This window comes from Dipodomys spectabilis, unplaced genomic scaffold (assembly GCF_019054845.1).
Source record: "Dipodomys spectabilis isolate Male_0828 unplaced genomic scaffold, ASM1905484v1 ptg000017l, whole genome shotgun sequence".
NCBI classification, from domain to species: Eukaryota; Metazoa; Chordata; class Mammalia; order Rodentia; family Heteromyidae; genus Dipodomys; species Dipodomys spectabilis.
Genome location: NW_024870694.1, coordinates 19079818 through 19324786, shown reverse-complemented (window position 1 = coordinate 19324786; position 244969 = coordinate 19079818). Strand labels below are relative to the sequence as shown.

At 43.1% G+C, this 244969-nt stretch overlaps 1 protein-coding gene and 1 pseudogene across 1 annotated transcript; both read right to left on the bottom strand.

Annotated features, from left to right (window-relative positions):
• Nucleotides 1-36373: 36373 nt before the first annotated feature.
• Dgkg (diacylglycerol kinase gamma) lies at nucleotides 36374-242566 on the bottom strand. The gene is made up of 26 exons (XM_042667936.1): nucleotides 242451-242566; nucleotides 203130-203443; nucleotides 182190-182266; nucleotides 172058-172223; nucleotides 171137-171199; nucleotides 167463-167633; nucleotides 162249-162298; nucleotides 159125-159199; nucleotides 158299-158421; nucleotides 154624-154741; nucleotides 152330-152418; nucleotides 149144-149260; nucleotides 147968-148060; nucleotides 145154-145213; nucleotides 142187-142266; nucleotides 140970-141044; nucleotides 138542-138627; nucleotides 133221-133310; nucleotides 131735-131895; nucleotides 122265-122329; nucleotides 93482-93572; nucleotides 69163-69340; nucleotides 48557-48677; nucleotides 45465-45525; nucleotides 36797-36892; nucleotides 36374-36480 (listed from the first exon to the last, which is right to left on the bottom strand). Exons 2-26 carry the CDS (start codon nucleotides 203194-203196, stop codon nucleotides 36451-36453), a joined length of 2403 nt encoding a protein of 800 aa, XP_042523870.1. The 5' UTR covers nucleotides 203197-203443; nucleotides 242451-242566; the 3' UTR covers nucleotides 36374-36450.
• Nucleotides 88270-88831, bottom strand: LOC122097428 (annotated as a pseudogene).
• Nucleotides 242567-244969: the final 2403 nt, after the last annotated feature.

Here is a 244969-nt window from a genome sequence, read left to right as displayed (position 1 = left end):
AAAAAGTGTCCTGCCCCAAGTACAGGAGCTTGTTGTCCTTTAAGGGACTGCTCTTACAGTGTCCCCTAAAATGCTTTCAAAGCAAGCAAAGGTTTATCGCAGACAGCATGCCTGGAGCCCAGCTTTAGCCAAGTGGTAGTAAATGGGGCTGGGTCCTGATCTTGGCCTCTTGTATTGGACTCACCCTTCTTAGAAATGCTAAGGTGTGTTTAGCCTCGTCTAGAGACTAGAGTTTGGGTACATAGCCCTCGTTTCTTTTCCATTTTTTTTTTTGGAGGGTGGGGATTGAACCCAGCTTGGAGCACAGTAAGCATAGCTCTACTAGAACCATGCCCCAGCCATTAAAAAAAGAATCAGTGAACTTTGTCCAAGTCCAGCTTCCAACTCAAGATCCCCTTTCCTCTGTCTCCCACATAGCTGGGATTACAGGTATGAGTTGTGGAGCCTGGCTCTTATTCTAATATAATGTGGAAGAAGGGACTTAGGACATGATCACAAAGGTACAGGTGTTTTTCGTATCTTCAGAGGAGAAAGAATTCAACTTTCATACTAGAACTCAGAAATAAATGCCCTAAAAAAACAGAGGAGTGAAGAAAAGTCTTACACAAAACTTACACCAATTAATGTTTCTTTAAACAAATAGGGGCCATGTTGCCTCTTGGGAATAGCCATAGCTGACAGTTCCAGGGAACTTAATAGGAGCTAGACTGGGCCAAATGTTTCATGTGTATTAACACACTGAATCCCAGCAACAGCTCTCTGAGGTCTGGGTGGGGTGAGAGGGTGGGGGCCGCTATTATGATCACCTCCCTTTTGCCCAGATGAAGCTGTATAGACTAGAAAGGGCCACTAAATTGCTTCAGGTCACAGAGCTAACACAAAGAAAAGAGAAAGGTACAGACCAGGCTACTCCCCAAGCCTGCAGTCTCAGGCTGTGCTGTCTTCTCTTTTCTTCTGGAAGCTGTGTGTGCTTCAGGACACAGCAACACTCAAGGAGCCAGGCTTTTGCTGTCTTAGCTCATTTAACTCTCCTAACACCCTGGAGGTGTCGGACCAGGAGACAAAGGGAGACACAGAGGTTTAGAAATTTGCTGCAGGTGATACAGCTAGAAAGAACTGGAGCCAGATCTGAATGCAGATCCTAAAACAGAGCCCTTGCTCTGCAGCACTGTGACATTTCCTGTTGTGGCAATCTCTCACTCCATCATCTTATCTTGTCTCATCTTGCCTTTGGGGCTCACTCTGGTTGTTTACCTGCTACTCCCAACACCAGTGTTTCCTGGGAACTTGCTCTACCAACTCCAGGCAGACTTCTGAATTTCTTCATTGTTGTTGTTTCTTATTTGTTTTATACCTGTACTCTGGACCTGGCACTGTCCTTTAGCTTTTTTGCTCAAGGTTGGTGTTCTACCACTTGAGTTACATCTCCACTTCATACTTTTTGTAGTTAATTGGAAATATGGGACTCTTGGGATTTTTCTGCCCCAGCTGGCTTTGAACCTTGATTCTCACATCTTCCTGAGTAAGCAGGTTTGGCAGCAGGATCTTTACTGTATCTCAGTGATCCTGAAGTCTCTCTCAAGCCCCCTGGATCCCAGTCTGGTCACAGATACAACTGTTTGCTCCTGGAGCCAGTCATATCCCAGCATCCTCTGAGGCCCACTGAGAACTGTCTGCCCCAAATGAGGGACCCTCGGGTACTGGGTGGAGTGGGGGGTTTGGAGGAGATATCTGACCTTTAGAGTTTCCTTATTTCCCAATCTTAGACTGTCAAGCAGAACTTCTCAGTGCTCGATGAGCTCAACTTCTTCAGCCCCTCTTATCTACCTTCAGTTTTGGCATTGATAGACTTGTATGCCAAATAAGCATGAATAAGCTTAGAGAAGGCCTTGGGTGGGACTGAGAGCTGAAGGGCCCTCACCAATAAGGAAGTAGAGGAATTGGAATATGTAGACTTGGCAAAATCTATTTTGACCCATCAGAGTCCCCTTTTTTGTTTTGCTTCCTTTTTATGCTGTTGATGGTGAGTTTCATATGACCTAGCAAGGGTTAACCCGTACTGCAACCTCTTCTGACTTTACTCTAGAACCAGAAGTATGCTAACTCACCACTTCTATGCCTAAAGCTATGAAAGGCCTTGTTTTGGGTGTCTCCCCACTACCCCACTAGAAGCCCAGCTAAGTGGGTTGGTGGAGCTGGGATGTGGCTTTTCTCCTGGGCCTGCTTCAGGATGGCAGCTGGGAAGAGGGTGGAAAGGAAGGCGGTTCTTTCAGCTCTTGGCTTGGTCTATAAGTGCCCACCTCCACTGAGGTTCTACTGGGCCTGCCTATGGAGGGGCTGAATTTATTTTGAATTGGTCAAAGGAAAGATCAACCATAGTCTACTGGTTCTTGAGCCCCTAGATAAAATGGCTCATGAATGGATTTGATCACTTTGCTTCAAATGAGACATTCAGCCTGCCTAGTTCTGTCTAAGGCTGCTTGGAATTGAGCCACCAGTTCCTATTTAAAGACAAGTAGACATGCCTTCCCTCCCTCCATTCTCATTGTTGTTTTTGCTAATACTCTGCCTGCCTTTTTCCCCTTCTCAATATTTGCATGGGCAGTGCATGCTTGTGATATGAACACTTGGGTGACTGTGGAAAGAGCTAAATGCAGGACCAGCCTTGACTACCTAGTCTATGACCCTATCTCAAAAAAAAAAAAAAAAAAGGCAAAAGAAGAAGGAGGAAAAGATGCAAAAAATGAAAGAGGAAATGGAAGAAAAGAGGAAGAAGCAATTGCCAGATGATGCCTAAAAATGCAAACAGGAAGTTAGACACTGGTAGCTCATGTCTACAGTCCTAGCTATTCAGGAGGCTGAGATCTGAGGATCACAGTTCGAAGCCAGCCAGGGTGGAAAGACCTTGAGAGTTTTATCTCCAATTAACTAGCATAAAAGCCGTAAGTGGAGATGTGGCACAAGTGGTAGAACACCAGACTTGACCAAGTAAGTCAAGCATAGTGCAAGGCAGTTTAAGACCCAGAACTGGCATGCACACACACATACATGCAGGCATGTGCACATGTGCACGTATACACACACACACACACACACACACACACACACACAGAGCAAACAAGATCCAAGGCTGGGATAGACCCAACCTCTTGATACATGGAGGTGTTCAGATCTCCTTCCTGTTTCTTCTTCTTGCTGCAAGGCATGGTACAGGTACTCACAAAACCATTAGGATCCAAAGTTTAGCTCTATCTCTACACTCAGCCATTGCTGGATCAAGGAGGCTAAAAGGTTAGTATTCCACTCTGAGGAGGGATTTCAGCCCCATGTAAGGGAATGCTCAGGCATTTCAATGTTGGCTTGTGTTGTGTGTTTGCTTTTTATTGTTGTCTAGCACAGAGGAAAGTACACAACAGGGAAGTGTAGACCTTAATGAGTTTTCACAGAATAAGCACATCTGGGTATTCAGTACAAGATTAAGAAACAGAATTGGAGCCAGGTACTTGGTGGCTCATGCCTGTAACCCTAGCCACTCAGAGCTCTGAGGATCTAGTTGGAATTGGAAGTCAGCCCAGGCAGGAAAGTACATGAGATACTTATCTCCAAAAACTACGGAAAGACTGGAAGTAGATCTGTGGCTCAAGTGGTAAAAATCCTAACCTTGAATAAAACAAAGCACTAGGACATGCTCAGGCCCTCCCTGACTCTAAGCCTCAGGACTGGCACAAAAAATAAAATAAAATAAATAAAAGAAACACAACCAGGTCCTGGTAGTGGCTCATGTCTGTAATCCTTACAAGTCAGTAGGCTGAGATCTGAATATAGAGATTCAAAGACAGGCTGGGCAGTCAAAAACATAAGACTCTTAACTCCAAGTGACCAGCAAAAAATTAGAAGTGAGCCAGGCATCAGGGGCTCGTGCCTGTAATCCTATTTACTCAGGAGGCTGAGATCTGAGGATCACGGTTCAAATCCAGCCCAGGAAGGAAAGACCATGAGATTTTATTTTATTTTATTTTTTTGTCAGTCATGGGGCTTAAACTCTGGGCCTGGGCGCTGTCCCTGCGCTCTTCAGCTCAAGGCTAGCGCTCTACCACTTGAGCCACAGCACCACTTCCAGTTTTCCAATGGTTTGGAGATTAGCGTCCCATGGACTTTCCTGCCTGGGCTGGGTTTGAACTTCGATCCTCAGATCTCAGCCTTCTGAGTAGCTAGGATTACAGGCGTGAGCCACTGGCCCTAGGCCAACGGTGAGACTAATCTCCAATAAACCACCAAGAAACCGGAAGTGGCGCTGTGGCTCAAGTAGTAGAGTGGTAGCCTTGAGCTGGAGAGCACTGGGACAGTGCCCAGGCCAGTAGCTCAAGCTACTGTGGCCACATCAAATTCAGATGTGACCTCAGCAGATGCAGATGTGACCTCTTCCAGTTGTGCCAGTTGCCTAGGCAATGCAGGTAACTGGGCGGAGACTTTGCTGCGAGGAGAGTGGAGTCTGCTCACCATCCAGGACCGGACCTTACAGTGCCTAGCAACATAAATTGGATTTTATTTATGCTGTCTTTCTGTCCCCTGGTCCTGTCTAATCCCACCATAACACTATACCATAAACACTATAGAATCTTGGAATCTAAGCCTCTGCTAAGAGCCTTGGTAAGAGCCTCTGGCCATGGCAGGTGAATGACCCTTTCCTTCCTCCATCAGAGGAGCCTGGGCCATCTCTTTCATAGGCCCTTCTTTTTTCTTTTGTGTGTTACGGGGCTTGAACTCTGGGCCTGCGTGCTGTCCCTCAGGTCTTTTGCTCAAGGTGAGCACTCTTACCTACCACAGCTCCACTTCCTCATAGGCCCTTCTTAAGGTAAGATGCATGGGAGTTTATAGAGCAGTAAACTTGATTTCCACTCTCGTAAACATTTGTTGAGCTGCTGGTGTCCTCAGTTTGGGGCTTGTCCCAGAAGAAATCTTTCTCATGGGAGGCAGGAAAAGGGCACAGGAACAAGTAGTTATTGTTCAGTGTCTACAGGTGTTGTAATAGACATAAGCAAATAGGTTCTGGGAGTACAAATGAAGGAGCAGTAAGTACTTCTTGTGACAGTCAAGGAATGTTCCAGAGAGAATTGACATTTAGGCCAGCCCTTGAGTGATTTATTACTGGAGTTTTCTGAGCAAAGTGGGAAGAGTTTTCCTGGAAAAGATAACAGTGGGCACATGCATGTGCACATGCATGTGCGCGCGCGCGCGCACACACACACACACACACACACAGGTTTGATAATAGACATCTGGTCCAGGGCCCATACATTGCTCATGTGTGAATCCAGTAGGATCTCAAGCTAGGAGAAGTGACAGAGAGAGGACTAGAATGGGAATTTTGAGGACCAGATATCAGGGACCTAATTACAGTCATTAGAGAGATGACCATGTTTTGAAGTCATGGGATACATGTCATATGTGCTTCAAAACTATCAACCAAAACACACAGAGGCTGAGTTACACGTCATCTCTGATGCTCCTCATGAAAGTATATTTTAATTGGACTCCCATGGCTCACACCCATAATCCTAGCTACTTAGAAGGCTGAGATCTGAGGAGCATTCAAAGTTAGCCCCAGCAGAAAAGTCTGAGACTCTTTTTTTTTTGGTCAGTCATGGGGCCTGAACTCTGGGCCTGGACACTCTTCAGCTCAGGGCTGGCAGACTACGACTTGAGCTGCAGCACCACTTCTGGCTTTATATGCTTATATGGTGCTGAGGAATCAAACTCAGGGCCTCATGCATGCAAGGCAAGCACTCTACCACTGAGCCACCTTTCCAGCTCTAATCTATGGGACTCTTATCTCCAATTAACCACCAATTAACTCCAGAAGTGGAGTTGTGGCTCAAGGGGTAGAGTACCAGATGTGAGCAAAAAAAAAAAAAAAAAAAAAAAGCTAAGTCAGAGTATAAGGCCCTGAATTCAAGCCCTGATACTGGCACATGTGCACACTTATACATGCATGCATGTTCACGCACATACACAGAGTTATGTTATTACCGAATCTGTGTGACCCATGGCACACATTCCTACAACAGGAAGATTCTCAGATGATCATCTGAATTATCTAGCCCCAGACATATTACTTGGTACTTTGCAAGTGGTCACCAAAAAGTTGATTTCTACTGGGTCTGATAAAGGAAGCAGTGAGTAGCCCTTTGCAGGTTTAGTTTCACATACCTTGCCCACAGAATGGGACAGGAAGGAGGCTGGAAACCTGGCATCTTAAGAGAAAGCCAGGCACAAGTGGCTCACTCCTATAATCCTAGCTACTCAGGAGGCTGAGATCTGAGGATCAAGGTTCAAAGCCAGCCTGGGTAGGAAAGTCTGTGAGACTCTTATCTTCAATAAACCACTCAGAAAACCAGAAGTGGCACTGTGGCTCAAGTGGTAGAGGGCTAACCTTGAGCTGAAGAGCTGAAGGACAGCGCCCAGGCCCAAAGTTCAAGCCCCATGACCGGCAAAAAAAAAAAAAGTAGCAAGACACTGGCCCTGAGACTGAATTCCATTTGGGGCTACATTTGTGATGGCACAAAGGTTGGTGGGACCCCACCTCAGCCCTTGGTGATATGGAGGAATTTGTACTGTACCAAAATGTTCACCTGGAAGCCCAGCCTTATTTGGGAAGAGAAGATCTGCTCCCCACTGACTCATTCAACCTAAATCTACTGTCCCCATAGCTGGGGCTCACACACTGAGGCTGGGCCCACTTGAAAACTTGAAAAAACACTTTCCATTTCTTCCCTTGCTTGGAGTGATTGTGTGTGTGTGTGTGTGTGTGTGTGTGTGTGTGTGTGTGTGTGTGTTTCCAGAGTCCAAAAGGAGAGTGTCTTCCTTTCTGCACCCTGGCTTCTTCCTCTGGGACGTCCCCTGGGATAAAATCCAGCACCTAGATAGCTCCTTCAGGTAGCCAGGACAGAGATCAACATTCTGCTTATCCATCGAGGTTATCCATCGAGGAATTTCCTTCAAGTAGCATCCGGGCTGGGAAAATTTCATATCCCCTCTGCCTTAAGCCACCTTTGACATTTTTCTACACTCCTGTTGTTTCTTGTTTCTTCATCTAATTGCTTGGTCTATTTATCTAGGTTTCATGTGAACCTTCTCACTTAGGAATGTTGGTCTGGAACCTGGAGGAGGCTGACCTCCCTCCAGGCCTGCTCTAACAGGGTCTGTCTGTATCCCAACAGACTATAAATGCTAAATATGGTCTTCCTCTTCCTCCCCCATATGTTAAACCACCTCCAATGACAAGGTGTGATTTTTTTTTTTAATGATAGAATCCATGTTTTAGTCATTCCAGCCCCTCCCCCACATTCCAACTAGAATGTGAGTAGCACTCATTTACATCTCTATGTATACCCTGTAAATGGTAATCAGGTCAGGTGATCTATATGGTAATGTGGTAATAGCTCCACAGAGTCACATCTGGTTGTAGCTCTTTCTGTGTTCAAAGACCTCCAGTAGGCTGAACTACTTCCATGTTTCCCAGATTGATTGACCTCCCTCTCTCCAAGCTACTAAATTTGCAATTGGGGTGTGGTGAAAACAGGATAAACTTGAAGCTAGAGCCCCACTTCAGGTCTCGATTCTATCACTGACTTTTTCAAGGACAACACTCCATGTGAGCCACAGCTGTACTTCTTCTATCATTAACTTAGTAGGGGAGTAGTGGTATAGGACATTTTCATTTCTCCACATATCAATTGCCTATCTAAAAACAACAACAACAACAAATAAATGGGGTGCTAGTGGCTCATGCCTATAATCCTAGCTACTTAGGAGCCTGAGATCTGAGGATTGCAGTTTGAAGCCAGTCCCCTTAACCAGCTAAAAACTGGAAGTAGAGATGTGGCTCAAGTAGTTGAGTGCCAGCTTTGAGCAAAAAAAGCTTAAGGGAGTTGGGCATTGGTGCCTGTAATCCTAGCTCCTCAGGAGGCTAAGATTTGAGGATTGTGATTCAAAGCTAGCCCAGGCGGAAAAGTCCATAAGACTCTTATTTCCAATTAACCACTTAAAAACTGGAAGTGGAGCTATGGCTCAAAGTGGTAGAGGGCTAGCCTTGAGCAAAAAAAGCTTAGGGACAGTGCCTAGGCTCTGAGTTCAAGCCCCATAATTGACAAAAACAAAAACTTCAAGGGACAGTGCTCAGGTCCTTAATTGAAGCCCCAATACTGGCACAAGAATTAATAAAGAAAGGTATAAATAAAGTCATAAGTATGCACAAGTGTTTGACATGTTGGGGGAGGAGGGGATTTTAGGTATTTGATGCAAATATTGCTAAATTTCCTAAGAAAATTTCATTTTCTTAGTAAAAGCCGATAATTAAAAAAAAAAAAAGATTATCACAAAGACGTGTATTTAGGTTACATGAACCTAAGACAACTGAATTAACACAACACAGCACTGACACAGGGATGGGCTGTCCCTGACGCTTTCCAAGAATATCCCCCAGGGATTTGTTCATTCCCTTTACCATCTGTGGGTTCCCATGGGAGATAGGAAGGGGAAAAAAACAACAACAAAACATTGAGAAAATTGTATCTTTGAGCATAGTTGGACAAGGTTCCATTATTTTAGGTCAGTGAAGGAACAGTTCTTTCCAACTGGAGGAATTTGTGAGAGCTGCTTCTCATAAATGTATGGGGGGGGGGGGGCGGAGTGGGGGAGGAGCTTGGGAAAGAGCAAAGGGAGGAGCCTGGGCAGGACCCGGCTAGATGTTGGGGGTGGGGGAAGATAGATGGGCTGGAGAGGGTCTAGTGGTGGTTAGGCAGGGAAAGGCTAGTCTGGAGGGAGTTGGGTAGGTTGGTGATCTGAAGAATATGGATCGAATTCTGCCAGCAAGTGGATGCTTTGCTAAGTTCTAGGTTAGGTGAGTGACAAGAGCCAAGGGGAAATCTGGGAAAGACAAACTTGATGAGTGCGAAGAGTGGATTGGTGTACAATAAAGCGCAGCACAGCGTACTGGGCACCAGTAACTCACCTCTGTAATGCTAGCTACTCAGGAGGCTGAGATCTGAGGATCACAACTTGAAGGCAGCCTGGGCAAAGAAGACTTTTATGTCCAGCTAACCAGAAAAAAAACTGAAAGTAGAGCTGTGGCTCAACTGGTAGAGCAACAGCTTTGAGTGAAAGAGCTGAGGTTGACAGCACTGTACTCAGGCCTCAAATTCAAGTCCCAGTACTGGTGAGCACACACACACACACACACACACACACACACACACACACACACACAGAGCAGAGCAGAGCATAGAGTGAGAGACAGAGAGGCCAGAAAAAGTGTTCTCCTATGTCTCCTTTGACCTGGCCCCAAAACACCCAAAGGGAACAGGACAGAGTGCCCAAGATGGGAAAGGCCATCTGCAGGCTCCCAGCACTGGTGAATGAACAGGCCAGCATATCCTCTTGCTGAGACTTTCTGCCCCAACTAGCTGGCTCCGATTGAGGAAGAGAACAGAATTGAAGATTCCTTGAATAAAAGATTCCTTCTATGAGTAATTCACCTAGCTCCACACAAGAGGTGGGAGGGGGTGGGAGGCTCCTCTTTTCTTTCTCTACCTCTGACTCCTGGCCCCACCCCCAACCAGGGACTTCTCCCAACAATCCCTCATCTGGACAGATCAGAGTGGTAAGGATTTATTCAAGCCATTTTGAGCCAGAGCCCAAGTCCAAGTCTAATCCCAGACGAGTAGCAGAATCCTGCAGAATGTTACATTTGTTATTTTAAAATACTTTTGGTACAGTACTTGTAAGGGAGTGGGATCGGAAGTAAAAATTGTTCTTTCAACTGGCAGGCATGCCTAGTTATGATACTTGAAAAAATTGCCAGTTTATGGCCTCATCCCAGGCAGAGGCATCAGACATTTAATAATCTCACTTTTTAACCATTTCTCCAATATTACTTAGATCACTGAAAAAGCACCCCCAAAACAAACAAAAACAGGTCTTCTTAATTTCTCTATACAGGGAATTTGGGCTTTGAAAAGTAAAAAACAAAACATCAACAAAAAACAAAACACCAACAAAAAACAAAACAACAGCAAAAAAAACAAAAAATCCACACACATTTCAAACTACAAAATCATTCTATACCTACTGTGTGCAAATAGAAAAATAAACAAAAAGAAAAGATTAAAAACAAACCAGCAAGCATCTATCATCCTCAGAATGAATGCCGTTAACATTTAAACATATTTCCTCCCTGTTTTTTTTCTGTGCTGTTTTACATAATGGAGATTAAAAAAAAACATATAACTTTGCATTTTGCCTTACATTATATCACAGGCAGGCCTCCAAGGATTTAAACATTCTTTATAAGCTCCATTTTTCCGATTTGCCTAATATGCCTTCTCTTGACTGTAGTATATTTTCTTAATTGTTTGTCTAGTGTTGAGTATCAGGCTGTTACCAGTGGACTATGGTGGTGCACATCTTCCTCTGCAAGTCTGTGCACGCATGGGTTGATATAGTCCTGATTGCAGAAGGTCAGGCCAGACCCCAGTTACCTATTTAAGATGAGGGTAAATTTGTCCTGCTTTTGTGACTGGCTAGTCAGGGCTGCTTCAGAGACTGTCACTCTGGCTAGAAAAGGGATAGCACTTGACTAAGAATGTTGTAAACTCATTAGAGAGGTATTGTAATTCTACTTTGTGATAGAGGAACTTAAGAGACAATCTACTTTTAAAGGAAACAGTACCTTTCAAAAAACCTTTTGAATTGAGGAGGCTAGGGCAGTGTGGTTTACAAGTTAAATTACAGGAGATTAAAAAAAAAAAAAACTCGTGATGCCAAGAGGTGGAGGACAAGCAGTTACTTTGAATAACAAAACTAGTGGGAATGTTATTCTAAAGTTCTATACGGGCAGGCTTCCTTAGGTGGAGCAGTTCCCAGAATAACAGAAGGAACTCGGAACTCAACAAAATAGAATTCTGAACCTAGCTGAGCCATCTTGAGCAAGTTGCTTGGCCTCTCTGAGCCTCAGATGCCCTACTTACAAAATAAGGCAAGTGGGAGCTGGCTTTGAGGCCGTACACCAGTAATCCCAGACTGAGACAAAAGCCAGCTGGGATTTTTCATCTCTACACAAAAACCTAAAACAAAAACTTAAAGTAAGATCCTCATCCCAACAAACATTTGAGGCATGGTGGTTCACATCTATGAACCCTCGTTACGAGTAAGGCATAATTAGGTAGATCCTGATCTGAGAGTGGCTTCAGGCAAAAAGATGAGACTGTATCTCAAAAATAACTCAAGCAAAAAGAAAAGGTGGAGGGCTGGAAATATGGCTTAGTGGAAGTGCTTGCCTCGCATGCATGAAGCCCTTGGTTCAATTCCTCAGTACCACATACACAGAAAAAGCCAGAAGTGGCGCTGTGGCTCAAGTGGTAGAGTGCTAGCCTTGAGCAAAAGAAGCTCAGGGACAGTGCCCAGGTCCTGAGTTCAAGCCCCAGAATTAGCAAAAGAAAAGAAAAGCTGGAATGTGGGGTCAGTGGTTGAAAGGATCCACGAAAGGATCTATCACATCCATGCCAGGGGACCATGCGGAGGCAGGCAGGCATAGGAGAAAGATTATTACAAGGTTTATTAGAGGAGCCATATCTCCCCCAGAGAGAGAGCAAATGGTGGCCTCCACTCTCTAGGTAGCAGCAGGGTCTGGGGTTAGGAAGTGAGGTAGATGAGAGTTCAGGTGGGTCTGGGTGCAGAAAGGGAGGGGCCAGCATGAGGGGTGGAGCTGAGGACCAAAGGTGGGCATAATGCTTACAGTGGTAAAATATCTGACAGGCAAGGTAAGGACCCAAGTTCAAACTCCAGTAGATCCCAAACCCAAATACAATTAAAAAAGAAAAAAAGGCAGACAATACCACTAACATTTCTCATCCCAATTGCACCTATGGCTGTGCCAAGAGGGATCATCGAGTCTGGTTCTTAACCCAGAATTAGAGAGAGGTGCCCTCACCTCCCAACCTAGAGGCTCAGGTCTGTAAAATCCACAGCCTGGATCTCACCCTATCTCTGCAGACATTTAAGCCAAACTAGTTTATACCCACTGGCTTTCCAGGATGAGTTGATCAACACTATGAATCCCTCCCCCTCCCCCTCCCCCAGCCTGTAAGAAGTGCCTGGCCTGGGTAGAGGAACCCAGAGACAATGTTTCCTCCTTCACAAGCCGAAAAACCTGCAATCAACCCCAGGCTGCATTCCAAAACAAGTGTATCCAATGACAGCTTATTATGGAAGGTTCTGAACTTCGAAGAATTCCTTAGTAGGAAACAAACAAAGCAAAAAAAAAAAATCTCTTCCTAATTTTCTGAGACAAGGAGTGATTTTTTTTTTCCTTTCTTCCTTACTGGTGCAACCATGGTGAAGGTTAAGATGCAGACACCTGGTGTGTGGTAAGGATGGACAAAAGGGGAGCCTGGCTCCATCCACAGCTCCTCCCTCATTAGTTAAACATAGACACGAAGACCCCACCTCTGGTGTGAGGGTGGTGTGAGGGTGTATCTGTGTGTTCTCAAATTGCAGCTTTGCTACTTCTCAGCCCCCATAGCCTAAGAGGAAAGAGAAGCAGGTGATGTGTAGAGTTCGGACTTGAATCATTTACAAAGGTTCAAGGGAAAACTTGTCATCTAGCCTTCTCTTTGGACAAAAAAAAAAAAGCTCTATTCGTCTGGCCCCCACTGCAGACATTGTATTTTTGAAGTTCTTTGAAGTGCCTTAGAGATTTAAGCCTCAGGCTGAAGGCAATATTTCCCTTGGAGCGAGACTAAGGTGATAGAGCAGGACCAGGCCGGACCTGCCCCTGAATAGAGAGCCCCCGGTCCCCCAAGACCACAAAGGATGGTTCTCTCCAGTCCCTTCATTTGGTCCCCTGTAGACACATGGATTAATGAATTGAGTGATTGCTTCATTTGGTATATTTATTGGAAGCTGGGCAGCAGTGGCTCATGGCTATCATCTTAGCTACCTAGGAAAGCTGAGTTAGGATCTCACTTTGAAGCCAGCCTAGGCAAAAAAAAGAAAATGAGAATCTTAACTGCAATTAACCAGCCAAAAGCTGGAAGTGGTATAGTTGCTCAAGTGGTGTAGTGATAGCTTCGAGCAGAAAAGGCCACAGGAGAACCCAGTCCTGCACTATGCAGGACCAAAATGAAAAGACAAAGTTTTGCGCGGAGGGGCAGGTTCACAAATGAAATAAGAGATGTTTGGTATTACTGAGTCTAACCAAAGGGACAGAGATGAGTCTCCAGAACTCAAGAAAAAAAGTGTTCTGTATGGGTAATTATTGTTTTTGTTGGCTGGGAGTATGCACAGAGGGAGCAAGTGTAGGGTGTGTGGTGTGAGAATGGGGTGTGCATTTCTCTGTGTGTGAAATGGGGGGGGGGGGACTATGTGTGGTATAGTGTTGTGTGTTGTGTGGTAGTTGTATGTTGTGTGGCAGTCTTGTGTGTGTGTGTGTGTGTGTGTGTGTGTGTGTGTGTGTGAATGCATCCATGTGTCCACATATATGTATGTTGGTTGTGGTAGAAATAAGGTAGAGAGAGATTATTCTGTGTGTGTGTATATGCCAATACTGGGACTTGAACTCAGGTCCTAGGCGCTGTCCTTTACCTTTTTTTTTTTTTTTTCTTTGCTTAAGGCTGGTACTCTACCTCTTGAGTCACACCTCCATTTCTGGCTTTTTAGTGGAGATAGAATCTCACAGATTTTCCTGCCCAGACTGGCTTTGTTTGTTTGTTTTTGTCAGTTGTGGGGCTTGAACTCTGGGCTGTCCCTGCGCTGTTCAGCTCAAACCGAGAGCTCTGCCATGTGAGCCACAGCACCACTTCCAGTTTTCTAGTGGTTTATTGGAGATAAGAGTCTCACAGCCGGGTTGGGAAGGTGGCTCAGTGGCAGAGTGCTTGCCTTGCATGCCTGAGGCCCTGGGTTCGATTCCTCAGCACCACATAAGCAAAAAGAAAAAAGCCGGAAGTGGTGCTGTGGCTCAAGTGGTAGAGCACTAGCCTTGAGTTGAAGAGCTGAGGGACAGCGCCCAGGCCCAGAGTTCAGGCCCCATAACCGGACCCCCCAAAAAACAACAACAACAACAAAAAGAGTCTCATAGCCTTTCCTGCCCGGGCTGGCTTTGAACTGTGATCCTCAGATCTCAGCCTCCTGAGTAGATAGGATTACAGGCATGAGCCACCAGTGCCTAGCCTTAGTAAAGCTTTTTAAAAGAAGGAACAAGGAAGGCTGAAGGTGTAATTCCAGTGGTAGAAGGCCTGTCTAGCAAGGACAAAGCCCTGAGTTCAAACCTTAGTACTGGCAACAAAAGAAAAATACAAAACAAACAATAAATAAAACAATGTATATGGTGGGAAGAAGCTTCCTTCCTCAAGCTCCAGTTTGTTTTGTATTACTTTTCCCTTTCTAGAGAAAGCCAAAGCTACTTCATGATTTAATGTTGGCCAGATAGGTATTATGTATTTCCATTTTATTAAGCAGGAGAAGGAAAGCAATTTTTCTAGAAAGTTTTACAGGATTCTGTACTTAGTCATATTGGCCCCTGTCATCTTTCATAGCTTCTGGGAAGGAAAACATTATCATCTGCATTTTACAAATGCAGAAATGAAGGCTCAGGGAGGGGAAGTTAGCAAACCACTGGAATAACCTTGGCAGTGAGTTCCCCATTATTGGTCATTCATTGAAATTCGAATTGAGCCTGTTTTCACGACGCTGCCTCAAGTTTAGGGAGCACAGAGCATCTAACTTCCTTGTCAACTTTTCTTCCAAGACCTGTGTCTGTGTTGGGGCTTGAGAACGCATGAGACAGTTCCATAGCTGCTGCTCTTCCAGGACTTCCAGTCGCAAATGTAATGCGAAGCAAGGCAGTTACAGAGCAGCTTTACAAGTATTGTGATCACTTTTAGGTGATGGCTGCTGTCCTGTGCTGTACCCAGTAAGAATGGCCTTGGGCTGCAAGTGGGGAAGGCCTTAGGTGACAGGACAGCAGAGCCCCTATCTAGCTGCCTCAAAGACAGCTTACTCTCTGGGTCCAATATCTTCAAAGGTTGCTGTGATTCCTCCCCTTTCCCCTCATCTGCCCCCCCCCCCCCAAAAAAGAAAAAACAAGGGCTGACAATTGAATACAATAAATATTGCTTATTGCCATGACCCCAAGGCACCTTGGCTTTTCCTTGTTTTAGAAGAAAAGAAGATTATATATTCATATACCTATATGTGAAGTTTAACTTTCAATGTTTTCATTAGGTGTGAAGAGTCAAGAGATCATTAGATTAAGGGCAAGGCCATTTGAGTCCTGGACCTGGGGAATGACTTGGGAATAGTCAGGATCCACTCAGATGCCTCTCTCCTTAGAAAAGGAGGTTCAGAGAGGCCAAAGGCCCTGCCTAGGGTAGCAATCCTGCCAAAGTGTACAAACCCAGAACCCCATCCTCAGATTCCCCGCCCCCTTCCACATGCATTTCTCCATTACACCCCAAACAGACCATTGCCAACTCTTTTCTGAGCAGCTCCCCTCCCTGTTCCTCCTTCTCAACTGCTCTTCCTGATGGGTTTTTCATGTTCTTCTGTTGCCAGCTCTCTCTGATGAGAGTGTTTTCTTTAAGACAGTAGTTAAGGAATCAAAGATATTGACAGGTTAAAGCATGGGCAGGAATGTACAAGGTAAAATGGAGCAGAAAGAAAAATTTGGACAGATACTAATAAAGCCAGGGAGATCTTTCTTAGGTGGAGAGGAGTTCCACTGAAAAAGCCACATGATGTTTGGAGGAATATTTGGAATTGCAGACTCATCTTTAGTCAACTCCACTAGGTTGTTGTGAGGAGCAAAAGAGAATATGGTCCTGAAAACAAAAACAACAACAACAACAAAAAGCCCAAACCTTTGTCATTGGAGTATAGTTTGTTTCCAGAGTTTCAGGGGGTGGAGGCTTGCTTCTCAGTCTGGTGATGTATTGTGGTTGTACAACTTTAAGAGGTGGAGTATAGAGGGAGGTGGACAGGTCATTGGGGTGCTGACCTTGGAAGAGATTAAGGTGGTCCTCCTAGGACCCTAGTTAGTTTCCACAAGAATGTGTTGTTATAAAAGCAAATCTGGTGCCCAGGCCTGTAATCCTAGCTACTCAGGTGGCTGAAATCTGAGGATCACATTTCAAAGCCAGCCAGTGAGACTCTTATCTCCAATAAACCACCCAAAACCCAGAAGTGGCACTGTGGCTCAAGCAGTAGAGTGCTCGCCTTGAACTGAAGAGCGCAATGACAGCGCCCAAGCCCAGAGTTCAAGCCCCATGACCGACCAAAAAAAAAAAAAGGCAAATCTGACCTTTGAATCTCTCTGACATGTTGTCTTACCCCATGATCTCTTCATATATGCTCCCACTAGTGTAATGCTGTCTGTCATGAAACTCTGAGTCTACCAGGAGCAATACTATTCCTCTTGATCTTCCAAAACTGTGAGATAAATAAAAGTACCCAGCCTCAGGAATTTTTTTGGTCAGTCGTGGGACTTGAACTCTGGACTTGGGCGCTGTCCCTGTGCCCTTCAGCTTAAGGCGAGCACTCTACAGCTTGAGCCACCACACCACTTCCAGTTTTCTAGTGGTTTATTGGAGATAAGAGTCTCACAGCCTTTCCTGCCAGGGCTGGCTTTGAACTGTGACCCTCAGATCTCAGTCTCCTGAGTAGCTAGGATTACAGGCGTGATCCACTGGTGCTTGGATGTTATTAACATTTAAAAGATGCTAAGGGATTTTTGTTAACTGTTGAGAGTAAGATGAACTAGCAGAGTATGATGGTTGCCTCCCCCCCCCCCAAAAAAAAAGTCAAAAAAAAGCTAGAGCAAGGGACACAGCTCTGTACTTGTCCATTATTTCTGAGGCACTGCCCATGCTGTGTTCAGTTCTAGAAATCTCATTTTAAGAAGGACTACCGCAAACTCTTGCTGTTTCAGAACAGGTTGCAAGAATAGCTTAGGGTTTGAGAGTCAAGAAGGGATTATTTAAGGATCTGGAGGATGTTTAGTCTGGAGGAAAAAAAAAAAGATTTAGCTAGAATGAGGTCTGAAAGCTGTCCTGCCAAAGAGGAAGATAATTGCTTTTGTGCTGCCAGTGACTAAGCCAGGGCCCAACGTTGGGAAGTACTGGGAGGGAGGTTTGGGTGCTGTCTTAGGCTCTCCAGTGGACTTCCTGGGTAGGTGGTGAGCTGCCCATCAGAGGCAGTCTTCAGGTGGAGGTGACCACCTATAGAACAAGGAGTTTTTTAGGGATTCCTGCTGTCTGTGAGAGGTTGGATCAAGTTTTCTCTGCACTCCACTCCCTATGATTCAGAGACCACTATAATCTCTTCTGATCTCTCTGATCTTTCTGATTTGTTTCCCTCATGATTACTGGTCCCTTTGTTGAGTTTTCCTGCTTCCTCTATGAATGGCTTTAGGGTTTTAGATGCAGGAATATTTCCGTAATAATTGATAGTCTGCTTTAATGGAAAGTAGGAGGGAGGAACATTTAAAAACAAAGGCAGTTTTGTTATTTGGAAGGGCACACAGTAACCTGTTAAGTGGGGGTGGGGGAGGGGCAGGACCATGGCCATAAGTGTGAGAGAATCTTGTAAACACTACAGCAAATGAACAAGCATCATTTGTTCTTATAGTTTAAAATGCAAACATAACTGCTAAAGGTCTTTTGTTCTTCAATGAATCAACATTTTCCTTGTTTGTACAATTCTTTCGTTAGCTATTGATATTCAAGAAAATTCTTGATATAAGAATTCTCTATCATGGGACTGGGAAGGTGGCTCAGTGGTAGAGCACTTGCCTTGCATGCCTGAGGCCCTGGGTTTGATTCCTCAGCACCACATAAGCAAAAAGAAAAAAGCCGGAAGTGGCGCTGTGGCTCAAGTGGTAGAGCACTAGCCTTGAACTGAAGAGCTGAGGGACAGTGCCCAGGCCCAGAGTTCAGGCCCCACGACCGGACCAAGAAAAAAAAAAAAAAAGAATTCTCTATCATGAACTACTTTCTAGCATCTAATTTAAGTCCTTTACTGATTTGGTTATATCACATTCTGTATAGGAGGTATTGCCTTAATTTCTTGTCTCCAAAAAAAACATTTTTTCTCCCTTCTTTCCTTTTCTTCTTTCTTCCTTACTTCTTTTTTTCCCTCTGTCCCTCCTTCCCTCCCTCCCTTCTCTCTCCCTCCCTTTCTCCCTCCCTTCCTTCCTTCCTTCCTTATTCTGCTTGAGTCACAGCCCCACTTCTGGCATTTTGCTGGTTAATAGGAGATAAGAATTTCATGGACTTTCCTGCCCATGCCCAGTCCAAATTGAAACTTCTGATCCTCAGGTCTCAGCCATCTGAGAATGAAGGATTACCAGTGAGCCACTTATGCCCTGCTTCAGAACAACTACTTTCTGGAGACTTGTTTGTCAGAGTTGTCAGTGTTGCAGCTGGTAGGGTGAGGCTGGCTGAATCTCTGAAGCTAGAGTGGGAAGCTGAACTATTTCTACTTTTCTTTTCTGTCCCGGAGTAGCAATTATGTATCTGGCTCAAGTGCCACACCTCAATCATCCCAACCATCATTTCAGAAACCTCCACCTAGGCTCTGGAGCACAAAATAGAACTGGCCAAATCCAGGTGGGAGGAGGAAGGAATGGGTAGGTTTCCTGGAAGTCAGTTTCCTTGAGGTCAGAGTTTTTTGCCCAGTCTAGGAATGACAGCAGGGATATGGAGACAACTAAGGAGGATTCAAGACGTGAGATCCCAGCTTTGGGGGCCTGGTTGGTCAATTGTAGCAGTAAGAACCTGAATGACTGAATGGCTTTGTAAAAGACTGGCCAATCAGGCCAAGGGGGTAGGAGGAAGGAGGAGGGGAATGAAGGTGAAGTCAAAGGTAGCAGAAGCCTCCCAGGCAGCTTACAGAGCATCCTTAGCCATTCTTGGGGGCTATAGGCTAGTCCCCCAAGGCTGGTGGGTTGAGCCCATATCTACTTGTCTAGTTCTACCCAAGTATGACCTTGAACCCTTGGCTCAGGACAGACAGCCTGGTCCTCAAGACTAGTGGGTGGATTTGTTCCTGGGTCTAAATTGTGGGCCCAGACAATTCAGAAAGAACTCCACAGCCTTGCTTTTTTTTTTTTCTTTCCGTTTTGTTCTGTATCTGCCTCTTACCAGGTCTCTTCTGCCTCAGGGTGCTCATCTGCAGGTTCTGGGTTCTGAGTCGTAAAGCCTTGTGGTCTTCCCTCTAAGTAGAGGATGATGCTGACTCTCCAACTTCCTGGGTACAGGGCTCATCTGTAGCTCCAGTTTACAAAGTATCAGATTTTAGAGCCCCACTCTCAAGGACCATGATCCAGGAATCTGGAGCCTAGATATTTCTTCCTTTTTTTTTTTTTTTTTTGGTCGGTCACAGGGCCTGAACTCTGGACCTGGGCGCTGTCCCTCAGCTCTTCACCTCAAGACTTGCACTCTACCACTTGAGCCCGAGTGCCACTTGGGTTTTCTGAGTGGTTTATTGGAGATAAGAGTCTCACACACTTTCCTGCTCAGGTTGGATTTGAACCGTGATCCTTAGATCTCAGCCTCCTGAGTAGCTAGGGTTACAGGTGGGAGCCACCAGCATCTGGCTAGGTTCATTCTTGTGTGACTTGTTAAATAAATGAGTCACCATATTTGAGCCTTTTTCTGTTTTATCATCTATCAAATACTCATACCTGCACAGAGGAATTTTCAGATGTGAAGGTAAGGATATAAACATAGTGTTTAGTTTGGGCTTATTTACTAGGGATTTAAGCTTCCTCCTCTCCCTTTCCTCCAATACCAGGCAAGTGGCAACAGAGAATTTCAGTTCCTCTTTCTGGCAGTGCAAGTGTGAAGAGGTTACAGAAGAATATGGAGATGCAAGCATATCCCTGGTGCTCTGTGGATGATAAGACATCTCAAATTCTTAAGCAATGACCTGTAAAGAAACCTCCAGGGCCAGGCTCATGCCTGTAATCCTAGCTACTCAGGAGGCTGAGATCTGAGGATCACAGTTGAAAGCCAGACGAGCAGGAAAGTCCCTGAGACTCTTATCTCCAATTAATCACCAGAAAACCGGAAGTGGCGCTGTGGCTCAAGTGTAGAACATTTGCCTTGAGCTGAAGAGCTGAGGGAAAGTGCCAGGCCCAGAGTTCAAGCCCTATGACCAAAAAAAAAAAAAAGAAAGAAAGAAAGAAACCACCAGGACATCAGGGGTTAGCTACCTAGTGTCACTTTTATCTGTAGTTAACCACAGAGTCCACACACACACACACACACACACACACACACACACAGAGTGTGTTACAGAATAAATCCACAGCCCTCTATGCAGCAGCAGACCGGCAGGCTGGAGCAGGCAGCCACCCTTACAGAACAGCATCACTGCAGGAAGGAGAGGGAGGGAGGCAGGAGAGCAGAGAGAAAGAAAGAAGGATCTGGACATTGGCATTGAGCTAATTAGTGATCCACATAGTCTTGGTTGGTAGTGTGCCTTTCTGAGACCCAGTGGAAGTGTGTGAAGATTGTTAACCTGAATCTGTGCCCTGGTTTACTCTCAACCATGGAGATTTAGCCAAGTTTCCTAAATGGAGTTTTTCCATTGTGTGGTGGGCTTCTCTCCCATCTCAACTGGAAAGGGTAAGAGAGCTTTGCTATCCAGAGAGGAAATGTTTACCCTTCAAGATGTGTGTGTGTGTGTGTGTGTGTGTGTGTGTGTGTGTGTGTGTGTGAGAGAGAGAGAGAGAGAGAGAGAGAGAGAGAGAGAGAGAGAGAGATGTGCTCACAATGAGTATGTACAGAGGTTGAGGTTGAGAACTTACTAAAGAGTCTGATCACCCTCAGGGAAAGAAACTAGATTATTCTTGGTTGAGAGGCTACAAGGTTCCCCCTCTGGGTCAGCAGGGCTGGAGAAGCTTTTGGCTTGGTGGAAGAACCTTGAGGAACAAGGACCCTGAAGGCAAGTTTGCTGAGACAGGTTAGTCCCTTGTTTGACAGGTGATAAAAAGAGTGGTTCCAAGAGATCAAAGCACGGGGTTTTGTACTACTGGGTGGGCTAGGCCTGTAACTGACACCCTGTGCCTCCTTTGCTTTTCAAGGCAGAGTGGATTAGCTTCTTTCCCCAGCAGCCTCTATGGCATTTGCCAGACTTCTCAAGACAAAAGGATCTTGCTTGTTTCCTCCAGGGAGAGAAAAGCATCCATCAGAACCCTCTTAGCAGGCTGAGAAGGTTACTTACTAACAAAACGCTTCCTCTGAGATACCCACTGAGCACTAAGGTCAATAGCACAGAGAAGCATGAAACTGACTCCTTCCTATTCTGTGGGAGAAGACAGCTGTGCTGTAGGCCGGGTCAGCAGCTTGCTGTGAAGCCTCTTCTCTTCAGCTGAGTCACCTGCTTCTTGCCATCTGGAGAAGAAAGCAAAATGCTACAAGTTTTCCAATCTGCCTTCTTAGGGGATGATCTACACCAGCAGACCACACAGATTCTGTCAACACTGTACATTACCTTGGTAGGCTGTAATAAATCAGAAAGGGCAACATCTGGAGCATCAGGTGGGTGCACATCTGGCTTGTGCCTGATCCAGGGGTCTCAGCTTTTAAGAATTCTATATATACCAATGGGAGAGCAGGTCTGGTTACCATTTGTTATCCAACGACATCAAAGACATCACATTATGCTGGCTACAAACTTGGTATGAAATGTTGGGCTGATGACATTTAAAGAGGGTCTTTTTGACCGGAGTTATACAGATCCTTCTCAGTTGGGCTTTTCATTTTGAGTTACTCTGTTAGAAGCTGTGACTGTAGTAGGGCTCTACTTGTGGGGTTTTTGTTTTATTACTGATTTTATGGAAGTTCCCCTCACCCCCCCCCCCCCCCCACACACACACATAGGGCTTGAACTCTGGGCCTGGGCGCTTGTCCCTCAGTTCGTCAGCTCAAGGCAAGTGTTCTACCATTTGAGCCACAACACCACCTCTGGCTTTCTGGTGGTTAATTGGAGATAAGAGTCTCACGGACTTTCCTACTGGGCTGGCTTTGAACTATGATCCTCAGATCTCAGCCTCCTTGGTAGCTAGGATTACAGGTATGAGCCACCAGCGCTGGCCTGATCTCTGTTTTATTCTTTCTTTTTCTTTTTTTAATTTATTTTTCGGTAATGGGGCCTGAACTCTGGGTCTGGGTGCTGTCCCTCAGCTCTTCAGCTCAAGGCTAGCGCTCTACCACTTGAGCCACAGCGCCACTTCTGGCTTTTTTCTTATGTGCTGCTGAGGAATTGAACCCAGGGGCCCATGCATGCAAGGCAAGCATTCTACCATTGAGCCACCTTCCCAGCCCTGATCTCCGTTTTTTTGTGTGAATACTAAACATGGACTGGGAGAATAGTGAATAGAAATCTCTTTACAAGAAATGAAAGAAGAAAAAGAGGGGAAAAAATAGTCATTTGGGATACCTAGAGGCTGAGAAAAACAGAATAAGATGATGGGAAAAGATGGAGAGAAGGTAAGGGAACCATGTGGATGCATGTTAAGAGATTAAAGTGCCTGGAAAAGAAATGCTGGTTAAAAATAATGTATTTATTGAGTAATCAATCAGTAAATGAATGATGATCCTATCTACCCCATCCTAGCTGTGGGAAAAGTGAGTTATAATGCAACCTGCCTAAATCCCTACTGCTGATGGGTAAGAGCTGGAGTGGGCCCCACCAGAGAAAACGTCTAATGAAGAGTAAGAGAAGCTACCAGTTGTCCAGCTGCACAGGGTTTCAGTCTTCTAACCTCTTTTTCTTTGCCCAGTGGCAGAAGAACCAAATCTTAACATAAAACTAGCCTTCTATCTTGGGAGTCATGTGAAATAGCCACTGAATTGGGAGGTTGGCTTAGGGATTTCCTTGCTTTCTCGTTCTTCTCACTTTTTCTGGGTTTCCTGAATATAATTTCCAGAATTATTTTTCCATCAAGAAAATAGAGGCTGGAAATAGAACATGTATGTGTGTGTGTGTGTGTGTGTGTGTGTGTGTGTGTGTGTGTGTGTGCCAGTCCTGGCACTTGAACTCAGGACCTGCCTGGGGCCTTGTCCCTGAGAGGTTTTGCTCAAGACTAGCTCTCTACCACATGAGCTAGCCTGGGCAAACTAGTCTGTAAGATTCTTATCTTTAATTAATCACCAAAAAGCTGAAATAGAGCTATGACTTAAGTGGTAGAATACTAGCTTTGAGAGAGAGAGAAAAAAAAGAGACACAGCCCAGATCCTGAGTTCAAGCCCTAATATTAAATAATAATAAATAAATTTATTATTTTTGAGACAGAGTCTTGCAAACCATGTATCCCACAATGCCTTTGAACTCTTATTTGTCTATCTTCAAGTAGTTGTACAAAGAAGTTTCAGTTGGCCTTGAACTTGTGATATCTCTGCCTCAGTCTCCTAAGTGTTGGGATTACAAGCATGTATCACCATGCCTGGCTTAAACTTTGTATTTTGAATTTTCACTCCTCCCCCCCCCCCCCCCCAGGAAATTGTGGCTATTTAAATCACTAGGAAATCCAAGGAAACATTGTATTTCCTTCTCCTTGCTACTAAAAGAAGACTGTCCAGTAGTACAAATAAGATCCTTTGTTCTGATGAGGTATAGAAAAGAAAAATCACACTACCTAGTCAGAGACCAGGCTGCCATCCATCTCTGGGAAGAACTGCCAAGAGCTCTTATATAAGCTCCAGTGAGCTCATGTGTTTTCACACTCATCAGCAGATCCTGGGCTTCAGGGCCAGGGGTTAGGCGGAGGAGGGAAGAGGTTAGAAGGGTTGTGTTGTTCCAAAGAGAGGGTGCTCAGGGAAGAAAGTATGTTCCTGCACTCAGGATGCTGACAGTAACTTTCATCTGTGTGCCAGTCAGCCTTGACCTAACATTCCCCATGGTGTCAATGTCAGAAAAGACAAACTCCTTGATGGAGGGGAGGGGGGATGGAGGTAGGTATGTTTAATGAGTCAAAGGTATGTAGATGTGCACTTGGAGCTTGGATGAGAACCATCCCCTTTTGACATGTGGGAAAGTCAGATGGGTAGGTGCCCAGTTAGGACCACTGTGCACAGGCTGGGAATATCAGGCCATGGTTATTAGTTGTTGGAATTTTCTGGAACTTTCTGTCACTCACTTTAACTTTTTTTCTTTTCTTTTCTTCCTTTTTGTGTGTGTGCATGTTTTCGTTTTGGTCAGTTGTGGAGCTTGAACTCTGGGCTTGGGTGCTTTTCCTGCCCTCTTTAGCTCAAACCAAGAGCTGTACCACGTGAGCCACAGCACCACTTCCAGTTTCCTGGTGGTTAATTGGAGATAAGAGTCTCATGGACTTTGCTGCCTAGGCTGGTTTTGAAGTGGGATTTCAAATCTCAGCTTCCTGCTTAGGTGTAATTACAGATGTGAGCTAGCAGCACCTGGCCTTTCTTTTCTTTTTTCCCTTTGCCAGTACTGAGTTTTGAACTCAAGGTTTGCTGGACTTATTTATTTGACTGGCTTTACTACTTTGGGCCATACCTTCTGCTCTGTTTTCTGCTGGCAATTTTGAAGATCAAATCTAGTGAACTGTGCTGTCCTGGTTGATCTTGATCTTCCACCCGCCAGATCTCTGAACCCTAGCTAGCTAGAATTATAAGCATGAGCCAATTGGAGTCAGATGGCAGACTGGGTCTTTGCCTATTTGTATTTGCCTTAACTGGTCCTTGATTGGTCTCAAACTGCAACCCTCCAGATCTTAGCCAACCTAATTGCTGGGATTATAGGTGTGAGCCACCAAATGTCCAGCCACCTGTTTTCCTTTCAGGTCACAGAATCACTGAGCCAACAGACCTCTGTAAACAAACTAACCAAACCACCTTGCCAACCATCCTGTCTAGCATATCTGTAGTGGGTCCTTCTGGATCCCAGTGGGGGCAGGAGCAAGTCAGATGATGTCTGCTTTCCTTTCACTTTTGCTATTAAGGATTTTCTCTCCTGCTGTGTAAATGAGCCAGTGCTTTTCAACTAGGCTCCCCAGATGATCTCTCAGGGGTTGACACAGTTCCAGTTCAGTTTTGTGCCCCAATGGGGGGAGGGGCTGTCTGCACTTCGCACAGCCCATCCCCTCCCTCCCCCAGGCTAGCTTCATTACTTTACATGTTGAGGAAGTAACTGTTACTGTTTTCTTGTGTGTGAATAAATGAATCTGCAGATATGATGTTCTGTTGTTTGACCTGTGATATTGTATCTATTCTCTCTGTAACGAATGCTGTAAACAATTTTTTCTTTCAGAAATAAGAACATTTTCCTTTCTTTTTTCTTTTTCTTTTTGTCGGTCGTGGAGCTTGAACTCTGGGCCTGGGCGCTGTCCCTCAGCTCTTCAGCTCAAGGCTAGTACTCTACCACCTGCGCCACAGTGCCACTTCCAGTTTTCTGAGTGGTTTATTGGAGATAAGAGTCTCATGGACTTTCCTGCCTGGGCTGGCTTTGAACCACAATCCTCAGATCTCAGCCTCCTGAGTAGCTAGGATTACAGGTATGAGCCACTGGAGCCTGGCAAGAACATTTTCTTGTTCAGGTAAATTTCTAATTCCTTCAAGTGTTTTGCATTTTCCACTTGGTATTAATATTTATAACATCTTTAATGTCTTTTTGTGTATGTGTGTTGGTACCAGGGTTTGAGTTCAGGGCCTGGGCACTGTCCCTTAGCTTTTCCATTCATGGCGGTCACTCTACCACTTGAACTCCACTTCCAGCTTTTTGCTGATTAATTGGAAATAAGAGTGTCATGGACTTTCCTGTCCAGGCTGACTTTGAACTTTGGTCCTTAGATCTCAGCCTCCTGAATAGCTAGGATTACAGGCATGAGAATGGTGTGTGGCTTAATTTAATGTATTTTGAGAATGTAGTTAATATGCCATTTGTGTTTCCTTTTTCTAGATCAACCAAGAATGTTTTGAATATAGCTAAGACCTTATTAATTCTACTTAAACCTTTCCTTAGGGCTGGGAATGTGGCTTAGTCGTAGAGTGTTTGCTTAGCATGCATGAAGCCCTGGGTTCGGTTCCTTGGTACCACATAAAAAGACAAAGCCAGAAGTGGTGTTGTGGCTCAAGTGGTAGTGTGCTAGCCTTCAGAAAAAGAATCTCAAGGACAGAGCCCAGGCCCTAAGTTCAGGCCTTAGGACTAGCAAAACAAAACAAAACAAAAAACAAAAAAACTTTCCTTAGCAAGGCACTTGTGGTTCACAACTGTAATCCTAGTTACACAGGTAGCTGAGACATGGAAGACTGAGATTCAAGTCAGCCAGAGCAGAAAAGTCCTGGCCACTTCATCTGTAAATAATCAGCAAAAAGCCTGGCTGGAGGCATGGTTCAAGGGCTAAAGCACCAGCCACAAGCAAGCAAGCTGAATGAGGCCCCTGAGTTCAAATCTCCATACTTAGACAAACAAACAGCCCCCCCTTTACCTAAACACACAGCCTCCCCCCAGTAAACCCAACAACCTTTCTACTCATGAATGATACAGAGATGTCCTGATTGATTTCCATCTGAGTAGTTCCTGATTGATTTCCATCTGAGTAGTAACTGGATTCTGTCAGTTGAGAAAAAAAAAAATTAAGCTTATGTGTACCATATCTTGAATCTTCCTCTGAAATGCACATGATCCATGCAGCTGGTAATGCTTAAGAAAGTATCCCCTCCTAGTGCTGTATATTAAGTATTTTGGTGTTAGATGTGGTGGTAATACATAGAACTTACTTTAAAACATTTCAGTCTCCTCTCAAAAGATGGACAATGTTGACAATGGAAATCTAAATGATGGGTACATGGTTGCTTATTATACTCATGACTCTTCTCCAGTAATTTTTAACATTCTCATAGAAAATGAAGTTATTCCCAGAGGTTTTAGTTCCAGGAAGTATGGTTAAGTATGGGTCCTGTAGGAGGCAAACAGGGAGCTGGAGGAGGTGAACATTACTGAATCCTCTTGGGTTTATTATCATTACCTTGATGCCGGCCAGCAGCAGAGGATAGCAATAATAAACCCAGACAGCAGGTCAGTGATATCTTCTATTATCAACACCTCCATGTATCCTGGGATCTCTGAGTTAAAAAAAAAAATTGAATGCTCAAGCCAAGTGTGGTGCCTCAAGTTTATAATCCTAGCTACTTAGGGTAGAGATCGGGGACCAGAGCTGGAGGCCAGCCAGGGGTTTATATGTTCAGGGCTTGATACACTTACTTGACTTTTTTGAACTTACATTGAATTGAGATCCTTAGATCTCGGCCTCCTGAGTTACTAGGGTCAGAAAGGTGAGCTACTAGCACTTGGCAGCATAAAAGTTGTTGAGGCTCCATCTCACTCAGTTGTTGGGCCCAGTGGCACACGCCTGTTAGCAATGGGGAAGCACTAGGGAAATACTCACCAGGCAGATATTCTTTCTTTATTTTCTTTATTATTATTTTTTGTCAGTCATGGGGCTTGAACTCTGGGCCTGGGCGCTGTCCGTCAGTTCTTCAGCTCAAGGCAAGCGCTCTACCATTTGAGCCACAGCGCCACTTCTGGTTTTCTGGTGGTTGATTGGAGATGAGTTTCACAGCTTTTCCTGCCTGGGCTGGCTTTGAACCACGATCCTCAGATCTCAGTCTCCTGAGTAGCTAAGATTACAGGCGTGAGCCACCAGTGCCTGGCTTCAAATATTCTTTCCTGAGAATAATTCCATTTCTGATTACCTATTGTTATTAGTTTTCTTTAATATATATGATCAGGTTTATTAATTATTCTGAAATGCCTGTGGTGTGTCTCCTTATCAGGAAATGAAGACTTTTCAGAATCTGGTGTACTAATACATAATACTTAATAATTTTAAAATTATTTTTCCTTTCTATTGTCAAAGGTAAAAAGAAATGAACAGTTTATTCTTCCTAATATTCCACTTTAAAAAGAATTTCTTTTTTTATTTGGAAAGCAAAAAAAAGTTTTTTTGCATAATTTTACAGCCAATCTTTATCCTAAATTATGATTCACCTAACACATTTTTCAAAGGACACTTTGATCTCCATTCTTCCTTTTAGATACCAGTTACTAAATTCTGATCTTTGACAGCATGGCCTCATTTCTCCTGCCCTTGATCTTTACTATACTCTCTGTGTGTCATATTTAATGATCTTTAATACTGTCTGAGTACGCTGATTGGCTGCCTTCTTCCCCATGTGTTCATTTTTGGCCTTCTTTTTTTTTTTTTAATTTTTTTTGGGTCCGGTCATGGGGCCTGAACTCTGGGCCTGAGCACTGTCTCTCAGCTCTTCAGCTCAAGGCTAGCACTCTACCACTTGAGCTACAGCGCCACTTCCAGCTTTTTTCTTTTTGCTTATGTGGTGCTGAGGAATTGAACCTAGGGCCTCATGCATGCAAGGCAAGCCCTTTACCACTGAGCCACATTCCCAGCCCATGGCCTTCTCTTCTTCAAGTGGAATCTTAGGATACAGGTCAACTTGTGCCTGGGCTTGAGGACCTATGAGATGCAAGAGGAGAAGGTACACGTGGACCTTCTGCTCCTGGATTTGTTCCTCTTCTCAGAGTGTCCTGCACTAAGACATGTGATTGTCCCTTTCTTTTTCTTCAGATCTATGAAAGGGAGGAAAAAAGTGTTCACTTTGAAAAGGAAGTAAGTCATACACAAAGATTGGACTAGAGGTAGTAAATCCTTGTCTTTATGATTGGTTCAAGGGCATCATTAGTGGTCCTGTAGGCAGGGACAAGGCTTTGATAGGAGATAGTAACCGATTGCAATCTTGGATCTATCACTATGATATCTGCTGTTTCTCAGTTTCCTCACCTGTCAAGTGGGGAAGCAAGGTTCTTCATAAGATTCTTGCAAAGTTGAAAAGTAGTAATACTGGCTCATATCTGTAATCCTAGCTACTCTGGAGGCTAAAGTTGGAGGATCATAGTTCGAAGCCAGACTGAGCAGGCAAATCTGTGATACCCTTATCCCTAGTTAACCATCAAAAAGCAGGAAGTGGAGATGTGGTTCAAATGATAGAGTGCTAGCCTCAAGTGAAAAAGCTGAGGAAGAGAGCAAGGTACTGAGTTCAAGGCCAGTACTGTCACACACACAAAAAGTTGACTAGATACTTAATTGTAATTGGTATTTAGTAACAAGTCCATTAATACCTGGATATTTCTGTTTTACTACTAATTGGACAGTAAGCTTTCTTTTTTTCTTTTCTTTTGTCCTGTTTTCTTTCCTTTTGAGTTTCTCAATTTTCTATTCTAATTCTGGATTATATTGTTCATTTTCACCTTCCTGGACCAAATGAATCTTCTAAAAAGTCTAGTTTTTTTTTTTCTCTTTCTTTTTATCTCATGAATCTGTATCTTATTATGCTGACCCCTTGCTGTGTTATAGCTCTACTTCTAGGCTGCCTTTTCCCCCCCTCTTTGTCAATTCTAGTCTGATCTTTAAGAAGTAGATTGCAAATATTTCTGCCCTTCAGTACAAGTTGAATTTCATACTTTCTGAATCATGAAGCTGCCCTCCCTGTGACCTAGAAAGCCCTTTGATGATCCATATTTAGCTCTATCCATCACTCAACAGATGTCTGGGTAAAGGCCCCCATGAGCTCCCTGAACATCCTGTGGTTTCAAGTTCCTGAGCTGTTAGTTGATAAGCTTTTATTCCTCTGCCCCCTTACCCATTCCAGAGTAGAAGGACAGACACTTGCTTTATTCATTCATTTGTTCTTTTAACAAATATTTACACATTGCCTACTATATGCTTCATATTGAGGTTGGATGTTATAAACTTTGCTTGAAAAATTGCATTTCCTAACCTGACTCCCCATTATTTTTTGATTCATGCTCTGGAATTACAATTCACAATTAAATGATCTTTTCTAGCTGCAGTATCTCCTGACCGCTGGGAGACCTGAATGGCAAACCAGTGCTTTGTTATAATGCACCTGCTGTTGCATATGCAATTTTCTAGGTTCATCATGGACCTAAAGTAGTTTAGTTAGCAGGACTATGCACCATCTTGCATCACAGATATGATGTGATAGCAAGGGTAGACTGCCCATCAAGTTAAGTACGTGATTTCCCAAACCACTTGGTTTGCTGTATCTCTGGTTTCATTCAGAGATATCCAAAAGGAAAGATGATTCTCTGCTTTTTGGGCATTCTGGATCTTCCCATTAGAGAGCATATCTTGGCATCTGAGAGGCAGTCTGCCATTCTGTTCTCCTGTGGAACACAGATGGCCCAACCCACGCCTATCACTAATGAGGATCACATGCAGAGTCTCCTTGCTGGAGGCTCTCATCCACACCAACAGTACTTTTTCCCCATGCCTAGCTGGTCAGTGTCGGTCATGGCATGTAAGCCTGAGAAGACTGGTTGCTGTCCTTCCACTCACAGAGCTGGACAAAAAAAAGTATTAGGTAGGCTCTAGGAAATGGGTCTCACTCTGGTGAAACTCAAAGGCACTGAGGATTAAGGATGGCTGCCAACTGCATAGCAGGGGGAAGATTTGGGGATCCAAATGTCCATGGGCTTAAATGAGTACAAGCACTAGATGTTCTTAGTATGACATGATTAAATGGCCAGACAGAGGTTTAACAAATAAGACATTGATTTGTCCATACCCTGAAAATTTACCTAGGATGCTAGCAGGGTTGGAGACAATTAGGTGAGAATGTTAAAGGCACTAAAATCTAGAAAACAATAATAGGTTTGGATATGTGTCCAGTCCTGGTTTTCCCACTTGCTATCCACTAGGCAAGGTACTTCATCTTGCTATGCACTAATTCCTTCATCTGTGAACTAAGTACAATGCTCATATCATGGGCTGTAATGAGGATTGAAATGGACAGCACACAAAAACACTTAGTAGTAGCTAGTATCCAGTAAACAATGAGTGAGAATTTCCTTTCTTATCTCCTTCTGTCCACCCCCTGCCTCCCATCACAGCACATTGAAACACACACTCAAATATGGTAGAACGTCAAATTGAGCTAAAAGCAATGACTCACAATGTAATTCTATCTTCTCAGGAGGCTGAGATCTGAGGATAGCAGTTTGAAGCCAGCTTGGGCAGGAAAGTCTGTGAGACTCTTACTTCCAATCAATTAATCATAAAAATGAAAAGAAATTAAAACATAAAAAACAACAAAAAAACCAGAAGTGGAGCTGTGACTTAATCAGTAGAGGGCGAGCCTTGAGAAAAAAAACTCAAGGACAGCACCTAGACCCTGATTTCAAGACCCGGTACTGGCATCTCCCTCCTCAATAAATAAATAAATATCAATCAGTTCTTCTCTCCTGCTTTGTTTAAAACCTGACTGATATTTAAGGTGTAGAATAGTTTAGTTTTCCTTGCTATTGCAAGCCTGATGCATGTAGTGCTTGGTGAAAACTCTACCACTTAGAGCCACAGAGCCACTTCCAGTTTTCTGGTGGTTAATTGGAGATAAGAGTCTCATAGACTTTCCTGCCTAGGATGGTTTTGAACCTGATCCTCAAGATCTCACTCAGCCACCTGAATAGCTAGGATTCCAGGTATGAGCCACCAGCGCCTGGCATGGTAAAACTTTTGTGACAGGAGAAAACTTTTAAATCACTGATATGGACATGAATAGAAATGCAACATCTCTTTTGGTCTTCACATATGTTTCTTAACCCTCAGAGATGCCAAAAAGAGATCACAGTCACCAGCAGCTTCCCTTGAGGGGTCAGTAAGCCAGGTGGGTCCTGGTGTGTACTCATCTACTGTCAGCACCCATTGCTCTAGAAACTTCTATTTCTTTCAGAAAATAGGGGATCCTAAAAAATACTGTTGCAAAGGAACTACTACATCTGTTGATTTAACACTGATGTCTACAAAAAGAGTTTCAATGGCCTTTTAGACAAGGCAGATCAATCCCTTCTCAACCAGATCCAGGCTTTTCCTATAAAAGAGGGAGGACATTCATCCCTCCACAAGTTAGCCCTTTCCATATTATGCCAGTTCTAAAAGCAAGCATTAAGTTGAACAAAGTTTTACCTCTTTACAACTAAAATCTTTAGATGTGGTTCTGTTCTCTGGAGCTATATAGATGAAGTCTTTACCCTAACAGCAGTCTTGTTTCTTCTTTAATAAATTATTCATTCTCTTTATGTCGATTCCCATTCTTTGCAAGGAACAAAAAGTCTAGATTTTTCAATTTATGCTTGAAGATGTATAGCAAGGAAGAATAAAAATAGTCAGAAAGCCGGGTGCCAGTGGTTGACGCCTGTAATCCTAGCTATTCAGGAGGCTGAGAGCTGAGGATCACGGTTCAAAGCCAGCTGGGGCAGGAAAGTCCTTGAGACTCACTCTTATCTCCAATAAACCACTAGAAAACCAGAAGTGGCGCTGTGGCTCAAGCTGTAGAGTGTTAGCCTTGAGCTGAAGAGCGCAGGGATAGTGCCCAGGCCCAGAGTTCAAGCCCCACGACCGACAAAGACAAAAAGAAAAAAAAATGTAGAGCATCATTACTTATGTGTCCTCATCTCTAATGAGAACCGTAACCAAAAATGGTGGCCTTAGAGTAGTGTGGTTTGTTTCCCCTTTTCATGTGAATATCTGTGTGTGTGTGTGTGTGTGTGTGTGTGTGCGCGTGCGCTTGCGTGCATGCATGCACGCACATGTGCACACATATGCTGGTATTGGGGCTTGAATTCAGGGCCTCATATTGTTGCTTATCTTTTCTGTTCAAGGCTGGCACTTTACCACTTGAGTCACACCTCTACTTCTGACATTTTTGTGGTTTATTGGATATGAGTTCCTAAGAGTTGTCTGCCTGAGCTGGCTTTCAACCTTGATCCTCAGATTTCAGCCTCCTCAGTAGCTAGGATTACAGGCATGATCTGCTGGCATCTGGCTCAAGGATAGTGTAGTCTATAGATGTTCATAAAGGATTCTGTGGTCCTTTCTATGAGTTCTCCAAACATCTCTATATATTTCCTACATGGGATCTAGCACAATTCTTTTCCTAGCAGAATTCTTAATCACGAAGCATTTTCTGGATTCTAGTGTTTTGTGACATGTTCTGGGAAATTATGGTTTCATACTGTGAGGACAAAACTTGAATTAATTTTGAAAGAATTTCTTGATTATTATTGGATCCTGGAACTGGTGGCTGAGCAGGCCCACCCTATTTCCTTCCCCCCTTCCCTATCTGCTCCCTTTTATGTTAGCAGAAAACCAACTCCCACCTCTCTGGAAGTATTGAGTTATAGGCCTGCGATTTAGGGAACCTGGGAGTCTAGATCCTTCCCCTTCCCAGGAGTCTATTTTTATGGATCCTGATTGTGGCACTGTTGCATGGAGGGGACAGCCTAGCTGGGACAGGAGGTAACTGAGAGCAAGAGCCAAGAAGAGAGGGGGTTAGTTGATGCAATTATTTTTGGCAGGAGTTGGAACCAAAGCAGCAGGAGAGAGTAAGTTTTAATTCTCTCTGGCAAAGTAACTTCCTAATTTGTTACTGAGGATGTGTAAAAAAGTGATTAGTGGGTCTCTATATTTATCGTGATTACTCACAAATATGTAATTTACATAATATATACAGCACATTAAGTACTATGTCACCTTATATAATGTGCATATGTATAATGTATATGTATGTTATGTAATGTTAGTCTGGAGGCTCTTCCAGGATCTGCCAAGTATTTCCTAATTTATTTGGCGATTTTAGCATATCTTTTTTTTTTTTTCTGTCTGTGGGAAGAACTCTCTTGAGAAGAGTTGATCTCTAACCTGAGCATAATTCTCCTCCAAAGCCTATTTCCACTGTCAACCTGCTGGGGAAACCTCCCAACGATTAAGCCACAATGAGACACAACTCCTGGCCCATCACTCCAGGGAGAACACAGTGCACTGAAGATCTCCTGTTTTACTGTTTTTATTGCAGGGGGTGGGGACAAGGGTTGGAAGCATGGAGGCAGGTGCCAACATGTCTGTAGCATGGTAAGAATCAGAATAAGACAGGAAATAAGGGGCTGGGCCCTCCCAGGACTACCTAACTGTGAGGCTTCAAAAAGTCACCAAAACCTCATGAAGCCTCATTCTCTTTGTTACAATGCAGATAATAGTATCTTCCCTGCTAACCTCAAAGTTTGCTTTGTGTGTGGCGGAGGGAATGGGAAGAGGGGAATCACTATGATGAGGTACTCCACAATAAGAAACCACAGTCACGGTGTTTAAAAGATGATTTGCACGGTAAAATTCAACACAAGACTTACTAAAGTTACCAAATGAGGAATGCAAGTCCACTGAAGTGTGTTGCACACTCGGTGCCTCTAAGGAGGAATGGCAAATGTCTCTCAAGTGACATTCATTTCTTGTTCATTAGGAGAGAACAGAGAAGAGCCAATCTCTGCACAGCCTCTCCCTCGGTGAGACTTTCGAGTTTCTGATAATCAGTTTCACTTGTTGATTGTGTTGTGTCCCAAAAAAGCTTCATCTTGAGGGATCAGAACTGAAAAACACTCAAAAGTGTCTGGAAATGTCTTAGACTCAGTGAGCCAAACCCAAACTTGCCTTAGTTTCACAATCAAGTGGCTTCTAAGATGGTACCTGCCTTCATTCTGAAGCTTGTGTCCCCAGCACCAAGCTTATAACCTGGAAAGATGCTCTTCAGATGGCCTGGGTTTCTCCTTGCTCAGCATTTTACGTTAGATTGAGGCAAGATGGTCCCAAAACTCAATGCTAGACATGAGTAGATGATTGCTTTCTTCAGAGGTTGGTTCAATTTGTATACACATCCTCACTCCTGTCCAAATCTTCTGGTCCAATGCAAGGAGCTTAAAAGCAGCTCAGTGGTGCAATGTCAAGTGAACCTGGGTTTCCCTTTGAGGAATCTGAGAGGATGGAGGCCCAAGTGAAGCAAAGGGCAAAGCTAAGTGTTACTCTCTGCAATGAAACTCCACAGAGTTGCCCTTGGGAAGAAGGGCAATGCTGGCACCAACTAAATGAAGCCACCTGAGCACTGCTGAGGCTCCCTGTTCTTGCTGGCAGCACTCTGCAGAAGGTACCTCAGTCCTTGGAGCTCTCCACTGAGGTCACCCCTGTTTCCAAACTAAGAAACTCTGGTGACTATAATAAGGTGATGTAATGCAGTTCAATCTGATGTTCTGTCTAGTTCCTTCAACCTCACATCAACTCCTCTCCAGTTCAGGCCTGACAGAACTTCTGGAAGCATCCTAAGGTCCTTATTTTCTCATTTGGGCTCATCTTTTTTGTGTGCATACTGAATGTTCATTCTTTCCTGACCATCTGGATCCAAGTGGAATCACTACTCAGCAACCAGAAGTGACTCTATTCCCAGATGTGTGGCTTCTTTTGTCTATGGAATATCTTGTTGGAAAGTCAAGGTATTATGGAGAAGTTGCTTAGCTTTTCTGACACTCCTTTTCCTTATCTGGCAAATGGAAGAGCGAATCCTATTCAGCACATCGTTGTCATTCTGAGGATCCAGAATATTTCTCTTCATGATTCAGAATGACTTTCAGTTCCCTTCAACCTTATGATAGGCTCAGGGAACTATGTCTTGATGATGAAATGATGGAATGGGGGAATAAGAACTGTTTTTTTTTTCTTTTCTACTTTCTGTTCCCATATTATACATGTTTACTTCCAATCAGGAAAAATCCAGCAGTAAATAAATACTTATATATTATATATAAATATATATGCTTACATATATACATACACATGACCAAAAAGGTCCTTTAGGACCTACTCTGAGCATGGGAGGTGCCAAGAATCAGAAGGAGCCACCCCATATTACTGTCTTCCCATTTCCCCAGGGACTTGGCTGACTTCTAGAATAGTCTGCCACCAGGGCTTGGAGCTCATATAGGAAACACGTTTTGGCTCAGGAAAAAAAAAAAAAAAAAGATGTGTGTGTGAGTGTGTGTGTATTTTTAAATAGTTTCTTTCCTTTTTACACAATATTATAACATCAATTTGAAAAATATATCTCAAGTTTCTTCACTTTCCCTCCCAGGTGTTCACAGAACTAAGAAAATAAATACCACACCTAAGTCATGCTGCCCAGGCAGCTCTGGGGGCTCTTGGAGCCAGCTCTAAACAAATAATACAGTTACCAGGAGAAGCTTCTGGAAATGAACAAGTACCCACTGACAGCACAGAGAACCAACAAATGAAACACAGCTTTCCACAGTCTCTCTGCCTTGTCAGCAAGTTTGGGGAGAAGTTGTCACTTGAAGGACAACGAAGAAACCATCCTGTGCTTCCTGAGTCCTGCCAGGACTCCAAAGGCTATTTTGTCTCTCTGTACAGAAGGCCTTTTGTGAAAGCTTTCTAGAATGGATTTCTGCCCCTTGACCACATCCGATTTCACTGTAGGTAGAAAACTTGCAGCCTGCTTCTCACAAGTGTTCACGAGCAACTTTGCAGGACTGGTAAAGAGAAAGGGAGATTTCTCCTTTCATCTGAGAGTCCTTCGAAAAACCTGTGGGAATGTGAAGGTTGCAACATGGGCCGACCACCCTGGTAGACCTTACTTTCATTCAAAATGTTCCATGGGCACTGGCTCTTTAGGGGTGGACACATTTTTGAAATAGGTAGACTGTATGGCATGGTGTACTTTTCTTTCAGAAGAGTGGCTTTGCTTCCACTGGTTAGAGAAGTAAGTGTGTGTGTGTGTGTGTGTGTGTGTGTGTGTAATTAGAGTTTCTTTTTTTTCTCTCTTGGTTAAGCTGGCATTTGACACACCTCTTTTGAACGGCTTTTCCTTCTCAGTGAAAAGAAGCTGCTTTTCTGGGGAGGCCCCATCATCATAGGTGCTTGGTTCTTGTGAGTAATTTTAATCTGAAAGCAAAGAAGCCAAAATGAGTTAGTGGTAATGCAAATTCCAATAGCAGAATGGAGAGTGAGTCCCAGACAAAAAAAAGAAAGCCAGCTTGGGGTTGGAAGGAGCCCCATGCAGAAAGCCAACTGTCCTTGAATGGCTTTGAAATTGGCAATTTGACCCTGACTGGGCCTAGAGTTTGGCACTGCTGGAAGCAAGGGGCGGAAACACTAGAGAGAGACAGGTGTGAGCTTCCCACGTGGTGATCACCTCGCACCTGTCTTATGTCCTTGCTATTCATAGACTATCAGAATGTCACAGCCAGAGGAGACCTGGGAACCTTCAAGTTCTGCCCCTCTGTTGGAAAGATACGAAATAGGAGCCCCAGGCTGTATAGGACTTAGATCAACCTAAATTCATACAGGGAGGGGACAAACAGCTGGAGCCAGCCTTCAGGTTCCCAGCCTCAAATCCTGCCCAGGCACGGAACAGATGTCAACCAGCTGACTTGGAGGGTTCAGTCTGACCTCCACCCAAGCAACATCCAGTGGACAGTCCCCAAGTGAGTCCTTTAGGTGTTTCCTCTTTTCTTAACCTCCCGGAAGACCCTACTGTCTTTGAAAAGCATTTAAAAAAAAAAAAAAAAAGGCTTTGCCAGGCAACTATAGCTCATGCCTATAATCCTAGCTACTCAAGAAGCTGAGATCTGTGGATCACAGTTCAAAGCCAGCCCAGGTAGTGTTTGAGATTTTTACCTCTAATTACACACACACACACACACACACACACACATACACACACACACACACACACACACACACACAGCTGGAAGTAGAGCTGGAAGTGGAGCTGTGGCTGTAGTAAACTGTTAGCCTTCTGTGAAAAAGCTGAGGGACAGTTCTCAGGCCCTGAGTTCGAGCCCTAGGACTTGAACAAAGAATAAGAAATTTTTTAAAAAGTATTTTCTTCTGTAAACTTTCAGTCAATTGTAAGTGAAAGACACCGATTCTCATTTTTGCCTTTCTTTCCAACCTTAGCCTTATGACATGGCTTCAAAATGCTTAATCCCTATTTAAATGTGCCCTGGTGACACTGCCACCTCTGTCATCTGTCATCTCCTGTAAGAGTCCATCAACAACATTTACCAAGCATAATACATGGTCAGAGTGGGCAGATGGTGTAGAAATAGGATGTACTTAGGATACAAAGACCTGGTGTGGTCTCCAAAGATTTGAATGTGGGGCCAAGCATTTCCACTCTTTTTTTTTTTTTTTGGTGCTAGTACTAGGGCTTGAACTCAGGGCCTCCAATTCTACTTGGCTTTCTCACTCAAGGGTGATGCTCTGCTACTGAGCCACAATCCAACTTTTTGATGGTTAATTAGAGATAAGATTCTCATGGATTTTTTTCTGGTTTAGAGCCAAGATCGTCAGATCTCAGATAAGCTGGGATTACAGGTACAAGCCTCCCATATACCCAGTAGGACTTCTGATCTTTTGCTGTGAAACTTTACCAAATCATTTAACCTTCAGAAGCAGTGCTTGGTGAATGGTAAAAGGAGAATATTAATGTTTGTCCTGTTTTTTTTTTTTCCCCACAAAAAATTCATATGATGGGCTATCAGTGAAAGCCCATCTTCTCTATTTGAGAAGAAAGAGGAAAATGGATGTCAAATGAAACAGAATCTCGAAACTCATAGATCTATGAGCCCGGTCTTACAGTTGTTACCATATTATTGGAAATCACAGGATGAATACAGAAAGACAGAGAATACTTGAGAGAGACAACCCATCAACAAGTTGCAGTTAGTGTGGGATAAATCACGTGGCGTTGTAAAGAAGCTGGGTAAAGGAATGAGGAGAGGCTAATGGGAGAAACTGGGAGATTTTACGATTTGAAGGAATGGAAGGAGAGTATAGACAGAGAGGAGAGGGGCACTGGCAAGAGGACCCCATATGATCAGGTTGAGTAGGGGCTAAAGGATGAGAAAGACAGGTACTGCGGGGCAGTTTGCTGGTGCAGGGCTTTAAAGGGGGGAAATGCAAGACTGGGTTCATTTGAGGTAATGAGGAACCATGAAAGGTAGCTGGAGAAGGGCGCTGGTGGCTCACGCCTGGAATCCTAGCTACTTAGCAAGCTGAGATCTGAGGATCGCAGCCCAAAGCCAAACTGAGCAGTACAGTCCATGAGAGGCTTTTTTTTTTTTTTTTCTGTTGGTTGTGGGGCTTGAACTCTGGGCGTGGGCTCTGTCCCTGAGCTCTTCAGCTCAAGGCTAGCGTTCTACCACTTGAGCCACAGAGCCACTTTGGACTTTTTCTACTTATGTGGTGCTGAAGAATCGAACCCAGGGCCTCAGGCATGCAAGGCAAGCACTCTACCACTGAGCCACCTTCTCAATCCTCCATGAGACTCTTATCCTTAATAAGTCACCAAAAAGCCAGAAGTGGAGCTATGGCTTAAGTTGTAAAGCACTAATTGAGTGAAAAAGCTAAGAGAGAACACAAAGCATTGAGTTCAAAGCTCAGTACCAGCAAACATAGACAAAAAAGATGAAGAATAACAATGAAAAAGGGAAAGGGGGCTGTGATTACCCTTCATCAAACTGGGAATTGATCCCAAATGAATCTGTACCAACAAAATGATTAAAGTCATCTTTATCTTCCACTGGTTTCCATGAATCTACCATCATTTACTGTCTCTAGTAGGAGTCTTTTAGTCTTGTCATTTCTTCCCAAAGTTCTCATTTCTCTGTCTCAAAGGTATCAAAACTGCCTGTTCTACTTCTTGTTTTCATTTTCTTATCAGGAGACATCTCTATAAAATTTTCATTAAATGTTTATGTTTTTCTTTTATTAATATGACTTGTGTCAGCTTAATTCTTGGGCCCATTCAAAAATCCTAAGAAAATAGAGGGAAAAATTTCCTCCTTTATAGGTTGATATAGAAACTAAATATATTACATGAAGAAAATGGGTTTGGAAGAAATTATTCTACAGCTGTTGTCAAGAATGAGCTGGTTTGGGGCTGGGAAGGTGGCTCAGTGGTAGGGCGCTTGCCTTGCATGCCTGAGGCCCTGGGTTCGATTCCTCAGCACCACATAAGCAAAAAGAAAAAAGCCGGAAGTGGCGCTGTGGCTCAAGTGGTAGAGCTCTAGCCTTGAGTTGAAGAGCTGAGGGACAGTGCCCAGGCCCAGAGTTCAGGCCCCACGACCGGACCCAAAAAAAAAGAAAAGAATGAGCTGGTTTGGGAATATCTGGCTAAGAGGATGAAAGTATAAGGCAGGTTCACAATTATAAGACTTTAGGAAATAGAAAGAAAATAATGGGGGCTGGGAAGGTGGCTCAGTGGTAGAGTGCTTGCCTTGCATGTATGAGGTCCTGGGCTCAATTCCTCAGCACCACATAAACAGAAAAGGCTGGAAGTGGCTCTGTAGCTCAAATGGTAGAGCACTAGCCTTGAGCTGAAGAGCTGAGGGGCAGCACCCAGGCCCAGAGTTCGGGCCCCACAACCAACAACAACAAAAAGAAAAAGAAAAAAGAAAATAATGGAACTAGAAGACATTGTGCACAACACGTATAGTCTGGTGATGGATGCTGAATATGATCCTCATATTCAGCCTGGAGATTTTGAAGGTGAGTCTGTCTTTCTGTTTTATGGTAGTAGCCAGAGGAACAAACCAAGAATTCATCAAGTAACGTTTTGTGTTGTCTTACTATAGGTATTATGTTTGCTCCACAAGTCATGGATGTGTGGCATAGCCTGGTTACTCCAACCACGCTTATTTGGGGCATGTCATTTAGTATTCACAGAAGGTAATGTAACCAATAGCAGGAGCTTAAGCCTGTAATCCTAGCTACTCAGGAGTCTGAGATTGTCCATGAGGCTCTTTTCTCCAATTAGTAAGCAAAGAGCTCAAGTGGTATAGTACTAGCTTTGAACAGAAAAAGCCAAATGAGAATGTGAGTCCCTGAGTTCAAATCCAGTACTCATACACACAGACACACGCAAAGATGATAGTGATGTGTGGCTCATTCTTTTGGTATCAGTCTTCACTGAGACCTGAGCATTCCCTGAGCCAGTACAGTGTCTGCTGGCAGAATGTGCTGGAAAGAATTTATGAACATAGCTAAGAGGAAAGAGTGTGTGCTGGCACTGGAGAGGGCTCTGTTGGGAGGCCTGCATTTCCTGTGCGTAGAGCTCCATTACTTTTGGATGACGGAGGACCCTTGTTTCTCCTTTCTCTGTCTCTAGATGAGCTAGATACTTTGTGGTTAGCGCCTCCAAGGCAAAGAAGAGATGAAACTCAAATTCCTCTGAATTTGGTTTCTCAGCAGTTTTGCTAAAAGTCTTTGATAGGGTGGGAATTTGGAACTCCTAGGCAATATGGTATTTTGGGTCATGTTTGTGGACTCTGAATACAAATAACTGAGAGAGGTATGATATCATATCCTCATTTTAAGACAAAGAAGTTTTGGTCTCTTACTCTCAAATTAGGAAAAATTTGGTCTCTTACTCTCAAACTAGTGGATGAATTAGTTAAGATTCTATTTGAGGCTGAGCTCCAGAGGCTTATGCCTGTAATCCTAGCTACTCGGGAGGCTGAGGATCAAGGTTCATCCAGCCTAGACAGATACATCTGAAAGAGTTATTTATTTATTTGTTTTTTTGGGTCCGTTCATGGGGCCTGAACTCAGGGCCTGGGCGCTGTCCCTCAGCTCTTCAGCTCAAGGCTAGCACTCTACAACTTGAGCCACAGCGCCACTTCTGGCTTTTTTCTTTTTGCTTATGTGGTGCTGAGGAATTGAACCCAGGGCCTCAGGCATGCAAGGCAATCACTCTACCACTGAGCCACCTTCCCAACCCCTGAAAGAGTTATCTTAACTAGCAAGAAGCTAGAAGTTAAACTCTAGTACAAACTCTCTCTCTCTCTCTCTCTCTCTCTCACACATACACATATACACATACACAAAGAATTGTTAGGATAAAACACAATGAAATTGTTAGGCTGTGGTATCTCTTTCTATTTTTTAAAATGGTAGCTTTTTGACTTTGTCTCTTCTATGGGATAGTTTACCTAAACATTTATTTCCTGATAATATGCAATAATCCAGCAGTTAAGATCATCTGTTTTGAGCTCATTTTGTATGTCATTTCTTTGAAAGCATTTTCCATCTCATTAATGGTAATCAAGATTTTCCTTCATTTTCTTAAGATGTTCAAGCTTATTAAAGATGATTATACATGTTATCTTATAATTAAATAAAGACATTGTCACATCTATATTTAGATTTTATGTTACGTTTATTGTGTTTTTCCATTTTAATACCCTTGATATCTGTTTTTCTCTTCTAAGAATTAGATTTTCAGTAACTCAAGCCTATAATCCTAGCTACCAGGAATGTGGAGATTGAGAATCATGGTTTGAGGTCAGCCAGGTCATAAAAGTTCATGACTCTTCATCTTAATCAATGGCTAGATGCAGTGATATATGTCTGTCTTCCCAAACTTGGGGGAAGTATGATGTCTGAGAATGGAAGTGCGTACCTGACATCCCAGTGACAAAGGGAGGCACTCATAGGAAGATTCCAGTCCAGGCTAGTTCTATCTTGAAAATAACCAACACCAAAAGAGACTGGTAGAAGGATAAAGAGCCTGTTTACCAAGTCCTGAGTTCACACTCTAGTTTGAACTAAAAGTTCCCCCTCAACATTAGATTTTCCAACAAAATTACATTTCATTTGCTTATTTATTTAATCTTTGTCTAATAATTTCTGGTTTTATTGCTTTTGGACAAAGAGTATGACCTTTATGATTTCTGCTTCTGGATTTCACAAGGAGCTTCTTTATTTTAAACTAGTTGATGACCTATTTTAATCAATCCTCAATGAATTCTTGAAAAAATTATGATACAGCAGATTGTCAGACAGGAAGGGAGGTTTCACCAGAAAACAACACCTGTCAGGACCTTGATCTTGGGTTCTAGCTTCCACAAAAATGAGAAAATACATTTCTATTGTTTAAAGCACCTGTTTGTGGTATTCTGTTATGGTAGTCCAAGCAGACGAATCTACCTCTACACATGGATTTGTGTACTTCACACCATAAAACCCTTGGATCACATTTTAACAAATATATTGCAAGAGAGTAGAGTGAGGATGAAGGAAGTGTTTGACTATTTTGAAAACCAGTACTTGGAATTAAGTAAATAAGTATTTAAAAACCTTGTCTTTGGATATTGCTGAACTAGGTGGGAAAGAGTTGAATTTCTCCCTGCTCCAAATCTTTTGAATACAGGAGGAGAAACTCAGAGTTTTCAACTCAACTCCATCAATGATAAGTACTAGGAATTCTCTCTATCTTCCTATATTCTAGCAAAGTGGAATTCTATTGCCAGGTTTTGGTGTTGGTACCAGGATTTAAACTCAGGACCTCAAATTTCAGCTTGGCTTTTCCCCTCAATGCTGGCACTCTACTACTAGAGCCACACCTCTAGTTCTGTCTTTATGATAGTTAATTGGAGATAAGAGTCTCTCAGATTTGTCTGCCTGAGCTAACTTCCAATTATGACCTCAGCCTCCCGAGCAACTATTATTATAACAGTGAGCCACCAGAGCCCATCTCTATTACTAGTTTTTGTTTTCTTCTTTCTTCTTCTTCTTCTTCTTCTTCTTCTTCTTCTTCTTCTTCTTCTTCTTCTTCTTCTTCTTCTTCTTCTTCTTCTTCTTCTTCTTCTTCTTCTTCTTCTTCTTCTTCTTCTTCTTCTTCTTCTTCTTCTTCTTCTTCTTCTTCTTCTTCTTCTTCTTCTTCTTCTTCTTCCTTCTTCTTCTTCTTTCTTCTTCTTCCTCTTCCTCCTCCTCCTCCTTCTTCCTCTCTTTTGTGTGTGCCAGTACTGAGGTTTAAACTCAGGACCTGGGTACTGTCTCTTAGCTTTTTCACTCAAGGCTGGCACTCTACCACTTGAGCCACAGCTCTACTTCAGGCTTTTAAAGAGTCTCACAGACTTTTCCTGTCTGGACTGGTTTCAAACTGAAATCCTCAGATCTTAGCAGCTAGGATTACAGGTATGAGTCACCAGGGTCCAGCATACCTTTTTCTTTTCTTTCTTTTTTTTTTTTTTTTTGGTCAGTTGTGGGACTTGAACCTGGGCTTGGGCGCTGTCCCTGCACTCTTCAGCTCAAGGTGAGAGTTCTACCACTTAAGCCACAGAGACACTTCTGGTTTTCTAGTGGCTTTTATTGGAGATAAGAGTCTCACAGACTTTCCTGCCTGGGCTAGCTTTGAACTACAATCCTCAGATCTCAGCCTCCTGAGTAGCTAGGATTACAGGCGTGAGCACCAGCGCCCGGCTAGCATACCTTTTTCTTAAAGTTCATAAAACAGATCAGAATTTGAAAAGAAATTTCCATTTTGACCATTAGAGCAGATGCTATTTCTCCTCAGTAGGCTCATTTGAAGCAAGCTTCTCTCTATTGAAAGACAACTTGATGTGTTCTGAAAGGCTTCCAAGAACAGATTATCAAGATGTCTAAACAGGAAGGAAGCTCTGAAACACAACTTTTGACTCTCATGAACTTTGCATATTTTTGATAACATGAAAGTAATGTTATATATATATATATATATATATATATATATATATATATATATGTATAAAATATCCTAATAGAGGCCCTGAACCAGGCAGTGTCTGTCTTCTCTTTGTCAAAGGGTCCTAGTTAGGTTTCTTTTCTTTTTTCTTTTTCTTTCTTTCCTTCCCTTCTCTCCTCTTCTTCTTCCCTGCTTCCCTTCCTCTTTCTTTCCTTCTTTTCTTTCTTTCCTTCTTTCTTTCTTCCTTTGCTTTCCTTTCCTTTTCTCCTTTCTTTTTTTCTTTCCAGGTTTCACTAGCGAGCTTGGGCTACCTTCAAACTTACCCTGTAATCCATGCTAGTCTTAAACTTATGATTCTCCTGTGTTAGCTTCCCAATCATTGGGACTGCAGGAATAGCCACCAATATTTAGCTGTTCCTGGCTGTTTTTCTAATTAAGAAAGAAGGAGGCCTGTCTCCTTCATTAGTCCTAAGTGGAACTAACGTGGGTTTGGCAAGTCAGGGAAGGGAAAAGTTCCCTTTTTTTAAATTTATTTTCAGCCCCTTATGTTTTAGTCCATGAATTATTCTGCAACAATTACACCATGGGCACCGTGCTGGGTGCTGGGTGATAATGCTGTAGACAACACTGTGGTGATCCTTTCAGTATTTTCAGGTAGGTCCTCATATCTGTTAGTGCCCCCCATGGGGATGCTTGTCAGTACACTCTGGGTGGAAGTTCTAGGGGGAGAGTGAAGATTTAGCTTCCATATTAGAAGCATTTGCTAATCAGTGGACTTGCTCACCAACAGAACAGTCTTCTTTTGGATGGAGTATGGTCCCTGCCTGCTGGAATAGTTCAAGCTGAGGCTGTCAAGGAACCATGGATGAAGTTTCTGAATGAAGTGGAAGAGGAGGCTGTGCTAGATGATCTTCTAAGGTACCTGCAATTCTAATCAAGCTAGTGCCTGGAAAGGGTAAAAAAATTAAGCTTCCCATCCCCAAACCCAAACTTGGTGTAACTCACCATGCAACGTGGCTGCATCCAAGGTTCCCCATCCACTTGCATCGGCAGCAGCTTGTTCGTCCTGGAACCATCCCAAAGCGAGAGGACACAGTAAGCTTTGATTGTCCTTTTTACCAAAGATACGAAAGTCGGGGAGTCCTTGCCTGCTCACCTAGGAGGGGTTCCCTAGGACTCTCCTGAGGAATTTGCTAAGAATTGAACACTGAACCCACCTCAGGGACTGGATTTGGCATATCTGAAGCCAGGCCCCGTACTTTAATAAACACGACAAGGTGATTCTGTGGCCTTGGGTCCTCAGCCCTCACTCAGAAACACTGCTGGGGGTAGAGCTTTTGTGGGCAAAAGCCACCCAGTCTGGGAAACAGTGGCCAGCAAGCATGGCAACATGGGAACTGAGCAGACCCTCCTCAGTCCAGTGGGCAGCAGTCTGTGCCCAAAGCTCTTCTCTGGAGTACGAAAGGCCTACTCTTTCTGTTGAGTGAGCCATTGCATCATACCAATGAAGTCATGTCTCCAAGCTGTCCAGATTTTACAGCTCAGGTCTGAGTGAAGCGTACCTTGCACTCAGTCCTGAGCAACAGAACACTCAGAAGCACCCATGATATACACCTGGTTTTGCCGGGAAAGGGGACATCTGGGAGTAGTGTCCCCCAAAGTAGGAGAGGGAGAAGAAAGTGTTACTCTTGCTTGAGACAAAGCTTCTCTGGTATATGGATTCTTGGAAGGAGAGCGACAAGGACTCCCTTCGGTAGACATCTTTGCCTTGAGAGAAAAGGCAGCCCTTTGGGGCTGAGGTGGACGGAATGGGGAGAAGTCACTGCCCACTGGCCAGGAAGCTCTCCCCTGAGTTTGGCATCTGCCTTGTTTTTGATATTACAAAATGAGAGGGGAAAGTTGTGTTTTGATGTGATGATTCTTTGACATAGCCTGAGGATAGTTAATAACAAAAACAATAAATCTAATAATAAAAAAAATGAAGAATCAGAGGAAAGAGAGGCATTTTAGTGTCAAGGGAAATGCCTGGGAGGATGAGACATCTGGCTCACCCCTCTGTTTCTGTCCGGAAGTAGAGCTACCAAATAGAAGAAAAGGTATTTTCCTTTATGCGTAGCCTTTTCAGAGTCCTTAGGGATCAGGACACCATGTCTTCTATGGCCCCACATAAGTATGGCCTCCATGTGCTCACACTCAGGCCCCACTCAGTATGGAGGCCTGGAGAGTGGGGAGAGTAATCCTGGAGAGATTCATCAGGAAAGCAGGTACCTCATTGGAACAACAGTTCAGAGAGGAAGGAGAGCTCAGTTTTGGGGAATAGAAAAGACAAAGAAGACAATCAGGGACCAAAGACAGAGCATAATGGAACAGACACTCAGTCCTAAGAGACCTGGGTGGGGTGGGGTGGGGAATCATCTCTGCGGGCTTTTCTGAGGGAAGAAAGTTGGATCAGCAAAGTTTCCTCAAATGTGTTCTTTTTCTTCTTGTCAGTCCTGTGGCTTGAACTCAGAACCTAGACACTGCTCCTAAGGTTCTGTGCTCAAGGTTAGCACTCTACCACTTTTTTGTTGTTGTTGGTTATGAAGCTTGAACTCCAGGCCTGGGTGTTACTCCTGAGCTCTTTTTTGCTCAAGGCTAGTGCTCTACCACTTTGAGCCACAGCACCCACTTCTGGTTTTCTGGTGGTTATTGGAGATAAGAATCTCATGGACATTTCTTCCTGGGTTGGATTTGAACTGGGATCTTCAGATCTCAGTCTCCTGAGTTGGTAGGATTACAGGCATGAGCCACCAGAGCCTGGCTCAAATATGCTTTTTTTTTTTTATCAGTCCTGGGGCTTGAACTCTGGGCTTGGGCACTGTCTCTCAGCTCTTCAGCCCAAGGCAAGTGCTCTACCACTTGAGCCACAGCACCACTTCCGGTTTTCTAGTTGTTTATTGGAGATAAAAATCTCACGGACTTTGCTGCCCAGATTGGCTTTGAACCATGATCCTCAGATCTCAGCCTCCTGAGTAGCTAGGATTACAAGCGAGAGCCACCTGTGCCAACATTCAAATGTGCTCTTGATGACACTTGCTTAGGGGTTCTGGGAGAATAGGACTCTGTGGATAATGCCTTTGGAAAACCTATACACTGAGACCCAGAGCCCCAAGTCATATGAATAGATCTTATCTATACTAAGTGAACTGAAAAAGTAAAAAACAAAGACTTCTGAATTAAGTTAATCAATGGGAATCCAAATAAAAAAAACAGAAGCAACTGAAATGAGAGGCACCTTTCTACTAGAGCCTGTATTTTCTAGACTTTCAGTTGCTGGCTGGGTGGTTTATATCCTGAAATGTTGTCATCTTCTTGGTCCATGGCAATAGCTTTGCTAATGTTGATGGTTTAAAATATTATAGAATATAGGCAATAGTATTTCCAAGGCTATTATATAAGACAGCAGAGCAGAGAACCTATTTTTTTAAATTTTTATTTATTTATTTATTTTGCCAGAGTGTACCTCTTGGCATACATATAACATTTGTGAAGATAAAAAGGCGAGGTACTGGACCTCTTGTTCTCTGGACGTCATAATCTTGTTTAGAGAATTTCACCAGATTATTATTATTATTATTATCATTATTATTTATGTATTGATTGTGGGGCTCGAACTCTGGGCCTGGGTGCTTTCCCTCAGCTCTTAAGCTCAAGGCTAGCACTCTACCACTTGAGCCCTTGAGCTACAGCGCCACTTCCGGTTTTTTGGTAGTTTATTGGAGATAAGAGTCTCATGGATTTTCCTGCCCCGGCTGGCTTTGAACCATGATCATCAGATCTCAGCCTCCTGAGTAGCTAGGATTACAAGTGGGAGCCACCCGCACTGGGCTTCACCAGGTTATTTTAAGAACACAATGAACTGGCAGTCTGCACCTTGTACTTGGTTCCTTGAGTGATTATATCATAGTCTGTCTGGAAGAGCGTCTACAAGGATGTTCTTTATGAACATTATCTAACTTCTGTCCCCTACTTTCCCTACGCTGAACTCCCAAGATGGCTTCCTAGTTGATTCACCGGGTGGGGAAACTCAGCGGCTGCTGGGTGATGTGTAGGCATACCTGATGGTGACAGAAGAACACTGGGCCAACCTCCTTCCCGCACTCTTCAGGCCTGTGTAGATCTGCCCCATCTCCATTGCCCCCTCGAGTCCCACCACTTCAAGGAGCTGATCACTGAGATCTGCAGAGGAAGACAGTGTAAGAAGCAGATGTTACTCAGGCTGCTTCTCGCCAAAAGGTCTGGCCCCTACATGGCCAACCAGGTCTGTCAGCATCTCTGCATTCCCCACCAGACAGACATTTTTTTTTTCTTTCGGTCCTGCGGCTTGAACTCTGGGCCTGGGCGCTGTCCCTCAGCTCTTCACTTCAAGGCTAGCGCTCTACCACTTGAGCCACAGTGCCACTTCCGGTTTTCTGGTGGTTTATTGGAGATAAGAATCTTATGGTCTTTCCTGCCCGGGCTGTCTTTGAACCATAATCCTCAGATCTCAGCCTCTGGAGTAGCTGGGATTACAAGCATGAGCTATCACACCTAGCTTCCAAATGGCCTTTTCAAACTCACTCTGAGTAGAGAATTCCCCCAAATGTCAGTAAATGTACCTTTTAATGAATAGCAGCTTAATTGTAGTGAAAAATCCAGTAGAATCAGATCATTAATATACATCCAATGAATAGGTTGACCTATCAAGAAACCTCATAATAGACAATGGCATTAATCCAAACCATTGGGACTAGAATAGAAATGTTAAGGAAGGCCATGATGTATACTTCTCTCAATGTCTGAACAATATGTTGTTTCCACTGATGCTTAATTAACCTCGAGTTTGGCCTGTGGTAAGCCACTGCTGAGCCATCCTCCTTGGACATCCTTGGAAAGTCAGTGACCTCTGCCAGGGAAAAGACTATTTCATCTACACCAGAATATTATGGGCTCACATGAGAAAAGGAGGGAAAGAAAGTATGAATCCTGGCCTCACAGCTACTCAGGATCAACAGCCACCCATGGTGGCTGTTGCTTCTGATTCAGAACCTGGAAGAGGTCCATTTTGCCCATTGCTGATGCTTTGATTTTTGCCTCCCAATTTCCCTTGTGAAAGCAAAGGCAGGATTAATGTTTGATGTTGAGCCTGAGACTTACTTTACAATGAAACTTTTATGTATTTCAAACAGAAGCAAAATAAAAAGGCAGGGTTTTAAAAAGCTTCAATTCCTTGGCCTTACCAGGACAAGAGTACCTTTCTTCACAGGTTACGACTAGTCACTAGTATCCTATTAATAGCTACCAACTAGAAAACTGTGTCCATGTTAATGCTTGTCTAGTTAGCAGATGGCTTGTATACTCTAAAAAGCCTCCCAAGTACAGTGTAACAGTGTTTGTTAAGATTGATGAGGAAGTATTTAGATTTTTCTTTTTCTTTTTTTTTTGGTTAGTTGCAGGGCTTGAACTCTGGGCTTGGGCACTGTCCCTGAGCTCTTCAGCTCAAGGCAAGTGCTCTACTGCTTGAGCCACAGCGCCACTTCCAGTTTTCAAGTAGTTTATTGGAGATAAGAGTCTCACGGACTTTCCTGCTCAGGCTGTCTTTGAACTACAAATCTCAGATCTCAGCCTCCTGAGTAGGTAGGATTACAGGCGTGAGCCACCAGCACTTGGGTAGATTTTTCTTACTCTTTTGTTTAGAAGACCCCATATTGCTTAAAAACTTGTTACTCGATGGATGTTATTTATTTCTCTTTTCTTTTTGCCAGTCCTGGGGCTTGAACTCAGGACCTGGCCACTGTCCCTGAGCTCCTTTTGGGGGGTCCGGTCGTGGGGCCTGAACTCTGGGCCTGGGTGCTGTCCCTCAGCTCTTCAGCTCAAGGCTAGCGCTCTACCACTTGAGCCACAACACCACTTCCGGCCTTTTTTTTTTTTTTTTGCTTATGTGGTGCTGAGGAATCGAACCCAGGGCTTCATGCATGCAAGACAAGCACTCTACCACTGAGCCACTTTCCCAGCCCCCCTGAGCTTCTTTTGTTCAAGACTAGCACTTTACCACTTGAGCCACAGCACCACTTCTGGCTTATTCTGTTTATGTGGTACTGAGGAATCCAACCCAGGGCTTCATGCATGCTAGCAAACACTCTACCACTAAGCCACATTCCCAGCCCTTGAGGGATGTTATTTCTAATAAATAGTTAAAGCATTGGACTGGTCATAAGTATCAACATCATACAGTCTAAACTCTTGGTAATCACTGATGGACATTTACCTCCAACAGACAATGGTAGTCTTCCTGGGACAGGGTTGAGTTTCTCCCCTCTACATCCACTCTTCTCTGTCTCAAGTATTGTTTTCTGCACATCTGCGAAAAGGTACTGTCTCCTTAAACTCTACATCTTATTTGGACTCTGGACAAGAAGCCATAAAAGGGTAATGTTTGTTTAGTAGAATGCTCCAGGCTCTCTGAAGGGAGTTTGGAGCTAATAAACAAGGAATGTTTAAACCTCTAGTCACTTAATTAGTTCCTTTCTTACCAAAGGGGCTAAATAACCAGTCTTAGCTTATTGTGCTACGCTAATGGTGTCTATGAAAACAACAAGGAGTATAGATATAGGTGGGGGTGAAAAGAGAAAAGAAAGGAGGAGGAGGAAGAGGTGCAGTGTGGGGGGAGAAGGAGGAGGAGGAGAAGGAAGAGGAAGGAGGAGGGAAAGAAAGGAGGAAGGGGGAGAGAGAGGAGAGGAGAGAAAGGAGTGACTCTAAGCGGTGTGGAGGGGGGAGTTTATTTGGGGCAGGAGAGAGGAAGAGAGAAGAAAGGCAGAACTTTTTAGAAGTTTCTCTGCAAACATTTTATAAGACAGATGCCTCATAAAATGTTGCTCTTTGTACCAACCTTTGCTATCTGACTGTGCTGCACTATTTCAATGTTTTCCCTCCTTGAAACATTCCCTGGTAACAAAATGTTCTAAGAAGCAGAGAACTTAATAGACTCAAGTGTTTCAGCTTTACAATGTATTGGTCTCTTAACAAATTTTCTCGTTGAATGGCTTTAAAGTTGTTATCACTTCCCACACATTACCTTGCTTCCTGGCTCCAGAAGAGAAATAATGAAGGCTGATCTCATCAGCACAAGTGGGTGGGTGGGGGCAGGGGCTTACATTGTGGGACTGAGAAGATATAAGTAGGGGAAGGGGCAAGGATCCTGTTAGCCTTTTACCATTCTGCCTTTGAATTTGTTCTTTCTATCTTCCCTGGCCTAGAGAGGCAAGACCAGTGGAAGCTCTCGCTGCTCCTTTTACCATAACCTAGCCAATCTTCCTTTTAACTACCAACAATACCTACTGAGAAATTGGTAAAGAAACCCATTTAATGCTGGTTAGTTTACATCAAGTATGAATGATACTTAAAAACAGTGTGTGTGTGTGTGTGTGTGTGTGTGTGTGTGTGTGTGCCAGTACTGGCATTTGAACGCATTTGAACTCAGGGCCTAAGCCCTTAGCTTTTGCTCAAGGTTGTCATCACTCCACCACTTGAGTCACAGCTCCACTTGCAGATTTTTGCTAGTTAATTAAGAGTCTCAGAGACCCTCCTGCCTGGGTTGGATTTAAACCTTCATCCTCAAATCTCAGCCTCCTGAGTAGCTAAGATTACAGGCGTGAACCATGATTGCCTGGCTAAAATGATCTATTCTTATGGGACTTGTAGCAGAAAGAGAAACAGAATTAGGTATAGAAAATGCTAAATCGAGCCATGGGATCAAGGAAGCTTGAGTTATGACTCTGATTGGGCAAGGTAGAGAAATAGGCACCACAGATACTCAAGCAAGGGAGTTAAGGATGAATGTCATGGCAGTTTTCTGGGTTAAAAAGAGGAAAGGAAGGAGGAGAGGACCCAGGCATAGGGATGGTCTTGTATGGGGTGCTCAGGCACAGGATGGAAAAACAAAACAAACAACCAGGTGCACATGTCTATAATCTTAGACATTCAGGAGGCTAAAATCTAAGCATTGTAGTTCAAAGCCAGCACAGGCAGGAAGGTCCGTGAGACTTCATCTCTAATTAACCAGCAAAAAGCCAGAGTGGAGCTGAAGCTCAGTGGTAGAATGTTGGCCTTGAGCAAAAAAAAGCTCAGGGACAGAGCCCAGGCCCTCAGGACTTGCCCTAGGACAGCACACACACACACACACACACACACACACACACACACACACACACACACACACACACACACACACACACACACACACACCATCATCATCATCACCACCACCACCACCAAAATAATAAGCTTACCTGGCAATTTCATTGGGAAATAACAAAAATATTTTCCCCTAAGGAGAATTACTGTTCAGAGACTCCTTTTGGCTAGAGCTAAAGAAAGAGAGCAGTCAGGCATAAGATTGTGTGTCCAGAGGAAGGCCATTGAACACTTCTCCTGTTATTCCATGGTGACAAGGCTTTGTGTAGTCTTTGTAGTTAGCAAACTTAATAGATGCTCTCCAGGAAAGAACAGATAAAGCATGAGGAATTAGAAAAAGGAGAACATGGAAGGAAAGGTGGAATGGTTAGGCCAATGTTATCCATTCCCTTTGGTTCAGCCTCCAGGATTCAACTTTATCAATGTAAATATGATCATATCACCCCATTCTCCAAATCCTAAGTGATACCAAGTGACACCAAATGCTGGCCAAGAAAAGCTGCATGCATGTTCTTTACACTGACGATGTAAAGCAGGAGATAAGTTTCTTTTTCTGGAAAGAATCTGGTCAACAGTAATGAATCTGAAATATTCCTACAATTTTTTTTTTTTTGGTTGTAGGGCTTGAACTCTGGGCCTGGATGCTGTCTCTCAGCTGTCCAGCTCAAGGCTAGTGCTCTACCACTTGAGCCACAGCGCCATTTCCAGTTTTCTGGTGGTTTATTGGAGATAAGAGTCTCACAAACTTTCGTGCCTGGGCTGGCTTTGAACTGTGATCCTCTCAGATCTCAGCCCCCTGAGTAGCTAGGATTACAGGTGTAAGCCACCAGCTTCCGGCAATATTTTTACTATTTGACCCATCATTTTTTTGTGTGTGTGCCAGTCCTGGGGTTTAAACTAAAGGCCCATGCACTGTCCCTTACCTATTTTTCCCCCCCTCAAAGCTGGTACTTTACTACTTGAACCACACCTCTACTTCTGTTTTTTTTTTTTTGTTGGATAGTCATGGATTTTCCTGCCCAGAATCGCTTTGAACTGGAGATTCTCTATCTCTGCCTCCTGGGTGGCTAGGATTAGAGGTGTGAGCCACCTGCATCTGGATGAGTCATTACTTGCTTTCTTAGGATTACTATGAGAAATAATTGTTCAGAGCCATACAAATATATGCATTATGACATTATGTCTAATAATGAACCTCTCACTTCCATTTGTATGGGGAAGTTCAAATAAATGGTATTGTATACATATGATGGAGTATTATTTTTTTGCTATCATTATGTTTACAGAGCTTCACTAACACTAAATATATTCATGTCATAATGTTAAGTGCGAATGCTTACTTATATAGTATGCTTTCATCTAGCTAAGAATATGCCTGGAGGAAAAGAACAAATCTCAGCCAAATCCTAATAGCAGTGAGTTCTGGGTAATTAAGTTAAAGGTAATTGTTATTTTCTTCATTATGCTTTTCTAGGTGGTCCAGCTTTCTTTAAATATGCATTAATGTTATAACTTGATCATTTACAAAAACACCCAATTGCTCTTCATAGCAATAAAGGTCAAGAGTCATCAACTTTAAGAAGCTTCTGTGCCTCTAGTTTGATTTAGCTACATGGATTCCTCTCAGTAGGTTTCTCAAAGAGAGAGCAAGGAGATTGAAACTATTGGTTGTGGGTGGGAGATGGTTGCAAGGATTGGATCTCAGGGGCTGGGATACAAAGGGGAAAGAGGTGAAAGTCTGGATGATCAAAATGCAAGTAAGAGACTTGAGGAATTCTAGAATGGAAGTTCTGAGAGAAGTAAGGATGAGGTGCCAGGAGCAGGGCTCAGCAATGACAGATTCCTATGGTCCTCATAGTGATTAGCTGAGGTGGATGGTACTGAGGAAGGCAGTAACAGAGGTCTGAGGGTAAACTAGTGCTTCCAAAACTTTGCCATGTGTTAGAGGAACCTGGCTGGCTCTCTACCACTTGAGCCACAACTCTATATCTGGATTTTTGGTGGTTTGGAAACAAGAATCTCATGGATTTTTTTTAACCTGGCCCGTTTCAAATAGAGATCTTAAGATCTCATCCTCTTGAGTAGCTAGGTGTGAGCCACCAAAGCCCAGCTTATTTGGGAGCTTTTAAAGGCAATAATGCCCAGGTTGTACCCTATGGCAGGTGAAGTAACTAGCCATCATCAAATTTATTTTAAGGATTCCTTGGGTGATTTCAAATTGCGCCATGGTTAGGAACCATTGGGCTAAATTATTGGCTACCTTCAGTCAGTGGTTCTCAGAACTTGATCTTGGACCACCAGCTTCAACATCACCAGGGAACTTGTTAGAAATGCAAATTATTGGGCCTCATCCCAGACCTGCTGAATCAGTACCTCTAGGGGCTGAGCCCAGAAGACTGTGTTCTAACAAGCCCTTTGGAAGGTTCTAACACACTTCCAAGTTTGAGAACTTTAGCCTGAGGCCAGAAAGCTGCTGGTGATATATGCAGGAGTTGGGGTGGAAAAAAAAAAAAAAAAAGCAAGTTACTTCCTGACTGCTTTGAATTAGAGCTTTCTCAATGGAAAATTAAGAATCTTAATATTGAATCTTATAACCACTCCAAGTATGGTTATGGGATTTGAATGTCAGAGCTGTGTATAAAAGTGCCTGGCAGAGAGTGGGCATTTAAAATAGATTTAGTTCGAGCCACGTATTGGTGGCTAATACCTGTAATCCTAGCTACTTAGGGGTGCTGAGATCTGGAGAATCACAGTTCCATGCTAGCCTGGATAGAACAATTCGCTAGACTCTACCTCTCAAATAACCAGCAAAAAGCAAGGCCGGCAGTGTGGCTCAAGTGGTAGAGTGTCAGCTTAGCAAACACAGCCCTTAAGTTCAAACCCCAGTATCACCAAAAGATAAAAAAAAATGAATTTATTTATGTATGAAATACACCAGTCCAGGCTGTTTTTGAACCATCCTGTGCAGCTAGCCACTTGTGCTTGGTTAAAAATTAAAGTTCCTCAGTTTCCCACCTCCATATAGAGGCTAGAAATCCAAGTGAGCTTTAGATTAAGTGGGCATCCCACTCTGTCAGAGATTTCTACCTTTAATCTCTTCCCTGACTTCCACTTCCTTTCTTCCTTCTTTGATCTCAACACCTCATTTTTTTTTTTTATTTTCTTGGTCCTCTGCATGGTTGGGAGGAGAGATCAAAACTCAAACTGACAGGTAAATGAATGGCACAATACACATACCTAAGGGACATATCTGACCTGTTCACTGCTCTCTTCAGGCCATGTGGTAGCTCTGGAAGACAAAGGGACAATGCCAAGTCCAAGATCAAGGTTCCAGCAGGGTTGGCTTTCTCTGAAGCTTCTGCTTGGGCTGCAGATGGCCACTGTCTTCACATGGACACCAATCCTGTGTGCATCTGCATCTCACTCTCTCTTTGTTTCTCTCTCCCTCTTTCTCTTTTCCATATTTGTGTGTGTGTGTGTGTGTGTGTGTGTGTGTGTGTGTGTGTGTGTGTGTGTGTGTGTGTTGGTCCTGAGGCTTGAACATTTTTTTTTTTTGGTAATTAATTGGAGATAAGAGTCTCACAGGCTTTCCTTCCTCAACTAGCTTCAAACCATGATCCTCAGATTTCAGCCTCCTGAGTAGCTAGGACTGAGCCCCCTGAGCAGCTAGGGTGAGCCACTGACATCCAGTAGAGTTTATATTCTTATTAGGTCACCATTCCTATTGGATTGTGGTCCACCTTCACAACCTTCTTTTCACGTAGTCATTTCTTAAAGGCTCTGTCTCTAAATACAGTCACAATCAGATCCTAGTGTTTATAGCTTCAACATAAATTTAGAGGGTCTCTCAATTCAGCCTGTAAGAGGAAGAATCGTAAAAGCTGCCAGGCATCAGTGGCTCATGTCTATAATCCCAGCTACTCAGGAGGCTGAGATCTGAGGATTGTGGTTCAAAGCCATCTTGGGCAGAAAGGCCTGTGAGACTCATCTCTAATTCATCACCAAAAAGCTGGAAGTGGTCCTGTGTCTCGAGTGGTAGAGCATCAGTCTTGAGTGGAAAAAGCTAAGGGAACGCACCCAGTTCAAGCCCCAGTACCAGCACAGGATAAATAAATAAAATACAGTAAATTTCCTTTACTAGGTATGTTCCGAACAAAAGACATAAAGAATATGAAGTGTTCTGCAAACAGCAATAACCCTTAATAGTGTGTTAACAAGAAACTATTGGGTGCTGGAGGTTGTTGATACCTCATTCTAAGGAAAGAAAGGACTCAGCCAAGCTCTGCTCTGCAGCGGGCCAGGTCAGTCCGTACAGTCTAGACAGGTGAGTGGTACTGGCAGGCCTCCTTGCAGACGGGGCTGCCAAGGTTGGGGGAGGCATCGCCTCGGGCTGTGCTCTTGCCTCCAAATTCCCATGGAGATGTGCCATGTATGCTTGATGGCTCAGACGCCCACCTGAGCCCCAGCAAAGTTGGACACTGATCAGATCATCTCAGCCCCCACTGGGACTGGTCGTGCAGCTGGAAGGCTGCTAAGAGAGTCAAAGCAACCTTAGAAACACTGAAGCCTGCAGAGGCCTACCATGTGGATGTGGAAAGAACTAGGACCACTGGGGTTCCCAGGGCGCAAAGGGGTGAGGAATGAAGGGAGGAGGGAAGAAAGGAAGAAGGGGGAGAGGAAGGGTAGGAGGGAAGGCTGGAGGGAGGGAAGGAGGGAAGAAAGAAAGAAGCTTTAACTGGACAAACTGGCTTTCCATCTCCATATTCCTACCTGGCCCTCAAGGCAACTCAACCATAACTAACCCAGAAAAGATCTACAATAATGACCTTGCTGTCCCTCCTCACTCACTAACTCAGTCTCTAGCAGAGGCTGAAGCCCTTGTAGCCAGCTACCCAGGCATGAAGGCTCCTTCCTTAGTGTTCCTCAAACCAGCACAGTTATGTACCCTGCAAAAGGTTGTGACCAGACAGCATGAGCCTGGGACAGATTTAGGTTGAATCCTATTGCTGGGCCACTTACTTGTCACTGGGCAGAGGCAACTAACTTCTCTGCCCTCTCTGTGGAAACAGATAATACCTCACTGGCAGGGGCCTTGTGAGTGTAGAAGGGAGGCCAGCGTGCCCTGAACACTGAAGTCCTGCAGGAAACCGTTGCTGTCATTGAGATTTTGTTTCCTTAGAAAGAGATGCCCGCGGATGTTCTAGCTTTGCTACATGGTTAGCACTTGGCCTTCTTGAGCTGGAGATTAAAGTAACTCAGAGAAAGCAAAGGAGGAGGGGTGTGTGTGTGTGTGTGTGTGTGTGTGTGTGTGTGTGTGTGTGTCTGTGGAGAGGGGCTGAGGAGAAGGGGGAGGGTACGAGGGAGAGAAGTAGAGATGCTATAGGAGAGCACAATGCTGCTGAGATTTTAGGGTGACTTCCTCACTACCTCTCCTGGCAAGTAAATCATCCTAAACCAGGCAGGGAACCCGGTCTTTTATTTGAAAACAAGTTTCTTTCCTTTTCCATTTTTTTTTCAGTCTGTCTGTTGTATGGGGCTGGGAGGGGGGTTGGCTGGGAGGGGTGGTACGGAGAGGGGAGAGCTACAATCAGGCAGCCTTGTCCTGCTCTGGGAACTTTTAGTGCATGGACTTGGCTGACACCACTACGTTCTGCTGAGCCCTTAACACACCGGCTCGAAGGGTTCTTGTACTCACTCAGGTCTATAAAGTGGCCAGTGGGCAGCAAGGACTCTGGATGAGACCTTGTAGCCAAGAGCCACTATGTTCTGGTGGGTTGGTGGGGAGGATACTGCCAGGCCTCTGGAGAAGGAACACAGCACCCCAGTATCTGGGGCTGAAATGCTGGTCTGTTCTGGCTCTATCTAGTCATGTGGCCTTGGGACCTCAGTTTCTTCTTTGCTGGGTAATGACACTAGACCAGGCCTAGCACTTTGCAAAGCTTCTACTTATTTTCAATCTCTGCAGCAACTCTGTTAGAAATTACTATCTCAGTATCAAATAGATACGCATAGAAAGCCAGATGCCAGTGGTTTACATCTGTAATCCCAGCTACTCTGAAGGCTGAGATGTGAGGATCACAAATAGAAGCCAGCCTGAGCAGAAAAATCCATAAGACTATTATTTCCAATCAACCAGCAAAAAGCTAGAAGTGGAGCTGTGGCTAAAGTAGTAGAGTGTCAGCCTTGAGCAAAAAAACCCAAAAACTAAGGTATATCATCCAGGCCCTCAGTTCAAGCTCTAGTAAGGCATGTAAATAAATAAATAAATAAATGAAACAAAAAAACACAGAAACTATGATCTGCACGTAAAAAAAAAACAAGAAGCCAGGTTCTCATGATTCACATTTAAAATCCTATGCAGGAGGCTGGGATCTAAGGATTGTGGTTCAAAGACAGCTTGGGGAAATATCTTATCTCTAGCTAACCAGCAAGAAAGCTTGAAGAGGTGTTGCTCAAGTGCTAGAGTATCAGCCTTAAATGAAAAAGCAATTATGGTGCACATGTGCACAGACACATACATACAAACAACCAAAAATCCAAAGCCAAGATCAAAACCCAGAGGCTCAGAGAAGTTAGGAAACATCTAATATCACATAACTGGCATATGATAAAGCTAGGTTTCCAATCAAGGTCTATGTGACTCAAAAAATAAACTGATCTAGAGGACTTGGCAAACACCTTGGGGGGTGAAAGGGTGTCTCAAGGCAGTAGGGGTGAACTTGGAGCACAGTGTGGTCTTTTGGACTCCTTGTAGGAAGGACTTCTTGGCTCGTGGTGATGCTGAGGTGAGATTTTGTAGTTCAAGCCTGGTTTGCATAACTCAGGTACAACTTACATAATGTGTATTGTAGAGCTCTCCACTGACCAAACTTAATTACAACTCAAAGGAATGCAAAGGGCACCACTGGCCCCCAGGAAGATAAGGGGGTTTATGACACAGAAGCAGTTTTCTGGTTGATTCAGGGTCAACCAGAATTGGTGAGGTTGGGCAAACAAACTATGGTATATGTAGAAAGAATTCTAGGTTAAGAATACTAGGACAAGGGCTCTAGTTACACACAGATCCACTAATTAACACGGCCTTGGACAGGTTAATTAATCTCCCTGGGACCCATTATTCTAATCTAGAAATTTGTTTTTCAGAGGTTGCTATGGTTTCAATGGTTTGGTTTTCCCCCCCCCTCTATTTTTTTTTTTTTTTGGGTCCGGTTGTGGGGCTTGAACTCTGGGCCTGGGCGCTGTCCCTCAGCTCTTCAGCTCAAGGCTAGCGCTCTACCACTTGAGCCACAGCGCCACTTCCGGCTTTTTTTTTTTTTTTGCTTATGTGGTACTGAGGACTCAAACCCAGGGCCTCAGGCATGCAAGGCAAGTGCTCTACCACTGAGCCACCTTCCCAGCCCCACCCCCCCCCTCTATTTTTTGTAATAGTACTAAAGAGGCCGGGCACCCGTGGATCAGGCCTGTAATCCTAGCTACTCAGAAGGCTGAGATCTGAGGATCACAGTTCAAAGCCAGCCCAGTTAGGAAAGTCTGTGAGATTCTAATCTCCAATAAACCACCAGAAAACTGGAAGTGGCGCTGTGGCTCAAGTGGTAGAGCGCTAGCCTTGAGCTGAAGAGCTGAGGGACAGCGCCCAGACCCAGAGATCAAACCCCAGGACTGACCAAAAAAAATAAATAAATAAAAAAATAGCCCTAATGGGAAGTGTTTAGGCCATGATGACTCTATCCTTATGAATGGACTAAGGGGCACAATTAGTTATTTCAAAGATGTGTTGTTTTCAAAAGAATTTCGCCCCTTGTTCTCTCCTGTGTGTTCTGTACATATGTAATTCCCTCTGCCAGGTCATGGCCCAGCAAGAAGGCCCTTACCAGATGTGGCCCTTCAATGTTGGACTTCCAGCTTCCCTGAACTGTGGGAAATGAGTTCATTTTCTTTATAAGTTATTGTATCTGTGGTGTTTTGTGATAGTAGCCAAAACTGGACTAAGCTAGGGATGGCATGAGGAATTAAATGAGGTGATGAATGTAAAATATTTAGCTAAAAATATTTTAGCCTCTACTACTAACTTCAAGTAGATCCTCAGCAAATGTTGGGTGAATTGGTGTGTACATGAGAAGAGATGTGAGTTGGCTGTGTGCTGGAGGTAGAAAGAAAGAGCTACAGGTCACTGCTTAGAGCATCCCTTCTGTCAACAGAAGCTTCTGGTAATGGAGAGTGGCCAGGATGTTGGGCAGTTTGTGGGGGAAAATCATCCCTGTAGCAGGGTATCTTCTTGATCCTCCTTCCACTTCCTGTTGGCTTCTGCTCATTTTTTCTCTGGGGCCACTGGTTCCCAAATCAAAGTCTTAGAATTGTAAGCTTGCATTTTGCATTAGCCTCTTTACAGGCTTCCTTGTGGCTGGGTCTCTCCCTTTCTTCTAAAACAGTCTATGACTCATGACTTAGCTCTTACTGCTCCCGGCTTCAAAAATTTCATCTCCTCATTATGGCAAAGATTATGCACAAACTCCATGACATATTACTCAAGCTTCTATCTTCCCTGTTGCCACTTCCGTGTGCTAGTTCCACGCCTCCCTCAGCCCCTCCTCTTCCCCCTCCCTTCTCTCACTCACTGTCTCTTTACATCCTTTCCAGATCCAAGAACTAGCATACATACTACCTCATTCATTCATTCATTCATTCAGGCATTGGTATTTCTTGATCACCTATTGTGACCACACAGTACTATACTGTGTAACACTAGGTATGCAGTATAGTACTGGGAAAGCTGGAATCAAATTTGGAAGGAAGGACTCTCTTTTTCTTGCCTTTCAAGTTCTATGATGCTCATGGACTGCTACTCTTTCGTTTTTGGCTACTTACAAGTATTGACATGACTGTTAGGTACTTTCTGAGACCCATCCCACAGCAAAACACATGCTGGCAGCAAGTTTATGATGCACTACTTAAGGGAGGGACTACATTATATTTTGCTGCATCCTCCACAGCACCTGGAGCTAAGCTTGAAAGCAGACATGAGTACAACTCTGTCCTGTGTGACATGAAGCCTTAGTATCCTTCAACATAAAATGGATGCAATAAATATGTAAGTCTTGTCAGCTAAGTAGGCAGTTGATAAATAACAAGTCAATACATATTTGTGGAACATTAAATATTGCTATGCATTGATTTTTTTTTCTGGTACTGAGAACTCAGGCTCATTGGTGCTGTCCCTCAGCTTTTCCTCTTAAGGCTGGCACTCTACTACTTGAACCACAGCTAACTTCTGGCACTTTGGTGATTAATTGGAGATAAGAGTCTCAGAACTTGTCGCCCGTACTAACTTTGAACCTCCATCTGCAGATCTCAGCCTCCTGGGATTATAGCTTATGAGCTACCAGTGGACTTTTACTGAATGTGTTTGTCCCTCTAAACTCATATATTGAAATATAGAAATATATATATAGAAATACATCTATATAGTGAGATAATCATATCAATATATATGTATATATGGAAATAGAGCCTTTGAAAGATGATAATTATGACATAAAGATGGAGCTTTTGTGAAAGGGATTCATGCCCTTGTAAAAAGATAAGTGAACAAGACATCTTTCCTTTCGAGGAGGCAGTAGGAAGTGTCTACCTATAAATCAGGCCCTCATCAGGAATCAAGTCACATTGATCTTGGACTTAGCCTTCAAAACTTTGAGAAATAAATTTCTGTTAGATAAGCCACTCAGCCTATTCTGTTAATCCAAACTAAGACAAATGCTTCTCAAGAGTAACACCCATGTTCAGGCTGTGCAGAGATGCGGCCAACATGGCAGTTTGATATAGTATTGGTCTCAGGAGTCACTCAGTCTTAAAAGCCTAAGAGCTGCTGCAGGGGAACAGAGAGCCTGGTTTGGGAACCAAGATGGGGACAAACAGAAGAGGGAAAATTTAAGGTGTCTGTCTAGTCCTGTCAAAGAGCCCAGTCTAGACATTTTTTCTGCATGCAGAAAGTGAGAGTGTTCTTGTTCTATTTTGAACAGCAGACTTCTGGAAGCAGGAATCGAGCTGGAGTTTTACTCCAGCCTGAACCTGTGTGAGCAAGTTTCCCTCTGCAGATGTTGAGCAGCCTCCTGAGGCACATTTCTATCTCCTCTGCCACTCCTAGGTCTTGGAGACAGGAGTCAGGGAGGAGGAAACTCACCCGGAACAAAGTCCTCTCCACATGGAAGACAGCTGAGGAAGAAGGACCACTTGCTTCCCTTGAATTTCCAGTGATTTGGAGTTGAAGCAGGACCAGCCAGAGTGAGGAGGCTGGGGTGGGGTTTAGGTGGGATCTCTGATAGGTGTAGGAAGAACTCCTTGTTTGGAATACTAAGACTTGGGCTCTAGGGCTAGATCTACTGAGTGACCTGGGATAGGTCAGTTACCTTCCTTGGACCTCATTCTTTTGATCTATTAAGTTTCTTCCTGGCATTCCTAAAGCGGGTAGCCAGGCCATCAGTACAGTGCTTCTTATAAGTCAAGTGTCCATGCAAACACTCAGAGATCTTGTGGAACCGTGGTTCTGCAGGCCTGGGAGCCTGCATTTCTCATACATACCCTGACGCCCTGACCATACCTGGGCTCCTAGTATTGTGGCCATGCGAAGTTTTAGCACAGGGAGTGTCCAACCATGGCTCAAGGGCCAAATCCAGCCTGCTATTAGTTCTTGTCAACAGAGTTTTCCTGAGTTGGGTGCTGGTGGCTATAGTTTTAGCTAGTCAGGTGGCAGAATCTGAGGTTTATGATTCTAAGCTTAGTAAGAAAGTCTGTGAGACTCTTATCTCTAATTAACTAGTAAAAAGCCAAAAGTGCAGTTGTGGCTCAAGTGGTAGAGCACCAGCCTTGAGCAAAAAAAGCTAAAGAACAGTTTCTAGATACTAAATTTGAGCTTCAGAGCTGGCACTCACATAAATAGTTTTATTGAAACACAGACCCATGTATTCATTATGAACTATCTAGGGTAAACAGAGCTTAGAAGTTTCATCCGAGATGGTGGCCCACGAAACCTAGTTATCATAGTAGTTATTATGTAGCTCTTGGCAGAACAAAAAGTTTACTGATCTCTAGAAGAGTCTAGAAGACCAAAGACTGGGTTTGCCCAAGGACAAGCAGCCTACCTTGTTGACCCTCTTTTCTTATCTAAGCTTCCAAGAGGCCAATGATTCTGAGATTTCAAAACTATATATAGAAAGCATCACAGTTTCTCTAGAAACTGGCAACCATACTGTGTGGTCTTTATTTGAAAGCTGCAGAATTATCTCTTGCCTCACCCTGCAGAGTCCAGGAGGGTAGCAATTGCCAGGTGCCATGAAAGGTGTGTGGAAATTGACCACAGATACTGCCTGGTAGAGGGTCGGCTGGGAGTAGGGAGAGGCATGGAGGTAGGAAGTGGGAGGATTGAAAGGTCTCCTGAGATCCAATGCAGCCTGATGCTGGCAGAGGTATCCTGTGATATGCATGCTAGCAACATTCATACCAATTCCATTTTGCTGAGATATCAAGTCAGAAATAATTCCCTAACGCACCACTCCATGTACCCTGACTCTGGGGTGCTTTTGGTCCATCAATACTCAGAAGCTCTTTTGAGATCTCAGAGACTCTGTCAGACCCAAGAATGTAGGAGAGACTATAAGCCAGAGACTCGTGGCTCATGCCTGTAATCCTAGCTACTCAGGAGGCTGAGATATGAGAATCAGGTTTGAAGCCAACTCCCTGGTAGATAATTCGGAGAGACTGTTAGCTCCACTTTGCCAACAAAAAAGCCAGAAGTGGAGGTGTGGCTCAAGTGCTAGAACACCAGCTTTGAGTGGAAAAAGGAAGAGCACAAGGCACTGAGTTCAAGCCCCAGTACCGGCACAAAAAAAGGAGGAGAAGGAGGAGGAGGAGAAAGAGAAGGACGAGGAAGAAGAGGAAGAGGAGGAGGAGAAAGAAGAGAAGGAAGAGAAGCAGGAGGAGGAGGAGAAGGTGGTGGAAGAGGAGGTAGAAGAGGAGGAGAAGGAAGAGGAAAGGACCTTTAAGACATCTGGGGCTCCCAGAGAAGCTTGCAGTCTGCTGAGAGAGACATGTAAATAAATAATTATGGAAGAGTTCTGCCAGGCAGCTGTGGAGAAATGCATGACTTCTGGGTATCTGGCTTGGACAACAGGTGAGACATTAAGAAGACAGGGAACATGTGGCCATTGGGGAGGCAATGGGTTGTAGGAGAGGGGGAGGGTGTGTATAGAGGGAAGATAATGACTGGTTTGGAGCATGTTCACACAATGTGGGCTTCTTGACAGACTGAAGGACAAAGCTGCAATGCCCTATAAAAAGCAAAGTCTCTCTGTAGGTCTATGAACATTTAACAGGTATGGCATGTATGTTGCCATGGTTACTTCCCAGCACTGAGAGGAGTCTCAGTGTGTACAGCTTAGACTCCTGAAGACTTTTTAGGGGTCATTTGACACGTTTTGTCTCAGCCAATAGGAAAGACCTGGGCCAGAGTAAACTTTGTTAAATGCACACAATTTGAGGGACATCAGAATTTTTCTCTTACCTCCAAGAACTAGTGGCTGACTGTGGTTCACAGTGATGGCCAGATGGCCACTGATTGAAACAATTGGGAATAGCCTTAGACAGTTCATGAATCTAGGAGGCTACATTCTATTATGTCTTTATCCAAGCCAGGTGCTGGTAGCTCACACCTGCAATCCTAATCAACAGGCTGTGTTCTGAGGACTGAGGTATGAAGCCAGCTCAGGGCAAAAAGTCCTAAGAGTCTGAACTCCAATTAACCAAATGACTGAAGTGAAGCTGTGGTAGAACACCAGCTTTGAGTGAAAAAGCCAAGCAAGAGCTTGAGACTGAGTTCAGGCTCCAGGATTGGTGTGTGCGCATGTTTGAGTTTATAGGATGGCTCAAGTTTACATCCATCATCCTCACGATGAGTGACTGTTATGCTTATTTTATCAATGAGGAAGTGAGACTGAGGGAGGTAGGACAATTTTCCGAGGTTTATAAACCTAGAAAGCTTATGCCAAAGTTTAAACCCAGGTTATTCAACTGTAAGCCTGGTTATTTTCCCTGGGACTCTTATTACTTTTCATCAGCCAATTTTTTTTTACAGAACTCACTCATGCTAACAGAATTCTTTTATTTTCTTTTTCTCCCTCCTTCCCTCCCTCCCTCCCTCCCTCCTTTCCTACCTTTTTTTCCTTCCTTCCCTTTCTCCTCTCTCCCTTCCTCTCTTTGTGCAGTAAGGACTGACTCCAGGTCTAGAGTGTGCCAGGCAAGTATTCTGTCACTGGACCATGCTTCTAACCCTTGATACTAATCTCAATCTCAAATGAACGTCTTTCTTGTTTTCCTAGGAGAACAACTAATCTACCATGAGAAGTTTAACCGTAACCCCTTCTATTGTCTTTTCTCCTTTTATTTCCTGTGATAAAGCTTTTCTGTCTCACATTCTTTCCTGACTTCTCCCATTCTTCAAGTCCCAATGAAAACCCCAAAAGTTAAAAAAAAAAAATCTCAACAACTGAAGAACCTGTAAAGAGGGTACCCTGAAGCTTTAGCCATAGGCCTATAAATCCTGAAACAAAACACAGAAAGCAAGGCTGGGAAGGTGGCTCAGTGGTAGAGTGCTTGCCTTGCATGCATGAAGCCCTGGGTTCGATTCCTCAGTACCACATATGTGGAAAAAGCTGGAAGTGGCACTGTGGCTCTAGTGGTAGAGCACTAGCTTGAGCTGAAGAGCTGAGGACAGTGCCCAGGCCCAGAGTTCAGGCCTACAATTGACAAAACAACAACAACAAAAACGAAAAAACACAGAAAGGAAAAGCATTTGCATGATGCAACAGGAGTCCACACACACCAAAATAAGTCTATATTTAAATTTTCTGGGTCTGTAAGGAGACTCAGAGTATGATTGTCAGACTTTCTATTATAGGTGGGGAAAACTGAAAGTCAAGAAGGTGAAAAGATGCACCTACGATTACATGCTAATGAGAGGCACAGCGTGGACTGGAACCCAGTCCTCCTGACTGTCAGGTCAATACCTTGCCTCATCATTTCACTTCATCTTGCAAGCAGAAAGCTCCAAGTTGCTGTCCACAAAACCCAGCTGCCACCCCCAACCCCCTGGCCTATGCTTTGAACAGCTTATGTCCTCATCTAAAGAACAGGAAGTGGCTTCATTTTTAGCTCTGACAGCATGTTCTAGGGGTGGGAAAGGGAGATTTGGGGCAGAGAGTTCCTGTACATGGTGGTCAAGGGCATTCCACACATACTTTACACTGCTTGAAGAAGAGGAAGATAGATCAGATGGGGAAGGCCGAATTTGAGCTCTCCCAGAGGCATGATCTCAACAAAAGCTTCCTCAAGCCTTTAGGAAGATTCTACTCTACTCATTCCTTTCTCTATCCAAAAGGGGCTGGACACCAGGATTGGGGCTGAGGTAGGAACAGCAGGATGGGAACATTTGCAGAAACTTTTATACCCTCCCTCCCCCTGTCCTCGGCTAGCACCCACATCTTTCCTTGCCAAGGAAGGAAGGGGGACTGCATCATTCAGTTTAATAATTTATACAAATTGAAAAGTTTGCTCTGTGAAACAAAGGAAAAGAGAAAGAAAAATTTCTGAGTCCTCTCTCAATGGAAGGAGGAGTAAAGGAGGCTTCTTGGTGATCTTGTCCTCACATGAATAACCTGATTGTGAATAAGAAATGATGACCACAAAACAATCAAAGTATGGCTCCCTTTGGTGGTGAGGCAAGCTTTTCCTCTTCTCTGAGAGGTCCAATCACATCCCACCTCAGGACATAAAGAACACACACTTGCTGGCAAGAGGCGGTAGGCATTTCTGTCTCTACCAGTGGTTCTCACATGTGACAGACTATCACAGTCACCTGGGAAAGCTCACTGCAGATCTAAAATTTCCAAGAATCCAACCCAGAAATTGATTAGGTAGATCAGCTAGGGTCCGGGAATCTTCTTTTTCAAGAAGCAGGCCTTATTAAAGAACCAGTGATCTAGTTGGGCACCAGTGGCTCATTCTTATCATCCTAGCTATGCGAGGGGCGGAGATCTGAGGATTCTGGTTTGAAGCTAGCCTGGGCAGGTAAATGTGAGAGATTCTTACCTCCAGTTAATCAGTAAAACTCTGTAAGTGGGAATGTTGCCAAAGTGGTAGAGCACCACTCATGATTTAAAAACAACAATAACAACAACTACTACTAAATGAAAGCATGAGGCCCTGAGTTCAAGCCCAAATAGTACACATACACAGACATATACACACACATGCACCCCCCCCCATGAACCAATGATGTGGTTCAACCCCATTAGTCCAGCTAGCAATGCTTTTATAAAAAGTGCTGATTTCATACTAAAAAAGCCAAAGGTATTAAAAAATAAGTTGGGTTAGGTGCCAGTGGCTCATGCCTATAATCCTAGCTACTCAGGAGACTGAGATGTGAGGAACACAGTGTGCAACCAGCCCAGGAAGAAAACTCTATGAGACTTTTATCTCCAGTTAACCACATACACACACAAAAAAGCCAGAGGTGGAGCTGTGACTCAATAGGTAAAGTGTTATCCTTGAGCAAAAGAAGCTCAGGGAAAGCAGTTAGGCCCTGAGTTCAAGCCTCAGGACCAGCAAAAAACAAACAAGCAAACAGACAAACAAAGCCGAAACACAGTTAGGAGAGGGGTGCTATTGGCTCACGCTTGCAATCCTAGCTTTTTAAAGGTAGAATTGACATATTTCTTATGGGCTGGATGTGAGATGAAAAGCGGAGTTGAGGATGGTGCTGATGTATTGACTTGAGTCCTGGGAAGGTCGGACTTACTATCAATGGAGCTGGAGAAGCTTGGGAGGGACAACAGGAGTTTATCATGGACAAGGATTTGTGATGTCTGTTACACAAACCAGAGGAAATAAGTCACATGAATCTGGGGTTCAAGGTATGCCAGAGATAGAATTAGAGGCACGTACAGGTAGAAGAAAGAAGAAGGTCAAGTACTCTGTCTGAGAACCATCTGGCATCCAGGGATGCCAGGGCAAAGAGCCTGAGGAGTGAGCAGGTAGGTGGAATGAGTGGAGTTGTGGAATTTGAGTGGACAGTATTCTCAGGAGGAAGAGTGATGGTGGAATCCATTGCTGCTGCAGGTGAATTGGGCTGACACTGGACTCCTGGATGTAGACACAAGAGGACACCTGGAACCAGATGCAAGCAGCACTTGACACCTAATGTTATAGAGCCCTAGTGTGATTTCTTACTATCTTTTAGAATTCCTTTATTGCCAGTCTTGCCATCTCAATTAGATTGGAACCTTTGCAACACCAGAGACCATAAGTCAGCTGATTCCCAGAACACCAGGTGCTTGGCAAGCTGGTGGACCTTAGAAAGCTTGCTGTAAGCCCTGATGAGGTTTCACAAGCACACCCCACCCCTGGGCACTGCCTAGCACAATGTTGCTCATGCTTAGCTTACCTTGGACACAGAATTTCAGTTCCTTGGGGTCTGTGATACTCTTCCTGCTTTCCCGGATCACAGCTCTGTTCTTCTTGGTTTCTCCCCAGAGATTGGTGCCTCCGTACATGCTGGGAATGTTGAGAATGGCAATGCCTTCCAGGAAGATGTTGCTCAGGTCTACCTCGACCCCATCACACTGGGAAACAGAGGAAAGCCAGCTCTTAGTGTCTTCCATGGATTGCAACCCAAGCTGGTGTGTGTGTGTGTGTGTGTGTGTGTGTGTGTGTGTGTGTGTGTGTGTGTGTGTGTGTGTGTGTGTGTGTGTGTGTGTGTGATAGGTCCTTAGCCACCACCTTGCCAAATCAAGTTTAATGCTTTGATCAACACAGTAAGATGCGGTCATGCAGTCCTGGCTGCTGGAGAAGACAACATGTGGCTTCCCTAGGTCTAGAAATGCTCTCAGGATGGTCCCCAAGTCATCACTGAACTGTTATCCATCTAGTTGACTCTTGTTAGCATCAGTTTTGCCCCTTTCTATTCACTCTGAGGATTTATAGAGGCACTGACTCCAGAACCTAAAACATAACACATTCTGCACAAGTGATGAAAAGATTTCATTGCATTTACTCTTATTTTAGCCCTCCTGCGCAAAAATATATGATTGTAATTGTTAGCTGGATGCTAGTGACTCATACCTCTAATCCTAGCTACTCAGGAGGCTGAGATCAGAGGATTACAGTCTGAAGCCAGAATGATCAGGAAAGCATGTGAGACTCTAATAACCAGCAAAAAAGCTGGAAGTGGAGCTGTGGCTCATCTACTAGAACGCATGAGTGAAAAGCTAAGGGACAGCATCCCAGGCTCTGAGTACAAGCACCAGTAACACACACACAGACACACTCACACTCACACACAGATTTTAAGATTTGGAGAGCCTTCAGAATTTGCCTCTTTCTCATATCTGGATTCTAAGTGCAATTTTGGCATATGGGCTTGCTGATGTAGCAGAGTTTCCGTCTCAAGCTTCTACCATCCACAATCCCCATCAGGTACGAAGGCTAGAACACTTGAATTTGCACATCTCTCATAGTGCTCAAGTTAAATCTGTTTTGGAATAAGGTCAGATATATTGGTAACAAGACAGCAAGAAATATATTATCTCTGAACCTTATTCCTCAGTATTGTGGGTAATTTAATTTGTTCACAGAGGAACAAACTGGATCCAGAGAGATGAGCTACATTACTCAAGACTGCACAGTTGATAAATAAGAGAGTGGGGATACAAACTTGGGGAAACGGATTGCAAAACTCCTTATCTTGCTTATTGTGAGAAAGAAAAATAAAAGCATACATTATCCAGGTGTTGGTAGCTGACATCTGTAATCTTAGCAACACAGGAGCCTGAAAGCTGAGGATCCTGGTTTGAGGCCAGCCAGTGTGGAGAAGTTGGAGATTCTTATAGTCAGTTAACCAGGAAAAAGCCAGAAGTGGAACTATGGTCCAAGTGGTTGGAGCACCAGCCTTGAGTAAAAAGCTCTAGGCCCTGAATGTAAGCCCCAGTGTGTTCTTTCTCCCTCTCCCTCTCCCTTCCTCCCCATCCTCCATCTCTCTCCCTCTCCCTCACACATACACATACACACACATACACACATCCCCCCAAGTAGTCTACTTCACCATTGCTATGGTTTGCATGTCTCCACCTAACTCACATGGAGACTTAATTGCCATCATAACAGTTTTAAGAGGTTGGGCTCGAGATGGCAAGGTGTGCCCCTGAGATTGCATCCAGAGCTTACAAAAAGGAGAGAGAAACCCACCAGACTCTGCAGTGTACAACTACCAAAGGCCCTCATCAGACACAGCTCCTCAGCTGTGGATCTCTGCAAGCAGACTCTATTCTAGAATCTTGCCAAGTATTAGAATGAAGAATATCAATGTGTGGCTTCCAGAATATACTCTTTTTCCTATTTTTTTGAAAACAAGGGTGTGATTGGTCCATTTGCCTCTCTTTGGATAGTTCCTATTGTGTGTTCTAGATTTGTCAAACTGGCCCCTGAATGGCACCTTGTTCAGCAACTTGCATTCAAACGTATGTGCGTTTTGCAAGGTCAGTAAATTCTCTGTTCTTCTACCTTAGACACAATATTCACTTTTACATTTGTTCTTCCATTTTAAATTTAGGACAACTACTCTGAAAAGGACCAAATCTCTTCCAGAGTGGCAGAGTCCCACTGAGATATCTCCTCTTTGTTTGGCTTCTGTTTGGTTTGCTTTGCTTTGACTCAAACATCATCTGCCTTCTCCTACCCGTTCAGTCTATCTGAAGTCAAGCTCACAGTTTGGAGTTGCTTTTGGGGTGATACCTGGGCTCTTGCTCTCTTTGCATGTTTGTGGCTTACCCTGAGCTGTATTGTTGCCATCATAGACTTAATTTTTTTTTGTCAGTCATAGAGCTTGAACTCTGGGCCTGGGCTCTGTCCTTGAGCTCTTCAGCTCAAGGTGAGCTGAAAAGCCATAGTGCCACTTCCCACCATAGACTTAAAAACAAAGACCAAATACTTTTCTCTTTTCTTCTCAATGGATAATGACTTGTTAGAAATTTCTTCTCTCTCTTCTTCTTTTTTTGAGTGCCCCTACCAGGTCTTGAACTCAGTGCCATGACACCTTCCCATAGCTTTTTCACTCAAGGCTGGCACTCTACCACTTGAGCCACAGCTTTACTTCATGCTTTTTGCTGAGAATTTCACAGACTTTTCTGCCTGGGATGTTTTTGGACTATGATCCTCAGATCTCAGCCACCTAAGTAACAAGGATTACAGGTGTGAGCTACTAGAGTCTGGCTTAGAAATTTCATTTGGAATGTCTGCTACCCTTGAATTTTTCATATACAATTCTTAGGATTCTTAGCATTTGCTTTTTTCCCCACACTCTGAAATGAGTTTTTGTCTTCTTTCCCTTCCTTCCTCCTAGACCAGATGGTTACTTTCACTCCACAACATTTCAATGTATTCATTGTTTGGTGAAAACATCCTCCACTGGGCTTGCAGCCTCTTCTTTTTCTTATGCTAGTACTAGGTCTTGAACTCAGGAACCTCAAGCTCTTGTTTGGCTTTCTCCACTCAAGGTTGGTATTCTACCACTTAAGCCATACTTCCACTTCCCACGTTTCATTGGTTAATTGAAGAGTCTCAGATCTAGTCTACCTGGGCTGGCTTCAAACCAGAATCCTCAGATCTCAGTCTCTGGAGTGGCTAGGATGATAGGAGTGAGCCACCTGTACCTGCCTCAGCCCTCTCCTTTCTGAGGAGTAACAATATTCACAGTTCCTCTTTCTTGGGCACTGGACAGGCCCTTTATCCACACCATCCTGGGTGATGAGGAAGCCACCATTGCTGTCCCCATTAATGAGTTTCTCAGGGTGTAGATTGATGCTGTAGAACTTGCCACTGTACAAGTCACAGAGCTAAGATGTCAACCCAGCATCAGATGCCAGATTCTGCCCTCCAGATGAGTCAGTAAGGCAAATCAGGGCTCTTGCTGATGCTAGACTTACGGCAAAATTTAACTCCCAGCTGTTGCTTGAATAATTGAAATCTCTCACGACTGCTCTAGCTTGTAAGTGCTCAGAGTAGTGCCTGGCACATCAGTGTTGGACATTAGTATTATTATAGCTGGTCTCTGTGCCAGGTTTGTAAAAACAACAAATGAACAACCGTCACCACCAAGGAATGAATCACCAGCACCCTCCTTGGGAAACTATATTCACAGAGCCACCTTTCTTCCCTACTTGCAGTTTGAAGTGCCCTGTTCCCTCCATCTCTCAAACCAGATAGAAGTGTTAGCTATTAACTCGGCAAACTGTTAACCCTTCCTTAGAAGAACAGACAGTCTTCACTCTGCTTCTGATGAACTGGCCTCTCCCTCATCCTCTACCTGGGTCCTATGTAGACGGGACAGTTAGAATGGAAGAGATGGGAGGAACACTGGAGTCCATTTGATGCCCTTGGAAAACACCTATTTGGAGAGCCAAAGGCCGTATGGTACCTTGGAAAGAGCATGCCTAGGGGTAGAGATAGATATATGAGTTTCAATCTTGACTCACACTGGACATCTGTGTGATTCTGGGTTGGTTTGTTAACTTCTCTGAGCTTTCATTTGTCATCAACAAAATGGGCGTAGAGAGGAATCCATTGGTCTCTGGAAGGCAATAGTAATCCCTGCATTGTTTCTCCAACCCCTGTGCCAAGAAGCATCTTCCTGAAATCACCGCCTAGACACCTAAGCAGTATTTTAATGGGTTGAGCTGGCGAGTCTTGGGGTGCACACCTGCAGGCCCATTCTGAAGTTCTTGATCTAGTGTTCATGTACTGATTTCCTTTAGAACCCCAGATCTGGGGAAAGGTAGAAGAAGCCAAACTGAGAGTGTAAAATAGCCGCCTAAATGGAACACAGGCCCCATGGGTTCTTGAGCTAAATCTTTCAACTGCTCCATGATGTCATCTGGCCCCCTCCCCCAGTCCTCCCTGCTCCTGTGCAGATCCTGGGGACACAGCAATGAGGGCTCAGGTCCCAGGGGCATCACTAACACAGGCTCCCCTGTGCTCAGCAGAGCTCAGGTATTTATTTATAGGTGGGTGTGCACAGCTGAAACACAAAACATTATCTCCAGCTTCTGGCATGAATGCAATGCTGCAGGTGTGTACCCCTGGCCAGGTGCTCGGGAGCACTTGGTACAAGGCGGGCCTGGGGTGCATCGAGACCAGCCTGGCTCCATCAGGATGTACCTGGGAGGGTACATCAGACAGCACTGTCCCAGGAGGTGCCCCAGGCTCCACTGAGCAGGTTCACAGTCTTTCATAGTGCACCCCCAACCCCAAGACAATACTTCCAGTTCTGGCTTCTTGCCTGCTGAGCCAAGGCATGACTGGTTTGTGTGGTGTTGTGCCAGCAGCTAGGTAACCAGAGTCTAGGTAAGAAGGCCAAAGCATATTTTTGTGCAAATGACTCATCTCCCGTCTCCATCCTTGGTGTCTTAAATGCCCTACAATTCTCAGTAGAACTTGGACTCACCCATTTCTCTTCTCCTGAAAGGCACAGAGAGCAGAGGAGGTGAGGGAAGGAAGGCGCTGCCCGCTGTGGTGACCTGAAAAGATGGGAGGTGGAGGCCTCCAACCTTTGGCGTGTTGATGTTATTTCTGTAGGTTTTCAGAGGAGATTCCACTATTTATTCCATGACCTATTTAGATTTTTAGCAACTAGGAAGTCCTCCCTTTTTCTAACCTCAATTCATCATGTCATGCTTAGGCAGATCACCTCTGCTTAGAATGCAGATTATTTTGCTTTGTAGCTCTGCTACTGGGCTGCTCTCTGGAAAGATGGGGGGGAGGGGGACACAGTGGAGATGGCACCCAGGCTTCCAGGGGTCTGAGGACTTCTAGCTTCAATGGTTCTCTGTTTTGGATACCCTGACACTGTTATCCTCATCAATCCCATTCATCTTGTATGATTTTTATTTTTCTAATCTCTTCAAGCCAGGTGCTGGTGGCTCATGCCTGTAACCCTAGCTACTCAGGAGGCTGAGATCTGAGGATCGTGGTTCAAAGCCAGCCTGGGCAGGAACATCCATGAGACTCTTATCACCAATTAACTATCAGAAAATCAGAAGAGGGGGCTGGGAAGGTGGCTCAGTGGTAGAGCACTTGCCTTGCAGGCATGAGGCCCTGGTTTCTATTCTCTAGCACCACATAAGCAAAAAGAAAAAAAGCTGGAAGTGGCGCTGTGACTCAAGTGATAGAGCGCTAGCCTTGAGCTGAAGAGCTAAGGGACAGCGGCCAGGCCCAGAGTTCAAGCCCCACAACCGGAACCCCCCCTTCAAAAAAAAGAAAGAAAATCAGAAGTGGCACTGTGGCTCAAGTAGTGGAGCACTAGCCTTGAGCTGAAGAGCTGAGGGTCAGCGCCCAGGCCCAGAATTCAAGCCCCACAACTGCCAAAAAAGACACCTCCTTTTTATCCTCTTATTATGGATATTTTCAAACATAAGTAGAGAGAATATTATCTCCTCTGTTTTCCTGTGGCCCCCCCCCATCATTCCTTAACAATTAGCTAATCTAGCTTCAGCCTAGCTCTGTGCCACATCAACAACGAGCTATTTTACAGGAAAATCTGACTATCATTTTTGTCCGTAAATACTATGGATCTTTAAATAAGAAGACTTTAAATAGTACCCTAATAATATTACCATTGATATGGTGGAGGAAGTAAAGATGGAATGTAATATTTGACTTGAATTATGTAAAATGGATAATAAATGATTTTAAGATATAAATGTAAGTGTGCTGTGGATAAGACTTCCCTGGTAACTAGCTATTTTAGCTAGTAACTGTAATGGTAACTGTAACTCCGCAACTCTGTAACTCCATAACCTTGGAACTCTGTAACTCTGCTTCTGCTGTTTTCTGAACAATGGGAGCCCTAACCCAGCTGATCCATCACCACCCTTTGTTCTATTCCCCTGCTTCCCACCAGCAAAACCTTTGACGGGAAATTTAAACTTAAGGTGCAAATTTCTTTTAACAATCATTGGCTAAAACCAGCACCCAACCTCTCCCTTTTCTAGCCCTAGCCCAAAATGCTTAAAAGCCTATGTCGCTGGCACTTGGGGCTGCTTCCTGGGATCCCAACTCCAGGTGCAGTCCTGGCGGCGCATCAGCACTTTTTGCTCAATAAAATCTTTTACATTTTCACTGTGGACTGAGTGGTCTCATTGAACGTCCTCACTATACTATCACTCTTGTGACAATAATTCCTTAATTTTCTAAACAATCTCATTTTTTTTCTAATTGGCTTACTTGAAAGATCTATACATTGCATTGAATTGATATACATCTCTTGAAGTTCCTTTTTAAAAAAAAATTTCAAGATAGTTTAAAATTCTCTTCACAAGCTTTTGAACATTTCAGGTTTGGATTTATTTTGAGCTATAGATTGCCTATATTTATTTTTCTTTTCTTTCTTAGATTTTTTTTTTTTGTAAAAGCTAAATTGTATTTGTATTTAAAAATAAACAAATACACTCAGGCTGGGCACCAGTGGTTCATGCCTGTAATCCTAGATTACAATTCAAAGCCAGCCTAGGCAGGAAAGTCCATGAGACTCTTCTCTCCAATTAACCAGCAAAAAAGCTGCAAGTGGAGTTGTGGCTCGTGTTGTAGAGCACCATCCCTAAGCACAAAAGCTCCGGACAACATCCAGGCCCTGAGTTCTAGCCCTTTGACAGAATAAAATAAAATAAGATAAATGCTCAAAAGACAAAGTTTGAGAGGGTCTATGATGTTAAGCTTCACTCCAGAGTTACAGTTGGGTTCTGGCCATCACCTAAGTCTCTATTTTGTGTGGAATCCCCTTCCTTCCTGCTTCCAATCCTTGTCTCTCTGTGCTCTGCCAGCAACCATCGACCCTACAAAGCTAGCACACATCTTAGAAAACAACAATTACAAAAATACCTGAGGTATCATCCATGTTTCAGCTGAGACAGCCACATGGTCAGAGGAGCCCCATGTGGTGACAACCATTCCTAGAATCACATTCAGCAATCCTAGCCAGGTAATAATTCTGATTCAAAGTAGTCACCAGTTGGGCTGGACACCTTGTATTTCTAATGTACATCCTGGCAATGCCAGTGCTGCAGATTGCTGGACCACACTTAGGAGTTTCCTAGCTTCTGGGTTTTGCAGACTACATCTCAGAGGTGCTTAAAATTTTTTTTCCAGTCTGCCCCTGGTATTTTCACTCAGTTAGTGTTTTGTTCTGTTTTGTTTTGGTTAGTTGTAGGGCTTGAACTCAAGGTATGGGTGCTGTCCCTGAGTTTTCTGCTCAAGACTAGTGTTCTACTACTTTGAGTCACAGCTTCACATCTGGTTCTCTGGTGGTTAAGTGGAGTTTAGTCTTTCAAACTTTCCAGTTGGGACTGACTTTGAACTGTAATCCTCAGATCCCAGCCTTCTGAGAAGTTAATAAGCTTATAGGTATGAGCCATTAGCTCCTGGCTTCAGTCAGTTCTTTTAGACTAGAGCCTTGATAAGATTCAGGGTTGGCTTTTGGCAAGAATACTTCCTAAGATTATAACATTCTTTTTTTTTTTTTTTTTTTGTCAGTTGCAGGGCTGGAACTCTGGGCCTGGGTGCTGTCCCTCAGCTCTTCAGCTCAAGGCTAGCGCTCTACCACTTGAGCCACAGAACCACTTCTGGCTTTTTCTGCTTATGTGGTGCTCAGGAATTGAACCCAGGGCCTCATGCATGCAAGGCAAGCACCCTTCCACTGAGCCACTTTCCAAGCCCCAGATTATGACATTCTTTTTTTTTTTTGTCGGTCATGGGGCTTGAACTCTGGGTGTGGGCACTATCTCTCAGCTCTTGAGCTCAAGGCGAGCCCTCTACCCCTTGAGCCACACCCCTTGAGCCACAAGGCCACTTCCGGTTTTCTAGTGGTTTATTGGAGATAAGAGTCTCATGGACTTTTCCTGCCCGGGTTGGCTTTGAATTGTGATCCTCAGATCTCAGCCTCCTGAGTAGCTAGGATTACAGGCGTGAGCCACTGGTGCCCTGCTGATTATGACAGTCTTGAGACATCAGGAGGAACATATTCCCTCCTTTCTTCTTTCCTTCCTTCCATTTTTCCTTTCTTCCTCCCTCCATCCCTCCCTTTCTCTCTCTCATTCTCTTTCTCTCTTTTTTCCTTCCTTCCTCTTCTTCTCTCTCCCTTCCTTCCTCTCTTCCTTCTTTCCTTCTTTTCTTCCTTCCTTCCTTAATACTGGGACTTTAACTCAGCTGCTCTGGAATTAGATCTGTGGTCATTTGGATTGACAACTAACAAATCCTAAATTCATAGAGAGGAATTATGGTTACTGGATGAAGGCCAAAGTCCAGAGTCTCAAAATGGTAAAGCCAGATGGAACACAAGATCACTCTAATGGCTGAAAATGAGAATGATGAGGCCTAAAATTGGGAAGTAAACTTCCCAGATGATACCCCAAGCTCAAGAAAGAGCTCGGTCCCTACCAGGACTCCAAGGTTAGTAGAGGTGGTGACAGTAGGGAACAGAGGCAGAAGAGCCATGAGGTTTGGTATTATGTAGAACTGGGGAAGGAAGGTGGTATCTAAAAGGAGTGATGTGATTAGGAAAGACTTTTCCCAGTTGTTTGAGGTACAGGAGATACACCATTCATACTCATGGGATGGACTCATGCACAGAAGGAACAGGAAGTTGAGAATGACTACCATGAGAAGTAGAGGAAGTAGAAGATGAGAGGTTGAAGGTCGGAGGGTCCTTTCTTGGGGCCCTTTCCTTTCCTTGTGAGTGGGAGAACTGGGTGAGATGGTAGCTCTTTGGAGGAGAGAAGTGGTGAAATGTTTGTCTAGAGAAAATAATCTTCAGTTACAGTAGGGGAAAAAGAGAGGGGTGCTAAAGAGGGGAACCATATGCGGACACATTTGAACAAGGGTTCTGATGGCTTGGGAGGGAAGAAGGGGAGACAGGAGGTAAGCTGATCGTCCTTGATGCCTGAACCCCATGTCAGAGCTTTTGATCCACACTGAAGCTAGAGGGGTGGCTGAGCATACACATCTGACCCATGCTCTATTCGTTCACCCCTTTTATGAGAGAGCAGGACATGGACAGGTATTAGGTAAAGAGAGATGACCAGAAAACTTCTCTATGCAACCTAAGGGGCCCATAGGGCTGAGGACAGGATGGGGTAGTAGTTCCCTCTTATAATGGGAATATTTCTGCTGGGAGGAGGTGCTATCTGAATTCGTTTGGCAGTCTATAGTGAAAGTCAGAGGGGGTAAAGCTGGACTCTGTAAGATCCCCTTTGGTTTGGAAAAAAGAGAGAAGCTGGGGAAGATGGCTCTATCATGCCTGGTAAATCTCAAGCCCTCCCACTGGAAATCAGCTCCTCCATGAGGTTGTTCCCAATCGCTCAGCTAGAAAGTGATCTTCCTTCCTCTTCTCCAAATATTCATTGCTTAGTTTTTTCCTTGTAAATAGAATCAATATTTGCCCATGTGTCCTCCCAGTAACTTCGGAATTAAGCGATGGTGGGGATCATATCTTGCACAGCTCTGTATTTTCCATAGATCCTGGCATGCCTTACCCATATCACATGTCCAAAATCTGTGCGCTGAAAAATGAGTGTGTGGAAAACAATCCTAAAATGGAAACCAAGATGTTCCATGAAGAAACCTGACAAAATTTCCTTTCTTCCAGATGAAATTTCCTCAAACTCTTAAGATTAATATGGTGAACCCATAAAGTCACTGCATGCCCAGGATAGGAAGAGATATAAACGACTGCTCAAGTCTGTACAAAGTGGTCCTTTGTTCATAACTATAGGAAATCCATACCCTGGTAACAGGAGCAAAGCATGGAAGACACAGTTCATAGAAGCAGAAGACAGAGCACTCATATTATCCATCAAGAATAATGAGAGCTGAGTGCTGGTGGCTTCTTACATCTGCCATCCTTGTACTTAGGAGGCTGAGATCTGAGGATCAAGATCCAAACATGGCCCTGGTAGAAATGTCCACGAGACTCTTATCTCCAGTTAACCAGCAGAAAGCTGGAAATGGTAGCGTACCAGTCTTGAGTGAAAAAGCCAAGCAAGAATGCGAGGCCATAATTTCAGCCCCAGTCCCAGGATAAAGGAATAATAAGAAACAACTTATTTTCTGCTGGATCCAAGAGAGGGAGCAGCAATAGAACAAGATCCCTGTCCTTGAGGTGTTTACATTGTTTTAGGCAACATTGTTCTGCTAAATGCTGAATTCAGGAAAAAAAAAAACTAATCAACAAAAGAAACAAAAACTCTGATTGTTATGTTCTATGCTGTAAATATTCCCACTACAGCCAATTTCAAGGTACCAAGGGCATCATAGAAAGGAGAGTTGGGAAGAAATGCACCAATAAGCAGTTTGACACTAGCTCATCCCTGGCTAGAAATATCAAGACCGAAAAGGACATAGGTATCTTCCTGTCTGCAGGTTCCTATGGCCAGAAGAGGGAAATTTACTGAGAGAGTTTCCTAGAGAGGAACTAGAGAGAATACTTTAAGTGTTAATAAATGGGTATGGAAGCTGGGCCAGCGGCTTGTGCCTGTAATCCTAGCCACTCAAGTGACTGAGATCTAAGGATCACTTTTTGAAGCCAGCCTAGGCAGGAAAAGTCCATGAGAGTCTTATCTCCAACAAACCAGTGAAAAAACTGGAAGTGAGGCCATGGCTCAAGTGATAGAGAACCAGCCTTGAGTGAAAAAAGCTAAGAGGCAGCATCCAGATTCTGCATTTGAGCCCCAGTACCAGCACAAACCAAACCAAACCAAACATGGTATGTATTGTGAGGAAAGAAAAGATGCTGTGTTGATGTGCTGACAGCATTATTGGAAAGTCAGTTTAGAACTTCTTACATACAATCAAAGGCCTACCATGCTTTTAGGGAGACTATTTTACATCCATCTAGAAACTAATGTCTAGTATGGGCAGTAAGATAATAAATAATAATAATATCCTCATATCTTAGATAATAATACGTATCATTTTTGAGTAGCTGTTAGGAACCTAGCACTGTATATTTTATGTCTAATCTTTTAACCCTGCAATGTCAGTGTTTGGATGCTTATTTATTTTTTCAGGTGAGGAAACATTGTCTCAGAGAAACCGAGGAAGGACTTTCTTTTCCCATTGGAACAGAGTTTGTGGTGTTGTCGGCCTTCAAGATTCCTGCAAGCGCTGCCAGCAGCAAGTTCAAGAAGCCAGTCCAATGTAGAGAGCACATGCTTGATGCCTGTTCATTGTGTGCTTTGTTTTCTGTGACGTAACAATTGGGAACATTCTAGGTACAAGGAATTCAATTGTTCATCCAAAGGAAAACATTAAAAAAGTAGGTTATCAAGTCAGGCTAGTCATGGGTCTATAAATGGAGGTCTAGCGTAGCTCAGGGTAGATTAAGAAGAGATTAATGGGAGACTATGTCAAGCATACCCCTTCAGTCCTGTGAAGAATCTTTTTGTGGAGGAGTGAGACAGCATGTTCCATTGACCCTGAAGGATGGAGATATGCCCAATAGATGGGAATTTCTGCACCCCACAAGTGCTGTGCACCTATTTTGTTCCAAGTGTTGTGCCAAGTGCCAACCAGAGAAGCAGATGGTGAGGAATGGCACTCACAATTCTTGTTCATCATCAGGAAGAACTTTCTGCAAGCCACGGCTGTCCAGCCATGCACAGTCTTCTTGAGAAGTAGTCAGTTTCTCACCCTTGGGGTATTCAGATGATTAGAATGTGCTAGAATGAATCTTTTGTTGAGTGTAAATTGAGCTAAATCTTCTTCCAGTTCAGAGATCCTAAGTTCAGAATTTGCTTTGGCAAGCAAGAGTGTGCTGAATGAATTAAAAAAAAAAGGGGGGGGGGTTGCCATCATGACATCCTTCCCCCGGGTCCTGTTGAGTCCAGTCTTGTCCTACTCAGCTGTATGCTGGGTACAAGACTCTGACAGTGAGCTGGGGAAGGGGAGCAGTTAGCCCGCATGGTGGCTGCCATCTGTGACAGGAATGATGGAGTTCTGGCAAGTTTGTGTGGGCTCCAGGAATGTAGCGTGGAAGCCATGTCTACACAACCTGCTTAAGAACATCCCATGGGCAGAAAATGTTTTCTTCCTCTTTAGCCCTCCTCTGTGGCTGTGCCAGGCAGGCACAATGGTGCCTTTGAGAGGGGCAGCTGGAAGGGGGTGTTGGCAAGAAGGCTGGAAGTCGAACATTGCAGCTGGGAGTGTGAGGGGGCCCAAGTTCATTTCCAGGAGTGAGCCTGCCCTGGGTGCCAGTTTCCAAAACAAAACTGCTTTTTCTCAGAGCTCACGGTGGTGGTGGTGGGTCGCCTCAGAGTTGGAGAGAGGGCAAAGCTGTTCCCTATCCACGGCTCTCTCCCAGCTTAGGAAAATCCTGCTGTGTTAAGGCATTCTTGCTCTGGATATAGATTAACAGGCTTTGCTGTCTGCCTGCGGGGGGTGGGGGGGGAGGGGAAGGCGCTGAGGCCAACTGAAGTTGGATGGGGCTTTCTGAGAAACCCAAGTCTTCTACAGATAGAGCAGGGCTGGTGGTCTAAAGGGAAACCCAAGTCTTCTACAGATAGAGCAGGGCTGGTGGTCTAAAGGGATTGGCAGGACTCAAGGGCAGGACTCAAGGACTCTTGGGCAACAAGAAAAGCTGAGACATGGAGACCCCTTCATGTGCCCTGCTGGTCACTTCCTCTCATTCCAGCTGCCTGGCACCTTCACTGCCATATGGGCTCTGCCCACTCACTGTCTTAACTCTGTTCAGTGGGAAAGAGGTAGGAGGAGCTTGGCATTTCCTGTTCAGGTTCACAGTTGTCGCAGACCCTCTGCTCCTTGCAAAGATCCCACCCAGAGCTCAAAGTGGGGAGGCTGTGGGAGGTCTTCTTACTTTCTGCGGGGTAAGAAGTCTGTAGGCTCTGTTCCCCCACCCCCTTCTTTGTGTCACAAACGGAGAGATAGATCCCCTTTATTCTAGCTGCTTCTAACAAAAAGATGTGACGTGAGGCTGGTCAAGTGGTAATTTCTATTAATGCTCACAGTAAATATGGGCTTTTCACACTTGGGTTCCATTTTACCATCAACAAATCACTACTGAGGAATTATTTCATTTTAGACTCTGTGCTAGGCCTGAGAATATAGTATGAATAATAATAAAGTCCTTGTTCCAGGATGCTGACTGCATAATGCATATGCCAAGTCCTGAAGTGCAGTTCCTCTGTCAATTAAATGGGCAGAAGGATTAAGTGGAAAGCAGAAATGCAGACTGTCTCTTGCTGGGCGGGGGGGTGGGGGGGGGTGGGGAGGAGAGGTTCCTTGGCATTGTGAGGGATATGTGGAATGAGATGATGGGCCTGGCATTAAAACTCATCTGATCTTAGAGTACTTATTTCCTTTCTTTCTTTCTTTCCTTCCTTCCTTCCTCCTTCTTTCTTTCTTTCCTTCTTTCTTTCTCTCTCTTTCTTTATGTGTATGTGCATGGTGTGTGTGTGTGTGTGTATGTGTGTGTGTATGTGTGTGCCACTACTGAATCTTGAACTCAGGGCCTTGCACTCTTGTTTTCTTTTTATTTATTTTTATTTTAACCACTCAAGGCTGGTTAAAGCTTGAGCCTTCACTTCTGGCTTTTTTGCTCATTAATTGGAGATACAGAATCTCAAGAGTTTGTCTGCCCTGGCTGGCTCCCAATAACAATCCTCAGATCTCAGCCTCCTGAGTAGCTAGGATAACAGGTATGAGCCATGTGTGTCTGTACTTACTTGTTTTTAGGAAACTCATTTTCTTTCAGAAACAATGAAAGTCATTCCCTTTGGTACACACCATGAGGGCTGCTACAAAAACTGAACTAAACAATGTATGGAAGGGCCAGAATTTGTTAAACCTTATAGTCCTGAAATATGAGTATGTGCTCAGGGTTATTTATGTAATCCCTTACAAGATTCCATGCCCTTCCTTAAAGAGTCAGTTCTTTATGTTTCTAATTCCTCTCTTAGAGGATTGTAGGAGCAACAACGCTGTGATCTTACATACTTATCCAGAAAATGAATCTATCCTCTACAGCCAGCAAGACAACCTCTTTAATACCTCAATTGTAGAGGAAACAAAGAATTGGGGTATTCTCCCTGAGGTTCACCATTGAGGGACAAAGATCATGAATTCTTTTCAAATATCCTAGATCTAAGAGAATAAATACCTTCCTGTTGATAGGTTCTCATAGTTCATTATTACTTAAAAGATGTATTTGTTTGCTAGACATTATTTGGGGACAGTTATTCTTTTACCAAGGGACCTTGGTATCCTAACAACTAAGCTCTCTGGGGCAGAGGTTAGCTGAGAGAATCTTCTTGAAACTTGTTGGGGGAGAAGATAATAACCTAGTATGTGAGTCATATGATAGCCACCCTCAGTCCTTTGAGGTTTCATGGTCTATCAAACATTCTGTGGATCACCCAACTACTTTGAAAACATGTAGGCCTCAGACTTAATCTTTAAAAGTTATTCCAAAGTCCTTGAAATACATTAAGTATGGATGACCAGGAGTCTAAAGACAAAAGAAAATCAAAGCCATTCAAAAGGAACAAAAGAAATTGGAAAGAATAGAAAAATAAATGCATGAATAGAGTCTTGAAGTGAACTATATGGTATACATTTGTAGGAAATAAAAAAAAGAGGGTCATTTAAGAGAGAGAAGTTATGTGTCAGAACTGCAAGCAAACAATGGGATTTTATAAGGGAAAATTGACAGAAACAATTTCTCCTTAGTCAGCAGAACAATTCTCTGTCAGTAAGGAAACTTGTAGTCCGTACACGCTTGAAAGGAGTAGAGGATGGGATGACGTTATTGTGTTTTTTGTTTTTGTACTGGGGCTTGAAATCAGGGTAAAGGCATTCTCTTGTGGCTCTTTTGCTGAAGGCTGGAGCTCTATCACATCAGTTGTACCACAGTGAGATATAGCTCTACTTCTGGCTGATTTGGGTTCCCTGGAGATAACAGTCTCAGATTTACCTGCCTGGGCTGGCTTGGAACTGTGATCCTCAGATCTCAGCTTCCTAAGTAGCTAGGATTACAGGCGTGAGCCATCATCACCCAGCAGCTGTGTTTAAGAATGGATGACAAGAAGACTCAAGAATCAGTCACAGAAGGCTGGGAAGGTGGCTCAGGGGTAAAGCGCTTGCCTTGCATGCTTGAGGCCCTGGGTTCGATTCCTCAGCACCCATAAGCAAAAAAACAAGCCAGAAGTGGTGCTGTGGCTCAAGTGGTAGAGTGCTAGCCTTGAGCTGAAGAGCTGAGGGGTAGCGCCCAGGCTCAGAGTTCAGGCCCACGACCGTACCCAAAATAAAAAAATAAAAACCAAAACAAGAATCAGTCACAGAGAGCCTCAGGAAGCTTGCTGTTATAGAAATAGGGCCAATATTATTATGAGACTGAAACAAGGCCCACATGATGGTGGTGCTGGTCCCACCTTGGTGAGACCGTGGGTTCCTTTTCTTCCTTGCGCCTTTCTCTTTGTGAAGCTGTTCTATGGTGCATTTGGATGACTTTCAAAAGCAGGAAAAGAGGTAAACAGACATGTTAGGAGGGAGCATGAAGCAGTGCTCAGGTAAGGATTTCTGGAGCAGTGAGAAGTAATTGCTGGGCAGGAAGAGGAAATAGATGTGGCAAGGGCTGCACTGGCTGGATGGTGTCACTGAGGAAAATGCTGGGACACACGGGTTGTTGGAGTTGATTAAAGAAGAGAATAGATTAGAAGAAGGATCTCTTCAAAGACTGTTCTAACCTTTCTCTTGACTCTAGGGTTTGATGTGCAATTAGCTTGCTTCTTTATTTTCTTGTCTCCCTTTCATTTTATCCATTGTGGCTGGTTGAGCAGAATAGTCAATTCTTACTTGCTTATACTGATACTGACTCTGAAAGGCTATTCTCACCCAATCTAAGAAAAGTCATGTCAAACCAGAAGAAACCGAGGCTTAACAAGCTCCTCCCCTTCTGTTTAAGAGTGCAGTTCTTCAGGTAGATGCCAAGGCAGAGCAGGAAATGCCCCTGTTAGAACCTGACAGCCATGGGCTTTTTGTTGTTGTTGTTGTTTTTCATTTTTTTCTATCTCACATGGCTTGGTGAACTTGGTCAAGCTACTTAAACCATAAAGTCTTTGATTTCTTTCTTTTCAAAAATAATAGTAAGAATGTGTGTGAGGTGTGTGTGAATACTATTGAAATACATTATGTCTATGTATGAAGATGGTGTAATGAGATACAATAAAACCTGTTAAAAATAGGGAGGAAGAGAAAGGGAAAAGGAAAAGCAATAGAGGGGTTAATCTGATTAAAGTATGAAAACACTATAGTGAAAATTTATGCAATTAATATATGCCAATTGAAAAGAAAAAAGGGAAAATAATAGCATGGAATTAGACTGAAGTAGCTAAAGGTATCTCCTAATCTTAAAGTAGTCTGACTTACCATTTATAAAATATCTTTACACACATGGTTGTACGTAATGTGCTTTTCAGAGTCCAGGATTCTTATAGGTGAGACCCAGATCATTATAACGATTCATCATTAGCACATGGCCTGGTACACTGCCTTTTTTAATTTCAGAAAAATTGTGGAGTAAAATTTTATTTAATATGAAACTAGCCATGTTAAAGTGTACAATTCAGAGGCATTTAGTATATTCACTCACAATGTCCTTTTCAGGTGTTAAAATAAGTCATTTGTGTTGGTCCCATTTTGTTGTAATAAAAAAAGTCTGTATTGCTGTTCTACCCAGAATTTGGGCTTAGGTATAGGATGCAACCTAGTCTAGGTGGGAGATACCTGCTGGGTTGGACAGCCCAACATGCATTTTCTCCTTCCCCCTCCTATATTTTTTCTTGTTCCAGAATTGGGGCTCAAACTCAGGGCCTTGAGCTCTTACTTGGCTTTTCCACTCACAGCTAGTCCTCTGTCATTTGAGCCACACCTAGCTAGCATGCATTTCAACTCTCCAGTGTCCTTTAGCAGGTCTGAAAACTCCCACTTCTTCTCTTCCTTATCTTCAGCAAGTGGGGCATTCAGAGAATGAGAGAACAGTTACTTAGGTGTAGCATGGCATGGCATACCCGTAATCCCAGCCCTCAAGGGGCTGAGGCAGAAATATTTCAAGCTTAAGTCCAACTACATAGTTAGATCTTGTCTCAGTTCTATTCTCTTCTCCCCATAATGAACAAGCTCTATCAGTGTCAGTGGAAAAAGAGCTCAGAACACAGCAGTGAGTGAAAAAGGCAGATTGCAGAACATGAGGGGTGGGTGGGTGGGGACCCCAATTTTATCTGTAATATTTTATTTCCCTGATTGAAATATGCTCCAAGGAAATGCAACACAATACTGATCCATCGATTCTGAGTGAGGGGAAAATGAGAGTATTTGATATACTTTTTTATTTTTATTTTTCTGCTGCTAGTACTGGGGCTCAATCTCAAGGCCTGGGTACTGTCCTTAGCTTTTTCACTCAAGACTGGTGCTCTACCACTTGAGTCATACCTCCACATCCAGCCTTTTGGTGGTTAACTGATGATAAGAGTCTCACTGACTTTTCTGTCTGAGCTGGATCTCAACCTACCCGATTAGGTAGCTAAGATTACAAGCTTGAGCCAACAGCAGCCTGTTTCATTTTCTGTATTTTTTTTAAGTCCTCAATAAAAAAAGAGTAAACATGAAAAAGTGTAGCTCAGTGGTACAGTACCTGGTAGAGCAATCATGAGGCTCTGAGTTCAAATCATAGTACCCTCCAAAGAGTGTGTGTGGGGTATTACTGGTATATAGAAACATATAATGGATACAGAAATTTTTTAAACCACTTTCACCATACCAATGTTCCTACTAGTGGACCTGACTAGCTTTCTCCTGAAATATTGTTTTTCTTTTTTTCCTTTTGTTTTTGTTTTCTTTTTGTCAGTCATGGGGCTTGAACTCTGGGTTTGGGTGCTGTCCCTGCGCTCTTCAACTCAAGGCTAGCAGGCTAGCACTCTACTGCTTGAGCCACAGCGACACTTCCAGTTTTCTAGTGGTTTATTGGAGATAAGAGTCTCACAGAGTTTCCTGCCTGGGCTGGCTTTGAACCATGATCCTCAGCCTCCTGAATAGCTAGGATTACAGGCATGAACCACCGATGCCTGGCTGAGAACATTGTTTTAAAAGTTAGATTAAATAGCAAGGTGTTAAAGGAGTTTTATTAGCTAGTCAGTAAAATGAAGTATTTTCACAGAACAAGAAATGAGTGCTCGAGTTGAAGCCTGCCTGGTTTGCTCCACCTAACTATGATCACACCTACAAACCTTTGCAAGGCTATTCTGGGGCTGGGATGGGGGAGGTGACTCACTTGTGAGTTCCCCCCCTCCCTGTTTACTCAGGTGAAATCAGGTTAGAATAAATATAAAGGGCTCTGGGGGAAGCATACTTGAGAAGATGCCTTAGACAAGGGATGGTAGTTGACGGGAGGGTGTGGTTACATGCCATTTCTTCTTTCAAATTTCACTGACATTTTATTGGCCTTTGGGATTTATTTGCCAGGTAGGATGATCCCATCATACTTCTGCTGGAACCAGCACATGGCCTCCTCTTTGCTCATTCTGTGTTTGGCCCCAATGCAGCCTGTCCTGCGCTTCTTGTCTGCAATGCTGAAACCTGGCCTGCCCAGCACCACATAGAAGTCCAGGCCGTGGATACCAATGCTTGAGGGTCCTATTTGATGCCCAGATCGATGTGTTCCTGGATTCCAAAAACCAAAGTTTCCAGTATCTGAGAAGTTGTTTTTTCTTAATTCATATTCCCGCACCTTCAGACTTTTCTCCAGGATTTCTTCCGCCTCAGCCCCACGGACCGGGCAGTGGACAGCAATCTTTTCATTTCTCCTGATGCCAAAGGATCTGACAGTGTATCTAGCTTTGGAAAACACTGGGGTCTGCCCTGTGAGCTGCTCCACCACCTTAGCTGCCCAGGTCAGTCTGCCTCCACTCTCCCCGACACAGATGTTGAGGCAGAGCTTGCGGATTCGAAGCTCCAGCATGGGGTTCTCTTTTTCACCTTGATCCGCCATGATAGAGAGAGAAAAAGAGTCTTCTTTCTCTTTTTAAATTAACTTTTTGAGCCTGTACTGGAGCTTGAACTCAAAGCCAAGGTGCTCTTCCTTGGCCTTTTCACTCAAGGCTGATGCTCTACTACTTGAGCCACACGTCCACTTCCAGCTTTTTTAGAAGTTATAAAAGATACAATTCTCACTGATATTTCTGCCAGGGCTGTCTTTGAAACATGATCCTTATTTCACAACCTCTTGAGTAGTAAGAACTACAGGTGTTAGCTACCAGTACCTGGCACAAGCCACTTCTTAATGAGAGCCAAATACAAAGTACCGAACATCCTGGTTCCAGACATAGTCCAAATGTTCACAGGTCTTCATTTGCAATGATGGCCTGCTTTTTATCCAAAATGGTTGAGTAATCAGCAAAGTGGCTACACCCCATACCTGGTCCACTCACCACTGCCCATTAACTCTTGGGTTTTTGGGAAGCCTGACCTGGTTCACCTGCTCCAAGGTTCTGGACCTCAAGTGAGCTTCTTCCTTTCTGTTAGCCTAATCCCTACTCTGGAAAAATGATTAAAACATCTTCCACTTAGCGTGGCTCTGAAGATTCTGTGGGACACTTAACACCACTTCCAGATAATTAACAATTAACAAAAAGCCCTGGAAAATGTCAACAGTGCTCTTGGAGCAGAAAGACCAACGCTTCTTCCCTCCAATTTATAGATAAAAATACTGAAGCTCAGATATATAGTTCAGCAGTATAAAATAAGACTAACCCCACACCTTGTGCGTGTCAGTTGGGGCTTCTTATGCAGTCCTGGACAAGTGTGTGTAAGTGAGCAATAAATCTGGGGTTACCTCCTCCTCTGTCTGAGTCACTGGGCCTCTCTTAAAGATAATCCAGAGTGATCTGGTTCTATCTTCCTTAGCACTCTTGAAGGGAAGTGAGCTCTCTATTAACCAGTTCTTATCTGTTCTGTGAATTATATCCTCCTGTCACCTGGCCCAGGAGCTTTATTTCAGAGATGAGGCCAATCTCCTACTCCTTCTCAACCATCCACTACCCTCAGAGAGAATCCATAAGCCATGTGAATAATAGCCTTTAATAGAGAACTCCCTAGCAAAATTACATTTGAACTTTGTCTCACCCATCCACCATTTTTCTAGTGACCAAACAGACTTTGCTACCTGTTCCCTGAGATCCTTATCATTGTATCCCTTTTCAGTCATGGTTTTCTCATTCATAACATGAGGGCATGAATATCAGCCTTGCATGTTCTATGGGTTAAGGTACAACATGAGGCTGTGTTTTACTCTCTGACTTTCCTTCCTACTGAATCTCTCATTCCTTCTTGGAATGGGAAGTAGAACTACGTCTTCAGATCATCTTTGCTTAGCATTTCTCAGCAGAGCAGCACAGTTGCCAGAACCCAAAGAAAACCAGATGGTCCCATTGACCATAAAAGAGGGAGAAAGGTTTATTGAGTTTTTAACACTTGTAGGTAAATCTTTGCTTACTGAGTTCTAAGCTAAACTAGAATCATTGCTTCCCAGTTTCCAGCAATGAAGTCTTGGTCAAGTTAGGAAATGTATCAGATTCATTTAAAGAAAATTTGACAATATTTGTTTCTCTGGGTCTTTTAGCAAATGTTGAGGGTAGACAGTTAAAACATGTGACTTTTCTGCCCCTAACTTTCCTTTCTTCCCTCTCTCCCTCTCTCCCTCCCCTCCCTGCCCCCCCTCTTTCCTTCCCTTCTATTCCTTCCCTTCCCTTCTGTTCCTTCCTTTTTCCTTCCTTCCTTCCTTCCTTCCTTCCTTCCTTCCTTCCTTCCTTCCTTCCTTCCTTCCTTCCTTCCTTCCTTCCTTCCTTCCTTCCTTCCTTCCCTTTTTTTGCTGGTCCTGCTAATTCAAGGCTAACATTCTACCACTTGAGCTACAGCACCATTTCCTGTTTTCTGGTGGTTAATTGAAGATAAGAGTCTCAAGGACTTTCTTCCCTGGGCTGGCTTTGATCCGCAATCTTCAGATCTCAGCCTCCTGAGTAGCTGTGATTACAGGCATGAGCCACCAGCACCCAGCTTGCACCTAGCTTTTCTTTTCCCATCTATTTACCATTCTAACTCTCTGTGCCTTAACTTGCCTTTCCATAAAGTGGGAATAAAGTTCCTGGACTATTAAATTCCTAGAGCCATTGTGTGACTTGGAATAAAGGCGGAGGCAGGTCTGAAATCAATGAAGTATAGTCAGAACCCGTGGATGGGGTTTTGTCAGACTGGTTGACCTGGAACTAGTGAATACTGTGCTGGTCATCACAGGCCCAGGCTGTGTGTATAGCAGCCACATTTAGACAATCACTTAATATAGAGTTTCTTACTTGCTCCTCCTGAGGCCCACCATGCTCTCCCATCTACCTGTTCTGCTTTGCCATGCCCTTACACCTGCCACGCACCTTCCTTGTCTGACTCTCACAATGCCCTCTGGCTGGGTCACTCAGGGCCGTCCATACACGTTAGATGTAGCAATGGTGACTGCCCCAACCCTGCAGGCTGTCAGAAGCCACAATCACATGAAACCCTCACCCATACTTTCTCAGTTTACCCTCATGAATAAATACTAAAAAGACTCATTATGGGGAGATAAGGAAAACAGGAAGTGTTTCTGAAAGCTCTCAACAACCCACAGCATGAACAATCCCCTCCTGAGGCCACCAGTGTTTTTTTGCCACTAGGCCACCAGCCCTCTCAGTGACTGAGGAAGTACTGCTGGGTTTTGGACCCAGAGGGGCCATGGGGCATGGCCAGCTTAGAGCCAGAAGGGCGGAACGTAGAGGTAGGGGAGCTGAGCTGCTGTATTCTGGGCACAATGTCAAAGCCAGCTGCAGGGAGAACAAGCAGTCGCTGTGTGCCTGCAGCTGGCCGCGGTTAGGCCAGGGCTGTCCCTCACTAGTGGTATATTTAAAGAGATCCCACCAGATGATGGTGCCAAGGGGAAAAATGCTAACAGATCTCTGCTAGCCACAGTTAGTTCCTCTGCCAAGGCGCTCCTCCTTCAGCCACAGCTTCCAGACTGAATATTTATATGTAAACAGAGGAGGGCTGGCTCCCCAACCTCTCTCAGCCATCTACCACCCAAGGATACAGGCCCCTGAGTCTCTGTGCCCTTTAGAGAAGCTGGCCAGTGGACAGGGGATTAGCCAAGGATTGGTATCTCCCACCCTGGTGTCAGTAACCCAGCAACCAAACTGGTGAGCCCAACAGATGAGTCAAACAGAGCCTTGCAGAACCTCTGGCTTGATGTTCTGTTTGTGAAAAGTCCCTGCTAGGGAGCCGGTGCACAGCCTTCCTCCAGCTCCCTCCAGGGCGTGGCAGGGCTTTCCCATCCTGCCTCAGGGCTAACCCTCTTCTCTCAAAGGAGTGTCCAGGACCCACTGGACTGCTCATGGAAGCTTCCAGACCAGACTGGGAGGGGGGGGGGGCGGTGTGAGTGGGAGGTGTAGGCAGGAAGAGCCAATGCTGGAAGGAGGAATTCTGTTTCCTTCATGTGTTGTTCTGAAGTGGAAATCAGATTTCAAGCCTGAACTCCACGAGAAGGTGGGGTTAGAAGCTAAGAACTCATGGGCCTGAGGTCCTTCAGAGTGAAGACTGAGCAGATATGCTTGGAAATTTGTACATTCACATAGCCAGAAATAAAGAGATGCTCAGAGCAGTCCGTGAGAGGCCCTCAGGAGAGCTATCCTACCAAGGAAAAGAGCTGGGCAGAGAAAGGGAAGCAGACAGACAGCTTATCAACTGGGGAAGGGGCCCCAAGGGCAAAACAGTTGGAGGCAGGCTGCTACAAGTGCTGGAAGCCTTAGGAAAACAAAGTACAGCAACAGGATCTGCGGCATCATCTGTAGTGCCTGGTTCACAATGGAAATGCAGGGAGGGCTCTTGGTTAAAAAAAATAATCAAGAGTAGAGAAGTGACAGTGAAATCGCCATTCTTCATTACTGATGAAAGCCAATGAAAAGATGATGAAGAATTTCAGGAGAACAGATTCTTCTGAGTTCTGTGAAGGTACGGACAGAACACGCAGGAAGCTGTCCCCAGTACCTATAAGTTCAGCTCCTTCAGGTGGGTGACTGAGGGATGTCTGGTCAAACTCACAACCCCCAAATTCTCCATGGCAACCAGTTCCAAGCCTCTTACAGGGGCCTATGACACTGCTGCTACCCCATGAACAGCCCTCTCCCTGGATGGTAACTGTCTTTGCCTCTTTGAGGGGGTAGCAGTCATACTATGTTGGGAGGACAGCTAAGGAAACTATGGCCATATGGGTCCTAGAGTCCCTAGAGATTCTCTGGACAGGCCAAGAAAGGCAGGTCCATCAATTGGAGTACTAAGAATGAGGTTATTGAAGGTGTTTGAGGATAAGATAAAGGTATGACAAATAGACTACACTTTAGATTACTTCTTAGTGAACCAAAAGGTTGTTTCCCGAAGGTTTTGTGTGTGTGTGTGTGTGTGTGTGTGAGAGAGAGAGAGAGAGAGAGAGAGAGAGAGAGAGGGAAAGAGAAAGGGAGAGAGAGAGAGAGAGAGACAGAGACAGCGAAACAGAGAGATAGAAAGACAGACAGACAGACAGAGAGAGAAAAGTAGAAGCAATGTTCAGGAAGCTTTCTCCCCACATGAGAGCTTACCTCTAGTTCTATGTGGTCATGGAGTTTCTTACAGGTGGCTGCAAAGGTTTCTGAGGTGCCAAATTCAAAGTACCATAGCTTGTTCTTCATCCTGGACCATGAAACACAGAAATAACTCAATATTCAGTACTTGAAATAGTTACATACAAAAAGCTGCTATTTGGTCCAGGAGGCCCAACCCTTTGGCATTCTCTAATACTACTTTTTCAGCACTTGGTAATCAGATGATTGAGGAAGAAAGAGTTCTAACAATTTTTTTTTTTTTTGCTAGGAACTTAGAAAATGTGTTCATTTCTTAGACATCATGGGAACTCTGAGTGACTGTTCAGTATGCTCTGAACAATTCTGGTCAGAGCAGGAGAAAGGCCTGTTTCCCTCTAGAGCTGTTCCAAGGAAAGAGTTCTATGGAATATCAACCAGAGGTCACATGTTGTAGTCACAACATGCTCTGGTCACTGTCTTTCTACTATGAATGCAGATGACCTTAGGCAGAGCCTTCTTTTGGTAGGTTGGGGGTAGGAAGGGGAGGTCATATAGCTTTTTGAGACTGAAGAGGTAGCAGTTTTAAGACAGGAGGGAAACCCACACTTAACTCAGCCAAAATCTGTGCTACTTTGTCTATTCTTTCATGCGGGAAGAAGAATGAGAAAATTCTGACTCTGCAGGCAAGTCAGAAAGAGAGGGAAAAAAAATGTGTATTGTTTGGAAACAATAGATGATACATCCTCCCCTCCACTTAGACTATGACAGTCCTTCATTTAAGAATAGGTCTTGTCTTATTTGTTTCATGGTAGAAGCTCATCTTTTGTTGTTGTTGGTGGTGGTCATGGGGCCTGAACTCTGGGCCTGGGCGCTGTCCCTCAGCTCTTCAGCTCAAGGCTAGCACTCTACCACTTGAGTCACAGTGCCACTTCTCATTTTCTAGTGGTTTATTGGAGATAAGAGTTTCACAGACTTTCCTGCATGGGCTGGCTTTGAACTGCGATCCTCACATCTCACCTTCCTGAGTAGCTAGGATTATAGACGTGAGCCACCAGTGCCTGGCTAACGCTCACTCTTTTGAGTTAAGAAATTTCAGCGTTTTCTTTAGGAGAGAATTCCTTCCATGGGATCCCTGTGTAGCAACAAAGTCAGATGGTATGCCTGACACTTGGTGGTTGTGATCAGATGGTCTCACCAGGAAGTGTTCCTGAAGGTATTTCATTCCTTCCATCCCAACTGTCACCCCATTATCAGGAGCTGTCTAAGTGAGGGGACACCTGTCCAGTTTACAAGCTGGCAGATATTGCTAAGGGAGGATTTGAAAAAAATCATACTCTTCTTGGCACTCAGGAGAGAGGAAGCCACCTTAAATGTTTACTAATCCTCTGTCTTCAGTTTTGTGGACTAGCAGGGAAGAGACATTCTTCAAAGAAAGGAAGGCTCCTATTTCTTTCTGGTGTTTCTTAGGCCATAGCAGATGACTCATCAGAATAACACATTTTCTCTGCATCATTCTAACACTCTACCTAGAATGTGAAGTTGAGTCTGTGTTCATCCATTGCGTGCAGATTTTGAATCTCTAGTTGGAAAGTAGCCTATCTGACTTTTCATTTGTGAAAATAAAGGAAGATGATGAAGGAAATTAGAGAGGAACTATGCCACGTGGACAAAAGTTAAAAGAACCAGGGCTACTTTAAGTACACCAACGCTCTCAACCAGGGTAGAATTCCCGAGACATAGAACTCTTCTGTCTTCAGGATGGCAGATGGTCTCTATGGCTGAGCCCCAATGCCATAGCAGACATTCTCACTGTATTCACAGGATGTCGGTTGAATAAGTCTTTCCATTTTCTAAGGATGCTATGGTGGGGAAAAAAAAAAGGGGGTGGTTGGGGGGAAGCATTGTTCTAGAAGAGTGGCTCTCTGCCCTGAAGTGTGCATATATAAATCACCCAAGATTTTGTTACCCTACAGATTCTGATTTAGTAACTCAGGGTTAGAGCCCCCATCCCTCATTTCCTAACACACACACTTGCTGCTGCTTCTGGTTATAGGGATCTAGAGAGTTCCTATGTAATTGTCAAGAGCTTGTACTGATGAGAATTACTGGGGAATGTGAATCAGATGCTGCTTCCACGGCTCCAGTCTGTAGAGGAAACGTTGCTTTAATCCTAGTACGGTGAAAGCTGTGGACAGACAGAACTGGTTAAACCTGATGGACAGAGAAAGTTCTTCAGGGGAATAGAAGGATCATCAGAGACCAAGTAACGGGGGACAACACAGGTTGTCCCAAACACCAAGGTCAAGCATTCTTTTCCAACAGCAAGGAGAGGCCCAGTGTAGTTCCATTTTCAAGTGTCACTGCTGGTCTGAATCATGGTTTTGGAAAGTTATTGCCAGAAGATTTAGAGTTTTAATAAAATTTCCAGAAGCCACAGCTATTTTCTTTCATAAGTGGCTCTTTTATGATTTAATAAGGTTAAAGGTCACAACTAGGTCATTGAAAAAAAGATTGAGAGGATTAAGTGGACTATTTAGGCACTTGCCAAAGGGCAAACTGTTTAATCTTTGAGTGTGTGTGTGTGTGTGTGTGTGTGTGTGTGTGTGTGTGTGCAGGGGGGGGAGGGGAGAAAGTAGAGGGCTTGAATTCAGGTCCTGGGTACTGCCTCTGAGTGTTTTGCTCAAGGCTGGTGCTCTACCACTTAAGCCAAATCTCTAATTTCTGCTTTCTCGGTGGTTAATTGGAAAGTAGAGTCCCACAGACTTTCCTGCCTAAGTGGGCCTCCAACCCTGATCCTCAGATCTCAGCCTTCTGCATAGCTATGATTACAGGCGTGAGCCACTGGTGGAGCTGGGATGGTGGTGGAACCCTGTACTGTTTCATTCTTTTAAGCCTCAGTTTCCTCAGCAGTAAAATAGAGATAAAAGCCTTGCCTTAAAGGGTAGTTGAGAAAAATAAATGAGCAAAGCATCTCACATGATGCTTGATGCTCACCCAAACTGCTAGTCATGCAGCATTAACCATTATTATTTCAGTGTCTTTTGGATTACATAGTAAGGCAAGAATGACAACTTTGGTTGTATAGCTGTAGACACTATATATTTATATTTTCTGAGCTAAAACCTATGCAGTCATATTTATTAAATCATGCGTTGTGAATTTTGGCCAAAAAAATATGTTCTCCACATGTCTAATTTAATAGATTTTTTCCCCCAGAGTCACAGGACACACCCTATTCCTTGGTTAATTATCTTGACTTGTCACATGATTGATCAAAGATGCGATTGCAAATATTCTGCTGAGAAACTGCATGTTTGATGTGAAACAAAGTATTTATTAATGCAACAAACATCTATTGTGCTAGGCAGGGACTAGAGGGTATGCTAGATAGGAAAAGGACAAAATACAGCATTCCATGAGTCAGTCACCTGGAAAGGAAGACAAGGAAGCAGAACATTTAGTGGTGGGCTAAACACTGAAGGACTAAAGGAGGAGGGACACCCAATATTCAGTGGGGTCAAGGGCAATTAGAGCAAGCATCCTGGGAAGAGGGTGATTCTGGTGTTGAGTTCAGAGGCTATCCAAGGAAAACAGACAAGGTGAACTACAGGCATTCCAGGCAGAGGCAGAAGCCCCAAGTTTCTCACTTGTGCTGTGATCTACCTATTTTATGCTTCCTACTATAGTGGGGATGGCATATGTTTGCCACCATGCTTAACTTTTTATGTTGAATGGAGTCTCATGGTCTTTTTCTACCCAAGACCAGCCTGGAATCATGGTCCTCCTGATCTCAGATTCTCATATGGCTGGGGTGACAGACATGCATCACCACTTCTAGCTAGCTATTGATTAAGAAGGGATGTCACTTCTAGCTAGCTATTGATTAAGAAGGATGTCACCCATATGGTGTGAGGTCATCTTGAGCAGTAATCTTCCTGATCTCAGCCTCCTACACAGCAAGGATTACAGGCGTGAGTCACTGGTGCCCAGCTGCCTCAGCTACTTTACCCTCAGCCCTTGTTGGAGGACTCTGTTCTGATCGTGGCACTGGCCTCCTGCTTGTTTCATCTTTTGTTATACAAGACATGGCATTTGGAAGCTGGGAAGCCAGAGTTCAGTCATGGCTTTGCTACCTACTGACTGGCAAATCATTTAGGTTCTGTGATTCCGCCTTTCTTCTTATACAAAGCAGAAATATTCTCTATCCAATAAATTTGTGAGGCTGATGTGGAACACGAAGCAGGTGTTTAATGCATAGTAAGTGCTTAATAACTGTCTTTCCTTGTTGCTAAGAGACAGGATTACTGGAAGACTCCTTACCTCTTTCCCCAGTGGCCTCAGAGTTAAGGGCAGGAACAGTGTGGGGATCTATCCCATGTGGCCAATGATTTTGTTGTTGTTGAGAGAATAAAAGTAATAAGGTTTTAATGACTGTTGGAATTCTTTTTCTTTATGGCTCTTCTTGCATTTTCTTTGGCCACCATTTATTTCCTCTCATAATCGCCTTTCAGCTGGAGATGACTAATCCTCAGTCCTCAGGCTTGTTTCCAGGTATATGAAACTTTCAGGTGCCTATTCAGGTTCTTATCTACCCAGATGAACCCATTCTTGAGACAGAAGACCCTCTTCCTGGCTCCAGAGGAAGCCATGGAGAGGAGTGACAATGAATAGTCATGGCACCATGGATTGACTATTTCTGGGTTGTCTTAATTTCCCCTTGGTTTATAAGAAAATAACATCAATTGCACACTAGTTAGTCAAGTCTTTTCATTTGACAGATGAGGGAAGAAATGAGACTAATTAGAAATGTTCTTTTATGTTTGTCAGCAGTTCAGGGCTGGAATCAATCATCATCCTCAAAGCTATGAATAGACTGTTTTTAAGGATGCCCAGAAGTAAAACCCAACTAGCTGCTGGCCATTTATACCACCAGTAGAAGCAGTGGATATTTTGCTCCTTCCACCACCCCAAACTCCTGGTGGCCCTTTTCTGAGAATCAAGGAAGTTTTAAGTGCAATGTTTTTTTTTGAAGACATCAAAAGTCAGAACATGAAAACACTTTTTGGGCTTAGAAGTCTACACAGAAAACACAGTTGTTTCTAGAAATAGAAGCCCTTGAAGTGAAGGTATTCCTTTTTGTGGTTTGGACTTTGATAGTCAGGTTCCCTGAGTGTCTCATGATTCAAATAGCTAGTTGGGCCCTCTGTGTCTGTCAGCAGTAGGGTTTGGAGGCTGGATGTGGATGTTAGTGGGAAAATGGTGTTCTGTGTTGAGTAGTAGGGGAAGAATGATGGAGTAGAGGCCAGGCTGGACCAGCAGTCAGGCGGCCTGTCTTCCAGCGTCAGGCTTCAGATCAGCAAGTGATATCACAGGAGGCACTCAGAACCCGGTACCTCAGTTCCCTTAGCTTACAGCAGACAGTGTGGTCTGATTTCTAAGGTTTCTTTACACTCCCCAAATAACTGGTTAATACCACTCAGGACACAATGGAAGGCTCTGTGTGTGGCATAACTAGTGCCACGTAAGGGTATGGGTGCAAGTATTCCCAGAACGGCCATTTTGAAAGAGAATCCAGATATATTTTATAGGAAAAAAATCTCTTGGCTATTTGTTCTGGCAACAAATTCAACTCTTTGAAGATACTATATAGATACAAACCTACACATTTAGAAAAATATATTTAGCTAACAGGTCATCTTGTACAAGATATATATATTTTTTTCATAAGGTTTATGTCAATGAAAAAGTAAATGATTCAAGGTCTCACTTGGCTTTTCTGGGTTATTGGTGGCTTTGGGTTTAATCTGCACTACTATTTTACTATTGGAGATAATAGACTAGGGCCAGGTTATTAAGGTTAAAAAAAATCTAGTAAATCAAGCAGGCATGGTATAGAAACACAGGAAGGGCAGGTTCAATTAAATTAAAACATAATGATAAATGTTCACAGTGGTACTAGAATACCTGTTTATATTTTATATAATCTGAATCCCAAATGTCTTTGTAAATGTAGCAATATTGTTAACTGAAGTTTACATCAAGAACATTAAAGAAAAAAAGGGCAAGTGGGCTTATTTGTAAAGCCAGGATATGAAATCCTGGAAGGGGCCAGTGACTGTCACTTCTTCACAGGTGCTGCAGAGGCCATCTGTGTCACCCATACAACCAGCTGCCCTGGCCCATCAGATACTTATCACCACACCTAATCCACCCTGCATGCTGTCCCCTGGTCTCACTGTGTACAGAATGGACACCCAGTGGCCCGCGGGCACAGAGCTGTGGATAGAATAATCTTTTCCAAGAGGCTAGAGTGGCCCCTTTGCTTCAAGGGAAAGTGAACACCCAGCAATCAGGAAGGAGGGTTTATAAATAGCTGTTTTTGTACACTTGAATGAGACTCTTGTGCCTGCTGCTCCTGCCAACAGATTTATGTTGGCTCAGTGTATTTCAGCTTCAAGAAGCAAGGTATTCCCTGGCTTTATTCCATACTTGGGACAAGACTGGTGTTCATGGCACTCAGAAAAATCTAGGGTGATTAATAATGAGAGGACTGGAAGCCAGACACCATGAGGGAGTGGGCCAAAACACGGGGAGGGAGGGGGCAAGAAAAAGGGTGGGGTTCAAGAGAGGTCCTGAAGGAAAAAGGTTGATAATGGAGTCTTCAACTTGCTTAGGATGTGTCTTATTGTACAACCATAGAATCCTTTTAATAGCATAAGAAGTAATTTTCATGTGTCAAAAATTACCTATAAAACCACAGATGACAGATTGTTTGCATTTAAATGGTTTTTGGAAATCAGAGACTCCCAACCATGGGATGACATGTTTCAAGGAGACTTCCACAGTAGAAATGTAATCCATGAGTTGCTGCCAACATTTCTTAAGCTAGAATAGTCTTTCATAAAGACCACATAGGCTAAAGAGCAGGTTAAAAATGTGGAATGGTTCAAAGCCAGACTGGACAGAAAAGTCAGGGATAATCTTACAGCAAAAAGCCAGAAGTGGAGGTATGGCTCAAGTGGTAGAGTGCCAGACAAATGAAAATGCTAAGGGGGCAGTGCCAAGGCCCTGAGTTTAAACTTTACTATCGAATACACACACACACACACACACACACACACACACACACACACACACACACACACACGGAATGGAATTAATTGCATTGCTACTGCTTGATATCTAGAGATACTGAATGAATGGCAAGTGGATGTAGAGTCATAAAAAGTGGGAGAATCAATGACTCTTTAAAACAACATTCTGACGGGCAGAAATCGTGTTCCATAAGGCCTCCTTGGATGGTGTTGGGGGATAAACTAATGCAATACTGATAGTAAAAAGGCACATGCAGAACTACTATTCCATAGCTTGTGACACATACTAGCAGACTTAGATCAGACCTTGATGATGCATCTGGGAACTACAGAATTGGAATGTAAATTACAGCTCTGACTTCCAGTCCAGGTTCTTTACTGCTCCACTCGTGCTGGCTCCCACTGCTATGCTCTGGTAGCACCAAAGAGAAATGGAGCAGTCAAAGTCATAAGAACAAATAACTCAGCTGGGCACTGGTGCTCCCGCCTGCAATCTTAGCTATTCAGAAGGCTGAGATCAGGAAAGTCCATGAGACTCTTATCTCCAATTAACTACAGAAAACCAAAAGTGGAGCAGTGGCTCAAAATGGTAGAGCACTAGCCTTAAGCAAAAGGAGCTCAGGGACAGTGCCCAGGCACTGATTTCAAGCCCCACAACTGACAAAGAAAAGAGAGAAAAGAATAAATGATTCAAAACTGGGCTATTCTCATTTATGCTTTGTAGCTGTGTTTGTCCACATCTACTACTCACATCCTGGACATGGTCTTGAGATCCCAGCTCAAGGTTGATTGGCTCTGGCTACTTGAGACCCAGCACTGTTCTTTCATCTCTACTCTTGGTTCAGAGTAACAATAAACAAATCCATAGCCTCATGTCTAGAGCATTTTCCCTATACTTTAAGGTTGAATTGGGGCTCCAACGAGTCTCTAGCCTTAAAGTAGTGACTTTTGTCTTTCATGCAAGATACATTTTGTTCCTGTGGACTATGGATACATTCTCCTTTGATAGGCTTTCCTGAATTCTGTCTGGAACCTCCTGTCAATATCTCCTCCAAAGGGCAGAATTCCAAGCACGATAAAGCCTGCCAAAGTCTGAAATCAGATCCTCCCCCAGTGCAGTACATAGGGGCAAAGAGCTGTGCATGTGGGTGTCTCTGGGGCTCATGATCTACAATCACCCAACACGTTCCCAGACGCTGCCTCTCTGAGGACACACCATCTCCTCAAAGTCCCAGAAGTACAACCAGAGAGCTGCCTTAGCAATGCGAATGCCACCACTTTCATTTGGTGAAGGACCCTCAGGTAGCACCTCTGGGAAGCAGGTGAGGCAGGGCACCATCTTGCCAACGTGTTCCTGTAGGAAACCCTCATTTTCTAGTGGGGTTTGTCAGACAATATCAGTCCTTGCCAGTAGAAAATAGTTCCCTTCCCTCTCTAAACACAACCAAACAACAACAAAGAAACAACCACAACAACAAACTCACAAAGTTTGCCTGATTCCTCACAGTATTTTCTCCTTTTGAAGAATAATACAGTTACTGGTGGAAAGAAAATCACCTTCAGGCTGATTTGGCTAGAGCATTTACCAGGGAGCAAAGCCAAACATTGAACAGAAAGGACAGGCAGGCTAGGAATGTATCCCTAAAGTAGTGTAGTGATTGCTTAGCTGCATTCTTCAGCATTCATACATCCATCAGCCCATGAGGCTTGAATCTGAAGGCGGGAAGGAACAGTTAAGACATAGGTAGGCGAGGACAATTTATTAGAACATAAGCTCTGAAGGCCGAAGGAGGCAGCTGCCTGGCTGGAACGGAGCTTCTGGTTGCGGAAGGCCACTTCTTGGCTCCTGACCAACCAGGGCTAAAAAGCGGAACTGTCTAGGGGAGATGAGGCAAAACCTTGGAAACAGATCCACATTTCACCCTACTGTTACTACAGGTGAGTGCCCAGGAATGTACACAGAGCTCTGTCTTCCCTCTCCAGCCCAACCTGTCCCAGGCTTCTGCGAATAATCTCAGTTCCCACTTCTCACACATTTCCTGCATGAACCCTACTAGTGGGTTCATGCACCCTTATTTGGTCCTTATAGATGTTAGGACTATTTTTAGGCAGATGCAAAGCCAGGCAGAAACGATTTCACGGAGTTAGGTGATGTGGGCTGAATGTGTCTGCTCCCCTCTCCCCTTCTCCCCACCAGCTTTTCTGGACATGATGGTGATAGGTCAGGTTACCAAGCTCTTTGCTTAAGCCATTTGTTTGCCACTCTGAGCACATTTCCCTGTTCTAGCAATACTATATTGAGGTTTAAGTCTCAACTAACCACAAAGGCCAATTAACCCCTTTGGTATCCCAAGTACATTATCTAGGTTTGGAGACAGATTGGTGAAGTTGAAGGAGTTTTGGTTATAAGTCAAAAAGACTTGAGTTCAAGAATTTGAACTATAGTTCAAACATTTACTTGCTATCTGGCTTTAGGCAAGTCATTGCGTCTCTTCTTTACCTCATCTTTGAATTAGGATAAGTATTATCTACTTTGCAGAAGATGATGGGGATATTAATTGAGAATGTGTGTATGTGTATCCACCTCATAAATAAAATTAAAACAGAACATTATTCCCATGTATAAAACTGGTTTTGAGGTCTCTTGGATTCTAAGTTCAGCTTGAACTATAAGTAGCACTTTATTTTTTTCTGCTAAGTTTGGGATTGAAGATTACAGCTTTCTTCAATTTCTTCATGAAGAAGCATGGAAACTTTTCTACCCTAGTGCTCTGGTAGTAGCCCCGGGCCAGAGTTTTTATTAGCATGAGACAGGAGATGCTAGAGGAAAGTGGGAAGTGGCAGGGGCTGGAAGGGTGAGAGGAAGCACACATTTTGCTAAGCATTGGATTTCTTTCTTCTCCAATCACAGAACTCCAGGATGGTCTTGTTGCCTCCTCCTAAGTTTCAACAAGTTAGAAGCTTCCTGGTCAGATTAGTTCCAGAAAAAAAGTTTCTACTACCTCTCATTCAAGTCATACATTGTCAGCGAGGTAAGTAAAAATTAATTAGAAGCCAGGTAGTGTTAACTCACACCTGTAGTCCTAACTACTCAGGAGGCCAAGATCTGAGAATGTAAGTTCAAAGCAAGCCGGGGTAGAAAAGTCCCTGATACTCTTATCTGAAATTAATTGCCAAAAAGCCAGAAGTGGAGCTGTGGCTCAAGTGGTAGAGCACTACGCTTGAGTGAAAAATCCAAGGGTGAGCATGATGTCTGGAGTTTAAGCCCCAGTACCAACATACACAACAACAACAAAAAAAATCATGAGATGGGACAGATGCCTGGGTAAATACCCCTTTCCTTATTCCATGTCCCTACGGTACCATTCAAAAAAGGTTAAAGAGAAAAACATCCAGCGCTTGCTCTGCCTGAGAAGCCTGAGGTACACCCTGCCAGCTCATTTCATCCTTCTAAAAAATCCCAGCCATATGTTCTGTGCTTTGCTTCCATTCTGACATTCGCGACTTCCTATAGTTGAGTATGCATTCTTAACACCCATCTCAGGGGCGGTGAGCCTGTCATCCTTCTCAATACCTAGTACAGTTCTGTGGCTTTGTGCTCTATTCCATTGCTACCTGCTGTCTCAGAGGTCATGCTGTTTCCCTAAGGAACATAACTTGTTCAATTTGCCCCTCTCACTGTGCAGTTGGCATAAGAGTTAACCATAGATGTGGCCATGATGTTCCTCTCTGTCAGTTCATTGGGAGATCTGCTTGGCACTACCCTCTGCCATGTCTCTTATTTCTAGCTCACACCTGCTACCCCTCTGTGGGCTGGGACTTTAGAGTTTCAGTCTATACTTTATCCCCTTTAGATCTCATGTTAAAGCTCTCCTGTGTGGACTACAAGTCTCTGGCCAAAACAAATTCCTTTTGGTTTATGAGGCAAGCTCCTAATTCCTTGCCAGGGCCCTCTCATTCCACACTCTAAATGCCTGGTCTAGAAGAGTCATTTCTCAGATCAGCTCCAGGCTCCTCCTACATGCCCATTTCCTCTAAAATCCTTTTTTTCTGCTTTTGCATGAGTTCAGTAGGTTAGAATCAATGTTAATGCCTTTTTAATATTATACAGAAAGAAATATGAGTGGGTCTGTTGGTGGTGGTGGTAGTGGTTGTGGGGCTTGACATGCAAGGCAAGCACTCTACCACTGAGCCAACTTCCCAGCCCTTTTTTTTTTTTTGGGGGGGCCTGGTCATGGGGCCTGAACTCTGGGCCTGGGCACTGTCCCTCAGCTCTTCAGCTCAAGGCTAACACTCTACCACTTGAGCCACAGCACCACTTCCAGCTTTTTTCTTTTTTCTTATGTGGTACTGAGGAATTGAACCCAGGGCCTCATGCATGCAAGGCAAGCGCTCTACCACTGAGCCACCTTCCCAGCCCTTCGCTTGACTTTTTCAACTCACGGCTGGCACTTCTGAACCCATACCTCTACTTCTGGTTTATAGACTTTTCTGCCAGGGCTAGCTTTGAGCCCCAATCCTCAGATCTCAGTCTCCTGAATAGCTAGAATTAGAAGCATGAGCCACAGTTCCTGATCTGAGTCCTATTACATTTTGAATCATCTTTTCTTCTCTTTTTTTCTGGTCCTGGGGCCTGAAATGTGGGCCTGGGCACTGTCCTTGAATTTCTTTTGCTCAAGGCTAGCACTCCACCACTTGAGCCACAGCAACACCTCTTGCCTTTGTCCTCTCCCCCTCCCCCCAATAGTTTATTGGAGATCAGAGTATCACAGACTACAATCCTCAGATCTCAACCTCCTGAGTAGTTGGCATTCTAGGTATGAGCCACCGGTACCTGGCTTGAATCCTATTTTTTATGACATCTGAGACTGCTTTGTTAAATACATTAATTTCTTAAGTTTTCCTGAAGCCTATTCATTCTCTCCCTTGGAGTCAGCTTACACTGATAATATTAATAATTTGTGGGCAAAGTTAAACAAAATGAAACTTGGCCTTAATCACATCCTTACGTTTATAATTCCTGGGTATCAATGTAACAGCTTGGTGGTCCAATGGTCTTATAGGCCTAGGAATGTGTTTGTTCAGTAGCTTTAAAATTAGAAAATTATATATGTATATATATAATATACAACTATTACTATGTATATAACTGCAGTTATATATATGTATATATATATGTATATATATAACCATATCTGTTTATAAATCTATCTTTCTATACTGTAGTGTATAACTATATACCACACACTTTGAGCCCACCTTCTTTTGAGAAGCCAGATGTATTAACACCTGATTAATTTCTAGTCTGACAACAACTGGCTGGGGCTGAATACTAGCTGGTCCCTTCCTGCACTCTTTTATGCTCACCCCTACTGAAGCTTCACAGCCATATGCTTCCCTGATTTCTACATTAACTACCTGGCCTCTATGGGCCTGGGCGTTATAATCTCTCATGTAGATCTTTGTAACGGCTTCTGGAAATTGTCTTGGGAGCTGCTTCAAAAGTGTCTCCCCCACTTCCTTCCCAGTTTGCTGTATCCCATCTGAGGAGCTGGCACCTTTGGTGTAGAGTCCTAACACATGTCTGACTTCAAGGACTGACTGGTTGCAGTAGGATAAGAGCTCAAGCTCCTGGGTCTTTGCAAGGACCCAACACAGAAATAAAATATCCATGTCTACTTCTAGGAAAATACTTGTTCTGTGTCTGTAATAGGGGAAAAACGTGGTAGACATGTCTATAATTCTATTGTCCCAAATATTAAGTAATGAACGTATCTTTTAAGTGCTAGAAAAATAATTTAAGCTCACATTTACTTTTTCCTCGGATCTTCCACTTTACACACACAAAAATTACTATGAATTTTAACAATACACTAATAAGTGAATTATTAAGAAAAAAATGAGTTAGTAGGTTATCAAAGTCCTTTAAATCTTCACTTCTAACCCATAGATAGGTTGCTAAATATCTCCTTTATTTTTTCCACAGATTTAGCAGTTAGAAGGGGGAAGATTATAAGTGAAATCGTGAACTAGGTCATCAACTTGATTTCAAAGTATCCTGCTGTATTATCTATAGCCCTAACCCTGTGCATATTTGTAGAAACTCTGAGTTTTAGCTGTCTCTATCTCTCTTCCCCACTCAAATTCAGAGACAAGGTAAAAACAGAAGAGGAAAGGGAAGCCTGACAAACCGACATGCTCTGTGCTGACCGCTCCGATAAAAGCTTCCTTATGATGAATGGTCTGAGATTTTAATTTCCCACTGGCTCTTACCCTATGGTCACTCAAAGCTGGAGATTACTCAGCTTCTTGAGTTCAAAGGCAAGGTAGGGTACTCGGCTTGATTGGCACTTTGGAATGGCCTCTAAAAAGGTCTACTCTTAAGATTAAAGGGACTCTTCATGCAGTAGAATAGAAGACATCTTGTTGTTAGACAATTAGGAATTTCGGCCTAAGTGTAGGTTCAATAAACGTGAATATTAAGCAAATTACATAAGCCCTTGGCACTTCAGTAACTTGAAGGGATAGAATGCATTCTTGGAACCCAGAGAGCCCTTCTTTCATTGAAGAGCATGAAAAGATTGTGAAAACGTTCTCTTAGTAAAATGTGAAGTGGTAGGACCCCTTCCCCTCAACACCAAAATTTAAACACTCATGAAACCTTCAAAGTACAAAAATCTACAGATCTTCAAAGTAGAGATTTGATGACCCTCCATACAAGGGGTTCATAGGGTAGATGCTTATATAGGAAAGATAGTTAAAATCTAAAGTCCTGTCCAAAGTTGAGATTCCATGACATTATTATAAATAATAACCATAGAACCATGCATTTAAACTCTAGATTCTAAAGAGTTTTGAGATTTTTATATTTATATCTATATCTATATAATAATCTCTATCTATCTCTCCTTTATATCAACATATTCAATTTGCAATTTTTTTTTTTTTTTGGTCGGTCGTGGGGCTTGAACTCTGGACTTGGGCGTTGTCTCTGTGCTCTTCAGCTCAAGGCGAGCGCTCTACCGCTTGAGCCACAGCGCCACTTCCAGTCTTTGAGTGGTTTATTGGAGCTAAGAGTCTCATGGACTTTCCTGCTCAGGCTGGCTTTGAACTGTGATCCTCAGATCTCAGCCTCCTGAGTAGCTAGGTGTGAGTCACCGGTGCCTGGCTAAGCCCAGGGTTTCTTGGGAAATAATATAGTTATTCCTCTATAGCTTAGTGAAAGGTTGCTTTAAAAATTCCCTTTGGTTAAAAAATGAATGCATTAAAAATGTATTTAGAGGGACTGGGAAGGTGGCTTAGTGGTAGAGGGCTTGTCTAACATTCATGAAGCCTTGGGTTTGATTCCTTAGTACAACATAAACAGAAACAGTGGGAAATGGAGCTGTGGCCTAAGTGGTAAAGTGCTAGCCTTGAGCAAAAGAAGCTCAGGGGCAGTGCCCAGGCCCTGAGTTCAAGTCCCAGTGGCTTATACCTGTAATCCTAGCTATTCAAGAGGCTGAGATTTAGGAAGCCCAGACAGGAAAATCCTCAAGACTCCATCTCCAAAATAAACAGCAAAAATGGCTGGGTTGGAGGTGTGGCTCAAGTGATAGAGCACCAGATGAACAAATGTAAGGCCCTGAGTTCAATCCTTCATACAAATAAAGAAGTAAAATTAGTCATTAGATTCTTTCTTGAGAATTTTTGTAACTCTTTCAGCTTATTTGTCAATTTCTTTTTAATACAATGCTTAATTACAAACAGTTTAAAGAAAATATAAGAGGATGAATATGGTATTCCCACTAGTTTAAATATAAAGATGAATTTTATTCTATCATAAAAAAATTCCCTTGTGCAAATGGATAATAATTCTCCAAGGTTCTAATTAGTAAAGGATAATAGAAGGCTAATGAGTTCTGAAATTCTATTCTTCTTGAGAGCTTAAATCAAACAAAGAAGCACACAAACCACATAACATGTTAAACTAAGTTTAAAAGCCACCTAAATTGACTTGTGCATGAGAAAATCTGAAATTGTAGTGGTACGCAAGAAAGAATGACATGGATTTGTTGTTGTTGTTGTTTCCCAATATAAACTACTTCCACAGCCAAATAGCATGCTTCGCAGTTTTCACCGTGCTGTCATGTACCAGGGCTCCAGATGAACAGAGCTGGGTTACCTTATCTCTCTCCTGCCACCCCTCTTCTTCGTTTCCCACTGGGAACCCCCTCTTTCTCTCTCCCTGCTCTTCATCTGGTCTAATACCCTACATCATATGACATCTCAATGAGACCTCAATGTTTCTGGGTGCCTGAAATCTTTTGCTGTGTAAACTTGGACGGTAAGTCATCTTTCATCAATCTATTCAGAACACAGTGAGTCCCTTGACTGTGTTCTCACCCACTTTTGGGTTGAAGTACAAACTTCTATGCAGACCAGCAAGCTCTTATTGTAGTCGCCTCCTCCTGTCTTTCCACTTCCCTTGAAATCTCTTACATTCTGCTCCTTTTCAGAATCCTCTCACATGTGTGTCTTTGGCCCAGGTTGCTTCCCAACTCTTAGTTTGCCTGGGTTCTTTCTCTGGTTGGTGAAGGCATATTTCTCTCTCAAAAGCTATCTTCTTTATGAGGCCTAACCCCACTTTTGTAGTAGGTAGTTCAGCAACACTCTCATGGTTTGTATCCTCTGGTTAAAACAAAGCTCACAAGTCAGGTGCCTGTGGCTCATGCCTGCAATCCTAGCTACTCAGGAGGCTGACATGTGAGGATTATGGCTTGAAGCTAGCGCAGGTAGACACATCTGACATTCTTATCTCCAATTAACCAGCAAAAAAGCCTGAAATGAAGCTGTGGATCAAGTGGTAGAGCTCCAGCCTTGAGCAAAAAAAGCTAAGAAAGAGTGAAAAACTCTGAATTCAAACCTCAGTACTGGGCACAAAACAAACAAACCCCAACAAAGCTCATTATATTATATAGAATTTTCTTTTTATGTGTGAAGACTTGGGAGAGGGTTGGTATTATTGGTATTATAGGGTGTCCTTCTGGGGAGGAAAAATACATTGAAGTCCTAAATGTCCATATTTGTGAATGAGATCTTATGTAATCAAGAGATGTAATTAAGATAAAGTAGGGTTATCCTGGAGGAAGGTGTGTCTAATCCAATGACTGGTTTTTCATGAAGAGGGAACTTTTGGATACAGGGATACAGGAAGAACCCCGTGTAATAACGGCAAATTGGCCTAATACAGCTATAAACCAAGGACCGCAACCAGCAGGAGAGAGGCATGGGTACCTTTTTTAGCCTACTAGCTTGACTGACATCTTGACCTCCCGGGCTGTGAGAGAATATATTCCTATAAAGTCACTTTAATTGTAATAATTTGTGACTACAGCCGTAGGATGCTGATGTTTTTGGAATGACGACTGTGTGTGGGTGCAAACTGAAGGATTCCTGAGAAGAAGGGGCCGTGGTGGTCTCCCTTTCCTCTCAGCTCCAATATAATGTTAGCTAACACAAAATGAAGACCTAAAGCATTTTTGCTGAATGAAGATACATACTCAGTTATCACTCTTCTCGTTCAATTTTCGTGAGTTCCAAACAGGCACAGACCTTTCTCTGAAGGAAAGCTTATGAATGAGCTGGAGAGGTAACAAGATATAGTACCCAAAGCATAATGAATTATAGGAGTCAACAAGGACAAATTGAAAGGAGATAAAAACCTATGAACAATCGTGTAGATGGATTCTAAGTGAAAGTTGAATACTGACATGGAGACCAGGGAGCGAGTACTCAATATTCTTGGCGTCACTTTGAACCAATAGTGTTGAGGCCCTAGGAAATGATGCCACTCTTGATGAGCAGTTCAAGGCATAAGGGCAGCTGTGTGGGGAAGGGCTGAAATGGAGTATGACACTGAGGAGGTAGAACCAGTGTTTGAAGAGGAGGATCTTATACAAAGAAAGGGAGCTTAAGTTCAGAAAAGGGGACATGGATGGTGGCTCTGGTATAGGCCAGTGGGAAGGGAAAGGAGCCATCTAAGATGTGCTGGGGAGAGCCAAAAGAAGGAGGTTTATACTATGGAGGCTAAGAGCTGAGGCTCACACTTCAAAGCCAGACTGGGAAGAAAAGTCTGTGAGACTCTTATCTCCAATTAACCAGCAAAAAGCCTTGATGGACAAAGTTAAGGGAGAACACCCTGGCCTTGAGTTCATGCCCTAGTACCAACAGGCGTGGGTGTGTGTGCAGGTACACACACACACACACACACACACACACACACACACTAGGGAGGGGTGGCTGTGGAAATCCTGAGGATGGAACATTTAGGGCCAAGTGACAGCTGAGTCACATCGTGTGAGGCAAAAGACTCTTGTCCCTGGTGTGGGCCTGGTGTATAATGAGCACACCCTTGGGCTCAGAGAAGATAATATGTTTGTCATTTGAAGGTTTCTGTTTGGGAGACTTTCATAAGAGATTCTACAACTTCTCTCAAGAACTTATTTCAGCCTGAAATGTCCTCTAAGCCCGAAGATTCCTCTTCTCATCCAAAATGGCACTCCTCCTCCTCCTCATTCTTTTCTAAGCTGAGATGGAGAATCAAGGGGTGTGTGTGGCCACTAATTCATCCCCTAAATCTTTCGCTGGAGGCTCATATTCATTAGGTTCTTGGTTTCTCTCCAGGAAAAACAAATTTAGTTTACTTATGGTTTTTTACATGAGTCCTTTAATTGACTCTGTGGCTTCTTCTCTGGTCTCTGTGTCATGGGACAACACGCTGGGCACATGGAAAGGCTAGAAAGTATGGCAGAATACATGGAGACTGTGGAGTCATACAGGCCTAGATTGAACAGCAGCTCCCCTATGAACTAGTGTGCAAGATGCATCTGATGTATAAAATGGATCAGCAATATTTACCTTATACGTGGACATTAATATTTGTAAGAAATGGAAAATTATTAATAGATGATGGCTACTATTTTGGTATGGTTGGAGCAGGACATTGGGAATATCATCTTTCCACACACCCACTTTCTTTGTCACTCATGCCCTAAAGTTCAGCCAGCAGTCCTTACTATCTCTGATAATCAGGTAGAACAGAAAATGAGATACACCAAAATCAGGTACAGCTGATGAGATCTAATTCATTCTTCACAAAAGTAGAGCTGTAAAACTCATCATTTAACTATTTCAATTGCAAAGGGAGTTGAGTAATGTCTTGAAAATTTTCATATTGACTAAACGAAATCACTGGGATTTTTTTTTTCTTTCTTTTGTGTGTCGGCCTGGGGCTTGAGCACTCAGAAAAAGCCATAGAAAGCTTGAGCCTTTTATTTTGGTCCTTAATTGGAGATAAGAGTCTCACAGACTTTCTTGCCTAGGTTGCCTTCAAACCTGGATCCTCAGATCTCAGCCTTCTGAGTAGTTAGGATTATTTATAAACAAGAGCCACCAGTGCCCAGCTGTTGGGATTTTTTAATTGGAAAAAAAATACTAATCAAACTTCTGCTAACAGTGGGAGTTTGCAGCTGCTTTCTATCATTTTTCTTTCATAGGCTATAAAGGCTTTAATAATGTTTAATGCTACTGTAATTATGTAATAAGGTTTTAACCAGTATATACAGTATAGTCTCTCTAAAGTGGTACAGTGAAAGTGCTGAAAGGAAATATATTATGATGCTGACAGCATTTTGTTTTATGGGGATCAAGGTGCCATATATTTTCTTTCTTTCCTTCCTTCCTTCCTAACTTCCTTCTTTCCTTCCTTCCTTCCTTCCTTTTTCTTTTCTTTTCTTTTCTTTTTTTTTATAGTAGTAGGGCTTGAACTCAGGATGTCACTCTTGCTACACAAGCCCTTAACCACTGATGCCACACCCCCAGTCTGATGATTTTTCTCTTACAATAAGCCCCAATGACTTGTAAAGAAAAAAAGCCCTAAAAAGTATATAAAATATTAAAATATATAACTTTCCAAACCATTTATAATGATACTACAATGTACTATGTAATAATACTGTTTGATGTATGATTAAAGTATTTAATAAAATACAATGATATTTTGTTTAAAAAACTTAATAAGATGAATGAAAAGAATGCTAAGCACTGGTGACTCTCGCCTGTAATCTTAGCTACTCAAGGTACTGACATCTGAGGACTCGAAGACGACCTTGGGTAGAAAATCTCTGAGGATCTTATCTCCAAGGAACCAGCAAAAAACCTGAAGGTGGAAGTGTGGCTTTGAGTGAAAAAGCCAAATGATAGTGCAGAGCGCTGAGTTCAAACCCCTGTATACACACACACACACACACACACACACACACACACACACACACACACACACACACACACACACGGAGAAACTAGTAGATATTTATCTTGTCTATCTTAAAGAATCACCAAATATTAAGAGTTTTAAAGTCCCCTGAGTCATCTAAGATGACTATTATCTGCTGTAAGATGTCTTTGTAATAAAAGAATATTAACAACAATAATAATAGCTACCATTGGTGTGTCAGATTCTAATAAGCACTTTAAATGCATAGTTTTGTAGGATCTTCAAAAGAAAGCCATGAGGTAACAGACTTTCAGGAGGCTGAATAATGTCCTGAAGATGTCCATGTGCTAATGCTTGGAAACGGAATATATTAGATTACACAGCAAAGAGGAATCAAGGTTGGAGATGGGATTTCAATTGCTAGTCTGCTGATTTAAGATGGGAAGTTTAGCCTGGGTTATGTGCATGGGACCAATGTAATCACAGAGTCCTTAGAAATGAACGTGGAAGGCAAAAAAGGGCCATCAGAGAAATGTGACTGGAAAAAGACTGGTCAAGGCTGATTTTAAAGATGAAAGGAGTCACAGAGAAGAACTTGCAGTTCATACCTTTAGTCCTAGCTACTCAGGAGGCTGAGATCTGAGGATCACAGTTCAAAGCCAGCCAGGCAGAAAAGTCTGAGAGATTCCACCTTTAATTAACCAGCAAAATGCTAAACTAAAGGTATGACTCAAGATGTAGAATACCAGCTGAGCAAATTCAAGGCTCTGAAATCAAATCTCAGCTCAGGGAAAAAGAACACTTTTTTTTTCCTTCAAATTTAAGGCCAATAATCACTACTTCCTATGCCTTCTTTTCTTTGGGTAAAAGAACGTCAGCTTCAGCCTTTCCTGTTAGGACATAGTTGAAAGTTCCAGTAGTATCTTGACCTTTCCCCTCTGGAAAGTATCCAGACTGTCAACACCCACTAAAGACCTAGCCAATTCCCACCTTCCTTTGAATTTGTGTACTTTGATTTTTTTTTCCAGGAGGTTATCTTTCTAACCTTAACCTTCTGAACTTGGTTACATACTACATCTTGAGCTCTTTGATGGAAATGCTTCTAGAAACAAATCAATCAAATGCTGATAACTTTTGGATTGTTTGGTGAATGTATTGAAAACAGCTTGCTTCCCAGTTCCTTCTGATGTTATCACAAACTCATTCCACTCTTTGTTGACAGGATAATATCTATTTCTAGCTGAAAGGGACTGGAAGAAAAGTCCTGTTAAGCTGCAATAAAGAACTATTCTGACAGGGCGCTAGTAGCTCATGCCTGTAATCCTAGCTACTCAGGGGACTAAGATCTGAGGCTTGCAGTTTGGAGTCAGCCAGGGCAGGAAAGTCTGTGAGACTCTTATCTCTAATTACCAGCAAAAGCCAAAAGTAGAGCTTGTGGTACAAGTGTTAGAGCCCCAACTGTGAGTAAAAAAGCCAAGGGACAGTATCCAGGACCTGAGTTCAAGCCCTAATACTGACACCTTAAAAACAAAAAACCCAACAAAACAAAAAAAGAAACACACACACACACACTCACTCACACACACACAAAACCTATTCTGGCCAACTGGCATCTAACATCTCTGTAATCTCTGTAGGGCTCCCTGAGGTCCATGGGCTGCTCCTAAATTTTATTCTGAGAGGTTCATCTAACTGGGGTTACACAGACTTGGAAGCCAGGAGGAAACTGAAGGCCATGCCAGAAGTCAAAGTGATTTCATCAGATTATTTAAACTATTATGAATGTTAGGGCAGAGAGAACTGCACACAAATAGTAACAGCAGCCTCCCAAAATCTTTGATCATCATAGCTTGAAAAGATCCTGTGGCTGCTCTCTTGTTTCTGCAAATAATCAAGGGTTGGCTATAAACAAATAATTCAGCCAAAAAAAAAAAAAAAAACCCCACAAAACCCAACCCCCCAAAACAAACTTTGGACTTCTGCAGTTGCATAATGATGAAAAACACATGAGCCCATATTTCATTCATTTCACCCTCTGAGTCTTTCAAAGAGGGTGCGAGAGTGGGGACAATGTGTGTGTGTGTGTGTGTGTGTGTGTGTGTGTGTGTGTGTGTGTGTGTGTGTGTGTGTGTGTGTGTGTGTTGGTTCTGGGGCTTGAACTCAGGGCCTGGGCACTGCTCTACTTTTAGCTTTTTGCTGATTAAACGGAGAGAAGAGCCTCACAGATTTTCTTGTCCTGGACAGCTATGCTCCTCAGATCTCAGTCTCTTGAGTAGCTGTGATTACAGGCATGAGCCACCAGAGCTTGGCTGACAATTCTTTTTTTTTTTTAAGCCTAAACATTTGAGTTGCTCTGTCAGAACTGACTTGAACACAAAGCATAAGGTTTGCATTTCCTTCAGAAATCTCCTTAGGATAAGAATGAAAACAGAAAATGCCACAATCAACTTCATTTAGAGCTTTTCCAAATCTCAATCATTTGAAAAAAAATCATTTAGCTTATTTGGGGAAATATATATATATATATAATACATGTATATATATACTTTGCACAGCTGGGTAACTAGTATAGTGTTTTGGGAGCGGGGTGGTGTTGAGTATCGAAAGAGGAGAGAAGCAAAGCCCAACTTAGGGCACAGAATGAAAACACCAGCTATGAAAACTTTTACTCTTGTCATGGTTACTGCTATTGAACCTTTGGCTTTGGGAAAGTCAAACATCTGGGCTGTAATATTGGGCTACTTCACAAGGTTCCTGGAAAGAATGACTCCCAATGGCTTCATTGTCAGATAACAGTATCTTATGTAAATGGTTAGCCGCTATAAACTGGGGCTGCAGAACACACCATTTTGGCATGGAAGAAAGAGGCCCTTTCATGGTTAGAGCTGTGTGTCTGGAGTTTGCTAGTTTCTGTTGTTCCTCTTACCCCAGATCTCCTGTATTTAGCTAAGGTTGGGGGTAGGGATAAGGAGAGATGGGTGATTGGGCATCATTTCAATCACAGCTCTATCATCTCCCTGCCCAGACCACTTGCCTACCCAGCAGCTGTGTACTCCATGGTCCAAGCTAGCAATCTGTAAGTACTCACAAAATCCATGTTATCTGTCCTGCCCCCTCTCTACTCACTACCACTGTTTCACAGGTACCATTTTAGCTGGGATCTGGGATGCCCGGCCTCCATCCCCTACTTAGCTTTTGGACTTAAGTCCTTTGGTATTCAGATTCAAACCCCTAGTTCCATGAGAGGTTTGGAAAGAATTTCCCCCCACAGCTCTAGTCCTAGAAAATCCAGCCCAATTCAACCCTGGCTAACTGGCGCCGTCTTCCCATCCTCCAAGAAGGCTTTGATGAATCATGGCTGGTGTCTTCCAAGTTTTGGTTGTCCTCCAACTTTTCAGCTTAAGGGCCAAGATGACAGAGCCAAGATCTTGTAAGAACTGAATCCCATTTGCCACACCATTGAAAAAGACTGATTTTCAATGCGGAATCCGTGATCAAAAACAATGTTTCCCTCATGTTTGTTATTCAATGCTATTTAGCAACCAATATCTGTTGAGAACCTACTAGGTGACTTGAACTTGACGTTTTATTTCCTTACATGCGAAGAGCAACCTTGCAAAAATTTCAAGGGAGGAAGCAAAGGTTTAAAAAGATTAACTCTACTTGTCCAAGGTCACACAGCAAGTACGTGTCAGAGCCAAACTTTGATGCCAGCTTGGGCTATACCCTGATGTCTTCTGCTATAAATATCTACTAAGTAATTAGTTCTTTGCAAGATGTATTTCCAATCTCCTAGGGATTCAAGCTACATTTCTGAGGAACCCCTCAACTACTTCCTAGGCCTGGCTCCCAGAAAGTTAGCACCCCAGAACCTATGTATTACCCAAGGGCTGTGGGGAAAAGTGGTCAGTTTTTGGCAGGAATAAGCAGTGTTTCGGTGTCTTTGAAGGGTTGACAGGAAATAACTTGCTTCATTCTCAAGTGCTGAGGGCCATGCTCAAGTGAATGACACTCAACAAGTTTGGAATGACACATTCCCCAAGTGCTCTGATTTTCTGACGAACAATATGAACCTCCACAGCTCCACTTCCTTTCCTAACTGCTCAGTGACATTGGGATTCTGTAGCTTTTGGGGATAGATTTCATATGTATCAAACCCTTCAGAGATGAGCTGGAATGTCACGGAGGGCTGGGCTCTTGAGTATCTGGGAGACTCATGACAGCTTTGTCTCCTCTGTTAGTATAAACCACTGGTCCTTTGACAGACTGATAACCCCTTCCCTCTCCTACCTGAAACTCCCTTTATTCCATTTTCCTATTTCTTCACTTTCAAGCCTGGGCAGATGTGCCTTAAAACAAAAATAATCCTCTCTGAGCTGGGCACTGGTGGCTCACACCTGTAATCCTAGCTACTCAGGAGGCTGAGATATGAGGATCATGGTTTAAAGCCAACTTCAGGAAGGAAAGTCCATGGGATTCTTATCACCAATTAACCAGCTAGAAGTGGAGCTGTGACTCAAGTGGTAGAGTGCTAACCTTGATCAGAAAGGCTCAGGGACAGCACTCAGGCCCTGAGTTCAAGCCTTAAGACTGGCACCCCAAAAATAAATTAATCCTCTCTGTTGCCAGTTCATAAGTTAGATCTGCATGGTTACTCTGGACCCTGTTCTTAAGGGCTCTGGACTTAGTTTAATGCTTTGCCATCAATTTGAAATGTTGAATACCTTTTGAAATGGGGTTATACATTTAAAATTTTCTCTGGGTCACACAAATCATATAACTAGTCTTGCTGCTGCCGCCGCCATCACCTCCTCCTCTTCCTTCTCCTCCTCTTCCTCCTTTTCTTCTTCTTCTTCCTCTTCTTCCTCCTCTTCCTCCTCTTCCTCCTCCTCCTCTTACTCCTCCTCCTCTTCCTCCTCCTCTTCCTCTTCTTCCCCTTCTTCCTCTTCCTCTCCTCCTTCTCTCTCTCTCTCTCCTCTTTCTCTTGTTCATTTGATTTATTTTGTTTGGGGATTGTTTGTACTGCGGATGGAACTCGGGGGCCTCAGCAAGTATTCTACCACTTGAATCACACACCCATCCTTGCTTCTTGTGATGGACATTGACGTAAGGAGAAGGCTCATGTCATATGAGATATGCATGAGTTGTGTGACTTATGATCTATTTCTTCTGAACTCAGCAAGCATTTTCCTGCAGAGACTATTCGCAAAAGCCACTAAGCCCACAATGGCTCCCTCCTCCTTAGCCTCAGGGTCTCCATCTCTAAAATGAGGACAGCAGTGCTTACTCTTCCATGTTATAACCAACACTGAGTGGAATCATGCATAAAGTACCTATTGGAGGGCCTGGCGAATACTGGATGTTTGCCAAGTGAAACCTGGGAGAGACAGCAGGTGTAGCAGAGAGCTTGAACAGGAGTTGAGGTAGGTCAGGAACCAAATCAGCCTCACTGCTTAAAAGATAGTCTCTGACCTCAGTGAGGTGACTTATTTTTTCCCAGCCTCAGTTCCCTTATCCGTAACACAAGAATACCAATATTTACTTTGTAAGTTGGTATTGTGATTTAAACAATTTAATGGATTAAAGAAATCTTGTTTGCTATCTGGCATTTAGTAGGAGCTCAAAAATGGATAATAGTTCTTAGCGTGGCAGCCTTAGTTTTGGTTTTTATACTCAAAAGCAATTCATTTGTGATGTTTGGGACATGGGTGTTGTAATACTAGCTTAAAAGGCTCAAAAGGAGAGGTCTGCAGTTGAAGGCCAGCAAATGAGAGATCCCCATCTCAACCATTGGTTGGGAATTGTGGTGTAAGCCCATGATCTTAGGAAGTGGAGATTGGGAAGATCATGGCTCTAGGCCAGCCACAGGTAGAAAAGTCTGAAGAAGTTGGGTACAGTGTCATGTCCCTGTCATCCCCGCTACAATCGGAAGGCTAAAGTAGGCAGATACCAGTCTAGACATGTGCCTAGAAAGGAAGTAAGACCCTGTCTTAAAATAAGCAGTGTAAATGGGAGCTGGAGGCATGTCTCAACAGTAGAGTGTCTGTCTAGCAAGTACAAGGCCCCGAGTGCAAGTGCCAGCACCTTCCCAAATGTTCGGATAATACTGTATAACTTCCTACATACTCAGTGAATTACTAAATGTAACTTCCTTGCATACTAAGATAATTTTGCAGAAAAAATGTTAAGGATTATTTTTATTTCTTTGCTAGACTATGAATTTCTCGAAGGCAGGAACCATGTCTCGTTTACCCTTCTTTAGAACACTCAAGTTCATGTTAGAATCTCAGTTGAGACTCTTTCTTCTGTCTAATATGCTGACAATGAGATGATGACTTTCACAATATTATTAATCCAAGAATTAGCAACCAGCTTATCTAGGAATTAATAAGGAGTCTATCACTGTGTAGGCAGATGAAGGGTCCCAAAATAGTTCTAGCCTCATGGCTCACCTTGCCACCTTCCATCAGGAAATAATTTATTTTTGTGTAACTAAACACTTTACCAGGCAGCAACCTGGGGAGGAATCTACTGAAACCCCAAAATGAGGGGAGTGTCACAATTTGTTGTAGTTTTTTAAAAATGAATTAATTAATCACCAGTACCAAAAATTAATTAATTAACTGGTTAATTAATTTTCTTAGTACTGGAGATTGAGCCCAGGATGCTGGATTTGTTAGGCAGGTGGTTTGCCACTGAGCTCCATCCCAGCCCCGGAGTCACAATTTGATGCTGGTTAGGACCTAAAGAGACTCAGCACTGTGACTTTTGACCATATGGAGTCTTTGAATGCCTTTAAGAAACGTCTGATAGTTATAAATATTCTCTCCTGAAAAATACATTCCATGTCTGAGATGCTTGGGTGAAGAATTCTTACTAGAGTAGCCCAGAAAAATGGTTTTCTAAGGTCTAACCTTCACTAGCTATACTCCCTTGCTGAAAACAAAACAAACAGAACAATTACAACTCCCTATATTTAACCTCAGGGTTGGCCCTGAGCATTGTCCCAGGCAGTAAGGCTAAAAACTTCCAGCCAAGCAGTCACTCCTCTGTGGGAAACCTAAGTTCAGCTAGGTAAAATGAAGTCTTGTTTGATAATATCGTTTACATTTCCAAATCCTAGGTATCAAGCTTTGTTCCTATCCCTTGTGGCCCTTCCTAAGTTTAGCTGTTGGTGTAATGGGGTAACCATGGCAACAGCCACCTGCCTATTTAAAACCATCTCCAATGCTAAATAAGGAAGGCTGGAAAAATGGCTGCTTGCCTGCCTCTCTGTGGACAAATTGAGCACCCCTGAGTATTTTGGATACAGGCAAGCAGGCAGGATAGAAGTGGCAAGATGGAAAGTTATTGGTAGGAAAGGTTTGGTCATCTTGGGAAGTATTCCTCTTATGCCTTCCTTTCTTGGGCAAGCACATGGATTTAAATTCAATTTCAGATGCCTGGCATTCTAGGTGACCAGAAAACCAGGTGAAGAGTGAAGCATGAATCTGATCTACAAATGTACTCAAGGGAGTTATACTGACCACAGTGAAGTCATTCATACTTTGCATTAAAATACATGCTACCCTTTTTTTTAGAAAGATGCATCTTTTTAATTGTACTTAATCATGTGGATAATTGACAATTGTTCTATTCATGTCATATATTGACTTATCTATTGCTTTGGGGAACATGGAGAAATTTCTTCCCCTCTTTGATTCCTTGTTCTCTACAAAGCACAAAGATTTGGCTTCTTTCCCATGCCAAGACTAGAAGACAGACATACTGAATGGTTTATTTTTCCCCAAGTGTATTATGCTATTACTTTTTTGTGTGTGTATCTTTCTGTATATTTAGTTCCTTCACATTGGGGTTGCCTTTCTCTTTTTTCCAACCTGGAAATTACATTCTTGTTTTCTGTTTTGGATGGAGCACATCTGTCATCAGGTAGTTCTCCATGACAAGTTCTATGCTGTTAGCTTGATGTCACTTTAGGTCGCCTCCCTCTCTCCACTTCATTTTACACAGGCTGTCATGCCCATCTGCTTTCCAGCCATTTCCACCAGTGGGCTTGAGTGCCTTACCCTATCTCTCTCCCAAACCCCTAGGGAACAGTGTCTAGTGTGTAGTATGTTTTCAAAAGCTATTGCTGAATGCCTAAATAAATAGCAGGCACCGATTTTATAAGCATAGGTCCATCTCCACAGACACATGTGCATGTGTGTAAATGGAAACCTTAGAAGAAATGAGCGGAAAAGGAGACTTTAAAAAGTAAAAGGACCAAAAGAAGAATGAATGGAATTGCAAGCAGTGGTATTGTCCTTAGAGACTGGAGGAATGCTGTGTAGTAAGTGTATTGGATTTGTTTGTGAGAGAGAGCAAGAAGGGATGTGCTAAGAAAGAATGCATACCCGAATAAAGTTAGTTCAGCTTCTATCATTCTCTATTACTCTTCCTGAGGTTGTTCTGGTCCTTAACAAGACTTTCTTCTTCTTGCTTAACATCCCAGTCTAAGGGGCCAGAGCAGATGAAGAAAAAACATGCCTGCCCTCTGGGAGGTTCTAGGTCCTACAAGAATGTCTTCAGACAACACTCTCACCTCTAGCTCTGTGGGCTAAATCAAGTCATCTCTCTTCAGGTTTAGAGATCAAACCCAAACTATTACCCACACTCCTCTTCACCTGCCTGAGGCTGGGAGTGGAATCCAGTGGTCCCACAGAAATAGTACAACAAAGAGGAAAGGGAAAGGAGAGAAATTAGCCAAGGCTAAGAAAGAGAAAGGAGGAAGAAGGGAGAAAGAAAAACCGACAATCCCAGTATCTCTATGTGAGTCACAATTCAGCTCTAGTATATTCCCTCTGGCTTTCCAGAAGGGTTTCATGTCATTTGGTTTTCTCTTTCCTTTGCTATTTGGATAGATGGCCCAGCTGAGGCAGGGCCTGGGTGGTCTCAGGGCTACTGCCTGTGCCAGGGCCTCTCTGATACTGCCCCCTGCTGTTGGGGAAGGCAGTGGCAATACCTACAGTCCTCCTGGCCCAAGTCCCATAACTGCCCCAGCTCGATCTTGAGGTCAAACAACGCTGACTCCTTTCCACCCTCCCTGTCCATCTGCAGAAGAAAGGTCTGGATGGGGCTGGGGGGTAAAGCATTGAAGGAAGCAGCTGATCCCCAGAAGGGGGTTCCACTGAGCTAATAGCAGGCTCCTTGCCACCCACCAGCGGACTCACCCGCCCTCTCTCACTTCCAAATCCCTCCCCGTGCACAGATCCTCTGGCTGGGGACAGGCATCCAGGCTATGGCAGGTTTCTGATTTTTTTTTTTTTTGAAATGGAAACTCTCCTTCCGGAGATGTGGCAGGAAAGCAAAGTCCCAGGGTGGCCTGGGCCAAGAACATTTCCGTGGCAGCAGGTGAAGTCTGGCTGGCTGCTCGCAGCGGTGGGGCTGCAGGGCAGCGGGCATGTAGCCCTCTTACCTGCTGTTGAATTTTTCGGGGTGTTTCTCTCTCATCATGTGGAATCTGTGCGCAATGGAAGCATCCTGCAAAAAGACGAGAGCAGAGGGCCTGATCAGTGGCTGTGGCCAGGCAATGTGGAGGGGAGGGACGCAATTACACAAATTCTCCAGGTCACAGAGCAGGCTCCATGTCACAGCCCGGGGCTCTGAGCTGGACATCACCCTCAAAGGCAAGAGACTGGTGCCATCAGTACTCACAGAGCCTGCTCTGGTTGTCTACAGAGTCATGGCTGCCAACATCACATCCCAGGCCCAGGGAGAAGCAGATAGTTCATGGGGGCGGGGAGGGAAGGGGAACCCCTGTCCTTGGAGGGGAAGAGTCTCTGAGCAGGTAAACAGCAGTGGCCTGTGTGTGAACATGAGACAGGATATGAAGCTTTGAAAATGTCTTACTGTGTCATGTTAATTAAAAATCCTTTTTCTTTCAGAATATTTTGGCTTCCAAGAATTTGCAGAAGTAGTAGAGTTCCTACGTTCCTTTCACTCAGCTTCCCTCAACAACAATATCTTACACAGCTATAGTATATTGGCAAAAGTCAGAAAGCTGATGCAGGCAGATGCTATTATATATTAAATCTTATTCTTATCAGCAGAAATAACTAGTAACATTGGATAACATCCCTAGTTGACTATTTTTTTTTCTTCGTTGTGGGCTTAAACTCTGGACCTGGGCGCTGTTCCTCAGATCTTCAGCTCAAGGCTAGCACTCTATCACTTGAGCCACAGTGCCACTTCTGGATTTTTTCCGCTTATGTGGTGCTAAGGAATCCAACCCAGGGCCTCATGCATGCAAGGCAAGCACTGTACCACTGAGCCACCTTCCCAGCCCCCTAGTCGACTATTTAAAAACATATTAAATGTTTCTGCATCTTGATCATTCCATTCAAGCCTGCTTCCAAGGTAAATAGTTTCAAACCACATCCACGATGTTTTGCTGTCCTCTTATTGATACTTCCTTGACTGTACCATTGGCCAGATCTCATTGTGAGGATGGATGATTCTCATGATACCATTATTTCCCAGCTTTCCATCCTTTTGCCTGAACTGTCTAGCTCCAGAATCAACTCTGAGCTCCAAACCTAAAATTGAACCCAATCTTCCTCCTCAAACCTGGTCTTCTACCTTTTGTAATGGTTGCATTTTTCCAACAGAAGAATTTGTACCACTCCCTTGTCATATAAGCCCTATGCCAGCACATTGGGCACAGGTGCTGGGTGTCAGAAAGAAGCAGCCTAATTGGGCTGGAGATGGAGATGACCTAGAAACAAAGGAGCTGATTCAGATTTGTTTAAGGAACAACAACAACAAACAAAAAAAAAAATAGAAACCAATTTGCTGGAATATGTGGCAAAAAAAAAAAAAGCCCAAAATTTCAGGCAGTAACTTTTCAGCTAATATATAGTCTATTTCTTCATCAGGAAAACTTTTCAAAAGATTATTTCTGAATGCTGAGTGGGAAAAAAAATCTGCTCATGGCAGATTCAAAGCTAGCCTTGAAACGTTTCTCAGATTAACCAGCAAAGAGCCAGAAGCAGTGGTATGGCTCAAGTGGCAGAGTGCCAGCCTTGAGTGAAGAAGCCAAAAGACAACATGAGGGCCTCAGTTCAAGCCCCAGTACTGCCACACGTGCGGACACACACACACAGACACACACACACAGACACACACACACGGAGTGCAGCAAACAAGTATGTACTCTGTCTGGTGGAATTGCCGTTAGTAGAAGTGACCGAAGCCAGCAGCTACCATTTGAAATTTGGGAGAGTAAGTCAAGAAAGTAGGTTTATCTTGTGGTTGGCAAATACCATTTGGTGAAATAATGTCTTGGGAATTTAATAGCTAAATATCAGCTACTAATTTATTTTTTATTTTTAAGGCCCAGAGAAGGGCTGGGAAGGTGGCTTTGTGGTATAGTGCTTGTCTACCATGCGTGAAGCCCTGGGTTCAATTCCTCAGTACCATGTAAACAGAAAAAGCTGGCAAGTGGAGCGGTGGCTCAAGTGGTAGAGTGCTAGCCTTGAGCAAAAACAAGCTCAGGGACAATGCTCAGGCTCTGAGTTCAAGCCCCAGGACTGGCAAAAAAAAAAAGACACCTGGAGAGCTGAAGGTGTGAAGAAATTTCCTTGTACACTTAGGCAGTCTTCCTTGAGTCGGCCCAGGGAGTGTTCCCTCTCTCTCCACCCCTGCACCTACAGGGCAGGCACTTTCTCCAGACAGCAGCAATTCTGGCTCCTGGACTGTGCCCCACCCCTTCTCTTCCAGCAAGTCTCAGTGAACGGGCTCAATAAGATTCATGTGACATTTGTCAAATGCTTCTCTACAAATGAAGAAAACATTCCATCTACTATGTTCCTCTTGAAATAACCTCAGAGTGGAGAAGTCCACAGAGGCATGTTCAGAGGTGACAAAGGAATCTTTATTAGCTGGAAACAACTGCCCTGTCCTGGACTTGGTGTCTCAGAACTAAGAGCAGCCCACAAATACACTTAATACTGTTAGGAAACAGGCCAGAGAGGAAAGAAAGAACAAAAACAATGCCAACAAAATAATTCAGCTCCAATGGAGAGCCGAATAGGGACACCATGGTGACTGGAGAAGAGCCAAGAGACAGGAGACAGGACTGGAACAGGGAGACATTTGGCATGGTGTAATGGGACCTGTGCTGGTCTGGGCCTAAATAGGCTCAGGGCAGGGTCACAGGAAATTCCCAGTCCCAGGCACTGGACTGACAGTTTTAGTAGCCTACCAGCGAGATACCAGCTCCTGCCTCCAGGAATTCAGGCACACCCATCACCTGGGGGTGGGACTTCCTTCCACTAGGAATTCAGGTGTGCCTATCACCCGGGAAGCAGGACTTTCCCTTCTCTAACCATGAAGACAAGATGCCAGACCTTACCATTAACCATGTGGCCAATATGGTGCCATCCAGACCTACCTCCCTACTTCACTCTGAAACACTGATTTTATTCTATCAGAAACAAAAGGAAAAAAGCCATCACATACTGCTTGGCATGATTTATATTTCACCACCTTCCCACCTAGCCCACAGTACTGGTTTCCATTCTCTGGGATATTGGCAGAGATAGCGCGCGCTCTCTCTCTCTCTCATCTGATTGTCCTTGTTTTTTCCATCACTAGGTCTCCCAAGGCTTCTTTTTCTATTAGTTTAGCATGTAGTTCCTGATTTGATGAAGTGAAATGTGATCCCTTGGCAAATACTCAAAATGGCAGGGGAGCGCTGAGCTCTCACTGAAAAGCAGCAATGGCAAAGACTCTGACCAGGTTTGTCTACCTGGGGATGGAAAAGAATCAAGATTCTTCCTTCTCTTCACCATCTTGTGTACGAACCTCAACATATTTATAATCTGTAGTGATTCCATTTGAAACTTAGAAACCAGAGCTATGAGCAGTTCTGGTCCTTTTGTTGGTGATGATTACAGCAAAAAATAAATAAACAAATAAATAAATAAAACACTTTTGAAGCGATGGAAAGTGCAGACTCAGGGGAAGCCATGATGGCCGCTCTGAACCCAAACTGCAAGCACATTGTTGGATGAAAGGTTTGGGGTCCTTTTCAAATACACACAACAGCTGTTATTTGGACTTTGAGATTTTTGAATTTCTAGGGCAGTGTTGTTCAATAGAGTTATAGTACATGCCACATATATAACTGAAAAGTTTTTAGTAAAAAAACACAGATCTTATTATTGTTGTTGTTGTTTTTGGCAGTAGTGGGGGTTGCCTGGATCTTGTTCTAGAGTTTTTATTGTTCAAGACTAGCACTCTACCACTTTGAGCCACAGCTCCACTTCCAGTTTGGGGGCAGTTAATTGGAGATAAGAGGCTCATGGACTTTCCTGCCTGGGCTGTCTTCAAAATACAATCCTCAGATCTCAGCTACCTGAATAGCTAGGATTACAATGTGAGCCACCACCACTTTCCAGCTATTTTTCATAAAATATTTTAATTAATACAATATGTTCCAAATATTTTCATCTCAATGTACAATCATTATAAAATATCTTTGGCATTTTATTTTCTTCACACTGTATGTTTTTTGAAATTGGATGTGTATTACACCTAGAGTGCACACACCTACTTTAGAGAGTCTATTTCAAATACACAACAGCCACATGTAGCTCATAACTGCCATGTTGGGTAAGGGCAAAGTCATTTGGGAGACTTCTGAAAAGGACAGAAAGGAGATAATAGGTCAGATGATTGAGATTTGCTCATTGTGGATAACCAAATGGGGAAAGGGGCCGCCAGCTTCTTGCCCAAGTTACTCCTCAGAAGGGTTCAGTGTCTTAGGACCTTTACAGAGCTCTATGTGGAAAGAATCTGCCACTCTGAAGACAAATGATGTTGACCCATTCCCTAATAGGGAGAAGGCTTGTCATTGTAGAAAACAAGGCTGGTGAACTTGAACAACAATCTATAAGACAGAAAACGGTGCTCGGGCGAATATGACAGTGTGGCCTTTCCTTGGCATCCCCTGGACTCCCCTTGGCATCTAAAATAGATTTCATTGAATGGAGGGATTAGCTGTTCACACATCCCATTAAGGCTCAGTGAAAGCGGAGCCTGTTCAGAGTTACACATTCTCCAGGAATTATTCTGTAGTCCCAAACTTCCTGTCACTGATACCTGGCCATCCTGACATTTGTGCTCATCTAAAAATACAGAGCAGGGAGGAAGAAGCCAGAGAAGTCAAAGGAAGTGATGTCTTGGATGACTATGTTTCAAATCTCTTGACAGTGGATATTCTCAGTGAGAAGGAATGATAAGGCTGAGTATCTTAAGTCTTCAGGGCTGGGAAGCTGGCACATGGTTGGGGATGTGGTGGCAGTTAGGCCATAGTCACTCTGTGGATAGCCCAGGACAGTCTGTCTTATTTAACCCTCTATCCATTGAACAGGTTCTGTTGGCACCAAAGGGCTTAAGTGAACTCATCAGGACAAATTCTGATCTACAGCATGCAGGGGCATCATAGAGGTGTCACTGCCATGGTCTGTATAAATTCCAAGTTGGCGGCTACTTAGTGTCAATGGAGGCATCCCAAGCTCTTCAGGAAGTGGCAAAGACTTTGCAGAGATCTCTTTGCTACAGTAATCTGACTTTATTTAATCATTGTAAGGAGGTAGAACTGGGTGGGTTTACACATCTCCTTCCTTTCTTACAAAGGTGAGGAAGTCAAACAGGGAGCAAGACCTTCTGCAAATGTCAGCCCCAGACTCTGGCAGGGTTGCCATTTTGGTTACTTGTTTTCTCAAGGTTTTCTTTCCACCTTTTAAAGAGCAAGCACACAACACCTGCAAACATTTTATTGAGAGAAAGCTAAGGGCACACCAATGAGATAAAAACAGTCCTAGTTTCTCAACTCATCTGCAATATCATATTAAATATGCACAAGCTAAGGGTAGATGGGAAAGAAAAGCAGGAGGATATTGTGAAGTTCTTCATAGCTTGAAAGGTGACTAGATTGTAATATTTTAAGTCAGCCTGAGATAGACAAAGAACACACATGATTCCTGACCACCGAGGGCAATGGGGAATCTGTTTATAAGTATTTCCTTGGGGAGCTATTAACTGACCATTCTCTTTCCCTCCTTGTCTTCCACTGCAAGAATGAATTGGAATCTTGATTTTTAGCTCTTGGATTTGATACTCAGCTAATTGAGGGGTATTGTCCATCAAATACTGAAACGGTAAAAGTCTCATGAAGGGCATTCCACAGAGGCAGACAGATGTTGGGAATTTTTTTTATCACTTTGGTGAGGCAGAGCTGAGTGTATTAAGTAAGACAGGGAAGGTTGGTGCTAAAGATTCTGAAGGAAACCCTGGTTGTGACCTGCCACTGGCGCATTCCCATGCAGGCTAGCCAGGTCTGCTACTGAGCAGTTCCTACCCCTGGCTGGTTGTTTACAGGTCTACATCTCCCTAGCTCCCTTCACTTTCATTTATTTCAGTTCTGATTTCTGTGTCCAAAGAGCCACTTTCATTGACCATTCTTCTTTCTTTCTTTCTTTCTTTTTTGTTGGTTGTGGGGCTGGAACTCTGGGCCTGGGTGCTGTCTCTGCACTCTTCAGCTCAAGGCGAGTGCTCTACCGTTTGAGCTACAGCACCACTTCTGGTTTTCTAGTGGCTTATTGGAGATAAGAGTCTCACGAACTTTTCTACCAGGGCTGGCTTTGAACAGCAATCCTCAGATCTTAGCCTCCAGAGTAGCTATGATTACAGGCATGAGCCACCAGTGCCCAGCTGACCATTCTTCTTTACTCTAATGAACTGTATCAATGGAAGCATTCCAAGTTCTTCAGAAAAGGCAAAGAAAAGGCAAAAACTGATGATGGATGCCCATGTCCAAGAGTTCCCTGAGCACCTGGGCCCCAGTCATGTCTGATTGGTAGTCTTCCAGAGGACATGCTTATCACTGTTTGCATCAGAATGGTCTTAACAATCATTCAAAATTCAATTTCTACCAAGTGCTAAAGGCTCATGCTCATAATCTTAGCTACTCAGGAGGCTGAGATCTGAGGAACACGGTTCGAAGCCAGCCCAGACAGGAAAAGTCCATGAGATTCTTATCTCCAATTAACCACCCAAAAACCAAAAGTGGAGCTGTGGTAGAGTGTGGTAGAGTGCTAGCCTTGAGAGTTAAAGCCAAGAGACAATGTACAGGCTTTGAGTTTAAATTCTAGTGCTGGTGCACATGCATGCATGCACACACACACACACACACACACACACACACACACACACACACACACACTCTGCAAATTTCCAGATCCTGCCCAGATCTCCTGAGTCAGAATGTGAATCAGTATGTGGTGAGGGGGTGGAATTTCCATTTCTGATAAGGAGTGTTGGTGAGCCATCATACACTATATTTTGAGCCCTCCCCACCGTGTTGTTTTCAGTAGTGTGAAGATGGAGGGGGTGGTGCAGAGGCTACAGTCAGTTCATCGACTCAACACCAAGGGCTCCGACCCTTATCTGGACTCCTTCAGTAGATCTCTAAGCTTCCATTCCCTCTTCCAAAACACAAATGCAGACTGATTATATCTACCAATGGGGTGTGTTATAGGTGTGTTATAGGTCTTCAGTAAATGCTAGTGAGTTACATACTCTGGTTACTACAGGAAAAAGGACATGAAGTCTGGCAAAATCAACAATGAAGCCCATGCTTCAGGAGTCCCCTGAGCACCAAGGCATCAGTGACTTCTGATTGGCAGGAGTTCAAAGATACAGCGCTCCTGCTGGGAAAACAAAGCTGGGAAGAGACCAAAGAGAGGATGGCCTTACAGCAAGAAGAGGGGTGGGTCTGCAGAAGTCAATGGAAGCGGCCCCAAAGGAGAGCTTGGGAAAGATGTACCCTCCCTCCATGGAGGCTGAAGGTGTGGGAGGCTAAACCAGCTCAGAGCAGAGGAACCACAGAACTTGTTCAAAATCTGTCACCTTCACACTCTCAGAACCCGACTGGGGCCTAGGAATGTTTCTGTCTTCTGTTGCAGCCATAGAAAAAGAACACAAGGGGCTGGGAAGGTGGCTCAGTGGTAGAGCGTTTGCCTTGCATGCATGAGGCCCTGGGTTCAATTCCTCAGCACCACATAAGCAAAAAGAAAAAAGCCGGAAGTGGCGTTGTGGCTCAAGAGATAGAGCACTAGCCTTGAGCTGAAGAGCTGAGGGACAGTGTCCAGGCCCAGAGTTCAGGCCCCACGACCGGACCCAAAAAAAAAGAAAGAAAAAGAACACAAGTAAGGCAGGTGCCTTAATCTGAGTCACTGTTCACTCCCACAGAAAATAGAGATTATAAATGCCTTCAATGTAGTCAAAAGTAGTTTTTAAAAACACCAAAAACCTAGAAATACAGTAATTTTCAAACTTCCTGTAAATATAAAGTATGATTCTTGTGTAAATATAGGGAATGATTCATTGTTCCCTCCTCCCTCCCTCCCTCCCTCCCTCCCTCCCCCCCCTCCCTCCTTCCTTCCTTCCTTCTTTCCCTCTTTCCCTTCCTTCCTTCCTCTCTCCCTTCCTCCTTCTCTTCCTTTCTTCTTTAACCACTACCATTCTCCAAAGAGGCACAGATGAGGATGGTCTACAGGTGCAAGTGTCCCAACATTTGGGGAAGCAGGGATCCATGAGCACAGTCTTTTTTTTTTTTTGTCGGTCATGGGGCTTGAACTCTGGGCCTGAGCACTGTCTCTCAGCTCTTCAGCTCAAAGCGAGCACTCTACCACTTGAGCCACAGCGCCACTTCCAGTTTTCTGGTGGTTCATTGGAGATAAGAGTCTCACAGACTTTCCTGCCCGGGCTGGCTTTGAACCACGATCCTTAGATCTCAGCCTTCTGAGTAGCTAGGATTACAGGCATGAGCTACCAGTATCCCGCTAGTCTTGTGCTAGGAAGTAGACAGCAAGGACCCTGCGTCCAAGGTAGGAGAGAAGCTTTTCCTGTTCTCATTCTACATGTATGAATCATTAATCTCTTCTGTAAAATGTCTGTAGGATTGCCGTGAGGACTAGAATATACAAAACCTGCCAGAGTGGAGAACACACAGTAGATGCTCAATACACCTTTGTAGCTCTTTGTGGCACTACTTTTCCAAACCCAGATTGATTTATGGCCACGATTGATTTTTTTTCACTTATCCAGTTTCCATCAGTCTGGAAAGTACAATCTGTTCAGTCCTTTTGGGACCAGAGGCTGAATTTACTGAGATAAACTAACTGAGCTACACTTGCTGGAGTGAGGATGTCATAGGAACACAGCTCTGGCCTTGTGCTGTGTGTATGTGTGTGTGCATGCACACACACACACACACACACACACGTGCGCGCGCACGTGTGTGGACTGGTGTGTTGGGAGTGGTGAGTCAGGCACATTGAACCATTCCTTCAATGTAATATAGCTCCTCAGAGTTGAATGAAGCACTTTGATTATGTGGCGAAGGACTAAGAAGAGGAGAGATAACAGGAAGAAAGAAATTAGGAATGCTAAGCCTGCAAAGTCAGGTGGGACCACACAGTGCCCTTTGAGAACCAGAACTCTGGGTAGAGAAAGGAGCTCAGGGGTAGAGCTCTTATGTGCCTAGGCCCTGGGTTGGCTTCTTCAATCACAAGCATGGCAAAACAAATCAGTTTCTCCTGAACCTTACACCTTGATTACTTCTTAGTTTTGTTTTTCTTTTAGTGCTTTACATAACACAAGGGTAAATATCATTCAACACATTTCCAGTCTCGTCTTGTGTTTGTTAAAATTGTAGCAGGAAGAATTTCCTCCATGATCAAGGGGTCAAGAAGGTGTACAGTTAGGGTGATCACACTCATGCCAGATTCAAGGATGCTCAGAGCCAAGTCAGGGCTGGGGGCAGGTAGGATGAAAACGGGCATCAGAGCACACAAGGGGCACCACTGACCAACTCACCACGCCAATGGAGAAATAGTTGTTCATGATGCTATATGGGACCTGGTCCCCATTCTCCACTTCCTCTCTGGGGATCACTTCTAGATACCAGCGGTCTAGCATCACCAAGGGGCTCTGTTCGATGTCCTTCAGGATTTTTGTCAGACTTCCTCCTTCATAACCTACGGAGGATGGTATTGCGTTTGTCAGGAGAACAACAAGGCTAAGTGTCAGGACAGGCTGGAGCATCTGTGGCTAGAGAATCTATAGTATGTCTCTGGACTGGAGACACGGGTTCCCTGACCTACGGAGAAGGGGGTGATAATAGGGATTAGGAAGAGCTGAGGATGGGAAACTTAACAGCAGGTGAGTGGGTATTGTCTAAAGATGGGAAGGCCTGTAGAGCTAACACAGGCCCTACAGAATTGATGGGTTGAATGTATGCTTAACTGTGTGTGGGAAATAACTGTTAAGTCCAGAAAAGAGTATTGTAGGCCAAATGTGAAAATGGCTCCTAAGGCTGGCTCCTGCTTCTTGTTCCAGCTCTCCATGCAAGAACTAATTCTCTTAACAATGATACCACTCAGCCTGGTCTTGAATCACTCAATGAACTGATCAGCCATCTGGAGTTCCAGCCCCTCTTTTGCTTGCCAGATGGATCTGTCTGCTCTGTGCTGAGATGAACCTCACTCTCCGACGCATGCCCAGTGCCCCCCGGCTGCCGCCATTCCCAAAGCTCTCTTTAGCTCCTTGTTCTGTAAGATAATTACTGCTTTAAGGGAAATTTCAGAAGGAGAGCTCAAGGCACTGGGGACCTGGAATCTTCTAGATGCCCCCAGTAGCTGGCAGTGTGACATTTCAGTCTGTCTTCCGAATCCTAATTCACATCGTAAATTTAAGGGAGGTGGAATTTCATGCTAAAACCATCTAAGTGAACTTCTATGGGGTGAACACTGGGGAGAGGACAAATGAGTCTTTTCCCTAAAGTTGACCATATCCTATAGTGGGGAGTCAGGCTCTAAGCTCAGTTTCCAGAGGATGGTAAATATGGGGAGGGATGAGCACAGGGCTTCTGGATCCCAGAAGAAGGGTCATAGATTACATATGAATGCCATTGAGAATTACTCTGGAATATTCTACATGAAGAAGGTAAGTACTAGCCCGGCACCAGTGGCTCATGCCTGGAATTCTGGATACTCAAGAGGCTGAGATCTGAGCATCACAGCTAGCCCAAGCAGAAAAATCTGTGAGACTCTTACTGCTAATTAGCCACCCAAAAGCTAGAAGTAGAGCAGTGGCTCAAGTGGTAGAGTGCCAGCTTTGAGCAAAACAGCTAAGGACAATACCCAGACACTAAGTTCAAGCCCCAGTACCAGTGCGTGTAAGCGTGTATGTGTGCACGCATGTGTGTGTGTGTTCTTACACCCGCCTGTAAGTGAACTTTGTAGATTATCCCTGTAAATTATTACACCAGTCCCCAGGGAAGGTCAGTAGCATGCAGACTCACCTCCTCCCCAGCGAAGACATCGGGCAAGGTCATTTCCTGTTCCAAGAGGCAGGACAGCCACTGGTGGATGCTTTGCAAAGTTGGCCTTATCTGCAACTCACAGAACCATATGGCATGGGATTACAGCATTTTTGAGTTATTTTGTAATCCCTGATCTGTTGCTCAAACATCTCCAGCTCATTCTTTGTTTGAATACCCCCATGGTGGAGAGTATCTATTCCATCTGTAGTGGATTAACCACTGTGAACTATGCCAGCTCTGTCAGTTTCTACTCCACAGTGAACGAAATCTGTCTCCTTGGAACTTGCACCTGTTTATCCAAATATCCTTCTAATTCTGCTCTTCAAAGTGGCAGCACACATCTCATACACATACGTTTGTGTGGTTTTTAACCCTTAGTGATTACTGGCATATGGCTCATTTATCTCTTAAATCACTGCAAATTATGATCCTTCTGCTTGTAGATGAAGAAATAGAGAGCTGGGAACTGGTGGCTCACACCTGTAATCCTAGCTGCTCAGAAAGATGAGCTCTGAGGATTGCAGTTTGAAGCCAACCCTGGGCAGGGAAATCTGTGAGACCCTTTATCTCCAATTAAGCACCAAAAAAGTTGGAAATGGAGTTGTGGTTCAAGTGGTGAAGCATTAGTCTTGAGTAAAAAGGCTAAGGGACAATAACTCAAACCCTGAGTACAAGCTCCAGGACCAGTGCAAGCAAGCACGCACGCACGCACGCACGCACGCACAGAAATGGGGATTCACTAAGAGAAAGTAATTCCAGAACTAGTATTCAACCCAGATCTCTGTGGCTTCAAGTCTATTTCCCTCCTCTTCTCAGGAGCTTTGGTGATGTATAGATTAGTTAAAAAAAACCAACAAAGAACAAAAAGAAAAAAAGAAAAAAACCAACAAAGAACACTAAGGAATAGTGGGGGCATTTGGAAACCTGAAAATGCTCAAGTAAACCCATTCAGATTTAAAAGGTTAAAACCAGGTGTTTGTGGATCAGGTCTAAAACTAGCTACTCAGGAGGCTGAGATCTCAGGATCATGGTCTAAAGTTAGCCCAGGCGCATTAGCTTTCAGCCAAAAAAGCTAAGCAAGAGTGCAAGACCCTGAGTTTAAGCTCCAGTTCTTTCTTTGGGTACAACAAACAAACGAAAAAGATTTCCGTCTTACAATGTCAAAAGATAACATTGTGAAAAACCCGAGCAAACCCTCCAGGTGTTATTGGCACCCACAGACCTAGCTTCTATTTCTACTACTTTTCAGAATGGCAAGTACGCAGATTCCTTCTCTTTCCTCCACTGAGAGTTGAAGGGGTTATTGGACACAGCCATGAGAGTAAGCCCAGCAGAGCCTATTTTCATCTGGCTACAAATCTGCAGCAGCATAGTGGCTGGGCAGGGAAGGTTGAGGGGGGCAGCACAGGCACTCATTGGGTTCTGAGTCCATGGGGCCTCTGGAAGTCAGCAAAGTGACAGGGCTACAAGGAGTTGCAGGAATCAGAAGTTGAGACTCAAGCTAAAGTTACCCGGGGCAAAATAGGCACTTATAGGTCCTTCAGGTTGTCTGACGGGTGCTTGAAATGGCTGAGCTCAGGGAAGCTGAGGGCTGAGATAAACACTGGAAGGGTTGAGGCAGAAGATGAAGCAAGGCCCGATTCTCTCACTGTTCCCAGCTCATGTGATTCGATGTTCTACCTCCCTGTCTTTGCACATGCTATTCTTTTTGCTGGAAGGCTCTTGTTTTCTTATGCCTGTCCCTTCTATGGTCCCCACAGTAGCAGGCCAACCATCCTCAGGATGGTTGAGCCCAGAAACCAGTACATTATGCTCAGCGTTGCCTCTTCCTCACGCTCATCCATTTACACATCACTTCCTCATGCTGTTTCCTAAATAGATTTCGAACAGTCTCCTCTCCTCTCTCCGCCCCCACAGCAGCACCTGAGTGCAAGCATGATTCCTTCTCCTCTGATCTTTCTCTCCAGTTCTGCTCTCCTGTGTGCTCTGCACATTTCCACACACAGGGTCACAGCCCCATCATGGACGCACACTCCTCAACCTCGGTGGCAGCTTCCTATTACCATTTAACACACACACACACAGGCCCAGGATCCAGACTCTGCCTTCCCCCGGCCTGATCCTCCACTCCATAAGCTAACCATCCACAAGGGTTTTCAACTCCCTAAATCACAGAGATCTTCTCTGCTTAGCTTCGAAGCTGCTTCTAGGAGATGTCCCCAGGTCGCTCCAGTCTGGGCCTGCTGCTTTGCCAGGGTTTTCTTAGCACCTGGAGTCTCATCATACTCTCCTATAATGATCAACTTGTTTGTTCCATGAACAGGCTGTTAACTCCTGGGGGAATGTGCCTCACTCACCACGCCATCTCCACATGGCTTAACAAATGCCAGAGGCTGGGTCATGCACAGCCTTTGAGGATGGACAACAACAAAAACAACATCCTGGCTCAGGCTCTGAGGGTGTCTACAATGCAGGGGGGGACCGATCGTGTGAGATCTCATGGAAAGAAGGTGTACCTCCATATTCCTATCAGAAAGGAAAGGAGCACCGTCCTAATACGAGGGATTCAAGGCTAGCAGGGATGTAGGGGCTGCCCCCAGAGGAAGCTCCCCCTTTAGCTGAGGTCTGAAGTGGAAACTAACAGAGCAAAGGCAGGAAGTGGGGGTGGGGTGGGTGGGGATGCAGGCAGGTGGATCCGCGTGGGTAGGGCCCTTAGGTGGAGAGGCACGCGGTGTGCTCCAGGGGCTGACCGCAGGGCAGAGTGGCTGGACTGCTGAGGGCCTCAGAGGAAATGATGGGAGGGCAGAGGAGCCAGTGAGCACCCAGGGCCCTGCGGATCATTTGGAGGGCCTTTGTCTCTAGTATAAGAGGAATGGAGGCCAGGTAACCCTAGCTAACTCAGAAGGCTGAGATCTGAGGCTCCTGCTCTGAAGCCAGTCTAGGTAGAAAAGCCTGTGAAACGGCTATCTCCAATCAACTAGCAGTAGCCGTGTGGGTCAAGCGAGAGAACATCAGCCTTGACTGAAAAAGCTGAGGAAGAGCGCGAGGTCCTGGGTGTGTTACAGTACACACACACACACACACACACACACACACACACACACACACACACAGAGGAATGGGATATGTCTTATGAATGTTTATCACAAACCCACCAACGTTCAGGAAGGAGCACTGTGGTTGGTGGTGGGGGGTGGAGTTGGGCAAGGTCAGAGAGAGGACCACTGGGATGATGGGGACCATGAAGGGCTGAGTATATGTTGAGTGACTGAAGGAATGCTCTGTGTAGTTAATCTTTTCCCTCGTGGATAAAAGCCCTAACCTTTCTTCCACGTTACACAATCTTCTCTCTGTTTTGAGCAGCTTCTGTCACCTGTGTCTGTGCAGATGAGTTCTGGCAAACTCCCCCCCCCCCCCCTCAGCTTGCTTTCTCCCTCATGATGGAGAGCAGACCTCTGCCGATCAGCCTTTCTCTCCCCTACTCCCAGAAGACTCCGCCCTCCTCCCACCAACAACTCCAGTCTAGGTGACAGCAGAGCGGGGGTGGCTGTTCAGCAGCCCGTGTCCATGGAAACCAAAGCTGGAGGGAGGGGTGGGGGAAGCAGCCCGTGGTAGGTGCACCTGCTCCCCTCCAGGGGGTCCACTTACAGTCACCCATGCCTGGCCTCCTCTGCCTGGCTCTGGGTCTAAGCCTGGCTTATCTCTGACCCCTCTCATTCATCTCCCATATCCAATCTGTCAACAAACCCTGTAGGTTCCACCTCTAGCTACCTTTCAGCACTTTCCAGGTCTCCTGTGGCCAGGTTCTGGCCACCTATTGCCAGGGTCACTATAGTAGCCTCTGAAATGGTCCCGTGCTCTGCCCCGGTCCCTTAATTTGTCACATTCCTCTTTGCTCAAAATCACCTACCCTCGTAGGACTCTCCTACTCGCAAAGCCATGCTGTATGTCATGTCCCACTTGTCCACCTGACCCTGACCTTTCATTTTGGCCATGTCCTCTGCTTAGGCTACTCTGGCCTGCCTTCAACAGCTCAGCCTGTTTATACCTCAGGGCCTTTGCACATGTTGCTCCCTCTGCCTAGACTCCTCCTGCTTCAGGCATCTAGAGAACTCAATCCAACTTTTAAGTCTCCATGTAATTTCTTTCTGTGAGGTTTTTCCCTAGCTACTCAGTTTGAGATTGTAACCCCACCTCTGCTCTGTTTTGCTGCCTTCCCTATTATTATTGTTATTTTTGTTAACTACTCTGACAGTCTACATCATTTTTGGTTGCCTGGTTCTTGACTCTAGGTTCCATGAGGCTGGGATTTTTTTGGGTGTGCCATTTTGTTCACTGCAGCATCTCTAGTGTGCAGCGGAGGGCTTGGCACGTAGAGGTGCACCAGAAGTGTTGGCAGGATGAACGACAAAAATTGGTAGCAGCCTAGGGCTTAGACTCTGCCCTATCTAACTGTGATGCCTGCTCTACCAGTGCTGTGATGCCCGTAAATTCCACAGTGTTTATCTGGGTTATGCAGGGTTAGGTCTGGAATATGCCCTCATCCTGGAAGTTCACAGGTGCTCTCTCTTACTTTCAGGGAGTGATGTGTAAAGCCCCATAGATCCAGGAAGGTCTAGGCAAGAATTCAGGGTCCAGACTCCCAGCTTGGACCAATCTCCTCACTGCTGTTTTATTTTGGGTCCGGTTGTAGGGCCTGAACCCTGGGCCTGGGTGCTGTCCTTCAGCTCCTCCCTGGGCGCTCTACCACTTGAGCCACAGCACCACTTCTGGCTTTTTTTTTACTTTTTGCTTATGTGGTGCTGAGGAATCGAACCCAGGGCCTCCTGCATGCAAGGCAAGTGCTCTACCACCGAGCCACCTTCCCAGTCCCTTCCCACTGCTGTTTTGATCTACATGTACAGACACAGCCCAGAATGAACTTTCTTTGCCTGAACTCATCTGTTGTTTGCAGATATGGTCTCTAGACTCAGGTTCTGGTGAACTTCCCTGGGCTATGCATCTAGACTTTCCTGTCCAGTCTTCATTCACCATCAGCCTGTGACTGGAGTCCTGCTCTCAAATCTAATCTGCCCACAACAGGTATGCTTGTGAGGCCAGGCCTGACACTAACTGATGATGTCCATATTCATAGGAATCTTTCTTTATTTTTCTACCCAAAGCAGATAGGTAGTCAAACATCAGTCCAAAGGTGGATACAAAGATGATACAGATATGTTCCATTTCTTTTACTGCCTTCTGCTGATTTTAAGTATATTTAATAGAAATAACCAGTAAAAGCCCTCCCAACCCATTCTTACCAATGCAATCCAAAATCCAGCCAACTGTCCCATCTCCCCCGCAGGCTAGAACACGGAAGTCTGGGGTATCATGGAAGAAGTTCAGTCTAGGAAGAAGAAGAAAGGCCACAGTGGCCTTGTTACAGGTTGTGGATGACATTTGATACTTGTTGAGTCCCAGTCTCCCTGTGCTCTGGAGTAAGTTACGACTTAGATTGTTTGGGGGTGGGAAAGAGTCACGTGACATTCTGAGTCCAGACGTCACTACGTCACTACACACTGACCTTGACTATGGAGCAGAATCCAAGGAGCCATTCTCCTATGAGGAGAATCTGACCCCACACCAACACAAACAGAAAACAGTTATCTAGAAGTTCTCTACTATTCAGACGGATGAATGCGCAATTGTGCATTTTGACACGAAATAAACAAACCATCCTTTTAGGATGCCTATTTTATCCCTCTGACCTCCCTTTAAGTGCAAAGCACTGAATTAATGGAATTTCATTTGGCTCTTCAGTGGGCCCTGACCTAAGTGGACCACAGCTGCTTTTGCTGGAAAAGTGTTGACTCTTTAGAGCAAGGCTCTTGACTTGGGGACCATTAATTCCCAACCATCTGTGCTTAATATTCCGAAGGTCATGGACTTGTAAAAAACAAAAACAAAACAAAAAACATTTGGTGGTCTCTAAGTGCTAATTGAAAATTTGCATTTCTTTAAATTATAATGTAGACAACAAACCAGGGAAGTATTAACAATGTCTGGAAGTTTATGGCAGCTAAAAATCACAAGTACTAATGTAGTAATTACTAATCGTGATATATTAAATGTATATTTAACATGTAATTTTATTTATTTATTTATAAATAAATATTTTTTTTGTCAGTTGTGTAGCTTCAACTCTGGGCCTGGGCGCTGTCCCTCAGCTCTTCAGCTCACGGCGAGCGCTCTACCACTTGAACCACAGCACCACTTCAGGTTTTCTGAGTGGTTTATTGGAGATAAGAGTCATGGACTTTGCTGCCTGGCTGGCTTTGAACCATCATCCTCAGATCTCCGCCTCCTGAGTAGTTCGGATTACAGGTGTGAGCCACTGATGCCCAGTTAGCAAATAATTTTAATGTCTTGCTAATATATGTTAATGCATTAGCAGCCTATACACCATCCTAACATTGGTCTGAGAAGACGCTTAGGGCTCTAAATAAGGGATACACATGCAAGCAAATCACCATTCCTTCTCTTCCAGTCCCTGGCAGAAGAACTCTGCTTTCCCACAGAAGTGAATTCAGAATGGAGGCTCTCTCCAGAGACACAGCCTTTGAGTTACAGATGGGCCCCCTGCTGGTGGCTCCTAAGTGCTTTTGAAAGTAGACCTGAGCTTGGTAAAAATAACTTACTTGTTAGAGACTGAATTCAGGTACTAAAATACCCTAGAAAAAAAATTGAGCCAGTAAGGGCACTTGCTTCTCACGTGCAGTAAGTGGTAGACACAGAGATGGTGACAGCAATTGCCCAAGTCTAGGTGGGTTCTGTTTGGAAGTAAGTTTTGTCAGAGAGTCATGGCAGGTCTACTGAATCTGCACTCGTGTTTTTCTCCTTTTAACTGGGTCTTGCACTGCCACTGTCACGAATAACTTGTTTGTGTCAGACAGTCATAGTAAGGAAGAGATTCCATTTTTAGAGTCCTTTCTCAAGCCCCTGGAAAGAGTCTCACAAGTTCACCTTAGAAAAGCAGAGCAGGAGGTAGGAAAGCCCAGTCCAGCAAGAGCAAACAGCCTGGCAGAAAGTGGCCAGCAGATGGCGCTAGAATACTAGCTCTGACTGGAAGGAAGCTAAATCTTTCTGGTCCTTCCATTGGGATGCTCGCTGGATCCCTAATGACATAGATGGTCTCATCATGTCAGCCACGCAGAGACCAGCCCATTCCCACCAGACCTTTAGTCAAACCACAGTGGGACTTCCAATCTCACTGCTAGGGAAATATCGCAAGCCCGTAGCAGGAAGAGAGAGGCTAAGAAATTGAATAATCCCATAATAAGATGCACAGAACAACAGAACTCCAAGCCCCTACAGATTTCCAAATACTTTGGTAAGCACAATAAGAACACTATTTCTCTTCCTTAGTGACAAATCATGAAGGTACCAGCTAGCAGACCCCATAAATAACTAATAATAATTCATCAGCCAGCCCTTCTTGTCAACCAAATGAATGGTATAGGCAGTTTTCCCTTCTTACAAAAGCAACAACTTTTCCAGTAGCAAGGCACAGGAGGCCATTTCTCAAACAGTGGTAAGGGGTGGGTTCTGAGTATTTCTAGGCATAACCGAAAGATGGGAGGAGGGATGAATTGAGAGGGATTAGAAAGATGATAAGGGAAGATTTCTTCACTAGAGATATAAACAGGGGGAGGAGGAAAGGTATAAAAAGTAAAGATTGTCGTCTCATACCCTGGAGTGGGACCTCCATTGTCCAGGTTGAAAACTTGTTTAGGGTTGAGTAGGTAGTGGAATTTCCGAAGAATTCTATGGGAAAAAAAGGCACAGGAAGGGAGGGAAGAAGGGAGGGAAATAAGGAGAGAGAGAGAGAGAGAGAGAGAGAGAGAGAGAGAGAGAGAGAGATTACACAAGGGCAAACAATTCTTGACCTCAACACTTGTGGGACTAAGAATTTACTTAAACTTAAGAGAGAAAATGGCTGACATTCTAGGGCATCTTGGTATCTCTTCATACTCACTTCCTGGCTCCAAGGTCATCCTGTGATCTAAGACTTCAGCCCCCACCCCACGAACATCACCTCCAGCAGAGGACAGGGAAGAGAAACCCAGAGAACAGAAATGCGATTCAGAGGCTCTTCTGCCATGGAGACCTCCTCCTGTGTATTCTGTATGGTCCGGGCAATGTGATTCTGCCTTTATGAACTGTCTAGAGCTCTAAAGGCACATCTGGGAAGTGGACCTTCACCCAAGGACATGCAAGGGGGTGGGGTTGGCAGGGCTGAGAGGCACTAACCACATCTGGGGGTGAGTTCTTGGCTCCTGGAGGGATTAAGCCACTCAGGAGGGATGCCCTGACCCTTGAATTAGGTAGAGTTTTTAATTTAACTTTGATCCCTTGTCTTCTTTCTCCTCCTCCTCCTCCTCCTCTTCCATTTCTCTTCTTTGTCCTCCTCCTTTTTGACCTTCTCCTCCAACACCTCCTCTTCCCTCCTCTTTCTACTTGGATTCTAAATTGCTGCCTGGTCTTCACATTACTCCTAGTCTGAACAGGCCTGGGAGGCAGAATGTGCTTTGGTTGTCCTCTCCCTCTTTCCCCCCCCATTTCTCTCTCTCTCTCTCTTGTTCAGCAGCCCTTCCTTCTCAGGGATGGGGCTAGACTAGGAGATCCTAATCAGATGTGTCTCAAACCAAGATAACCCTTGGGAGGGCAGGCTGGAACAGGCATCCCAGAACTCAGTCTGACCTGGGAACCTTAGCTGTGATTTCTGTGACAGGCCCTGGGCCAAGTGCCTGATGGATTCTAATCCTCAGAGTAACCTCATGAGAGGAGGTATCATTATCTCATGTCACAGGGCATGAAGTCACTTGGGGGCAGTTCGTGGTAGTGCTGGCTGTGAGTCTGGGGTCTCCCAGATGGCACTCTGTTGGGGTCAGAGGAAGAAACCATACCTTTCTCCTTGTCTTCCTCCACTCTTGGGGTTCACCAAGACCAGCAAGGGGTGGGTACCCGGGGTAGGGATGATCTTATACTTCAAAGGTAAAAGAAAAAGCAATTAGATCTGCTTTGTCCAACAAAAGGGTGAGTGAGGGCTGATGTTCAGAGAGCTTCGGAGAGGTGGATGGAAAGCAGGCCCAGGCATGGAGGAGAGGCGGTTGGGGAGGGAGGTCTTTGTCCACTGGCTGAGTTTTCTGAGGGTCTTTGAGGAGGGTTAATGGCAATGAGGGTTTGGATCAGGGATGGGCGATGACACTGTAGCTTCAAGTCATTCAACAATGGTGTGGCATTGTGCCCACAGCACAAGATCAAAGTTTGTGAGGGACACAACTGAACATAACTCAGAAGGTATGCCATCTGGTCATACACATAAATAAAAGAACGCTCCTGGAGCCAACAGTCACTTCCACTCTGGCACTTTTCAAAGCAACATTTCCAGATCTAATTTTCCTCCTGAGCTCTGGTCCCCCATACCTCACTGTCTAGTGAGTGCCTTCCATTCAGTGTCTCAGCATCAGCACCCCGTCTTCACGCCCGACCTGACTCATCATCCAAAACCGCTCCTCTCTCCTGATTCCTGCTTCCGTCAAAGGCACGGCTAGTCATCTGGTCACCTGGGAAGACTCTTGCCCTCGTGAATCTTTCCCTGAAATGTCTCCTTCTCTCTAGCAGCTGTCATGATCCCCATAATTCCCTGGGAGAGTCTTGTATGCTGTCACCACGTAGGTCCTTCCCAGACACCATGTTAAGCATTCTGCTCCTTCTCAGATACGTCTAAGGACACCTCATTGCTCCGAAAATAAAATCCTAACCCCTGAACCTTCTCCAGGCCTTCTCATTTGTAGCCCTTTTCTACAGCTACCTACTGATTTCTCCCAGATCTCAACCATAGTCCAGCCAAACCAGGCGGGAACCTTCCAGTGAGTGAGTGTCTTTAAGTTTCTCTCACATATTGATTCAAACTGGTTTCTTTTCCTATTCCATATATATATATATATATTTTTTTTTGGGTCCGGTCGTGGGGCCTGGACTCTGGGCCTGGGCGCTGTCCCTCAGCTCTTCAGCTCAAGGCTAGCGCTCTACCACTTGAGCCACAGCACCACTTCTGGCTTTTTTTTCTTTTTGCTTATATGGTGCTGAGGAATCGAACCCAGGGCCTCAGACATGCAAGGCAAGTGCTCTACCACTGAGCTACCTTCCCAGCCCTCCTATTCCATATTTTTAAACGCTTACTTCCACACTTCATAAAACAGAAACAACTCATCCTTGGGGGCCCAATTACAAAGCCATCCTGTTCCTTTGTTCATGACAACTGAAATGAAGACACTTGAATTAACTTCTGTATTTGAGTTTGTTTTTCTATTTTTACTTTTTTGTGGTAAGTGTCTGAAAGTACCAAATGGACTCTAACTGCGTCAGGAGGAGATGGGTCTCATGGTGCCACACACGGGTGGCTCTCAAAATCCACTCTTGTCACTTCTGACACAGACATACAATTCTGCTCTATATTCAATATCTAATGCCTTCATTGCTAGATCTCAGACTACAAATCCAGCAAGCACAGCATGCAATACATCGAAAAGTACAATGACTTTGTTTGGCATTTTTATAATTTTATTTTGGTGGCATTGGGGTTTGATCTCAAGTCACTTGAGCCATTCCTCTAGCTCTTTGTGCTCCCGTTATTTCTTTTTTTCTTTTTTGGGTCCGGGCGTGGGGCCTGAACTCTGCGCCTGGGCGCTGTCCCTCAGCTCTTCAGCTCAAGGCTAGCGCTCTACCACTGAGCTATAGCGCCACTTCTGGCTTTTTTTCTTATGTGGTGCTGGGGAATCGAACCCAGGGCCTCATGCATGCAAGGCCCACTGAGCCATCTTCCCAGCCCCATCTTCTGTTATTTTCTGAGAAAAGGTTTTGACTTTTTCCCTGGGCTGGCCTGGATCTTGATTCTCCTATTTATGATTCTCACTACAGGTGTGTGTCCAGCTATTGGTTAGGATTTTTCAGAATTATTTTCATCTGCTTGCATGACACTTGGAAGCATCTTGAAGGTTGAGGAGTTAGCTCCTGTGTCTGGGAGTGTGATGTTCAAAATATCCAACAGCCTTTATAGCATGGACCCTGCTCAGTCAGACAGACTCAACCCAACCAGGTGATATACCTGTGTGTGTGTGTGTGTGTGTGTGTGTGTGTGTGTGTGTGTGTGTGTGTGTGTGTGTGTGTGTGTTACATGTGACTTGCTGCCTTTCTAGATGTCTTGCTACTGCAGATCCTTACCATGGTTCTATTTCAATGTCCAAAACACTAAATCTACAGGCTCTCATTGGGATGTCCAGCACTCACAGGGTACAGCAGTGCCATGAAGCTTAGGCCCCAGTTTTCAACTTTCTTTTCTAGTACTCTTGAGTACTCTAGTACTCTTTGCTGTCTTGTCTGCATCCCTTTGAACTTCAGGAAGGCATAAAGGAAAGATACCCATCGAGGACCTTGAGTGAAAAATGAGTTCTTAAATACACATTTGAGGGTGAAGAACTTTGGGATCTGGTCAGCATCATTTGTCAGAGGATGTTCTGGTGTCAGCCTGGCAATCCTGGAAAACCCATTGTCTGCTTTTGTGCCACACTTTTGTTATCATTTAGGAGGTCTGCACATTGAGGTTTTAATGTAACTCGCTCATAAAGAGGTGATACAGCCAATTAGACCAGCAATGGATCAGCCAATCTCCCTTCTCACCACTTGCCTACAGTGTGGAGGTCAAAGGTAACTCCAGAGGCCAGGAATAAAGTGTCCTCCTGTGTGACAGAATGGATCAGATGAGAAAGCCAACGTTGAGATACATTTCTTCAGAGTCTGAGCCCTGTCCTCCCCGCCATAGCCCTGGACCCACTTAGAACAAGCAGTTGGACGTGAAGATCACTAGGTACCTGCATGACAAGTTCGGCCTTGGCCGCCATGCCACCTTCAGCCTTCCCACCTTGCCTATCCTGTGAGAAGAGAAAAGAAAAACATCAGCCGGGTGCCAGTGGCTACACTTGTAATCCTAGCCGAGATCTGAGAATGATGTTCAAAGCCAGCCTGAGCAAGAAAGTCCATGAGACTCTTATCTCCAATTAACCACCAGAAAACCGGAAGTGGCACTGTGGCTCAAGTGGTAGAGCGCTCGCCTTGAGCTGAGGAGCTGAAGACAGTGCCCAGACCCCTAGTTCAAGCCCCACAACCCACCAAAAAAGAGACATCTTTTGAATGGAAAAAAGAAAGCCTGATATAAAACATCAGACTGGATGAAAAACAAATGGTGAATATCAACAAAGAGCCCAGAGCTAGAACAAAGTGAGGAATGTTCCAAAGTGGGACTTGGGATCTCAGAAAAAGAACACACACTTTTATGTTTCTCTAGGATTCTAGATCCCTTCCTTACTCATTCTGATATTAACCTTGAGACAGGTAGACAAGATCAGGAGGGTGGGGAGTACTGATATTAGATAGAAATCTAGCTTGTTGATTGAGAAGCAAAGCTTCCCACCCCACCCCCCTGCCCCCCAGTCTTGAGAGTTGAATTCAGGGCCGTGTGATTAGTAGACAGGCTTCCTTTTACTTGAGCCATGCCTCCAGCCCTTTATGCTTCAATTATTTTTTCAGAAAAGGTCTAGTATTATTAGCTGGGGTGAACCTCAGACTGCTATCCTCCTACTTATGGCCTCAGGGTAGCTAGTATCACAGATGCATCCCACCGAGCCCAGCTTATTGGTTGAAACAGGGCCTTACTAACTTTTTTCTGTGTGTGGACTGGAGTTGAATGAGGGTATTCCTGATCTCTGCTTCCTCCGTAGCTGGGATTATAGATATAAGCCATGAGGCCTGGCTAAGAAGTAAAGTCTCTTACACTTTTCTGGCATAATCTAATGATACAAGATAATGTTGTTGATCTTAGTTTTTTTTTCAAGGTTTATTATTTTCTTTTTTTTTTTTGTCGGTCGTGGGGCTTGAACTCTGGGCCTGGGCGCTGTCCCTCAGCTCTTCAGCTCAAGGCGAGCACTCTACCACTTGAGCTACAGTGCCACTTCCGGTTTTCTGGTGGTTTATTGGAGATAGGAGTCTCACGGTCTCTCCTGCCCGGGCTGGCTTTGAACCGTGATCCTCAGATCTCAGCCTCCTGAGTAGCTAGGATTACAGGCGTGAGCCACCAGCGCCCAGCTATTATTTTCTTTAGTAAGGTTTATCTCATGTACAGTACAGTTGGATGAATTTCAGATATGTTTACACCCTTTTAAATGCTGCCTCTCCAAACTGTAACTAACTCCTCTGTGACTCTGATGCCTGTTTTTGAATTGGATTTGATAAAAATGGAATAACTGAACATGTCTTTATTTTTTGAGCTGGACTTCCCCCTCGCAGTTTAGCAATATATCTTTGAGAATCTCTGTTTTTGTATCCAAGCATAGTTTGTCTGTCCCATTGAATGCACAATACAATTGCATGAATACTACATACTACACAGCCTCCACTTTCCTCTCTCAGTATGACATTTAGATTGCTTCCAGATTTTGGATGTTTTTATGAATAAAGTTGCTATGAATATTCTTTTTTTTTTTTTGTCAGTTGTGAGGCTTGAACTCTGGGCTTGAGTGCTGTCCCTGTGCTCTTCAGCTCAAGGTGAGTGCTCTACCACTTGAGCCACAGCGCCACTTCTGGTTTTTTTTTTTTTTTTTTAATTGGAGATAAGGATCTCACAGACATTACTTGCCTGGGCTTGCTTTGAACCACAATCCTCAGATTTCAGCCTCTTGAGTGGCTAGGATTACAGGCATGAGCCACCAATGCCCAGCTAAATATTCTTGTACGTGTCTCCCAGATAGACAAACAGAAAGAAAATTGTTGGGTTACAGAATTGGTGTATTTCCAATTTAGTAGATACTGACAAATGTTATTTCTTTTAATGAAGAAGTAGCTAGTCAAGTCAAGGCTGAGATATGAGGACTCAATGGGACTTGGAAAGAGAAGGGGGTTTAGTTGGTGCTTGGTAGATATAAAAGAGGCAGAAGAAATTTTACATGGGGGAAAGAGAGTCTAGTTTTGCTTCTTTCTATTCCAAGTAGGGCTGAAACACAGAGGAAGCCCTCAAAGTAGAGGGAGACCCATTTGGACATAAGAGAGAGGTTAACAGGGAAGAGGCTGGGAGGCCTGACATTGTGCATGGTAGGGTGGGGGAGCCAAGGTTGGGGGTTAGGTTCTTCAAGCTGCAAATTCTGAGAATGAATGTGTTTTCTTGATAGGCCACTTGGAATTGCTACCTAAAATTGCATTTCTTTTATAGTCTGGCTGGTGCAGTGCTGATCTATTTCAACTTACACCAAGCACAACTCTTAAGAAGTGTTGGGATGGCTGCTGGGTACCTGTACTTCTTGCTACTCAGGAGCCTGAGATCTGAGGATTATGGTTCACAGCCAACCAGGGCAGGGAAGTCCATGAAGATGATCTCCAATTAACCACACCAAAAGCTGGAAGTAGTAATGTGGTTCAACTGGTAGAGTACCAGCCATGAATGAAAAAGCTAAGTGACAGTGTCTAGGCCCTGAGTTCAAGCCTCAGTACTGGCGCGTGCACATACACATACACCCCCTCCCCACCACATATACACCCCCCCCACACACACACATTGGGAAAAGCCTCTAACAGATGTGAAGTTCTGAATGCCACTTAAATCTGATCCAGGAACCTGGGGTTGGGAGAGCACTTACCCGGGTGACAGGGCATATGGCAGTAGGCAGCAAAATATGGTCTCTGAGTTCTCCACCATCACACAATGTTGATAATTCACATTTGCGGTGGAACTAGAGGGACAAAATGGAGAAGAGAATGAGTGGAAGTGACCAAGAAGACAAGGTGGAGAGTCCAGAGGCTGGGTGGGAGGCAGCTGTCTAACGCCCCCTACATCCCGATGTGCTGCTGCCTTTGGCAGGATCTCTGGGTGTGTGGATGTGGGTGTGTGCTGAGGGGTACCGAGTCTGCCATACACAGAGAGATGAGAAAAAGAACTGCCCGTGGCTACTGGAGCAAGGAAGTCCTGAGCCCCAGGCCCTTCCAAAACACCCTTGGATTTTTGCTCCTCCATTTACACACCAGAAGGAAGAAGATCTCGATGGATAAGCCTTTTCTGAGGGCACTATTAGGGTTTGAACTTGGGGTCTCATGCTTGCTGAAGTGAGTGCTCTAACCATTTGAGCCATATCTCCAGCCCTCAAGGTGTTCATTATGGGAGGCTAGAAGTAAAGCCTAGCACTCAGCCTCTGTACCTGCAGAGTTCTGCAGACTAGTGTGGGGAAGCCCATTCTTTGTGGCTGATCCCTGCTCAGGAGGCCTTCAGGTGGCTTTGGCAGGTAGAGTGGCAGCTCACTGGCTGCCAGTTATGCTCCTGGTGCCCAGAGGGTCTATGTACTCTGGCCTCCATTGTGGTTGGTGGGAGGCACAGGCCTTTGGGCCAAGGAGGGGAACTACTGTACCTTTAGGGCAAGTATCTGTCTTCCTCTGAGACCTTAAGGAGCAGGCATTCAAGTATCTAATTCCTCTTCTACTCTGTCAGTACTCCTCGTTCTAGGTGATACCCAGGGAAAGGAAGTTCACAGCCTAGGCTGCTGTTCCTAGCTGCCTGGCCCTGTAAGCAGGGGCTGGGCCAGCTTCTTCACAGCAATCCTCTTTCTTCTGGTTCTGAGATGCCCTGTCCCTGGGAAGCTCGGTGATTCATGGGAGCATGGCTAGAATCGGAGGCACCAAGTGAGGACTTTGGGGGCACTGCTAGCCTCCTAGCCTCAGCTCTGCTCTTATCCTCTGGTGGGATGTCCACTGGTCCCAGGCTGCAAGCTTAAGCAAGACCCCACATTGACAAGAAGCAGAGCCACCCCTGGACACCAACCCACCGTCATCCGGCACCACACGCAGTGCCGCGCGGTGACACTCTGGTAGCACTTGATACTTTTGTGGCATCGATCACACTTGACAGAAGAGTTCCCTTCCACCCATGCGTGCTGCATCACCTGTGGGAGGGAAGGGAAGGATACCAGGGAAGGCAGCAGAACCACACCCCTGGGCCCAGGGCTGGAGATGGGGCTGGGAGGCGCATGGGAGTGGCAGGGCCAGAGGAGACTGTTTCCTGTTTCCTGGATGCTCAGTTTCTCTCTGCCTGACTACATAGCGCTAGTCATAGATTCAAACCCAGTTTTCCTGAACTTTGAACTGCTTGTCAACCCTGGCAGGCGAATATCTAAGCAGCCTCTCATCCTGCACATGCACGCTCATCTGTCTGGTCTTGAAGAAGTCCTTGCATAGTGCTGTGCCTTTTCTGGGAGGCTCCGAGGTACAAGGGGGCATGAGGGCTGAAGACCACAAATGCAGCGGGCTGGAGCCACTGGTCTGGCTCTGGATTGTACATCTTTTGGCCAGTTCCTAGACACCTGAGAATCTCAGGTCCCTCATCTGTAGAGATTGGAAGAATAAGTTCCCCATCTGGAATTGCTAGGGGGATGCAATGAGGTAGCATTGGGTGGAAGGGCCTCCAGACTGGTCCCTACTCTTTGACAGTACCCCCTTCATGGCAGCTCCCTTCTCCCTCCTCAGCCTTACATTAAAACAATCTATGTTTTTTTTTTTTTTTCCAAATGTACTACACCTACGCCACACTCCAAACGTATTAGAGTCTGTAGGGATGGGATGGGCTGCATCACTGGTATGACTTACACTGCCTCAGATGTTTTAGAGGAAGTTAGATTCAAAAGTCCAAAGAAGCTGGTGTGGCTCACATCTGTACTCCCAGGCTACTCAAGAGACTGAGATCTGAGGATCGAGGTTCAAAGCCATTCTGGGACAGCAAAGTCTGTGAGTCTCTTATCTCTAATTAACCACTAAAAAAAAAAAAAAAGCCAGAAGTGGAGCGGTGGCTCAAGTGGTTAGAGAGCCAACACTGGGCAGAAAAGCGAAAGGACCATGCCTAAGCCCCGAGTTCAAGACCCAGTACCAGAAGAAAAGAGTACAAAAAATTAGCAATGATCCTGTGGGTGCCCTTCCCATCAGTTCCTTGGACAGCTGGTTGTTTCTTGCTGGCCAGACAATGCCACCAGGGCAGGTAGATGGGGGTGTCTGGGTATGGCTGTATAAATGTGGTTGAAGTGACAGGCCCTCTGCCTGCAAGCCTGTGTTCTCTTCCTGAAATTCCACAGAACTTCTCAGAAATTTCCATCAAGGGATCCTGAACTGTAGAAAGAAGTGAAAGTAGGCTTTGGAGGGAGGAATCTGGGGCGCAGACAGAAATGTCCAACTGAAAAACATAGGAACTATTTCTGTGATACTATCCATGTTACTATGAAATAAGAATAAATGTTCAAAATTCCTTAACAATTAAATTGCTAATACCTCCTATTCTGAGATGATTTTGGTAAAAAAAAAAATTACTGCTCCCAAAGAGGTGTTAGTAGCTTCTCACCTTCTGCCCTGTACCATAAATGGTATAAAGAACTCAGTTTGCTTATTGATTTGTCATCTACATGGTCACATTGAATCTACTCTGAGATTATTATTATTATTATTATTTCAGCAGTGGGAGGAGTTGAGAGGTTAAGTGACTGACCCCCAGTTTCTGATAAGTGGCCAAGTGGGGCCACATCCCCAGGTCTTTTGACTCCAAGTCCAGATTTGTCTTTCTGGCACCATGATGCCTTCTCCAAACTCGGGGTGGGGGTGGGGATCAGAAGAGATGGTGAGGGACTTGGGTCACCCCTACAGGCTCTGGAGGTTCTAAGTGTGCCTTGTTGGTCCCTCACTCTGTTCTGTATGACAGGTGGCCAGGCTATAGGCAAGGGCTTGAGCCCGGGAGGCACACCTGGTCCTGGCAGAAGGCATGGGCATGGAGGGGGTATGTATGGCAGCGGAGGGAGAGGAGGAGAGGCCATGCAGTATGTATGGGGGGCATGCGCAGGAGTCCTTGGAACAATCTTATCTCTCCAGGTGCTTCTGTAGGAGGGCTGGACACAACCTTTGCCTGTTCAATATCTCCTAATCTTCTTCTGCAGTAAGGCAGAGCGGCCCCTCCTCTAATTTTCAGGACAATCTATTTCCAGGCTCAGCAAATGGAACTACCCAAATGGCAAGCTGGAAGCCCTGCAAGCCATTCCTTCTCTCTTCCTTCGCTATGTCCACCTCCCCAGTACCTCCAATTTACCTCTCCAATCCTCTCTTTGTCTTCTGTACTTTCATCATTGCCTCAGTCAAAATACTCAATGACTGGCCCGGCCCGGGGACGCTCAGTGTAGAGGTAGCTGTGATCAAATTACAGCCCTGAGTGCAGACCAACCCCACTGGCGGCACTACCTTTGGTTTAACTACTGCAAGGTATTTTTTTCCTCCCTTTGATTTCTCTCCTAAACCATGCTTGAAACAACTCACATAGCTAGCAAACACAGCCAACTTCACGTCTCTGAAGCTCATCAGTGGTTCTCAACTGCCCAGAAAACTTCTTTGTAATTCTTCATAACCATCGTCTCCACGTACAGCTCTCACCACCTTTGGAGCACACCTTCTGTCTCATCTCCTTAAGTGTCCTCTGGACTAGCCACAACAAACTAAGAGCAGATCCCAGAATAAGCCACACTTGCATGCTGGAGCACACAAGGCTCCTTTCTTCCTCGCTGCCTCACTAAGACTCCTGACCGGAGTTCGAGACACAACTCAGATGCCACATTCCTTATAGAACATTCACTGGTTTAGCTTCCATTCTTCAAGGGCGTGGTCCATGCAGCCTTGTGATGGCATACGCCTTGCTACTTTACACTTTACTTACACAACTCTGTCTCCTGATTGAACTCCCAGGGCTTGAACAGACTAGGGACCATCTCTTATTACCTGTGCAGCCTCTAGTACAGGGCCTAGCACATGGTGAACACCAGGGAGATGCTGGGTGGATAGATGGATGAAAGGGATGGATTGGGAGTGATCCTTGAGGCAGAGAAGGGACTGGAGAAAACTTCCAGAGCCTCTTCCCACCCAGGGGTCCAGGGTGATGGACATGTCCTCAATGCAACATGCAGTAGAACAAGGCAATAGGAATCACCAACCTCGCCACTCCTCTTGGCTTTTGAGTACGTTTTGACACACCCAGGGATGTTTTTGGATACACAGCGTTGGTGGACAGTATATTTACAGTCTGAAAAAAAAAAGAAAAATCAAAACAAATAAGTGACTCCCGGGAAAGGCTCTACTACCGCTCTAGGACACTAGGCCTGTGAATAGCAAGGAGTATGTGGCACTACCTTTGCCTGACTGAACAAGAATTCAGCAGTTTCCCATTGCGTCCTGAGCACAGCCCCTGATCATCTCTCCTCTCTAGGCCTCAACCTCCACCTTGTCACAGTTGCTTCCCCTGCAGACAGTGAACACAGCCAGGCATAGTCCCCTGAAAGGAGAGTGTGAGTAGTCTCCTGCTCCCTACTCTGGAGTCTCCATCTTGGCATGGCTGAGTGGACAGGCCAGGGTCTTTGGAGTGATGTATGTAGAAAGCCTGTTGGCTAGTTCTGCCATGTGTAAACAATCTACAGCCTCTTGGGTAAATGGATTTACTGCTCTGTAATTCAGTTTCCTGGTGTGTGCATGTGGTAGAGGAGGGGGGAGATGGGGTGGAGACATGTGCACAGAATGACCTTTTCCTCTTTGTAGGGATTTTGAAGGATTCAATGATGTGTGAAGCCTCCCAGGTCCAAGTAGCTACTCCACAAATGGTAATACTCTTCCATAGTACCTTGTTGCCACCCTGATGATGCAAAGTGTAGGGAATTATGCAATAAGTCTGGAATTTACTAGGAATGAAACAGGAGGAGCAAAATGGAGCCAATGCTTGCTCTTGGTGGACAGTGCTCTACTAGGTCTTGGTGGACCTGGCTCCATTAGGTCAACCTCTATGGCCCAAATGGCAAGTGTATGTTAGAGCATGAGGCAGCTGGATCATCCTGAGAGACTTCCCTGCTGTGCTTTGGCTTCTGGTGGGCAGTCTAGTGTTTGAAACCTGAGTCATGATGCTGTCAGCAAGAACCTTCTCCCTCTCTTCCTGCTCCCTATGCTCTTCTTCTCCACATCATTCATTCTTTCTCCTTTCCCTCTGTCACTTTCTCCCATTTACCTTACCAGTTTCCCCTCTCTCTTTTTCTACTCTCACTTATCATTTTTTCTTCTTTCCCTTCTGAATTTCCTAAGTAGATGATGATATGAATTAAATATATACTTTTAATGTATAATGTAATTAATATATTATTCTAATTCCTATGTATGAGATACAAAGTATGTGGCTTAAGCAAGTGAAAAAATCCTCTAAACACAACTGAAATAAACTTTGACCAGAAAACCTAACTAAAGGAAGTGCAAATATGGCTCAAGTGGTAGAGCGCCAGCCTGGAGTGGCAAAAAGCCAAGTGAGAGCACAGGCTTCTGTACCAGCACAAAGGAACTCCCCCAGATGCCCAGCTAAAAAATTAGTATGAGGTGCTTTTTAGTTATGCATGAACTTTAATAAGTTTTTTTTTCTCTAGAGGGTCAGTGACCCATGATTCCAACCACAGTACAGATCTTGTCCATCGACTCATGTAGAATCAAGATCGGACACAGCGGCCTTGCTTTGTTCCCTGATGAGCAATGAGGGTGGCCTCTTGATCTGAAAGAGAAATGCCTAGATTGTCTTGGAATGGTGCAAGTGATCAGGTGTGTGTGTGTGTGTGTGTGTGTGTGTGGTGTGTGTGTGTATGGTGTGTGTGGTGTGTGTGTGTGGTGTGTGTGTATGGTGTGTGTGGTGTGTGTGGTGTGTGTGTATGGTGTGTGTGTGTGGTGTGTGTGGTGTGTGTGTGTGTGTGGTGTGTGTGGTGTGTGTGCATGGTGTGTGTGGTGTGTGTGGTGTGTGTGCATGGTGTGTGTGGTGTGTGTGGTGTGTGTGTGTGTATGGTGTATGTGATGTGTGTGTGGTGTGTGTATGGTGTGTGTGGTGCATGTGGTGTGTGTATGTATGGTGTGTGTGTATATGGTGTGCATGTATGGTGTGTGTGGTGTGTGGTGTGTGTGATGTGTGTGTATGTGTGTGTATGTGCGTGGTGTGTGTATGCTGTGTGCGGTGAGTGTGTGTGTTTATGGTGTGTGTGGTGTGTGTATGGTGTGTGCGGTGTGTGTGTATGGTGTGTGTGGTGTGTGTGGTGCGTGTGGTGTGTGTATGTATGGTGTGTGTGTATATGGTGTGCATGTATGGTGTGTGTGATGTGTGGTGTGTGTGTGTGATGTGTATGTATGGTGTGCATATGTGTGTGGTGTGTGTATGGTGTGTGCGGTGAGTGTGTGTGTGTGTTTATGGTGTGTGTGGTGTGTGTTTACTCACAAATGCAGCACAGGCCTTGCTTCCGAACTCCCATCAGCATGATGTGGCAGAAGTTGCAGTAGGTTGGCTTCTTGAAATGCTTCAGAGTCCAGGCGTGTCGCCCATCACCCTTAGAGCCCTGTAAGGGTCAGAGCGGGGAGACCTTGAGCTGGCAGCCCTCAGGTAGAGGAAGCCAGAGGCCGCTTCCTGTGTGGGGTTTTTTTTTTCTTCCTAACTTCTCTTTCTTAGTTGCAGGTAAGTTATTCACTTTATAAATTGTTTGAGATACAAATAAAAAATTCTTCTGGTGTGTTTTCTTTTTTCTTTCTTTATTTTATTATCTTTAAGTAGCTGTATGAAGGCGTTTCAAACAAATCAGTTTATAAGGACATGGTGTCTTGATCAATATCACCTGATTCATGTCTGTGTGTTTTCTGAAGTTAGTGAATATCAAAATCAAAATTAGTGAATATCAAATCAGGAAATACCTGAATGAGAAACCAAGTGCCAGTGGCTCACACCTGTAATCCTAGATAAGAAGGCTGAGAGTCCCCTAGAACTTCCTGCCAGCCAGGCAGGAATGAACTACTGAGAAGCTGGAAGGGAAGCTATGGCTCAAGAGGTAGAGTGCTGGCTTTGAGGAAAACCAACACAGAATAACAACAATAACAACAAAATCAAACCAGGGATCGCACTAGACTCTGAGCTCAGGCCCCAGGATGGCATACACAAACCCCAGCCCCTCCAAACTAAAACCCAACCAACCAGCCAAACAAACAAAAAGAAATGTCTGAATGAGGGGATAAAATACTCCCTCTATAGCAGGATGGCAAAAGTATAAATTGTATATCTATCTACCTACCTACCTACCTACCTACCACCTATCATCTATCAATCTATTTTCATGACACCTTTCTATGTGAAGATCCTTTAAACGACTTGAAATCTCCTTTATTAGATTCTATCATAAAGATAGATTTATTTTGTTTCTTTCTGTACCATTGCCTCGGTCGAACTCAAGGCCTCATACTTTTGCTTGGCTTTTTAAAAAAAAATCTGGCTGGCATTCTATCATTTGAAACATACCTCCACTCTGACACTTTCCCTCCAGTTACAGTTAGAGATAAGAGCCTCTCAGATTTGTCTGCTAGGGATTAACTTCAAACTATGAGCTTCAAATCTTAATGTTCCAAGTAGCTAGGGTTATAGACATGAATCCCCGGAACCCAGCCAAGAAATATTTTTTCAAAGGAATTGAGCTTCTTTTGCACTCTGTTAGATGTTTAACCCATCATTAATTAAAATAATGAAAATCTGGAAAAAAATTTAAAGGCCTACAAATCATTAAAAGGGTAGTCGTAGGTTATATGCTTAATTGTAGGTGGCAATCAAAAAGATATTTATAGAATTATCTAGTGATACTAGAATGTGTTCAGTGAAGTAATTAGAATACAAGTTTAATGATATATTGATGATGTCAGTTTCATATAATAAGATCTTTAATGGGAAGGAATTTCATTAACCTGACTATTAACTGTCGCTGATAGCAGAATACATTTATTTTTCCCCTTAAAATTCCACTTTCTTCTATATTTTCTAAATTTTCTCTGGTGAGCATATAATAGTGCTATGATCAAGAATATATAGTTTGGTAAAAGAATGCATTCTTTAGCCGGGTGCTGGTGGCTCACACCTGTAACCCTAGTTACTCTGGAGGCTGAGATCCAAGGTTCAGGATTTGAAGTCAGTCTAGGCAGAGCATCTTATCTCCAATTAACCAGTAAAAAGCCAGAAGTGGAGGTGTGGCACAAGTGGTAGAACCCCGGCTTTGAGTGGAAAAGCCAAGTGAGAGTTTAAGGCCCTGGATTCAAGCCCCAGAACTAGTACATACATTTACCATTCCCCCCACCCCCGCCCCATTCTGTTGTTGTTTTTTTAATCTAAGGCTTTTCACTTTTGTGAATAACTTCACAAATAGATAATTAATCAAAAGATCAACTAGTGCCTTTATTTCTCAAACATCTACCTTAAGAATGAATTATAAAAATTAAGTAAAATAAGGCAAATGAAGCAAATAACCCACTTTTAGACATATGGTAAATGAAAGCTTCTATTAAATTTCTCCTCTATACCAAACACCGAGAGACACAAAAATAAACAGAGAGTATGCATTTCCAAATGAGGAGGGAGATTTATCCCTACTCCACAGGTAAGAAACAGAGACAGAGGTTGTATGACTAGAACATGACCACAAGGGAATAAGCTGAGAGCATGTAGTGAGGTGGGGTGGGGGCTGGGGAGGCTCTGGCTGGTTTCAGCCCTCGCTCTTCTATAACCCTCCCCTTCCTGGACAGAAGGGGACTTAGAGCCTTAGCAGACCTAGCAGCTTCATGTAGCCCAAAGGACTTTCATTTCCTATGAAAACTCCGTGTTTACTAAGATAGTTGTCAGCTACAGATTGGTTAAGCAAATAGGCCACAAAGGACTAAAACATCCATTTCTGCTTGAGTTCTAGTGCCATCATGTGGTTATTTTATTTCTGCACAAGGTGGGGATAACTTCCTTACCCACAAAGGACGTGATGCAGCTGATAATTTCCCTAGGAGACAGATTGTGTGTGTGTGTGTGTGTGTGTGTGGTCTATTTAGATAGACCCAGATTTCTCAGTGGTCACAGCAGATTTAGAAAAAGCTTAACAAACAATCAGATATCCAAGACATTGATGGAAGCATTCTGTAATTTTACATATATGTAAAATTAATGCTATATTAATGCTTTCCTGGGCAGGAAAGACCAGGGGCTCTTATATCCAATTAACCAGCAAAAGGCCAGAAGTGGAGCTGTGGATCAAGTGGTAGTGTTGAGCAAAAAAAGCTCAGGGACCGCAGCTAGGCCCGGAGGAATGGTACAAATAAACAAATAAACCAAACAGTAACAACAACAACAAAAAAACCCTACCCTATCTGCTTGTTTTTATTGTTAAGTAAAAGACCATCACAAGTCCCTTCCAAAAAGATTAGTATTTTTCCTTCTTTTCTCTTCCTTTTCCTCCCTCCATTCCCTACTTCTTTCAGCATTTTAAAATGTTGTTGAAGAGATAGGGTTTTTCTTTGAAGTTCATTTGGGCCTTGGCCTGGTTGTGTATAAGATTCTTTCAAACAAATATTGAATCTGTGTCCCCTAGTAGTACATGCACACACACATATTTACACACATACACATATATATGCATATAAACACACATATATGTATGTATGTATATGTTTCTACATGTGGCCTGGGTGCTGTCCTTGAGGTTTTTTGATCTAGCTTAGTGATCTACCACTTGAGCCACACCTACACTTCCAGCTTTTTTTGTGGTTAATTAGAGATGAGAATCTCCTGAACTTTATTGGCTGGGCTGGCTTTGAACTATGATCGTCAGTTCTCAGCCTCCTGAGTAACTAGGATTACAAGCTTTTGCCACTAGTGTCTGGCCACAGAGCAATATTTTTAACCCAGTAATAATCTAGTAAATGTACGTCAAATGAATGAATAAATACATTCTGGACATTAACAGGGGAAGGGGATGGAAATAGAGGAATGTGAGCCATCCCATGTGCATTGTAAAGAGAAGGACAGAAGCTTTGGATTCTAACATGGATTCTAATGATCCTGAATGACCAGGGAGTTTTGAACTGCAGCTAATCAACTCACAGATTCGTCCATCCCCAGGAGGACCAGCAATGGGATAGTGGTCATCCCTCCATGGACCCATTCTTGTAGTGACACGAAGCCATCCTGGTCATAGTCCATTCCTTGCAACATCTCCTTCAAGATCTGCAGAATCCAAGAATAACAATTATCTAGTTTTAGCTGAACTTTTCTACCTCCCTTCTGCCCTCGCTTTCTCTTTGGTCTCGCATTATTTGTTTTCTCCTGTATCCATTTCCCCTCTTATTCAGAGTGAGTCAGAGCTTCGAGGAGCCAGACTAGTAGTGAGGGGATCTGGGCTCTTTGTCCGGCTTTGCCCTGACTTGGCAAAGATTTGGGTCACCCCAAATCTCTGGGATCTAGGTTGCACATCTGTAAAAATGGAAATAAAAATGGCTACATTTGGAGAATTGTAATGAGGATTCAAAAAAAATACATAAATGTAACACATGTATATGACAATAGTGAAAATACATATTTATAAATTATACTTCTATTATAATCATATAAATACGTATTACCTGATACAGAAGACCTCAGAAAATGCAGTTATTATTGTTAGTGACATGTGGTGGTTGAGAGAAAGCTCTAAACTTACTTCTGACCCTAGATTCTTTGACTTGCACTTGACTAGAATTATAATCTCCATTATGTCTATGACTTTAGTGGTTGCTGTGTATGTATTGTCTGGCAGAGAAGTGGGAGGTTGAGGTTCAAGGTGCCAATGAAGACAAGTCTGGGAGTGCTAGTGCACAAAACATTTGCACCCACATTCCGAATACGACCTCGCCTTCCTGGGAGCTTCCAACCCATGCTTACAGAAACTCACAGGCCTTAGCTCTGTGGGGTCCCACTCCAGGTACTGGGCAATATGCAGCATTTGGTTGACAATGCGATCCAGCTCCTGGAAAACATCAGGAGAGAAAATATTAAGAGAGACAACCGAAGATGTGTTACCATGAGTAGAACTGAAAACCAAACCCAGTGGGTAGACTTGCGCAGGGCAGATCAGGAGAAGCCACCTGTCCAATGCATTGGCATTTCATGAAGACTTCACTGTGTGTTTTTGCCTCAGTCACAAGGCCTGGTAGATGGATAAGCCGGGGGTGTGTGGAAAGCCCAGAACACTGGCCTCTTCCTGGGCATGCTTTCCTTCCACTGTTGCGTTCTTGTAAGATACAGGAAGCCTTTCTGGTTTCTCCTTTGTGATCGGACAAATACTTACAAGCCAAAGTCTCATTTCCCTCTTCCTTCCTCTAGTTGTTACTCTTCCTCCTTCCTCCTTCTCTTCCTTCTCCTCCTTGTCCTCCTTCTTTCTCCTCCCCCTCCTCGTTCTCCCCCTCCAACTCCTTCTCTTCCTCCTCTTGCTCTTCCTCTTTCTTCTCCTCCTTCACCTTCTTGAGCCAGTACTGGGGCAAAAAACTCAGGGCTCACTCTCTCACTTGGCCTTTTTCACTCAAGGACGGTGCTCTACCACTTGAGCTAACGCACTTCCAGCTTGTTGATTCATTGGAGATAAGAGTCTTACAGACTTTCCTGCTTGGGCTGGCTTCGAGTTGGCCCTCAGATCTCAGTCTCCTTTTTTCCAAGAGTAAAACTCAAAACCAAACCCATTACAATACTCCAAATGTGGCAATTTTTATTTCCATTTTTACAGATGCATTTCTAGTTTTACAGACTTGCTAGGATTACAGGTGTGAGCTTCTCCTCTCCTTTTACTCCTCATCCCCACAGTTTTAGCAACTTGAGATCCATCTAACCTTCTCTGGGGTCAGTATCAATTGGACGGAGGGTTGCTGTGTTGGTCCTTGCTCAGACAATATGATCTGAATTTTGTTTGGTGTCTCCTTTTCCCTTTGCACTGTAAACTAGCCTTGAGCCTAGAACCCTGTGATGAGTAGTTTATAAAGGATATGTTTGCTTCATGAATGAGCGAGTCTTTGGGTATCAAAGCCAACTGAATAGAATCTTATAGATACAGGTGATAATGAGTCAGTGCACTGAGGAACCCACTGAATTATACTTGGCTGAGGAAGTATTAGGGGTTAAGGTTACCAACTCATGCATCAGCTAAACTGTTTGCATTAAGATTGCTCTGGACAGACTTGAATAGAATTGTTGCCTACACCGGGTAGAAACACTGAGTAAAGCAAACAAAATAAGCCTCAACAGGGATTCAAAGAACATTATTGCACTTAATTTTCCATAGAAAAACTTGCAGGATGGGGCTGCAGGTGTGCACAGGGAAGTGGGAAGAAATATGAAATTCCAGTGGAAAGGAGCCTGTAAATCTCCCTGAATTCACGATTCAATTAGAAAATGTGATTCCGAAACCAAGAATTAAGCTTGGTCATTGGCAATGTTAAGTAGAAGTGGAATGGGAGATTTCAGAAAGAATTCATTCTCAGTGTCTCCCCTGGTAAGGTCACACTGTGATGTTTAAAAAGCCATGATGGGGGCCCATTCAGTTCCATACCTTAAGAAGGGCATAGACAAACCAGAGGCTATTCACTGTCTTATGAGAAGCATAAGCCATTTTGGCTTGAGAGCACCTTCAAATCGCCAAGGCCCATTGTGTAGATGTCTTGCGCTGCTGGAAGCAGGGGGTAATGGAGAGGGAGGATGTGAGGGGTTTTAGCCTTGTTTTGATCTCCCTCTTGGGTGGGACAGAAGGAGGACAGAACAGCAGGGGTTCTGCTCTCTGGCAGACAGGGATCGCTTGTGGGCAGGAAAGGAAGCCTGGTGTAATAGTTGTCCTAAGCGAGTAACTCCTGAGTTGGGGACCTTGCTCATGGGAGAGAGAATTCACACAAAAAAGCCAAGTTTATCAGTCAGGAAATTGGGGGGGGGGATGGTGGAGAGTTGAATCCTCTTACTTTTTGGAGAGCCATTTCTGCTCACCAACGTTATCTTCAAAGAGAGCCATAATTTAACCACTTCCCGCACCCAGCAAGATGTCTATCTTATGCAAGGTCACTGTCATGTCATGCTTTAATCATTTCAGTCTCTGTCATCATGCCTCTCATAAACCTTCTTGCTACAGCACAATACTTTACTACTGTGAAACCAGGCCTTGATTGGTTCAGCAGTGTCCTAACTGGTACCCCTCAGCACAGCGTCTCCAGTGCTCCAGTTAAGACATGAGTTCACCAGACTGCGCCTCTGCTTTCATCTTCATCAAAGATGAACCCTTTCAATCACCTGTACAGCCAGATTTGTTTGGCCACATCCCCACTCCCTACTCCTCCTTCTCCTACCATCATAACTCCTCTATCTCTTCTGTCATTTCCTCCCTCTGACGTCATCTGTTCACTCACTCTGTTCCCTACCTTCCTTCCTTCCTCCAGTCCAAATCAGCCCCATGCGCTAGACTAATGAGCTCTGACTCTGGCATGGCCAGACAGGCCCTCAGGGCCTGAGTTCAGGACTCTCTCTTTTCTATGCTTCTTCTAACTTGTCCCTGCACATTCCTGAAGGGATGAGGCAAGTTTAAACTTTCCCAGGTACAATGGGGTGGGATAGTGTGCTCAGAGCAGACAGAACCTGGCTCCTAGGCTGGAATCCTGGGGTAGGAGAAGAAATCATGGGAGATATCAAACCCCATAGTAATCTCCCTCTTGCTCTCTCACCCTTGTCTTGTGCCCCCCCCCCCCCCCTCTAAATCCTTTGTGTTGGCCACTGGGCTGCAACAGAAAATTTCAACCAGGTCTCTAAATGGGGAAGTGAAGTTAGATGCAATACTAAATCATCCCTTGTCCTGAGAATGAAATGGCAATGCATTTCAAGGCTGGCTGGCTCTTTGGAGTAGAAGATGGGGGACTCTTCAGATTTCTTTTGGGAACATTGCGATTGCTATGAAGATAAGACAGAACATTTTCAGATTCTTCCTTGGCCTGCTTCCTCCTCCCTAGCCTTTCTCAGATCCAGGAAGGATATTTAGAATGAGAACTTACTGCTTGGTCCAGGAGTCCATTCTCATCTGAGTCATAGAGACGAAACATAACTGCAAGAAAAACAGACAGGCTTGAGATGTCCTCCAGGAACGACGGATGGGCAGAGGTTTTGATGCTACCAAAATTTTCAACTAGATCTGACCATGACGGCAAAGGCGATTGCACTAGCTCAGCCTCCTTCTAAGGTACAGAGTGGGACAAAAGAGGAGATCAAGTCAGCTGGCTTCCCCACCCATCTAAGTAGTAACTCTGACTCATGAGATCCGGGATCCAGTGCAAGTCTCTGGGAAACCTGCACACTTCTCCACATCACCAGCAGAGGGCAGAGTAAATGCCCAGCTGGTAGGCAGACAGGCACCAGGCCACGTTGAATGTGAGTTAGGAAGATATACACCCTGGTGTGCCCTATCACTTCTGGGCAGGGAACAAGTTCTTTTACTTTGTTGGGCTCAACTAATATCCATAAAGTAGAGATGATTGTCATTTCTTCTAGGATTATCATGAAGGTCTGATCCATCGCTGATACACTAAATGGACAGTGCAGAAGGCACTCAACAGATGTTTTACATTTTTTAATTTTCTTTTAGTAATGAATATTTATGTATGACATTTAATATGCACAGAGTATTGTCGTATGTACTCTATCATTATTATTTAACCCTCAGTAATAGGGATAATGTAATCACTGCTACTGAAATAAAAAGGAGGCTGTGTGTGTGTGTGTGTGTGTGTGTGTGTGTGTGTGTGTGTGTATTCTGGGGATTATTGAACTCAGGGCCTTGCACTTATTAGGCAAGTGCTCTTCCTTGAGTCACTTCTGGCCCCTTTTTGTGTTGGTTGGTTGGTTAATTTTTTAGTCAAGTTCTCATTTTATGCTCATACTGGCTTAGGCTGGGGTCCTCTTATTGATGCTTTCCTGTGTCACTGAGGACCGACATATATCACTGTGCCAAGCCATTATGCTTTTCCTACAGTTCAGATAACAGGAGTATGCTACCATACCCAGACATTAGTTGAAATAGGGTCTTGCAAACTTTTATGCCCAGATTTATTTCAAACCACCTATGATCTCTCCCTCTCAAGTAGCTAGGATTCCAGAATTGAACCACCTCATCTGGCTAAAGGCAACTTTATATAATATTTGTAGTGCATCTGTGTTTCAACATGAAGTCAGGTTTGGAATTTTTCATTTATGCATCATATTGAGGCTCAACAAGTTTTGGATTTTAGAGATTTGGGATTTTCAGATTCAGGATGCTCAGCTTTGTGTATCTCCACCCACCCCCCTCGCAAAAAAAAAAAAAAAAATCAATGTCTATTTGAAAACCTCATCAATCATGTTCTTAGCTGCAGGAAGGTGATATAGATTAAGGAAGATCTGGAGGAAAATTTGGACTCAAGAGCAAATGTGCATTTCATTCACCTGAAAGACAGAGACAGGATCTCTGTGGTCTGTGAAGAAAGCTGAGCAGGAATAAGAGCTAAACATCTCTTTATTCCATCCCACTTTTAAAGGCCTTCATGCCTGCTTCCTCTGTTTAGCATCTCAGATTGGCCCTGCCCTGGTGAGATCCTTTAGGTGTCTTGGCACATGTCCTGGTCACGCTAAGTTGTCACTGTCATTATTTGCCTCTATATGTTTCACTGTCTCTACAGCTTTATTTTTTCACAGTGCATACCTTTTCAGTGTCCATATTCTTTAAAAGTATGGTCATGGGCCATGCTCTGGTAGCTCATGCATTTAATCCTAGCTATTCAGGAGGCTGAGACCTGAGGATCGTGGTTTGAAGCTAGCCTGAGCAGAAAAGTCCACGAGACACTTACCTCCAATAAACTACCCAAAAGCTGGAAGTGGAGCTGTATCTCAAGTGGTAGAATGCTAGTCTTGAGTGAAAAAAGCCAAACAAGGGCACACACAGACACACAGAGACACACACAGAAACACAGACATAGACATACAGACACGTGTAGGGTCATGGGCTGCCCTTTCTTTGTGACTCATCAGCGTGTCTTGGTAAGAATGTCCTGAGCAAGGGCACTCGGTGTATACTGCTGACCCACTGAAGAGAGGACTGAGTGACATAAAGAAGGACAGGCCTTCTCGCTAGCATTGTCCCAGGACTTGGAGCTGACGTGATTGTTTACCACTGACCCCTTGCTCTGATCCTGCTGTGCATAAAGAATAGAATAATAACAGAGCTGAGCAAGTCTACTCTCTAGTGGTGAGCTCTGTGCCTGTCTTCCAACCCTAGCATGCTTTTCTCAGGTATGAAATGAGAATTATCATCTCATCCTTCAAAGATTGTGGTAAGGATAAAATGGTAAGATGCATTTCAGGTGCTTTAGCATATACAAGATGTTCAGTGCTGAGAGTTAATCTTGCATTTTGAATTGGTAGACTTGCAGGTTTTACTTCCTAAAAGATATAAGCTTGATTTTTTTTGGAAAATGTATAGTTTAATCCCTCCTCCCTGCCTCTGTGTGTGTGTGTGTGTGTGTGTGTGTGTGTGTGTGTGTGTGTGTGTGTGTGTGTGTGTGTGTATGACAGTCATGGGGCTTGAACTCAGGGCCTGGGTGCTGTCCTTGAGCTTTTTTTTGCTCTAGGCTATGCTTTACCTGAGCCACAGCTCCACCTCTGGCTTTTTTGGTAGTTAATTGAAGATCAGGGTCTGATGGACTTTCCTGTCCAAGTTGGCTTCCAACTGTGATCCTCAGATCTCAGCCTCCTCAGTAGGTAGGATTACAGGCATGAGCCACTGGCACTTGGTGCTTAACTTGCTTTTAATCATTAAAATCAAGGAAGGATTTGAATTGATGGAATTCAATAAAAACAAACCAAAATGAGAACTTGGCAGAATAAACAATCAAATTTCTGTAATGAAAAATTGCAAGGGAATAAATTAACCAAAGATGGAGAAGAAGCCAAAAGATTAATCTGAGGAGATATAATAACCAATAGTAATCCATGGATCTTCCTTGGATTCTGATTCAAATAACCAATTAAAAACCTATAAGATAGCCTGGTTGATCTTTGGATTTTTGTTAAAGCAATCCCAGGCAGAAAAATGTGTGATATTCTTATTTCCAATTAACCACCAAAAGGCTGGAAGTGGAGAGCTGTGGCTCAAGTGCTAGAGACCGAGCCTTGAGCAAAAAAGCTAAACAACAGTGCCCAGGCCCCGAATTCAAACCCCAGTACTTAGCACACAACAACACAACAAAACCCATAAGACAATTGGGAAAATGTGAATGGTAGGTGAATATTAGATAGTATGAAGGAATCATTTTCTTTGGATGTGATTAACAGTTTGTGGTTATATTTAAGTGTGTAACGTAGAGGTGCGTGTTGAAATATGTATGCATGAAATGAGACCTTGATGTTTGTTTCAAAACAATCTAAGGCAGAGGAGATGAGTGCGAGGTATATACAAAAACAAGCTGGGCCCTGAGCTCATCACTGTTGAACTTCTGTATTTTTCATTGTCATTTTAAGATAGAATGAGAGTAACTAACATGAAGGAAAATCTACCATTCTCCTTTTCAGTCATTAACAACTACAATGCCTAAAACTCAAAATATAGCTGAATGTTAGAAATAATTTGACATGGCACTTTTAACACTAGTCAGAAGAAAACTGAAATTTGTTACATTTGCTACTAAATTAGAGCTTCAGACTTGGAGTCGTTAATACCTCAGGCCTCAGGGAGATTTTTCAGCTCAGTTAATGAGCAAATGCTTCCATTTTGGTTTTGGCAGTTGACCTTTGGCAGACTGTCCTTGCTTATGTGTAAGTTTTGTGGACTGTCTTATTAGTAAATGGAATTTTGACTTTTGCTGTTTTGGTATGTTTTCACTTATTGTCTACTCAAATCCCCAAAAGCAGTGCGTAGGTTCTATGTTTTGTAACAAGGTCCTCTCATTTCTTATTATGAAAAGCATACCTGTAGGCACTCAGAGATCAGCAAAACCATCCCTTACGTGAGTCTTTTGCAAGATTATAGGGTCTTTTTAATCCAAGCTCTTACTCTCCTCCTAAAGTTGCTTTTGTAACCAACTTTGTAGCACCATGAAACACAGTTCAACTCTCAAAATTAACTAGCATTCTTCCTTTAGAGGGCCAAGAGCTTGCGTGTGGGAGATGAGTAGGTAAATGGAGGAATGAAAATAAGTCTTATCAGGACAGAAATGGATGAGAATTCAAGGGAAAAACAAATCACCATAGCGAAAGAGTTGCTTGTTGCCAGGTATAGCATCACACGCTTGAGATCCTAGCTACATAGGAGGGTCGAAATCCAAGGTGGTCCAGCCCAAAACTGGAAAATCTATTGGAAAAATAACTAATACCAAAAAGGGCTGGGCTGGTGGGGCATGGCTTAGGTGATAAAGTACCTGCTTAGCAAGTGTGAGGCCCTGGTTCAAACTCCAGTGCCACATGCATGCATGTGCACACATACTCACATGCAAATAACAATACAGGGTTGCTTGTTCACAGATATTCAATATCTTTCCTTTGAAAGTTATCTAGGGGCTGGGAAGGTGGCTCAGTGGTAGAGCGCTTGCCTTGCATGCCTGAGGCCCTGGGTTCGATTCCTCAGCACCATATAAGCAAAAAGAAAGAAAGAAAGAAAAGTTATCTATTTTTTTTTTTGTCCATTGTGGGGCTTGAACTCAGGGCCTGGGCACTGTCCCTGGGCTCCTTTTGCTCAAGGCTAGTGCTCTACTACTTTGAGCCACAGCTCAATTTCTAGTTTTCTGGAAGTTAACTGGAGATAAGAGTCTTACAGCCTTTCCTGTTTGGGCTGTCTTCAAACTGCGGTCCTCAGATCATGCCTGGTGGTCGGTGACCCCAGTCCCCAGCTAGAAAAGTCATCCTAACTAGGAATCTCAGTGGCCTTGTGTTGGAGGCTTTCAGGAAGTGCCACCAGCCAAGCAGAGGAGTCTTGACTTTTGATGAGAAGCTCTCCCTTTTCCAAATTCTGGTTCAATGTCAAGAACATTGAACCTGAACATATATACAACTGGTACTGTGTCCTAGGGTGGAGTCAAAGAAATTTCCCTGTCAGTGTTGGTGACAGAGCAGAAAAGTCTGCCTCAAAGGGGCAGAATCCATATCTGTGATACCAGCTCTATCTCCAGTAGGGTAAGAAATGATTGCCAGGACTCTCTATTATTCTTTAGGAAATAGCTGAAGTCTGAGATAGGGCAAGCACTTACACTCTAGTTTATCCTGAGGTCTTCCAGTCTCCAGCAGGGACAGGTAACACACGACATCCTTCAAATACACAACTGGAGACTCTGAGCCTGATGACTGAGCAACAGGAACTCCCAGGGGGGCTGTAGTCACTTGATCTTTGGCTGTCACTGGCTTCTGGACTGTGTTTGCATCTGTGATGGGCAAAAGGAGGGCACCCAAAGATACAGACATTAGGAAATATCCATACTGTGGAGGCTATATTCTCTGAGTTGACTTCATTATGTCACTTTTAAGAGTTTCTTTCCTTGTAGGAAATTCATCTATTCTCTTTGCATTTTCAGAAAAGGTAATACTGATTCTTGGTAATACCAATAGTCAACAGCTGAATGTAATTTGGATGATCTTTTTGGACATATCTGACTTACAGAAATAATTTTGATTAGAACTTCACGAGTATACCCTCTCATAATTCTCTTCTCAAATACATTTAAAGACAAATAGAAGGATAAAATATTGAAAAACAGAAACTGAGACTGGCAACCAATTTCCAGAAAACTAAGAAAGACTTTGACTAATTGCAAATGTGCTAGTTAGTTGGCCTAAGAAAATGTAAAAAGGACTTATCAGAGCAATAAAATATTATTGTGCCACAAGGATAAATTCTTTGTTTCTCTCACACTTTGTCCTCAAGTCAGAAAAATAAGACATATTACTAACAAGAAACCTAGGCAAGTATATTTCACGGTGTAAAATTTTTTTTTTTTTTTTTTTTTCTGCTAGTCTTGGGGCTTGAATTCAGGGCCTGGGCATTGTCTCTGAGCTTCTTTGTGCTCAAAGCTAGTACTCTACTATTTGAGCCATAGCACCACTTCTAGCTTTTCTGAGTAGTTTACTGGATATGAGTCTCATGGTCTGTTCTGCCCGGGCTGGCTTTGAACCAGGATCCTCAGATCTCAGCCTCCTCAGTAGCTAGGATTACAGGCCTGAGCCACCAGGCTGTAAAATCAATTTTTTTTATTATTGTGTGTAAAATCAATTTTTGAGGTACTTTTCATACTCTCTCTTCAGTTACCTTTTCAACCTTCATACCCATTAGAAATGATTTTTTGTATCTAGTAAGGGAGTAAAATTCACAGAAAACAACTGACAAGGCAAACAGAAGACTATTAGTGACAAATATAGTGAAGCTATGGCACTGCTACTAAGTAACAAAGTACTGAAGCCTTAGAGGCAAAGATAACTCTGATGGGGAAGGGAGGTATGCCACCCATAACATCCTTAGTCAGAGAACCAAGGCACCAAGCAATAAAAGGTACTTAAGCTGCTTTGCGCTGACTGACTCCTCATTTGGTCTCACCAATTAACTAAAGGCAAGATAAAAGCTAGGCACAACAATCTCCATTTTGCATCTGTGTCCTTTGATTTGAGCCATTCTCTCGGGCAGCCACTTTTCAATCACCTTGGAGTTCAAGAAGGACAAGACTTATGATCAATAACATGTTCATAAGAAGGGACAGAGGAAGCTGTCTCTGAGGAAGAGAATAGCCAAAAGGTCAGGCAGATCAGCTGCTAGGCAACCACGACTTGTTCTCGCCCCTCCGACAGGGACAGAAATGACAAACTTCTAGCAAATTCTCTGGGACCTCAGAAAACAAGAACTGAAATGATGGTTAACCAGGCCCAAACTGGGAAAAAAAGCTAAGGAACAGCGCTTAGGTCTGAGTTCAAACTCCAATACCAGCACCAAAAAGAAAAGAGTATGAGTTCAAATGACAAGAACCCTGACCCACAAAACACCACAGGGACCTGAGATGAGAGTTTCTTCAAATGGACTCTTGATGTGTTTCTAATCTGTTCTCCACTCAGAGCTAGAAAGGAAACTAGAAGGATTACAGAGTTTTCAGTGTTTAAGTGAAGCACTCACGAGATTTAAAACAATTCACTATGGTTGGAAAGCAGAACATTGAGTTATAGTATCTTACCTATCATACATGTATACATACATATAGTTATATATGTATACACACATGTATTCAATCATATAGGTATGTATGTACACATAAATATATACATACATACATAATATATGAAAAAAAACCATAAAACTGCTATTCTTTATCTCCTGGGCACATCCCAATAGACAGATTCTGACTTCATGTATTTATAAATCTTTTTAGCAAAATGATCATGTCCAGTAAATGAGGTCTGACTTTCTGAGTCTTTCTTTGTATTTAAAGCTTCCAAAGAAACTTGGAGAGTCCACTAGTGACCTTCCATGAGAGCAGGATGCCAGCTGACACCTCCGGAGGCTGAGGGTGCATATTGAAGGAGAGCTTGGCAAATAATACCAAGAACAAAGTGTAGAAGTAGGGGCATAATAATAATTGAACAGTTACTTTGTGCCAGATGCTGTCCTAAGCATTTACACATCTAATTCACCTGAACCTTCATAACAACACTTACTGTTGTTCCATTTTTCAGATGGGATACCAAGGCACTGAGACATTATTCAAGCATGCCCACAGGTATTGCCAAGAGTTAGAAATCAAACCCAGGCAGTCCGTATGTTCTATTGCTTGATCTGATTTAGGTGGCTAGTGACCAGAAAACGTGTATTAGTCATGAGAACAAAAGTCAAGGATGGCAATCTTTGCCTTTTTTCAGTCTTTTTTTTTTTTTTTTTTGGTGCTGGTCCTGGGGCTTGAACTAATGGTCTGGATACTGCCCCTGAGCTTATATGCTCAAGGCTAGTGTGCTATCATTTGAGCCACAGTTTCACTTCTGGCTTTTTGATGGTTAACCGGAGACAAACGTCTCATGGACTTTCCTGCCTGGACTGGCTTTGAACCACAATCCTCAGATCTCAGGATTATAGGAATAAACCAATGGCACAGAGCTTTCCCCAGACTTCTTAAGAGCGGCTGGCCTTGAGCCATGGGCCTGTCATCAACACAGAGAAATCATTTCACGTTTATAAATGAGCCAGGGAGATTCCCCATCTGCCATAGCCCAGGACTAGGCCTAAGGACAGCAGACACTAAGAAGCCTCGGAGAGGGCAACTTTGGTGAACCCACCAGGAACCAACCAAAATGGCACCTTGCCACGGACACAAACCACCACGCAGCTCAAGAAATACCACTGCTTCTTTCTGCATAGGAAACAGAGCAGAAATTTTGAGGTTGGACAAGTATGAATTAAATCCTTGCTCTGCAAGGTACACCAGTAGCACATAACCTCCCCAAACCCCGGCTCCTCATGTGGTATGACTGTAGAGGTTAAAGGAATATGTAAGAAACAGGTGCCAGGCAAACAGATCTTCAAAAACAATTTTAGTTGGCTTCTCCTTGCTAACTTATTAGTAACTCCTCAATCTATTGAGAATGCCCTTATATACTTGTATCTTCTCCAGCCATCCACAAGAAGTCATTACTACTACTACTACTACTACTTCTTTTACTACACACACACACACACACACACACACACACACACACACACACACACACACACTCCTTCTTCTGAGAAAACTTTTTCCCTTTGGACAGAGGCAAATGGCAATCTGTCCCAAATCTTGACATAGTTTGTTCCAGGGCAAGTAGAGAAAGAACTTCACTTAACACCAGATTTCCACATTCTCCTCATGGATGAGGTATTCCCCAGTCTTCCCCTAAATCACATATTCCAAAAACTTACCTGTATCAGGGGCACAGGCCTCATCTGCTTTGGCAGCATTATCCACATTTTGTACACTAGAATCTTGGAAATAAAAAGATAATTTAAAGGCTAGTATATGCTCCTGGTCTCTTAAAGGGGCAGGTGGGTTCCTGTCCCATATGATGTGGTTCACATAAGTTGTGTTTGTGGGTCAGGGTTTCTTGTCATCTGAGCTCATGTTCTTCTTTCTTTCTTTCCTTCTTTTCTTTCTTTCTTTCCTTCTTTTCTTTCTTTCTTTCCTTCTTTTTTTCCTTCCTTCCTTCCTTCCTTCCTTCCTTCCTTCCTTCCTTCCTTCCTTCCTTCCTTCCTTCCTTCCTTCCTTCCTTCCTTCCTTCCTTCTTTCCTTTTCCTTCCTTCCTTCCTTCCTTCTTGTGCTGTTTTCAGGCTTGGATTCAGGGCCTGAGTTGCTGTCCTTTACCTCTTTTGCTCAAGGTTGGAACTCTACCATTTGAACCATAGCTCCAGTCCAAGCTTTGTTAGTAGTCAACTGGAGATAGAGTTGACTGACTCCCCTCTCATACCCAAGCTCCAGGAGGATGGAACTTGCACTTCATGCCAGTGCCCAACTAGTCGCAGCCTGGACATGTGCTGGATATGCTCTGCCAGCTGACTGAAGTCCTTGCTAAAGGCTTTCTTTTCTTGATACATGTAAGTTTGTGTCCCACATTGTCCACATTCTATTCTCTGAACCTGAGTGGCAGGGATTATCTCCTTGTTTATTGGACCATGGGTTTCTATGAAGTCATATAAAGGAAAGAGTCTCCGTTCCTTGGTGCCCATTCTGAACCCATAGGAAAGTTCCTATGCTCAGAGGACTCTGTAGGAATCCAGTCCTTGTCCATGGCACAGGGTCTGAGCTATTCAAGTTCCTCCCATCTTGATGAAGGCTAGTCCACATACCTGAGCTGTTTGGTGCAATGCTGCTGCCTCCTTCCTTTGGGTGGTCAGGAGTCTCCTGTCTGGGCTTCTGGCTGAAGGCCAGGAAGAGGTTTGTGCTCAGTGGCTGAGGAAGATCCACCTCCAGGTAGGCCCTCATGAACAGCTTGAAGACATCAAAGCTGATTGGCTGAGAGGAACAGAGAAAACTAGGTGGAGGAAATTGAAGGGACAGAGGGGAAGGAGGAGAAGGAAGGGGAGGCAAGGAGGTGGCAGGAGAGATAAATGGCGATGGATGAGTTGGTGGGGCAGGAGGGAAAAGGCCAGGATGGGCAGACAAGGATTAGGGGCAAGTGGGTGAAATGCAAAGCCGAGAAAACATGGGTGATTGCACCTCAGGACTCAGTGGCCACAGAACCAGAGAGGGGCTTTTGTAGAAGTAAGATGTAGACTTAATTTGCATAAAAGGGGTGGGGATGGCAGGTGAGCTCTGGAAAAGAGGGCTCTGTCTACCCAGGACCTTGTGAGTTGAGGGATATGGCCCTAAAGGGCAGGGATAAGAGCAATGCCTTGGAATCCTGGTTAAGATAAATAGAGCCTTGACCAGGTGGCTCATGCCTAGATTCCTAGCTACCCTGGAGGCTGAGAACTGAGCACTGAGGTTCAAAGTAGCCCAGGAAGAAAAGTCTACTAGACCCTTATCTTCTATTAACTATCAAAAAGTCAGAAGTGGAGATGTTGCTCAAGTGGTAGAGCACCAGCTTTGAGTAAAACAAAGTGAAAGTATGAGGCTCTGAGCTTGAGCTCCAGTATTGGCACTGAAAAAAAAAAATGCGAGCAGGTATTCAGGGGAAAAGCATGTGGAAAGAAATGGTTCTTCTGCCGTATGCTTTTTTTTTTTTTTCCCTTTGTGCCATGAGAGATGTGATTCTGAGTATTCAGGTCTCAGGAAATAGAATTATCTGGAAAAGGACAGGCTCCGTTTTTTTATTATCTGCATTACTGTATATTGTCTAGGCAAATTCCGTTATGATGGGAGATTTTTCTTCTGTGTGTGTGTGTGTGTGTGAGAGAGAGAGAGACAGATAGAGAGAGAGAGAGAGGGAGAGAAAGAAAGAGGTAGAGAGTGTAGGGGGATGTTGACTGCTTCTCAAAACATGTCCTTGTGAAGGTTTTAGGCACTAGAAGAAGAGCAGGAAGCCAAGGACAGAAGGTAGAACCAAGAAATATGCCAAAAGCTAGACCCTCTCCCTGCTGTGTCTCCAAGTACCGCCTGGCTTCTGTGCTAGGTGGGAGCAATCATGCCAGAAAGAGCTGCAGCACTCAGCAAATATTCAGCAACAACAACAACAACAACAACCACCACAACAACAGTTTGCCGTGAGTCATCACTGGCTTGTATTTTCACGGCATCAGATCTTCATCAAATCAGCAGATGCTCCTGGCAATCATTTGAGGAAGCACCATGCCAAGATCTGCTGTGCTGGCTTCTGTGAATAACAGCCACGAGAATTAAACCCTCTTTAGAAGTTTACTTGGGCCTCCCCCCACCATCAAAATGTGATAGCATTTGCCCCTTTGCTTGTTCTAGGAGGTCCACAAACCTTCCCTCATCCAAGAGCTGCCTTGCACGTGTATAATCAAGTGTAGTGTGCAGGTTTTGGCCTTAAAATCAAGTGATCACTACCTTAATTTAAGAAAGCAGCACCCTTTAAGATCTCACAGAACAATTTCTGCTTAGGGTAAGGCCCGGCTGTTCCATATAGATTTCCATTGCAGAATGGATGAACTCTGAGTTAAACAGAGGTTCTTAGCCAGATCAAGGGAGCTCTTAACAAATGATGGATTCATGTTTATTGTGATGGCTTTCCCGCTCCCTGTCCCTTTTCTGACCAAGTCTCTGTGACTCTGTTTCACATACCCCCACCACCTCGAGTCTCATTAACTCAAAATGTCCCTTCCTCTTACAACCATGTCTCTTTTCTCAGAAAACAAAAGCAATTTTTCCCCCCTCTTCTTTTCCATGTGTAATCCATTCACTCTGGTTCTTGCTTTGACCCTGGCTGTCTCTGATTGCATCTTCCAACATTTGCTTGTTTTCTACAATTGGTCTAGGTCCATTATTTCAAAGAAATCACTATTTATTAAGACACATACTTCTCCCCTTCCTTTTCAAATTTCTCCAGGCAGACCACATTAGCCTCCTCACTTCCAGAATCATTCAGGTTGGGTTCAACCTTTTATCTCTGACTCTGCTCTTTTGCAAGTCAAATCCACTTATCTCTTCTTAGACTTTGCTCATCTTTTGTTTCCTGGTAGCATTTCTATCCTCTTGAAAGTCTTATTGTCCATGGAGTTCCATTTTGTTTCTCTTCGTTTTCTACTCTGATCGGACGGAATATTCCTAATGTTATCATTGTTCATTCATTGATTTCAAAGATCATTTTTTGTATTTTTTGCATTATTTAATTTAACAAGTCTGGTTTTATTTATTTATTTATTTATTTTACAAGTCTGGTTTTAAATTGTAATTTTGAGTTAAAAAGTGTACTGTTAATCTCTTTTGGTTAGCATCAAACTGAAAACTAATAGAACAAAATATTTCTGGGAAACATTGTATTTAATGATCTAACAACAACAAAAAGAAATCTTAAAGTCTGAAATAGTGCCAGAAGTCATTGAACAAAGTCATGTGAGATTCAGTAGACTTGTGATTGCTCTCAGATCTAAAACATTCTTTGACCCCCAGTTTCTTCTTTGGAAAATTCTAACTACTGGGCTAGATGATCTCCAGTTCTAAACTTCTTTTTTTTTTAATAAAAAAAAATTTAGGCTGGGAAGGTAGCTCAGTGGTAGAGCGCTTGCCTTGCATGCATGAGGCCCTGGGTTCAATTCCTCAGCACCACAGAAGCAGAAAATAAAAAAGCCGGAAGTGGTGCTATGGCTCAAGTGGTAGAGTGCTAGCCTTGAACTAGAGCTGAGGGACAGCGCCCAGGCCCAGAGTTCAGGCCATGACCAGACCCCCCCCCAAAAAAATATTTATTTTGTTTTAAAGGTGATGTAGAGAGGGATTATAGTTACATAAGTAAGGTAATGAGCACATTTCTTGTCGAACATTATTACCCCCCTCTCTTATTTTTCTCCCACTATCCCTCCCCATCCCCCTGGACTCCTGCTCCCCCCTCCCCAAGTTGTAAAGTTCATTTTCAACTTAGTGTCTCTTGAGTATCGCTGTTGCATTGGTTCACTCTTTGTCTTTCTTTCACCATTTTGTTATTCCTCTTCCCTTCCTCAAACCAGATGAATGTATATATACAACACAGGGTACCAGAATAAAAAACAGTGACTACAGGGGATAAACCAAAGGGGAAAAAAAAAAAGAAAGAACTTCATACAGCACATTAAAAACAACAACATCATCAACAATAAAGAACCTCTTGTTTCCATATCTTGGCGTTCATTTCAATTAGCATCATTTTATGTGGTCATGTGTACACAGCTATTGAGCCATTGTGATCCTCTAAACTTCTCTTCGCTGCTTCCCTAAACCAGTTACTCTTCCTGACTCTTCCACGTACGCTAATGCCAAGGACAACAGTCCAGACCTGTCAGTGGCCTGAGACTGGTTCTTGTCTTCTCGTTCTGTCCACTGTTCCTTTGCAGCGTCTGCCATATCCGGGCCTTTGCTATGTCTGTTGCCCTCGCTGTCATCCCCATGGTTCCAGCCTTCTATTTCATGCATCTCACCAAGGCCAGTGCAATATTCACGCAAGGTGTCCTTGCCCCTCTGCCCCACCTCCTAATCACCATCTGTTGGTCCTCCTGTCCCATCTGTCTTACGCATCCTTGCCAGGTTGATTTCCCAAGGCACAACTCAGGAAAGATTATTTCTCCACTCAAAAACTTTCCATGACAAGGGAGGAGGCTACAATGCTTGATAATCTTGCCCATGTAATTGTAACTCCTCTGTACGATATTTTCATAATAAAAAATTAAAAAAAAAACTTTCCATGGCTTCTAATTGCCCAAGGAGCAGTTGAGATAAGTTGATTCTCTACATGTTCCTATACTATGCACTGCAAAATAGATGCAAAAGGGAAATGAGACCAGATAAAAAAGGATATAGAAAGAATGCTTAATATGTAATGTTCTTACAGTCCAATGGTTTGTCCTGTATACTGTTGGAGACCTTGGGAATTGACAGTCTCCCTGTGAATCTCACTCCAGTCCAGACTTGTAGCTACTTCAAGCTCCAAGCACATTCTGCTGCTTTCTCTTGTTATTTTCTATGTGCAATTATGCACTCCTCCACACGGATGTCTGTGTTCTTCCTCAACAAAGCCTCCATACACTTCACTCCATGGGGACCACTTTTTCTCTACCTGTGAAAATTCTAATCATGCTTTAAGGCCCAATCCAAATACTACTTCCTCCAGGAAGCCTAATAGAATCTCTTATATTTGAGGTTCCTTAATTTGTGCCTTGGAGCCTTTCTTGCTAAATAAACTCTTATGCACCACTCTGTATTAATATATAGTTAGTTGTGATATACCTTAAATTTGGAGCTACTGGAAGATAGCAAGAATGGTATCTCATTTTTATGTCCCCCAAACCCTGTCACAGTTTCTTTTCTCCCCTCTCTCCTTTCCTCCCTCCCTCCTTTCCTTTCCTACTGTGAGGTTTGGACAAAGGATTCTGTGCTTGCTAGGCAGGCAGGTACTCTACTTCTTGAGCTGTACCTCCAAGAACTTACTGCTCTGCTTTTTGCCATAGTTGGCTTAGACCACTCTCCTCTTATTTTACCCTTCCTACCACAGTTGGAATGGCAGGTGTTGCCATGTTCAGTTTTTTTTTTTCTGTTAAGATGAGGTTTCACAAACATTTTTGCCTAGGCTGTGTTGGAACTACAATCTTCCTAATCTGTTCTTTGAGTAGCTAAGATTGTAGGCACAGGCCACTGGCATGTGTACATAGTGATTCTTCATAGGTATCTGGATGGCAGATGGGTTCCTACTTCAGGAGAGGGCTTGTGCTGCCCCTGGCTCTCATCAATTATTGTGAGATCTGCTTAGTGTTTGTCTGTCTATCCATCTACCTATCCTAAGTTTCCTAAGCAGGCTTAGTGTTGGGCATCAATAGAGAAAGCATCAACAATTTAGGGTCCTTACATTCCAGAGACCTTTATCTTACATGTAGGTAAAGGTACTGAAAGAATTATAATACATAGTCAAGTGACATAGACCAAGAATGGATGTAAACACTCTGAGAGTTGGGCACTGGTTGCTCATGCCTATAATCCTAGCTACTAAGGAAGCCGAGATCTAAGGATTGTAGTTTAAGGCCAACATAGGCAGAACTGTCCATGAGATTCTCCTCTCCAATTAACCACCACAAAGCTGGAAGTGAAGCTGTGGCTCAAGTGGTAGAGTGCCAGCCTTGAGCAAATAAAGCTAAGGGACAGCATTCAGGCCCTGAGTTCAAGCCCCCAGTACTGGCACACAAAGAAAATTTTCTGAATGTTTAGAATGTAATAATGATGGATCTCATGTCCACCTATTTGTACTCCATTCTGAAGAACAGTAAGGCATAGATTAAGCCTGGAAACAGAATTCACCAGAAGGTCCTTAGTGAGAACCGGGCCTCCTTATGCCAGTGAGGCTTAAGAGAAGTGGTGATTCACTCTTGATCACCAGCAGCAGAGTAAAACAGAAAGCCACATCTTCTGACTTCTAGTTTACTACTGTATCTGTCACAGGTCCCAGAGTGGACTTAGCACTTCCTGACACTACCACCAAGCACTACAAATTCACCAAGTGAAGCATGTGACTGTATGCTATGTTGAAAGTGATATCTGGTTATGAGAAGGTTCTCAAGCACAGGCTAAGAGCAGAGTAGTTGTTTCATAAATGCGCAGTGTGTATCTTGGAAGAGAGTACAACCACATACACTACTTAAAGGCATATATGCAACTCTCCGAGTGCTGGAGTAATATCACAGGCACCTTCACTTTTCAGGCCAAAGGAACTCAGCATTTTTTTGTTGTTCAGTCTGGGCACTGTCTCTGAGCTTTTGTGCTCAAGGCTAGCATTCTACTACTTTGAGCCACAGAGCCACTTCCAGTTTTCTGGTGATTAATTGGAGATAAGAGTCTCATGGACTTTCATGTTTGGGCTAGCTTTGAACAGGGATCTCAGCCTCCTTAGCTGGGATTACAGGTGTGAGCCATCAGCGCCTGGCAAGACCGGTTTTGTTAGTATTTGAAGATGAGGCTGACGGAATACATCATTACTTTCTGCTCCATACACTAGGGTGAGCTCTTACAAAGAGCCCACACTGACTAGCACACCATCCTAGAAGGCAACTTCATTTAAAAAAAAAAAAAAATTTTGATGACATAACTAATGTACTCAAAGTCACAAAACAAGTAGTTGAGGAGAGATTTGTACTCAACCCTGTGTAGGTCCACCTCTTCAGCTCTGCTGGGTTTTGATCACTGCTGTCTGAACCTGGTACATTCTTGCAAGGATGAGTTGGAGGGGCAGGGGGAGGGCAGAACCTGTTCATCATAGCCACATTCTGCCCCACTACCAACTGCCAACTTCTATTCCTGCCCTCGCTTTCCTATCAATCTTCCCTTTCCTTCTGCTAACTCTTTTCTCGTTGAGACATTTTAGCAGCAGGAAGTCATCAAGCTCAAGAGAAATTAAACCTTTGTTGTTTCCCCAACCTTGTGCCATGACATTACACCTACTAGAAGTCAAGCACACCGCGTGACAGGATGAAATCAAAGTGACAAAACTCCCCTGGGCAGCAGCGGTGCCAGGCAGACAATGGCGTTGGGGCCAGCCCTGATCAGGAGGCGGGGGCGGCTGTGTGCTCGTAACAGACAGCTGCTCCCTCCTTGTGAACGCTCCCTTGGCCCTTCACACCCATGGTGGCCCTCACCCAATTGTTCTCCTCCCACGTGTCAGCCTCCCAGCGCAGACAGGCTGATTAGCAGCCCCCGCTACCCTTTATTCCTGTGTTTTTGGAGTTGGGGGTGGGAGGTGTGGGGCAGGGAGTTCTGTGCTGGCTCGACATCTTCTCCGCATGGCGTCTCCTCGGGAATGTTCTTTGAAGTGGTGCGTTCTCATTCTCGCCTCTGTTCTGGCAACCACCCCCTGCTTCATTCTCGCCCAGTGACTGGTGCATTTTATCCATAGCCCCTCCCCCTCTCAGGTGTGCTCTGTTGGGTCCAGCAGAGAAGATGTTGACTCAGATGTGATGAATGGATGATACTGTGAATAAGGAAATGGCTAGCCTCTTCACAGGGGAGTCCTGCAGTTGGATTCCACCAAAGGACAAGGGAACAAGGGAAAGAGTGGTGTACTTAAAATATTCTGGAATGGGGATGAAAGGGGAGTTTTTACGGATATCATTTTTAGAGGGTTCTATCACACGTTTGATGCTTTGCAAAAATTCTCTCATTTGATTCACTCATCTACAAACTTCAAGGTTTTCCTGTTTTGCTATCTGCAGTGCATAAATGAGGGAAGTGAGGATCAACGAAGTGAACTATCATTCAAGCTACAGGGCTGGTTGATGCCAGAGGTTTGAGTATCACCTTAGACCATGTGACTCTAGAGGCTGGGCTCTCATGCTTAACTCTGTCAGTAGGAAGCTCTAGAAATGAGCTCTGTCCATCCATCCACCCATCCGTCTGTCTGTCTACCTTCCTTCTTTCCTCACAGCATTTTGCTATGTAGCCCAGGCTGACTTTGAACTTGGAACCTTCCTACCTCTGCATCCCATGTACTGGGATTACACACATATCCTACTACATTGGGCTTCTTCTTTATGTTTATATCTTGTAAATGCCAAGAACAGTATCTGAATACCCAGGAAATGTTAGATTCGTTGAATTTGAAAACAGGCAGAGGTTATGTATTCATTTATTTTTTCAACAACTATTTATCCAACTATTTATGTATACTCTTCTGGGTTCCAAAGACAATCAGTGAACAAAAGTTGGTGGGGCCGGGAGTCAGTGGCTCACGCCTGCAGTCCTAGCTACTCAGGAGGCTGAGATCTGAGGATCGCAGTTCAAAGCCAGCCCGGGCAGGAAAGACCATGAGACTCTTATCTCCAATAAACCACTCAGAAAACCAGAAGTGGTGCTGTGGCTCAAGTGGTAGAGTGCTAGCCTTGAGCTGAAGAGCTCAGGGACAGCGCCCAGGCCCAGAGTTCAAGCCCCAAGACAGACAAAGAAAAAAAAAAAGCTGGTGGGATAGTTAATTAAATGATGTTCGTGGTATGAGAGATGGCAAGAATTGCTAAGGAATAGGAAGCAGAGCAGTAGGATAGGAAGTGTCAGAAAGAGGGCTTCACATTTTGAACAGAAAAGATGCCAGTCACTGGCTTGTGCCTAGGCTTGAAGGAGACAAGGGAATAAAAAAAACATGAATGAAATGGCGAAGAGTATTCCAAGAAGAGGCAGTGGTGAATGAGTGGTGGAAGAGGTGGATGGTGCTGAGGTTATGGCAACATTGGCTAGTTTGACAGTATCAAGGAGACTAATATGACTGGGAAGGAATGAGAAAGGAAACAAAAGCACAAGAAGATGGTAGAGAGTAGAGTAAGGTAGAGATGGTAATGACCTTATCTTTGAGTAAGGAGTAGGGGAACCACGTAAGATTGTACAGTAGAGTAGTAACCAGGTCTGACATAGTTTTAACAGATTTCTTAGGATGTTTGTGGAGAATAGATGTTAAGAGAAGAAGCAGGGACACAATTAATAAACTCTTGCAATCATCTAAGTAAAGAATGATGATGACTAAGGTGAAGATGGTAGTAGGGCAGGTGGGGAGATGTTGCTAGATTGTGGATATAGTTTGGAGGTGGAAGTGGCAGAGTTTTTTTTTTTTATGAAGTGGATGTGGGAAACAAGAAAAAGTCAGTGATGATTCCATGGCTGTAGGCTAGTACCTCCAAGAGTTTTTGCCATTGACAGAAATGGGGGAAATTGCTGTTTTATAGGGGAAGATCAAGGACATCAATTTTGGCAAGTTTGAGATTCTACTTTTCATTTATTTATTTACTAGTATTGGGGCTTGAACTCAGAGTCAGGAGCTCTTCCTTAGCTTTCTCACTCAAGGTTAGAGCTCTAACACTTGATCCAAACCTCCAAGTTTGACTTTTTTACTGGTTAATTGGAGACTAGAGTCTCACAGACTTCCTGTCTAGGCTTTTTTTGAACCATAATTCTCAGATCTCAGCCTCCTGAGTAACTATGAGCATGAGCCATGGGGCCTGGCTCTTATTTGACTTCAAAGTAGAAATGTCAAGTGGAAGACTAGGAGAAAAACAAGGGGATGCAGTGTCCTGAACCAATATGAAGAAAATAGAGGAAGAATTGACCAACTGTGTCCAATGCCATTGAGAAAACTCTTCTCTGATTTCACCAAGGCAAATCAATGACTAGGTTGACAAATGGTTTTAGTGCAGGAATGGAATAGGACTTGCAAGAAAGCAGGAGGAAGAGGACTTGGAAATGAAGTTAGTAGACAAATTTTTTGCATCAGGAGAACATAGCTGGAGGGTGGTGGTGGTGAACCAGGAGAATGTGTGTTTTTTAAAACATAAAGACAGAATAATGTTGCTTGTGTGTTAATGGGAAAATTATATATAATTTATGATATGATCTATGATATAAGTTGATATGAAAACCGTAGAGGTAGAGGAAGTAGAAATAGAGAGTAAAATGGTGGGAGAGATGCCTTGCTGAAGCCCAAAGAGGATGAAGTGAGTGTGCCGGAGAAGTTAGCCTTAGATCAGCACAGGGATCAGTGCCCCTCAGTTACAGAAGACAACGTACCGGTAACTGGACACATAGGTAAAGCAGCTTTTTTCAGAGCTTTCCTGATTCCATGTTCTCAGTTGTTATCTGAGAACAAGGAGAGGGGAGTGAGAGACGTGGGCAGAGGAGGAGGTATGATATAGTCTTTAGGGCAGTGGGAGGAGTGAAAGGACTTGGGAAATGTAAAATGCAAGACAGCACACTGATGGTTTGCTTGACTTAGGATCAAGTTCTTCAAGGCCATCTAAGATTGCAGGAAGGAAACAAGCTGTGGAAAGACTGGAACACTGACATTTAAAGGCTTGAGTGGAATGTTCTTACCTCATGTGGGTTGTATTGTTTGAGGCTTCCACCCTCATTAAATTCAGCCAAGACATCCTTTATCTTCTTAGCGGAATCTGGAGAGACAAAATTCACATGGGAAACACAGGTGAGCAACTAGTGAGCACTGCGAAGATAAATTCTTTTATTTTTTCTAACCATTCTGTTCAAGGTCCCTTATTCCCTGGACTATATGGAGACATGCCTTATTTGCTTTTCTGCCTTCTTTTTCTTTTTTTTTTTGGGTCCGGTCGTGGGGCCTGAACTCTGGGCATGGGCGCTGTCCCTCAGCTCTTCAGCTCAAGGCTAGCGCTCTACCACTTGAGCCACAGCCCCACTTCCGGCTTTTCTTTTCTGCTTATGTGGTGCTGAGGAATCGAACCCAGGGCCTCATGCATGCAAGGCAAGCGCTCTACCACTGAGCCACCTTCCCAGCCCCCTTCTTTTTCTTTTAACTCTCTTTTCTTTCAATCTGTGCTCTCTCTTGTCATCAGAATTATTATTATTATTTTTTCAAAATCACAAATCTGATCCTTATTCAGTGAATTTCCATTTTTTTCCCCCAGCATAAGGTCTAACCCCTTTCACCTTAGCTTGGGTTCAGATCTTGGTCATCTGGCCTATACTAATTCCTTTTTCTCCATTTTCCTTACTTTTCAAATCACATTTCCCCAAATCTCCAAATGCACTGTAAAAACTCTTTAATGGTGTTTCTTCTCTGTGTTGCAGACTTCACTCAATTTTCAAGATCCAATTTACAGGTCAATTCCTAAACTCTTCCTTTTCACCAGAATGACTTAACTTTTGTTTCCATGCTTTTTCATATAATTTGTACACAACTCTAATATTCTAATTATTTATAAACTTGTCTATCATGCTCATCTCTTACTAATTTTACCTTGAGAGATGTAACTGGCTGGTGAATATATCAAACCAATATCTGAAATAAAACTAATGTTCAGAAAGACAGTAGGCAGATGAATGTATAATCATGAATGGAAACTTTAAGACATTTAAAAATCCATCAATTGTGTATGATGGTATCAAGGCTAATGTGGCTCTGTCCGTGGTGCTGAAACATTGCTGTACACCATAGCTAGGTACGTTCTTCTAATTAGGGAATCCTGCTGGTTCTGCCTGTTTTTGTTTTTGTTCTTTGATTTTTATTACCTTTTTTTGGGGGGGTCCGGTCGTGGGACCTGAACTCTGGGTCTGGGCACTGTCCCTCAGCTCTTCAGTTCAAGGCTAGTGCTCTACCACTTGAGCCACAGCGCCACTTCCGGCTTTTTTCCTTTTGCTTATGTGGTGCTGAGGAATCGAACCCAGGGCCTCATGCATGCAAGGCAAGCACTCTACCACTGAGCCACCCTCCCAACCCCTTGTTGTTGATTTTTATTTTTGATCTTGATGGAGGAAATTGAGCTATTCATCCTAACATAAAAATTGAGCCTTAATTTTGTCTCATAATTGGCTTCACTGGCTTACAATTCTTATGGCAGTTCCATCATATTTATGACAGTCAGAACTTCTTCCAAAGCCTCCTTAGCTTCTATGCTTTCCCTCTTACTTTCCCTCCCTGTCCCTCTATGTCATGTTGACATTCAGAGGGGGAAATAAATAATTCAGAGGATTAAGGAAGTATAATTGTTTAGAAAGTTCTGATTTGTAGTAAAAAAAAAATCAGAAACTACTGAAGACAGTAGTGGCTTCATCTCTGAGGAGTTTTATAAGGGAATTGGGAATCAATAATTGTCATGAGGAATACATCATGAGTGCATCCTGTGTAGTTAATCAGACATCAAGGAAAACCAGAGTTTTTATGACCAGTGCTTCTCCTGTCTGTAAATTTTGTGGATAATTAAGAGCACCTCAAGCTCCATTATTGCTGCTATTTAAGCATCTTAGCAAAGGGCAATGTCATTAAAAGCTCACATTGTGCTCTTTTTGTTCAAGCTCTTTGTACAGAGGGTAATAGTCTTGTGGGCTTAGGTAAAGTGTGCTCATAAGCTGGGCTGTCTTCCACAGTTTGCTGACGGGGATCCTATCTTGAAGAAATTATAATTATTGCAAGATTGAGGCATATTGAAATACCACAGTGCTGCTGAAATACTGAAAGTGCTGCTGTTGTCTAAAAATGGAAATTTGTTTTTGAAACTCGAAACAGATGTTGAAAATCTAATAGCTCAGAAAGATCCAAGCAGCAGATGCCAACAATTAGGGTTGCTTCCATTCAGTACAAAAAGCACTATGGAGGCTCAAAGGCTGCAAAGCACTGTAAAGGAGCTAGTGGGGGAGATGAACTATGGGCATACAAACTACCCCTAATGGAAGAGAAGACATATTGATAAAGATACCTGCAGCCTCATAAAAAACTGATAATATTATCTACATTTTACAAGTTAATAAGCTGAAGTTCAGAAATAGAAGTGAGTTGCCCAAGAGGCAGGATTTTAACCCAGGTCTAGTCTGACTCAAAAGCCCATATTCTTTTACCTTAATCAATATTCATAATGACTTCCCAAATAGTTGTTAACAAGGGAACAAGTGTAATCGTTTCTGTAGCAATGGTAGGAAAATCAGTGAAACACTAATGAATAACAGGTAAAATTAAGATGAGAATGGGTTGAGGCGAGGCCATACTTCTGTACTATGAAGAAGAAGACAACAAGAGCAAGACTGAAAAAGACTGGAGCAAGATGATGACCAAGTAACAGTTTTTGGAATCTTTCCATATAGGCACATTAAATTGAACAGCCATTCTCATGGCAACTTCCTCCAGAAGAGCTAAGGATATCAAGACTGTGTGCACAATAGATTTGATTACATCGGCATCTCAAAAACAGTGGTCAGACACTGACAGGCATGGCTCAATAGATGCCTGTGGGTGTCAAACAGCATCAGTGGGCACAGACAAAGTCCAGAGTTCAGAGATGGTGGAAGGGAGCCTCATGAGTGAAAATCTCAGGACTAGAATGGGTGACTCTGCTGAAGGGACCTTCCCACCAATAAGACCAAACTTATCACATATAGAAACCTCCTGCAAGTCAGAAGGTAGAGAACAGACAACCAGGACAGCCTTGTCACTAGATTCAGGTACAGCTTGGAAATCTCTACCCATAATCAGGCAGTGTAATTGTGGAAAAAGTCAGCAAACCCAGAGTCCAGAACTGCAGACTCTGATCTGGCAACCAAATGACACTAGTTGGCAAGAGCCTGGGAGATCAGGAGGGTGCTACAAGTCAAGTGGGGATGTCTGATATATGGGAAGTTAGGAGATCCTACCCATGGGACCAGCACAAATGTACAGACTGAGCTTTAAATCTACTTAAATGTACTAGAATCTGAGCTTAGGGCTCTAAGCGCCACTCTTCCACGGGTCTAAATCTACAAACCAGTCTCTGCCTACTGGCCTAATTAGTTCAGACTTAAAAACAAAATGAAACAAAACAAAACAAAACAAAACAGACCTTCTCTGTAGAAAAAATATAGACACTCTCCTTTTTTTTTTTTTTTTTTTTTGGGTCCGGTTGTGGGGCCAGAACTCTGGGCCTGGGCGCTGTCCCTCAGCTCTTCAGCTCAAGGCTAGAGCTCTACCACTTGAGCCACAGCGTCACTTCTGGCTTTTTTCTTTTAGCTTATGTGGTGCTGAGGAATCGAACCCAGGGCTTCAGGCATGCAAGGCAAGCGCTCTACCACTGAGCCACCTTCCCAGCCCAGACATTCTCCTTTTTAACAATTAAGAAAATATTGGTTGCCTTTGTTCTTGTCTTTTTTTTTTCCTTCTGATCCTGCTTGAAGTCAGGGCCTGGGCCCTGTCCCTGAGCCTTTTTGTGCCCAAGGATAGCACATTACCACTTGAGCCACAGAGTCATTTCTGGCTTTTTCTTAGTAGTTTATTAGAAATAAGAGTCTCATGCACTTTTCTGCCTGGGCTGGCTTTGAATTGTAATCCTCAGATCTCAGCCTCCTGAGTAATGTTCTTGTCTTTTTGAGGTTGTTCATTTATTTGTTTTTTTTTTTTGGGGGGGGGGGCGGGGTCTGGTTGTGGGGCCTGAACTCTGGGCCTGGACGCTTCCCTCAGCTCTTCAGCTCAAGGTAGCGCTCTACCACTTGAGCCTCAGCGCCACTTCTGGCTTTTTTCTTTTTTCTTATATGGTGCTGAGGAATTGAACCCAGGGCCTCATGCATGCAAGGCAAGCGCTCTACCACTGAGCCACCTTCCTAGCCCCTGTTTTTGGTATTTATATTTTCTCTATCCCTCTCTTTCTCTTTCTTTCTGTCTTTTTTTTTTTTTTGCAGTCATGTATATGTGAGCCACAATAGCCATATATATATATATATATATTATTTTCTATTTTGTCAGTCCTGGAGGTGCTGTTGTTGAGCCTTTTCCCTCATGGCTAGTGCTCTACGCTTTGAGACATGTCTCTATTTCCAGTTTCTACTTTCCTGACCAGGCTGGCTTTGAATAAATGATCCCCAGATCTCAGCCTCCTGAGTAGCTAGGATTATGGTCATCTTTGCAGGGTTTTTTTTTTTTGTTGGTTGTGGGACTTGAACTCAGGGCCTGGGCACTGTTCCTGAGCCACGTTGTGCTCAAGGCTAGCATTCTACCACTTGAGCCACAGTGCCACTTTCAGTTTTTAGATGATTAATTGGAGATAAGAGTCTCATGTGGACTTTTCTGCCCAGGCTGGCTTCAAACCACACTTCTCATATCTCAGCCTCCTAAGTAGCTAGGATTACAGGTGTCAGTCACTGATACCTGGCTACTGCCATCTTTTGATGTTCAGGTTTAGCCATATCTTCTCTTTCCTTCCTCCATTTCTACTTTCTTCTTATCCTCAATTAGAATATTTCTCTTAGTTTTCTTTCCTTTCTATTCTGTTATTCATTATTTCTAGTAGATTATTGTATCACCAGATCAGTTTTTCATCTTTTTCCTTTCTTTCCCACTATATCTTTTAACTAGGTATTTTCTATTTAGATCCCTCTTTATCATTACTACTTTCTATTTACTTGAGCTTTTTCCCCTTGCATCTTTATCAATCATCTTTATTATTAACTGTCAATTACTATAAGAAGTCTAGCACTCACAAACATATTCTACCTAATGGGATCTTACTCCAAAGACCTAATCATCAAATCAACCAACCAAAGGCAATATTAAGAGGAGAGCTGCCTACATTAAAAAGAAACCCAGAAACATCTAAAATAAATAATGATGCATCTCAAGTTCTTAAAAAAAAACCTACAACAAATCAAATCCCAAATTAGTAAGTGGGAAGAAAGAACTAAAAAATTAGCATATACATTAAAGAAATGGAAACTAAATAAACAATAGAAAGGATCATTGAAACCAGAAGTTGGGTCTTTGAGAGAATAAACAAGATAAACCCCAAGTCAAACTAACCAGAAGAAGGAAAGAAAAGATGCAAATTAGTGCATTAAAAGAAATGGGGCTGGGTAGGTGGCTCAGTGGTAGAGCGCTTGCCTTGCATGCATGAGGCCCTGGGTTCGATTCCTCAGTACCACATGAGCAAAAAGAAAAAAGTCGGAAGTGGTGCTGTGGCTCAAGTGGTAGAGAGCTAGCCTTGAGCTGAAGAGCTGAGGGACAGTGCCCAGGCCAGAGTTCAAGCCCCACGACCGACAAAAAAAAAAAAAAAAAGAAGATAGAAATGGGTATATCACAACAAATACCAATGAAATTCAGAGAATCATTAGGGAATACTTTGAGAACCTATTCTTATAAGTTGAAAAATATAGAAGAAATTTATACATTTTTTAATGCGTATCACCTACCAAAACTGAATCTAGAGTATATAAATGACTTAAATAGATCTATAAAAAGCAATGAGATTGAATGGGTAATAAAGAGGTTTCCCCCCCTCTACCCGCCTCCCTCGGGCTCCAACCCCCCCAACCCCCTTCAAACCCAGAACTAGAGGAATTCTATTGAATTCTACTAGGACTTTAAAGAACCAATGCAAATGCTCCTCCAACTGTTCCATAAAATAGAAAAGTAAGCTACTTACCAGTGGCTCAGGCCTGTAATCCTAGTTACTTAGGAGGCTGAGATTGAAGATTGTGGTTCAAAGCCCAGCCTGGGCAGGAATATCTATGAGCCTCTTATCTCCAATTAACCTCCACCCTCACTTCCACCACCCATAAAAAGATGGAAGTGGAGCTGTGGTTCAAGTGGTAGAGTACTAGCTTTGAACAAAAAAGCTCATGGACAGCCCTTAGGCCCTGGGTTTAAGCCCCAGGATGAGCACAAAAGAAAAAAAAATAGAAAATAAAAAAGAAAAAGAAGAAAAGAAATGTAAGCACAGGGAACTGGTGGCTCACACCTGAAATTCTAGCTACTCTGGAGACTGAGATTAGAGGACTATGGCTTGAATCCAGCCTATGCAGAAAAATCCATGAGATTTCATCTCCAAAATAACCACCAAAGAACTGGGTTTGATGTGTATCCCAATTGGTAGTGACAGCCATGTGTAAGCAATCAACGCAAGAGCCCAAGGCCCTGGGTTCAAGTTTTAGTACTGTCACAAAATAAAAATGCAAAGTTAAAGAATTATAGTAAATTCATTATTAGGAAGCTAGTATTAAAAAGATTAAAAAAAGAAATTTATAGATCACCTTGATGAACATAAATACAGAAATTCTCTCCCCACTCTCATTCTGTATGGTACTAAATTCCTAGCCAAAGCAATTAAGTAGGAGAAAGAAATAAAAAGGACTCAAATAGGGAATGATGAGGTAAAATTATCCCCATTTGCAGATGAGATGATCCTATACTTAACAGACCCTACAGATTTCACCAAAAACTTTGATATTTGATATATAGCTTTGAAATGAGTCAGACATAAACTCAATACTCAAGTATCAGTAGCTTTACTTATTTTCCAATAATGAACAAGCTGAGAAAGAAATCAGGAAAACAATTCACAAAAAGTCACAAAAACAATAAAATAAAATACACAGGCATTAACTAAGGAAGTGAAAGATGTTTACAACTAAAACTCCAAAAACTTCAGAATTGAATAGATGGTTCTCAAAAGTAAATGTACAAGTGGCCAATAAGTGGATGAAGAAATGTTCAACACCTTTAACTATAAAGAAAATGTAGGGGCTGGGAAGTTGGCTCAGTGGTAGAGCGCTTGCCTTGCATGCCCGAGGCCCTGGGTTCGATTCCTCAGCACCACATACGCAAAAAGAAAAAAAGCGGGAAGTGGTGCTGTGGCTCAAGTGGTAGAGCACTGGCCTTCAGCTGAAGAGCTGAGGGACAATACTCAGGCCCAGAGTTCAGGCCCCATGACTGGACCCCCCCCCCAAAAAAAAAAGAAAATGTAACTTGAAACAATACTGAGATTCCATCCCCCATGTCAGAATGACATCTATTAAGAAAACAAACAACAACAAATGCTGGCAAGGTATGGGATAAAGGGATGTGTGAGAATATAAATTAGTGTAACCATTATGGAAATCAGTGTAGAGACTTCTCAAAAAACTAAGAATAGACCTTCTTATCCTTCTATACCACTCTTGGCCATATATTCAAAGGAGTGTAACATTAACAGACAACAGACACAAACACACTCAGGTTAATCATAGCCAAACTGTAGAATGATCTTAGGTGGTCAATGAATGTGTATCTAGTGAGTAGATAAAAAAAATATAGTATATAGTGAGTGATATTCAGCCACAAAAGACCGAAATTATGTCATTTGCAGGAAAATGGATGGAACTGGAGATCATCAGGTTGAATGACATGAGCCAAGCTCAAAAAGCCAACTATCACATCTTTGTTCATATGCAGAATCTAAACCTAAAATTATGGTGATAATGATTATGATAACAACAACGAACAATAATAACAACAACAAATGGAACATGAGCGTAAAAGGGGGCTTCCTGGAGGGGGAACAATCAGGAAGAGGGAGGAAGATATATATATATATATATATATATATATATATAGCCATATATATATGCATATTACATATACATACATATCACAGATAGATAGCATGATGAAAGCCATTAAATAGTGTTTAAAAATGGAGCCAAGAAAGAGGTAGCTTATCAGAGGGGCAATTTTGGTCAAGCACATATATGGAAACATCACAGTAAAGCTTCTTTGAATAACTAATGTTTGTTAACAAAAAAAGTATAAAATGTTTTAAGAAAAGGAGAAGATAGCATCTGATTTATGGCTCAGAGAGATGAAAAATCTGGAATGAAGCAGAAGGATGAGCTCAGAAGGGACAGAGTGATAATAAAATGAATACTAGGAAAGTGGCGTTTGAAAGATGTGTGGGAGGTAAGGCCACAGTGAGGGGGAGGTAGATGAACAAAGGGAAAAAGCAGGGGTGTAGTGTGTGGGGAGAAAGCAGTCACAATACCCAATGCATATCCTATGAAAGTAGGAAAATTGAAGGGAGCGGCAGGATTGGGAGTTGTGGGGGAGAATAATGAAAGGGGTGACATCAATCAAGTTACATTGTATCTACAAACTGATTTGTTGAACAGTAACCCCTTGGTACAACTACTTGAAGATAATAAAAATACAATTTAAAAAAGTAAAAAAAAGAGTGGATAATGTACATGCTTAGCATTCTGTAACTGACAGTGTTTACTGTCTCTAGTAATACATTTTTAATGTAATATTATGGAAAAATATGTTTTATCTCTATGTAAAATTATAAAAAAATGACACTACCAAAAAAGAGGGACAGAGAGAGTTAAGATTCAGGGATGGGTTCCACAGAATATTCAGAATGGCCAATAGACACATGAAGAAATGCTCAACCTCTTTAGACATAAAAGAAATGCAACTCAAAACAACATTGAGATACCACCTCACCCCAGTTAAAATGGCTATAATCAAGAACTCTAATAACAACAGATGTTGGAGGGGATATGGCCAGAATGTAACCCTACTGCACTGTTGGAGGGAATGTAAACTTGTTCAACCACTTTGGAAAGTAGTATGGAGGTTCCTCAAATGACTCCACATAGAGCTCCCCTATAACCCAGCAAGCCCACTTCCGGGCATTTACCCAAGTGATCACAAACAAGACCATACTAAAGCTACCAGCACGACTATGTTTATTACAGCATTATTTACCATAGCTAAGATATGGAACCAACCCAGATACCCCTCAGTAGATGAATGGATCAAGAAAATGTGGTATATATACACAATGGGAATTCCATGCCTCCATCAGAAAGAATGCCATTGCCCCATTTGTTAGGAAATGGAAAAACTAAGAAAAAATTATATTAAGTGAAGTAAGCCAGGCCCAAAGAAACATAGGTCCCATGATTTCCCTTATTTGCAATAACTAGTATATGTCTGAGACAAACAGAAAAGGTCAGATAAGATGATGTTAAGTGAAATGAACCCCAATTTAAAGACACAAGTGGTTTTTTCTTTCTTGCTATTGCTTCTAACGTATTTATAAGGTACCATGTGATTTTTTTGTTGCCCTGTATGTTCCTCCCCGATGGTATAACCCCTGTTCTCACTGTATTTGATGTTGGTATAATTTGGGGAAGGGAAGGGAAAAAACAAATTGTTTAAACAGGGAAACAGGTTGACCCATAAGCAACAATGAGATGTACAAGAAGCTATATCGAAAAACTAACTTTATAATTTAGGCAGGGGTGGGGGAAGTGTAGTTGTGGAGATGGGAAGGAAGGGGTGGCGGGGGAAAAACAAAGGAGGAGACAACAATGCTTGATAAGAAATGTACTCATTACCTTGCTCATGTAACTGTAACCCTTCCTCTGTACAGTATTCTCACAATAAAAAACTTATTAAAAAAAAGAACCCAGAATAGTTTGGGTACATAATTGTGGGGACCTGGAACAATGAATTAAGGTTACTAAATTGAATTTATAACATTATAAATTAAATTGAACTTATGTAGTGAAATCACATAAGCAGCTTGCTTTAGTAAATGCTCTTCTGGAAGCAGAACGGAAGCAATTAAAATTAAAATAGAGTTTAGTTAACACCACAGATATATTTGATTACTTAGGGGAAAAACCCCGTAATTTAAGACATTTTAGTGGGAGTTTTTCAGCTCAGCCAATGTGGTCAGGTTTTTAAAATATTAATCTGACAAACGGACATCATGGAATGGCTTCTTTAGGAGCAGTGGGAAGTCTATGTTTGAGTAAGAACCAAGCGAGTGATTTTTAATAAAATGTATTCTCTTTTAATAAATCATCTCATTTTGAAGATTCCACACCTAGTAGGAATCTTTTATTTTAATTTTAATTTTATTTTTTTGTGAACATACTGTACAGAGGGGTTACAATTACATGGGCAAGATAATGAGTACATTTATTATCAAGCATTGCAGCCTCCTCCTTTGTTTACCCTTCACATCCCTTCCCAGCCTCCCCCCCACCCCCCCCCCACCCAATACCCCCCTCCCCCCCCCACACCAAAGTTGTAAAGTTCATTTTCGACATGACAACTTGTACTTCTCATTGTTGCAACAGGTCCACCTGTATCCTTATCTTAAAGTGTTGTGACTTTATTTTCAAAATTCTACTTTGTATTTCAATGGAATATGTATCTACAAGTATATGTCATATGTTCTTATGTAACAGAGGTTTTAGTAAAAAAAATGTAGAGAAGACATTGTGTCTGATTAATAGCCTAAAATTAAGTTGAAAACAATCCAAGGATTGCTGACTATTTTTTAAAATTGTCCTTGTCCTGGAGCTTGGACTCAGGCATGGTCCCTGAGTCTTTTGCCCAAGACCAGTGCTCTACCACTTGAGACACAGCTCTACTACTTTCTCTCTCTGTGTGTGTGTGTGTGTGTGTGTGTGTGTGTGTGTTTAATTGCAGATAAAAGTCCTGCCCAGGCTGGTTTTGAACCTGGATCCTCAGATTTTGGCTTCCTGAGTAGTTAGGATTACAGGCATGAATCACTGTCACTGGCTGCTAATTTGTTTATGAAGGGTATTCCTCATCCCATATTTCTTCTATTTGTTCTATGGGCTTCTTACAGGTTCTCAGCATTAGCACCTTTTTGGAAAAGGAAAAAGGAATTCTCAAATTTGAGAATTCTCACATCTGAGGCACATCACTTCCTCCTTGGATGTCCTCTGGTACTTTCTTCTCAGAGTCTTTTTGGGCTGGGTTTGTGTTTCTGGGAGGGGTGAGTGAGTTCTGTACATGACCAATCCACCTCAATGACCACCGCTTCTGTTTCCTTGAAGACAGGATGACCAGGAGCTTCTTTGGAACATTCCCTATGAGCTGTCAGCTCCATCTATGGGTTCAGTGATGTAACTTTCATTGTCAAAGCCTGTATCATAATGCCACCACCAGGCTTAAGGAGTCTTGACTTCCATTTGTGAGCTTACAAAACATGTCTGTCCATAGCTCTTTGTTGAGTGTTTATTATATGTGAAGCATTGCCCTAGTACCAGCTTTGATATTGCATTTAAATTTCTATTTAATTTCTATTAATTTTCTATTTTCTAATGTAATAATAAATAATCAAATCTCTGAGAAAGAGAAATAATTAGACTTATTTTAGAGGAGGAATCTGAGGTTCATAGAATTTAAGAGATCCCTTCACAGGCACACAGTGAATGAATGAGTCCTTCCTATTTTAACAAATCTAAATAATAATACAACTATGTGAGTCACTAGACACATGGATACTGATAAGTCAGTGTATAAGACTCTTCCTCTATGAGTCTCTTTCAAACCTGGCTGCAAGGTAGAACCACCTGAGAAACTCTATGCACACCAAAACCCAGGCTTCTTCACAGAATGATTAAATCAGCATTTGACTGGGACACTCGGGATATCGTATATTGTAATACTTTCTGGGGGACTCAAATGGATAGTCAGGATTGGGGTCAACTGTTCTGTGATATGATTTTATCCTTGTAAGTGAACGCTGTCTTAAGAAGCAGCTGAGCCGGGCGCTGGTGGCTCACGCCTGTAATCCTAGCTACTCAGGAGGCTGAGATCTGAGGATCGTGGTTCAAAGCCAGCCCGGGCAGGAGAGACTGTGAGACTCCTATCTCCAATAAACCACCAGAAAACCGGAAGTGGTGCTGTGGCTCAAGTGGTAGAGCGCTCGCCTTGAGCTGAAGAGCTGAGGGACAGCGCCCAGGCCCAGAGTTCAAGCCCCACTACCGACAAAAAAAAAAAAAAAAAAAGAAGCAGCTGGTGGGGGCAGGAGAGTGGGACACACAGATGGAGAGAGGAAAGGTGGGTGAATAGTCATTATATTCCAAGTTCACCTGTGGAAATAAAACCACACAACTTGAGGGGGTATGGGTGAGGTTGGGAAAGATGGGGGAGAATGACAGAAGGAGTGACATTGATCAAGATATACTACACACATAAACTGATTTGCTGAATTGAAACCCCTTTGCACAACAAAAGAAGCATCTGAACTAAAACAAAGGAGGAGGCAACAATGCTTGATAAGAAATGAACTCATTACCTTGCTCATGTAATTGCAACCCCTCTGTATGGTATTTTCACAATTAAAACACCTATTGAAAAAAAAGGAGCATCTCAACTTGGATAACTATTACAAAATAAAAAAAGGTATCACAGGCTGGGCACTGGTGGCTCACACCCGTAATCCTAGCTACTCAGGAGGCTGAGAGCTGAGGACTGTGGTTCGAAGCCAGCCGGGCAGGAAAGACTCTTATCTCCAATAAACCACCAGAAAACTGGAAGTGGCGCAGTGGCTCAAGTGGTAGAGCGCTAGCCTTGAGCTGAAATGCTGAGGGACAGCGTTCAGGCCCAGAGTTCAAGCCGCATGACCAACAACAACAACAACAAAAAGTATCAGACAAATCTAAAATTACTATGGAAGCAGAGAGGTAGCTCAAATGATAGAGCACCAGCCTTGAGCAAAAAAGCCAAGTAAGAACGCCAAGGCCCTGAGTTCAAGCCCCAGTACTAGCACCACAATAAAGAAATAAATGAACAAATGAATAAACTTGCTATACATGGCAGGTATTTTCCATTGTTTAGTCAGACAACACCAAAGAACTTGACTTAGAAGGTCAATTATTCAGCCGATTTGTAAAACTGGGATATATTTTGTATAAACTCAAACTGGCTGGACTATCAACAAATAGATCTACCCCAAACCAGGTGTCTAGATGACTCTTCTCTGTGAGCAAGGTGACTGCCTGAGAACTTCTCAAATCTAAGTTGTCTCTTTATGCTTTATGTGCTAAGAACTCCAGGACCCAAACCAAACACTTGTTTACAGTGTTTGAGAAAGCTCAGAGCCTTTTTAAGGAGAAAAATTGGCTCTGTTCACAGATACCTTTTTGCCACCCTGGTATGTGAAGGGATGTCCTCAGAATGAACAAGTCATACTCTTGTGTTGCCAGCTGTGCTGCCTGGATCAGAGCGCAAATGTTTATAGTTTGTCTTAGTTAAAAACACTGAGTGTTTGGGCACTAGACTATTAAACTGTGAAACTTTGACATAATCACAAATCAAAATTGCCAGGGTGAATCTGAAAATCCATATATGAGAGTGAAATTCAAAGGTGTGTAACTCTTCATTTCTCTGACTTCTCTAGGAGCTAAGTTAAGTTTTTGTGATGATACTAAGGCTTGAACTCAAGGACTGAATGCTGTGCCTTAGCTTTTTTTTTCTTTTTTGGTCATGGGGCTTGATGCCTTAGATTTTTTTTTTGCTCAAGGCTACAGCGCAGCTTTTTGCTGGTTAATTGGAGATAAGAGTGTCATAAACTTTCATGCCTGGACTGGCTTGAAACCAAGTGTCTCAGATATCAGTCTCAGAACAATACCAAGCTTGGACAATGTTTTCTGAAGATCCGGGAAGAGGGAAAATGATGTGAAAACAGAGGTTCCAGAGCTAGAAGAACTACAACTAAAGGCCCACATCTTCATCCCGAAGAAATCAAGAAATCAAGCAGGATTACAGGTGTGAGCTATCAGGACCCTGTGAGAAATTTTATATTTAAGTACAAGGAATTTTGTCTGATGTAAGAAAACTCTTTCTAAGAGAGTAAAGTTTTCTGATGAAAAACAAGTGATTTGAATGACTGGTATGCCTGTTTATGGTAGTAAAATTTGTACTGGTAAAATTTCCTGCTTTTTTTTCCATTTAAATAATTTGGTCTTCTCATTCCTATCTCCAAGGGAGGTGGAGAAATAGAGCAGGCAATCTGGTCCATGTTGTGAGTCAAAGTGTGGGTCCGGGGACCAGCAGAATCATTTCTACTTGGAGCTTGTTAGAAATGCACAATTTCAAGCTGGGTGCTGGTGGCTCATGCCCTTAACCCTAGCTACTCGGGAGGCTGAGATCTAAAGATTGTAATCTAAAGCCTGTCCAAGAAGATAGAACCATGACATTCTTATCTCAAATTAACCAGCAGCTAAAAAGATAGACGTGAAGGTATGGGTCAAGTGGTAGAGTACCAGCCTTGAGCAGAAAATACCAGGCAAGAGTAAGAGGCCCTCAGTTAAAGCCCTAGCACCAGGACAAAAAAAATAAAACACAGTCTCAGCACATCTCCAGACCTACCAACTCAGAACCCTCACTTAAACTCCCAAAAGATTCACATGTACATTACACTCTGAAAGCCATTGTTCCATGGAAATTTCTCCTTATCCAGAGATTCTGTGACTCGATGTGGGCAGAATCCTAGTCACCATTAAGGAAAAAGGAGGCCAGCTGTGCTGAAGGAGATGCAGACGAGAAAGAGTTATGGTTCTCCCTTTTAAAATGGGAGCCGCTTGAAGAAATGAATGGGGCTAGGAATGCATGAGCATCTGCTTAGGTTGCACTCTGCTGGTCAATGTAAACAACAAAGTTCCATTACTGTTCTGCAAATCTGCTGTAAAGATTTCTCTTGTGCTACTAATACTGACGGTTTTGAATTTTGAACTGTAGCTACACTTTTTTTAAAAAAATTCTTTTTTGTTGATCATGGTGCCTGAACCCTGAACCTGGGTGCTGTCCCTCAGCTCTTCAGCTCAAGACTAGTGCTCTATCACTTGAGCCACAGTGCCACTTCTGGCATTTTCTGCTTATGTGGCATTGAGAAATCGAACCCAGGGCCTCATTCATGCAAGGCAAGCACTCTACTACTGAGCCACCTTCCCAGCCCTATAGTTACACCTTAAAGTAAAAAACTTTGCCTTCATCTGATTTTAACAAAGTATATTTTGTAATCACATGCATGTTGTTTTATTCTCTTTAAATTTACTTTTTTTGCTTTATTATAATTTAATTGCTCTATCTATCTATCTATCTATCTATCTATCTATCTATCTATCTATCTATCTATCTATCTATCTTCTATCTATCCACCTGCCTAAATACCAAGCTATAGTTGAAGGCTGAGTTCTGTTGGGAATTTTGAAAGCCTTTCTTGAATTAAAATAAATGGAACATCTAGTAGAATCAAGAGACTTTGGTTCTAATTCTTGTTTTGCCAAAGACCTTCTGATTGGCTTTTGGCTTCTGGCTTCAGTGTTCTCGTTTGTAAAACAGGTAGAAATAAGAATTGATGGTTAAGATCTTTCCAGTTTTTAAGTTCTTTACCATCTACATCAATACTAGATAATGTAGGAAGCATTAGACAATTGAAAATCCAATTGATACTCCATAAGTTTTGTTTTCCTTTCTGAACAAAACTAGTAGTTTCCATCATTAATAAATTAGAGAACTTTTAGAGAATTAATTCAGTGGGGAAGAAGCTAGGTGCCAGTGGCTCTCACCTCTAGTCCTAGCTCTTCAGGAGGTAGAGATCTGAGGTTTGCAGTTCAGAGCCAGCCCTGGCAGGGATGCTCACAAGACTCTTATCTCCAATTAAAAACAGCAACAAAAAAGTCAGAGATGGAGATGTGGGTTAAGTGGTACAGTGCTGGCTTCGATCAGGGACAGCCCTTGAATTCAAGCCCCAGGAAGGGCGTACACGCATGCATGCACGCACACGCGCACTTACGCACACGCACGCACACACAGAGCTCTCCTCTTCCCAGCAAATATCAGAATTATTGGGAGGAGGCTTGTTGAAGGGCATTCCAACTCTGCACATGCCCTCTATGGAAGAAAAGAAACCAAGCATTAGAGCTGATGAATATATCTGAATCAATCAGACACCTAACACTCTCTCGTTTCTCCTGTGATGTCTCAGCCAACTCTTTGCCTACAGGTCCAGGGAAAGAACATTCAGTCACTTTCAAGCCCATTCTGTTCTACCTTCAACAGGTTTCACCATTAGAGATTACTGTATGCCATCTTGTTTTTCTTTTGTTGTTACTGTTTTATTTTGTAAAACTGGGGTTTGGACTCAGGACTTCTCACTTATTAGTGAATGTTTTACTGCTTAAACCATGCCTCCATCCCTTTTTTGCTTTGGTTGTGTTTGAGATAAGGTCTTATGTTTTTGCTTAGGCTGGTCTGAACCACCATCCTCCTATTTATGCTTTTTTCTGTAGTTGGAATGACAGGTATGAGCCACCATGCCCAGCTTTTTCTGTTGAGGAGTCTCATGCCAGCTAGTTTCAACTTGTGATACTGCTGATCTCAGCCTCCTAACAGGTGTGAGCCATCATACTTGTATGTCATACTTTTAACTGAAGTCTTCCTGTGACTCCTCCCATTAGTTGTAGGGTTAACTCTTGAAGCAGTCAAAATTGATTTAGCATCTCTCCCACAAGAGCACTTTACTGGCTTATAGAATAAGAAGTCCTTCACTTTTCTCTTCCCTTCTCCTGTAAATATTTTCATAATATCTTCATTTCTCCATAATCAGGCTATGAAGCCCCTCATTATGCCAGTGGTATTTCCTAGATAAGATCTGGTTTGTCTACATCCAATCTGCAAACCTCAGAGCCCAGAAATCAATTAATTCACTCCTCTAGAGAGGTCTGATCGGGGCAGGATGGGAAGCAGACATCATCTTGCCTGATTAGACATGATAAGCCTGTGAGGAGCCTGGAATCATTGTGGATGCTAGGAAATTTTGGAGGATTGCAATAACTGTTTTGATTAAATGAATATTGGATTGCATGGATTACATGATGGCCCTCTGAAGATGGCATCTGTCCATCCTTTCAGTCCATCCTCTACCTCACTGAATCTAGGTCAGATCTGGGATTGTTTTGACCCCTGGCATATGGAAGACATTCTTTTCTTGGCTTTTGAGCTCAGGGATGAAAAAGACCTGATGGATGTTGCTTTTAGCTTCTTGGAACTATGTAAGAAATCCAGGTTCCCTAGTGGAAAGAGTGACCACATGGAGAGGCCTTGGAAGATGAGGAAGCTCTAGAGGATTCCATAGAGAAACCAAAGGTACTATCCTGTGATGGCCTAGTGCTTCATTGTTTGAGGTATCCCACACGAAGCTCCAACCATGTAGAACTGAGGCTGGTGAGGCCCACTGGTTCCTGGCCCATGGAATCATGGGTAACACCAAAATGGCTGTTGTTAAACCTGTGAATTTTGATGAAGCAATGGGCTAAAGGAAGCACATTGTTAGGGTAAATAATAGCAAACAAGAAGCATAACAGGTACACTTCTAAGGTTTTCTGACAAAAACTGTGCACATATATATGTGTATGTATTTTGGTATATTTATCCTTACATATATTCACAAACATACTAACAGTGGTTGTTGCTGAGAAATGAGATTATAGGTCTTACATCTCATCTTTCTGTTTTTCAAAATGTTTACCATTTTTATTTTATAATAGCGAATTCTTCATGTATTAGTGCTTTGTTTTGTGTGTGTGTATGTGTGCTGGTATTGGGTCTTAAACTCATGCTCCCCCTTAAACTCATGCTCCCCCTTAGCTTTCTCATTCAACACTGGTGCTCTACTACTTGAGCCACAGCTCTATTTCTAGCATTTTGGTGGTTAATTGGAGATAAGAAACTTACAGACATTCTTACCTTGGCTGACTTTGAACTAGAATACTCAGTACACAGGCTCCTGAGTAGCTGGGATTACAGGCCTGAGCCACCAGAGTACTCAGCTTTCCCCGCTCCCCCTCCCCCCCTCCCCTTTAGATCTTCTGACATTTTATGTTGTTGATTTACAATAAGCCTACCGCTAATTACAGATGTTATGTGTATGATCACATGTAGACATTTAAAAGAAACATGAGTCTCAAGAGCAGTTTTACATGGCTTTTCTCTGCTCCAGAAGGCCACTGAAGAATGTTCAGATTTATGTAACATAAATGTAACAACAAGGGGACTTCTACTTGACTAACCCAGTGGAGAAAGTTCTCAATTCTCAGGCTGTACACTTCATTATTTTGCTATTGTAAATCTCCTGTTTATATGGTTATGGAAGAGTGGTTGCCATGGCAATGCAATCCCCCTGAATACCAGAATGCGTCTAAAATTGGTGAAAGTGACTTTTTCAGGGTTTCCTGAGGATTAATCATTTTCCAAGAAATTTTTTTCCACCTCCTGTTAGAATGACATTATCACGGCATTTTGTCTCATCCTAAGACCGGGATACTGTGAGGAAGGGGCAGAGAGGGCAAAGATGATGGCTGCAAACTCAGATCACCAAGAATCTCTTCCTATAAAACACTTTGGTTTCTTTCATTCCTCTAGTGCTTTGCATATCCAGAGTCCCTTCTTGCCTTCTCCCCTTCCATCCGGGGCTCATTCTTTTATTTAAATACCTTTTTTTTTTTTTTTTTGGGTCCAGTCGTGGGGCCTGAACTCTGGGCCTGGGCGCTGTCCTTCAGCTCTTCAGCTCAAGGCTAGCACTCTACCACTTGAGCTACAGTGCCACTTCTGGCTTTTTTTCCTTTTTGCATATGTGGTGCTGAGGAATCGAACCCAGGGCCTCATGCATACAAGGCAAGTGCTCTACCACTGAGCCACCTTCCCAGACCCTAAATACCTACTTATTTTGAGCCAAGTTATCACTACGTAGCCCAGGCTGGTTTCATGTTTGTGAGCATCCTGCTTCAGCCTCCCGAATGCTGTGATTACAGAAGTGTGTCACCACAGCTGGCTCTATCCTAGACTCCTCTGGCGGCACCTTTCTGGTTTTGTTTACATCTTCTGATTCCTTTTCCTTCCCTTGCCCGCAGCTACGAACTCTGCTTACTACTTCCTACATACCGTCTCTCTCCGGGCCCCATCTGCCTTTGCTTGGGCTATTCAGTTATGCTCCAATTCATATGTCCCAACCCCTAGGACCTCAGGGTGTGACATACCTTGGGCTGTTGCCCAGGTGATTAGTCAAGATGAGTTCATGCTGGAATAGTGTGGAGCCAATTCAATAAGACCATACTCTTGTAAGAGAGAGAAATTTGGTGGACACCCCCCGCCCCAGACAAACATGCAAAGGACCAATTGGTCCTTCATTTCTTCCTTCAGAGGGAGCCAATGTGCCAAGGTACCTTGATTTTGGACTTCTGACTTCCTAACATCTTGGATATAATAAATTCATGTTGTTTAACTCATCCAAGTTGTGAAATGCAATGCCTTCGTGGATTACTTTCTCTTGGCCTTCTATTTCCTTCTCCTTAAGATGCTGTTTGCCGGAACTATGGAAACTGATTCCTGTTGCCTCAGAGCTGGTCACTGCCTGGGTCATTACCCTCTAACAAGGTTCTGATCCCTCGAGGCCCTTTCTTTGTGCTTACTTTTCATCCCTGACTAAGTCTGGCACTTCGCTGTCCTGTAGAGCAAGCTGAGTTAAACTGATCATTCCCTGGAGTGTGATTCCTTGCTCCCACTCAATATATTATAGCTTCTCCAAACTCATGGAGGTTAGACAAGAGAGCGAGAGCTCCAGATTGTGGGAAGGAGATAGACCTATATCTGTGTTGACTTTGGAGAGCATGTAGAATCATAGGGTGTTAAGCTGAATGGGACTATGGAGTGAGACTTGTAGCCCACCTTTGTACAGAAGCGGATGATGGAGGTACAGGAGTGTTCAGAGAGCAAGCATCAACACTAGCCCTTGGGCTGGGTCCCCTGATTCTTAGAATAGAGGGATAGACAAGAGCTACTTGCCTCGCAGGTATAGAAGGGGATGCCAAAGGGAGACAAAGAGCTGAGTAGGACTGGTCAGCACGTCACAGGCCTAGTGATTTGCAATCGCTAGTGCAATTAATGGGAAGGGAGGGTTGATTAGAACAACGTGGTGGAGGTGGGTCCTACAAGGCCAAAGCGTTCGAAGAATGATAGTGCCAGGGCACAAGAAATGATGGCCACTCTGCATGTGCAGACAGTGGTTGTACAGATTAGGACTAAAGATAGCCAGATTCCTAGGCTTAGTCAGGATTGGGTTGGGTATGAGGGGCACAGCTGGGTGCCCGCATGTGAGTACGATCTCTGGCTCTGCTGTAACCCAATGCACTGAAATGGTTCCCAGGCACAATGAATGGGAAGCTAAGGGCCCAAGTAAAAGCCTGGACTTTTCCCGAGCAGCTGCAGAGAGATGCGCACACAGAGTAGAGTTCAGTCTTTCAGATAAGGCTCTGAGTCCAAATGCCAATAGTGTATAAAAGTCAGAGTAGTACACTAACCACTCAGCCTTTCCAAATTATGCTATAAAGAGGTTTAATTGACTGAAAAAATACTTACCATATTATGCAAAGTGGGAAATACAGGCTCAGAAACACAGGACCACACAGAAGCAACCATGCAAAGCAAATTATGTTTCCAAATGCTAATAAAGTTTACTGATAATCTTAAACTTATTCCACTTTTATCATGTGCAATCTACATTCTGTAGTGAGCATGTATTACTTATAGAGCCTAAAGGTAACTCTATCTTTATATTAAAGATATTATTTCTGCATTTTTAAGGTAATAGAATCTGTCGCTCCCTGTGGCACTGCAGTGATTCTATCACTCTGCTCTCTAGCCGAGAGGAATCCCATCTTGCTTTGGTGAAAGCATCTACTTACATTCTGAGTATTTCTGGAGCTGATCAAATTCTTCGGAAGTGAGGGAGATCCATTGCTCTTCATTCATTTTCAAACTGACTCTGAGGGCTTTGAGGCCAAGTATGGAGTTTGGTTCAGAAAGGTGAAGCCGAGGCCCAGCTCAGGGCCTGGCTCATCTCAGATGTGCAGTGGATAAAGCGTTCAGGAGGCTTTTCGGTACTCAAGTGTCTATGTCAGTAGCAGGCACGTTTTTTGTCAGCTGAGACAAGATTACTGCTATTCCTCAGGCAACATTCCTGCTGCAATTCAGGTGAATTCCAAAATCCTGCCGCTCCCTGTGTGAAAGCAGAAAAACCATTTTAAATGAGAATGTTAGAATGAAAAAAAAAATCCCCAAATATTCTCAACTGAAAGGCCTACAGAGGACCATGGCCCAGTGGTTCTGGGAGGGCTCAGTTGTGGGAGGTTTGTAAAGAACATAGAGACCAGAACAGCACGATCAGTGGCAAAGTGGCCTGAGATTAGGTGGGTCATCACTTCCTACCTCATGGATGGTACTCTATCACTTGAGTCACACCTCCAGTCCTGCTTTTTGCTGGTTAACTGGAGATGGAGTCTCAGACTTTTCTGACCTCACTGTTTTCAAACCTCAATCTTCCAGGTCTCAGCCTGGAGCTAGGATTATAGGCATGAGTCACCAGTGCCTGGCTGGTGGGCCATACTTCCATACTCTGGGAAAGTTTAAATGTCTCTGATAAACAGCAGTATTAGGGCTACCCTAAGGGAACATAATGAAAATGCCTTGGGCTGTTAGATGCTTAGTAATTATAGGAACAGAAGCCTATATGGGGGTAATTGGAAAGGTAAGCCGTCTCTGCTTGCGTGACTTCTAAATTGCACCTTTATTGCTGCTCATCTTCCATTGGTAGGCCACTTTGGAAATTCAAATAATTTCTAAACTGACTAACATCTAGTGGCAGAAGCAGAGCCATTAAAAGGAGGTTAGCAGAAAGGCCTGTTAGCCTCAGGGCAGAGAACCTAGGCAGACACGAAGGGCAATAGATTCAAACACTTTCCCTTTGATCCTCTTCTAAAATGATACATTTCATCAAATCATTTTTGTGGGTAATAAAATCAATGTAGTGAGTCAGGATGAAAAACTTGTACCAGAATAGGATAGAATGAAAAAGAATTTAAAATATTAGGGTACATTTACCATAAGAAAGTTTTACTTCATGAGAATTTTCTCATGCTACATGCAATGTGTATATTGATCATAAAGAGAAATGTTATTTCTTATTCTGAATTTGAGGTTAAGGAAAAGCTCCAAAACACTTTGGCATAATAGGAGTTGAAATAAAGACATGGTCCGTTATTAAAACAAAAGCCCAGTTTTAGTAATCAAGCATCCATCCAGGGGACCCTCTATAAGGCAGGTGTAGGGAACTTGGAGCACATGCAGCGTGGAGGTCCCAGTGGGAGGTCTATATGCAGAGTTTTCTGGATGAGTGTGTAGACTTCGCTGCTCTGGACCCAGACCTGGAGGGTTAAATGAAAGAAATGGGAGGAATAGAGAGGTTCTAGCTCTGAAAGGAAGGACAGTTAGTGGGAGTCTCTGGGTAGGGTGTAAAGTCCTGGCAGCTCAGGATCTTGCAAGTCTAATCTCTGTCCTCAGTCCACCAGTAGACTAAAGTCTGCTTCCTGGTTCCTAATACTGTTAACAACACCAGTTCCAACTTCCACAGGTACCTTTCAGTCCTCCTTTCTCCATTCTCTCTTTCTCTCTCTTTTTTTCTCTCTCTCTCTGTGGACCTTTTCATGGCAGAAAAACTTCTACCTTAAACCAAGATATATATATATTTTTTGAGTATGTGTACCAGTACTGGTATTTGAACTTGGGATTTAAGCACTGTTCTTTAGCTTCTTTTGCTTATAACTATTTAAACCATAGCTACACTTCTGACTATTTGGTGGTTAACTGGCAAAAAAGGATCTCACCAACTTTCTTGCCCAGGCTGGCTTTGGACCTCGGTCCTTAGCTCTCAGCTTCCTGAGTAGCTAGAATTACAAGCATGAGCTACTGATGCCTGACTCAATTTTCTTTCTGAGTTTTCCTCTCCCTAATCTCTTTCAGTCTCTCCTTTTTGCCATCTTTAAATACTGATGTTTCCAAAATCTTCTCTGTAGCTCTCTTCTAACCCTACCGTCCTTTCCTGAGGCACCCCACCCACCTCCACAGCTTCCACAACTTTCCAGCATTGAGTTGCTCCCATGATCCAAATCTCAATATTCATATTTTCTCCCAGAGTGACTGCGACACCATTGTGTATTCCAAATCAGCACTTTCCAGGAGTCCCAACCTGATCCTCCCTTTACTCTGTACATATCCCAGAAAAGCCAATACCCTGTGTGAAGGCTGAGCTTGAGCTCCACCCCCTTTTCTCCTGCCAAAACCAAGCATCAATCCAGAGGTGTGACTGTCCATAGGATGCTCTCCCCCCTCTGTCATACCAACGCATTCCTGAACTCAACCCTAACCATTTCTGTCTAGTTGTTTTCAACAGCTTTGTGCTGGTGTCTGTGCCTCAAGGTTTGCTCTCTTCCTCTTAATCTGCTCTGCGAATTGCCAACCAGATCACATCTTTCCTGGCAATATAATTCTTCAATGCTTTCTGAAGCCTACAGAAGGAGATATAATCTTTGCGTGATCCACAGAGCTTTTTACGATCTTGTCCCTGATGATCAATTCAGACAAAAAGCAAAGAATGTTCTTTCGAAGTATTTTCCATCATACAGAGGAATTCAACATCACAACTGTTATTACCATTGCTGCTGCTATCATTTAATGGACACACATTTGACACTATGCTTTATTCTTTATGTATATTATCTAATTTAGTCCTCATAAAACATGTGCATTAAGTGTAGTCATGCCCATATAACCACATTTTGGTTAATAACACACTGCAGAAACAATAGTCTCATAAAATTACAGGGAGCTGGAAAATTCCTGTGATTTAATGATAGTCTAGCTTTTGTAGTATTGTGGTTCAACATATCACTCGTGTTTGTATAGGTGCTGAGTTTAAACAAAGGTATTGCACTGCTAGTTGTACTGTACATAATTATGTACAGTACATGATACTTTGCAATGATAATAACCTGTTATGCCAATGCTTTATATATTTATTATAGTTTTAATCATTATTTTAGAGTGCTCTTTTTGTGTGTGGGCTGGGACTTGAACTCAAGGCCTAGCTGCCACCCTTTCATTCCAGGATGGTGCTTTATTAGTTGATCCACAACTCTACTTCTGGACTTTGATGGTTAAGTGGAGGTAAAAGTCTTAGGCACTTTCCTGCCTGGGCTTTGAACTACAATCCTCCGATCTCAGCCTCTGTATAGCCAGGATTACAGGCGAGGAACACTAGTTCCCAGCTCCTCCTTTCCTCGCCTTCCCTTTGTTCTGGTCCTGGGGCTTGAACTTAGGACCTGGGTGCTGTCCCTGAGATTTTTTTTTGCTTAAGGCTAGCACTCTATCATTTGGGCCGTGGTTCTGCTTCCAGCTTTTTGGTCGTTAATTGGAGGTAAGTGTCTCGATGTTCCTGTCTGTGACAGTTTTGATCTTTGATCCTCAGACCTCAGCTTCCCAAATAGCTAGGATTAAAGGCATCAGGCATGAGCCACTGGCATTTGGCCACACTCAGATATTTCTGTTCACATGTGGTGCTGTACCAATTGAACCATGCCACCACTCCCAGCATTTGGCTGGCTATTTGGAGATAAGAGTCACACAGATCTGTCTATGTGGGCTAGCTTTGAACTTCAATTCTCAGAGCTCAGCCTCCTGAATAGGATTACAGGCATGAGCCACTGGTGCTGGGTTCTAATACCTTTTAAGATATATACTGTCATAGAACATTTACAAATGTCAATTTTGGCTAGACCGTAAAGAAATAGTCTCCACAATTATCAAGAATCAATATCATAAAGACTTCATTCTTTAACTACATTGTAAGGAAATTAAAAAAGTTATTAAACAAAAATCTGCCAAGTATATACTACATGTGTGCCAGGTGTTTTAGGTCTTTAGTATTCATTCATGAAAATGAGTTGTGATCTGCATGGAATTGCACCAGAGGTAAGGGAAGCAGATAGTCATGCTTAAATGCTGTAGTGAGTATGACTCATCAAGCTTCCATCCACTGATTTTCATATCCTCTGACAATTCCTGCCTGGGTTGTCACTGCAAATGCAATTTAAAAACTGCAGCATTCCCTTTATATTTACTATCTAGAATTCTACTGCATAGCACTTCTGTTCTCTGATCTTGATTTATAGCTGCATATATTATCATAAATAACTTATTTATGATAATACTGTGAATACTATATATTCTGTGAATACTATTTATATGTACTATTTAGAATGATATGAATAGTAACAGGTAGATGTAAATAACTTTTTGCAGATAGTAAATAATGGTAAATATAAATGGACACTAAATTAAGATGTATCATTTTAAGTATTCATGGATAGTTTATTTAGTGAGCTATAGTATTGTACTATATATATATATATATATATATATATATATATATGTAAAATGTAGCAATGTACTATCTTTATCTGGGTTCTCAAATTGTCCCAGATTTGAACAGGGAAAGCTTGTTTGAGGCAGCTCTTAGGGTTTTTGTAAAATTAATTTTTAATATTATTTGTTTATTTTGCTGGTACTGAGATTTCAATTCAGGGTCCTGTGTTTGCTTGGCTTGCTTGCTTAACTAGGGCTCTACCACTTGAGCTATGACTCTGGCCTGGCATTTTGCTGGTTATTTTGAAGATGAAGTTTCACAAACTTTTCTGCCCATCAAGCTTCAAACCATGGTCCCCTAGATCTCAGCTTCCAGAGTAACACTGAATTCCAGAGTAAATTATGGGTATAAAACACTGATGTTCAGCTGGTTTTGTTTTTTAAACATATTCCCTTCATTCTTTGGACACATCTTTATTTCTTGGCAATGCAACATATTTCAGGTTCGTCCTGACCTTGTCAGCCCTGGTTCTAAGATTAGTCTTCTCCCCACGGAGCCTTGATTCCTTTTAGGGGAGAGTGATATTTGAAAGCAAAGTTTGGACTTTAGGTATGCTCATGGCTCTGGAGCTTTGTCATTGCTTCTAGGTCCTACCAAGGGCAGAGCTAGGAAATTTAAGCATGTATACACAAACACACCTCACATCTGTCTGTCTTTCCAGCTGTCTATGGCACTGTATTCCACTTGTACCTCCAGATCTAACCCAATACCACAGTGTCCATTTTAGCTTTTCCTTTGTTCCATATTTTCCAGTTCTCTTCTCCGAAAGTTTTTGTTTTCATTAGCTACAATATAGTTATTTGCTCAATCTTAAAATACACAGAGTGTACTTTCAGAATTGCTGGTCCACACTGATGTGAAAACAGAGTTCATGATTTGTTTACCGTTCTTTTGTTTTTAGCCAACATGTCCTCCTCCAAATATTCTTCTCCAAAGCTGCTGAGGTCAGCTATCCCCCTTCCACACTCCACGCTTGTTCTTCATGTTAGGGTGTTTTCACCGTTGCTGTGGATTTCTCTCCAGTATAGTCCCAAAAGTTAAACTATATAAAAAGTGGATGCAGACAAACATGGCTTTTCCCATTCCTTTTGTTTGGTTCCCATCCTTCCCTTTTATGTCTGAACATTTCTATTTATCCCACCTGGGTTTATTCTTACACAAAGAGTAGATACATGAATGCCTTATTTCTCCTTTTTTTCTTACACAAAAAGGCAGCACACACTTGATAGATTATTGTTTGTACATTTTTTGGTGCTGGTATTAAGGGTGAACTGAAGGCCACACATTCTTGCTTGGCTTTTTTTGTTTAGAGCTGGTACTCTATTATTTGAGCACCTCTGCTCTGAAAGCGTTTTTTCTTGGTTAACTGGAGATAAGCGTTTCATGGATTTGAATGATGATCCTCAGATCTCCGCGTCCTGAGATCAGGTATGAGCCACTAGTCCCTGGCTTGTAAATTGTTTTTGCAATTAACAATATAGCTTATAAATTGCTCCATATCTATTCATAAAATTCTTCCTCACCTAGAACCAAATGACACTGACACTTTCTTGCTTAAAACCCTTTGGCTTCCTGCCTTGGCTCCTCAGACAGTTCTAGAAATTCCTTCACCTATGGTAACAACTCACTTCCCCACTCTCACCTTAATTAGTTCTTGCCCCATATGTTCCACTTTCTACCTGATTAACCTTCTGTTTATTTCTAGCATGAGTAAAATGCCCAGCACATGGAAAGACCTCATAAACCTGAGCTAGGAAGTGGACTAAATAAGCGGTGCCTTCAATGTATCTGGAAGTCCCTTCCCCACTTCCTGCAATAAACCAATACCCATTTGACTAGTTCTGGATAAAAAGGACACTTCTGTATCCTTTCGGATCTCTTTGAGCAAATACATCCCACCTGTGTTCCAATATGTCTGTGTTGTGGTAGCTGATGAGTCTAAGAAGGAGACAGATACCCAAAAAGCTAATCACCGCCCAAGCTGATGTGAGGGGAATAAGCAGGGAATTATGAAGTTGAAAGACACAAAGGTCTAGAAGCTTCCTGAAAGAGCCTGTGCCCTTGTTGAGGGAAGGTAATGAAACAAAAATGTGTGTTGTAATAACTTGCAAATATTCACATTTTGAAAGAGAGAGAGAGAGAGAGGGAGGGAGGGAGAGGGAGAGAGAGACGAGAGAGAGAGAGAGCGAGAGAGAGAGAGACCCAGTACTGGGCCTTGAACTCAGGCTGCTACGCTTTTTCTGCTCAAGGCTGGTACTCTACCACTTGAGCCACAACTCTACTTCTGGCTTTTTGCTGGTTAATTCGAGAAAAGAGCCTCTCCGACTTTTCTTGTTGGGCTGGCTTTGAACCTTGATCCTCAGTGCTCAGCCTCCTAAGTGCATGGATTATAGACATGAGCCACTAGCACTGGGCTAATATTTTTATCACTGTTTTCCAACATCGCTCAGCGCTCCGCTTCACAGTGGAAGGGGCCACACTGTTCTTTGTTTCTATCAGGAAGAATTAGGGGCTTGAACACGGCTTAACTCTCCAGATGGATCCCACGTGAAGGCCCACCTCTTGCTTCTGCCCTTCAATGGAGATGATAGCTAACCCACAGCAAGCAGGCTGTACTGGCTCCCATCAGTCAGCATTCCTCTTTCTGCACCAGCCCAATCACTCTCCTCTCAGAGGCTCTTTTCAATGTAAACAATCTTCTTATTACCACCCGGAGCATCTTTCCTGACAGAACAAAATTTAATAGGGTTTTCTAAATAAAACTCAGATTGGATATTGTCTGACTTGGATGGGAGAGGAGTATTTTATGTCACTGAAGCTATGCCACTCTGAGCAATTGCTTCAGCTCCCTGTGCCTCAGTTTCCTTGTCTATAAAATGAGGGGGTGGAAATAATGGTTTCGAACACATTTTTCTAGCTCTGCAATTTCATATCCAGGATCAAACTCTATTTGTTCTATACAGATGTCAGCATGGAAATCACGAGTCAGAAGGAGACGACAAATTCAATGAGGATTGAATTGCACCCCAGGTCTCTATTCATTCGAATGAATCAGCCATACCCAATTATCCAGGAACAAACACCTCTTCACTCTCCTAAAAACATTAGTTCATGAATATGACATCAGATTGGGGGAACTTATTTATGTGCATCTGAAAATTTATAACAAAGCCATAATGAGTCCAATTTTTATAAGGGAAAACTGACTGGGAGCTAGAAAAGATAAGAGCTTTCTCTCCCGCTAGATTTGAGACAAGTCACATCTTGACAACTGCCCTTTCTCTGGCTCTTGTTCCTACTATTCCTCTTCAACCTTGTGTCTCCTACATGGTCCATAGTTCAGTTCAAGTATCCCCTACACTAATTTCTTCTTAATTTCCTAGCCTGAGCTGGGGAAAATTTTCTTTGTGCTCAATAACAATTTGGAGTTTCCTGTATTATGACACTGAGCACTCTGTATGTAACTTGCTTCCCTACAAGATTGAATTTCTTTAGGGCAGAAGCAATGTCCTGTCTACTTCATAACACTAGCTGCAACATCTTGGCCACTGGGAAAGTGGATCTCTTTTTTCTTTCTTTCTTTCTTTCTTTCTTTCTTTCTTTCTTTCTTTCTTTCTTTCTTTCTTTCTTTCTTTCTTTCTTTCTTTCTTTTCTTTCTTTTCTTTCTTTCTTTCTTTCTTTCTTTCTTTCTTTCTTTCTTTCTTTCTTTTGCTCTCTCTCTCTCTTTCTCTTTCTCTCTCTCTTTCTCTCTCTCTTTTCTGTCTGTCAGGGGGCTTGAACTCTGGGCCTGAACACTGTCCCTCAGCTCTTCAGCTCAAGGCTAGTGCTCTACCACTTGAGCCACTGTGCCACTTCTCGTTTTCTCAGTGGTTTATTGGAGATAAGAGTCTCACGGACTTTCCTGCTCGGGCTGGCTTTGAACCGTGATCCTCAAATCTCAGCTTCCTGAGTAGCTACGATTACAGGAGTGAGCCACCGGCGCCCGACTTATCTTTTTCTTTTTTTGAGTGAGATCACTTACCTGGGATAAAGCTCCTACCATATCGGTCTGCATGTCCTTATAAAGAACTGATAATAAAGCGTTAAAGAGGAACAGAAGACATGAGTTGCTGATAATAGTATTTGTGAGTGGCTGAATTTATGTATAGAAATATGAATTGGTATACACATTTTCATATTGAAATACTGTCCTATAAACTTACAGGTATCAAAGTTATAATCTATAACTCTCCCAATCACTTTATTATATACATTTATATGTGATAGTTATAATCACTTTATTATGCTTAACACGATATTGTGCTGTAAGTACTTATTGATAGCATATTAGTAATATGTTACTTGAATTCATCAATGAATCGTCACTATTGTCATTGCCAGTTATATTAATGGTCCTCCACCATTCCTGATATTTTGGAATCTTTTTAGTCCATTTTCCCATGTGCCTGTAATTTACCTTTAGCCATACTGAAGCAGTAGAAGCAACACTGTCTGCAAAAGTCTGGCAGCTTTCATTATGTTCTTGGGAACACCGAACTGCCTTGTAAGAAGTTCATCCACTTTGCTGGACAGACTACCCAGGGACCACATGGATGGAGGGAGGCTTACTATTCCATGGAGGAGAAACTGAGCACCTAAGCTGGTGATGAGAGCTGAAGTCCCAGATTTATGAGACCCTACTCAAACCATTCCTGTCACCACTCATTTGTGGAAGTCATCCTGACATGCAAGACAGAAGCAAACTTGAATTGCACAGAATTGGTAAGCATCTTGTGGAGTAAAGATAACTTATACTTGCTGAGCCTTGTCTGAATTTCCAGTGCACACAATCTTGAAGAATAATAAAACCATGGCTGAGCCACTGAGTTTTAGAGTACTTAGTTATGCAGCCAGAGATAACCTACACAACTGTATAGGCACTTTGGGCGTATTTACAGACATATTTGTTTAGCAACATGATGTACATGATCTATGCTTGAAATGCAACTTGTTCATGTCTTAAAATTTTACTAATGGGAAAATTATAGGCTAAAAATACTTTTGATATACGTCTATCACTGTAGACTGTAGAGTTAACCAAATATCCTCTACAGACTCATCTGATGTTGATGAAGTTAAATAAGCTGTAGTTTTTTAAATTACAAAGAAAGTATGGCAGTAGCTGAAAATCACAACCAAATCGAAACAAGACTGACATTGCAATAATAGTGTGACCTTCCCCTAGGCCGTAGGGTTTCATGATGCCTTCAGCTTTCAGAGCCTGCCTGACTCCATAGATAACTGAATTAGAGCCCTCGGGGAACTTGCTCATAAGCTAATTTGAGTTTATGAATAGTAAATATGAGTAGTCTCTAATAACTCAGTAGATTACCAACATGATCTTTAAGTATTAAAATAAAGCCTTGCAACTACATAAGAACTCAGGAAACACATTCATGTGAGGAGCATTTTGTACCTCATTTGTGGTCTCAGGATGAAGGGGAGAATCAAAGCATGTCTGGCTGAACTGAGTTTCTCAGAGGTGGGTCCAGCCACTAGTGATTGTTGGTACCTACGAGAGGATTTTAGGCTTGTGGGGAAAAGTGAGAACCCTACTCCAGGGGTTGCCTTTGTCATACATAGTGTTGGTCTGAGGAGTGTGGATAGCCTGAGAATGAGTCATTAATTAATCTATTTGTTCATCTGCTCAACAAATCATTGTAACAACAAGCAATAACAGTAACAACCTCCTGTGTAGACTAGAACCCATTTGCTGCTTAATTCACTTAATCTGTAATAGGCACCAAGCCCTGTGAGGAAGGTAATTTATTTTTGTGCCACTACTGGGGCTTGAACTCAGGGCCTAGTACTCTTTTTTTGCTCAAGGCTGGTGCTCTATCACTTGAGCAACTTGCTGCTTTTTGTTGATTAATTGGAGATCAGAGTCTTTTGAATTTGTCCTCCTGGGCAGGCTTTGAATACAGATCTTCAGATACCAGCCTCCTGAATAGCTAGGAATACCATTTTGAGCCAACAGCATCTGTCCAAGAAGGTATTTTTATGGATTTTTTTTCTATAGCTGTAGAAATTCACTAGTAAGTGATAGGACTCGTATTAAAGTCAAGTCCTTTTAGTTCCAAGGTCCATGATCTTTTCTCTATCACAATACCTCTGGGTAAGTTAGTGTTGAATACTAAGAACCTGACCCTTGTAAGTGCTGATACTCTCAATAAGCCAGACTTATCCTCCAACAGGAATAAAGTTAAAGGAAAAATCACCGCATGCCCCCAGAAGGCCACTATAAGTACAGAGAAAAGAAAAACTTATTGAACATAAATACAGAATGAACAAAATACAAAATGTGCTAGAGATTTGGAGGTCAGACAGGAGACCAATAAAATCTTGTGAAACCTGGAAGCACGTTCGCTCACCCTTGTTCCTAGGGTGCTGCTGTGGAGATGTTAAAGAGAGGCTGTACATAGACTGCAACAGAAAGGTCTGATTGTGGACTTCAATTGAGGGGCTAATAAGAAAGGATCATGAGAGAAAATCTGAAATATCTTCCCTAGACTCATATTCAGTGCCAGGGGAAACTTCTGCCAAACTATCCATCCAGCCCAAGTCTGGTCTTGGAGTTATAGAGATCAAGATTCAGATCCTGACTCTATTACACACAAATATGTGGTGTGATATAGTTTGTTCTCCATCTCTAAATGGGCATAATACCATTAATACATGCTTTATTAGATTGCTACAAGGCTTATTTACATAATAGTTGTGAGTCATAGCAAGTCATAATACTTTGTATCAGTGGTACCTAAAGTTTAGTACCCATACCAGCAACAATAACATTATCTGGAAATAAGTCATAAAAGGAAATTCTTGGAGCCCACCCAATATCTATGGAAATTCAGGGTGACCCAGCAATATGCTGGTTTGTTGTAACCACTGCTTGCTGTTAACATAAGGAGCAGGTCGAGGAGGAGAAACTTGGAGAACCTGGAGCTATCCCTTCTCATTCAGGGCCCCTCAGGCAGACAGATTCTCAATCACTCATGTCAATCCCCATTTTTCTAAGGCAGGAAAATATTACAGAGAAGCCAGAGCTCCAAGATTGCCAGAAACCTGTCATTCTGCCATGTTCCAAATTTTCTCATGTTATGACTTATACTCCCTGCAGAATTTTTCTATTCCTTTCAATCTACATCTATTTTTCATACTTGTGACATTTGGTGCCAAATATGTCATCTAGGGAGGGCAAAGAATGAGTAATAAGCATTTCTTTCCATAAAGTGAATGGACAAAAAGCAGAAACAAAACCTTCCAAGAATGCAAGAAAATGCCCGCTGTTCATCTCCACATTAGAACCAGGACTGTCCCAGAAGAGAGGCCACAAGTTCTGGTCTTAAAGCATGAGTGTGGTACATGAGCAGGTTCAGAACACCAGGAGGTGTGGTGGTAGTAGGGTGTTGTATGTATGCGCAATAGCTTACAAATAACCACAGCAAAACAACATCAGAGAAGCAGTATTCAATTTTGGAACAGAATGTGAAGCCACACTGAGTGAGTTATGTGAGGCAGGAGGAACTTGTAGTCAGTTGGACCATCGCCATTTTCCACTTCCTGAACCACCTATATTTTCCCTTCTCCCTCTCTATTTCTTACTTTCTAATCTCCTTTCCCTTTCTCCCTCCTCTTTATTTTAATTATAGTAACACAAACAACAACAATCATGTATCGAGTCTATTGGTTCCACACACACGTACTCTTCAAAATACTATTACCAGGCAAGTGTTGTTGTACCACTGTACATAGGACCAGACTCCTTATAGATCACTGAGTCTTCCAAGTCAGCCTAAATGTAAAGCTCAAATCCTATTAACATCTGCATTGGCCACAGAAAGGTTATTAATATCATCCTTAGGTTGCAAACTCTCTAAGAATGGATTTTCTGCCCCTTCCAGGAATCTAAGATTTCGTTTGTAGAATGCTCTGAATAGTTAGGTACTTCTTTCTTTAACCACAACATTGTAATGGATAATCATGTAATAATGATTCAGCACCATGGACAACAGTATCCAGGGAGCTAACCCTTCTCTCCTAACCCAGACAAAATTTCTAGATGGCCACCTTTGGGTACACCAAAGGTGTCTAGAATCCAGTTTCAAAAATAAAGTAATAGGGCTGGGAAGGTGGCTCAGTGGTAGAGTGCTTGCCTTGCATGCATGAGGCCCTGGGCTCAATTCCTCAGCACCACATAAGCAAAAAAAAAGAAAAAAGAAAAGAAAAAAGCCAGTGGCGCTGTGGCTCAAGTGGTAGAGTGCTAGCCTTGAGCTGAAGAGCTGAGGGATAGCGCCCAGGCCCAGAGTTCAGGCCCCACGACCGGACCCAAAAAAAAAAAATAAAGTAATAGCTAACCTTTACTGTGTGACAATTGGCATTAATTATTGTATCTTGTTAACTGAACATATATACCATGTGAGAAAGACATGCTACTGTGTTCATTTTAAAGCCAAGGAAACTAAAGCACAAAGATTAAGTCACTTATCTAAGGTTATGGAACTATTATCATGTCCAAGTGACTTTGAATTGTTCATTATGGAATAATTTTTAGATACACATAATAAAATGCATTTAACCTCTATTGAAGGCCCTTCACATTGCATAGTTTTTCTGCTACTATTAATAATTGTCAACAATTTAGTAAGTACTGTAGCATCTTCCTGTTGTTGCCACCTAATGAACTATAACCTAAACAAATATAAAAACAAAGATGGATTGCATTAATGACATGATAAGAGCAAAGAGTTGATTCAAACATTCTGGAAGGAAAATGGAATTATTGCTGGGAGAGAGCTTCAATCTTATTGACTCTACTCTCTACAAAGTCATCTAGCTACTGAACATAGAATGGATTAAGGGCTCCAGGACACACTGCAGCAGCCTCACTGGTTTGCATGGGAAATTAAATTGCTCCCCTACTTCATGCCCACCAGGTTCCAACCCTGTCCACCTGTGGTTTCCGAAAGGGGAGTCATGACCCATCTGGGAAATGTCTTTATTGAAATGACAATATTTAAATTTATGATGAATATATTTGTATTTCTCAATATCTATCTTCTGCCATGTGTTCTGGAATATTGCCACGGGCAATGCTTCTTTTACCTTGTGTCATATAGTAGCAACATTATGAACAAAGCAGAAACCATAACTATAAATATAAAAGATTTTGTTTTAAGAATTGATAATTGAGGATTAGAAAAAGAAGGAATAGAAATATATGTATGGGGTATGAGATTTAAGAATAAAATTTAAATTCTACACAAAAAAATATAAAAGCTTTTGGTAATCAATGAGAGAATACCTTATTCAACATTTTGGTACATTTGAAAACCTAAATGCAATGGAAAAATTTTGAGGAAATATAAACTATCATAAGTGACTCAACCACCTTACACAAGTCACAATGGTCTATATCCTAAATTCAGCCAACAACAAATGCTGGTGGGGATGCAGAGAAATAGGAGCCCTAGTGCACTGCTGGTGGGAATGTAAACTAATTCAATCACTCTGGAAAGCAGTCTGGAGGTAACTCAGAAAACTAAACATAGATCTTCCCTACGAACCAGCCATACCACTCCTATGCATCTACCCTGAGCTACTAGATATAAAGACACCTGCACCTCCATGTTCACTGATGCACTGTTCACAATAGCCAAGATATGGAAACAACCTACACCCCCCACTATAGATGAATGGATCCATAAATTGTGGTACTTATGTACAATGGAATATTACACAGCTATTAGAAAGAACAAAATAATGGCATCCACAGGGAAATAGATGGAACTAGAACAAATCATGTTGAACAAAATAAGCCAAGATTAGAGAGACAAATGGCACATGGTCTCCCTGATATGTGGATGTTAAATTCCAAATGCAACGAGATAGACAAAGTAAACAAGACTCAAGAAACAAAGGACCTCTTCTTAATTTGTTACATCATTTTTAGATGGCTCTATGTTCTCGACCCCACATATGGTATATACATATGCACATCTGCGGGAAGCTAGGAGGAGGGCACAGAATCAGAGGGAAATGGGAAAAATACAGCAGAGGGGCCCATCAGCTGCACTGGACGTTGATGAAAACAAACTAAGCAATTCAAGGGCAGCAAAGTGCAGGAGGGACTGAGAGAGGAGGAACAGCTGATACTAAGCAAAAGGAAAGAAATGTACGTATCACCTAACTTGGAAGTTGTATTGTCAAAGTTTGTAGAGTTCATAAACTTTATAGACCATGATCATGACAATTTGCCTTGTGGAGGTTAAAATGTGTTGTGAATTTAGCTTAGTATCACTATCCCACAATACTGTGAAATTTATGTAATCACTTAATCGCAATAAAGAAATTTTTAAAAATTGACAAGAAGAACTGGGAGCTGGAGGCTCACCCTGTAACCCTAGCTACTCAGAAGACTGAGATAGGAGGATCAAGGTTCAGAGCTAGCCTGGGTAAGAAAGTCTGTGAGACTCTTATCTCCAATTAACCACCAGAAAACTGGAAGTGGAGCTGTGACTCAAAGTGGTAGAGTGCTAGCCTTGAACAAAATAGCTCAAGGACAGTGCATAGGACCCTCGTTCAAGCCCCATGACTCAAACCCCCTCCTCAAACAAAGAAAAGAAATAGAAAAGCCAGACTAGCCCAGTAAAAGGGGACAAGACTGAATCAATATCCAAAGAGATACTTGCCCCTGGTCCAGACAATGTTAAGGCAAGTTCAAGTAACTATCAAGGAACAGATAATTCTCTTCTTAGATGAAATGTACCAAACTAGAAAATTATGTTAACTTACATTATTTTATGTGGCCATATTTCCTGGTTACAAAAACTGAATGAAGAAAATACAAAACAAAACAAATTAAAGACCACCTTCACTTATTAAATTAAGCAAATCTCCACATAGAATAGTAAAATCCTGTCTAATATCAAAAGACCAATGCCTAGATTCTCATTCCAGGAAAGCAAAGATGAGTCAACAGTATCAAATCTATCAATGCACTATTTAAAAAAATACAAATCCACATGACTTTGTCAATATATTTAGGATAAATTTCAGTATTCAAGTGTGATGGAAAAGCAACTAAAGACCTAAGCACATTAGAAGATAAATGAAACATCCTTTTTGTGTATACACCAGGGGATTTGCATCTTTTCACCCTTACTTGGCTTTTTTGTTCAAGGCTGGTGCTCTACTACTCAAGCTACACCCTTACTTCCATAAGTGAAGCATCTTTATTTATTTATTTATTTATGTTGGTCAGTTGTGGGGCTTGAACTCTGGGCCTGGGTATGGTCCCTCAGCTCTTCAGCTCAAGACTAGCACTTTACCACTTGAGCCACAGTGCCACTTGTGGTTTTCTGGTGGTTTATTGGAGATAGGAGTCTCAGGGACTTTGCTGCCTGGGGTGGCTTTGAACCACGATCCTCAGATCTCAGCTTCCTGAGTAGCTAGGGTTACAGGCGTGAGCCACTAGTGCCTGGCAAGTGAAGCATCCTTTACTCATATGGCTGTGAACCAAAATCCACAACAAATGTTATGCATCTTGGAAAAATACTAGAGAATAAAGAATTAAGAATACTAGAATTAAGAATAATTAAAGATGGGGTGGGAAGGTGCCTCAGTGGTAGAGTGCTTGCCTTGCATGCATGAGGCCCTGGGTTCAATTCCTCAGCACCACATAAGCAAAAAGAAAAAAAGCCGGAAGTGGTGCTGTGGCTCAAGTGGTAGAGCATTAGCCTTGAGCTGAAGAGCTAAGGGACAGCGCCCAGGCCCAGAGTTCAGGCCCCATGACCGGACCCCCTCCCCCCAGAAAAAAAGAAATAAGTAAAGAATGAGTTTATAATCTAATTCATTAAGGGATATAACCAAAATGACTAATATGAAATCAGTATTTAAAAATGAAATTCGCTGAATGCCGGTGGCTCATACTTATAATCTAGTCACCCAAGAGGTTGGGATCTAAGGATTGTGGTTTGAAGCTAGCCCATGTAGGAAAGTCCAAGAGACTCTTAAAAATCCAACCAAAAACCTAAGTGAGCTACAGTTCAAGAGGTAGAGTGCTAAGCTTGAGCCAAAAAGCTCAGGGATGGTGTTCAGGCCCTGAGTGCAAGCCCCAGGATCAGCACAAAAAAAAAAAAAAAAGAAAGAAAAAGAAAGAAAGGAAAAGAAATTAGCCTTCTTATACAATAGAAAGAGTCAATTAGAAAATACAGAATAATAAAAAAATCTATATCAATATTTTAATGAAAGGTAGAATGTACCCTGGAATTAATCTAGGAAGACATGCTAAAGTGTGTTATCTTGGGAAACTTGAAAACCTTAATTTATCTAAGCCCTAGTTTTCTCATGTAAAATAATAATTGAATGTCTTTTATGGGGATTTTGCTTTTGTGACTCTGGCTAGGCCAGGTGGTAGATCCTACCTGTAATCACCTATCTGTAATCAAGGCCATGGGCAAAAGGTTAGCTAGACTCTATTCTCAACAAACAAGCTTGGTATAGTGGTTCACCCCTACAATCTCAGCTATTCAGGAAGCATAGGTAGGACAATCACAGACTGAGGCAAGTCCCAGCAAAAATGTACAATGCTGAAAAACAATCTGGAAGCAAGAAAGCAATAAATATTAAAGGTGTGGCTCAAGTGGTAGAGATTTGCCTAGTAAGCTCAAGGCCCTGAATTAAAACCTCAGGAACAAGAAAGAAAGAAAGAAAAAAAAATGAAAGAGAGAAAGAAAGAAAGAGAGAAAGAAAGAAAGAGAAAGAGAGAGAGAAAGAGAGAAAGAGAGAGAGAAAGAGAGAAGGAGAGGAGAGAAGGAGAGGAGAGGAGAGGAGAGAAGGAGAGGAAGAGAGAAAGAGAAAGAAAGAAAGAAAGAAAGAAAGAAAGAAAGAAAGAAAGAAAGAAAGAAAGAAAGAAAGAAAGAAAGAAAGAAAAATGAAACTAGTAGAAATAAATGCTGGGTGCTATAATCGGTCAGGCCCAGAGTTCAAGCCCCACAACCAACAAAATCAAACAAAAAACCCTTCAAACGATTAATGGTAAAAGTGTGTGTATATAACTATCTAAAAGGGAAATCTAAAAGATGCATACAGAATATAATGTTTGCTTCTGAGGCATACATAGAAATTAGAGATTATAGTTTCATTACCTGCAAAGTTTAAATTTTTTATTATTTTATTAAAATGGAATGTAATAATGGATCACTTTAAAAATAAATTTTTACTGAGAGGTAATTTCTTGTTCCCAACATCTTGTTCTATTTTTTCTTTTTTTCTGGCCCAGTCCCAATCAATTTCTCAGCATTCACCCACATCAGTTAGAGATTGAGTCATAACAGAACATTCACCTGAAAGTAGATACCCAATCAGACACTGTACAAAACATAGATCTATAAGTATTACATTTGAGCCTGTGTACCAGGTGTGGGGACTATGGTATGGATAACATATAATTTGTTTGAACTTTATGAATACAATTTTTGTTTATGTGAACTTGAGTATTTAAGAACTATTCATGAACACATGCCATAGTTAAAGAAATAAATTGCCTGGATCTATAGTTCTTCTGGGCCAGAATTGTCATTTTATGCGTCATAGAAGAATTTTTCATACCTAAACTTCAGTGTCATCTTCCACTGAGCCTATCTGTCCCTATGAAATTATAATGTTTAAAAGAAAATTATGCTTGTATATTTTACTAGGCTCTTAATCTGTGTACACCACTCTGCTCAAACCATAGAGCTGTCAAGATGAATTAGTGCCAACTCTTGGTGAACTGATGGCCCACTGGAGATACTGAACAGCTTCCATAGAAGCTGCTGGACCTGCCATAGTACTGAGATATGGCTATGCTATTGAGATATGGCTGTTAAGGCAGAGAGGAGTGAGCTCAGCAGGAGATGACAGATGACATTGCTACGCTTGATTGAGAAGAAAGGGCAGAAAAGACTCAAGTTTCCTAACTGCATTTGTGTGTGTGTGTGTGTGTGTGTGTGTGTGTGTGTGTGTGCGCGTGTGTGTGTGTATGCGTGTGCATGTGTGAGCACATGTGCATCAGTAATGAGGTTTGAATTCGAGGCTTGGGTATTATCCCTTAACAATTAATTGAGCCACACCTCTACTTCTAGCTTTTTTGTGGTCAATTGGAGATAAGAGTCTCATAGTCTTTCTAGCCTGGGCTGCTTTTAAACTGTAATCTCAGACTCCTGAGTAGCTAGGATTACAGGTGTTAGCCACTGGCTCCTAGCATCCTAACTGTATCTTAAATGTTTACACTAGACATAGGAACTACTGAAGTCACATTTCCATTCCTAATTTAAAAAGAATTTCTTCATGTTATGATATAACTTCTTGCATTTTTCCAATTAAAAAAAACTATAGCTAATGTATCTTTCAGTTAAAATCTCAAACAAAATGTGCCCACTTTATTGAAGTTGTGTCTGCTCTGTTTCCTGGTTTCTGATACAGAGAACAATGTGCCCACAGTATGGTCCACTGGTATCTGTCAGGAAACAGGAGAGTCCAAACCCTGAGATCCAGCAAACAAAAGCCATTGGGATCTCATTCATAGTGTTTCTAGACTGTGGCCCCCAGCATGGGGGTTGTAATATCTATCACCTTACATAGTGGGATTAAATATAACAAATAATTGCACAGTGTTTGGCACAAAGGGCTCAAAGGATGCTAATTACCTTTTCTCTTTATCTGGCACAGGTAAATGTATCAAGATTCCCTAGTGTAGTAAAGATCCTCATGTAATGCAGAAGGAATGGATTCTGAAGTGAAAAATTAAGAAAAGGAAAAAAAAAAGAAGAGAGATGGTCTCCTGTACCAACTCTAAAACATGGAAGAGAATAAATTTTCTCTTTTACTCCTTCAAGCAATTAATTAACAAAACAGAAAAGAATAAGTGCTGTGACAAAGTCTGCTTGCAAGGTTAAAAGTGGGGTCCAGAGTAGGGCATGGGAGGTCTGAGGGGTGAGCAGAGTTAGTCATTTGACTGAAATGCACTAAATAAATTATAATGCAATCAGAAGGACTGGCCTCCCTGAGTGAAATCACTTTGAACCAGGCAAAAATAGCCAACAGAAACCAGCCCTTACAAAAGAAGAAAGAAAAAAAAGTCGTTTTATTTGATTGAGGCTGACATTGTTTTGATCAGAGTTTGAAATTACTTGCTGGCTAGAGCTGGGTCAGAAAGACACCCTGTTGCTGACAGACTCACCTGCATTTACAAGGTGTGACTTTTAAACATAAGTAGATCTATTCTCAAACTTCTCTTCCTCCCACCTCTCCCCCTACAGCTAAAACAACTAACTCTTTCAATGGAAATGTCATTCTGCATATCCGCTGGGCTAGATACATTGGTTTCATTTACCTCTGGTCTCCTTCCTTCCTCCCCAAATCTCAACACCAAGTCAAAACCAGTTCATCCAGTTCCTATTTCATATTATTTCTCAGCTTTGTTCTTTTCTTTCCATTCCATTCCTGTGACAGCGCCTGTAATTTCTGGGTGACATTTACTTCCTAACTGGCCCCCAGCATCAGTGTCTACTCTTCATCACTGCCTCCTTCTGTTTCAGTTTGCTCTTTATAGAATCCCTTTACACAAATCACTAGTTGTCAATTATTCATTTAGTTCGAGGACTAAATTGTCTATCAGTTTGTGTTTAGTTCCTTTTCTAAGAATTCAAAAAGTCCTCCATCTTCTAGTCTCATTCTATCTTTCACTATTTCTGGGCAAGACAGTGATGGACTTAAAGACTCATTTTGCTTGCAGTTGGAGTTCTGGCATAAATAGAGGGCAAAATAGCTGAGTATCTGAAATCCTAGTTCACCCCAGTAATCCTAGCTACTCATGAGGTTCAGATCTGAGGATCATTGTTCAAGCTAGGCTGGACAGGAAAATTCTTGAGACTCTAATATCAAATTAACTAACAAAAAGCCAGAAGTGGAGCTGTAGCACAAATACTTGAGCAAAAGACAAAAAACAAAAACAAACAAACAAAAAAACACTAAGGGACAGTGCCCAGGCCCTGAATTCAAGCATCAGTATCAGCACACACACACACACACACACACACACACACACACACACACACACACACACACTCAAAAGTGGGGAGTGGGAATGACATTGATACTCAGCTATAGATTTTCTGGTTATGACTTACCACTTACGGGCAGACTTAGTAACACACTCAACACACACCAAGTCTAGATAATTTTAAAACCAGGGGGAAACTATTCATGATGTGTCTATATAGCAACATAGATTTGGAGCAAGAACTGGTTTGTGATGAGAATTCATGAACCTAACGATGGAGCCCCTGGGATATCTCTTGAGCTAGTAGAAAGGGGAAGGGAACATGTGTGACATCACTGTGGTCATGTTCTACAAGTGACTAGGCCACAAGGAGGAAAAGAAGGGGACGTTCCTCACCAACACTGTTCTGGGTTTAGGGAAGTAAGAGCTATGAAAGTGGACTGGCTAATCACCTGCAATCAGTCTCCTGCTAGAAGTAGCTCACTGCACAAATCTTTTCTAGTTACAGAAATGTAACTCCTCCCACCTTCTGTCTGACCAGCAGAAAGACTTTGGTGAAGCAACATCTTTGAGGGAGAAGCCATCCTAACTGAAAGATTGTGATTGTCAAGAAGAAAAAGCATGGTTGGAATAAAACAGAAGCAGAGCTCTAGATTTAGGCAGACACATTTAAAAAGGGGTAGGTTTTGTTCTGTTTTATGATGGCTTTGATTGTGTGAGCAATCAGAGACTTGAGTTCTCCAAACGGTCTCACACATTTAAAACACTCCAGTAGCAAAGAAAAAGAAATGGTCTTTTAAAAATGCGTCCAAGGGGCTAGCCCATGGGTTCATTTAGAAACAAAAACAAAAAAGCAAAAACAAACAGCTAAGTACTAGATAGGAAGACAGCATAAACTTTGGCATGAAAATTATTTAATAAAATAGTTTAAAGTGCCCAGGCCCAGAGTTCAAGCTCCAGGACTGGCACCAAAAAAAAAAGTTTAAATGGTTTGAAATCATTAGATGACAAACACTACTGTGGGCTAAGTAAAAAAAAGTAGGAAGAGTTTCAGGCTGATTACGTTTGGAGCAAGGAGAGCAAAGAGTAGCTCTGTCTGATCTTGACAATGAAGAGAATGCAGAGAGTTATAGTGGAAATGATAGAGTCACTTTTACTGCTCTTTGAAAAATTTTAGAGAACAATGAAAAGCCAATGGCTAGAAATGAGCAAATCTGTTAATTTTACTATCATGAAATATAAGAAGGTAGATTGTACAAGCAATAAACACTGTGGACACATCATCCTACCCAATAATTCAAATCATACTTGTATCTTATTTTAAAAAAAAAATCAACAGGTAATTTGATCACCCAAACATAGGCCACAGCTAACAATTTACTGTTAAAAATTCTTTTTAGAATTTTCCTATAGGTGATATTTGATAGACAGATAGAAAGATAGATTGATAGATGGTAGATGATAGATAGACAGACAGACAAATAAATAGATACCATTGTTGGGTATTACTAAACATTCTTCTAGGCGGGGCACAGGTGGTTCATGTCTGTAATTCTAGTCACTCCGGAGGCTAGGATCTGCATCTTGAGGTTCAAAGCCAGCCCAGGAAAAATTCTTCTCAACAATTAGCAACCAAGAAACCAGAAGTGGAACTGTGGCTCAGGTGGTAGAGTGCTAGCCTTGAGCAAAAAAGCCAAGGCCCTGAGTTCAACCCTCAGTATGTTATCACACACACACACACACACACACACACACACACACACACACACACACACACACACACACACACACACACACACACACACACACACACACCTGTGTAGTTTTCTATGGCTACACAGTGTTATATAAATAATTCATAAATTATTTCCATTCCCATTTTCTTGGCATTTTGCTTTTAATTTTTGTACATTACTTTTAAGGATGTCTATGGTAAACAACACTGTTGTTTCTCTCTCTCTTTTTCTCTCTCTCTCTCTCTCTCAATCTCTTGGTCAGTTGTAAGGCTTGAACTCTGGGCCTGGGCGCTGTTTCTGAGTTCTCCAGATCAAGGCTCGTGCTCTACCACTTGAGCCACAGCACCATTTCTGGTTTTCTGGTGGTTAATTGGAGATAAGAGTCTCACAGATTTTCCTGCCCAGGCTTGCTTTGAACCGTGATCCTCAGAGCCCAGCCTCCTGAGTAGCTGTGATTACAGGTGTGAGCTATTGGTGCCTGGCTTTGTTGTTTATTTCTAAAGCTCATTTGTAATGGTTAGAAACTGTAGCCTTTACTCTTTTTGCTTTGAGGAAATAGCTGAGGTTCTATTTGTAACCTTATGCATAGTTTGTAAATGTTCTTTGAACCCTGGAAAATACATTTCATTCTCTGTATTTGGGGTGTTATGCATCACAGATTCTTTTTCAGTAGTATTAAATATATTACTTGATTCCTGTATTTACATACCTGTTGACTGTTTACTTGGTTAGATGAAATCCTGGAAATGGCATTTTGAAATCTTCTGCCATGCTGTGTTTCTGTCAGTTTGGGGTGTACTATTAATTGGTACATCCATTTCCATAAGAGTTATATCTTCTCTGTGACTTAGGCTTTTCATTTATATAAACTAGCCCTTAGTACCTTACTTAATTCTATTTGTCTTGAATTTCACTGTCAATTATTTCTGCTTTAGTTTTGTTACATTTTCCCACTATACCTTCGCATTTTACTTTCAGTTTTGTACTTTATTTTATTCTGTGCAGGTACCAGGGCTTGAACTCAAAGCCTGGTTTTCCTGCTTGTCTTGTTTGCTCATCATGCTACTATTTGAGCCATACTTTTAGTCCAGCATTTTTGCTAGCTGACTGGAAATGGAGTCTTTTGGACTTTTCTGCTCAGGCTGATTTTGAACTCCAATCATCAGACCTCAGTTTCTTGAGAAACTAACTGTGGTCAGTGCCCAGTACATTGTTTTGTTTTAAGGGTGTCTATGATAAACAATATGTGGCTGTATTTTAGATTTTGATTCAATACGAAGATCATTAGAATTCATTTATGCTAAATGTTGTGTTGGGTGTCAACATTTTTCTGTCTATTATTGTTAAGTATTACTTCCTTGCTGTCTCCTTTATTTTCTTTTGCCAGTTTTGGGGCTTGAGCTCAAGGCCTGGGCTATTGTTCCTCAGCCTCTTTGTGTTCAAGGCTAGCACTGTTCTACTTGAGCCACAGTGACATTTCTGGCTTTTCTGCCCAAGCTGGCTTTGAACTGTGATCCACAGATCTCAGCATCCTGAGTAGCTAGGATTATAGGCGCAAGTAACTGGCACCTATCTCTTTTATTTTTTTCAAAGCATATTTAGTTTGTTTTCTTAGATCCCTTGATTTGGAAAATGAATTACATAAAAGAGAAATTCTAAGACTATTATTGTCTAAATTTAAGTATCAAGAATGAAATGACTTTACCATAATTGAACCAGGGAATTAAGACCATTTTATTTTCATTGCTCCATCCCTCTCTACTGACACAGGCTACAACAACCTTTCCAGGCTTTTGATTTGTTAGTTTTGCTTTTACAGGCACTGGTGGCTCACCCCTGTCATCCTACATGCTCAGAAAAATTAGTTTGAGGCCAGCCTAGGCAGAAAAGTTCATGAGACCTCTTTTCATTCCATAGCTAGTCACAATTGTATATATGTGCCTATCATCCTAGCTTTGTAAGAGCCCAAAATCAGGACAAAAGTTCACAAGATTTTGTGAAGTCTTCTCTCAACAGAAAGAAGCTATTTTTTTTTTTTGTGAACATTAATTTTATTTTATTTGTGAACATACTGTACAGAGGGGTTACAATTACATGGGCAAGATAATGCATACATTTCTTACCAAGCATTGCAGCCTCCTCCTTTGTTTACCCTTCACCTCCCTTCCCAGCCTCCCCCCTCCCCCCAATCCTTCCCCCCCCCCCCGCTCCCCCCCACCAACATTGTAAAACTCCTTTTTGACATGACAATTTATACTTCTCATTGTTGCAACAGGTCCACCTGAATCCTTAAATGACTTGTTTTTCCCTATCTCCTCCATAAGTTATACTGACATCAAATATATTGAAAGCGGGGGTTATACTGTGGGGGAGGGACATACAAAGCAACAAAGAAATAAAGTTATAAATGTGTTAGAAACACATGCACGAAAGAAAAAAAAACATTAAAATACCTATCTAAGGATTCATTTTCCTAACATCACATTATCTGACTTTTTCCGCTTGACTCATACATATACTAGATATTGCAAATAAGGGAAACCATGGGACCTGTGTTTCTTTGTGCCTGGCTTACTTCACTTAATATAATTTTTTCCAAGTTTTTCCATTTCCTAACAAATGGGGCAATGTCATTCTTTCTGATGGAGGCATAGAATTCCATTGTGTATATATACCACATTTTCTTGATCCATTCATCTACTGAAGGGCATCTGAGTTGGTTCCATATCTTAGCTATGGTAAATAATGCTGCAATAAACATAGTTGTGCTGGTAGAAGAAGCTATTTTTGTTGAGAAACAAGCTTGGTATGGTGGCGTATGTCTGGTATCTCAGTTATAACAGGAGCCTAAAATAGGTGGATTATTGTCTAGGTGCTTGGCTGGGTGGGAAGTGAGACCCTTTCTCAAATAGTGAGAACAATAAGGCCTGGAGGTGTGTGGCTCGGTAACAGGGCATCTTCTTAGCAAGGATGGATCTCTGAGTTCAAGCCTTGTTACTGCATTATCTATCTATCTATCTATCTATCTATCTATCTATCTATCTATCTATCTATCTATCTATCTATCTATCTATCTATCTATCTATCTATCTAAAATTTTAGAGGTTGGGGATATAGCTCAGTGGGAGTACTTACTTAGCATGTGCGAAACCCTGGGTCTGATGCTCAGCACTGAGTACTTGCTTATTAATTCTAGCTAGTGGATTTAAATTCGGCAGTTACATCATGGTTTCCTTACCATCCTTCCATGTTTCATTCATCTCTTAAATACTTTGCTTCATTTCCATTACAGACTGTTCTTGTTTTCGTCTTGCCCCCTTAGGAAGATTCCAGATTCTTAAGAAGTCCAGCTGGAGGAGTCATTTTCATGCTACCTGTATTCTTTCTGTCTTTGCTTTTCCTCAGTTCCTATGCTGTACTCCTTACTCATTCATAAAGGAAGGTGTGTTCTGTAGGCTTGGTGCTTGTTGGAAAAAGTCTACAGGTGTGCCTTCACTGAATATTAACTCAAGAGGAGTGAATGGATAAGGTCTTATCCCAGACCTATACTGAGTTTTAAGAATGTATTATCCTGGAATAATTATGCTTCCATTTTATTTTCCTTTTCTATTTTTCAGAACAGATCATGATTTTTCTTATGATGGGATCAAAATATCTCAATATTTTGTAAGGGGTGTGTGTAGCAGTCTACTACCTCAGCAACATCTCCTCTTTTGACTTTTTTTGATAGTTTTAGTGGCGATAAGAGTGTCACAGGCTTTCCTGCCTGGGCTGGCTTCAAACAGCAATCCTTAGATCTCAGCCTCCTGAGCAGTTTAGATTGCAGATGTGAGCCACTGGTACCTGATCACCATTTTTTTTGTTTGATCTTGAATTCAGGGCCTGACCACTATCCCTTAGTGTTTTTGCTCAAGGCTACCACTTGAGCCATAGCTTTACTTCAGGCTTTTTGCTTGTTAGTTGGAGATAAGAGTCTCATGTACTTTTCTGGTCCAGCTGGCTTTGAACTACCATCTTCAGATTTCAGCTTCCTGAGTAGCTAAGATTACAGGTGGGAACCATGGGTACCCCAGTTTTTCCACGGCATTTAATAGTTATATATACTCTTTTTAAAAAAGTAAAGTCTCATATGTGTCTATTCTTTCAAGTTGCTTATATCCTTAAAATTCTTTAAATATTTATTTATCTTGTCACTCAATTTGTTCAACATGGATTGAAGTATGCTAAAGTCTTCCTCTTCAATTGTGTTTTGACAGTGTTCCTCTATGTATTTTAATTACTCAGAATAAAATAATCATTAATGATACATCTTCTATTTAAATATATCTTTAGCCATATTTAATGTTTTCTGTGTTACATTCTACTTTCATGTTAATATTCCCCTTCTTTCTTTTGATGAATCTATGCCTTTCCCATGTCCTCTGTCCCATTTTTGTATAAAATAACATATATTTAGAATTTTTTTTCTGCTGGATCTATAGCTCTTTGTCTTTTAATAGAAATGATTAAACCCTCACACTTAGTGTGATAGCTAATATGTTTGCCCTCACTTCTATCATCTTATTTTAAACATTCTATTTTTATATTTCCTTGCTCTTTCCTTCCCTTGTAATGCTTAGTTATAATGGTCCAAGTCTTCCTCCTACTTTTGAAGTTAAACATGGCACTTTGAGTTTCATACACATCTGTTCTCCTTGTTTAAAATGTACTCATACCAACATTTCTCCATGTCAGCAATAAAAAATTATTACATCCTTCCCTAGAACCATATGAGAAACTTATTAGGTCTACTATTTTTTTTTGAGTAACCTGGATGTTTAACATTGATTTTAACTGATACATAAAACATAAAATGGTACACATTAATGAGATGCTATGTAATGTTTTAATATACATATATATACCCTAATATACATATATATATATACACATTGTACAATGTTTCATCGGGTAAAATACTTATTTCAAGTATTTATCATTTCTTTCTAGTCAAAGTCTTCAAAATTGTTTCTTTTAGCCTTTATGAACAGTACATGATTTTCATAAATATATATTTTAATCTATATGCACCTTACTGAACAAGAGAGCACATTAGAAGTTCTTACTCTTGTCTAATTTTAACTTTGTAACCATTAATCAACCTTTCCCACACTTTCTTCTCTCCTCTCCCCAATCTATGGTCACCACTTGTACTCTGTGTGTGTGTGCATATGTGTGTGTGTGTGTGTGTGTGTGTGTGCATGCACATACACACTGGGGCTTGAACTCAGGTCCTTGAGCTCTTGCTCAGCTTTTCCATCCACAGCCTGTATTCTATCACCCGAGGCACAACCTTCCTTCTGTCTTTTTTGCTGGTTAATTGGAGATAAGAGTTTCATCGATATCTCGGACCAGGCTTGCTTCCAACTGTCATCTTCAGATCTCAGCCTCCCGAGCAGCAAGGATTACAGGTATGACCCACCCTACCCAGTTAACCACTTGTACTTGGACGCCTATGAGATCACCTGTTTTGCGTTCCACAGCTGAGTGAGATCATGGGGGTAACTTTTCTTTCTGTGCCTGGCTTCTTCTGTCTGTCACAATGATCTCCAGCGCCATCAATATCCACGTAGTTACAAATAACAGAATTTAAACTAAGGTTTTAGAATCAGGTTATTATAGCTAAATTTATTGTATATCTTCTTAAGAATAATTTTGACAGTTGCATTATTTTATGATTAGGTTAGTAACATGCTGTTCCACTATTCATCTTATTTATTTATCCTTCATGGGGCTTGAACTCTGGGCCTGGGCGCTGTTCCTCAGCTCTTGAGCTCAAGGCTAGCGCTCTACCACTTGAGCCACAGTGCCACTTCTGGTCGTCTGGTGGTTTACTGGAGATAAAAGTTTCACGGCTTTTCCTGCCAGGGCTGGCTTTGAACCACAATCCTCAGATTTCAGCCTCCTGAGTAGCCAGGATTACAAGCGTGAGCCACCAGCATCCAGCAATCATGTATATTTATTTATTTCTATTTTTAATTTTTTTGAGTCTATATATCTATGGCTGGCTTGAGCTCACTATGTTGACTGGGAAAATCTCATACTTGTCATCCTTCTGTTCCTGCTTTCCCATGCTGGCTAATAACTTTCCTCCCTTCTCCTCTCCTTTGATTTAATTTTGTGTGTGTATGTGTGATACTGGGGATTGAACCCTGAGCCTCACACATGCTAGGCAAGCTTTACCACTGGAGGGATACCCCTAATCATTAAAAAAAATGTTTTTGAGGTAGGGTCTTTACTAGCTTTTTCAGAGATTGGCCTCAAATCTGAGATCCTTCTGCCTCTGCCTCCAAGTAGCTGGGATTGTAGGTGTGACTACCACATGCAGCTGTTTATCTCATACTGTATTTTGAGTTTTGCATGCCCATTTATTTCCCCATTGACCATAATATTTGAATAAACACCTTTTTTCAGCACAAAATTTCAGTTTTAGTTCAGTTTCTAGGTACTGTTTTTCTTCACATATTCCCAAATACAGACTTCCAGATAATAATCTTATTATATTAAAATTTTATAGCGATATCTCAACTTCCTGACACTTAGCCATACAGAATGCCTGACATTTGCTTATTTTTCTTTGAAAACAAAGGTGATATTTTTCTGATATCATACCAATATTTTTTATTCTTTTTTTTTGGTCAGTCATGGGTCTGGAAATCTGGGCCTGGGTACTGTCCCTGAGCACTTCAGCTCAAGGCGCATGATCTACCACTTGAGCCACAGTGCCACTTCCTTTTAATTCTTATAATTAAGAACTTTCACTAAAAAATACTTAAAATTTACTCTGTTACCCCATGAACTATTTGAAACTAAAATGAAGGAAATGTTTCTATACTTCTATACTTTTTTAAAAAAAACAACTTGCCTTCTATTTCCTTTTTCTTTCCTGAACAATTTCATATTTCTATATTTCGTATATTGATTGCAGAATGTTTTGATCAGTGGGCACCAGTGGCTCACGCCTGTAATCCTAGCTACTCAGGAGTCTTGAGATCTGAGGATTGCAGTTCAAAGTCAGCCCAGGCAGGAAAGTCTATGTGACTCTAATCTCCAATAAACCACGAATGAACCGGAAGTGGTGCTATGGTTCAAGCGGTAGAGCACTTGCCTTGAGCTGAAGAGCTGTGGGATGGCGCCCAGGCCCACAACCAACAACAACAAAAAAATTATAAAAGAATATGTTTTGATCACTATCCCATTTCTTTGTGTGTTTTTTTGTCCATACCTGTTTATAATTTCCTAGATTGTTTCAGTGTTCCTCCTTCCATTGCAAAATTTTAATTCTGCAAAATGGCTCATCTATCCAACTACATCTCTATCAGGATCTCTCACTGACACCTCAAATTTAATGTGCCCTGATGTGAGCCCATTATATCTGACCCCACGATGTTTCTGTTCCTTGATTTTCTTGGTGGATAAAATCACCATTCTCTTTCTCTCTTGCTGGCAGCCAGTGGCTCACTCTTGTAAGTCTACCTATTCAGGAGGCTGAGATTTGAGGATTGCAGTTTGAAGCCAGCCCAGGCAGACAAATCCAAGAGACTCGTCTCCAACTGACTAGCAAAAAGCTGGAAATGGAGGTGGGCTCAAGTGGTACAGCACTGCTTTGAGCAAAAAAACCAAGCAATTGTGTGAGGCCCTGAGTTCAATGCCAAGTATTAGCACCAAATGGGGAAAAAAACTCACTGGTCTCCTAGGTTCACAAGGCAGGAGCCTGGAGGCTACTGTTGGTTCCTCTGCCCTGTTCACTCTCTTCACATCCTTAGTTACAAGTTCTCTCCTGTTCTGTTTCACCCTCCATTCGTACTACCAATTATTCAGCCTTCATATTACTTGAACCCTATCCCAATCCAAAAAAGTCCCCTGGGCATCTCTGCTTCCTGTCTTCTCTCCTCCCAACAGTAGAGCTAAGAGATTGCTCTAGTGCTAAAACCTGACTCTAATAAGAGTCTCCATTCATTCTGCTGTCTCAAGAAATAACAAAAACTACACTCTTTAATGTAACAGACAAGGCCCTCCTTGGACCAGCTTCTGCCCACATTTCCATGGTCTTCTCCCATCACTTCCCGACCCACAAGAAACTGTAGACAAGAAGAAATTGCTCCAAGCCTTTGCTTACACAGTTCCCCCACTAGAATGTAGACTTGCTCTCCTGCCCTTCACTTCTGGTTCAAGTTCAACTGCAGGGAGTATTACTTGACCTCCTTGGTCCAGTAACTTCCCAGGTTGGAAAAGGACTCACCCTTGACTCTCATCTAAAGATAATGCTGCCTCAGATCGTTTTTCTGGATTTGTTCTATCCAGTTGCTGGAAACTCATTTGGTCCTTCCCAGAAATGAGTCCTAAGCCTAGCACAGAGAGGGCATTCAACATGTATTCGCTTATTTAATACTGGCTTCCTGGTTGAGTGAGTCTCCAAGAAAGGCATTGATTTAAATGGCAGTGGAAATAGGACCTTCTCTAGCTGTAGTAACATACAGTGACAAGCTTCCTAGTAGCTGAGAAAGATCACTTTGTCATCAGCCAAAGCCTGCTGGGCATGCTGGCATGGACAAAGAGAAGAGACTGAACTTCTACCAGTGGGTGTCCTGGGGTCAGGTTCCATCTTTGTTGATGAGGTGGAGGATGGCAGAGGAGGAGGAGGCAAATATGAACACTCACTTTGTGTGGCTCTCTAGGATTCTGGAAAGAGCAACTCTAGTCCTCTGGGGGATGAAGAAAGATTTCTCCAGCTAATTTACTTTAACTGGAGGTGGGATATTGAGGCAGCTGGTGTGTACTGTGGATTGTGGCCCTCCCAAAAAGGGTATAGAAATGCAGAGGGGAATGAAAGCCCTATTTGGAGCAAAACAGTTTAAGCATTTCAGTATCTAAATATCAAAGATTTCCTGCTGATGTGTGTGTGTGTGTGTGTGTGTGTGTGTGTGTGTGTGTGTGTATGTGTGTGTGTGTGTTGATATTGAAGCTTGAATTTAGGGCTTGGGTATTGTCCTTGAGCTCTTTTTTGCTCAAGGATATAGCTCTACCACTTGAGTCACAGTTTTACTTCTAGCTTTTTTTTTTTTTTTTTTGTCGGTCATGGGGCTTGAACTCTGGGCCTGAGTACTGTCCCTCAGTTCTTCAGCTCAAGGCTAGCACTCTACCACTTGAACTATAGTGCCAATTCCGGTTTTCTGGTGGTTTATTGGAGATAAGAGTCTCACGGACTTTCCTGCCTGGGCTGGCTTTGAGCCACGATCCTTAGATCTCAGCCTCCTTGATTAGCTAGGATTACAGGCATGAGCCACCGGCGCCTGGCAACTTCCAGCTTTTTAATGATTAACTGGAGATTAGAGTTTCATAGACTTTTCTGCCCGCTCTGGCTTCCAACTGTGATCTATGGATCTCAGTCTCCTGACTACTCAGGATTACAGGCATGAGCCATTGGTACCTAGCTCCTGCTGTCCTTTTATATCTTTAATCCTTACCTTGTCTGGAATCTTAGAGCAAAAAACCACCATACCCATCACCATCATTATCACTATTATGGCTTGGAAATTGCATACCAGAGCAGCCACCAGGAAAGTGAAAATTCAGTTCCTGTGTAGACAATGCTGCTTATGCCTTAAAAGAGAAGATTCTCCCTCCATTGCCCATGCAGACCAGAGTGAAGGGCAAAAACTAAGATTTTTTGGGGGCAGGCAAGTCTAGGGTTATCAGCTGCTGGTAGCCACGGAATATTTGTTTATCATTCCTTTTTCTTGTTATAAGCAAGTTGTCTCAGACTCCTTTGGTGAAATGAGGCTGGTGACAATGTATTGTCTGCCTCGTGTGCCCGTGATTGGAATCAAGAGAGATCACAGATGTAAATGCATTGTTTTCTAAAAATGGCACACATGTAAAGGAAGTTTATCTTTTCAACAATAACAAAAAACATTTCTTTTACTTGAACTTTTTCTTTCTATGCTTGTCTTGCTTCAGAGTTCTTTTTGTGGCTCCATTTCCTACTTGGGTCATTAGATTCTTTGAGCTCTTTCTTCTCCCTTCCAGATTATCAAGAATAAGAAATTGATATTTTTGCATGAAACAAAGGTCGAAGCTTCTTCAGAAATGAAAGTTTGAAGGGATGTTTGGCTGGGAGCGTGACTCAGAACTCAGAGAAAGGCCCTGAGTTCAAACCCCAGGACCACCAAAAAGAATATTAAAAATCTGAAAAGATTTAGATTCTGGAAAAAGCACTGATGGAAGAATAGAAAGATCTGGGTTCCTAACTCTTCTGTGTATTCTAGACAAGGCTCACTCCTTTTGAATGAAGGGGTTCTGCCCTTGTTTTTTGCGGGGAGGCAGTGGGGTACAGGTTATCGAGCTGTTGCCCAGACTGGCCTCAAACTCGCTATCTTCCTGCCTCATTTAGGATGACAGATGCATGCTTCTGAGCTTGGCACAGTTTCCTTGTTTTTCAAGATGACGTTCTAGAGCCAGATGCTCTCTTGGCTCTTTCCCTGATCACTATTTCTATGATGTTAGAAAATCTTAGCTGTGCCCCCAATGCACATCTCTAATCCCAACTGAATATAAGATGTTTCTCAGGGTGCCCAGGCAACAAATGCAATGGAAATAACTAAACCATAATATTTACCCTGTCTGGAATCATAAAGCAAGAAAGCCAGCAACACCCTCACCACCGCAATTGCCACCATCATCACAACCATTCCTACCATTATTAACATCACCACCATTATCACTAGCACCACCACTATTACTACCATCACCACCACCATCACCATCATCATAATTGCTACTATTGCATCACCATTACCACCATCACCAACACTGTCATGATCACTGTCACCATCACTACTGTTACCACCATCGCTACTATCATAACCATCCATCACCAACACTGATTGCCACTATAGTTACCACCATTGTTACCTTCATCTTTGTTGCAAATGCATGTCAAGTTTCTGTTTTTTGTTTTTTTTGGGGGGGGGTCCGGTCGTGGGGCTTGAACTCTGGGCCTGGGTGCTGTCCCTCAGCTCTTCAGCTCAAGGCTAGCGCTCTACCACTTGAGCCACAGCGCCACTTCCGGCTTTTTTCTTTTTTTGCTTATATGGTGCTGAGGAATCGAACCCAGGGCCTTATGCATGCAAGGCAAGCGCTCTACCCAGGAGCCATTCTGAGATGGGATGCTCAATGAGCTTTTTAAAAAACTGAAGTAGTGATCTCTAGGAACTGGTATGGATTCACTGAAAGTACTTACTATCAGACCAATAGAACTGCTTCTTTGACAAGGTTATTGGCCAGAAGATCAAGTAACAGAAAATCTGAATTTAACCAAGACCTCTGAGAAGATTCTTCTAGTGATCTTTTTTAAAAAGATAGAGAAATAATGGACTAAATAATACTATAATAAGTTGAATAAATTTCCTAAAAAGGGGCTACTTAGTTGTTGAATTGATTATTAGTATTACTATACCTTCATGGTACATATAATGAAATGCCTCAGAATAATCTTTATTGATCATTTAGGTAGCACCATGCTCATGTGATCTGGAGATGGGTGGAAACTAGCTGGAGAGGACAGTAGAAACACCAGATAACAGTGTAGTTAGAAGGATCTGGACAAGCTGGCAAAGCAGACTAAAAGACAAAATAAAGAATAAATACAAAGGCTCAGTATTTGTGTCCTAGGTATCTTTTGTAGAAGCACAGGTTGCTTGTATGAAAGGGAAAGCTAAGTTTAAAAGAGAGCTGGATTATTTCACTTGATAATAGGCTCAGTGGTATAGATTCTTAATTAGAATTTAGAGGGCTTAGAAACAGGAAATGTAGAATGAAAGAACTGATCATCTAATTTTTCTTGGTTGCCAATTAGGCCTCTTTTGAAAGCTTTCATTTTATTTTTTAAAAATAAAAAAATAGAGAAAACTGGGACAAAGTGATAATGACAGTAGGGCACTGTAGCAAGTGGTCAGTGGTCAGGGTGAGTCAATAGAAGGGGCTCTGGCCAAGCCAGTATTCCTCTTGGGAACTGCAGCCAGGACTCCCCACAGTGAAACACAAAGAGTGATAGCTAGCTGCTCTTTAAGGGTTTAGTCCTCTGGTCAGACCACATTATGAGTGGGTTCCTTACACTCTGTCAACCCCATTCAGAGACAAGTCCTCAGAGCCTTTGAGTATAATCAAAACTCTCAAAATGTTGTTTCCGTTCCTGACCAAAACCAACTCTTTCCCTAAGGTGACTTTGAAAAGTACCCTTTTTCTGACTTCCTGGAAAGCCAAGACAGTGGCAATTTATGATAACATCACCATGTGTGCTAATTACTAATGGAATGAAAGCAAAAGACCTTGGAGAGTAGGCTTAAAGTTGTATCCCATCTTGCAAACACAGACAAGTTTCTTGGGATAAAATGGGGGTTAATATCAGGTTTGTAGTGGAATATTAAGTGAGACAAATAATATCCAACTATACCACAATATAAGACATGCAGCTGTGTACCTGATAAGTGTCACAATAAATATGACTGACATTCACTTTCATCGTCTCTCTTTTCTTTCTCCTCTCATCCTTGGGGCCAGGAACTGTGCAGGATTTGGCAGAAAACAAGATAGACATAGAAAGACTCTTCCTTGTACCAGATTTGCACTCTAATCAACATGGCTCAATTGAACTTTTTGCAATGACATAGCCTATATACATATTCTCCAACATGGCAGGTAGAAACCACGTGTGGCATTTAAGCATGAGAAATGTGACCATTGTGACTGAAGAACTAAAATTTTACATTTACTTCATTTTAGCTAATTAAATGAACACACACACAAAAAAATACAGTACCACTCTAGATAAGTTGCAGGCACATTTCTGAGACTAACCTACCTGAGGAGATTAAAGATACACTGAAAGATAAATGCTACCCAGTACAACACCTGGAAAATTCTTATTTGTTCATTCATTATACTTGTTAGTCATCTATGCAGCAACACAACCTTAGGTGCTGGGAATATGGGGAAGAATTAGACATGGTCTCTTAGAGACCTAATAGCTTAGTGGTGTGTGTGTGTGTGTGTGTGTGTGTGTGTGTGTGTGTGTGTGTGCAAAAAAGTGACTTTGCTATACTGAGGTAAGTATCAGTACAGGGGCTGTGGTGCAGCTTAGAGATCTATCTATCCCCAGCGAGCATGGGGGGAGGGGTGGTAGGGGCTTTCCAGAAAGACATATCAAGACTTTAACTGAGTCTTGCAAAAGTAGATCTCAGAATGGAACTTAATTGATATCTATTCCATGATCCACAACAGATTATATTCCCACATTGTAATCTCAATGCTGGTGACAGAGCTGGTGATAAGGCACACATGAGCAATTTGTTTTCTCCTACGATTGCCCTTTCGTATGTTGGTGGGAGACAAGGGGGTGCCATAATGCCTAATATTACAATCTCCCTTCTGTCGGACACATTTTCTCTCACCTCAGTACGTTTTTGTGATGATGGATACAACCTTATTTTTTGAATTGTCTTATTGGTAGTTATTAGCCTTGAGTATTTTTGCTTGGTTGGTTAGGCAAACTCCGCTATGGTGACATCAATTCCTCCTATGGTTTGGTTGTGGACTTCTGATACTTGATATCAGAATTCAAGGATATGGTCAGCATGAGAAGAAGCCATTACTGATGGGTTGATTCTGATGAATCTAGCTCAACTCAGAATGACCCAACCTGAATATGATGATATGCGAATTCTTATGAATGTGATGAAGTGGGATGCTAAACACATATATGCATGCACATGTGCAAACATACACCACATGTATTGTACACTAAGTGTAGTTTGCTTCAAGTTAATAGATGATATTTAGCCAAAGAATTCTGCTGAGATAAAATCTACTCACAGAGTAGAGTAGTATGTGAACTTCCTTCTCCCATGAGGCCAGGGGATGTTCGTGTGGTACAACTTGGTCCTGTGAAGCCCTGGATAACTTGAACTCCTAAGGATGACCTATTTTAACTATGGCAGAGTTGACCTCTGGTGAATTACTGGAGTCCTATTGCAAAGTAGCTTTTTTTTTTTTTTGTCAGTCGTAGGGCTTGAACTCTGGGCCTGGGTGTTGTCCCTCAGCTCTTGAGCTCATGGCGAGCGCTCTACCACTTGAGCCACAGTGCCACTTCTGGCTTCCTGAGTGGTTTATTGGAGATAAGAGTCTCATGGATTTTTCCTGCCAGGGCTGGCTTTGAACCATCATCCTCAGATCTCAGCCTCCTGAGTAGCTAGGATTACAGGTGTTTCTTATATATTTTCAAGAGTTCTCAATCATGCCCACTGGCCCAGTGATTCTACTTCTAGGAATCTAGCCAAAGGAAGTGACTGGAAAAGTATGCAGTAAAGATTTGGCCCAGAATTATTTGTAGTTACTAACTTCAGTGACTTAACAGTATAAATAATATATGGGCAGGAAAATGACGTTCGTGAAGGACTTTTGCTACCACACGACTTAAGAAATAAAAGCAGAGAAGCAATAGCTACAGAGGCTAAACAGCCACACTCTGAAGTCTCATAGCCGGTGTCCGAATCCTGGCTCTGCCACTGACTAGCTGTGTGCCTTGAGCAAGTCATCTGAACTCTGCAATCCCAGAAAAAAAAATGGGGTTAATAATAATAACACCTATCTCAGGGGGACTTCTGAGGACTAAATGACAAAATGAATATAAAATGCTTAGCATCATTAAAAGTACATTTATTAGGTTACCTATAAATGTCAGCCCCCTATGGACGGCCCGATTTCAAGGCATAAAAATAGACGGAAAGAAATGTGCTGATGTATGAGCAGTGTGGGGTCTGGGTGGTGTTTCTTTCAGCACTTTTCAACTTCCCAAGTTTCCAGCAATAGATGTGAATTACTCTTTAAACTAAAAGAGTGTATTTTGACGTTGTAATGTAACCACAATGAAACAGCACTTCCCTTCCTTCTTCCCCTTTCCCTGGCAAAGGCAGGGGCTGGGGCCAGGCTGTGGCCTGGGCCTCTGGGAATCACAGAGGTGGGGGTGGGGTGGGTTTTGACACCTGTGGAAGTTGTTGTGAGGAGTTGGGTGGGCCTAAGGAAGCTGGAAAAGACCATGATAGAAAATTCTCCCAGCTCTGAGACTCTACTTTTCAAGCTGCTCTGTTATTTATCATTTGCTGCCGGTGTTTTGGTTGATTGGGACCAAACACTACATAAAAATGTAAGAGGAGAAATACATACCTACCGTTTTCCCAACCCCAAACCTCTTCCAGAAAATCAAAATAATGTGTATGATGCTGGACCTAAATGTACAAGTCTTCGGATAACAACAGGAAGTTAGCTTAGCTGCAGCTGCTTTATTTAATGCATATTTATATTCAAAGTGGACTTGCTGACAAATATAGCCCTTTCTAACATAACAAACAGAAATGCCTTCCCACGAGGAGGGACACATCCTTGGAATGAGAAGGGCATGGAGCCTAAAAGCGTGTGTGAATGCGTGTGTGCGCTCACGTTCCTGACCAAACCTTGACCTTTGCGCCCTGTGATCGAATGTCAGTCATTGACAGTGAGCAAGTAATTGGCTCTAAGAGCTGCATTTTGTATGCGGAGAACCCCAGACACCAAAATAACAAAGTGGAAAGTCGCGGCCCCCATCCGGATCAGAGAGGTAGTTTCCCATCCTGTGTCCTGACCATGTCTGGAGGTGACCGCTGTACACCTCCAGATTTATGATGGCTCTCCCCAGCCCCTTTAATAAAAGCAAAACAAACAGCCCTCCCAGGCTCTCCTTCCCCAGGCGGGGGTCATCGTATGCTAATAACGCCCGAAGAGATACACGGGTGCCAGCCGGTGTGCCCGCGGGTTCCGGGGCCCCGCGACACTGCGGCGCAGTCACCAATCATCATGCGCGCTGCAGCATCAGACCCTCCCGCCGCTGGGGACAACGGGGGAGGGGGTGGGTGTTCCCGCCACCCTAGGGTCCTCAGCCAGATTCGTCTCCACCGGGGAGTGGCTCCTCTCTGCTGTCCCGTGCATGCACAGCAGAAGACCGGACAGGGAGGAGGCGTCACAACAGAATCACCTGTAGGGCTTTTGGGAAAACTCCACAGCCCCCTCCCCAAATTCTATTCACTGGGCCGGGGGGGGGGGGGAAGAATCTCAGAATATGCCAGGTGAGGTGAACGAACAGGTGGAGCTTTCGAAAGCCCCACAGGTGATTCCAGATGCGCATCTTTCAGGGCCATAAACATGGGGACACATCTGGTGACTTAATCGGGTCAGCTTCATAGAGTCTTTGCCTGACCCTTTCTTTCATTTGCCGAAGTATCTACGCTCTCTTTAAATCCACCAGCCCAGAGGCTTTGGGCTTGGAGTATCCCAAAGTCTCAGAACCCCACGGGACTGTTGGAGGCTTTGGTGGCCCAACGTGAGGAAAAGCGTCCCTTGCTCCTCGCAGCTCTTGTGCCCCTTGGAGCACGAGCTGGATTCCACCGAGCCACAATAAACGAGAAGGGAAGCCATCCGGACTAGCTAGTTATTTATTTATTTATTTTTAAAAAGCAAACTGCCTGCACCAAGGCCGCTTTTCGCCCGCACAGCTTTGGGGTGTGCATGTGTATGTGGGGTTTTCTCTGATTGGAGGGGGGGCTCCTAATCGCAGAGGAAGCCAGCGCTCCACCACGCACCCCTCGCCGCGCCTACACCCCTCCAGCGGAGCATCCTCCCCTGCCAGGTTTTGTGGCTTGGAGCACCGTCCGTCCGTCTGTCCGTCTGTCCGTCTAGCTCATCGGCAGCCCCCTTCCCGGCAGCGGGACCAGCTCTGGTTTTGCCCTCGTTTTCCAAGTTGCTGCAACCCACGTTCCCAGAGCCAGAGACCCCTCGGTCGCGCCAGAAGCTGCCTTACCTCTCTCTACGCAACACTTGGCTCCGCGTTTCCCTGGGGGGCACTTCTTCCTCGCCGCGTATTCCCTTACTTGGGAGGAACGAGGAACCGAGAGCCAGAAAGGGGACGGGAGCTGGCGTTTGGGCGTCCTCCCGCCCGCGCAGCCCTCGGTGGGGAGGGGGATGGCAGCCCAGCGCGCGCGGTGCAGATCCAGCAGCCCGCCCGGGTGGGTTGGGGGGAGGGAGGGAGGGTGACAGCTCTGGGGTCTTCTGCCCCGGCCGTGGGGAGAGGCGGGGGGAATCGAGATCCGCAGCTCCAAAGCACTTTATCTCTACCGCCTGCCTGCCAGCGACTACGGCACTGCGGTTCTGCACCCTTTCCCTCACAGCCTGGTAAGTCCAGCTGCCACTCTCACTGCGGAGCCCTGCCCCTGGGCGCTGAGCCCGCCCCTGCCACACACCCGCGCGCGCATAAACACACACACACATGCACACACGTGTGCGCGCGCGCGAACAGATCCACACCCGCATGAATGCGCATCTGTTCCGTGGGAAACGATGCCCTTTGGGTGCTGGTCATTATCAATAAGGCTCCTTATGGGCAGGGCTTTGGTTTGGGAGGAGGAGTTAAAATGTTGAAGAGGATGTAGCCCTGGTAGGTGCCAAAAGCCAGCTGACCTGGCCATGGAGGACGGCTGTTTAACGAATACGTTCTCCACGGGGTATTTACTTTTCTCAATCTAGATATAGAGGTCTAGACTACCTAAATATCTCAACCAAATCAGAGAGGGGAAAAAAATCAATATTTATTTTAAAAGATCAACAAGTTATATTGCCCAGGAACTCAGGCTCATTAGTATCTGAATCATTAAGGACATCTTGGACAACCCCGACCCCAGTGGCAGTAAATTGGTGGCTGTTCCTTCATGCTATGTGGGTAAGGACACACACAGCCAGCCAGAGCCGGGCTTTGATGAATGGATGAAGTCTCAGGACTGACTGAGAATTATAAATTCCCTCCTTTGTTTTTAGATGACCTTGAACAGTTTTCCTTCCATTAAAAAAAAAAGTTAGAAAAGCACAGAATGGAGCTGGGAATGAGAGGTTAGAAGAGAGGCAACAGCACTGGCCAAGGCACCCCGACTCATGGCTTCTTCTCTTTCCATGACGTGCATGCCTGGGGGTCATGGTGGTAGGGATACTATTTCAGGCATGTCACACCACCAGGATGACTTCTGTCCATTTCACACCACATTTAGAGTCACCAGGAGTTTAGACTCTCATCTGTAAAATATGTAGCGTTTACCAGTTTCCACAGCTGAAAATTCTTTTCCGCCAGTGGGCAACAAAGGTCCCTGAGTCAGGGCTGCAGCCAAGAAAAGCTTTCTGTAGAATGCAGAGTGTGGAGGCTCTGAGGGGTCCTGGATGTTTGGGCACTTGGAGAAGAGGCTGCAAACAGGAATGTCTAATAGGCCTGAGGCCCTGGTTGTCAGTCTTCATAGTGAGCCATCTGTAAGCGGGCTGATGGGTTGGATGAAGAATTGAGGCCCAAGGTTCCACATGGTAAGTGAAGGAAAAGCTGTACCAGAAGCCTGTAATTACTTTCCCCTGACTCCAGTTCTGGGCCCTACTTTGAAGGAAAGAGGAATGAAGAGACAGAAAAGGCTTAGACTTGTTCTTATACTGTAGCGGGTAGAGGTAAACCTGAGCACAGCCTTACTGTATCCATCTCCACTGCAGTCCTCTTCTTCTGAGCAGTATGCTCCATGGAGGGGAAAACTTGTAGACAAACCTCAAGAGAAAGATTCTGCTTCTGCCCATTCCTGGTTCACGTTAAAGAAGGTTAATTTGGCTAAGCACTACAATGAACAGAGGGATGCATGGTAGCAAGTACAAGTTGGGACAACGCAAAGTTCTTCTGCTTATTAGAACAGGAAGAGAATGAGTTTGATGGGGCAAATAGTGGAGGCAGACAAAGTCAGAATGTGGGAATTCAACTGGGAATATGTTGGGGAGGAAAATGAGAAAGCCGGGATAGGGATGCTAAGTAAGGATCTGGTGAATGAGAAGGCTTGTAAGAATGGATGCATCCTTTGCCATAGGGTAGTCTATGAAAGTACTTGCTCCTAGACAATGACTCATCTGTACAGTTAATATTGCTCAGCAATTTGTAAATGGATTGATTTTCTTGTGGGACATGGAGCAGTGCTAAATTAAGCATCTGGGTTGATGAAGGGTGAGAATACAGGAGTGTGTGGACATGGGCCTAAATGACAGTTGACTACAGGATTCCTTGCTGGTAACACATAGGAAGAGTTATAGGAGTGGTTAATGCAAAGTGGGATGCAGGTAACAGGAAGCACCAAGAGCAGTTATTCTGCTTGGTGCAGCATGGAAGATGCTGACATGGGGGTTAGATCTGAAAGGGAAATGGGTCTTGCCCAATGATCATCAGGAAAGACATTCCGGATGGAAAGAAGGCAAAAGCCAAGATGTAGAACAATTCACGGTGAGTTCCGGGCCTTCTCACTAGAAGAGAAT

What these genes read in the sequence shown, in the direction of transcription:
- Dgkg (XM_042667936.1), bottom strand. Translation starts at nt 203,196, where the DNA reads ATGAATGAAGAGCAATGGATCTCCCTCACTTCCGAAGAATTTGATCAG. An exon ending in ATGTCTTCGCTGGGGAGGAG is followed by an intron (nt 131,896 to 133,220) that starts GTGAGTCTGCAT and finishes CATCCTCCGTAG; the next exon opens with GTTATGAAGGAGGAAGTCTG. An exon ending in ACTATTTCTCCATTGGCGTG is followed by an intron (nt 122,330 to 131,734) that starts GTGAGTTGGTCA and finishes GTCTTTTTGCAG; the next exon opens with GATGCTTCCATTGCGCACAG.